Source organism: Arctopsyche grandis, chromosome 10, assembly GCF_051622035.1.
Source record: "Arctopsyche grandis isolate Sample6627 chromosome 10, ASM5162203v2, whole genome shotgun sequence".
In the NCBI taxonomy this organism is placed as follows: domain Eukaryota; kingdom Metazoa; phylum Arthropoda; class Insecta; order Trichoptera; family Hydropsychidae; genus Arctopsyche; species Arctopsyche grandis.
The window spans coordinates 11,665,998-11,890,182 of NC_135364.1; the positions used below are offsets into that span (position 1 = coordinate 11,665,998).

The 224,185-nt window shown below is 33.8% G+C and overlaps 6 protein-coding genes, 1 non-coding gene and 2 pseudogenes across 9 annotated transcripts; 6 read left to right on the forward strand and 3 right to left on the reverse strand.

Moving 5' to 3' along the window:
- Nucleotides 1-16,262: 16,262 nt before the first annotated feature.
- Nucleotides 16,263-75,846, forward strand: Obsc (Obscurin). Its single transcript, XM_077439878.1, has 46 exons — nucleotides 16,263-20,993; nucleotides 21,374-21,489; nucleotides 28,669-28,833; nucleotides 33,948-34,085; nucleotides 37,831-38,001; nucleotides 38,074-38,239; nucleotides 54,352-54,444; nucleotides 57,771-58,073; nucleotides 58,168-58,324; nucleotides 58,399-59,472; nucleotides 59,831-60,082; nucleotides 60,413-60,661; nucleotides 60,740-60,881; nucleotides 60,959-61,140; nucleotides 61,215-61,466; nucleotides 61,546-61,723; nucleotides 61,802-62,326; nucleotides 62,402-62,686; nucleotides 62,756-62,931; nucleotides 63,026-63,313; nucleotides 66,416-66,697; nucleotides 66,835-67,068; nucleotides 67,159-67,348; nucleotides 67,429-67,607; nucleotides 67,676-67,902; nucleotides 67,975-68,150; nucleotides 68,228-68,403; nucleotides 68,486-68,611; nucleotides 68,687-68,966; nucleotides 69,037-69,215; nucleotides 69,311-69,507; nucleotides 69,584-69,742; nucleotides 69,813-70,057; nucleotides 70,146-70,263; nucleotides 70,355-70,538; nucleotides 70,624-70,808; nucleotides 70,879-71,375; nucleotides 71,452-71,689; nucleotides 71,771-72,053; nucleotides 72,129-72,427; nucleotides 72,508-72,983; nucleotides 73,060-73,260; nucleotides 73,344-73,482; nucleotides 73,559-74,984; nucleotides 75,067-75,398; nucleotides 75,550-75,846. Exons 1-46 carry the CDS (start codon nucleotides 16,398-16,400, stop codon nucleotides 75,688-75,690), a joined length of 16,677 nt encoding a protein of 5,558 aa, XP_077296004.1. The 5' UTR covers nucleotides 16,263-16,397; the 3' UTR covers nucleotides 75,691-75,846.
- LOC143918154 (NEDD8-conjugating enzyme UBE2F-like) lies at nucleotides 75,816-77,403 on the reverse strand. The gene is made up of 3 exons (XM_077439879.1): nucleotides 77,026-77,403; nucleotides 76,380-76,541; nucleotides 75,816-76,285 (listed from the first exon to the last, which is right to left on the reverse strand). The coding sequence occupies exons 1-3, from the start codon at nucleotides 77,296-77,298 to the stop codon at nucleotides 76,160-76,162; spliced, it is 561 nt and encodes a 186-aa protein (XP_077296005.1). The 5' UTR covers nucleotides 77,299-77,403; the 3' UTR covers nucleotides 75,816-76,159.
- Nucleotides 77,404-79,432: 2,029 nt separating this feature from the next.
- LOC143918125 (vacuolar protein-sorting-associated protein 25-like) lies at nucleotides 79,433-82,362 on the forward strand. Of its 3 annotated transcripts, XM_077439840.1 has the most exons (3): nucleotides 79,439-79,543; nucleotides 81,347-81,711; nucleotides 82,063-82,362. In XM_077439840.1, the coding sequence occupies exons 1-3, from the start codon at nucleotides 79,494-79,496 to the stop codon at nucleotides 82,173-82,175; spliced, it is 528 nt and encodes a 175-aa protein (XP_077295966.1). In that variant the 5' UTR covers nucleotides 79,439-79,493; the 3' UTR covers nucleotides 82,176-82,362. The 3 variants fall into 3 exon arrangements, with proteins under 3 accessions (XP_077295965.1, XP_077295964.1, XP_077295966.1); XM_077439839.1 differs by lacking the exons at nucleotides 81,347-81,711; nucleotides 82,063-82,362 and adding an exon at nucleotides 79,838-81,228 and having other exon boundaries at nucleotides 79,433-79,749; XM_077439838.1 differs by lacking the exons at nucleotides 81,347-81,711; nucleotides 82,063-82,362 and adding an exon at nucleotides 79,838-81,228 and having other exon boundaries at nucleotides 79,433-79,543.
- Nucleotides 82,228-127,478, reverse strand: Oatp26F (Organic anion transporting polypeptide 26F). The gene is made up of 12 exons (XM_077439837.1): nucleotides 127,221-127,478; nucleotides 122,825-123,093; nucleotides 118,740-118,935; nucleotides 110,639-110,946; nucleotides 109,540-109,723; nucleotides 98,486-98,588; nucleotides 87,278-87,399; nucleotides 84,291-84,539; nucleotides 83,996-84,206; nucleotides 83,500-83,919; nucleotides 83,250-83,432; nucleotides 82,228-83,176 (listed from the first exon to the last, which is right to left on the reverse strand). The coding sequence occupies exons 2-12, from the start codon at nucleotides 123,068-123,070 to the stop codon at nucleotides 82,975-82,977; spliced, it is 2,424 nt and encodes an 807-aa protein (XP_077295963.1). The 5' UTR covers nucleotides 123,071-123,093; nucleotides 127,221-127,478; the 3' UTR covers nucleotides 82,228-82,974.
- A 2,066-nt stretch (nucleotides 127,479-129,544) lies between these two features.
- On the reverse strand, nucleotides 129,545-132,591 carry LOC143918215 (uncharacterized). The gene is made up of 9 exons (XM_077439983.1): nucleotides 132,431-132,591; nucleotides 132,137-132,346; nucleotides 131,934-132,056; nucleotides 131,674-131,858; nucleotides 131,470-131,602; nucleotides 131,230-131,389; nucleotides 131,018-131,155; nucleotides 130,123-130,215; nucleotides 129,545-129,745 (listed from the first exon to the last, which is right to left on the reverse strand). Exons 1-9 carry the CDS (start codon nucleotides 132,541-132,543, stop codon nucleotides 129,641-129,643), a joined length of 1,260 nt encoding a protein of 419 aa, XP_077296109.1. The 5' UTR covers nucleotides 132,544-132,591; the 3' UTR covers nucleotides 129,545-129,640.
- Nucleotides 132,592-132,991: 400 nt separating this feature from the next.
- Nucleotides 132,992-133,063, forward strand: TRNAP-UGG (transfer RNA proline (anticodon UGG)). Its single transcript has one exon. It is a non-coding gene; the product is annotated as a tRNA-Pro (tRNA).
- Nucleotides 133,064-137,088: 4,025 nt separating this feature from the next.
- LOC143917691 (U5 small nuclear ribonucleoprotein 40 kDa protein pseudogene) lies at nucleotides 137,089-137,433 on the forward strand (annotated as a pseudogene).
- Nucleotides 137,434-137,502: 69 nt separating this feature from the next.
- On the forward strand, nucleotides 137,503-138,159 carry LOC143917692 (U5 small nuclear ribonucleoprotein 40 kDa protein pseudogene; annotated as a pseudogene).
- A 367-nt stretch (nucleotides 138,160-138,526) lies between these two features.
- Oatp30B (Organic anion transporting polypeptide 30B) lies at nucleotides 138,527-211,740 on the forward strand. The gene is made up of 17 exons (XM_077439401.1): nucleotides 138,527-138,761; nucleotides 163,512-163,560; nucleotides 181,682-181,877; nucleotides 189,792-189,947; nucleotides 192,209-192,326; nucleotides 195,575-195,791; nucleotides 198,879-199,096; nucleotides 200,757-200,898; nucleotides 208,128-208,235; nucleotides 208,316-208,552; nucleotides 208,625-208,789; nucleotides 208,866-209,064; nucleotides 209,135-209,310; nucleotides 209,379-209,631; nucleotides 209,741-209,929; nucleotides 210,006-210,157; nucleotides 210,273-211,740. The coding sequence occupies exons 3-17, from the start codon at nucleotides 181,813-181,815 to the stop codon at nucleotides 211,091-211,093; spliced, it is 3,216 nt and encodes a 1,071-aa protein (XP_077295527.1). The 5' UTR covers nucleotides 138,527-138,761; nucleotides 163,512-163,560; nucleotides 181,682-181,812; the 3' UTR covers nucleotides 211,094-211,740.
- The last annotated feature ends 12,445 nt before the right edge of the window (nucleotides 211,741-224,185 follow it).

Below are 224,185 nucleotides of genomic sequence, written 5' to 3' on the forward strand. Positions count from 1 at the left end.
GTGCAATATTACGCAGCGAATAAAAAACTTGTTTATTTCACCATCGAGTATTTTTACAACATACATATGTAGTGCAAAAATAATTTGCTTGGATGCAAATAAAACAGTGATTTACTCTATTCATGAATTGAATGGCATATTATTACACTAGACACATGTCGTAACATTCAAACAGTTTTCATATATGTAAATAAAATGTATAAAATATTACATATCCTTCACATAGTGTATGTATTCGAATTCATGTAATAACATTTTACAGTAGTTCGTCATATCTAATTTTGAATAACAAACGAAATAGCTGAAACACCACAAAGTACGATCCATCAAGTTATGCATCATACCACAACTATTTACGTATTTGTAATATAATCCACTGGAAGATATTATCGAGATGAGTAATATTACATTAAAATAAAAGTTTAGTATGTCATAAAGTTTTAGTTCATTTTTCAGGTCAAAATACTAATTTTTTATATGATTATAGTATAATACTTGCGGTTCTTGCTTAACAGTAAAGAAATTTTCACGGAAAACATCAGTTTTTCCAATTCTTATTCTATGTTTATTGCGGAAAATCCAAATATTCGCATGAGAATTTTTCGATTGTTTTGAACCAGTTGAGTTTATTTTACTTCGAATGCATTGTTCACAGATTCGTCTGTCTGTTATACATACATATGTGATGTGTTGATATTCTCTGTTTACTTTCAATATCCGGTTCAAAATCAAGTCGAATGCCGGAATGTTTGAAATCTTTCAGTGTAACTAATAGAGACAAACACGAATGTCACATGCAAAACGTCAAACAAATCCGACAAAGCTGATCTGACTTGCGATTTATTTTAATCTTTCTGTGCGTGCAGATGCTTAAAACGATGCGATTATTTTTATTTCACATACCGACTTTAATTTCTTTCACATTCCTTTTAACATGACATTTGAATCTTTCATAAAAATATATTTGACACGTCATTATAAATATTTATGCACAATTAACGAATTGTAAATTGAATAGTTGAATACATGTGCATATATATATGTACATGTGATGAGCTGATTAGGTTCTTGAGATTCAACACGAGACTATTTGAATGAGATGAATTTTTGGAATTTTTATTGTTTTTTTCTTTCTTTTGTTTTGTAAAACTAGTGTGACATTTTGGGGCAACCTGTCGGGTCACACTGGTCATTTTATTGTTATTATTATTATAAATAATAAATTAAATAAAATAAATATAATATAATATACCTACATACATATATGTACATACATAATATGTTGTTTTCACAAAAAAAATGTAAAAATTTAAATTTATTTTGCTTATGTGCTTCACACCATATAGTTAGTTCAATAATTGAAAAAAAATCTAATTATTGTTTGAAATTTATATCTACATATTTATATTATAAAACAAATTTGAAATTTATTCTTGCAGAATATCTTAAAGGAATTGCTATTAATCGCATTGTTTAAATAGATATTTAAATTGATTGTTTTTATAGATACTTACATTGATAAATTACAGACAAAAATTTGACCAACGATTTTTTTTCAATGCAGAGTGTTTATAAACATTTTGAAACATGTAAAATTGATATTCAAACTTTAAGTTACTTCAGCAGACGTAAATTATGTATTTGTATGTGTATGTGTAGACGTACTACTTTAATGAATGTTCTTTCAAATACAAAGCTTTTATAATATATGTATATGTACATATGTTAAATTAGGATGCAAGGGATTCTCAATGTTGTGCGCAGATTAGATCAAATGGAGTTTATTATGCGTCTTTACATCAGGCCTGCCAAAGGGCAAGTACCTTATGCATAGTTAAATAGTTTAAGAAATATATGAAAAAACCTACTTTTTCAAATTTTTTGTCGAGATAAATCTGTTTGTTAATGGAGCAGGACATTTCTTAAAATTAAGTTCCCTTGATACGACAAAAGTTTTCACTAGGTCCATCGATGGAAATGCGAAAGTCTCGTTTTTCGTTCTGGCCTTGGCCTATATATACAGTATACATATGTATGTACATACATATATCGATAATGTGGTTCGGATCATAATTTCCTAGATTAACGTGAGCCTTCTTTAACCAGATTCTGATAACTTATTTCACAGCTATGAAATGAATACCTGAACTATTACTTTTGGTTGAAATCACTGATTTTCTTTTATACGTCCTATTTTCTTTTATACGCCTAATCCAGGATCTCTATTGTTCACCCATGAATTCACTTAGTGGATACTCTCTCTCTCATGTTCCCTCGTTACAATATCAACGCACTTACGAAGAACAAAAATCAATGCTTCCTAAAACGATAGAAGTTTTGTAGAAGAAAACACTTGAAGTCGATATATGTACATATGATACATATAATATATATGTAAATACGTACTGTTTTGTACCTCGCTTATCAATGTAGTCGACTAGCCAGTAGGGATAAGACACACCATTGATTTGTGGCACACCTAATTTAATAAGTAGCACTATTGATTTGTGGCACACCTAATTTAATAAGTAACACCATTGATTTATAGCACACCTTAAACAATGACTAACCAAAATTGTACGACACGTGTCTTCAACACTTCATTGTTTTAAAGAAGAGTATATAAACTCATTACTGTTAGAATTTAAGTTAGTCATCACCATCAAGACTCCGAGAGTAGCAGTCAACACATCAGCAGCAGAACAAAGTTAAATAGCAGAACAAAGTTAAATAGTGAGCAAAATTAAAGTGAAACAGTTCCTTAATTAAATCTGTCGTTTTTTGAATATATCTACCAATGAGATAAATGTAAGATAGTCTTGGTTAGTCAACCAAGTAGTTAAAAAAAATGGAAAATTATTTAATCTAACATTGAAACGTGACAGTACATACAATACATATATGAGCCGTTATATTTGAAAGTGGCGGAAGTCCATTTTTCAGTTCCAAAAACACTACTTCTGTTTGACTTAATTCACAAATTATAATCATTTGTTTTATCCGATATGTACAGAATCTCGGAAACGCAGAATAAACGTGTTACAGGCCACCACTATTTTTAAATATTGTGAAGTGGAAATCATTATATGTAATGTTTTGCGAGATATTTCTCGTAATAAAGAAAAGCGAACTTACGCCACTTTCAACTATAACGGCTCATATTCAAAATGACTGTCAAGTTATCTATATATATAAAAATCAATGTTTGTCTGTCTGTCTGTCTCCAATAGGCTCCTAAACCAAAGAACCGATTACGATTTGTTGTATGCATGTCCGGAAAGATTACTGTGAAAAAAAAGGGAAAAAACCTCTTAACAATAATATTCGTAATTACGATTTTATCGACGCGAAAGTATGAAGCGCCAGTGTGTAGTGTTTGTAAATGTTTACGTTGGTAACCAACTTGCGCGCACGCATTGCCAACGTACAAATACATTACGTACCACACATACCAACCTGACATTACGTACCACTCATAAAAATCCTACATATCTATATAAATCAACGTTTGTCTGTCTGCCACGTATGCGTTCCTATACTTTACTATAATTTGATTTGATTATTAAGAGGGCTGTACACCCGAAACCTTAATTTTTTTGCCATTCCTTTCTTCGATGTATATATTGAGTGAATGCGACAGTATATATCAATATATATATTGAGTGAATGCCTCAGTTTCGCTTCGACCAGATAATACGTATTTTAAATTGAAAAAAAACCGAGGTTTCGTATTCTTCTATTTTCTCCTCCAAAACTGGACCAATTTTTAAAAAAGTTTCATCATCGGTATGAGAAAGATATTTTCTGTGCAACTATGCGCGTATTTTTTTTAAAATCGATCGTTAATTAAGCACGCTGGACTCTTTTCGTGGGTGTAAAAAAGAGGCGATTTTATAGATGTTTTTGCGGCTCCTAGCTCCTATAAAAAATAACTAATCAAAAAAAATAAAACGATAGATGCATCCCAATGGTGGATATTCATAGCGTATTAAAAAATAATTTCTCTAGTGCCATAATTGAGGAAGGGAGAAGTGTAATACATTTGTATGGACAAGGCGCTGGTGTAGAGCCCTCTTAAGTATTAATTTGAAACTGAAACATTCACTTATCGAAACGCATCGAGAAACGGAAACGGGAACGGGAATTTCTTGCGTTATTGTACAATGGAACGTTCATGATTTATTGTATGCATGTCCGGGAAGCTCACTGTGAAAAAAATCGGCCAAAAACAAGAAAGGAAACGGGAAAAACGGGAATGAGTGGCATTGCAACGCAATAATTTCAAATGTTTTTAAGGTAAAATAAACAAATAAGTGAATAATTTCAAATGTGTTCGCTGCCTGCGTTTTTCCGACAAATGGGAACGGGAACGGGAACGGGAATTGCATGCGTTATTGTGACATTGCAACGCATGCCGGGTTCAGCTAGTGTATACTATAATACATACAGACGACCTTACCGAAACTTTCCACCGACATGATATAAAACTGTCCAGACCGAGTCCAGGGTCGACTTCTCGGTCTCGCAGCTTGGTGAATGGACGTCAAATATAAACAGTGTTCGGACGGGAGCATTTGGGCGGGTTATATGGTGTCGATATAGCCACGTTAACCCTATAATCGCGGCTCACGACTAGCATCTCTCTGACACAGTTACATACGCGAGAGGAGATCTCGCAGTCGCGTGAGTCGCGATCCGATTGGCCTTGCGAGCTTTATTAAAAGCTCGGCCGCGGGTCACTACGAGTTTCCCGCAACTGAGCTTTTTCGCTCACGAGACGCTCGCGTAATAGCTCGTGTTTATTGTTTTGCGGTCTAAACGTGTGTTGTGTTGTTTCTAGTGACACTTCGTCAGTTTCGGTGTAAAAAAAAGCCACAGTGTCTCTGAAATGTGAGTCCGTTCAAGGAAGTCGTTTGGTAACAGTGTTTTTTTATTCATATATGTATACTAGTTTAAATTGTATAATATAGTTCTTTGTGTGAAAATATCACGTGTTTTTCATTTTTGGTTTTGTTTTACTGTTTGGAGTCGCTCGTAATACGTTGTCGAATTAAGCTCGTACTATGTAAATGTCCAAAAATAAATAATGTATTAATATGTTTCGACGTAACTCTAATTAGAGCACTTTTATTTATAGCGTCATCATAGCTTGATAGAAAAGTGAGGGTGACGAAATTTTGCTGGAATTTGGTTTTAATTGAAAGCCTTGGATTTAATTGGGTCGTTGATGTTTGATTAGCACGGATGCGTGAAGAGATCTACATGAAATGGGACATATTTGTATTTTTTACACTATTTAATGTATTCGATTACGTTGTTAATTCAGAATATCGCTTCTCAGATTAGGGATGGATTTCAATTAGATCGTATCTGGAACTGCTCCACTTTAGGATTGGAAAATTTTAATAAATTTTCTTGCAATTCAAAAATTCAAAATAGCTATTATGGCATTTATTGTTTTTATATGCATTATATTATAAAATATTGACATTTTTAGAGCCTAGTTAATGTCGAAGTGGAGACTTCAAAGTGTTCTGATTTATGGTGGATCTTTCTATTCGTTTTAATTGACAAGGGATTTTAAAAAAGTGGTTTGGATTATTTTCGTATTAAATTCTACATACATTTTTATTTACTTTTGAGCTGCGCAGGCTATAAAATAATCCAGAATATCAATTATTTTATACACTATTATAAAAATTGTGACTTTCTTCAAGGTAATGTTAAATTTTCAAATAAATATTAAATATTCTACACATTGAAACAGTTTTATCAATTATATGCAGTGGTGTCACCCTAATGGTTTCCATGGGTTTCCGGAAACCCGTTGTTAAAAATCAAAAGTTTCCGGAAACCCGTTATTTAATCTAAAAATTCATATAATTCTTGTCAAAAATAATACAAATCTTGAAAATTTAATGAACTCTCATGTAATAGTGCCTTGGACGGAAAAAACTGTATATACACACATAAATATTTTCAAAATAATTTTATTGAAAAAAAAAATTGGAAACCCGTTGTTCCAAAATTGGGGTGATAACACTGATTATATGTACATATGTACCAGTGGCGTGCAGTGGAAATCTCCCTGTTTTGGTCGCACAGCCTTTTTTAAATGTGTGCGAGCAGGATATAAGGGGACTAGGTGACGTCATACTGAGTCCCCTTGTATTCTCCTTATATTTGGTATACTATCACAGGCTACTTCGACCCTATGTAGAATACAAAAATTTACTTTTGTTTTTCAACATTAACCCGCCCAAGTAACGCTGCGTAGTTCGGCTAGATGTAAACATTTTCTTTTCTATATCAGTACAATGAGTTTTATTATTTTTTTTATGTACACGTGTTTATGAGAATATAAAATATATACATATGTATAAAAGTAGTATTCAAAAACTTCGAATCTGTTATTGGCAGAAGAATTTGTCTTTCTAAATGTCAAAAAGTAGGGGTACGTAGGAACAAACCTGTCTAAAATATGTATGTAGAAAATGGGAAAAACTTGCGTCTTATTGAGGAAACGTCAAATAAAAAAAAATCATCGATTTTAAACAATCTTCAGTTCCTTCTACCAATTTATTTATTTTGACAAAAATTGAGAAATAATGAATTTTTTCATACACTTATTTTAGAATAGTTTCGATTTTTTTACTACTTTAAAAAAATCAATAATTATAATACTTTATATTCACAATGCAGTTTAATTAGGGTTGGTTATGTTTAGTTTTTACTGATTGCGATAATTCAAAATCACTGTTTTACAAAAAACTCCGATACCAAGCGCTCCACGCTTACAATATGGCGGAAGCGGTTTTTTTTTCAGAAAATTGTCACTTTTTCATGTTTCCATCATTTCTTTCTTTCGGTATATACCTTTAATTTGAATTAAATAATGTCGCAAAATTTACCAAATTCTCATATTTAGACCAAAGATATTATGCTTTTCGTCAATTGGACAATTTTCGCCATGAAAATCGAAGAATATTTCGGCATTTTGTGTTCTAATTATATATATATATATATATATATATATATATATATATATATATATATATATATATATATATATATCCGAGGAAGCTCTCGACGTCTTTTATTTTCAAATAATGAAGGGGTAAACGAAAAAAACATTTAAAAACAAAAGACATTTTTTTTTCATGTAAACCTCATTTTAAAGTTTTCAATCAATTTTTCATTAAGAGGTACTTGAATATGCGTTTTATATATTATAGCTAGATTTTACAGTGTAAATATTTCAGTAATATAAAATCATACGTCATATCAGACGTCCATCATATAATAGCTATGTACGTAGATACTATTTATTACACTAAAAGCGTTTGTTTATGCTAAATTCGCTATGAATGAACGCGATGCGAACATTTACGAGGTATCAGATGGTGGGCAGTTGGTGACGTAGGCCTTCGAAATTTCCACCGGATATTGCAAACGGAAATCGATGTAAAAAATGGCAATATTCTAAATTCGCACCACCACCATAGCACGGGCGTTGGCCTCTGTCCAAATAGCGCACTTTTTCATCGCCATCCATACCGATATTATTGCAATTTGTGTCCGAATCAATTGAACGCACCGTGGGACGATGATCGGGTAGTTGGTTACGTACGAGTGGGTCACTATCGACACTATTAGCGAATTTAAATATCACGGATTTGAACCTGTGCCATATCGTTTTGTATCTACAATAGCGCCACAAATTCTTAAACGCTATTATTTACTTACGCTTTAATTCATTTTAGTTGTCACTATCGATTCCAATTAAAAACGCACGATGATTCCTTCCCGTTTCCGTTTTATGTGATTGTATTGTTTTTTTTTTTTAATGTATATACGTATGTATATTTTAAAATTGTTAACTTTCACATTTACATGCTGATATGTACAAAGATTGGTATGGTTTTCAAATTGTAATTTGAGGAAAAAATTTACAACACTTTTACAGAAGATGTCTTGACCAGCACACATCACACCAAAAAGTCACTCATCAAATAATCTGGACAACAAAACCACACAATGTCATTCTGTAACACATTCGAACAAACATGTCTAGAAACAGGTTGGTTGAATAAATAAGGATTTGGCTTAAAATTATTGTTTAAATGTTGTAATAATATATACATTAAATTACAACGTTTTACGTGTATTGATGTTGAAATAAATTTTATGCTTTGGTATTTTTTAGTCAGAATTTTTTTGCCTTTGATGTATTTTAGATGATTTTTTGTATTGTTTGTAAGGAACAATCAATGTCAGCTTAAAGCTTGATACATTTTAGACAAATATTGAACATTTTTCTATGACAAAAAATGTCATCAACACAATAAAATCATCACAACAAGTTTTGATACTCATAATAATTGATGTTCTTATGAGTATCAAAAGTATTTAACAAACACATGATAATTAAAAAAATTATGGTGATTCTTTATTATATAATAACCTTATATATATGTATATATAATAAAGATAATTGTCATTTTTGTGAAGTTCATTTTAATAATGCTTTTTTAATAAATTTAATTTATTTTTACTGCGTGTCATTTGCTTAACGACACATACATATGAATATGTTTCACTTCATTGACAAATAATAAAAAAAGTATTTTGCATGACTATTTAATTACATTGTCACTTAATTCAAGATTTATATAATACACTAATTTACTGTTGCAAATGTTATGTAATACACTAATGTAATGTTGCAAATGAAAATTATTAATTTTGTTATTTAAAAATTTACAGCTTTTGGGGAGGAATTGAGTCGCGTGGTGGTGGCAAGGCTCCTAAAAGACCGAGGAGAACACCTCACCCCGTGGAACTTGACAACAAAAATGGAGGTAAAGTATAAATAAGAAAATATATCATTGCATTAATTTAAATGTTTGTTAATAGTAAAAAAATCTATGAGGAAATTGTACTAAATTTAGTACAACTCTTATTTAGGTCGAATTTCCGGTTATAAATAGTGCGAAAGACGAACAAATTTTTGACAGATGTCTTATGGTTACAGGTGCATATGCATGTTAAAGAATTTTCAGATTAAAGTGTATAAATACGGCGATCAAGTGGATCAAGGTTTTCTAGCCTTCTTGAATATTTATAAAATTATATTTACATATATTCTTGAATTAATTAAATTGCATTCAAAAATAATATTATTTAAATATTATATCAATTAAATAAAGCTTCTGTAAAATTTCAATATGAATTCAATTTCCACACTGATAATTTTCACAAATTTTCTTTATAATAGTATTTATTGTCGCCAATAGATGGCAGTAGTGTAATTTTATATTTCAATATGAAATCATTTTTGGGAGGAAAATTAAATTATATAAAAACATTATTAGACAAATTAATAATTATTATTAATTTTTTGTTAGGGCAATTGACAATTGAGTGTAAATAAAATGTATGTCAATAGAACGGAATAGTTGAAAGGAATTGGGCTGATCACCGATCAATGACATGACGAATGCATTGCAATGCAACTATTTGGCTCTTCAGACTTCCTCTTAAGTCGCATGGTTCTTGATTAAATTATAATGTAAATACTCATATTAATTACAAACCTCTAAATGATGTGGCGTACTTATGTATATAAAACAATATAATAATATACAAAGAAATTATTTTTAAATCTATTACCACATACTGTAATTCTGTAAAAATATTCTATAAAATTAAATAGTGTAGTAAAAATATATTAACTTTACGGAAAATACAATTTTTATTTCATAAAGTTATTATTTTGATTTTTTTATTGAATAAATGAAAGTGAAACATCCCGTTTGACCGACCATACCAATAAATGGGTCTACGTGACGAGCCGGAATGTTAAATTACCGAAAACGCAAATATCGGAAGGCAAAGATCGAAAATCGAAAGATCTTAAGTCGAAAGATAAAAAAAGGGTGCATGGTAAACGGTACATACTCACTTAATTTGCGCAAGCAGGATACAACAGGAACAAGAGGAACAGGCTTTTCCTCCCATATTAATGTGCGCGCGCAGAATACGGGAGGAAAAGCCCGTTCCTCTTGTATCCTGCTTGCGCAAATTAAGTGAGTATGTACGTGAGTATGTACCGTTTACCATGCACCCTTTTTTTTATCTTTCGACTTAAGATCTTTCGATTTTCGATCTTTGCCTTCCGATATTTGTGTTTTCGGTAATTTAACATTCCGGCTCGTCACGGAGACCGCAATAAATATATAGCTGCATTTTAGCGGATTTTTTCAGACGTTCACCAAATATTTTCATGACTTCAAGTCTCACGAATAACAATGTTGTTTTGATATAAACACACTTTCGTTTAGCGAATAAATACGCTTTCAGCCACTGAAAATTTTCAAAATAAATAAAAATACACATTCTTTGCCATGAATTAGTACCGTTTAAATCATTTTATTTTTGACTTCTGTTTTGGTATGAAAAAACACTGAATCTCTCTTCTTCTAAAACACAATCTTTGTAGAATGAAACATAGTAGACATTGGCATTCACCAGTCGGATGCGTGGGCGAAGAGTTTTTTTTTAAACAGAAAGCTTTCGAAATTACAATAGAGGTGTTGTCAGCGACAGTGCGTAACATTACAAAACAATTCAAAATTATACGGGACTCGTGGGTAGTAATTCTATAAATAGGATACACATTTATTTTCTTGGTTTTCTGTATCCAGACACTTTTCTGCGGTATTTCATAAACATGCTCCTGCTACATATATTCTCTTCAGGGACTGTGTTCTGAAGTCCAGCGATTCTTTTTCCGTTCTGCCTAAATATATACTGCATAAGTAATGAATGGTGATATACTGTCACATGTGCGAATTCGAATCATTAGTCGAAATATATTTTGGCTCAGAGTGACTCTTCTTTTATGAAAAATTTTCCCCCATGGCTGAAACTGCTTTACGTCTCCGGGTAGCATCGACCTCAAACGTATCGGGTTTTTCACAAAATCCACTAATATTTTCCTCAAAACAAATAAAGAGACTTAAAGTTACATAAATCATTTTAAAAATTTTATATGTTATCTCAATTGAGCATTCTATTCAAATCAAAAAGTCTAAAATCTTCGTTTTTTTTTTGTACGTAGTCTATTTTTTACTTAAAACTCATAACTAGAATAGTATTTTTAGCACAGTATTTTTTGTTTTTTTGTAAAAGTGTTTATTTAAGGTGTATACGCATTTGAATTCACGCGACTGTCCTTGGTGTATTTTCCGTCTTACTGAAATATGTTTTTGAGAAAATGGGGTAATTTTTTCAATTGTATCCTCTTTTAATACGTCGAAAGTCTCATCAAGTGAAATTTATAGCATTTCATCGAGTATTTGACCTTTAGACGAAGACACACGCTTTTATCATGCTCTCAACTCGGTTGGCTAGAAGCGTTGGACTAAATGGCGTTCCACAATTCAATAGCTTTGGCTGCTTTCCACAACGATCGGTACTTTACACTGTATAGTGTCTACAGTCTAGATTGATTTCCTAGACAAAAAGATTTTGTCAGCCTGTCTGCGTTGCCCGAATTCGACGGCTATGCAATTTTGATCTACGATGATATGAAACGACGCCAACTATTATCATATATTATCGAATGAACTTACATTAATTTTCAACGCGATTGGTATATTATAAATAGTAAACAGACTGAGTCACCGACAAAATACGAATATAGATAACGTCCAATTTATTCGCGGAGAATGTCCAACGTGTGCATCTAATTGTGTCAAATCAATAAATAACTTTTCGCGAGTATTCGTAGTACACCTACGGACTTATTATTATTAGGAGTATACACGAGGTCGATCGTGATCGACCGGTAAAATGGACAAAATAAATAAGTGAGTGGTACCAAATTTGCACAAGTAGCTCTTTATGATCCTGCAAATAGTTGTTGTGCTAGCACGGAAGTAAAGAACCCAACAAAATGTAGTAAAACCTGGTTAAATTGAACCTTAATAAATCGAAATTTCGTTATATTCTGTAATTATATATTTTATTTTCATTATTGATCAATGATGTCTTCTATGGCAAAAGAATATCCCCACAATTATTAAAAGAAAAAAAATCACGAAAAAACTGTGCTGTGACTTTGTATGCAATGTAATACTTTATTTCGAATTAGCGAGGTATTCATTTAAATGACTCAATGTAATAATGTTCGTTTGTTTATTTCCTTAAAAATAAAGAAATGTTAATTCTTTTGTTTCACTATACGTTGATAGATATCATATCACTGAGAAACAAAAAATCACGTTTTTTTACTTACCTTTAATCTTTAAGATTTGCTAGATAATTAATTATACGCATTTTAATGAAATAAATCAAAATCTATAGAAAAAATATCTGATTATTGGTTTCAATACTTTCTTTTAGCACAGAAATACTAGATTTTGAATTACAATTAAAACGGCAAAAGCCAAAAATCTCTAAAAATCGCCATTTTTTTAAAATGCTCATATCCCTTAAACTAAAGAAAGTCAATAATAATCTTATTCGAATTAAGTGGGTCAAACGTAGTAAAGACTGATAAGTTTCCGCTTCGGTAGCTTTTATTTGTTGCTCAGTGTAATTAGAATTATCAAGTGGGCTATCGTGATTTTCAAATTCATATGAAAATATAAGTAACCTTTTACAAAAATAAGAAGTAATGTAGAAAGAAAACTGTAAAAACAATTCAGCATAAGAAACTTCTTGCATAAAGTGAAAGTAAATTTGAAGATATAGATAGAAATAGTCTGAGATTTACATGTACTTATTTACATGTATGTATGTATGAATGTAGATGTAAAAACGATATTTTATTTAGTTTATGACTGGTGAATTATTGAGTGTATATTATAGTAATCTAATATATTGTTAAATTGGTGGTTGATTTTACGATGAAATGCGAAAGTTTTATGGTACATTAATGGCGCTCATTAAACGAGTGCTAATTTTAGTTTGATATTCAAATCGTAACAATAGTGTTTGTTTACAAGAATGATGGCTCTTTATGGTCCAATTATACATACCTCACGACTGATTCATTCGGATTGAAAAAGAACGTTCAATAAATCGCGTCGGTGTGTCTCCGGGTGTCGATATAAATATTGTCCGGTCGAAATATAAATTTGAACGTGTCGCTATTGAACTTGGACAAATGTCACTATATCGGTCCGGCAGCAGAAGTTTTCCCGTTGAGGTTAATGTCGAGAAGCGGAGAGACAAATATCATCGTGCTAAATTTAGGGATGCTTCCGATGACTGCTTTTCTCACCTTGCGGCGTCATCGTGTAAATTAACGTCAATCCTTCTCAAATAAATTACTTTTACAATTGAAAAATCACTTTTTCGTACGAAATTGAAAATAGATTAGGGGCGCCGAATGAAAATAACGATCTTCTGGTCAGTCAACTTGTTTCAACGTTCTCGGAATGCTGCTTTTTATTTTGAAGTTTTAGTTTGTTTTTGCTTTTATTTTAAGTCCTATACTTCTCTGGCGCTTACACTAGTAGGTACGTAGCCAAAATAAATGATAAATTCGAAATGCTTATTCATTATTGTATTTTGTGTCACAATGAAGTTTTACGTCCGTGTTACGCCTACGGGAATCGTTGCATATTATTAGTCACCGGAGCCTGAGGGGGCCGTGTATTGTTCAAAGGTTGTAAATGCATTGTTAAAGGTTTGCCGAACAATGGATAGCACTGTGACTATCCTATCTCTACATATTATGTTTGCTTTGATTGAATATTACTGCCGCATATGTACACACTAGCAAGCGTATTATAATACATTTTTAAACATTAAATAATTAATTATTATGATATGAAAAAGAAAACTAACATATCTTAATGTGATTCAATTGATAGAATTTAATTTCAAAAAATGTAATATTGTTTTTAAATCTTTTTACTTCTGTTAAATCTCATTCCTATTTGTTATATTACATATGTATATGTATGAATATATGTAGTTTACTGCACATATTTATAGAATTGGTAGAAAATAATTAATTTGATTAAAAAAATTTAAATTTTAAATACAAAAATGTCATAAATTGTGTAATTTATTTTCGGTACTACCGGTTGTACAAAATGGATTTCAATTTTATGTCAGTTGAACTGTTTTGAATTTAAAAGAAAACGTTATATCAGCTAGTTTGTATGGATTAGTCGAAGAAAGATTTAACAATCATTTTTGACTTCCTATTCAAAACAACCACTAAGTGTATCGTAAATTTAAAATCAATATACATACATATTTATACTTGAGATTATTTACGAATTCAAATATATTGATATATAACCAGCAGCGTGGCTCGGTCGTTAAGCTTCTGCTTAACACTGAGAGGCGCCGAGTTCGATCCCTTGAGTTGACCTCGATTGAAAAGAATTTTTCTGAGTATATCTGTAATGCTGCTGGTCAGACCAGGATTTGTGACTCCTGGTTGATCGTTTCCTATCAGAGTTTGCCAATTTTCTCTGATTTCATTGTTGAAACGATTCCCGATTAAAAATTGGCTAAAAATCCTTCCTACCCACTATGTCACCACTATTTGAGTATGATTAATGTAAATATTACAATAAAAATGTATGTAAAAATTCATAGATGTCTCGTTAATTGAGAGTTTAAGTCAGTGTCTCGTAATTTAGCAACTTATATAATAAAAAATGCTGTATTGTTTGTAATTTGGCCAGGAAGGCGCATTGGGGTTTACCTGTAATGCCTTCCTGGTATGAAATAAATTAAAAAAAAAAAATAAAATAAAAAAAATAAAAATAAAAATAACTGACCGTTAATAATGAGACTTCTCGCCGCCGTCTTCCGATTTTTTCGGAAACTTTTTTTTTTACATGAAAAATATTTGAATACATAGATAAAACATTAAAAGCTAAATCCATCCCTTCCACAAAAAAATTCTTCAAAGCAAAAAGCGTGAAAAACTTATTTACTTTTTTTTGACACTCTTTGATCGCGATTTGCGAGGTGTAGAAAAACTCAACACATTTGGAATTAAGAAATTAGTTAATTACAAATTAAATAAAGTAATTCATAATTTTTTTATTTAATTTGATACAGATTAATTTTTTTATATAAATTAACTAACTTTATATTAATAATTATTGATTAAAGAAAGATAATTAATTTAAATTTTATTGATAATTAATAAAATTTTATTGCTTAAATAGATCGATACCAGTAGATACCGGTACTACTATTATTTAATACAACTATTTTTTAATTACCTATTATACATTTATACTAAATGGCAATAAAATTTTTCGAACAACATATAATTTATTGTTTTGTTGATAAAAGAAAGCTAAAATGTTTTCAATTTAAATTAATAAAATTAATCAATTTTAATTTAAAAAAGAGTAACTAGATACATACAAATGTATGTATGTATGGCTTAAAAAAGCATTGCTCCAAATATTTAAATAACGGTTTCAATAAACATTTCAAAAAGTAAAGTCATCACAAAATTTAAAGATTTAATTAATATGGTGAATAAAAACATTTGCATGAAATCTGTCAGTGACAGTGTCCGCGATATAAAGCCACGGTACTACCGGTAGCAATAAAAATTGTCGGTAGTATCGGTAGTGACAAATTTCAGTATTTTTGGAATCGCTACAGTGCATATGTACGTACATACATACATACATACATGTACATTTTTTTAACATTTGCCCGTACAAATGGACTTTCCAATTTTTGACAATGAAAATTTTATACACGGAAATCTTATGTTTTTTTTTTATATTTGAATGTATTCATTATTCATTACACATTATTATCAACGTATGTAGTTTTTTTATATCATAAAATACATTTATTATGTGTTCTATTCAAAATTCAAAACTATGCTCTCAATCATACGCGCACTTAAATTTCATAGTCCTCCCATAAACTTCACCAGTATATGATATATTTAAGACAAATTTAGATATATCTATCGGTTGAAGTTAGACATATTGCCCTATAAATTGTACAATATTAACTCATATCGAATATAAGGTACATATGTATGTACATATGCATATGGACTTCCTCTTGAGCAGTATCGACTGCTGCCATCGCTGTGTGGCAGCAGAGCTAGTGAATGAAATCTGTTGTCAGCTGAGATAGTATAATATACATATATACTAAATATATAATATATACACTTACAATACGGCGTAAGTGACGCAGGTGTGGTGGAGGAGACGCTTTTGAGCCGGACGCTGTGACGCCCTTACCAGTGTGCAGTCGGACGCCGAACCGTGAACACGGTATCGCGATATCAACATGCGTCCGTTCTATCAACATCAAAACATCATCAGTGATAATTCATACTATACTAAATAGATCGTTGTACATCAGTTCCAAATTGCGCCATGTCTTACTGTCGGATTACGGGATGCAGCCGCGGCTTGCCCAAGCCTAATTATTTTCCGCTGCTGCCTCCGATCTCACCTGGAGACGCCAGACGTTTCTGTCGCATCACTGGAAAATCTTATGGCCTACCTTCTCATCATTATATACCTGTTTTGTTATCGGCCAGTTCGGCCCATAAAGCCAAGTGTAAAATAACTTATATTTCTGGTGAACTCGGACCTCACCATTTCGCACCCGAAATTAACTACGGCAATAGGAAGCACATTTTAATTCCAGATTATAGATACATTTTCCCCGTACTGGATGGTTCTAATGAAGCTCAAAAGTCGTTAATCACACTCATTAATGGAAAGAATATAGGCGATGAAAGGAAGTTTGTTTATACGGTGCAGGAGAAGAAGTACAATCTCGTCTTTCCTGCTGGGTTGGAAGCTGCGGTTCGCGACGGTGATGTGCGCGATGTCATGCTCGCTAAGGATTCCGACACTATTCTCTTTAAAATGAAGCAGGGGAAGAATGTTTCGATGGATTTTATAGATTTTGAAAACGGTTGTGATTTGTACGAAGGTGAAGGACCGAACGAGCACGCGCTACGAGAGATCGAAAGTGAGGAGACTGCGAAGAAAAAGCGCAAACGGAAGCAGGCTAGCTTAGCCAGCAAAACTAAAATCTTCGAAGAAAAAGATAAATTGGCTGAAATTCAAGAACAAAAAGAGGAGAAGTTAAAAGAAGAGAGATTGGCCAAGAAAGTCAAACTCGAGCCGAAAGTTGAGCTTCAGCAAGAAAAAGTTGAAGTCAATAATAATGTCATAGAGGAGAAACACGTGCGTGCAAAATCGAGCATCATTTTAACCAGCGGTGATTGGAGGGATTTGATGCAGCCCTTGATAGAATGTTGGGATTGGGATACTTTCGAAAGGGAAGCTGCGGCTGCTATGGGAATTCCTCGTATTACGACTCTTCCTCAACCGATCAGAGCTGTACCTGTGCAAATATCTGCCCAATTGCAAAATGTATCTTCGGAAATATTGGAAATTACGACCGGATTTGAAAATGTTCCCTGCATTGAACCATTCTCACCTGTTACTGAAACGCCTGACAGTGAATTGTTGTCGTTCATCAAAAATATTTCAGTTGAAAAGTTGGAAACTACAGCAGATGTTAAAGAAAGGTTATTGAATATTGAAACTGAATTCAATTGTCAATTGCCGAAATTGGAGGATATTCCTAAAATGGTACAAAATATTGGAAAAGGAAAACAGGCTACTATTAATAAAGTTACCGGTTTGACGTTGAACATCGATGCAGCTCAGAAGTTCATTCCGGGTCAAATTATAGAAACGCCAATAGGAGAGAAATTCGTTCCTGGACAAACTGCGTCAACTCCTGCTGGACCTGTATTTATTCCTGGATTTACCGTATTTACACCGGACGGTCCGGCTTTGGTTCCAGGACACACCTTCATGGATGTAAAAACAAACGAGCCAATTTTTGTCGCCGGTCAGACTGTCCAAACTGCTGAAGGGGAACAATTTGTTCATGGACAAACAATTCGTTTGGAAGACGGTACTTTGAAATTTGTGGAAGGACAAACGATTCAATCTTCGGATGGACCTAAATTCGTACCCGGAAAAGTGTCTCAAGACGAAGCCAATAAAAAAATGTTCGTTCCCGGTCAAACTGTGGTGACAAATAACGGTCCTCAATTTATTCCCGGACAAACTATGAAGCACGAAAACGGTGACATGTTTGTCCCAGGTCAAAACGTTTGCTTGAATTCGGAATGGCAGTTCGTTCCGGGACAGACTATAGTGTGCTTTGATGGTGCGAAATTCATACCCGGAACTACGTTGAATACAAGTCAAGGTCCCAAGTTTGTAGCTGGGCAGACTATACTATCCAAAGATGGTAATCCAATTTTCGTACCTGGAGTGTCTGTAGAAAATAAGGGAAATTTGAGTTTCATGCCTGGTACTACTGTAGAAACAGTCGATGGGCCCAAATTTATTCAAGGACAAATTGTAAAAACTCCAGATGGTGATAAATTCATTCCCGGAAAGACCATAATAGGACCAAATGGTGAAATCGAATTCGCAATTGCACGATCGGTGAAAGATATAGCTGTTATGGAACCCACACCAACTGGCTTAGCTATAGACAATTTCACAATGGGAGTTATTGGTGATTCCGTTTGTGTATTTGGTCATATGGTTCAAACGGAAAAAGGTATTGAATTTTATCCTGGAAATTTGTGTCCAATTGTCGATGGTAAAACGGTATCGGGACGACTCATTAAAGGAGAAACGGACGGATCTAAATTTGTCCCTGGAATGATGATCGACGGCGGTTTTGTACCCGGTCAAGTTGTGTTCACCGAAGATGGTGAAAAGTTCGTTCCAGGACAGGTTATAGAAACTTTAGACGGACCAAAATTTGTTCCCGGCCAAGTTGTGGATACTAAGACAGGTCCGAAATTCGTACCTGGGCAGACAATCGAGACTGAGGAAGGACCTAGATTCGTTCCGGGACAGATAGTTGAAACCAAAGCCGGTCCTACTTTCATACCTGGTCAGGTAATATCGACTGCTGAAGAAGGATCCCGTTTTGTTCCTGGTCAAGTCGTCGATACGGATGATGGACCTCGTTTTGTTCCGGGACGAGTTATAGAAACGAGTGACCGAGGTGTTACGTTCGTTCCGGGGCAAATAGTCCAAACTGAAGAAGGTCCCAAATTCGTGGCTCCCGATTTAGTTGAAGGCGACGAAGGACTTGAATTTTCTGTGCAAAGTTTTGTCGTTACACCGGAAGAACTTAAGTTACTTAAAGTTCAAAGTGATAGTACTTCTACTAGAGGCGAATTAAGCATCGATTCGAATATGTTGCGACAGTTATCTGAAGCTGGAATGTCAGTAGGAAGACAAGTGCCTGCCGATGTGCCAGCTGTTGATATTGTTTTAGAACATACGGCAAACTCTAAAATACTGAAGTCGTTCATATCTGATTATGGATTCAAAGATGAAGTAACCAATCAGCTGATGACTGTTATAACATCCATCGTCGAAATGAGTACTAGCATGAACAAAAGAGAAGTTGCAGAAAACAGTAAAACAACGACAAAATTGAGAAAATCTTCGCTTGAAATCAAGAAAAATAACAGGAATAATAAAAAGGGGCAAAAGAAGTTGGATTCAATAAACGAAGGAACGCACGATCACCAAAATAACAACGAAAATGTTAAAAATGCCATAGCTGCAGCTGTGCTGGCTGCCATGGTTATAGCAGAGCAGTTTGAACAAGACGATAATAATAACAAAAAGGGAAAATATAGAAGTGTTCTAAATTCAATCAATTCCGTACTGGGTAAATCTTTGAATGAAAGTTTCATATCCTCGATGTATGAAATACTGCAAACTGAAGAAGAAAAGGAGCTTTTGTGTGAACAAATCATAAAGCACTCGTCTCAAAATAAAGTGGAAATATTGAAACTAGCTATCAACAACACATCATCAAATGGAACTATGAACGATGAAGTCGTCGTCGATAAGTTGAGCTCGGTGTTGAGAGACGAAAAGAGCTGTTTGGGTCCAGCGTTTAAGAACATTTCCAAAGCTAATTCGGATTTGTTGAAGCACGTGTTACAGAACATATCGGAGAGCGCATCTTCATTAGCTACTGAACAACAAGCGACTGAAACTCTACAAAAAGCCATAGTGACAGCAGTACGACAGACCAGTGATATAAAGCTAGATAAATTACTGTCAAGCGGAAGCAACGATGAAATAAGAGAACTGCTTATACAATCAGTAGGCCTGGCTAGAACTTTAGGAATGCACGAAGTTGCTTCTAGTCTCCTATGTTTAGTATCAGATCCACAAAGTTTGCGAAGGATGTCTGGTGATCAAACCACAATGGATGTATTGAGAAGATTGACAATCATTAGAGAACTAGCTGATAGAACACCGAATTTAAGTTCAGCTTTACATAAGTTAGAAGCCGATCCTGAATTAGCAAGAACTGATCCGAAATTGAGAGAACTCATACGAGAAAGTGCAGCTTTGATGATCGTACCTGAAGAACCACCTCTGCTAACTTCTGCCGATGTTCCTACGAACTTGTTGAATACAGAGAATAGTTTAGCAATAGAGGACTTTTTGCTGCAGAGAAAGAAACATCCTGGAACTGTTTTGATCATGAAGAAAGGACTGCAAGCTGTCATTCCCAGGGAATCAAGTAGAGCAGTGCTTACTGGACAAGTTTCGTATACGCTTTTAGACGAAACCGGTATTAGACACTTCGAGCCTTTGCACGTGTTTTCAGCACTTCGTCTCAATCAACCGACTGCTCACCGATTTTCAATGTATTGCTGTCAAGTTGCTAAAGCAGACGAAGTGGAAACCCATTCGTTTTCCGATTGCAGCACAGTTAGCGATGATATAAAGATGACGCGATTGGGTGGTTGGGTTAAAAGCCAAAACGAATTGATCATGAATAGACGAAATTCAGAACCGATTTACGAGAACGATCTGGAGCACACGCCGAGCTTTGTCAAGATGGGATCGCTATGTAGGAACGAAAGTAGCGAAATAGTCGGAAAGGTATAGCTAATTAATCAAGTTTTCGTTAAAAACATAACATTACTTTTAAAAAGATACTCTTGTATAAATATGAGGATTATTTTTGATATTGGCGATTGTGTATTTTAGCCCTGCCAAACGCAAAACAATCAGTCACTCGCTGTGGTAAACCTCGAGAGATTGTGTCTTTTTTTTTCTCTTGACTTTTTTGCAAGACGATCCTCGAATATGTGTATGCATTAATCACTAGTTGACTGTAAAAAAGTGAATAATAAAAATTGTAATGATCTTGTAATATTCTTCTATTTAGCAAGATTTATGCAGCTCATATATTACGCAAAATACTGTTATTCTATGTTATCTGTAATGTGTTGTAAATGTAAATTTATTTGTTGATTTAGGTGGATGACGTCGTGGTGGCAAATTGTGACTACACGGCCGTTGGGGATGATGAAGTGTCACTACGTAAGGGTGACATTGTAGAAGTATTGGAAACGACAACACAATCTTCTACGAAGTGAGTAAATTTCATGATTTCCATTTAAATATATTTTGTAAATGTAATACATAGGAGTATACTACACTCGTACATATGTATGTATGTACATATCATATGCAATACATATTGAGCATTTTTCTTTGAACAAAAATAAATATATGTGTTTAGAATACTAAAAAACAAATTTTATTTCGTGTAACTTGTATTATATTTTCAGTAGGTTTATCGTTTTCCACTGTATACACATAGTTTATTTATAAGATTATTTTTATTGTAAAATTTTGGATAGAAGTTCATGTGGTGCCAATTTTTTTGAAGAATTTCTCAATTCCTTTGCGTCTCAATGGAATTTTTACTGGGACAAAAATGTCAAACTTAAGCTTGAAATGACGAGACGAGATAGGTGTGTGTAGACGTAGCTATATTTTATTGTGGAATTATAAGGATAATAAAACATTTTTTACTAACATAAAATCATAAGCTATTCACTATCAACTGTTGGATGAAAACGTATCAAATATTCATCCGTTTCTGCATTAGTTATTCATTATTTTCCATGAATTATCTACCCATATGAATTTTATTTTATGGGAACCAATCACACATGCATGTTGATCTCGTCCCATACCACTAGCTATTACATCTTGGGCACGTTTCCATTGTCGATTTTATCATCCATCTTTCAACTTGCGATGCTTGTCTCCGTTTAGTTAATATAACCTAATATTCACACGTTTAACTTTCAAGTTTCCTCATAATGACTTGAAAAAACAGCTGGAAAAAAAATACGAAATAGTTAATTACACGCAAGTCAGTGTTTTGAATTGGTTTCATCGCGCTGTTTTTATCGCTTCCGTTTTTTTCTATTTTCTATTTTGTTTTTAAATGAAGTGCAACTTTTTTTAATTGAATAATGCCAGAAACACAGTGAGTTGAATTGAGTGAATGGAAAAGGGATGGAAAAAAATTCAAACAACTTAAATTATCGCGATGTGTGGTCCAAAAAACATTAAAAGGATACAGGAGATTGGTTTTGTAAAAAATGATCAAAAACGGGAAGAATTAGGAAGAAAACACTGTGTCAAGATCTCGTTTTAATTACCATGTCTTCAAAGATTCCAAAAATAGACCTTCCGAGCTAGCTGGAGAAATATAAAATTTTCTTTTTGAATCGTAAGAAAACTTCCCTTGAAATACTGATTTGCGTAAAATGGACAATTTCGTATTTTTTTTAAATACTAAGCAATCAAAGAAAAAAAAATGGGGTTAAACAATAAAGGAATTCTTAGTGAGACGTGATGCGGGTAGTGGCTGTTTCAAATAATCGAGTATTTCTGGTCAAAACCATTTTTTACAAGTGGCCTAATACATTTGTCCACAATTGTATACGAAGCAACGAAATATTAGATTAAAAACTAAAATATCAGTATCATTCGAAAAGAAATTTGCACCAAACCATTATTGATTTTATTTATTTTAACTCGTATCAAATCACATTCATAATTTGCTCTAACTCAATAACATTATCAACTTTGAATCAATAACCTCTGAACTAAGACGTTTTCGATCGTATGTATGTATGTATGCTGGACTACAATCATCCATCAAACTACATATGTATGAATATATTCTAGAATCTTTGTGTATTACTTTGTTATATTCTAAACCTTCTAGAACATATTCTTCGTTAACTTTCAACTCAACTGCATATATCAACATTCATAATTTCAACCTTTTGTTTCAACCTTCTACAATGTCCTTTAATAGTCACACTCTCAATGAAAGAATTTGACTTTCCATTTGTTTCGTTACTCTGCGTAAACGAGTACGTCTAATTATATATATAGGGATTGGACAGACATTTTGTTTTATTGTATACGACAGGGGTCGTTTCTCTCGGTGTCAGGCGTTGAGCCGGAAGACGATGGTTGATTTTCGCCGCAATTACCGACATGGCAATAATGTCGGGCCCACGCTTTACCGAAGACAAGAACTCTGGCCACGGAAATAGCCAGCAGCACTTCGGATTCACGGCATGTGGCTATTTAGAGATCGCGGGTGAGAACATGACGCGACGTCTTGCCGATCGCTTCCTAGTCCAGCCAGAGGAATCCCGACGCAGACAGCTCTGGGACAAGCTTGATTTAGAGATTCTAGAACGTCAACCTTTGACGAATAGAGACTTTGCCAATCGCAACTATTTGGCCATACGGAAATGTGACAATAGTGGCCGCATTCCTTGCGAAAATAAGTCAGCACACTTTTTATGAGTGAGCGCATTTTAAGTTGGTGGTAGTGTGATAGTCGCTGGGATGTTGCAGCAGGTTCTAATGAAATTAAAGTTTGCGTCGGATCATTTTAAATAGCTGGTGGTTTTAATTTGTTGTTTTGTTATATACTTGAAATGATGTAAACTTTGGTTTTTTTAATATGATGCAATAGCATCGGAAGTATTTTTGAGAAATTTTGGCATTCTAAGAAAAGCTGGTAAAGTTTACAAATGTGTGTGTGTGGTTGTAATTGTTTACTGATTTTACATAAAACAGATGGGAAAATATTTTTATTTACGGATTCATGATTTTTTCAATTACACTCTTAATTTGGTGAGATCAAATCAAATCAGATTGTTGGGTTATTAATAATAGAATTTTACAAATAATCATCAATTTTAGATTATGTCCCAATAAACTATGTCTGTATTTATTTGGTCAGGAAACTTCATTTGATTGGGTCAGTAAATAGATTATTTGTAAGTTAAATAATAATTCACTGATGGCTTGACTATGTTCTGTTTGTCAAAAAATACTTAAAATAATAAGCGGTTTAATGACTGTTTATTTTTATCAACCTTATAAAGTACTCATTTAGTTTTCGTAATTATCATTAAGTTTTCGTAAAAGTTACTCACCATTACAAAAAATTGACTATTTATTTAAGAATATTTGAGAAAGGCGGACAAGCCTATGGATCTAAAGGGTTTGATTTTTTTTTTGCTTTTTAAATGATTTTTATTTTTACTAAATTATGTTCACAATACATCTTATATCTATTTTAATAGCTAATGATCTACTGATCATTTTCTATTTTACAATTTTATTAGTAATCATAGTATTATATTATTCTAATGTTAATTTGTACAGAATAATAGGAAAAAGAGCTCAAAAACCTATTTACAATTCTTATAAATGCTCATAATACATCTAATATATAATATTAATTAAAGACTCTCTAAAGTCGATGACCTAAAGCAGATTATGTTTAGGTAATCTGTGTTTATACCTGAAGGGTATAGACATTTTGTTGTAATCACCGAGACTCTTCACAAGTGTGTTAGTATGGTTATTAGTAGAGGTAGGATAGTCACAGTGCTATCCATTATTCCATTGTTGTAAATCCTTTGTAAAAAAGGTTCGGCAAACCTTTAACAATGCATTTACAACCTTTGAACAATACGCGGCACCTTCTGGGTCCGGTGACTAGTTATTAGTGATTCTGTCATAGAATCTACTGGTTAGTTTGTTAGTAATGTCTATAACAAACGGAATATTATAAATGGCATGCAGTTTTTTCAAGTTAGTATATATGGGTGTATTATAAATTATTTTTAGGGATTTATTTTGTATTACTTGGAGCTTGGAAAGGTTAGTATTCGAGGCGTTATTCTATAAAGGTGAAGCATAGGTTAATAATGGTAATATGAGCGCGCGATATAATTTTATTTTATTTTGAGTTGATAAAGAACTATGACGATTAAATATTGGATATATTGAGGATATACCCCGCATCGCCTTGCATTTCGCTCCCTCAATGTGAGGTGCCGATCTCATTCTTTTATCGAACGTTACTCCTAAATATTTTAATACTGACTGACTAGAGGGTTTAATAATCATATAGTAAGTACAGAAATTCAAATATTAAATAAGATAATGAAAAAAAAATGAAAACCAACAAAGAAAAGCGTAAAGAAATATTATTCACTCAAAATAAACGAAATTAAAACAAACAAGGGAAAATGCAAAACATAAACTTAACTTTAAAAAAAGGAAGAACTACAAAAACCCCATTTATTTTAAGTAAATCAAGTTTATTTTTAAAGAGGTTTAATTTACTAGACGTTACTAATTCATTGGATAAGCTATTCCAAACATTAACCACTGTTTTCAAAATTGATCATTTGATTTGTTAATCCGTTCAAAATGTGTGTTTTTTTTACCTAATGTGATAAATGATTAACATATACGATGGTTGTCTATTGTTTAAGAGATTTTTAATCAGATAAAGCAATAAAACATAATTGTAAAGAAGATAGACAAAACAGAGTTTTTGATAATAGAACACTGATAGTATTAGGAAAACGGTATTTGTTGCATTCCAAAGAAATGTTACTTATGTATGTATGTACATATGATTGTATGCAGGGCTTCCAAGCCGGTTTAAACCGAAACCGAAAAGCCGGCTTTTTGACCATTTATCAAAAAACCGAAAACCGCCTTTTTGGCTTGATCAACCGACTTTTTGAGGTTTTCTTTAATTAATGTTTTTTTCCTCAAAATTAACAATTATGAATTTCAAATTGTGTATAAACCCTCTTAGGTAATAGGCGTATATTTCTTTGGACAAAAAAAGGTACATACTTTCTTTCTTGAGCGGTTTCTTTGAGATTTAGTAATAGACGAAGACCAATAAAATATTATTGAAAGTATGTAGTTTCAATGACCTACCGAACTTCAGGTATAAAAAAAACGTTATTATCGCAAATCCTTGTACATACTTGTCAACAACAAAACAGTAGTCGTAAACTCAAATGATTTATGGCAAAATGCATAGGAATTTCCGAAATATAATTGATTTTTCTTCGAAGGAATTGGAAGGCCACATACCTACTTTTATTACGGTTTGTTTTTGGATTTTTAAGCTAAAACAGATGCGTAAAAACAGCTTCGAAAAGTCTTTATCCTTGATATCTCTTTATCTACATATATCTTTGAATCTCGGCAGTTCTTAATATTTATTCACTATTCCACAATTATAGTTTTTTTGCGAGGTTACACATTATTTTTTTAATAGTATATTCTTGATAGTAGCTTATTTAAATCATTTAATTATTTGTGCGTATTTAGGATCTGCCATTTTACGGCTGTGATATATTATACAAATTGTATTTATTGTAATATTTGTAATAATAATATAAAATAATGATCTTATGAAAGTTCATAATGTTTATAACCCAATTTAATTAAAAAAAACTAGTTTTTTGCATAATATAATATATATTTACATTTTTTTTTTCGATATAAAAATTTTAAACTTTAAATAAATCTTAATTTTCTAAAACCGGCCAACCGGCTTTTTATTTGTAAAAAAAACGAAAACCGGCTTTTTATTTCGGGAGGTTTTTTGGAACCCCTAGATTGTATGTGTATGTAGAGGTTGTGATCGAGAAATCTTGTCTCGAGATTTCTCGAGAATTCTCGAGAAATTTTGATTCTCGTTTCTCGAGAATATTTTATTGTAAAATTTCGAAATTCTCATTTCTCGAGAATATTTTATTATGAAAATTCGAGATTCTCGTATCTCGAGAAATTGTTTATTAGAATCTCGAAAATATCGAGAATATTCTTAATTTATCACTACATGTTTTTGTTCAATAAACTGACTGATTTGGGTACTTGTTAACTCGTAAATAATTTTGTGAAGTATTGTAATATGTATAGATGATCAGTATTTTTATTATTTGTCCGGTAAGTTATTATTCGGTCATCATATAAGTACATATACACATGTTACAACGAAATCACACCATTTTTAAGTTACATATACATATGTATGTGCATGTAGGTACTAGTCACTAGTGCGAAAGTATTCGGTTATGATATCACTAAAACGCTAGTGAAAATATATTTTCACTGACAATATGACCCCACTTAACACACATAAAACAAAGATTTTTGATTTATTATTTATAGTCAGTATTTTAATATGCATAGATTGTCAGTATTTTTATTATTTATCCGGTCACAATAACACGGGCAAAGCCGGGTAGTAACACTGGGAATTTTATAAAATTATTTTTTACATATTTTTATTTTTACTATTTTAAATTACTTTTGTATATTTTTATTTTCTTTTCATGCCTTCTTTTAAAATCTTTTTTTTATATAATTTTACTTTTTTTTCTATTCAATGTTCTATTGTATCTCTCTATATCTTTCTTTCGTCATGTCTTTAATAAAGTTGTAAACCCCTGATATAATATACATATGTAGTGTTTGTGTCCTTTTGATTTTTGTATGTTGTCAAAAAAATCAATTCACTATATTAAAAAAAAAATTATACTTTCTCGAGAATTCTCGAGAATCTCGAGAAACAAAAAAAGAAAATCTCGAATTCTCGAGATTCAAATATTTCGAGAAAATAAGATTCTCAAATCTCGAGATTCAAATATTCCGAGAAAAGGAGATTCTCGAATCTTGAGAATCAAAAAAAGTCGAGAAATCACAACCTCTATGTGTATGGACATATGTAGGTTAGAAAATTGGCTTTCATAATCAAATCCTTTGAATTTGAAATTTTGAAAATTTGAAAACTATTACATTATACGAGTTGGTTTCGGCATAAACCATTTCAAAATTGAAATATTTATTTTTTTTAAAGTAATTTTCTTTAATTTATTGTAAGCGTTGCAATTTACCGTTTGAATAAGCAATCGCGTGAAAGTGAGATAAGTAACGTACCACCTGTGCTTCTATTTATTGTAAATATATGAATGTATACTTTCACGGTTCATGATTAATATTTCAGAATCCATTTATAGATATTATCTACGTAAAATTTCAAAATACACCCCGACAATTTACATTATTGAATATTTCAATCCAGACGCATCATGTGCACCGAGATAATTTTGAATACATTTTGAGATCGCAAGCTTTGTATTGTTCCATTGGTGCATTTATGATGTTGCTGGGATTTTATTGGTGTTCGCGTTAACGGTTTGATTTTAACGTCAGTGTTTATTGTTTGAAATTGGCACACGATCGTCAACATAGACAGTCTAGTCACAATTCGAATTGGCATTTGAATAATTGACTATTGTATGTAATGAAGTTACCTAAAATCGCACTGTATGTTTCCTTACCATTTTCCATGAGAGTTTCCCACCCACTAGTCTCATTGCATGTGATTGTTTTTCCACAGACGTCCTCGGCTCGATCCAGAATTGGAACTCGGAGACACAACAACCCCACTTTTGGACACGTCAGCTGCTAAACACAAATTGGCAATAAGACCAAAGAGAACCCATAGTGATCCAAGACAAAAAACATCCATCACCGTAGTACCAAAAACTGAAAAACCAGATCGGTAAGATCCCGCATCAAACCACCCACTGTACTAATTACAGAAAAATCTACATTAATTATTATTTTAAGTATAATATATGTATGTTTATGTTACACTATTCATCATACTTTCCCCTCTTTCGTTTCTTCCGATGTTTATTTACGATGGTTATACCCATTGACTGAGTGGTCTGTGTGTATGTATAATATGTACTCAAAAATAGATTTTTATAGATACGCATCGCTAGCCGTTTTGAAATATTATATGTATAGATATAAGGGTACCTCTGAAACTAAGCATGGCGAATATTTATGAAACATCTGCTGGATGCGTTCAGGTCGTGAACTCGAAGTGAAATAGAACCGGGTCAACTGGAGAATTTCTGCTTCCGCGGATGAAACGACTTTACATACGTCTGCGTTGCAACATCAAAGTTGCATCGTGGAATTTTTGTAATGGCTTTTCTTAACTGGCAATGTCCGGAAGCGTTTTTACAGCAAATCTTTATACGTTCGAATTCCTCTGTGAAGTCTTGACATTTTGTTTATACAGACTATTATTTTTTTACTGTGCTATCTTCTAATATATAATTTCGAAAGAGACTTCATATGTATGTAAGTTTTGGTTCGTAGAATCCGTGACGTTAAAGAAAAATCAAATTTTCTATGTATGACGACGATATCGATATCGATTTCGATTCCGTTTTCGATTCGATTCCATTTTTGATTCAGTTTTCTATTCCTTTTCCAGTTCCGGATGCCGATTCCTGTTTCAATTCCGATTCCTGTTTCCCTTTTCAGTACCGGATCCGGATTTCTTTTTCAGTTCTGGTTCCGGATTCCCGTTTCAGTTTCGATTCCGGATTCCTCTTCCAGTCCCGGTTCCGGATTCCTTTTTCATTTCCAATTCCGATTATTTCAATTTCGATTCCTGGTTCTAATTTCAGTTCCGATTCCATCCGTTTCTGAATGGCTGACGTTAAACATTATTTTTTTCGATTCAAATAAATTTAATAAAAAAACAAATTAATGTTTACTACTAGATAAGCCATGTTTGGCGGTTTATATTACATATACCGAGCGAAGCCGGGTAAAACCACTAGTTTCTTAATAAACTAAAGGTATATATATATATATACATAATTTAAAAAATGCAGATTTTGAAGCTTCGTTCATTTGTTTTCATATTTAAAAACGACATAGCGATATATGTAACACGTTTGACAGATATTTTATGAGTATTCGTGAAAAACTCATCGTATTTTTTTAGTGGGTTATTTTTAGACAAGGGCTTTTTTATCTGATGCAAGGATATTTAAGACTTTGTAGCCTCTACATTATAGAGGAAGATTCTAGATTACGAATTCAAATATATTGTTGCGTATGGGTGAGTTCAGGATCCAAATGAAAGGCCAAAGTCGCTTTACAGCATTTATTCAACGATCCGAGAGGTCCGCACGGATCCCCTGCTAACTCCAGAATAGTCTGATCTACTGTGTGTACCTCCTAATAAAGGACAAGTTGCACACCACAGCTTCCCCGATCCATTTATATATCTATTGTCTAGAAACGTAAACGTCTACTGTGGTGAGTCTATTGTTCTATGACAAGTCCAGCGTATCCTTTGTTCGGGCACTTACCAAGTCCCGTTAGCCTAATCCATTGTTTTCACTTACGTCACTTTATTTGTCACTAACGAATGCACTTAGACAGTGGATACTCTCACTCATGTTCCCACGTTACATTATCAATGAGTAAAATTTTCATTTTAATTCTAAAAAGTCATAATATCTTTAAATATAATATATAGGTAGATAAAATAATACTTTGGGTGCTATTATCATCATATGTATGTATGTATAATAATACATTATGTGTGTATGGGGGATTAGTGGTTGAAGGACTCTCAAATTATAATCCGTTCTAAGCCAGAAAAAGCTTTTGATTTTATTTGCTGAAATTTCAACGAGCGATAGTACATAAATCAATACAGAATGATCTTACGTCCATAAAATACATATGTATATCCAACATAGACGTATTTGATTATTTACTATACACTTGGTTTCATATAACTGTTACGTCAAACAATCATGACGTGCTGAAAATATTTAAATTATATCACTTTCAGGAAATGCCATTTTAAAATTAAAAAACTGAGATTTTCCTGTTCTTAAAAATATATCGCAGGTTATTTTCCACGATTCTCGGAATCCTATTCCCGTGTTGTAAAAGTTACGTCCGAAAAAAATTGACTTCTAATTATTGCAATTTTGCGAACGTTTAAATTAATTCACAAATTCGTATACTATTCATCATCGTTCCTAGTGTTTGTTTTGTGCTCATTTTAATTACTTTGACATATGTTTATTTTTTTTGTTTTTCATTTTAAAAAATACATCTTTACGAGTACTTGGCAAGGTTGTTGAAATGCGAGATGAGTGATAGCTCTGCCAAATTGTCCTTGTACTTTGAGATAAAAATGTACTGCGATTCATAGAAGAACTTTTGGACAAGCTTCTTCCATTGCGAAAATGAACTAAGTCTTATTTTTTTAGCTGTCACATACGTATGTATATATTTCACAGGTGGTTTATATGCATATAAATGCATGAGATTATAATGACTTCACCTGTCACTGTATTATTGCAATGTGCAAGCAAAATGACTGATGGGTTCCTCCAGTTAACAAGTTTCCTGACCACTGCCAAATTAAATTTCTCTCTTTATTTTAAAAGGGTTTTTGTTTTCCGTGAATTTCCACACACTAATCACTCGTTTTCTGTGTATATTTACTGTACATGTGGGAATCAACGGGATTTAAAACTACTAAATGGATTCACTCGTCTGGCAACGTGCACTTGGCTGTTTACTCAGTGGAAAATAAAATGCTCTCGAAAGTATTCGCAACAAATTAGTATGTTGAAATTTGTCAAATTATGTACTTTTAAAAAAGTGGGAATTCCCGGCATTTTAAATGTTAATTGTGGGTCAAATTATAATAAAACCTGTTGTACAAATTGAATTTTAAACTTAAATAATAATAAAACGGCTTTCATCGTTTCATACACTGATTATAATTGAGAAAATTAAAATATTTGATACATTTTAACATAACTTGCACATTTTTGATATAAAAAAATATTTTTCAAAGCTTTTAAAGATATGCGTATTAAAAATTGATGAATTGATTACCATTTTATTTTATTTAATTAGGTTAATTAATTTTAATAACGATCCTAGGTTTCAAAAGGGTTTTTGCCTCATTTTAATCGACGCTTATATAGAATTGCTTATATAGTAAGGAATTTCTTTGGCATGTATTATTTTATACCTACTCCACCTTGTCTCGTAACAGAAACTTTTATTGAGAGATATATTCGGTGGGCGCCATAAATATTAATTCGTGTCAGCAATAAATAAAGGCGAGTGTCTGAAGCATTTTTTCGTAAGATTTGCACCAAATTCCTATTTGTTATAAATGTTGAGAGTGATTCACTTAGCATCGGAACAGCGTTCGGCAAACATCCAAATAATTGACGAACCTCTTTGAAGTGGCATCCTGTTCGCTACACCTGATTTACCTTGTCATATCAAATTGGCAGTCGGCGTGTTACTTGCAAATTTCACAAGTGTAACGCGAAACCGAACGGCTCAAGGGCGACGACTGTGAAAAGTTCGATCGGTTTCGTCCTAGTGGAAAAATCATCGGCTACGCGTGACCGAAACTCGAATTCCAAGACACAGGTTGATGCTTCAATGAATTCCGATGTTCTAAATTTGGGTTGGAAAAATGCATCGATGCTTACCAGATGCAGAGCCGCAGCAGTCCGTGAACTTGGCTCTACACGATCACAATGGATTATCGTTGAAAATGATATACGCACGTGTTGTGTATTTGTATGTCATGATGATAGTTTTCGTCAAAAGTAGTTTTCAAAATTTATGTATCGTTTTGTTGCGGAGGAGTAGACATACGGTCGTTGTCTGTTCTATGTTGATTTTACCCGATTAAATTAGATGTACACGTGTTTTCTTTTATTTTTCAGAAAAAAAAATGATTATCATCAAAGGAATTAGTTTTATATGTAAATTTGGTTCAAATTAAAGGTGAAAGGTAAAATAATTACATCAGAATATATAATCTGGGTGTAAATTTCTTCGATCAAAATTGATCATATCGCGTCATATTATCTTACTAATTTCTATCCTCATTTCCGAAACTAATTGAAATTTTTGGATCACTCATTATGATACAACATGAAAAATGAAAGTAAAAACCTATCGCTATGATTTGAAGTAGTTATAAAAGTAAACTCTATTATTCTCTCACTCGATCTTATCAACATATTGTATCATAATCTGTTTTATGTCAATATAACGAACAAAAAACAAAGTTTTTTAATACATATTTTGTCGATTTAAAAATTGATTCCCACAGTAATCCTTTTTATACAAAGAAATAATAAATGTCAAGATTAAAGTGTCAACGCGTATAGAGAAGCTTCCAAAAATAATAAAACAAGATTTTCATGTGTTAATACCACGTTGCTTTCTGTTGTTATAAATATAGATAGGTATTTATATTTATATATGTATAATATATAGTAGTTCTTATTTGACTCTTGGACTTGACTTATTGGACCAAAATGCTGAAATTTATTGTACCGAAAATTAAAATTAAATGGTTACTTATGGTCTAAAAATGGTTACTTACAAGTTCTCAAGTAATTATTTCTAGTAACTGTAAAGATAATTAGTTACAGTACGATTTTATGACCCTTAAACAATTTCAAAGCATTCTCGCAATGCCAATCTAAAATCTCCGAAAAGGATAATAAATCATGAGCGTGCGTTGACGTTTTTCACTTATGCTGAAATATGTCGTATCGTTTGTCTTGGTATTATGTACTCGGATTGCAGTTATACGATGTTGAATATATTGGAGTGATGCCATATCTCGAATTTTATTATTCCGAAGCTACATATGTTGAGTAATCAAACGCGCCAGGAATTTCTGGTTACGTGTATGCAGGAATCCCTCGCTTTCGCTTGTTTTCACTCTATGAAATCCAAACGAAAGCTACCTTGAATATACATACATACATAAATGATATCATTTTTTTGACGTTTCAGATTGTTGGTGAGAGTGATAGATGATGACGGTGAAACTCGACAAGGATTAGTACCGACGGTCGTGCTCAGAACGAAAGATGAAGAGGAACGATTACGAAAAGCTGGAGGACCAGCGGCTGATGCAGCCTTCAGAAGGCAGTAAGTCGAATTGATAAATATTATAGAACATTACATTTAGATGTATAATAAGTCCTAGTGTGGGATTTCTTTAAAGTTGCCATTTTAAAATTAGCATAGTTAAGTATGCTTTAAGTTTATTTATTCATACAATTTTAGCTAGTTATGTAATTTTAATACATACTTCTATTTTAATTTAATACATAATTATGTTGCTATACATTTATAATGTATATTAATTAGTAAAGTTGCTGCTTTAGGAAGATTTACTTATTTTATCATTGTTACCTTTGTCTCATATATTTGCTATATGAACATTGTTGGAATTTTCGATAGTTTCTTTTATTCTGATAATTTATTAAAATTTCATAAATTTTTCGTAAAACTTTGACTTGGCCAATCTATGTACACCGAGGAACAACAAAAAATTCGGATGTGACCAACCCAAAACAAAATTCGAACCGTACAGACACATTCACACATACCGGCAGCATTATGAAATAATAACAGCTATGACAGCATTTTCGATTCAAATTGAGCGTCAATGTATGGAAACTTGCACAAGAAAAAAGTTCCACTTCCGGTTCTCGGAATTTGTTCAAATTTTTTTTATTACTTAAAATCACTATAGTATTATATGTGCACATTAAATATCAAGAAAATAAAAACAATTTAAAAGGTCAAAATATAATAATGAAATATTGTTTTAAAAAAATATATACTACTTCCGGTTTACGAATTCTGACCAAAACCTTATCAGCTCTAAGTTTGTACATAAACAATACAAATATTAATTTTCAGCTTGATACATTCAGGGGTGTGGACAGAATAGTGGTCACAACATTTTTAACCTTTCTAAGAGGAAAATATGCCACTTCCGGTTTATTAAATTTAGTGATATTTTTTATTTTCATCACATTGATACAATAATTATTCTTAAATTTTTTGGTGAAGAGTACATATGTATGTTAAAGAGGTCAAAAAAAATAGTGGAAGAAAAATTGAACAAGAGTAAACTGCTACTTCCGGTTAACAGATGCTTACTAAATTTAATACATAGCTTGGTATTAAGCTTAAACTTGTAGATATGAAATTTCAGTTCAATAAAATAAAAAGTTTCTGAGAAAAACATAAAAAAACCTTGTAAAACCTTGTAAACCGAGTAAAAGTACTACTTTCGGTTCAGGTAAAAATATTTTTAAAATATAATTTATAAATTCTATTACATTTATAAAAATTTCAGTCCGATTCAGTTAGTGGTTTGGGTGATAATTGAATTTAAAAACTTAAAAAAAGAGGATACCTACATATAAGGGGAGGTACCATTTACTACGAACATAGTTAAAGTAAAAAGTACAAATACCAGAGCGAAGACTAATCAATCTTTGTTAAGTTTTAATATGAATTTGAATTCGAATATGACAATGATTTTTGTTGGTTTGCTTAATTTTTATAAGGTTTATTAGATATTATATACTTACATATGTATGTGAAGAGCAATTAAAAAAATTCGTAATTTTTACATTTTTTTTGCTTTTTCTGTCTATTACTCAAAACCTAGTTTTGCTATGCTGAAAGTGAGTATTGAAATCAATAGTTAGATTTTTTTTCTATTGATTGTGATTTTTTATTGTTTTAAAATACTTACAAAGAATTTTTCAAACGACATATCTTTAATATCTACCCTCAAGAATAGCTTCGTTATTCGTCAAAATGTATCATATTCGTGTTTACTTTTACTGATATATCAAACAACGTTTATATTTACATACATGTATGTATTTAGGTAGAAAAAAATGGAAAACACTAGAAAATACATGTGACAATACTTTTAACAATTTGTCAAGATATATTGTATGATTGTGGATATTTTGAAGATATGTTATGTGGTTATCTAAATAACCACATTTAGATTAAAATCAATTTCTGTATTTTGAAAATTAATATCAATCTAATATTTGTTCATTTGTTGGCTCAGTATGTAGCTTGTAGAGTGAAGATGTTATATTCGTATGACTTTTTCATCCCAAATAACCTCCTCTTTCATCTCTTATAATACATGCATCATAAATAATGCTGTACAAACAGTGTTTTGTACGGACTGATTTCCATCCTTACAAAACACCGATGAAATACAAATTTCAATCTTGCACAAATTTCAAATTTTCCGCGAACACCGCTATATATTTTCTTCAGCGTTGCCCTGAACGACCCATTTATTATTTTGCTGGCTAATAAAAATCATTACAAGTCACCTGTTACGCTGTCGCAGTTAATTCCGCGGCGCATTTTATTTCGTTGCATTCGTGCCACACACAACGAGAAACAAAATGGGAAATCTTAAGCAATGTCCCAAAAAGCGGGTTGCCAAGTTTCGTATTTTTCGAAAATGGCACCAATCTCGCGAAAAGATCTCGTCTCGTGTTCCCCGTATTCTACAGCTGCGACTGTCTCGACTGGAGATTGTGAATTTAATGATGAGTTCGAAATAAAATAAAATAAGATGAAAATGAGTGGAATAGATTGGGTGTCATCGTTCTCTCTTAGCGTCGGTATATAAATTTTCCACGGTGAACGTTAGGGCCAGTTCTCACTTCGAAGTTAACTCATCTGGCTCATGTTCGAAATGGGCCAAGATCAAAGATAGAAATGCAACAAAAAAAACAACAAACATTTAAAGGTCGTCCTGTGTCGCGTTGATTGATTTAGTTTTTTTGTTGGCGTTGGAAACGCCTCATCAACTAAAGATTTTATGCACAGAAAACACATTTTGTTTCCATAGACTAAATTTATATTCAAAATTATGAATAAAGAAACAATATTTTTGTTTTAAACAGTTTAAAAATATTATTTGGCGACGCATTTATTCGGCTCAGTTTGTTGTTGACAAAGAAATAATTGGAATTTGGAATTTTCATAAATAAAACATTTAATCAATGTACACATTTATTGTATTTAGGCAGTGTCATTGAATATGAAAATCTATCAATAAAAATCACCATGTTTATGTATTTGTATGTATGTTCTTGGTCATATGATTATTCACACCATTCTATAGTGATAAAAATTAAAGTATGTTGTCATTATTTGTTTGGTTATTATTATTATTTTCAACATGAAAAATTATTACAATTCCAATTTAAAAAATATATTAAAATACGTAGTGGGATCAAAGAACACACAGCAAGTATTTTTATATACGAATGTACATACATGTGTATTATGTGCCGTTTAAAATGTTCAGATTGTAGAAATAGGAGAATATAAAATAAATATTTTTAATTTATAAACTGTATTAAATATTTTAGATCAAATTTACAAATTTCTTATGATCCAAAAGTAGTCACGTGGTATCCATAAAATTTATAATATTTTATAATTATTATATAATATTTTATATTTATATTAGATAACATTTAGTGAACTTCCATATAAATTATGTTTATAATACATATGAACAAATATGAGAAACCCTCATTTTTTAGATATAATAATTCTTAAAAGATTTACAAAAATTTATACTATTACAATTTTTACCATACGTGTGGTATTATATTCGGCAATAAGAGTGCTTCATTCTCACATAAAGTTCTACGAGAATGAAGCACTCGTATAAGCACTCATATAAACGCTCGTATATAACTCAGCCTCGTTCAAGACAAATTATGTGACATTTTAATCCTAATTGTTGCTCATAAAATTTAGTTATAACCATTTTGCTTATTTATGAAGATAATATAACATTACATGTTTTGTTTGATTTAAGAGCTGTGGTGCGTGAGTTGGTGGAGACTGAAGAGGAGTTTGGAAGGGACTTGCAACAGGTCGTAGAGAGGTATATGAAACCCGTCGATAAACCCACCACGCCAAAAGCCGTCAGCGACAATAAAGATTTGGTTTTCAACAACTTCAAACAGATTGCTGATTTTCACAATACGTATGTTCTATTGTAGTCTTGGCCTGTTTTATTTATAGACCGTTCTAATGTTTAAATCGTCGTTTGTTTCAGTGTCCTCATTGAGGGTGTGAAGTACTATGCGAACGAACCGAGAATGTTGGGAAAAACATTTCTACGAATGGAACGCGAATTTGATAAGCATGTTGCCTATTGCAGAGATGAACCTTCTTCTCAGATTTTCCTGAGTGATAATCGACAGGCTAGGGAGTTTTTCGAGGTAATTATGTATACTATTTTACACACTATATAGGTATTAACTCTAGTTTCAACTATTATATGTATATATTATTGTTATGTTTATATGCACATTATCTACTATGGCCAAAAAATATAATGATACATATGTATGTATGTATGTGCGAACACTACGAGAATAAGATATGTGATGAAAGTTAAATATTCAATGAAGATTAGCTTTCCAAAGTTTTAAATGGTTTGTGTCTAAGATAAATCATTTATAGAAATTTTAATTTATTTCATAGATGTCGCTTTACAGAATTTTCCCTCTATACATATCTATGGAAGTGTGAATTTTCCGATAGCTTATAATAATTTATATATACATATGTAGTGTGATGTAGCTTTTATTATCATATAATAAATTGACAACGAAATGGTTTTATTGAATGAAAATGAATATCGATATTTAGTTACTAGTAAAACAAAAATATATGTAATATTTCAATTATGTGATTAAAAAAATATTCAAGTCAGTTTAAAATATCGTGCAATTCATTTCGTTCCAATTCAGTAATCGAATAGTAATTACAATGTAAAATTTTATATACATACATATGTATTATACATAATCAATTATTTTTTAAGAAACATTTTTGAATAATTTATTTTGTATTAGAACCGTAAAGTTTGGCTTTTTTATATGTACATATTATGTTTTATTATTTATATACATCATTTGTGCCATGACAGGAATTACACTAAGGCGATACATATGGTTAGATTATTTTTGTTTATAAGTAAAAACAATTTTTCAAACATAACAGTACATAGAATACAAAAAAGATATCCATGGATAATGAACAATATTTTTGATACACAGCGAATACTTTATATTGGTAGTATATTTTCATAAGATTCAACCAATTCCAGATGCTAATAACTCGAATTTTCGAGTAATTGAAGGGGAAGATACCGATTTATAGGATCCGTCACAATAGTTAAGATAGAAAAATTGGAAAATCCTAACGGGAGACTTTCGTTTTATGTTTTAATCACCACGAGATCGCCAACAGCGTGTTTGGCAGGGACTTGAACCCACGACCTCTCAACTGCTCTACCAGTGCACTATGCTGTGGCTATACGATATACATGATTTAGTTTTGTTGATGTAATAAAAATTCAACTAAGATGTAATACACATTCAATGCTTTGAATTAATATGGAAGCGTTTCCAAAAGGTCGGGAAATTGAATCTATTCGAATGCACGCGTACCGTCACAAAGGAATACGTCGATTTTCCAAGAATTTCCCGACTGAACTTCACGATCGGTTTAGCGTGACCGTTGTTTTGTTTCGATCAATGAATCGAGCATAGCAGGCATTTCTCTGCGGTTCTATTTGAGGAGATCCTCTTCTTATGTCGTCGTCCTCTTTGTCTTTTTTTGTCGCTTTTTGACTCGTTTCCACGGGACGATTGAGTCACGGGCGAATGTTAACGCTCACGTGCCCTCAAAATAACACGCAAACGTCACTGGAAAACCACCCGTGTGTTACGAATTGCGTGTGTCCATCGTTAAACGAAGACAATCAATCTTCATTTCGGGAAATATTCGCATTATTTCGATGGAAATGTAAGTAATGCCTTTACGAAGTGAAACATTTTGCACGTGAGACGAGTAATTAAGTCTTCAGTTCGAAATATGATTGGTGCAATTCTCTGGGAGGCAATTTGTTAAGGGCAATTAAAATAGCTGAGCAGGCTTGTGCTAACACTGCCAGACAGCTAGCTTAATTTTAATAAAAACGGAACGTTTAATCGCTGTATCTAAATTTACTACTGTTTCTTCAGTTAAATCACTTCGTATCGTTTATATATAGTATATAATACTATTTCCCAATATATAATAACGATTTGTGAATTATTTTAATATAATACAATCTTCTTTCCAATAACAAGAAAAACTTTCATGCTATTATTTTTACTTTATCTATGTACTTAGTAACAATAGATGAAGTTTTGTGATCATGCGAAAATTCGAACTCGAGATTTTGACGATTTTTTCCACACCCTTGAACGTACCGAGCTGAAAATTTGTATTTGTATTTTTTATGTACTAACTTAGAGTTGATAAGGTTTTAGTCAGAATTCGTAAACCGGAAGTAGTATTTTTTTTTTAAACAATATTCAATTATTTTATTTTGTTCTTTTAAATTATTTTGATTATCTTGAAATTTAATTTGTATAATACTTATAGTGATTATAAGTAATAAAAAAAATTTGACAACCGGAAGTAGAACTTTTGCCTTATGTTAGTTTCCCTACATTTGCGCTCAATTTGTATCGAAAATGCTATCATAGCCGATATGTGTGAACATGTATGTATGTTTAATTATCAAATTTTGTTTTGTAACCTTCTTATATTCCTCAAATACATATACCAAGTTGTGGGTTGGTCGCATCCAATTTTTACTTTATCTATGTACGTAGAACAATAGATGAAGTTTTTTTTTGTATGTTAATTTATAAAAAAATATATTAACCATGATGCAATTACGGGTTTTGCCCAAAGCGACACCTGTGGTTAAATTTGTGCATATGTACTTTATATAAATTTAAAGCATTATTATTATAAATTTGAAATTATATTCAAATAATGATGACAACTGAGAATAGGTTGTCAATTTATTTGGAACCGTTTCAACAATGAAATCAGATAAATTGACAAACTCTGATGCGAAACGATTGACCTGGAGACACATACATACATACATATATCCAAGGATCGATAGCAATGCAGGGTCAGGGATTGAACCCTCTATTAATAGTATAATACGCTTACCTTACGAGCTATGTTGCTGGTTTCTCTTATTACCGGAAATTGTACAGGAAATTGTTGGATTTTGCAAATAACGTATATATATTATAACATGTTTGTTTAATCGTCATTAGGGTCACTTTATTCGTCGTAAAGAAAGTTGTGAATTTTTTTCGTTGAGTGTTTGAATGTTTTTGAATTTTTGTTATATCATCTTCCCATTTATTAATGCTATAATATATATAAATAAACATATGGGTGTTGTTCTATTTATACAATACATTGTATGTATATCTGAGATGATCATCATCGATATATTTTCGATATCTCTTTATCGATGCCGGCCTACCACTATCTCAGCTGGGCTAGCCGTGTCCACTGGGCACTGGTCCAAATTTACTGAAATAGTTGGGGCATTTTTAGAACTTCATTGCGAATATTATGACGGCGCTCTTCCCCATCTAATACTATCTGACTACGAATGCCTGCCGGACAGACGCCACTTTCTTTTACCATTGTTCGATAATTTGAATATATTATATAATTTCATATAATATCCTCCCTCTTCAGTGTCTCATAAATTCGTCACATACATATATATTAAAATAAAATATGCTTACCTACATTGTATGTGGAATGTGTTTATCGTAAATTCATCGTACATAAAATTTTTCGATTATACCAGTTTGTCCATAGATGACGCTGTTGTGTTGTATCTATGTATATATGGTACAAAAGTTTGGCCATAGGTGTCACATTGGGGCAACCTGTCATGGCACATGGTAAAACTTATTGTATAATAAATAAGTAATATAAACAATACTTATTATTCGATACTCAAGTACATTTGGAAAATCACAGTTTCACATTAATAGACTTTTCACACAAATGATCAACATTTTCTAAATCAAATATTAATTTGTTATTCTAAATTGTCTATCTTCGTAAAATTATTTTTAAATAAATTTCAGTGTACCTATACATATGTAGTTATGATGATATAATTCGTATGTCTCAATAAAAATATTAAGCAATTAACTTAGCTTAATGTCATTGATAGTGTTGCGTAGGGTGGGTTAAGGATAAAAAAAAGAAAGGCCAAAGTTGCTTCACAGCATAAGTTCAACGATTCAGGAGGTCCACACGTAATCACTGCTCGCTCCAGAATAATCTGATCTACCGAGTGTACGTCCTTATAAAAGGAAAGTTGCACAGCATAGCTTCCCCGATCCATTAATGTAATGTGATAGTCTACCCTGGTGAGTCGCACGCACTCGCCCGCGTTTATAAGAACTCCAGCGTATTCTTTATTTGGGCACTTACTGAGTCCCGTTAGCCTAATCCGGGGGTCTCTATTGTTCGCCTACGAATGCACTTAGATAGTTGATTCTCTATCTCTCATGTTCCCACGTTACAATAGTATTCTAATATTAGTCTAAATTAAAACAAAAATATTTATACCGTATAATTTCACTTGTAGGTGATGTTTTTTTACTTTGAATTAGAATTCATTGTATTTAAAGGTTTCTAGATGCGTCTTGGGTGATCTTAATAGTGACGTTTGATCTGAATTACATATGTACATGTATCACGTGTTTCATTCATTATATTGGGAAAGCAGCTGCTTTCCAGATTCAATTAATTATACATATGTAGGTATATATAGCATAGTGAAGATCTTTCATGTTATAATCGTCGTTCATAATTTTCCAGTATTAGAAACGACCTTATTAACTGGGTCATGGTTTTCATTCGATTCGATATTTGTTGGCAAAAATTTTGTTTCGAGTCCTTTAATGAATTCGGAATATGATACGTAGGTATTGCAAAATTTTACGATATTCACATTGAAAACGCTATACAAATGTACAAATCATATGAATAAAATTCATTTTGCGGAATATTTTTGATTCATTTCTAAATACATTTATTTATTTTAAACATACAACATACATATGTATATATGTGTACATATGTATAATCGAAGCCACTGTAATGCGATCTCAGTGTGAATGAACTATGCCAAAATGTACAGTATGCTCACTAATCGCTTTTAAACTGTGCCAAATTAAATGCATGGTCATGAACATTCGGAATTTCGTTTGTCAAAACCTTATGAAAAATTAAACGTATTAGTAATGAAAATTCTTCATAGAAAAACAAGCGTTTTTATTTTATTGGTGGCGCTAATCATAAAATTTTTCTAGCGTGACGTGCCAAGCTTGTTGTTGTTGCGTAAGGCTGGCTGCTTTCATTTATATCTCACAAGATGCAAAACAATTTTCTTGATGTAAAAAAAAAATAGAAAGAGCAGTCATTCTTTGATGTAATTCTTTGAGTATTTATTGTACGGCGCGTGCGTATGAAATTATTTTCGTTCAGTTGGCATATGTACACATACCCGGTGCATTTGTGACTTGATCGTGTTTGGCACATGTCCTATTATAAATCTAAGCGCGTGTATCTATATCATTATCTGGTAAACATGTTTAATGTTGTTATCGGTGAAAGTTTCCGAACTTAAAATTTTTTTAAAAAGCTTTTTTCACTTCAAAATAACGTTTTAGAATCTTTTTAATGCGACGAAACGTCAAGTCGAGTAGCTTCGTCCAAAATTTGCGTTATTTTCGATATGTTCTGGATATTTAATGTGTCAATTAAGTGGATTCGTAAATAGACGAGAAGGTCAATCGTATATCATAATATTATATGCCTAATTTAACATCTGAAATTGCTGATTTAAAATTAGTTCTTACCTTATGTAATATCTGTAATGTAATATTAGCGTATGTGTATATATGTATGTATATATATTCTCTTGACTTACTTAACTAGCACTGCATCTTTTCGAGGTGTATCTTTTTTCTGCAATGTTATATCTTTAAAACATACATTGGTCGTCTATTACTAGTTTTCAACATCTTGTTTTGTGGCATTTCAAGTGATGTATACATACATATATTCATATTAAAAAGGAAAATTAATATCAGTAGGTAGTAATATTAATATTTTTTAATTTTTTATTGAACTTTCTCAACTAGATATGTATTTATTCCAGTCCAATTTTTCACTTCATACAGTTTCGAACGAACGTACTAGTTTGTTCATCCAGGAACTATACATAGGTTTTAGTTTAAGTGCTAAAAGTTTAAAGCTGTCTTCAAATAGTCTCCGTAGGTGTCGAATGAAACTTTTAGCTGTCAAAATTTTGGATTTGTAAGAGCACCTATTATTTAAAATGGGAAATTTTGTGGAAACCGCATTATGAAACCGAAACGCTACTATAATTCCTGTTTTCGCTAATTTTTAAAATATTGCAACCAATGTTGAACATACATATGTACATAGAGAATGGGATAAACGATTGAGCATACCTGCCTAATAGTTTGTGTACGAGTAATTTGTCAAATAGTTATTTTATGTTAACTGGCCAGATTGGTTTGCGTATGAATGAACTAGTATGTTCATGAACGAACGAAATATATTTACCGATATGTATATACACATGGACTGTAACATATGTATATATGTATACTAATAAATTTTGATAGAAAATTTCGTATTTAAATTTTATTAGCTGCAGAAATATTCGAAATCTTTAGAAATATTTTTTAAATCAATGCATATATAATTTTTATTATGAGAGAGATAGTATCCAAGTGCATTCGTGGGTGAACAATGGAGAACCCGGATTAGGCTAACGGGACTCAGTAAGTGCTCTAGCAAAGATACGCTGGAGTTCTCACAGAACAATAGACTCACCGCGGTAGACCTTTAGACAATACATAAATAAACTGATCGGGGAATCTATGGTGAGCAACTTGTACTATAACAACGGTAGATCAGATTATTCTGGAGTGAGCGGTGGTTACGTGTGGACCTCCCGAATCGTTGAATAAATGCTGCGAAGCGAATTTAGCCTTGGATTTTGATTTTGATTTTGGATCATGAACGCACCTCTATGCAACAGTATTTACAAAAAATTTACCATTTTAGAAAGTCTATAGAACCTTTGCAACAAGTAAGTCAGATGAAATCAACAAATTATTCAAGCATCCAAAGCATCGCAAAGCAAGGCAACTGTATTGCTGAAATAGAATACAATTTCTCCTCGACTAAAATTGTAATTTTTCATTACTAATTAAATTTTAAACAAGTTGTCATAGCGTTAATTTATCCAAATTACTGTCATCTTTCATACGCAACGGTTACCTCAACTAGCGTAAAGTGACCGTGAAAGTTTAGTGGGTCGACGCAACGAAGCTTGTGGAAGCTCGAAGATGTCCGGTGTTAATCACGAATGTCAATCGTGGAGGATGTGGTGTTGAACGCATTCCGCATCGGTCTAAATATAATACGCATTTATATATGTGAACGTGTATGTCGGACAGATATGTTGAAACTTTGAAAGCTCGCGCCGAACGAATTAAACTTGGAGCTTTTCACGAAAAGTTGTGGGCAGCATCTTCCCACGGCCGCCAACTCGTTCCGAGATGCTATCGGCTACAGGAATATATTGCCATCGCCATTAAACCGCCGAAATAAACACTGGTCTAACGACTGGTGGCTGACAAAATAATTTCGGGGCTAAACGCCCGATCAAGTCGTCAAATTATCAAGTGGAAAACGGACAAAACGGTTTGGGAGTGGATCTTTTTGTATGTACATAGTTTGGGTCTATTTCTGCTTCGGGTTGGCTAGGTTGTGTTGTTCAAGTTCACGTGTCGTGTGGATTCCATTTTGAAAAAGCATCAAATAAAAGGTTAGACAAATAAACTAGTGGATAGTGTCTGTTAAAACAAACAGATTTATACAATGCGTGTGAAAGAAAAACATGGATAGAAATAACTGAAAGAAAATGCACACACAGAGACTGGCCAAATGAACGTGAAGAAATCGCTATTTTCATAACAATCTATAAATTTAAATGAACGTCTTCGAAGATTCGTCTTTTATTTTTTTGTCAATTTCGTTTAAAACGTTTAATGTCGGCTGACTTTTCAATGTTGAGATTCGGAATCATTTTCAATGCAGTTTCAACAAAAATTTATTTCTGTATTGAAAAAATAATTTATTTTTGAACGCAAGCGTGTAAAATATTATTTACAGTTCGCAGTTGAAGTGATTCATCACACAAGCATAAATTTTTTAGCACCTTTTCAAATAAACATGAGAGATTTTCATCTCTCCTTACTCGTGTGGTAAGCTCGATTAAAAATACTATAACAGATCTTTAATAATTCTAAATCACTCGTTGGGTGTTATTTCGGTACATTTAACTCGAGCTTTTTGCTTTATAGTTTTTTTTTTTTTTGTATTGACGATTCGTATTACATTTCATATATGTATTTATTTTGTGATTCAAATGTTTGATATTTATTACACATAGTAAATTTATGATTTCCGTCGATGAACGAACGCCAGTATTAATATAATACAAAATCATTACAAATTAATTATTTTATAGTATAAATAAACAATACTTACAATACGTATTATTGGTTTATTGTCGATTCAACATCCAAAACATTTAATCAAATCTTAACTCGTCTAATCTAAAATGAGGTCAAAATAAATATTTAAAAAATAGAAATTGGTCAATAAAAAATATATAAATGTACAAATTCACTAAACTCATTTAAATGTTTTAAAATATGTACCTCCAGTATTTGCTATTTTTCTAGACATGTATAATGAAGGGTCTGATTGAATATGTTTACCTTTTTGTTGGCTTGCTTAGCGTCGACTTCATATACATATGTATGTATGTACCTATAATATGGTTTGAAAGGTATTGAAAGACGCAAAAAATCCATTTAAAAATTACGAAAAATATATTAAAAAAGCCAATTTAAAATTTATAAAATGCTATCAATGCAGTGATCAACAATTCCATCAGTAGATAATTGCATTTTATTTTTATTTCCTATTTCATTCTTCTCTCAGATTGGTTCGCAATCGTTCAATATTCCATTTAAATTTTTTATGATCATGCTAAAATTCAAGATTTTGTCTTATTTGAACTCGGAATCGATCACTGATCAACTTTTCATATTTTATTTTACGCCTTGCGTTTTTTTATATATTCATTATACATATAAACTCCTTTCTCGTTCTAATTCCTAAACTCCATCTTATTGGTTGCTTCAGGAACTATTATGTTATTAGCTGTGTGTTTTATTTATTTATAAAAATAATAACTAAATTGCTCAACGTGATATAGCCGATGGACTCAATTTTATATTTTCCCAAGATGCCGTCATCGGGTTGTCCCTGAGCGAAATTTATAGTATTAAAATCGTACATATATAAATTTATATCTTATAAATTTTGATATCATATTCAAATAGTGGTGACATAGTGGGTTGGATTGTTTTTGCCAATTTGATGACGAGCTGTTTCAACAATGAAATCGGATACATTGGGAAACTCTGATAGGAAAAGATGGACTTCACAAATATTTAGAAGTCACAAATATCCAAGTCTGACCAGCAGACCCAGATAATACTCGGAATAAATTATTTTCAATCTAAGCTAACCCACGGAATCGAACCCGGCAAACTCCCGGTGGTTAGCATTAAAGCAACCACCAAGCTATACTGCCGGCTAAACTTTGTCAAAAACTTCTTCTTTTCAAATACCATTGACGATCAAAGTTAGAGTATCATGAAATAGTATTCCTTTGGTGGCTTTAAATTTATAACTATAGATATTCACAGGGAACAAACAAACGATAAACTTTATATATGTAGATTGGATATTTGTTTATTTCATTTTTACCATAGTGCAGGGCCGTTCGGTAGATTTTCTCAGTATGATTGCAAGTCTTCGAAATGCTGCCCCCCAAAATGTTTCTTTGAAACCTTCGATTGTATTGTAAAAGAAACTGCACAAAATGTACGATTAATATTTTTATTTTAAAAATACAAACTACTTAAAAGCAATGATATCAACTATGACCATCAACTACAACAATCTACTACAGTTTTACCCTTCTAACTTTAACTTTAGCAAATTCGTTAATCAGGGGTGTGTAGTTTGTTTGGCCTATTGAACATCTTAGTTAATCTTTTTAACAATTTTTTTTTCTCCACTAGTTACAGGCACAGTTTTTTTTCTCCACTATTGACTGGTACAATAATTTTCTAGCGTATTGTCATCTATGTACAGGCGGACCTCAACTTTCGCACATTCGACTTTCGCACAATTCGCTATTTCGCACATTTTTGAAAAATCGTTTTTTTTTGGTGATAATGCAAAAATTTTTGTTTGCGTGCAATTGTTTCCCTCTCCTCCATTCCCTGTTGCACTATGAAATGCGTATGAACGAGCCCGTACTGTGAAAAGTGTTACATCCTGTACGGCATAATGATGGATGAAATGGAGAAATCTTTGTCTTATTGCATAAGTGACCAAAATCAAAAAACATCCCTCTGAGTACTTCAATAATTCAAGCTAGAGCTCTTAGTTTGCATAAGGATTGGAAGGCTAGACTAAAAGAAGATTCTAACACGGTGTTTCATGCAAGTCACGGCTGGTTTTCAATTTTTAAAACAAGATTTTCTTTACACAATATTAAATTCACTGGAGAATCAGCTGATGCGGATGAAGATGCTGCAAAAGACTTTATTTCCTCATTGTCCAAAATTATTGAAGATGGTGAATATTCCTCTAGTCAAATATTCAATGTAGATGAGACTGATTTATTTTGGAAGAAGATGCCTAATCGTACATTCTTATCAAAGGAAGAATCAGTTGCCCCTGGTCATAAACCTTCTAAAAACCGATTGCTTCTTGGTGGAAATTTAGCTGGTGATTTAAAATTGATTCCAATGTTAATTTATCAAGCAGAAAATCCTAGAGCATTGAAAGGGAAAGATAAAAATTGCTTCCAGTCATTTGGAAATCAAATAAAAAAGCCTGGGTTACTGCTTTAATATTTAAAGATTGGTTCACTTCACATTTCGTACCAGCAGTAAAGCAATATTGTGAAGTTAATAATTTACCATTTAAAATATTATTAATCTTAGATAATGCTACAGGACTCTCATACAACCCATGGACCAAACAGTGATAGCTACGTTTAAACGATATTATATGAGGTCGATAATGAATCAGGCCATCAAGACAACTGACATGGAAGGTGGGCCCACATTAAAAGATTTCTGGAGGAATTATAACATATGGAACGCAACAAACAATATTGGAGACGCGTGGGCTGAAATAAAAGAGTCAACAATGAAAGGTTCATGGAGAAAACTATGCCCACAAATGATGGGTGATATAAATTTTGATGAAACTCCAGAAACTATCACACTTGAAATAGTTCACTTAATGAACGAACTTAGCCTAGATGTTAACATTGAAGATATTAATGAGATGATTGAATCTCATTCTGAACCCATGACCAATGAATTTCTAATGGACCGACAAGAGAACGAGAATGATATACATATTGAAAGTGAGGAAGAAGAACCAGAAGAAATCATTAATACCTTAACTATAAAAAATATGAACGAAGCTTTTACGCATCTCGAAAAGTTTTTGAACATTATGGAAGACTGTGATCCCAATGGAGAACGAATATCTCAAGAACGTAGGGCTATTCATAAGAGTACTGTCTGTTACAGAACACTCTATGAAGAAAAAAAATTTGTCATATTCAACTAACTCTTGACAAGTTCATTACGAGATTATAATTTGCCGTGCCTGAATGCGATATTTTCCCACCTAAGTGAGTGTAGATTATCGGATGTTATTTTAACATATGTATCTGGCAGCCTGCGCTCACCATTATTCTCTTAATTTGAATGTGATGTATGTGTGGAATCTTAATCTACTCTCTTCCATTTGGGCCTCGCTGTGATTTTTTTTTTACTATTTTTCTTTTGCAGAATGTAAAACTAAGAATAGGATTTGAGTATTTTATTTACGTGTTATTTTTCTTTTGTTTTTATTTTTTATTTTATCGTGTTTTTCTGCTTTTGCTTTTTTGCTTTTTATTTTGTGTATTTACTTTACTTTTTAATGTATATAAATAATTTTTATTTAATACATACATTTTTTGCTTTTTTTTTACATCCCTCTACTTTCGAACATTTAACTTTCGCACACATTTTCAGGAACCAATTATGTGCGAAAGTTGAGGTCCGCCTGTATATCTTTGGGTTTTAAAATATCAAATAAAATTCTGATACGGATTTCCAGAAGCGTTGAATTGTTCATTCAGAGAATATAATTAAAAAATATTATTTTATATCTATTCTCATCTGTTGAGGTTTCATCGACAGCTTCTTCATAGTCGAACTGTATTTTGATTTCGTTGCTTATGCCGCCCTCCTCAAGGTGCCGCCTGATACGGCTGCATCACTGTATCATAGCACGGCACAGCCCTGCCATAGTTTTCCCCAAAACGAAACTTATGTGAAGCCAATTTGTGAGGAATCGTTTCAATAATTAATTCAGAAAACTGATTGATACAAAAACTGATGGATACAAAGTAATTAAATCAGAACTCTGATTGAAAAAAGTTGACTTGGAGAAACAAATATCAACATCTGACCAACAGCAGCATAGAAATACTCATACAAGGATTCTTTTCAATCAAGGTCTAAACAAGGCTCAAACCTGAGACCTCTCAGTCGTTAGTCGCTAGTAGTCAGTAACTAGTCAATGAGTTGAACAGCTGGCTTTATATTATAGTTCGTAGAAACTAGCAGTTTCATAATCGCCGATGAGTTGTTTGCATTAACACCTCTTCATTTATGAATGAATACGCGGAGACCAGTTCGCCTGGAACGTTTTCTTTTCAGTTTGGAATTCCTCCAAATCCAAACTTCTGCGTAGTGCTTGTCCCTGCAGTTTCTCACGCGGGCGGACATCTGACAATCTCACGGGACACACCTATGCAGTCTTCCAATCAGTGAAGTAATTGTCAGGTGAGGTATTGTCGAGCTTCAGCGGGGGTTTTAGGTTTAGACCCCCGCAGCGGGCTAGCTAATCTTAGCCAGTAGCCAGTGGCCAGTAGCGTGCAGGCAGCGCCCGAGCACCCACCGCAATCACATCGCGCCAACAAAACAACTCCCACCCACCCACCACCCCCTACAGGTACCTGACAACCCCAAGGGAGGGACTCGTGTCCTCCTCGAAGGTACACACCCTCGGAAATAGAAGCGCAGGTCGGGTTTTTCGGGCGTCTCCTACCCCCTCCCCGGCTTCCGAACTTGCTCCTCCTCCTCCTCCTCCACCCCAAACCAGCACCAACAACCGAACGGAATACGTAAAAATAACCGCGGTATCATCCCGAAATATGTGTAAGCGACGGCAGCCGTGACATAATGACCAAGTTTATTTTCCCCGATGGTAATACTATACGGTCGTCGGCTGGTCATGGTGTACGGTACGTAAGCAATCGTACCTGTCGTGTAACGAGACGCGTCGGTGTGTAGTGCTATGCTAAATCTCTGAAAGGATTTGCAGAGAGAACTTTTTTCGGAAAAAGTGTCGTAAAAGTTAGTGTAGTGTGTGTGAGTTTCGTTCTCCAGAAGTGGACATGGCCCAATGGATTAATTGAAAAAATTCCGCTCATCCATTCCCCTTCTCCTTTTATATACGAAATTGATTTAAGCACGGTCTAGTCTGAATTATTTAAAAATATATTTTTTTTTTACATTTTCTAGTAAGGATAACAAAAGTTTATCAATCCTTTCAGTCCCAGCACACTTTAAAATGTGCTGGGTTTTTATGTATGGGACCTTTTATACGGTAAACGGGTTACATCCCAAATGTGAATCGCTACCAGAATAACCGCCGCTACAAAAATCCCGTGAAAAAAGCATTTGCTGAGCAATGTTTGGGCAGTTTTCTGTCCGGCAATATTCCTGTGCGACGAATTTTCGTGCGACAGGAGATCCGTGCGAGCGATTTTCATAGCGGCGATTCTCATTTGGGATGTAATCACTGAACCCTTTTATACACCCTATTCAGTTGGTATTGCCAGTGTTGCCATGTGGAGTATTCGGTTTTTCCTGTGCGATATTCATGAACAACCGTCTCGTTCTCCGACGAAAGGGTCTTTTAGACTGTATTCGTTGGGGGGGTGGTGGTCTCATGTTGAGGGCTTTAAGAGTCAAATTCCTTGACCTTTAAAGCGGGCTTACAATGTGGAGTACAAAAATTCAGTTATATGTACATATGTTTACGATGTCGAGCGCACATGTATTTTCTTTCTATGGGAAAAAGTCAAGTCTGGAAGGATTAAAGGATAGAGAGCAAAAGGATGCCTGCGAACTACGGATATATTGGATATATGGAATACGCATGTGTTCTTTTAAGCCATTTTAAAGGTCAATGAATTAAAACCCTCAACATGAAGCCACCATCCCACCTTGTATTCTGAAAAACTTTTCAGTCGTAGAACAAGACTTTCATCCAGAATCAGGTCGAACGCGCACCGCCGCTTTACTTTTTATTATTGATTGATCAAGTTTGCTGGGTTAAAATATTGTAATTTGAACTAATTATAGTGAATTCCAGCTAAGTGATGTATCGCAATAGTTGATAGAAAAATTTTGTGGAATGTTTGCTTTCTTTTGGCTAGAATGATTCAGAAACCCATGGAAACCATTAGGGTGACACCACTGGTTATATGTAGACTGTAAGAAGTATTTTCATATAACTCATTATGAGGAAAATCCCACGTTTTCTACAAAAGCATCGCGTCGACTAAGCGAGCGCTGACTCGAAAATTTCGAGGTCGAATTTTTGTAGGATTACAAGATTCTTATGATTGGCATAATTTTTTGAGTTTATCTCAAAAGGTTTCGTAGAGAACAGGCGTGGCGCGTGCATAGCGACTGAGGTACTGCAGTATCATCGAAAAGTTTTCCCCGAGCCGTCACTGTAGGAACTTATATAAGTACATACCTACGTACATATATGAGGTGGCATGTTTATTTTTCTTTGGAGTATCAACTATATTAAGTTACTCTATAGATTTTGAAAATAATATATTGTCAATTTACATAACGATTCCAAAACTTTTTACCATATTTATCTAAAATGTATAGATCAATCTTTACAAATAGAAATTGATTTAAAATATTTCATTCATAAATGTGAAATCCTCTTAATGTAATTTACTTCAAAGTAATTTTTACAATCCAATCTGCATATTTATTATATGAGCCGTTATATCTGAAAGTGGCGGAATCCAATTTTCAGTTCCGAAAACACTATTACTGTTTGACTTATTTCACAAATTGTTATGAATTTTAATTGGATATGTCCAGAATCTTGGAAAAGCAGAATAAACGTATTACAGGCCACCAGTATTTTTAAATATAGTTAAACGCAAAACATTGTATTTAATTTTTTGTGAAATATTATATTTCGCAAAATGAAGAAAAGTGGACTTATGCCACTTTCAAATATAACGGCTCATATTTACATATGTAGATCAATAGATAAATAGTTACTTCATAATCAGATGATGTAATAATTATGTACCTAGTATTACATACATAGATCACAGGCTCCCAGTGATCTATGTAATGCTAGTTCACAGGCTCCCAGTGATCTATGTAACCCCAAAACATCTGAAAAACACATTTTTAATGTATAAAAAAAATATTATAGTATTTAAACACTTCAGCATAGATTAACAGTGAAAAGTATATTATAGTCAATAATTTTATTTTATCTACATATGTACGTAGTAACAATAAATGAAGTTTTGTGATCACGCGAAAATTCGAATTATAGGTTCGAATTTCATATCGAACTGAAACTTAGTATCGGTTACTGAAATGCTTATTTTTAAACGTTAATTGTACCTCCCCTTATAGGTGTCCTCTTTTTTTAAGTTTTTGAATTCAATTATCTCCCAAACCACTCAACCTTATCAGATTGAAATTTTTTGACATGCAATAAAAATTATATTTTTTGAATATTTTTACCTGAACCGGAAGTAACACTTTTACTCTAGAGAATCGAGGTTTTTTTAATGTTTTTCTTAGAAACCTTTTGGTTTATTAAACTGAAATTTCATATCTAGTTTAGTTGGTGACCCCACCAAAAATCCTTCGCAACCCCATTTGGGGTCGTGACCCATAGGTTTGGAGCCCATGTATTAGATACAGTATGAGTATTTAAAGAAAATTTATGCCATAAAATTTTCATTACACATTTGTACATATATTTTATTACATAGTACTATTTAAAGTATTATTTCACACAAATATGATATGTGTTAATTATGTCAACTTAAAAAATATCAATATGTTTTTAAAACCTTAATTTTTTTTTAATTAATTAGTGAAAATTATTTTCCTAGGAAATATCTTTACAACTTGGGGACGATAAAACAATCTCTGAGCACTTGAAACTCCCTATTCAGCGCATCAACGACTATCAGCTTCTGTTAAAGGTAATACGTATATCTTTATTTGTTTTTTTATTTATTTTTTAATGTAGTATGTAACTAGAAAAAGCCTTCAAACTAATTATTTATATATATATTATATGTATTTTATGCAAACCTTTGATGCCCGTGGAGTAAACATTCATCAATGTCTCGGTGCGTAAATAGATTTTAGCTAATATATTTTATTATTTACGACAAGGACACTCCTATGAATCTTCTTTATATTTAACGGTTGTGAAAAAGTGTACGTTTTGACATTCATTAATACCGACAGAACGAAGAGGAAATGCGTCAAGTGAAATGTGTTTGTCACTGGAAATGTAAACACATTATGTAAACTTCATAATATTATATTCCATTATTTAATAATAACAATAAACATTGAATTAGAGTAGCATATTTTTATGATACACGTGTCAGATATACATATGTAGTTTGGCTATTTTTATATCGCTAAATATTTCCACATGTAAATAAAATGGGGGGTATAATTAGAAAATTCTTGAAATTTTTGTCGAAGAAATGCCAAAAACCTTACACTCTGCAATGCTAGACGTTTTGGCAAGCTTGATACCAAGTCCATTGATAGTCTGTCGCCACGAATTACACGTTCTTCAGAAAATCTTCACTCGAAAACAAGCGCCGCTAGTAAACAAGATACGACTTTTGCAATATAAAATATTATCGAATTTGAAAATATTTGGCATCGTATATAATATCTGAATTCCAAATTTCATTTTTTTACACATTTCTGTGCGCGATATTTATTTACATGCAAAGTATGCTTTTTGCATTTTTTGTTTTCACTTTTTTTTATCATATTATGCGATCATTTTTGCACAATGCACTAACTAAGAATATATACTTTCTACAATATTTTTTTTTATTTTTGTTTAAAAGATCAATCTTTGTGTTTAAGTCAGTTTAAAATGACGTGATCTTCCGCAATACGTTCTCGGCCTAAAAAACGTGTATTTTTAATGTGAAGTCATTTTATTTTTAATTTTGATTTAATATTGATCCAACAATTGAATTCAGAACAACTCTGACATTGATCGAAAAGGAAGGAAGTACTACGGTGTCATTTTATTCGAAACGCGAAAATCAACACGTCCGCAACAAAATGGTTTTATTTATATCTGCTCCCGATGCTGTGCTATTTTTCAATCAGTGACTCGCCAGCACTTCGCAACCGTCTATAATTTCTATTAAAATGCAATAAAAACGTATCGTTAATTTGTCATTTTGCAACGGATATGACTTGAAATTGCGATTTTCGCGTAAACTTCTAGGCCGAAATCTATTTCCGAGTGAAACTCTCGATGATATAACCAACTGTTTGTTGGCCGGATGCCTCGATAAATATTATTTTATGCGAAATTATTGTTTGGTTCTCGGTTAGGGCTATCATAGCCTCCGTTGCTAAATTAACCACGTTGTAAATGAATCGTGATAGATTTATACACATTTTCAATGTAAAACACTCTTACAAGCATTCGGACGACTCTTATTTATTATAAAATAATTGTTATATTGCTGAATTGTTATATATCTTATATGCTGAAGTTTGTTTATGCCAAAAAAAATCTTAATAGTATCTTTTTTGAAAACCCTGAGCAGACACTTTCGATCTTTTGGCTCACAGTCTCGAATACCACCGAAACAAAAAGTGATATACGTTGCATACTAACAGCCAACATCTACACAATGTATAAAAAATAGAAAAAAAAAACAGTTTCAATGCTTATGCATGCATAGATATATATATATATATATATATATATATATATATATATATATATATATATATATATATATATATATATGTATGTATAGGTACATAGTTGCAATACATCTTCAACTGGTTTGTGATTACGCATAATAGATGAGGCTCATTCTTGAGCTTTCGTCGTTTATTTCTGTATCGTTTTGTAAACATAAATGACAACAATGAATGACTTCAGTGTGCATCGGTCGAGAATAGATGGAAATATCTGGAACGGGGATATAGCAAAATGGGAATTTGCGTAATTCCCGCCCGCATCATACGCGTTGCCGGTAAATATAAAACTCGTTTATTTCTAGAGCTGGCAATCGTCAAAGTCGGTATTTTTGAACTCGACAACAACGAAAAATAAGAGCAATTTTCTTCTCTTGAACAATTTTTAACTGTCCCAGTGAGCTTCAAAAAACAAGTATGCTATCGTCAATGTCACCCGGTCACCCATTCGCGATGAAATCACTCTAACACACATTTCAATGATGCAATGTTTACGAGCGAGTGCAATTTTCGCGAGGAACGCGCCAATAATTTTTTTCAACTACATGTCATTTAAAAGATTAAAAATTGAAGAAGAAAAATGTTTTGTCCTTAAAATAAGCAAAACTTAGTCGTTCAAAAATTAGTCGTTCGTTAAACTGTGTCGTTCTTATAAAAATCGCCAATTTTCCATGTGAAAATTTCGTTGAGCTCCGTTTTAGTTACATAATTGTGAAAATAGTTAGCATTAAATTTCTTAACCAAGCAAGTACTATCAAATAAATGACTAAGAAAATTGTACAATAATTCAATAGTGACAATAAAGTCGCCATCTCACACTAAACCCTTTGAGTGCTGACGTCTTTTCTGTTGAAAGCCCGACACGCTGAAAATTTCGCCAACATTTCCAACTAGATTTATTTATAAATCCAATAGAAATCATGTATAAAAATCCAAACAAACCCTAGATAAATACCGTTGAGGATTTCTAGTTTTGTAAAGGTGTGTTTAGACTCTCTAATATATCTTTCAACAATATAAAATAAACAAAAGAAGTCTATTAATGAATGTATTTTCCCAAAACTAGTTCCACCTTCTTCATTATCGTTATAATATTAAATGCTAACAATCTAAATGCCAAGCAGTTAGGGATTTCCATCGAGACATTCTGCTATGGTTATAAATTCAAAAATTCCGGTGTAAACCAGTCTTTATAAACATTGACAAGGATTACACGACCTATGTTCAATGCATTTTTTTTCAATGCTACCTGGAAAGGCTTAGGGGTAGTATTCTTGTTTATTTTTTTATATACTCAAAAAATAACGCCCATTGGTGTATTACAACTGTCGGCAAAACGCCGATTGGCGTTGGTCAGCATTCAAAGGGTTAACTAAAAAAGAAACCAAATTTTAAGTAATCAAAAACTAAAAATGTGATTAAAAAAAAGTATGTTCGCATGAATTTTTAAATACAGCCTTCGTCAAAAGCTATGTATTTGCTTTATTTTAGGTAAAAATGTACACATAGAATATACATATTTAATATCCAATGCGCTTATTTACATCAGGAGCTGGTAAAGTATTCGACACGACTCGGCGAGGACTGTACTGATCTCCAGAAGGCTCTTGAGCTTATGCTAGGTGTGCCCCACAGGGCAACAGATAATAAATTTACGTCTAGCATCGAAGGATATCACGGAAATATCTTCAAGCTCGGACGTCTCCTCACCCACGACTGGTTCACGGTCACCGATTGCGAGGGTCACGCCAAAGAGCGATATCTATTCCTCTTCAAGGCGCGCATCCTCATCTGCAAAGTACGACGAATATCAGACGACCGATCGGTGTTCATACTCAAGGACATTGTTAAGGTGCTTTTGATTTGTGCGTGTTCATAATTGACATCAGACCCGTGTAATTATTACCTATGTTTACTAAAAATCGATATTCGATCGCTTTTGACAGTTACCAGAAGTCGAAGTGAAAAATCACATCGCAGATCTATTCAAATTTGAACTGCACAGTGCGAGCGGTTCGCCGTATCCTTTAACTTTAACTGCTCACAAGGAATTGGTTAAGCCGGCTTGGTTGAAAGAAATACGGCAGTATTCTAGCGACGTTGGTATGTTTCAATCCACAAGCCACATTTGTACTAATGATTCTCTGTTTTTATTTATTTATATTGTTTTTCTGCAGTTGCCCTTGCAGAACACGCTGCAGACGATCTCCGAGTCGATCATCAAGCGTCGTTTCCACAGGCCAAATCGCCAGAGCCATCCAAAGAATCGGAAGATTCTAAGCAACAGGCAAGTGTTGTTTCTGAAGCACAAAAAGTACAGCAACAATCCATCAAGACTACAGAGTCTACTGTTCAAGCGGCTTCAAATACAGAAGTCGTTAAAAAGTCAACAGAGGTTGGAATTTCATCGACTTCTTCGAATGTTGTTGAAAAATCTGTAGAAAGTCAAGTGTCACAGTCTCAAAAGACAGTTTCTGAATCTACCGTTTCGAGCTACCAAACAGTTTCGGAAGAATCAAAATCTTCAACATTTACACAGGCAATATCAGAATCAAAAAGCGTATCTGCAAATAAGGAAGAAAAATCAAATCAAGTCAAACAAGGACAAGAAGTCAAATCTATCGAAACATCTACCGAAAAAGAGTCGATTTCTAAATCGAAAGAAGCTACTGCTACTACAGTTGCTGAAGCTACAAAACCGACTTCAACAGTAACAGAACAAGAAAAGTCTAAAGGTATTGTAGATACAAAGTCCATAGCAGTTGAAGTGTCTTCATCGGTATCTCAACAATCTACAGTAGCTACAGTTGTACAAACTACTGCAGCAGCAGCCGTCAGTGAGTCGGAAGTGTCGCGTTTATCAACTGTTTCTTCGGAAGTTACTCAAACTGTGAAAGCGAATGAAATTACTTCAGAATTGAAACAAGAAGAACAAGCGAAATCAGAAGAAAAAGTTGTTGCAGCATCACAAGAAAAGGTTGTTGCAAAATCAGAAGAAAAGGTTGTTGCAGCATCAGAGGAAAAGATTGTTGCAGCATCAGAAGAAAAGGTTGTCGCGAAATCAGAAGAAAAGATTGTTGGAGCATCAGAGGAAAAGGTTGTTGCAGCATCAGAAGAAAAGGTTGGTGCAGCATCAGAAGAAAAGGTTGTCGCGAAATCATCTGATCAAACTGGAGTAACTGCTGCATCAGAAGTTACAAATCAAGAAGCCAACATGTCTCGAAAATATTCTAGCACTCAGATAGTAGAAGGTAACATAATTCACCAACAATGAAATATTACATATATAAAAACTCTTAAATTAAATTGTAGAGATGCATCCATAACTTTAGTTGAATTAATTGCATTGCAATGTTTTATTTTTACAAAACCAAAACTTGAACTTTCTATGTAGTCAGTACCAATGTTTCGTCGTAAACTATATTTGTCTAATCATATTGTAGTACTTTTGGTCAAAATTCTAATATTATTATACAATAGATACAACTATGTATAACCATTACACACATGCATTTTCATTAGTATCGCGCTGATAATACAATACATATTTATGCAATTAATATCATCTGTAAACTTGTTTGGTGTATAATCTTTCCTAATTCACAATAGAGTTTTCGTCGAAGAAGAGCAGCCGATTGTCTTCAAGTACAGCGATCGAATCTTCTTCGCTTGGAACTAGCATTAGTTCTCAAGTGTCTGGCTCCGTGTTGTCCTCTAGTATGACTCACGAAGAGTCCAACATTAACGGAGTGTCAACTTCTTCCACCAAATTAGAAAGCAATAAAGCACGAGTAGCACTAACGTCTGGTGAAGGAGGAAAACCTGTATTCATAAAAGCCCTCGAAGGATGTAGCGTGGAACGTAAGTAGCTAGATGTCGGTGTGTGCTTAACAATTTCATATTAGAAATACTAGAGTAGAATTATAATATGGATGTTGTTCAGAATACAAAAATATAACAAATTATTGTCATTTAGAATAAGTCCAGTAGTTTTGCATTAGTTGTTAAAAATGAGTAGTTGCTAATTTTTGTATAAACAAAATTAATAATGGTTAAAAATTAAATATGAATTATTAAAAACTTGACATGACAAGTTTTGAATTCAAATTATTTATTGATTTGAATTTTTCATAAAAAAATTACACATCAAAAACCTAGAAATAAATTAATATGTAACTGTAAACTTTTCAGCCGGAGATAAGGCAGTATTTCTATGCTCTCTTCAATCTTCACGTGAGACCAAAGTTACATGGCTAAAAGACAATAAGCCTTTAGAAGACAAATTGGCAGATAGAGTTGTTATCACTGATAATAAAAACCAAGGAGATTTTAAGCTTGAACTGTTACATTGTCACGAATCTGACACCGGAGTGTACACGGCAAGAGCTGAAAATCCCAAAGGAAACGCTCATTGTACTGCTCAGTTGATTGTTCAAGAACGTATGTGTTTTTCATATGCATATGTATATTATAATAATTTTTAAATTTGTAAAAATACGATGTAAAATTAAATTTCAGTGTCTACCGAGGAACGTAAAGAGCGTGCTGCCAAAAATGGGGCTTACTTCTTGGTGAGGTTGAAAGATACCGAACTCTTGGAAAACACTTATTTGAGATTCATGATCAAAGTAACGGGTGATCCTAATCCCAAAGTTACTTTGTAAGTAATTTACATTTTGAAGTAAACATAAAATGAAAAAAATCTTAACTCCCATTTATTTACACCGAATGTTACAGTTACAAAGAGGGCAAGTTGATAAAAGAAGACGATCGTATACAAATTGTACGCGATCATGCAGAAAGTGGTTTCTATGAACTCGTATTTACGAATGTTGAACCTTGTGATGCTGGAAAGTACTCTTGTAATGCGTCCAACATTTATGGAGATGAAACGTGTGAAGCTAATGTTTCCGTTACAAGTATAAATACTTCCCAATTACTTTAAAATGTAATATGGAATATTATGTTATTGATTAAAAAATAATAATTACAGATGATAAAAATATATTTGCTGACTTGGAAAATGGAGAACTACTACCAGCTGGAGAAAAACCAACATTCAGCTGGCGCCGTGACGGACAAACGTTCGATCCTGAAGAACGTTTTAAAGTATTATTGGGTGACGATGAAGATTCTCTTGCCCTCGTGTTTCAACACGTTAGACCCGAAGATGCCGGTTTATATACGTGCGTTGCTCAAACAAGTACTGGAAATATTTCATGCTCTGCTGAGCTGACTGTACAAGGTATACATATGTACTTGTAATATAAAATTTAATAAAAATGTAATTAAATCATGTATTTAATATATCATATACATTACAGGTGCCGTGAACCAACTAATGAGAGAACCTGAAAAACCATCGCTTGTAATTGAAAATCGTGAAGCTTTAGCTACGGCTGGAAGCTCAGCTATGCTTGAGCTTGTTTGCAAAGGTTTTCCTCAACCGGAGATTATATGGAAGAAAGATGGAAAGGCAATTGAAATTGGTACTAAATTTAAGTATGTTGTATTTGAATTAAATAATAATAAAATATAATGTTGTCGTTGTTCTTCTTTTATAAAACGATCTATTTTTAGGATTTTATATGAAGATGCTGAAAACATAGCGCTTGTGATTAAAAATGTGACTCCATCTGATGCTGGAATTTATACCGTATATGCTAAAAACGAATTAGGGGAGGATCATGCTGAAATGCATCTGATTGTTAAGTGTCCACCCAGGTTTAAAACAAAGGTAGAGAATCAAACATGCATTGTAGAAAAATCTCATACAATGAAAATCGAAATCGAAGGAGCTCCTGTTCCTAAATTGACGTTCATGAAGGAAGGAGTGGAATTGAAAGAAACAGAAAACATCAAAATAACAAGAATAAGCGACGAATTGTACGAGATTACCTTCAAGAGTGCGAAAATCACAGATTCTGGATCGTACTCGGTAGTAGCAAAGAACGAGTTTTCTCAGTGTTCAGATGTTTGGCAGCTGTTTGTAGCACAGCCACCAAAGCTAACTCAAATGTTAGGTGGTATGCAAGAGTGTGGTGAAGGTGATAATGTTGCTTTCCAAATCAAACTGGAGGGTGATCCAAAACCAACAGTCAAATGGTATTAAAACATATTAAATAATAAAAAAATTCAAATACCAATATGATATTTGTACTAAATTACTTTTTTTCTCAGGTTTAAAGATGGCAAAGAAATCATTCCCGATGGTAAGAATATCAAGATTTCATACAATGGCGATATTGCCATGTTGCAAATAATGGGAGCCAATAGAAATGATTCCGCTGATTATAGTTGTGAGATTACAAATGATTTTGGAAAGATTACCGACAATGCAAGGCTCAATGTAAAATGTGCTCCACTCTTTACAAAGAAATTAATCGATAAAAAAGCGAATGAAGGAGATTTTAACATCGAATTTGACATTACTGTTGAATGTTATCCAAGGGCTTCAGTGAGATGGTATGGAAAATAAATATTTTCAATTTTAACGTTAAATATAGACTACTTATGGAATTCAATAAATCTTAGGTATGCTGGTGATGTTGAAATAACTGAAAAGCGATCTGAATTTACTAGAATTCAAGAAGGTGATAGTTATAAGTTGACAATAAAGGAAGTTACAACTGAGCTCTCTGGAAAGTATACTTGCAAAGCTACCAATGAGGTTGGTTGTGAAGAAACCATATCAACATTCACAGTCTACAGTAAATCGATTATAATTACTTTACTATATATACTATACTTTTATATATATAAACTAAATTGATAAAGTATATTAATAACTTTAATTTTAAACAGGCAAACCAAAGATAACCAAGAAGCTTTTGGATATGACTGTTGATGAAGGATCCACCTTGAAATTGGAAGTGGAGATTCAAGCTTGCCCGGATCCCACTATAAAGTGGTACAAAAACGGACAAGACATCACAACTGATGCTCGCATCAAGATAGAACGTGATTCCCATAGGCTCGAAAACTATAGTTTAACTTTGAACTTAGTGAAAGAAGCTGACGGTGGCGAGTATGAGATCAAAGCCACTAATGAGATGGGTTCGGTTTCATGTATCAGCAGAGTTATTATTCACAGTAAGTTAAAAAAACAGTTACAACTTTTTGCACACACGGTTACGTTCATTGAACGACCTCACATCAATATTTATAAAATTCGATTTCATCTTCTAAGTAGATTAACTTTGTATGTACTATTAATTAACAATTAAAAGCTGTGAAATCGATGGATATAAATTTTGGTGTGTAAACTACAAACAATAATTAAAATCTTTAAATAAAAATATAAATAAGAATAAAACACATTTATGTACATATATATAATATTTTAAACAATTTTCTATTTAAATAATTTTTTGGAATTGTTTAAATCTAAATATCTTGATATGAGAATTTAAATATTTTTTATTTGCAATTTTATTAACATTTATTAGCATCTGTAAATATGTAAGTTAAATTTTGTTATTATTTTTGAAAGAAAATAATATTTAGGTAAGGTAATTAGTTAGATAGTTCCAGTAACATAATCACAACTATTTGAATTTGAAGGCACTGTCTTAAAATTTCTAGACTCTAGACAAGCTTTATATGTGGAGCAAGTAAGTATAAATTAGTGAATGGATTGAAAGAACATGGTTTTTTTAAGTGTGTGTCGTCCTAAACAAATCACATGAGAGTGATTTAAATTATTTGCATTTAATAATGTTAGTGCTCTTAGTTACTAGTACTACTTTTTATAGTACTATTGAATTTTTTTTATTGAAAAAAATAATTTAAAACATTGCATTTTCCATCAAGCTCTTTTTGCAACGCCAAATTGTGATGTCTTTGCCTCTTTATCTTTTAAAATTTCCTTCTTGCTCGATTGAACTAATGGATTTTGATTTTTTATGCACTGCAAACATTTTCTTTAATTATTAAGTCAAATTGAAATCAATTCATCAATGATAACTATCCTCATTCAGCACAAGAAATCGCCAGCAAATTAGAAAAGGCTGATGCAGAAATCGAATCCGTAGAAGACGAATCTCTATTTAAAAAGGTTACAATAGATGATACCGATACTCCAACTGCCATCAAAGCAAAAAAATCCATCACCGCAATAGAAAAAGAAGAGGGCTCGATCGAAAAATCGGAAGAAATTCAATTCATCCTAGAAGAAGAAGACACATCGAATAAACAGTGCGGTAAAAAATCTGTTGCTGGAATGGAGTTCATTGAAGAAAAATCAGTTCAACAGGGCGAAGGTATCAACAATAGCAAGATTAAGCAAGTAGACGTTGCGTCTGAGAAAAATATGGCCGATATTGAAGGTATAATTGTCATGTTAAAATTTATGATAGAAACCTGATATTTAAATTACATCACCAATCAAATATTTTCAATCATACTTTTGCATGCACTTTCATTTAAAACGAGTATATAATTGGTACTATAATTTAATTTAAAAATTATTTGGATATTTATAACATGGTGTCAGGCATTCGTTTACACCAAAAAATAGTTTGGTTAGTTTGAGAAATGTTATTTAGGCCTATGCACAGTCGAAACTGTAACAACTTTCAAACGTGGAGATGGAGAATCAATTATTATGTCAGTGGTTACCAGTAAACGTACACATGAGTCTATAATATCAGGTCAGTATTTTTATTATAGTTTAAATGTGCTCTTAATACAATAATATTATTAGCTTGTACCTGTATCAAATTAAATTCGTAGTTAACAAAGTCACTTTATTATTCTACCACTATAAGAATAGTATTGATCTAAAGAGTTGTATTATCAAATAGATAACATGTTAAACTTTTATAGTATTTGTAGTCATAGTAATTACCACAGTTGATGTAACTACATATAATATTACTTGTGTGAAATATGTAAAATTTTGTCATGGACATAATGATCTTGTTTCAACTAACTAATTCCTAATATTAGGTCCAGAGGAGACGCACATTTTACATAAAATGTCAGCCTCCGCGATTTACGAAGATGTGGAGATTGAAGGAAAATCTAGAAAGATAATTATTCCCAAACGACCACACAAAACTTCATTGGAAGTGGAAGAAATTGGAAGTCACCGATTCCCACACGACGCTGCACTTTATCTGAGTGACGTACTTCGATTGGGTAACCACGGGAAAATAGAAGAGCCTGAAGACTCTGACGTAGAATCGATATATAAAGAAAGCAAAAAAACCAACTTACAAAATCGAGGAATATCAATTGTGTCGCTCTCAGAGGATGAAAGCACAATTGTCAGCGGAAACTTATCGCGCGACATGTCGTTGAATGATTTCAAGTGTTTTGATTCTGATGATATTAAATTTTCTTCTAAAAGAAATTACTCACGCCAGGCATCATATCAAGAAGACCAATTTTCGACGAAAGGAAATGTGGAAGAAAATAAAATGTCTGAAAAAAGAAACAAAGTGTCGGATGCTTCATATTTCAACAACAAATATGAAAACAGTATATTTGCGAATAGCATAGATCGCCTTCGAGTGAGAGATTTCGATTCGTATAAAACACCGAAAACGAACGATATAACTGATAAGTATTTTGGTAATAAGTGCCAAAAATCGACATTTGATATTCTAAAGAAGAATAATAGTAATGTCAGCGCTAGTAAAAAAGTCTCACAGCTTGATGAGGATCCTTCCATGGAAGACTTGCTTAAAAGAATAAAAGTTCAGAGAGCTGCTTTAGGTGATATTCTTAAAAAAGAAGGTGAAAGATCCAATCAAGGTAAATTAAAAAAAAATCTCTAACATACTAATACATAATATGGAATGTATGCAACATTAGCTAACTTTAAATGTATTCAAAATATTTTTTATAATGAAATTAATTATTTTCAATATAAAAATTTAAACGTAAATGTATTGTTATTTGTTGAAAACCATCAAGGTGAAAATTTATATCACACGATGCAATAATAAATTTTTAAAATACATATAACTGTAGAAATAACTTTCAATTGAATGCAGATAACAATATATTTATTGAAAATATATATTTCTGGATTTAAAATGCATGACTGTTTTTTTTTATGTTTGTAAAAGAAAGTCGAAATGCTGTCCACGTAGCGGTCAATCATTGATTGGTAAGATAATTTAACTCTTCACTCCGTGACCCTTGCTAAGCATATCTTTTTGAAATGAGTTGGAATTTGATTCTTAGCTATACCGGAAATAACTGGCGCCCAAATGTCTGATGGAAGCGTTTATGAATCCCTTCCACTACAATACAAGGTGTTTGCGAGAGGCTTGCCGAGGCCCATCGCGCAATGGACGCTGAACGGGGAACCCATCAAAGCGAGCCAGAGGGTTCAAATAACGGAAGATGACGATTGTTACAAACTTCACATCCTGGATACTGTAATGGTAGACGCTGGACATTACCAGTGTGAAATTAGCAACAAGCTTGGAACGTTTGCTCGCAAAGCAACATTGTCTGTTATATGTGAGCTAGCATTATTTTTATCTGTTATATACGTATTGAATGTCGTACGCTATATGTGATATTATCTGTTATATTTTGATAATTATAAAATTGTTATATTGAATATATAATGGATAATGTAATTTTTTTTATTACAGCTGTTAATGAATTCCGCAAGCCAATATTCACCAAAGGTTTAGAAACGCAAAAGGTTCCTCAAAAGAGCCCTGTTACAATGACAGCTGTTTGCACAGCCGATCCAGTGCCAGAAGTATGCTGGTATCAGAATGGAAAGGAGATATTTGGTGATCCAGGAGTAAAGACGTCGTCCGATTCCAAAGAAATCAATGACAATTTGAAAGAATGCACTTTCACTTTACATATGCCAAGTGGTATGTAATGATAATTTTATGGCATCCATTTAAGTGTTTAATATATACCTACATATATATATTTAAATTTTATTTATAATCAATATTTAGGTCGTCATGTTGATACTGGTGAATACACCATCAAAGCCAAAAACAAATTTGGTACCGGAGACAGCAGTGCCAGACTTGACATTATTCTTAGACCAGAAATTGAAGGATTTAAAGATATTACAGTTGTGCCATACGAAAAAGCCGAATTCATTACAGTTATACATGCCAATCCTATTGCTGAAATCACATGGTAGGCTTTTAATACATAACGCATTGATTTTTTTTTTAAATAATACATAGATAATACATATATTTGCTATCCATATATAGGAGCAAAGATGGAATGGTGATTAAACCAAACGAAGAAATCAAAATTGTGGAAGATCCCACTAAAGAAGAACATCGCTTGGTGTTCAGTACAGTTAAAATGGAAGATTTCGGAGCATATACCTTGATGGCGAAAAATAGCGAAGGAACTACCACTCAACTAGCTAACTTGAATATGATGAGTAAGTATTATTTCTTACCCATGAGTCTATAAATATAGAGTCAACGCTTAAAATTTATATAATTGTAGGTGAGAAACCTTCTTTCTCGAAAAAATTGTCTGATCAAACCATACGAGACTACGATGATGTATCATTGAAAGTTCGTAGTGACGGCACACCAAAACCATCACTCAAATGGTACAAAGATGGTAAAGAGATAACTGAAAATGAAAGGATCAAAATAACTACTACCACTGAAGGACAAATTGATTCTGAACTTATTATTACTCACTTTGGTGTCTCTGATGCTGGAAAGGTAAAATTCTTAATAACTTAGGTATGTCGAGTTTAACTTAAAATCTTTCTAATCACAGGATAATTGTTTTAGTATTCTTCAAGAGCCGCTAATGCAGTAGGTGATATTGAATCAGAAGCTCAATTGAAAATGGCGCAGATACCTCCAGGATTTTTACAAAAGTTAGACCGAGCTGCCGATGTAGATGAAGGAGAGCCATTGGAATTGAAAGCAAAACTGGATGGCAGTCCCATTCCTACAGTCAAATGGTATATTTTTAACTAAAAGTAATTCAATCCGCTGTCAAAAAATATGATTGCAGTAAAATTAACGACAACACTTGTAGGTTCAAAAATGGAGAGGAATTGAAACCTGATGATAGAATTCAACTAATAGCTTTGCCTGATGGTACTGTGAAGTTACTCATCAAAGAAACTCTGCCATCTGATTGCGGTGCCTATAAATTAGTTGCTACAAATCCAAATGGACAGACAGCAGCCCTTTGTGCCGTAGCTATAAATCGTAAGTTACTATCCAGATTATTATTAAATTTCTACATTGTGTCTATGTATATATATATAAATTAAATTTTTTATACTTTTAGCAACACCACGTCAGCCGACTTTCGTCAAGGAACTTCAACCATGCAAAGCAATGGCTGGAGAACAATTAAAACTTGAAGCTCAAATTATGGCTTTCCCAGCTCCTGAAATTAAATGGTTCAAAGATGGTAAATATTTGCGTCATATTGTATTTAAAATGTAAAATATATATTATAAAACACTATTATTTTTAAATTTTAAAGGGCTACCAATTAGAGCATCGCAAGCAGTCAACTTTATCAATCAACCTGGTGGAATTATTGGTCTTATAATAGAAAACGCTGCACCTGAAGACGCTGGCAAATATTCAGTTATTGTATCAAATAAATTGGGAGAAGCTACTGGAAGCACAGATGCCGAGGTTCAAGAAAAAGAAAAGAAACCTTCATTCTTTGGTGAAATGCAGCCTGTGAGGGTTGTTGAAGGATTCCCCGCCAAACTCGAAATCAAATGCCTTGGAAATCCCAAACCTGTTATTAAATGGTAGCTTTCTTTTTGGTTTTTTTTTTTTTGTTTCAATTTAAGTATTACATATTATATTTATTTTTATAAGGACACATAACGGAAAGGAAATTGTACCTGATGGTAAACATGTCAAAGTATCTACATTACCCGATGGAACTTGTTGTTTGATTATCGACAAAGCAAAACCAGAAGATGCTGGTGAATATGAAGTTCATGCGACTAATAGCATGGGATCAACTTCTTGTGAAGGAGTTTTAGACGTAGCTGGTAGGAATTTTTCTTGTACATATGTATATGTGCTGCATTAATGAGTTGTATTAATAATCAGGTATAATAATTTTATAAAATATTGAAATATGTAGGACGTGGAGATGACTCGATTCCTCAAGAACGACCACAATTTTTACATGGATTGAGGGATACGACGACGGAAGAAGGCAGCCCCTTGTATATGAGCGCACCGTTTGTTGGAAATCCTATACCCGATGTCACATGGACTAAGGATAATTCACCAGTTGAACCTTCTGAGCGTGTTATGATTACTTGCGATGGTAGAAAGGTATGAGTAGAAGAACATTATTACGTTGGTGTTAATATTTTTATGAATTGAATTCAGTATTTTTTTTTTTTAATAGGTCGGACTTGAAATAAAACCGGCAACATTGGCTGATGCTGGTGTATATTCTTGCAAGCTAGTCAACCCTCTTGGAGAAGATAGTAGTTCTGGTACAGCAAATGTTCGAAAAGTTTTCCAACCACCCAAATTCACTCAGAAGTTTTCAGATTTGCAACAGGTAAATTAGATAAATTTCTGAATAAAAAAGGCATTAAAACAAACTAATACTAAATTTATAATGTTTTCAGTTGCCAACTTACGATGCCAAGTTTCCTGCTCGTATATTGGGCGTACCGAAGCCTGACGTTACATGGTATTTTAACGATAAACCAGTTCGAGAAACTGATAAGTATCACATCAAAAGGGATAGCGATGCTTGTTGCCTTTATATAAAAGATTGTACAGCTGCAGATTCTGGTCAAATAAGATGTGTTGCAAAAAATAAGGAAGGCGAGGCCTCAATTGAAGCTTCCTTGGAAGTTGTCGAGAAGATGTAATTTTACTTATAATAGTGTTTTTTTTATTTTATTTTTGTATGTATTCGAAAAATATCTTAAATCAAATAATTTATTTAATTTTAGTGAGAAAAAACAACGAATGGAAGCACCATCGTTTATGAAAAAAATTGGCGATACCGAAATTTACAAGGGAATGACAGGAAAATTCACTGCCTGCGCAACTGGATATCCAGATCCTGATGTAATAATATTTTTTTAATTAAACATACATCGCAATTGAATTAAATATTTTAAATAACATGCACCAATCACTTTTTTAAATATTATTTTAGGTGGAATGGTTCAGGAATGGCGATAAACTCTTCCAAACTGATCGCATCAAAATAGATCGTGAAGGAACAGGATTGTTAAGACTTTCTATTCTCGGTGTAGATATAGGTGATGTTGGAAAATATTCATGCAGGATTTTTAATCCTTATGGTGAAGATATTTGTGAAGCTGAACTCAGATACGATTGTGAGTAGAATATTATATAATATTTAAGTTCTAAATATTATTGTATACATATTATAATTAAATTGTGTTTTTACCTTCACTTTAGCTCTAGAGCCACGTACAAAGCGTCCTTTGGGAGATCAGTATAGTGAATTCGATAAATTGAAACGTGACGGTGTGCCAACTGCTCTCGCTGATAAACCAATTATATCTAGAATGACTGATCGTCACCTTACCCTTTCTTGGAAACCTTCTATTCCATATGGACCTAGGACACCAGTAACATATCAGGTAAATTACAACATATAATATTCCTTACTATATAATTGAACATCATTTTCAATTTGATTTTTCTTTTTAGGTTGAAATGTGCGAGCAACCTAACGGAAGTTGGTTTACTGCCCGTACTGGGGTACGTTCTTGCGTTTGCGATATCCGTAATCTGGAACCTCACAGGGATTACAAATTCCGTATCCGTGTAGAGAACAAGTACGGTATTAGCGACCCGTCGCCGTATGCAATTACATACAGGGAAAGATTGGAACCAGATCCTCCCAAGTTTGTGCCATATTTGGAACCGAGCATTGATTTCCGACCACACACTTCTCCATACTTTCCCAAAGACTTTGATATTGAGCGCCCGTCTCTCGATGGATATGCTCAGGCACCAACTTTCTTGAGACAAGAACACGACGCTCAATATGGTGTTAAGAACCACAATAGCAACCTGTTTTGGTATGTTTATGGATATCCTAAGCCAAAAATGACTTATTACTTCAACGATGAGTTGATACAATCTGGTGGAAGATACGATTGGAGTTATACCAGAAACGGACAAGCTACTCTATTTATCAACAAGTGAGTTTGACATAATAATTATTGAGTTTGTTCCTATGTTATAATAATTCTTAATAATTTCATTTTAAATTTATAGAATGCTTGAGAGAGATGTTGGAATATATGAAGCCGTAGCTACAAACGAACACGGAGAAGCTCGACAGAGAGTTCGTCTTGAAATTGCTGAATATCCTGTATTCATTCAGCGACCTGAAGAAACAGTTGTGATGTTACACAAATATGGTAGAATTGAAGCGAGGGTTATTGGAGTTCCATACCCGGAACTCAAATGGTACAAAGATTGGCAACCACTGACAACTACCAGCAGATTGAAGGTGCATAATAAATACAAAACACATTACTATGTATGAAAATTTTAAAATAATAAACTTTAACAATTTGATGGATATTCTCAGATACAATACATCGAACCTGATAGGTCGATACTTACAATCAGTGATGCTATTATGAAAGATGAAGGATTGTACTCTTTGACTGCCAGTAACGTCGCCGGATCTGTTAGTTCTTCAGCTATGATCCACATTACAGAAAATGAACAAGAGTATTACCAAAGATCATACATTAGATCGCCAACAATCAAGGCCAAAACTAAGCTTTTTGATGATTTGTATGACATTGGTGATGAATTGGGCAGGGGAACGCAAGGTGTAACATATCATGCAGTCGAAAGGCTTACGGGTATGTAACAATCGATTGATACAAATTAAATGACGATTTTTTTCAGTTTTATTATACATTGTTATTTTTTGATAGGTCGTAACTATGCTGCAAAGATAATGCACGGAAAGGGTGAATTGAGAACGTTCATGATAAATGAAATGGAAATGATGAACTGGCTCAATCACAGGAAAATTATAAGATTGCACGATGCTTATGAAACTAAAAAATCTGTAACTCTGGTCACTGAATTGGCTGCGGGAGGAGAACTTGTGAAAGATAACCTTTTGAGACAGCACTACTACACAGAAAGTGAAATTGCTATTTACATCAGACAAGTCCTGTGGGGATTGGAGCATATGCACGATATGAACATTGGTCATATGGGATTGACGGTATTAATATTAATAATAAAATATAATTTAGCTTTGTATTCTAAGTATGAAATTTATATAAATGATAAAATACATTCCAGATTGGAGATCTTCTCATATCATATCCTGGTGGAGATGATTTGAAGATTTGTGATTTCGGCTTGGCAAGACGAATTCAATATGGCAGATTGGCTAATCTGGAGTATGGTATGCCTGAGTTTGTTTCACCTGAAATTGCTAATGGTGATGGTGTCGGTCTTGGAGCTGATATGTGGAGTATTGGTATTATAACATACATTCTTTTGAGTGGACGTTCACCATTCAGAGGAATAAACGACAGGGAAACTCTTACAAACATCAAAGACGGCAAATGGGAATTCCAAGATTTCGATAGCTGGAGTAACATCAGTGCTGAAGGAAAAGATTTCATCTCCAAACTATTGGTTTATCGATCCGACGGTCGAATGGATGTTAAAGCAGCGTTGAAACATCCTTGGTTGAATTATGCTAATAAAATGTCACCAGACGCATATCAAATAAGCTCTGATAAACTGAAAAACTACTATTCGCTGTACAGGTATGAATATGTTATAATATAGTATGCTTTGATACAACAACTAAGTGCAAATTAAAACGTTTGTTTTTTCCTGCAGAGACTGGATGAGTAACGCATCTTGCAGAAATTGGTACAGACGTCGACCATTGAGTGGAGCATTTGAGCATCCATCGAAAATGGTATATCCTCCAGGTTTCTGCTACACTCCAGAAGATACACCACCTCCTCGCACATCAGAACCACCACCAACAAGAGAAAATTACGATTATGAGATTGGTGTCATAAAATCAGAAAGCCAGTAAGCACCGATTATAAAAATTACATAGATTTTTTACTTTCGTCAAATTTACCTATACTTTATTTTTAATAATTTATTTGCAGTTATCAAAATGGACCTGATACTTATCTCTTGCAATTGAGAGATGTCGATTTCCCCGTTCGCCTGCGTGAATACATGAAAGTTGCACATATTCGCAACCCAGGCTATAGCTTATCTGTTTCAGATACATTTGATTGGAGGGTAAATATAGTAACCTAATTTTATATATTGATTGAAGTAATGATGGATCTTTAATAACAATTTTAAATTATTTCAGAATCCTATAATTCATGAACGTCGTCGCTTCACCGATGTAATGGATGAAGAAATTGACGATGAAAGGAAAGATCGTATCAATAAGTACGGTACAGTTGATACAACTGCACTCAGACGACTTCGTCACGAATTAGGAACCAGGCTTGATAGTTACGTGGAAGCCGAAGCAATCATCGAATCAAAGAAAGATGGTCAAATTCCATTCTTTAGAGAAAAGCCCCAACTTTGTCCGATTGTAGATGAACGCCCTGCAGAGCTCGTTTGTTACGCCGTCGGAGATCCGAAACCGATTATACAATGGTTTAAAAACGACATGGTAATAGCCGAAGGAAATAGAGTGAAGGTAGTCGAAGACAGTGACGGTCGTTCTATCCTTAAGCTGACCCCAGCACTTCATCACGATATTGGAATATACAAGGTCGTTGCCCGAAACAAGGTCGGTCAAACTGTTGCTAGAACTAGAGTAGTGCTAGCAGCGGTTCCAGATTCACCAGATAGTCCAGTTGCAACTGATGCTTCTGACACAGAAATCCTTCTACGGTGGAAGCAACCTAAAGATGATGGTAACTCTGGCGTTTTGTGCTACAACCTTCAATACAAAGAAGCTGATAGCATTGACTGGATAGATGTAGCAAGCAATATAGACCACGAATTCTTTGTAGTAGGAAATCTGCGACCACGTGTCAGTTACCAATTCAGGCTTGCGGCGAGAAATAAAATCGGGTGGAGTGAAAAGGGCATACCCACAAAACTTGTTAAAACAAAGGAGGAAGGTTCTCCTAAAATTGAAGTCACCAGAGCCATGAGGCATTTGCAGCAAATGACTGAATCTGGAGAGGAAATTATTATGGAAGAATTCAAACCTAAGCTCGACTATTCAAATGAAGAAAACCCACTGGAATGGAATACAGAATCAGATCTCACTAGTAAATATAGTTTTATTTCCGAGCTATCCAGGGGAAAGTTTTCGGTTGTCGTAAAAGGAATCGAAAAGTCAAGTGACGCAGTGATTGTAGCAAAACTATTGGAATATCGTCCTGAAACTGAAACTAAAGTTTTACGAGAATTTGAATGCTTACGACGTTTAAGACACGAACGAATTAGTAGTTTGTTGGTCGCCTATAAGGCTTCCAACACGTCGGTCGCTGTGTTCGTCATGGAAAAACTTCAAGGAGCCGATGTCCTAACGTATCTATCTAGCAGACACGAATACACGGAACAAATGGTTTCTACAGTTATATCTCAAGTACTCGATGCCTTACAATACCTACACTGGAGGGGATATTGCCATTTAGATCTACAACCTGATAATATTGTCATGTCCTCAGTGAGAACCATTCAAGTTAAATTAGTAGACTTTGGTTCTGCTCATAAAGTCAGTAAATTAGGTACCACTGTTCCGAAAATTGGTGAATTAGATTACATGGGTATGTCAAATCAATTCTCGTCACAGAGCTACCCTATGAGTTCGAATATATGAATGAAAATAATTATTCTCTTTGATTACAGCTCCAGAAGTGGTAAACGATGAACCAGCATATCCACAAACGGATATATGGTCGGTAGGAGTACTTACATACATCCTCCTATCTGGAGTGTCACCATTCCGAGGTATAGACGAAGCTGATACTAAAATGAACATCAGTTTCGTGAGGTATCGTTTTGAACACCTTTATAAAGAGTTAAGTCAGGAGGCCACGCGGTTCCTTATGTTGTTATTCAAAAGAACACCACCGAAAAGACCTTTACCAGAAGAATGTCACGATCATAGATGGTTGATGGCAAGTGAATTTATGATCAAAAAGAGGGAGAGAGCAGTGTTCCTAGGCAACAGACTAAAGGTTGCAGTGTGAAATACGCTTTTTTTTAACTCTGTTTTTAAAATAACATTTAAAACTAACATCTAACAATTATACATATAATAGAATATAATGACGTCTCAATAACCTGTCGCGATTTGAATTTTTTTTTAATGTGTTGTATGATTTTTAGGAATTTTCTGAAGAATATCACAGTAAAAAGTCACAAGAAGCATCAAAATCAGATTCATTGCCAGGAGCTATTGGAGAAATTGCACCCAGAATGCTTACAAGATCAAATAGTATACAAGAAGAATTGATAACAACATTTTAAATGGCAATGACAATTAACAGCCACATAAAAACACTGCACATATTATACAAATTTATCGTATATATAATATATGTAAATGTATGTATGTATCAATACGCTGTAAAATAATTCATACTTTCATTCTGAGGCATCTTTTTATATAATCTATACTTTAAAACAATATTTATACTATATTTATATTCATTTTCATTGAATCGACGATCATTACACTCAATATTTCCATTTATTTGATATTTTTCTTTTCAAGAGAGAGTGATTAATTTAAATGTAATTTAATAATTAAGAATAAATAATTTAACAGTTTATTCGTTATTTATTTACACTTTAATATACAGAAAACATGCATTGAAAGACGAAAACATTAAATTAAATAATTAATCGTTAAAAAATAAATATCAAAAAATACAAAAATATTTGTTTTTTCATTAGCTATATTCGAATATAAACTAAATTTGATCGCGTCGTGATATTAATTTTTTGGAGTTCTTGCGTAGGCATTTATAAATTTTTTCACCATAATTTGGAAGGCCTGTTTATCTTTTTGATATAATTCAGCAGCTTCAATATTTAAAGGATCGTCAAAATTTAATAAATCCTGCAAAATAGACGACAAAAAGTAATTTTAGATTAAAGAGGACCCAAAAAATAATTACAAATATAACATTTTACACTATGTAAAGATGACTTACAGTAAATAAAGAATTCAGACCCCAAACAACGTCCTTGAGCCTTCTGGTAGGTGCCCAGCCTAATTCATCAATTGAATTTTGTCTTAAAAGTGATAAGCAAATATCACCCTCTTCGTTAATATTGGGGTGCCATATTTTAGTAAGGCATTTTACTTTAGGAGGCTGAAATCAAAAATTAAAAAAATAATAATATCTTCCAATGTGGTACTAATATGCAAAGAAATATCAAAATATGTAGACTGTTTTTCTCTAAAATGAATTTCTTATGCAAAATAACAACAAAAAAAATGAAAATCCATTTAAAAACATTTCACAACTGCCTGCATTTATTAGTCTACCTTCCAAAACTCAATATGTAAAAAATTACTGTAAAAAAAGACTAACAATATTTCAACCTTCAATCAAGCCTTCAGATTATTAAGTACAGTTTAGAACACAATCAAATATTTATATTCTACATACAAAGCAGTAAAAAACCAATAAAAGCATGTTTTGCACAAGTTATTGTTACAATTAAAAAAAAAAAATTTGAGACTCAACAAAAGTAAGACTAAATTTAGACTCTCAGTCATGTTATTTTTGAAGATGGAAAACGCTGGAAGAGCGAATATGAGGGGGAGAAAATGACGCATGTGCATATACTCACGGCCATATTATATTCCTCGGTAACGTTGACGCTAAAGCGGAAGACTCCACCCTGCCAATGTCCTTCATCTGGACTGACCGTCACTAGGAAATGGCTGAGGGTGTCGTGATCGGGCCAATGAGCGCGGCAGGTCGAGGGCAAAGCTCCAGATACTTCCTGCACTTCCAAGGGAAGCAATTTGTCGCGAACGGAAGCGCGACCTCCCCCTCCCCCACTTCCGGCTCCACTGCCCCCTGAAGCGACGCCACGCGGCTTGCGCGACAGCGTTATCATTATCTCACCGATAGTCTGACACTGACACTGACACAACGAAAATTGACAATTGACTATTGTCGCCGCCCACTGCTGCCAATACACCGGTTCTGTTAGAACGGCTTCATGTCTGATCAACATAACCACAAAATAGACATAAATGAATACATAAAAAATAAACGTAAAGTAAGATTGACAAATAATCTACTACATATAAAACAAAATGGACCCTAATAATATAATGGGCCCTATCGAAATTGTAAAAATAAATCATAACTATTAAGCTATTTCTTAGATAAATAAATTGTTAAAAATATATTTTAAATCGATAGTTTTCTAACTATTGATAGATAGAATAGCTAATTCGTTAGACAATCACTAGCCAACGGAAAAATAGTCGTGACGTTACCCCTATTTTTAAGGTTCGGTGATTACTAGTCAAATGTGAACCGGTCACAAGACAACCGATCGCTCTAGATCGGTCACACGTGATCACCCGTCACACTAAAACTGGTCACACCCTAAAATTGGTCCCGAGAAAACTGGTCACACCCTAAAATCGGTCAATCAGTTTTCTCGTAACCAGTTTTAGTGTGACGGGTGATCACGTGTGACCGATCTAGTGCGACCGGTTGTCCAGTGACTGGTTTACATATGACTAGTAGTCCGTTTACCGTTTTTAATTTCAATGGAATTTTTTGGGCAAATTAGGACTTGCTTTATTTAAATTTCCTTTTTAGCAACATTTTACAAACATTGTTACTGTCTTTTTGATTTAAAATATCGATAGAATTGTAGGGATATAGCACGACTTGTACCATACAAAACTTGGTCGATAATATCACCTATTTCGCTCATCGAAATTAATCTGTACAAATGACATCATCGCGTCCTGTTCTCGTACACGAATGTCAGCCGTGGCCGAAATACTTCGTCCAGCTTACCCATAAATTCAATTCGACTCGCTCCAGATACGCAATCACGAGTACACGGGAAATCTCAAGGAACTACGCATCAAACATAGAACACAAAGGAAGAACTCGACCCCGTTGAAATCTTCTAGAACGTGATCTCACCAGCCTAGCTACACGTTGCTCAAGCAACACCTTTATAAACCAGCGCATCGTCCCCAGATGCCAGTGAGCTTCAGGAACTCGACCTGGCTCGTTCCAGCGAATCCCCTACCTACTTCGCTGTACATACAAATACACCTGTATTAATCGAGTAATAAAGATCCTCTTCAAAATACAACTGAATTTCCATAGGCCGGGAAACGGTCCAAACCTTTAACCGCCCTATAGAATTAATATAATGATCGTATAATACTCTACCCAAAGAAGTATGGAACGCTGTATGCTCGACATAACGAGGAGAGATAAAAAAATGGTTGATGATAGATGTGTGAGAAGTATAATGAGGGTAGTGGATTAGTGGGGAGAATGGATGAAAGGTGGAAAATGAAAATAGCCGAGAGAATGTAAAAGAGTGAAAGGAAGGCCGCAAGGAAGATGGATGGACGAAAGTAGAAAAATGTGTGGGATGAGATGATTGAGACTTGTGTAAATCAGAGACGAATAGATGGTCTTAATCAAGCAGCAAATGATGATTGGCGGTAAATAATGATGGTGATGATAATATTCTATGGGGGATGAACGAATGAGACGACTGGCATGTTGAATGCACGTGTTTTATTTATGACAGCCGAAGGCAGAGTGAGTAGCGGCTCTCCGAACCCAGCCGAGTTGGTCCCCACTCGCAGGAAGGCAACCAAACTCGACCATGTCGTATAAGCGAGCCGCCACAATTCTAATAATTTGATCATATTGCAATCAAATAAACTGAAACTAGTGAATAAAACGATTTACCTAACCTTTTGATTACCCTTGTATAAAATAAAAAAAATGGATAGCTTCTATTATTATATGGTCAACGACTGCTGTTTCCCCCGCCTAAAATATATAGCACTTTTGAACGAGAGCCAGATAAAAATGTTTCACTAAGAGGACCAAGTCATTTAGAAATTTAGCTACTTACTGAAGTTGCCAATTTATATTTTGTGTGAACAGATAGAAAACGCCTGTGGACCATATCCAGGCCTAAAGGCCGTAGTTTAGTTACTCATGATTTATAGAAATATGCTTGTAAATTATTTGCTGTTGGCAAGTGTGTTTGAGGACTTGCGGACAGTTGTGCATATCTACTGTCAAACTGTCACCATGACCGCTGTGGAGTGGCCTTGGCAATACAATTTTCCACCATTTTTTACGTACGAAATGACTTATAATTTTCACCATGCCATTAATTTTGATTTGTAATGACAATGTCACTTAAATTATTTATTTTATTATATTTTGTGTCATTGCACAAAATAAGCCCGAAGTTTACACAGTGTCCCAGAATGACGTCAGTCAACTCGTATTTCTCGACAAATAGTGTTTGGCGAATTTTGGGATTCCGTGTTTAGCATATTATGTATATTATACTCCATTTTAATTTGCTGTATTGTATTGCATTAATACATTCATATCTGAAATGCACATTGAAGTTTATGTTGTTTTAGATGACCTCATAGAAAATGAGTTCTTGTAAAGGTGATACGAATCCGAAGGGTCTTTCGCTTGATAATAAAACGATACAATACATCGGCGAAGGCAACTGTAATATCGTTGTATCTATTCAAGACAGTGGATTAATTTTAAGATTACGAAAAGTTAACAATAATATCGATGTTGATATGGAATATAGTTTGTCGTTCAACGAGCTCGACACTTTATTATTTGAATTGGAATTTCATAATAAAGTTATGAAACTGCTTATTGGGAATCGTTTTGTGCATCCGACTAACCTTGTCGCTCTCGATAGCATTGAAATTTCTAATTTGATCAATAAAATAAATCACAAAAGACCCGTTTCACGGCAGCACAAAACATTAAATTGTAAATATGGTTTACTCTCTGTCGATTTTACATCACCACATGTCATCAATGTTGTAAATTATCCGACTTTGTGTGTTGAAATCAAATGTAAGCAAGGCTGGAAACCATATTCTTTAAAAAAATACAGGAAATGCTTTTTTTGTATGAATCAATATTTGAAATTAAAAAATAATTCAATTAATAAGATAAGTGGATATTGTCCACTTGATTTATTTTCTGGAAATCCATACCGTATGTATAATGCTTTAATGGAATTGATTGAAAATCAACAAAATAATTTTAATTTATCTGTATCGGCAGAAAAATTATTCAATGAGAATGTTAGCATTTCTAAAGCAATAGGGAATTACTTCAAATTGTGCCATATTGATGTAGTTGATCCAATTAACATCTTATTGAAAATTATAATTAGTTCTCTTCTATGGAACGAAAATCATGAGTCTGATGACACGTTATATGCTGTTAACAATGAAAATAATGCAGATACACTGAAATTTTGTGATGATTCTCCTCATATTTTGCCTTCGGGGTGTGTTCTTGATGCCATTCTTCAAATGCAGCTGTTAGAAAAAGGCAACAATTTAGAAGAAATAGAATTCTTTTCCGATTATGAATATGCTAGAGATTTAATAGATTTATTTGAGTTCCCTACAAATCTACCGGATTGCTTTGCAAAACTCAACTCACTGCAAAAATATATGTTAGCTTGTGTTGCCAAAGATTGTTCAATTATGATATCAATCAAACCTCTCAATGATATGTCATTGGAATTGTTAAATAATGAAATTATTGTTAGAGAAAATAATTGTAACTTTGTGATAAAAATTGGAGTTATCGATATTGATCCTAAGCCCACTAGTAAAATAAACCAACACATAAAAAGAAACAAAGATGTATTAGAAAATTATTTAAAAGTTTTAATAAACGATAATATCTATATATGAGCTATGTGTGTTCACATATATTTTATATATGTTATTAAGCAATAATTTTAATAAATATATATTTCACGTTGAAAATTTGTATTATTTTAGCACCTGTGAATGCGTATTCATATATAGTCTGTGTACCCAATTGTAATTCGGAACTGATGAAGATCGTTTTTATCAATTTTCATTTTTCGTTTATTCCAGATTGCAACCGAATGCCGAAACCCGGTCCAAACAATTATTAGCATGGAAAAGTCTTATTCTCGACTATTTCAAGTCTACCAAACAAACAGTATTAGATATAAACGAAGCACAGCGAAGTCCATTATTCTCAAACACATCCATCAATAGGAAACTACCGCTAGATGCGATTTTGTTCGTTTTGGAAGAAATGGCGAAAACGGGAAACGCTTCACCCATTGATAAAACAAAAACTAAATGGGAAATTTACTGGCACTCCTTAAGTGAATGGGGTAATATGATTTATAATTGGGCCAGCGATAATGGAATGAATAATACTGTGTGTACGCTGTTTGAAATTGTCGAAGGCGATAATACTACGGATCAAGGTAAACTGCAATACAATATTAAATAATTTTATTTCTTATTTTTTCATTGAGCAATACAAAATTATTACAATTATTTCTAAAACTGTACATGAACGCTTACGTAGGCTACGTAATGCTTAATATTTTATCCTAGTTTACAAACGATCAAGATTATATACTTTTTTATATGATAATTATAACACATTCACTGTATAAAACACCATTTGTTACGAAATTACAATTATGATACCGAATTGATTTAAATTTCTATTGAATCGTTATGATTCGTTAAATTGAGAATCAGTTTATATATTATAATAAGTTAAGTATTTGTAAATTAATAATAATTTTCTTTATTTCAAATTATTTCAGAATTTCATGGATTGGATATGAATGTGCTTATCAAATCGCTCAAAGCTTTAGAAATTAATAAAAAATGTGAGCTCATAGAATTTGATGACAATCAAGGTGTGAAATTCTTTTAATGCTGTGCTTTTTTAAATCTTCTTAAATGTAATATAAATATACATAATATAAACACATTTTATTTAAGCTAAATCTCTCATATTTTTTATATGTACAAACACATATCCTTAAAGTAGTAATTAAAATAATTGACAATTACATCTTGAATCCTATTTTAACTTTAATACATAAATTACATTTGCAACCAATTTTATCAAATTTAATTTTAGGCAAAAGTCTTTCATCTTAAATATTATATATAGTCATTAAAATAAACATTTATGTATATATATATACATATGTATGTACGCGAGTACAATTCATTAAAATTCTATCGATTGTGATTGAAACCGATACAACAATCGGAAGATTAACTATTCTTAATTATGGAATGTATATGAATAAATATAGATTATTATTAAATCATTTTCATAATGTTTTTATATGAAAATCAGTCGATTTGGGACATTGACAAAATTTTAAATACAGTTCAGATTCGTTTAATATTTAGAGATTATTGTGTGGTATTAATAACAAAAAAAAATATTTTGTAATAATTACCATACTGCCATTACTAATATGGAAATTAAGCACATCTGTGATTACTTAGATCAAATTTAATTAAAAATATGTGCAATATTCCAAAATGATTCAATTTGCGCTTGAATTTGAATAATGTCCGAATTCAAATTTTAAACAATACACGATTTATTTATTAATTAAGAGATGCCAAATCAATAAATTTATTATTTTACAATTCATACTTTGAAAACCCTCGATATTTCACAGTCAACGTAACAATGTCCGATGTCTTTCACACTAAAATCGTTCATTGATGATTTCATTATTGGAATTTCCGTTAGTGTGCACATAGTTATTTTGCTTTAAATCGGTTTGCACCAGATTCACCGATGGCACTGATATCATCTTCGTGTGCTGCGGTGCCTTGTAAAACCACCAAGCGGAAAAGAAAAATAGCAACGAGCACGCTTTAGCAACAAGCGCCAATGCCACCATATACCTGAAATAAATTAAATATAATTAAAATCATTTTAAAAAAATGAAATTAAATGAATATTGAATTTGAAACTAGCCTGCTCATATTTAAATTATTATAAACTAAACAGTTTCCTTTGCCGTCACACGAGTTTTGCCAAAGAATGCACGACTTGTCGATCAGTATTCCGAATATCATCGGCGCTGGAATTGTGCCCAACAGTCTCACTTTAATCCATTGGATTCCTAGTGCAAATGATCTTTGATCATCTCTCACACATCTAGAACATACAATACTATTAATTTAAGAAACAAACTAATAACTATGAGGGATATTGTTACACCCACCGCAGAGTTGCCGACAAAGCTGGCATTGTTGCCAAAAATGTGAACAACATCGTAACGAACGCCAGCACGATAAAAAGCCATAGGTACTGACAATCAGATTTGCAAAGAGTATTGATCGCTTCGTATTCCACAATTTTACTTTCAGTTTTTATCGCATTGACTTTATTTAGAAGTTCGTCCCTCTTGTTCATAGTTGCATTTTGAGTTTTTAGATACGATGCAGATCCGTAATTCAACATGTTTGGCTTGATGCACGTGCACTGACTGTACAGTTTCGAATCTTGGGTGCTCGTTTCGTGGACACAACCTGCATAACATGGTGAATAGTACATTACACCGTCGATTCCACATACCGGATCATAAAGCTCCCTAGAGCAAGAGCATCCTTGATTGCATGCAGAATCTAAACTGATCGCCTTCCTGAATCATAAATCAAACAAAATTTTAGAATGTTTCGTTTTATATGTCTTACTTTATTCAAATTATTAATTCTCACTCGGCATAAGATGTGTTGTATCCGTAAGGTTGTGTTAGTCCGGCGAATGTTAAATTCGGACAAGACAAAAAGAAGCTGCTAGAAAAGATCAACGAGACGACTGTGACCCAAATGCATAACTTTATTATACCGGCACATTGCAACTTCAATTTTTTGACTAGATAACCTCCCAGGAAAGTTCCACCTCCACCGGCCGGTACTGTAATTAGACCTAAGAAAAACAAGAGCAAAATTAATTTAATAATAATTTAATACAAAAGTATTTCAAACATTACTTTATTAAAAAAAATAGTACCCATTAACATAGCGGCCCATGAAGGTGTAACGCTAAATTGATTTTCAATCAATTTTGGCAAAAACGCAGCAAAACCAGAGAGGAGAAGACCTTCGGACGCCCCACCAAGATTTAAAAAGAAAAATGTTGGATTTTTCATCAAAGCTCCAAATGCATGAGGCAGCTCTCGAATTTTTGTAAAAGCTTCAGTACGACTAGAATCTCCATCATAAGCTTCAGATACCTTTTCTTTTTGAAGTTCTGCAGCACCTGTGATTGAAAGTTATACTCGGCATTATTTCTGTTTCAATTTAACGAATCATTTTTAAGTAAAAAGTATTTATCAAGTGAGTCAATTAGATCTTCAGATCATTTGGTAAGTGTGATTGTATCGGTGACAAAGAAGAATAGCATTTTTGAAGGGCCAAACTTACATATATACATACATACCTATGTATAATACTTATAATAGTTAGCTACTACAAATCTTTTTGAAAACCACTCTATCTAAAGAAAGAAAGAAATTGGATTAGAACAGATCCAACTCACACGAGTAATATATACAATATTTTTTTTCATTTTTACATAGATATATAGCAGGAAGGCCTAACAGGTAAACCCCAATGTACCTTCCTAGACAATTAATTACAAACATAGCAGCATTTTTATTAAATAAACGCTGTATTTCAAGAAGCTGCGGAACACGAAATTAACAATTCATTATGTAATTAATTCATAGACACACATATGGATTTAGACTTGTACATAATTTTTTACATATTGTACATAAATCAAATTCACATATTTGTTACATAGTGGCTAGGATGGTTTTTACCAATTTGATGGAGGAACCGTTTCAACAATGAAATCAAATAAATTGGCAAACTCTGATAGGAAACGATCGACTTTGATTCACAAATATCCAAGTCTGACCAGCCGCATTAAAGATCAGTACGGGATCGAACCCGGTAACCTCTTAGTGCTAAACATAAACGCAACCACCGATCCATATTGCTGGCTAATATGTAGTACATAATATGTGGGTCTACCTCACGGGCCCGAATGTGAAACGCCCGAAAACGCAAATATCGGAAGGCAAATGTTCCTGTTGTATCCTGCTCGCACAAATTAAGTGAGAATGTACCGTTTACCATGCACCCTTTTTTTTGATATTTCGAATTAAGATTTTTCGATCTTTGCCTTCCGATATTTGCGTTTTAGGGCGTTTCACATTCGGGCCCGTGACGGAGACCGATAATATGTATATACAAAACTTTTTGCATAAAACAAAGAGTGTTTATGTGTGTGTAATACAATTTATGTGTGTGTAATTCATTTCTGGTTTAATATTCAAATAAATTTAATTAAAAAAAACATCATCATCATCATCATTTACAGCCATTCGCCATCCACTGCTGGATGAAGGCCTCTCCAACACGCTTCCACTCGTCTCTGTTTTGCGCAACACTCATCCATCTCATTCCGCACATTTTTCTAATTTCGTTCACCCATCTTCCTTGCGGTCTTCCTTTTACTCTTTTGCCTTCTCTCGGGTACCATTCAAGCACTTCTTTTGTCCACCTTTCGTCCATCCTCCTAACTACGTGACCCGCCCATTGCCATTTCAATCTCTTCACTCTATCCACTATGTCCACTACCCTTGTCATGCTTCTCACCCACGTGTTCCGCTTTCTGTCTTTCCTCGTTATGCCAAGCATACAGCGTTCCATACTTCTTTGAGTGCATTGGATTTTATTTAGCATCTTGGCGTTCAGTGTCCAGGTTTCACATCCATACGTCATCACTGGCAAAACGCATTGATCAAAGATCCTTTTCTTCAGGCAGAGTGGCATTTTTGATTTAAAAACAGCATTCATCCGTCCAAATGCACTCCATCCTAATTTCATATTCTTTATCTCTTCATCTTTACTACCAGATATGTCAATTATTTGACCTAGATATAAATAATTATTTACTACTTCTACTGGTTTATCATCTAAGGGGATGCCATCAGGCATGCAATAACTATTGAACATTAGTTTAGTCTTATCTACTTTAATTTTTAATCCTACTTTTCTACTTTCCCTGTCCAGCTGTCTTAGTCTGATAAGTAGGTCAGCTGAATCACGAGCTACTAAAACTATATCGTCTGCGAACCGAAGGTGACTCAAGAAGTGACCATTGATGCTTACTCCGGCTGTATCCCAATCCAAGTTCCTGAAAACTCCCTCAAGCGCCGCATTGAATAACTTGGGCGAGATTGTATCTCCTTGTCTTACTCCTTTTCCTATGCTAAATCTATCTGTACCTGAAAAAATTTTAACCGAAGCTGTGGCATTATATATTGCAGCTAACAGTCCCACATAGTGTTCCGGCACTTCCTGTGTTTGTAGAGCGTTAAGTACTGCATTATGACTAACTGTATCGAAGGCTTTCTCATAATCGACGAAACCTAGGCACAATGGCCGTTGATATTCGTTGGCGCGCTCGATTAGTTCGCCAACTACTTGGAGGTGGTCCATTGTGCTGAAATTTGCCCTAAACCCTGCCTGCTCTATAGGTTGGTTCTCGTCGAGGATATTCTTCAGCCTTTCTGTAATAACCTTCGTGAAGAGCTTGTAGATCGCTGAAAGTAAACTGATGGGTCGGTAGTTCTTGATATCGCTTTTGTCGCCTTTTTTGTGTATTAAAATGATAGTTGCGTTATTCCATCCTTCTGGTATAGCTTGGTTCTGGATGCATTTGCTGAAAAGCCTAGCTAAGATATTAATTAGGGGGGGGGCCGCCACATTATGAACGTTTATTATGAGATTAGCCATGTTTAAGCAGTTTATATTACAAATATGGAGCGAAGCTTGAAGGGGCTGAAATATGAATATTAATATATGTATGTACATAAACAAAGTATACCCAACTCAGGAAGTAGCTACCCACAAGTTACCACGAAAGTTATAGAGCTTCTATCGTATTAGTTATAGTTGAATACTGATTATAATAATCTACATTACCTGGCAATGAAGACGGAAAAGCCATTAGAGGAATAGCAACAGTGAAGCACAGCAATGCCGACAGTAGAAATCCGATCCACCAAGCTCCGATCCAGCCGTTGCTGATGGGTGTGAGGCCGAGGCTGAAAACGACGACAACATAAGATAGGCATCAAATATGACACTTGCGAAAAAATCATGGCAGTTGTATCTATGAACATCTAAAAGTGCAAGTCATGTGAGTGATTATCGATAGCGACCCTACAGAGTGAGCGCACCAACCTCCGGATTCTGCGTGCTCGGATGATGCCGTTGTTACCGCGACGTGCTTAAATTCATAATGACAGGCTATTTATCATGATTAAATATCCCCGTCAACGTGCTTCGCCCACCCCTTCTCCGTGCCGAGCATAAAGAAATTGAATTTAAACTCACTTCGCCATAAATTTCGCGAGTTTTCGCCGGCCGACATCTTTTAATTACGCGGAAAAACTGCGGTGGGGATTTCCGAGACGCGCCTCTACGACTAAAGTTTCCCCCCGAAACTTGTATATTTTACGAAACAAATTAAAGCTTTCCACAAAAATGTATCTCGGTTAAGCGGAGAAGTGTTACCTACGTGGGTACTTGCGCTATAACCAGAGGCAAAGTTCGGCACGTGGTTTAATTAAGGTCCACGTAGCAAGTACCCGAGGACTTGCGCGGATTACGGCAATCCATCATCTCGGCGACCTTTGTGTAGCCCTTGATAGGGGCGACAACGATCACATCCCACATACTCATTATAAGAATACGTCAATGACACCGAAATTTATTCGGAGGGTATGATTTATGGGTGCGCCCCATCCCTTTTTTGCATACGCGTTACTTTTGCAGAAAGTTTAATTATCCCATACGTGTTCTGGCGAATTTGTATCAAGTCACGTGTGTCATATCACTTTCACAAATTGTTATTAGGTTTTTGAGCTCTTTTCCCTATTATGCTGTACATTAACATTAGAATAATATAATACTATGATGAGTAACAAAATTAAATTAAATTAAAATTGTAAAATAAAAAATGATCAGTATATCAGTAGCTATTAAAATAGATATAAGATGTATTGTGGAGATAATTTAGTAATAATAAAAAGCATTTAAAAATCAAAAATATCACTTTCAGATTCGTGATTTTTTTTCATTCATGAAATAAGTTTTCTCATTTAAGGTGCTAAGATTCGGGGCCAATACGACTTTAAGAGGGCTGTACACCCGAAACCTTGATTTTGTTGCCGTTCCTTTCTTCGATATATATATTGAGTGAATGTATATATTGGGTGAATGCGACAATATATATCAATATATATATTGAGTGAATGTGACAGTTTCGCTTCTACCAGATAATACGTATTTTAAATCGTCAAAATCGAGGTTTCGTATTCTCCTATTTTCTCCTCCAAAACTGGACCAATTTTTAAAAAAATTTCATCATCGGTATGAGAAAAATATTTTCTGTGCAACTATGTGCGTATTTTTTTAAAAATCGACCGTTAAATAAGCAAGTTGGACTCTTTTCGTGGGTGTAAAAAAGAGGCGATTTTATAGGTGTTTGGCGGCTCCTAGCTCCTATAAAAAATAACTAATCAAAAAAATAAAACGATAGATGCATCCCAATGGTGGATATCCATAGCATATTAAAAAATAATTTCTCTAGTGCCATAATTGAGGAAGGGAGAAGTGTAATACGTTTGTATGGACAAGGCGCTGGTGTCCAGCCCTCTTAATGGCTAGCAATGAGGATGAAATGGCGGAACTACTTCATAGACTAGAAATAGAGACTAAACGCCTGGGTCTAGAGATAAACAAAAATAAAACAAAATTCCTTTTCGATACAAAGATTCGAGTCTCATAAAGTCCAATACTTTAAAAGACTATGACGAATTCAACGATTTTATCTACCTAGGTGCCTTGATCTCAATAGAAGGATGATGCAAATCGGAAATCCACAGAAAAATAGGAATGACGAAAATAGCGATGATCAGTCCGACAAATATATGGAAAAACCACTATATAATGAGAAAAAGAAAATTCGTCTGGTGATCCCCATTGCATTGTATGGAGTCGAGATAGAATGGTTAAAAAGACAGAAAGCGCCATGTCAGATGCCTTGTAAATGTGGTATTGAAGGCGGATGCAAAGCATTCAATGGACCGCAAGACGCACGAACGTCTCCATCCTCGAAGGGTTGGCAGTTTCAGAGAGATTCTCCACAACATCTAGAAAAAGGATTCTTTTCTACTTTGGCCGTATTGTCAGGAATAATGTGGAGAGTCTCGAAAATCCGATAGTTACCGGAAAACTAAAGGAAATTCGTGCAAGAGGATGATCTCCCATAGGATGGTCAGACCAAATTAAAGAACTGACAGGATCGTCTCTAAATGCGCCTTTCAACTTGGCACAGAACCGAGGGGAGTGGGGTGTATCATCCACCGGGTTCCAGATGATATCAATGACCACGACGCTCAGCATTATGCAAATGAGGAAGAAGAAGAACATACCCACAAGGATGAAACATACATTTGTAAGTAATCTACATACATACACAGTATATCATGTTTATGGGAAATGATTTTAATGACAAAGTGCTTAAAAATAAATCATTAATCTGTGTGTATGATGGCTTCAAGATAGCCAGGTTTAGTTATAGTGGAATATTCGAGAATGTGACATTCTTCATATTCTTCTTTCTCGTTTTGCTCAATGCTGAGCGTCGTGGGCATTTTTTGTCATCTGGGATCGGGTGGATGATTTAAATGCAATGACGATCCCGTCAGTTCATTAATTTGGCCTGACCATCTTCTGGGAGACCGTCCTCTCCAGCTTCTCGAGACTCCACATTCTTATATAGAAAAAAATATATAGAAAAAATGGGAAAGAGTCCTTTTTTTACATATTATAACGAGTCTCGCTTAAACTGCCAGCTCTTTGAGGATGGAGACCCTCGTACGTCTTGAGGTCCATGGAAAACGCAACATTCACCACCAACACCACATTTCAAAGAAATATAATATATGCCTTTCTCTCTTACGGTATGCATAATAATAAATTCAGTTAAAAATAATACTAATTTGTCACAAATGTGTACATTATCATCAATTTAAAATATAAGTTTCCAGCAATATTTATATTTGGACCTCGGCAGGCATATTGAAAATATTTGATAGGTACGGGTAAACTTTGATTTCTTTAAAAAAAAACACAACACACTACAAATAGTTCGCATATGTATATATGTATATGTGTTAGTACAGATAAAACCAATTGACAGACCACTTCTAATTTTTATATATTTATAATTATATTTTATTTAAAATATAAAATTTCATCCAAAAAAGACGCGTCAGAAGACAAATATAGAATCTGTATCAGCTATTTGTGATATTCGTACGTCGTATTTCGCTCCGAATATAAAAGTTCGTACGATATATACGTAATTGATTACCTGATTGTTGATTGATGGCTACACAAGAAACGTTTTTGTCTATTAAGGCTCACCTAGTACCTATGTACACACATACATATACATAAGGCGGGTGTGTCAACAAAATCAGCAAACAAAGGAGGATGGTTTCGGGGTAGATACCACTTTATCGACTTCCTGTGGACACACTCTCAAATCCCGCCGGCAATATTAAACAACTTGATGTCAATATTTAAAGCGAACTTATTAAATTTTTTATGTCCAAAGTTGTCCTCGCTTCTCTCCTCGTTAGAAAAGAGAGAAACGCCAGTTTTCTACAAAGAATTTCTTCATCACGTTATCTGATACGGAAACCAATGTCAATACAAAGTATTGCCAATTCCGAACGACAATACACTTGTGACTGGAAATATCATTCAATTTATTTCAGTCGATGGAATATTAAAAAGATTTTCAAAGTTGCGTGTACATCCGATATGCAACTGGCAGGTTTCATTTACATTTTCTTCAAATATGGGATTCACCGTTATCGATCACTGTCAAACAAGGATAAAATATCACCGAAAACACTCCAGGGGGTGAGTTTTGGGATTGTGTACCATATATATGGACTAGGGGTACTGCGTTTTTTTCGCTTTTTCACGTACCACGTACCGCTCAATGTGTTTTCGCCCTTAGAGATATGAGTATATGTACATACATACATACATACATATGTAAGTTTATAATTAGACAATTATGTGTTTTGCGCTCTCTAACTAGTAAATATTGAAATCAATGCAAAATACATATTTATAATCATCAAAATCAGCTGAAAGTAAAAAAAATATTTTTTTACTTGATTTTTTTTTGCCTCAATCAGGTAAAAGGTAGGCAAACAAACAAGCAGGCATTCTTATGTGTAGATTTGAAGCTGTTCATTTTATCTCACACACATTCACATACTTACTGTAACACAATAAGACGCAGTGGGGTTAAACGTATTGTTCAAACAAATCGAGGGGATGTATATTATCAGATTCGGTCGAGTTGCGAACGGCTCGACATTAGCCGAAGTATTATTGCGATCGGAGCTACTCTGGAAGATGAATGTTTGGTGAAGTACACACCAGAAGGCTAGAAGTTAATATATTGCAGTTTGCTTTCGATAAAATGAAATGAGAGCCGAGATTGGATTGCGTGCACATCTCCCTCCTCTCCGATATCAAACGCGAAAGGGAGAATATCTCGTCCTTTGTGTGCGCGACGAAAACATTCGAACTGCACTCCGCACAATCTCGGAAAAATCGAACCGTTTCATAATAAGCCTTTTCCGTCCTCCCCCTATCTTTTGATACAGGAAAATTGAACGTCACATCTTACGTATCCCGAGTCGCAGATTAATCGACGTTGTGGTATAATTTGCGTTCGCATTTTACTGTATGCAATTATTGAGTTTGTGGGTAATTTGTATATGAAAATCCTGAGTGCACATTAGTTCAATTAAGACCTATCAAAAATTTATTTCTATTTATATTGAATTGTTGGTACTACATTTTGTATGCATACATATGTAAATAGATTATCTTAATGACTCTGAAAAAACAATGTTGATGGCGATTGGAATCTATATGTATATATATATATATAAATGAATGTCTGTGTGTGTCTCGAATAGGCTCCTAAACCACTGAGCTGATTACGATGGAACTTTCAGGATTTGTTGTATGCATGTCCGGGACGATTACTGTGAAAAAAAACGGGGAAAAACGCGAATGGGTGTCATTTCAACGCAATAATTTCAAATGTGTTTTTCCTGCGTTTCTCCTATGTTTTTCCTGTGACAAATGGGAACGGGAACGAGAACGGGAAAGGGAGCGGGAACGGGAACGGGAATTGCATGCGTTATTGTGGTATTGCAACGCATGCCGCTTTCAGCTAGTATTATATAAATGCTTTTAAAAAGCATTCAAATAATTTAAATTTTTTCCAATTGTCTCCAACTCTTTTTTTTAAATACAGTAATATTATTACTAACACTTGCTGCACTGTGATGGATAGCAAGTGACCCGGATTTATATTTTATTTTATTTCTCCAAATATACTGAATGAAGGGCTTCATATTTTATGTATTTCTCACCAAAACCTCTATGATTCGAATTATGTCATTACGCTATCCGCTTTGGAATGACGGTTCTGCTTCAGCGCTATTTTTTTTTATTACTTGCACTTATTTTATATTATTCGACGTCAAATAAAATAATTAATACAATAATTAACTGCCCAGATTTTGCATTATTTTAACTTAAAACTCACATTTTTAACTGAAGGCTTGGCGTCCAGCACAGTGGTTAACGCATTTTCAGCACAGTAAGACAAGCATTAATCAACACTTTTATTCTTAAAATGAAAATATTTTAGTAAAACAATAAATAGTCTGTATTTAAATGGTCAGTTTTTCATCAATAAATGAAATAAGTTGTCAGTAATAAATCAAAATGGTCAGTTAGTATTATAAACGGTCTGTATCAATTGGTCAGTATGTTTGTAGTCGGTTGGAAAATTAAATGGTCTGTTAATAAATTAATCAGTAATTCAAAAGACGGACACCCACATGAACAGCGCGATGTTGTGTCTTTAAGATAACCAGAAAACATGAAAACAAAAATCAAATAACTACGATTTGATTGAATTAAATATTATTTGAAAAGGGCTTCAAGCTAAAAAAATAAGATACAAATATCTAATTATTTGACAGTATTAAAAACAACATACAAGGAAATACCAAAATTAGTCTTGGTCACGTAAAGCAGTTTTGTTTGGACCATATAGAGATACTAGAATCAGAGAATTCGGCACATTTGGTGTCTTACAAGGTAAAATATTGTTTTCTACTGACCGTTTAATTTATTTTACTGACCACTTTTGTGAATATGTACTAACTTATGTACATACTAATCATTTTTTTATTTAGTTACAGGCCGTTATTTTGTTAAAATTTGTTGCCATAGCAAACCTTGTAATTTTTTTTAATGAGATACCACGTATCAATAATAATAAATGAACTAGGGAATTTATTAAAAATAATATAATAATTTAATGTGTATTTTTCCAGGACTAAATAATTAAGTAGGTTATTCGTCTAAGAAATGAAGTTAGTATAGGACTCTACTCTATACAGTATACATATGTATGTATCAAATAATTCGATAAATTTAAAAATATCCAAATAACTACATAAAAAATATTACTTTGTAATAAATTAGTTGACATGATGCTACTTTGCAAATTTTTTTCCTACTTAATTATAATATGTAAAAGCTATAAGGAATATATTTATGATACATAAGTTTACATCCCTGAGAGTGTAGGAATATGAGACCGCTGTTGAATTCATTTCTGGAAAAAGCACGTAACTAATAATATCTGGGGGGTGAGTATCGCGGCGTGCAAAAATTGATGGTTTCTCGCGTGAAATAGCTGCGAGACGTGACCATGGATATTTGCCCGGAAAATTGTGGGTTCGATTGTAAATTTCGCACTTTCCGCAAACACCAATTGAAAGTCTTATCATTGAACGCGGCGTACGTACGAAGTTTATGTGGCATGAATTTTCTTCGTGCACAAAAACTACATACATACGTATGTATGTATTTCTGCCAGCGCGCATTGTACGGACTATATGTACAATATTGTGACAGCCCAGAAAATGCGTGTAATGGAGGAATAAAATACGATCTGGTCAGCAAAAGCTAATTACACCTAAAGGCAATACTCTTAATTAATATTTCAAACAGATAGGGACAAATGCGATTCGCTTAATTCTCTTTTGTGAAATTCTATTGCGTTAGTTCTTCTTGAGCATCTTTGAAAATTTGGAAAAATCTAGTGATCAAAATTGCCTATACATGTAAACATTTTTCGGCAAACAAATCTTTCACAGGATATTTGGCTACGATATTTGCCGTACTTTCAAAACCCTCAACTTAATATTTGTTCGAAAAAAAATGTATTCAAACAAACTTTAATGAAATTTTGAGTCCTTAAAAGACAACGAATATACATAACTAAAACCACTCATACGATTTTATTATGTTATGACATTATATGTTATCAATGAAATAGATAATCTCTGAGAAACTGCCAAAAAATAATCCTATGATATGTAGAATCGTCACTCTGACGATTTAAGGTCCGTTTATATTATACATCACTGCACGTCAACAGCTCGGAACAACACTGCACGAAAAAGACTACTTCAATTCATACGATACAACATCGCCCGTTTTCGACACATTCATACTTGTTTTGGGCACGAGCAAGACAAAATCGGCTTACATATACATACAATAGAGAGCGTGACGATACGGTTTAGTATTGCTTGCGTCAATATTCACAATATGACGTTACCGAAAATTTTCATATGCACATGGCAACACTTTCGTTAGTACGGGTGCACTCGCCACTATGACGTTACGTCATGCGTGAATATTTCCATAATGGCAAAAGGAAACCGGTTCAGCTTGATACGCTTCGGTGACATGTATTACTGTATAGTATGAATATAGGTATTGTGTTGGTTACTACTGTTACGGATACGTCTTTTACATGTTACTGAACATATGAATGTGCCAATATAGAATGTACTAAGGAATATTTTTCGTATTGCTGTTTACTTGTCGACTTGAACTGTACTAGTATAAACGAACCTTAAATAGGAGATGGAGAAATGGCGTAAAACTCTTATGAGATTTCAAAGCTGTTACAAAAGAAATATTCTTACATACATACATACATGCCCGCCTTCAGCCTCGAAAAATAATCATTAGAAAATTATATTTTTATAAAAACATCATAACCTTCAGTGACTTGCAGTCCACCTTGTATGAAAATATAAAATGTCTTCTGAATCGAATAAGCGGGATTAATTAAAGCTTTCATATTTCTACGTTTATCCGTCCACCCCTGCAAACACCCCTCATCATCCAATCACCTGCAATAGAAGACCCGTCCGAATTCCTTTTCTACGGTTCGTTCGTTTTATTTTTACATAGCAATACCGGTAGGTACGTACGTATAGCGACCATGAGTTTTAATTAACTCTCATCCCTTCGGTAACGAAAAAATATATTAACGAAGTACACTGTAGTCGTGGAAACGTTTCCAGTCGAATGGAGACAATCTATGTACATATAAACCACCCCTTCTACTACCTGCTTCTGTGAGAGCGATGCCCTTTAAATTTTATTTTATTTCACATTTATTTATTATAGACGTAATTAATCACTCGCATTTAATCACAAATATGATTGTTTCGTACGTAATTAAACTCAAGATATTCTTATTTCTATATTGTCTACTTGAATCGTGTTTATTTAGAGCACAATGTAATCGTGTGGCCTGATGTATGTACATACATAAACTCAAACAAAGATAAGACAATACAGAATTCCAAAATATTGCACTCCGTTCTTATGAAACTGGAATAAAATTTTAAATCCTTTTACATAATGGCGCTTTAGGAATTCCTGTTATGCCACAATGGTCTGTTTAGAATAAAATAAATAAATAATCGAGAGATAATTTAAATTCGATAGCAATACATCATCCGTTGAATAAAACATCGTTGAAAACAACAACAACGAGTTTTCATCATTTTTAACTGCCGTCGAATGAAAACGTCAACAAAATTGGATTCCTCGGAAGAAAAACAAACTTATCGTTCGAAAAGGAAATTTTCCAAATCAGAGAGCATTCAGTCTGTCGTTAAGAAGGGACACTTTCGGAATATGCAGACCGACATGACAACGTGTATATATGTATATATCTATATACGTACATACATACATATATACCGGAACAAATAGGGGATGTCAATCTGATCATATTTCTTCGAAGTGAACGTGTAACTTTCATAATAAAATTCTTATTAGATGGGGTCCTCAGAGAGTCAGTAGAATACATTTATATATAATATACTCGTATATGAGATGTAATTTAATCTTATATTCGTCCGAAAATAAAGTCCGTATTTGGCAACATCGTAATATATCATGGTATATGACGTCAAATTAACGTTGAATTTGAAATAAATTCAACAACAATACATATAGTATTAATGCTGAAAATAGTCGTCCCCTATCTTCATACTTTTTTAATGTTTTTATATTTTTAACTTTGCATTAATTACTCACGAACATAAATTTTATTTATCTTTTACATTGAATATATTAAAGAACTTCTTTGCATTTATTTATTACCATGGTGTAATGACGGGATTGCCACCAAGTCGACACCTTTAGTCAACTTTGTACATACATATGTATGTACTATATATGTATGTAGATATATAAATTTATAATATTATTATAAATTTGAAATTAAATTCAAATAATGGTGACAAATGAAGGTAGGTGGGCAATTTGGTAGGAACCGTTTCAACAACGAAAACAGACAAGTTTGCAAACTTTTGGAAAAATTGAGGAAAAGATTTAATTTGAGTCACATACATATATACAAGGCCTGCCCAGCAACACCGGATCAGGGATTGAATCCATGAACCTTCAGTGGTTCGCATCATATGTACGCTAACCACAGATATTTTGATAGTTAAATTTGAAAAAAACATTTTTTTAACCATTTAATTAATAAGGTAAAAAATTATACTATGAAAATCTTCATGGGGTAAAAACGTGTCTAATACGATATTTTTTCACCATCGTAATGGCGGATGACACTTCCACTTATATTTATGACCAAAATGAGCAAAACAGCAAAGTATGAAAACGATCGGATAATAGCCAAAAATTTTCCTTAATAGTGATCGTAAGTGAAAGTAATAAGAGGTTAGTAAAAATGAGAATCAAGTTCTTAGGATACTATCTAATTATTCGATATAAATAAATATTTCAAATATGACTGTTTCATTTGGTTTCATCGGTTGGAAATTGCATTCGAATGTAAAGAATTGTGAAGAACTTTCGTGAAAAGTTAAATGACGATATTCCCTACTTTGAATATGATATGAAACTTCCTTTTTCATCGTATAACTAAAAAAAGCTTTGGAATCTGTGGAATGTTTGTATATACAATGTTTGTATATGGCTCATAGTGATATGAAGTTTGACCAATCTTGTTATAAAACATCTTTTGTAACATATGTATGTATATTGTCATAATATTAATATATAATATACATAATACATAGGCGTGAATGGGAAATATGTATAAATATACATATGTATATCCCAGGTATGTCTGCGAGGCGACTGACCTTTTTTCGACATATTGAATGAAAATATTAGTGAAGCAGGACTGAGAGGACAATGTATGTATATGTATTCTAGGGTCCTCCTGAAGGGATTTAACATCCAGAGTGTTGATTAGCAGCACAAATGCCACGACACGAACGTCCCTTTATCTGGCGGGTGCAGTGGCGTGGGACACGAAACGGCTGCTCTTCAACAACACAAACCCTTGTCCTACCTCGCCAGCCTTATCCCAACTATAATAGCCACACCACGGGAAATTTGGGCTTCAACCTAAGACTCTCAAATATATTATATCCGACTCCACAGTTCGTTCGAATCGTTGCATATTCAACAGTCGCAGAATTTGAATATCACTCGCGATCGACGACTATAACAATTTGTACTGCTATGCGATAAAAATATATCGTGTGAATAATGTGGAATAGTATTACAGTTGAATATCAATATGTAGCATGCGTATCAAATTGAACGAAATTTAATTTGATGAAAAAAAGTAGTTCAATGTTAAGTAGTACTCACTCATTTGGATTAACGAAAAGAAAGTCAGCATAGATCTGTAAAAATTGACCACCGACGATGTATCCAACTGCTGGTCCGATGACGGACATCGTATAAAAGATTCCTGTAAAAAAATTAAAGCAAAATAATTAGGGGTTGCATTTATATAAAATAAATTGATTTTATTAAAAACTTAAATTAGAAGTTCAACTTCAACTACATCTAATCTTTTTAACTGATTAAATACCACCATGCATAAAGAAAAAGATCTTCGATCAATTTTTTTTGTCAGTGATAATAACAGATGGATGCGAAACTTGGGCATTGAACACCGGAATGCTGCATAAAGTCCAATGCACCTAAAGTAGTATGGAACGCCATATATTCGGCATAACGAGAAGAGATAGAAAATGGAATACGTAGATGAAAAGTATGAAAAGGGTAGTTGATATAGTGGAGAGAGTGAAGAGATTGAAAGGCGGCTCACGTAGCTAGAAAAATGAACAGAAGAAGTACTCGAATTTTACCCGAGAGAACGTAAAGGTACAGACACACAGAGTTGTACCCAGCACGTGTTTTTTTAGATAGTTTTACACACGCAAAAAAGGCGCTAGCACGCCTAATCTACATATGTATACCATCGCGATCCTTGGCAAAACTCACCCTCTGGAGTATTTTCGGTGATATTTTATCCTTGTATTGACATTGTCGATCAATACCTCTTTAATTCACTTGAACAAAGTTAACATAGTGTACTACAATCAAAAACATTGTATGTACATATATAAAAAAGCCAGGTAAAATAAAAACACAATAAAAGAGGGGTGGGCTTCATGGAGCACGGCTACACTTTTAATCCCGGAATTATGATGCGATGCGCGCGCGAACTTGAACTGTGCATTTTGTCGAGGCATCACATAGCACACATATGTACTCGTACCGGTATGTTCGTTAAGGTCGACCCATTCGCTGGGAGAAAAAAATTGTGTTGAACATAAAAAAAGAGGTCCTAAGCCTTCTCAGCGATGAATGGTCACGGAACATTGGCGCGCCATTGAAGCTGTGGCCCCGCAGAGGGCCGGAGCCCCATTCAAGCGCCCACTTAGACATTCCGGCTCACAATACCCTCACTGCTGAAACCGCTGGAGAGGCCTCTCACATGCCTCGCCTCCTCTGTACCACACGTGTGTGCCCTTCCAGCCGACATTATATCATAAAAACCGATCTGAGGCACTTTTCCCACGACAAAGAATCGACGATTCATCTTTTGAAGAATCAATTTCGAGACTTTGTGATTGATGTATCGATTTACTGCTATACAGTCTGAACCTAAGTGTTTTATTTATAGTTTTGGACCTTTGTGGCATTACAGGAAGAACCCATTGCGCCACAATGGCCTACATAAGAAAACAAGAGAGAAAAAAACATACATAGAAATAAAAGGCAAATGCAGAAAAATACGATAAAAAAAAACAAAAGAAAAATAGTACATAAAAATGTACATAAGGAAAATAATTAGGATGTGATCAACCCATGACTTTATCTATGTATTTGAGGAATATAAGAAGGTAACAAAACAAAAATCGATAATTAAACATACATACACATTCACACGTACGGGTTATGAGAGCATTTCCTATTCAAATTGAGACAAAACGTCTACTTCTGGTTTGCGGATTTTGACCAAAACCTTATCAGTCTAAGTTAGTACATAAAAAATACCGGTTTCCGTGACGAGCCGGAATGTGAAATTACCGAAAACGCAAATATCGGAAGGCAAAGATCGAAAATCGAAAGATCTTAAGTCTAAAGATAAAAAAAGGGTGCATGGTAAACGGTACATACTCACTTAATTTGCGCGAGCAGGATACAACAGGAACAAGAGGAACAGGCTTTTCCTCCCTTATTAATGTGCGCGCGCAGAATACGGGAGGAAAAGCCTGTTCCTCTTGTTCCTGTTGTTCCTGTTGTATCTTATGAGACCGGTATTATACATATGTAAATTTTCAGCTTGACGCGTTCAGTGGTATGGAAAGAATCATGGTCACAAAATTTATGACTTTTCTAAGAGGAAAAAATCCCACTTTTCTAAGAAGAAAAATTGAACAAGAGTAAACTGCCACTTTCGGTTGACGGATGCTTACCAAATTTTATACATAACTTACTCCATTAAGCTTAAAGTTATAGATATAAAATTTTAATTCAAAAAACCGAAAGGTTTCTGAGAAAAACATAAAAAACCTATATTCTCTAGAGTAACAGTATTATCGGGTATAGGTAAAAATATTAATTATATCAAAAAATATTAAGGTATAAAATTTATAATTTCTATTACATGTAAAAAAAGTCTAATTGGTTTAGCGGTTTGAGAGATAATTGGATTCAAAAACTTAAAAAAAGAGAACAACTACATATAAGAAGAGGTAAAAATTCCGGCCAACTTAAAAATTTCATAAAAATTTACGTCGTATCGATAAGAATTTCAGTTCGATAGGACTAACGGTGTTCAAAAAATCTCCAAAATACACAGCCACACACACATTTTTTCGAGATCATAAAAAAAACACGATCAGTGATCCGATTCTGAGTTCAAATCAGTCAAAATCTCGAGTTCAAATTTTCGCATGATCACAAAACTTCATATATTGTTACTACGTACATATGTACATACATAGATAAAGTAAAATATAACACAAAAAAATTTAATTGGTTTGTGTCTGCTCATATTTAAAAAATTATTCAATGCAAAAGCCTGCATACAAAATAAATAAATTTAAATTTTCCACCACAAATATCATAAATTTATTTATAAATATTGTGTTATAAAATAGTAAGTAGCTATAATATATTATAGCTACTTACTATTTTATAGCACCCAATAAGTCAGAAGAAAAAAACATGGGCAAATATTCAATAGCGACATAAATGTATCTACCGGAACACACTATCTTTGCCAAAAGGAGACATACATATTCGTGTGTTCGTATATTATCCGGAAATTAAAACGAGGGTGAAAAATTAAGCTATTGTTTCGCCACCCTCGTGCCGTGTCGGTATGGCGGTTAATTCACCATGGATAATAAATGTGCTCACTAGATGAGACCATCCGTCTGGGTGACACCATCCAAATGAGTTCATCTGTTCCGACTGCCCCAATAAACTAGACGAGCTTCCGTAGGTTACCAAACTCGCACATTTTCCACTTTTCGAATGCATCTCGTGGAAAATGCGAGAGGATGCCATAGTTTTTTCCAACCGGATGATGTCTGGAGCGAAGCTGGATGGGAGAAAACACCATCCACTCCAAATAGCATATACATATGTATACGTATATTATATATGCACTCAAGTCGGGCTTTCTTGTGACTCACGCGAGCAAACACGGCACGCATAATATGAAGAGACCCTGGCAAATGGCTAAACAAACAGAGATCCATCCCACTTCAAAAGAGATCGGGTGGAAACGACACGCGCTCTCTTCAAACAAGCTGGATCGTCTTTGTGGAGTATCGAGTTCGAATGCGAAAATGTTTTTGCCGCTTCGAAAGTGATGCTGAAAAATATTTTGTATGTAATGCATGAGAAGACGTATGTGCACTTGCTGCGACCGCGATTAACCCCGTAGGTATCAGTCAACAAACAACGGGCGCACGTGCAACGGGGTGTAATCAACCCGGAAAGCTTTTAGCATCGCACGAGTTTTGCACATGGCGAGCGGGTGGGTGGGTGGGTGGATAGTAGGGAGACAGGTGATCCACGGAACCATCGAGAGCTTTGGAAGATGACACACTGTCCGTTAACACCATCCGAATGCATAAATATGTATATAAAAGTATATACATACATATAAATATATATATATATATATATATATATATATATATATATATATATATATATATATATATATATGAGTTCGGTCTTTCGTGTCATGCGGGGAAGACGTGCTTCTGCGTTCTTCCCGCTATTACTCGCTTAAACCCGGCTATTGCACGAAATTTAATCTAAAAACTTAACCATCTAATCACTTATTTTACTAATTGCATCCTAGTATAATTTAAGTGTAAAAATAAACAGCAAATCGGTCGTAAAAAGCGGTTTTATATCAGTTATTTCGAAAAATTTTGTGCTAATTTTTGTGTCAAATCTGAGCAAAAGAATATACGAACGAGATACATCTCCTTACCTGAATACAAAAAAAGGGTCCTTCAGTCGGTCCCACAGAAGCAATAAATCTTCCACATAATTGCTTCCAGCCAAAAATCTTTAACGAACTTTACTTAATAGAATAATAGCAAACAGAAACGGTGTTTCCCAACTGTCTATCAGTTCTTTTTCATATTTAAATTATATTAAAGTAATTCGTGTAATTTTATATTCTTTACTAAAGTTATTATTAAAATATTAAATTGCAAACCGCACTCACATATATAAATCCGTTGTCTCCAAAGAGGCGTCTCACGATAAAGATCTATAAAAAAGTAGTATAACAATTGCTAATCTATTATTATCATAACTAACTACTTTCACTTACAAAGTAACCCTGTTAAATGGCATGTAATAACTCATAAGTGATCCAAGTGATACCTAGGATGACTATCTGTCAAAGCTGACCACAGAGAAGAGTCTATGGCGGTAAGAACTCACTCCTTGAATGGAAATCTCTCTCAAGTACCGCCTTTTTCTCAACACATCTTGGATAAATGCGAGAAAAATAATATCCAAACCTCCAACAAGGTAAGAGTGACGATGGATGATAGCTTAGCTAATAGAAACCTGTATTTAGCCACGTACAATGTAAGAACGTTATCGAGTGAAGGAAGTGTGCTTGCATTAGAGAATGAATTAGAAAATATCAAATGGGATATAGTAGGACTTAGTGAAGTAAGACGAAAACAGCAAAACCAAATAATCCTAAAAAGTGGTAACTGTCTCTACTGGAGAGGGCTACCAAATGGTAGAATAGGAGGAGTAGGGTTTCTTATCAATAAGAGAATAGAAAGAAATATTATAGAAATAAGCGACATATCGGAACGTATATGCTATATAGTATTAAGAATCTCGAGCAGGTACACTTGTCAAATCTTCCAAGTGTACGCCCCCACATCTAGCCACCCAGACGAGGAAATAGAAGACTTCTACGAAAAAATACAGGACGCATACGATAATAGCCGTCACCACTTTAAAATAATCATGGGCGACTTTAACGCAAAAATAGGACAAAAGGCAAATACAGAAAGAGCAGTAGGCAATTTTGGTACCGGCCAAAGAAACGACAGAGGCGATCGCCTCATAGAATTCGCAGAACACAACAGGCTCTTTATCACTAATTCATTTTTCAGGAAAAACACCAACAATAAGTGGACTTGGGAGAGTCCTAAAGGAGACAGAAACGAGATCGATTTCATCCTAACAAATGCCCTGCACTCCGTTAAAGACGTTAGTGTTTTAAGTAAAGTAGATATAGGTAGCGATCACAGATTAGTCCGTGCCAAGATGGCCATTAATATAAATTGCGAACGTAGGAAATTAATAAAAGGATGCAGTAACTCTCCAGATTTCGCTCAACTAAGGTCTAGGAAAAAGGAATTCGAACTCGAACTTGGAAATCGATACGGGAAATTAAACCCAGAAGCAGACATCGAGGAATTGAACACTGTAATTAGTTCGGTTCTAACCTCAACAGGTAAGAAATTAGGTGGATTCAGGAAACAGATTAAATTAAGCAAAATTTCAGCGGAAACAAAAAACCTAATTAAGCATAAAAGGAATTTAGATAGGGATAATAATAAGCAAGAATACAATCTAGTAAATAAGGAAATTAAAAAGAGAATAGTCAGGGATGTCAGGGATTTTAACAGCAAGCTAATAGAAAATACCATTAAGAATAACCGTAGCCTGAAAAAGTGCAAACAGGATCTTTTCTTAGGCAAAAACCAAATGATCGCAATCAGATCAGAGAGCGGAGTAATAATTAGGAATAGAGAAGAAATCATAGACAGAGTTTACACGTTCTATGCAAAACTATACGAGAACGACAACGGCCAATTCCCCGCTCTGGAATCGACACACGGCCAAAGGGTTCCTGCAGTATTGCCTAGCGAAGTAGAGGCCGCGCTAAAAACTGCAAAGAACGGTAAAACCCCAGGGGAAGATAATATTCCCATTGACTTACTAAAATGTGGCGGCCCCCCCCTAATTAATATCTTAGCTAGGCTTTTCAGCAAATGCATCCAGAACCAAGCTATACCAGAAGGATGGAATAACGCAACTATCATTTTAATACACAAAAAAGGCGACAAAAGCGATATCAAGAACTACCGACCCATTAGTCTACTTTCAGCGGTCTACAAGCTCTTCACGAAGGTTATTACAGAAAGGCTGAAAAATATCCTCGACGAGAACCAACCTATAGAGCAGGCAGGGTTTAGGGCAAATTTCAGCACAATGGACCACCTCCAAGTAGTTGGCGAACTAATCGAGCGCGCCAACGAATATCAACGGCCATTGTGCCTAGGTTTCGTCGATTATGAGAAAGCCTTCGATACAGTTAGTCATAATGCAGTACTTAACGCTCTAAAAACACAGGGAGTGCCGGAACCCTATGTGGGACTGTTAGCTGCAATATATAAGAATGCCACAGCTTCGGTTAAAATTTTTTCAGGTACAGATAGATTTAGCATAGGAAAAGGAGTAAGACAAGGAGATACAATCTCGCCCAAGTTATTCAATGCGGTGCTTGAGGGAGTTTTCAGGAAATTGGATTGGGATACAGCCGGAGTAAGCATCAATGGTCGCTTTTTGAGTCACCTTCGGTTCGCAGACGATATAGTTTTAGTAGCTCGTGATTCAGCTGACCTACTTATCAGACTAACACAGCTGGACAGGGAAAGTAGAAAAGTAGGATTAAAAATTAACGTAGATAAGACTAAACTAATGTTCAATAGTTATTGCATGCCTGATAGCATCCCCTTAGATGATAAACCAGTAGAAGTAGTAAATAATTATTTATATTTAGGTCAAATAATTGACATGTCTGGTAGTAAAAATGAAGAGATAAAGAGACGTATGAAATTAGGGTGGAGTGCATTTGGACGGATGAATGCTGTTTTTAAATCAAAAATGCCACTCTGCCTGAAGAAAAGGATCTTTGATCAATGCGTTTTGCCAGTGATGACGTATGGATGTGAAACTTGGACACTGAACGCCAAGATGCAAAATAAAATCCAATGCACTCAAAGAAGTATGGAACGCTGTATGCTTGGCATAACGAGGAAAGACAGGAAGCGGAACACGTGGGTGAGAAATATGACAAGGGTAGTGGACATAGTGGATAGAGTGAAGAGATTGAAATGGCAATGGGCGGGTCACGTAGCTAGGAGGATGGACGAAAGGTGGACAAAAGAAGTGCTTGAATGGTACCCGAGAGAAGGCAAAAGAGTAAAAGGAAGACCGCAAGGAAGATGGGTGAACGAAATTAGGAAAATGTGCGGAATGAGATGGATGAGTGTTGCGCAAAACAGAGACGAGTGGAAGCGTGTTGGAGAGGCCTTCATCCAGCAGTGGATGGCGAATGGCTGTAAATGATGATGATGATGATATATATATATATATATATATATATATATATATATATATATATATATATATATATATATATATATATATATATATATATATATATATATACATATGTGGAATTATATATTATACTACATATATAGAAGTATACATCCTCAATGAAAAACTGCAGTGTTTTTTTGTTCTTTAAAAAAAATTAAATTTTACTATGATCCCATTGCTGAGCGACACATATGGGTTAAAGGGTCTACATGACGAGCCAGAATGTTAAATTACAGAAAACACAAATATCGGAAGGCGAAGATCGAAAATCGAAAGATCTTAAGTCGAAAGATCAAAAAAAAGGGTTCATGGTAAACGGTACATAGCTTTAATTTGCGCGAGCAGGATACAAGAGGAACAGGCTTTTCCTCCCATATTCTGCGCGCGCACATTAATACGGGAGGAAAAGCCTGTTCGTCTTGTTCCTGTTGTATCCTGCTCGCGCAAATTAAGTGAGTATGTACCGTTTACCATGCATCCTTTTTTTTGATCTTTCGACTTAAGATCTTTCGATTTTCGATCTTTGGCTTCCGATATTTGTGTTTTCTGTAATTTAACATTCTGGCTCGTCACGGAGACCGGGTATTAAACTTATCTATGTATATATCTATATATGTACATATGTACATATGTATGTACATATATAAAAATGAATGCTGTGTGTCTCGAATAGGCTCCTAAACCACTGAACTAATTATGATGGAACTTTCAGGATTTGTTATATGCATGTCCGGGAAGATAACTGTGTAAAAAAATCGCCCAAAAACGGGAACGGAAAAGGGAAATATGGGAATGAGTCTCATTCCAACGCTTTTCTGAGTCTCATTCCAATAATTTCAAATGTTTTGACGTCGCGACCAACGTGTTCGCTGCCTGCGTTTTACCGACAAATGGGAACTGGGAACGGGAACGAGAATGGGAACGGGAACGGGAATTGCATGCGTTATTGTGGCATTGCAACGCATGTAGGGTTTAGCTAGTACATATATAAATTTAAAGATTATAAATTTGAAATTATATTCAAATAGTGGTGACAGAAAGAAGGTAGGATGGTTTTGCGAATTTGATAAGGAACCGTTTCAACAATGAAATACGATAAACTGGCAAGCTTTGATAGGAAACAATGCACTTGGAGTCAAAAAGATCCAGCAGCACTGCAGAAATACTGTGAATATTTTTATTCAATCAAGGTCATTTCAGGGCTTGAACCCGAGAGCCTCGTGGTGTTTAGCATTAACGCAGCCACCAAACTGTATTGCTGGCTTTTAGAGTGATTTTTGAGTGAATTGCTGACTTTTACAGTTGAAGAAAAATACAAAATATACATACAAGATGAAATGCATTTTTAACTTATATGACAATTAAAATATAGAAGGTCTGAAATTTCAAGGCTGAGGAATTTTCCATTAGTGAATGGAAAAGAAAATCCTGGCGAAACTTGAATCCTATTGATATTCTAGAAGCGATATTCTTCTGAAGAAGATGGGTGGAAGTGTTTTGACTTAATCAGAAGTGACAATTACACATAGAAACTTATGTTAATATAATATTTCAGTCTTTGTAAGGAAACGAACTTCAACGTTTAACTGTGCATACATACATATGTACATACAATGTGCTATTTATAATGTGTTTCTGAAGTTCCTCAATTTAAACTTATAACATCTTACAAGCCTGTTAAAACATTTCAGGTAGCTGAAATTGCGAAATATTTGTATTCAGAAATTAATAAAGTAAAAATATACATTTTCACGCAATAAAAGGAAGCGCAATACGTCATCCCTAATGCTAAAAAATTGTCTCATTAATTACGTACTTAAATTAAGTTGGGGACATATCGCATTCGTCACCGGCTAGGAGAGAGCTAAATGTATAAATTTCAACGTAACCCTAAAAATGTTCCAGTAATGCCATCATCATATTTCCTTCTCAGGACGAAATTGAATGTGGGGGCACCTTAATAAATTCGATCAAAGAAAGCGTCACAAACGGCAAAAAATATATATGTATATATTTATATACCCAGCACGATGAAGACGGTGCAATGAACACGCGTTTACGAGATTTAATTATAATGCTTCAGATGAAAAGTCATTGTTAACTCGTAGAGGCGTAGAACTAACGGAGCAGTTTCAAAACGAGGGAAGTTATGAAAGCGGCAAGCTTAAAAGCCTCAGTCGTCGGAGGCGGAGGTGCCCTAAAAGCCTCTGAATGCACCCTCCGGGAAGTCTCCAGCAAAGAGGTATTCCAACGAAATACTCCGAATTCCTACCCTTATTGTTGGGGGAGAGCATGCGCGAGAAAATCGCGCTGTAATGTCACAGGAAAGGTCATGTGCTATCCTCGGATGTAGCATTTTAATTTTGCTATACGAACAATACAATTCAGACAATGCTATGTTGTTGGATATACGGTGATGATATGATTTAGAATTAATTAATTAATTCAGTACTACTGCTATTAGAGAATAGAAAATATTCCATTTTCAATTTTGCACAGAGAGTTCAATAGATAAGTTTCAATTTTTGGAAGAGAGGGGGGGGGGAGAACAAAAATCCATTTCAAACTCATTAAAATGATGATATATGTACGTGGAAAATTTCAAGATTTTCATGTAATTTAAAAAATAACCGGAAATGCAAACACTGCCCGTCAAACAAGGCAGCTTATCATCATCGAAATAATAATATATTATTTAATATACTAAAAAGCAATTTTCAAGTAAAAGTCTTACTAACTAAGTTAATAGCCAGCAGTATAGGTCGGTAGTTGCGTTAATTCTAACCACCGAGAGGTGCCCGAGTTCGAGCCCTGGGTTGACCTCGATTTAAAAGAATTGATTTGAAATATTTCCGCAGTGCTGCTGGTCAGACGTGTATATTTGTGACTCCAAGTCGATCGTTTATGCAATTTATTTATTATTTCATTGTTAACTGTTCCTCACCAAATTGTCACCACTATTTGAATATCATTTCAAATGTATACTCTATAAAAATGTACAAATTTAATACCATAGGTGTCACTTTTGGGCCACCTGTAATGGCACCAAATAATAAAATTCGCTTTCCGCTAGAGTTCTCAAAACTGACAGTGTGAGACCGTGGGACTGCATATCTGGTACGTGACTATAACAATAAGTAAACAAACGCGTCGAGGAAGATGCAGTGAGCGACCTGCCCTTTATAATCAGATACTTAGACCATATGACGGCATTCTGGACGGAGCACTGGTTGTGCGTGGATCTCCTTAATAACCCAATAAACGCTGTGAAGCGACTTTGGCCTTTTATTTGGATCCTCCACCCACCCTTACGCAACACTATTTATGATTTTTAAAGGATTTTGAAGAATATAAAAATAATAAACTCGCGAATAATCATTTGAAATTATATGCATTTTAAAAATAAAAATTAGTATACGTATGTACATATTTACATGGAAAAGAACACTCACCGATATATACGGAGGACATCTTTTTAGAGACGTTCTCATCTATGTACGTTACTCCAAGGGTGAAGAGTGGCGATGCTCCAGCACCGTGAAGAAGCTGAGCTCCTAAAAATACCATCAAAACAGCTCCAGAGTTGCCGCTCAATATTCCGTGCTCAGGTGTTGTTGATTCCATATTACATTTGGACTGTAAAGCGATATGAAAGCTTAACATTTTTATAGTTTCAAGTAACTCATCAATTATGTAGAACCTCAAACATTATTTTAGCCTTTAATTAATAAAGCAGATACGGTTGTCATCGATCCGAGAAATGTATTACAAAAAATATGTGCATGCATAAAGGCAAATACGCAGTTATAAGTTATAATATCATAGTTTTTTGCAGTTTTAATATTTAAATAAATTAAATTTTGATTTGTTTTTATTCGATTCATATGTAATCAATTAACATTTTTTTTATATTTTTCAGTTTATGTATGTCTAATATCTAATGAAAATTAATATTTTTCGCTGCGTATACGGAGAAGATGTAACATATCAATCATCCCTTCAACAAAACGTGGAGATAATACGTCATTTCAATCTCAACGCCGATGATTGATTGATGATCGTAAGAAAAATAAATAGCAACAAGATTCATTTCCAGGCAAAGCACGCTCATTCACGTCAAACACGAGCGTGTTGCAAATCATAATCAAGATCAATCAGAACGAATCGTGTCACGTTTTACCATTGCATTCGAATTCACAATATAAATTACAGAGGACATTACGTATTTATGAGAATTTCACGCAAAATTTGTCGCAAATTGGTCACCGTACTAGTCTTTTGTCAGAATTTCATTTAAATTTAAATGGGAAATCCTCGCCAAAGCCCTAGTGCAATTAATCATTCAGCAGCGTTGAAATTGCCGATCTGGCGATTGTTTTAAAGAAGCAATTTGCGAGAGAGTCGAGTCGGTTGCTGCATAAAATATGCAAGCAATTCTCACTTTATACCAAAAGGAAACTTTTGAATGGCATCTGACAAACTTGGGTTTTAAAATCGAAGATTCTGAAATATATATACATATATAGATATATAAAATATCTTTATAATCACCGTTTGGTCTGTTAGATTGGTGAGTCTGCGACAGTTGTTGTTGTGATCTCCGGGGGCGTCGTAGCCCGTAGCTGCAAAATGCGGCAAGGCGAATAAAAGTGAACCAAGTCCCATTAAAGCTGCGCCCCATCCGATCCATCTGGGCTTAGATGCTCCTCTTCGTCCTCCGAGATAAGTCACAGGGGTCAAACAAATGAAAGATGCCAAATCATATCCTCCGGCTACCAATCCAGTCTGCGACGATCTCAATCCGAATCTTCTTTCGATCGTTGTGATTACTACGTTGACGAATCCGTTGACGACCATCCCTTAAAAAATAAATTGAATCAATCACCAAAATGTATATAATAATGCCACTTTTGAAATTGAATCTGGCGATAAATTTAGAAGCCGTGTGATTCATTTCAAAAATCATATTAAATATACACGAGAACAGATTCCGCAGCGGGAAACCGCTATAAATCAAACCTGATTTCACATTCATGAGAGTTTCCGTAATACGGCAACCCTCCGAGAGATTTCAACAATCCACTCCACGTGCGGGTTTAAATGTCGAGGAAATCGTTAAAAATTATATGCGGTATTTAAAAAGTTATTTCGAAATGTTTTTAAATGGAATGTCAAGATTTGAAAGGTCATCAGTGTTACTGGAGCAAAAGATCAAAAAAAAAAGTTGGGAACAGGGATTAAGTTCAAAACCACTCTTAAAACGTCAATCAAAGAACTGATAAGCATCTTTCGGTTACTGCACGGCAAAATCTACCAAGCTGAAATCCTGCTGAAGTGCATTATATACATAGGTATAATACTTAAACTGTATGAGTTATACACATCCTGTCTATTTAATTTCTTGTTCTCAAAGTTATTTGTATTCTTTATACTTTCATATGTACCTACATATGTAAGTATGTATATATGTATGTACCTAGTTCAAATTATATAAATCTTTTTTACTTTGCTTTAAAGACATCTATGTATGTAAATATAAACAATAAGTATTGAAGACTATTTAGTGAATTCATCCTGCTTAACCCCATTTTTTTACGTTCTTAATACATTATAATTTATTAACAAAATAGCATTCAAATATTTCAGATATAAAGTTATGCATACAGTTTCATATTGTATTATTTGATGGCAAAACAATTTTAATTATCATACAAAAATGGCTTCGATCGATATTTGTTATATAAACTGCTTAAACATGGCTAACATATGTAATAATAAACATTAATTTGTTTATTTTTATTCAATCTATTTCAATCGAATTTATTTGAATATTAAACGTCAGCCAATCAGAAACAAATTACACACACACAACGAACGGTCTTTGTTTTATACATGTTACAGTTGAAGTGTATCTTCCAGTTGGAATATATAATATTTTGCCTGGTTGGAATATATTCCATCTAACCTAGTGCCAACTACCGTTATAGTTGAAGTGTATTTTCAGTTATTATATATTTTGACTAGTTGGAATACATATATTCCGTCTAACTCACGTAAATTCATTCATATGGCGCATTATATGTATTTCAACTGATCAAAATTTGTTACAACTGAAAATACAGTTCAACTTTAAATTGGTACCAGATTACATGGAGAGGTTAGGTTTTCGTAAAAACGTCACTATACCAGTAAATTGATTTGGAAAGTCACATTTTTGTTTCGAGCACATTTTGTTTCGTACTCATTATCTTTACTCGAAATACTTAGGAAATATTAACGGATAATTGAATTCTAAATCATTCATAAAAACATCAAAGCTGTCAAAACTCAACTGTTATATTACAACTGGCGCACATTGTTGAAAGTGCATTTGCGCTTGTAGAGATATAATTTACTAGTTGAATTGTATTCGAATATAATTGATCTAAAACGCCAGTTGGAATATATTATAACTGATACACTTCGACTGTAACATATACATATATAAGATATACTGTGGAGCGTAACTAAAATGCAACATTCAATATCAAAATGATAAATCATGTTATAATCAAAATTAATTAATAATATATAATAGGTCGGCTATCAATATTTCTAATAGATTAATAAAATTGATGATAAAACAGCATTCTACAATTTATGTGCATTAAAATATGTTGATATCCATCACAAAGCACTTGACATTGATGTTGAACATAAAAAACTACCATGTAAGAGTGCAAAGGATAGTTTTTTTTTACCTGTATTCAACAAACATTTTTTTGTATTTCATAATATCCATTGAAGCGGAGAATAAAGTAATAAAAAAAAAAACAGTATAAAATATTCATCTTAGTTTACTAGATACTCTACACATACTCAACCTATAGTGTAGGATTTGAAGTTTTCATACAAAGCCACGTTAACGCAAAAAAAAGGAACATTCAATCGAACTTTAAACATAATAAAAACATGGGGTTGCGGCAGGTTGATTTCATATTGAAATACACCTTTCACGGTATACCAGGAAACCCGTATAATATACGAGAAAGAACATGTATCGTGAATATATTTAGAAGCCTTGCATTGCTCCCCCAAGGTTTAATATGAAATCTCATAGCAACAGTTGCCAACAGATGGCGGCGGGGGTGGATGTTGATACTCGTTGGGAAATCATACAAAACACCTGGGAAAATACGTGATTTAGGGCAGTGTTCCTCAAATATGAGAGTAACCCCCTGCGCGCAATATATTCGGTTATTTAGGGATATATCCCCGAAACAGCGTGGGCGAAAAATATATTACCCAACGTGAACGGGAAAATGCTACATAACTTTCAACCCACCGATTAAACCCTTTCACGCTTTGTGGAATAATAAGTAAAGGGGAGGAGCGATTATGGATTATTGAAAATTTATTATATGTATAAAAGACAAATGTTGTGGTGCATCCTTGTGGAAAACGGGAAAATCGTGTTAACACTTATGTATGCATCTACTCGTAATTCGGTTGCAAAGTTTTCGTGCACCGGCAGTTGGGCGCAAGGGTTAAATTCAATTTGTAACCGTTTGGCGCGCTTGCCACCATCTGCAATTGTACGATATTTAATTCAAACGGTAAATAATGCAATAGCAGCGTGTGCCCTTTGTTTATTTGTTAAAATTAATAATCCTAAAGATACACAAGTGTTGGCCGTGCACTACGAGAACGAACCAAGTACATATGTATGTACATACGTACACTTAATTGTAGTACAGACGAATATATTAGCCACAGCAGTGAAAAAGCTCGCAAGAAGAAGATATATCATATATATTTTTTAATATTTATTAATTTAAAGTTTTAAATAAATATTAAAAAGTTTTAAATTGTAGCATTACAGGAATTCCTAATGCGCCACAATGGTCAAAAATATAACAGAAAAGAAAAGAAACAAAAAAATAACTAAAGAAATTAGACATAACAAAAACAAAACATATATGTATATACACAAACAACTAATAATAATAATTACAAATTATAAAAAACAACAAAGAAGGAAGCAATTTTGCGTCGCATCGCCACGTTCTGTAATGTATGTATGTATATGTAAGCCGATTTTCCCTTGCAAAGTTTAAATGTGCCGAAAACGAGCGGTGCTGTATAGTATGAATAGTAATCTATTCCGTGCAGTTGACGTGCAATACTGGTAATATAAACGGACCTTTAATGCTTTCGGTTGTGTATACACTCTAAATTCCCGTAAAATAAATTGAATATGTAATTATGAATGTTGGTATATACATATTTATATGTACATATGTATATAGGTAGTGGAAGTGTTTAAAATGCAACCAAAATTTAATCTAAACAAAGTAGACGTTGTGTGAGTATTAGATTACTGTACCTACATAAAGTAATCGTAGTGATATAAAGTAATCTAATTTGAATGTAAATATCAATTTAATATACTCATATAAAACGGCTTTTATTTGGAAAAGCAATATGTGAATGTTTGGTTTTAGAGAACAAAATCGTTAAAAAAGAAAAAAAATTCGGGTGTGACCAACCCATGACTTTATCTATGCATTTGAGGAATATGAGAAGGTTACAAAACAAAATTCGATATTGAACCGCACAGACAGATTATGAAATACTAATAACTATGACAGCATTTTCGATACAAATTGAGCGCAAATGTATGGAAACTTGCACAAGACAAAAGTTCTACTTCCGGTTGTCAGATTTTGTTCAAATTTTTTTTTATTACTTAAAATCACTATCAGTATTATACTCATTAAATATCAAGAAAATGAAAATAATTTAAAAGGTCAAAATAAAATAATGAAATATTGTTTAAAAAAAAATACTACTTCAGGTTTACGAATTCTGACCAAAACCTTATCAGCTCTAAGTTAGTACATAAAGAATACAAATATAAATTTTCAGCTTGATACGTTCCGGGGTGTAGACAGAGTAGTGGGCACAACATTTTTGACCTTTCTAAGAGAATTAAAGTAAGTACCTAACGCTTATTTTTATGTTTACATGCCTAATATGTAATGTAATGTACGGCACAAAATATCTAGTGTAAAGATTCTGTATCTTTGTAAAATCAACTATGAAAAATTAAAAATTGTCGAAAACCGTTCCGCGTTCGAATTAAATCATCAACAAAGCACACATAACGAAAGCGTTAAACCGTTTCAAATCTGACTTGTTAATTTCCTGCATAATTTTAACGCAATCAGTCTCTTAGGCTCTGTATCTCACCGTATCCTCCTTTGGCTAATCCAATTTTCCATCTGAAGTGTCGTTAATTACACGAAGGTATGTATGTAGGTACGTTTGCCGTTCAGATGAGGTGGTAGAAATGGTGGGGGGAAGAGGGGGTTAGTTCCGGTGGTAAATGGCCGAGGTGTGCGAGCTCTCGTGATTTAGAAAGGGGACGTGAAAGCCCGTTCGCTTAATTATATTTTCACCTGTTTTCCACGCTGACGGCTTTTAAACCGAAATAGACCGGTCAATTCACTCTAGGTACTACCGTTCTTTTATACGGTTCAACAAAATACATATATGTACATACATATCTAGTGCTGCACCAAAGTATACCAAAACCAAAAGACCCGAAGGCCGAAAGTACATACAAAGGCGCCCCCATTCTAATGAATGACGCCCCCATTCTAATGAATGGGGGCGTCAAGTGAAATATTCAAACGTTTTAAAATCCTGGATAACACATCATTTCATTTAATATGGTTTTAGAAAAACACGCGATACCTATTTGTTAATAAGAACGGCGCATTTAGAATTGTATATTGTGCATATGCCAGTGGTTCATAACTAAAGAGCGGATCAACTTTGCGCAGTTCATTGTTCATCGTTCGCCGTGCTTTGTTCATTTTTATGATGAACCTTTTTTTATGCTCTCTAGCTTTATAGTTTGCCCTGTTTCCTGGAAAATAGACCCAAAACGCCCTGTTTCCTGGAAAAAGAACGCTTCCGTTCCTACCTCTATTTATACCTAGACATTGGATAGTGATCAGAGCAATTGCTTTCGAGGCTTTATGGCTATTATTAATTTTGTAGAAAAACTTTTTTATTGCTCTATTGCAGGCCTGGGCAAACTTTTCGAATGAATGACCGCATTAGGAATTAAAAATGAACGTCGGGCCGCAAGTAAAATACTATTTATAGATATTCATTATTTACTGTCATGAGAAAGAATTTCAGCATAAAAAATAAGTGATCCTCTAATAACCAACAATGTGGCACGCCACACAAAAATTTGAATCGGGCAGTTTGCCCTGGCCTGCTCTATTGCATTTAACACTGTTGGAACGTGTATTGTTACGTGCCATCGCCCTAATGACCATCTGATGTGTATTCATAACTAAGCTCATTCAACAATCGGAATTGAGATCTAAAGCAGTGTTTCCCAACCTTTTTATGCCACGCCCCACTCAATGCTTCAAAAATTTACTTGCCCCAATCATAATTATACAGCTCATCTAATTTTAAAAATAAATGAAGGCCACAAGCCATTAATAGAGCCTCACTGACTGTTATAGCTATCTTATCAATTATATTACTGACAATATTGCTCAGTTGCATTTATTTGACATCTTTGTCATCAACATATATCTGTCCATTGCCCCCCCCCCCCCCCAACATTCAAATTGCCTCCTGCTGAAACGTGCGCCACACGTTGGGAAACACTGATCTAAAGCAGTAGTTTGAATGTGCGACCACCGGCATCAACTGACTAATGATAAGACTTAGGCGTTGGTTTGGTACTTTTTAAATAACAATAGACCGCTCCATTAATGTACAAAGCAATAGAGGAAAAAAGCATGGTTGACAATAGTAAACTTTGGACAATGCTTTTCGCATTGTCCAAAGCATTTTTGGTATATGACAAATATTTTTAAAATATTTCGATGTTGGAAAGGATGAATTTATTGAAAAGTTTCTGTGTTTTTCTATTTCAATAAAGGACCATCCGAATGCAATTAATATTTATAGTGCTATTAAGATGAATTCCCTAAGATGGATTTCCTAGATAAAATTACAAACACAATTTCTAAATTAAAATTAAAACTGAAAATAATAGGGACTTCAATCTTCAAATCTTGAACTCGATAAAAGTTTTGAGGAATTTAATATTTTTGAAACTGTTTATTTTGTAACTTCCCCTCTTTAGATGATGACAAATGAAAAATTCATGTAAGATAACTATAATTTTCATTATTCAATTTAACTCACTGGACCAAAGTTAAATATGCGTTATTGGAAAATCAGTGGACCAGTGCTTGGACCACTTTAACAATAGAACCGTTGAAAATTTTTGATTGAAGTTATACATGAATCAAGCCAATTCAAAAAATCAGCAGAAATTTCTTTATTCAAACTTGTCGCACTGTGTGAATAAAATCCAATTATGCCATTACGAAATAAAAAAATTGATCAATATGAACAGAAATAACAATTGCGAGAGAAAAGGGGAATTCAGTATGCGCCACTCAACGGTCAGTGTAAGAATGATATCCGCCTTGCACTTATTGTATATTATTGGATGTTTAATACGTTTAATGATTTTTTTAGGTAATTATAATAAATAACCTCGTAGGATATCACATTATTTTAACTTAAAACACATATTTATAACTGGATGCTTGGAGTCCAGCACAGTGGCTAGCTGATTTTTTGAGGGATTAGGGTGAGGCGATATAGGGATTAAGGATAAGCCAATTTTTCCTATTACGGTATATTATAAAAAAACATTAAGTTGCACTTCATAAAAAATAAATATCAAATCCAGCTGACAGTTGTAAACTTAGAAGCAGCAATGCAGCTTGCATCGGAAGAAAGGTTTCCTAGCACGTTTTTCATTAATACTGAATTTTATCCATTTTTTATTTTGGTAAATAAAATTAAGCTTCGATTTTTTTGATTACAACAAAAGGTAAACTTGGGAAGCCCACCAAACATTTCCATAGGACCACCGATGTCAATTATTCGGCCACGGTAAAATTTCACGTGAGAACCACTGATCTAGAGTATGCCTTTTTCCAAAGTACTATTTAAATAAAGCAAGGAAAGTGTTGCTAAAATGTTTAAAATATATTAAAGTACAGGAAAAGATCGGTTCCAATATACATGTTTTCTTTATTCAGTGGCACGCTTGCCATCTAAGCAATTTTAAAAGGTATATGCGTACATAGATACATACATACAATGTGTGAGCAGGTATAGCCATCTATTAAAAATTTCTAAATCGCACTACTTTAAATCTTAATTCTCATTTTAAACAAAATTTTTCATTTAATGCATTTATTCATTCCACTTAATTCGTTTTGAAACATTTCAAACAAAGAACAATATAATTGACGAATGTTATGTATACTTTGTACATATATTTACTTAAATAAAAAGTAAAAAAATAATCATAATTATAATGGTGTAAATGTTTATAGCTTTATTAAGAAATAATTCTATTAAGAAGATTATTTATACAGTAAATGTTAGTGAGGTATTCCCACTAAACTTGATAAAATTTAGGCAAACATGAACAAAAAATTGCTTCGCCGGAAAAGCTCATACCCGCTTACAAACATATACCAAAATTTGTTTGTTCCAAATAATAAAATGTAGATTTGAATGGCAAAAAAAAAACAAAAAAAAGTAAATATACCTTGCAGTGCTCCAGTCCAGCAGAGCCAGAAGAGGGCCCATTTCGCAGTCCTGAATCTTTGCAGCCACCGAGGACGAAACATCAAAATTCCACATCGTCCTGACTCCTCACTGATACTTCCATCCTTGATCATTCCATTGCCTCCTATTTCGTCCCTCGGTGCTTCATCTGGAGTCTCGCCTAGGGGACTTCCCGCCTGCAACGGAACGAAACTCTGGGTGGACATTTTTTATATGAAACTCCACTCTCAAATCGAACACAATCAACAATGAATATGTTTTTTGTCGTTGATTGAATAAAAAAATGTTGACTTCCCCTCTATATATGAATGATTTAAACAGTGCGTATGTGCGTGTAATCGTTCGATACAAAACATTGAATGAGGTAGTCCCCCTAGTAACCTATAACGAAATATCTTCAAACGAACTTTCAAAAATAGATTTACTACATTCTTTATGGAGATTTTGTCAATGTGTTTTTCAAGCTTTTGTTAGCCATTTAAGTAATGTCTCTAATTTACTCCGTCGATTGCTTTATAAAAGAGCACTTCGTCACTTTCTTTTATAATGTAATCAACGACATAATTGACAATCACTGTTACGTTACGAGAGAAGAGCGGAACAAGATAATATAAAACCACTTTAAGGTCATGTCACTTTTCTAGTTTTTAAATTGTAATTTACGTTTATATGATATTCACTTTAATATACTACGCGTCCTTTTTATCTTGAGAATTTTAGGACTCGAGATTGTTTAACTTCCCACGGTGCACATTTTTCACGTAAAACATTCATTATTATAAAAAAAGTTATACATACAAATAAGAAATATTTTGTTTAAATTTAAACACAATTTGATTTAATATTAAAATTTTAGCTAATTTTTGTATTAGCCTATTGATTAAAAATTATTTTAATGAACACGATGAACACACTGAGTTTGTATTGTAAAATTTCATACGACTGTTATTTTGGATATTATTTTTATAAAAATGAAAAGGACTTTTCCTAAAGTTTATCGCGGGAAAATTTCGAGAAGACGAAGGATATCCAAGAGGACATCCCGCCTCCGGGAAGGGCAACGTGTAACTGGAGTTTGGAGTAAAGGAACACGCCGCATATAACCCCCGATATCTCTCGAAGTTCTTATATCTACATATATACATATGTATGAATATACCTACACACATTTTGAAAAATGAAACTGGCTGCACTTTAAACAAACAATTTTAAAGAATAAATAAAAAAAAATGTAAACAGAAGCGTCCAGCTTTGCTTTTTTGTTTGTTATACGTTTTTATATTTACATACCTTTTAATAACAAAAGTTTCTTCAAAGGATTCTTACTAATTTACATTTTATTCCGCACGATTTTCATAATAAACTTTTTTACTTAGAAATAAACTTTTGATAGGAAACCTCGAATCAATTTTGAAGTTGAAGTTTGTTTTAATCAAATGGCTTCGAAGAATCAAGTTTATAATTGAATATTCAATTCAGAAAATTCAAAAAAATATATTAATTTCTGCCATAATGATGTGAATCATTTTGAAAGCATCATCATTAAGAACGAAATTGACCCGAGTTCTTATCGTTGCTGTGATTTAATCAACATGTCACACATGATTATCTCCCAAAACTTTGACCTAGACGCAGTGGCGTAGCTACCTCATAGTAAAGGCATTCAAAGCATGAGATCCCAACTTGACAGGTGGTCAAAATTTATATATATACATATGTATATACATTAGTACTCAATATAATATAACACTGTCGAAAATATCGAAGCAACTATTTGTGCTTAAATCATTGCAGACCATAAAAGCCATTTGGGTTCAAGTAGGATAATTAATACGTAGCGCCATATTAAGAAAAAACTTAATTGGAAAATTTTTCAAATATATCCATAAGACTAATCCCAAAATTTTGGAAAGCTTAAATCGAGAAAAATGAACTTTTAAAATCAGTGAGCTAAGTAAAATTTATTTTTTTGTTGAGTTATTATACTGTAATGTAAATATGTATCAAGAAATAATTTGATTTATTTTATCTCATATTTTTAAAAATTAGATTGAGATAGATACACATAAGTGAGTGAGGAAAAATTTTGCATTAGGGCCCAAAATTTCTAGCTACACCACTTCCTAGACGTCAAACTACATATATCCAAATTGAAATGTATTAAAATTAGATAATGGAGATTTTAAATCGTGAGTCCCGCGATGGTCATCACCAAGATGATAATTGGATGACGTACGACCACCAGTCACACTTCGGAGCGTGCTCGTTCATCCTCAAGAACGAGATTAAATTGGTTGAATACCCACGCGTGTTGGCCGTCATAAAGGAAACAGTACGAGCACCGATCGGAAGTAAACAAATGAACCCGAAAATTGATCAACTGGTGGGGTGTGGGGCCTGCGGAAGCTGTGCAAGTATGCAACTCCATTCAAAAGGGCAAACCCTTCAGACCAGATCATTGTTCGGCGCACTGAAAGAAGTTGCCACTGTGCAAATTGTCAACCACTGTGACGAACGTTTTCTTCCTTTTTCTTTTCGATGTATATAAAATAAATCCATGGATTTATCCAATACGAAAAAAATATCATTACATTAATACTAGTGTCTGAAATATTAAACTTTTTATATATGATTTTTATGGATGTAAATTTTCAATATTTAATTGATTAAAAAATGAAAGATTAAAATCTCATTTACTTAATGAATTTTAAGATAAGTGGGAAATTAAATTTAATCCTAATATGTATATGCGAATTTTAAAACCCACCATCTTATTGGAACCAAATCATTTTAAAATTTCATGATTCTCATTCAGAAAGTAAAAAGATTATGCTTAGAAAAATGATAGATAGTATAAAAACATTCTAAAGTTTGTGTGACTAATATTAAAGCGAAATTGAAGTGCAATCTAGGGATTGCAATACCGGTATACCGATTTTTCGTTATATCGACAAAATGTCGCTATCGGTAAATACCAGTAAATTTTAAAATTTGAATCGGAAACTATTTATTCACGAATTGAGAACATATAGAGGGATATAATTGCATAATTTTACATAAAAAATCGATGCAAATGGCGTGTTGTGGATTAAATTGTCTGGAATTTGTTTACCTTCAGTATAAAATAGGTTTATTTCAAATTGATAAATTCACTGGCAACACAGACCAAACAAATCGTAATAAATGTGATCAGACGGTTGTTTCAATTAGTATGATTGAAACTTTCGAATGTTCCAAACTTTAAATAATCTACGCACGCTGTGTATAATGCTGAGTTGTTCCGTGATTTATTCGGAGCCAGCTCGTCGACGGAACAACAATAAAATACCTCGCTGCTTCTTTCACTCCGATCTCAGAAACCCATCTTCACATCTAAGCTACTATACTATCTGTAAAAGAGATGTAAAAATATGGGAGACATTTTCAAATAAAATTAATCCTCCAAAACTATAAAATGTTCGAGTGCCTCAAGTGGTAAGATCTATTTTATGTGTAATCTATAATATTTTGATAGATTTATATGTATGTGAGCACGCTACCTAGCTATAAATAAGCATACATACATACATATATAAACATACCTATACATTTTCCTTCGTGTGATGTTTATATACTATTGCAGACAATACATCACTGAAAATAACTTTGGATAATCCTGGCATATGGTTAAACCGCTCTCCGCACGGTTAATAATAATCACATATTGTCCATAGAAAATTTACGAGGGGGATGAAATGGTGTAAGGTTGAAATAGTCGCATAAAAGAGACGGTTCGGTTCTGGCAAATAATGAGAAGTGAATCTCTCGAAACCCCCTCGGTCATTTAATATTAGGGGTCGCGGTTCGATTAAATTTATGACGGTAGACACGACGCGACACTCTTTTATAATATTGAATTAATACTCGTCATCATAAATCATCAACGCTCCTTACACCGAACATAATTTATTTTTAGCGAGTTAATTTGAAATTTTCCTGAGAGGGATGGTGTCCGAATTGCGATGGCGATTGTAATTAAAACGCACCCGTGAGATTTATGTATAGCGCGAATTCCTCGGTACATACCGCAAGATGGATGGCCACGAAATTGCTGTCATCATCAGCGGCCACGGTACCATTATCGTCCGACTTCTTGGCATTCTCTGGGCTGTTTGGCATTCCTTGCGAACCGAAGTGTTCCTCGGAACGGACGTTATCGTTAATCCGGGGTCCCGGTTCCGAGGGGTCGGCCACAAATGCCTGGTTGACGTATCCATCTTGAGGGAAGGGACTGCTCCTCAACTCGACGTTGCTGTCAGAATCCACTGTCATCTCAAACACCCTTTTTTCCACATCTGAAATAAGAAAAAAATGCATTTGCATATAATAAATATTACATAAGAAGCGGACAGGGTTGGTGGAGAGCCGAACGTGAGCCTTCGTTAAATCATTTAAATTTCTAATTCTGATTCGTCACATATGCCATATGGATGTCACTTTTAACTGTAGTCTATTTTTTATTTAATTTATGTGAAAAATCCGATTAAGTATTTTATTTTTTATATTCGAATATTGTACATAAATATTTCTTACATATTTTTTCAATTACAATTAATGTCTACAGATTATGATGGATACTTTTTTATATAATTATTTTTATATCTCGTAAATTCGAGTTTATAACATCTTGAATTTTTTTGGTATTATAAAATGCTAAGTATTTCTTGAAATATTATTATTATCAAATTTGTCCACAGATATCATCATACAAACATCATAGAAAAACATTATTGTTTATCTATGTTTGTAATTGGAAGTGCATCAGGGTTTACCTATAAGGCCTTCCTGATATATTTCATTATATTTGTAAGTGGCGGAAGGCCAATTTTCAGTTCCAAAAACACTATTTCTGTTTGTCTTAATTCACAAATTTCTATCACTTATTTTAATTCGATATGTCCAGAGTCTTGAAAAATCAGAATACACGTATTACAGGCCACCAGTATTTTTAAATATTATTAAACGAAAAACATATTGTTTTGCAAAATATTTCTCGAAATGAAGAAAAGTGAAAAGAAAATATATACATACATATGTACATATATAAAAAATATCACAATATGTCACAAATTCTTGCGTGCGATTTAATATTCAATATGTAAAATACGCAAAAAAAATAATACCGTATAAAAAACCATATGATGATCCAAAATAAAGAAACAATCACATTCTGAATGAACAAATATGATAATTCAAAATGATAAAAAAAATATATTTCGCTTTTTAAATGAGCCAGGTGCCTTATTGGAGATATTTAAGTGCTTTAAAAACATTACAACCACCTGACTATAAATTTTCATACACATTTGAACTAGGGAAGCACCCAGGGTTTTATCTTGGGGGAAGAAGCTTTCATCTTATTAAACCCATAGTATGATATATTTTACTCGGAGTTTATGCAGGCAATCAATTTATTTATTCGCCATAAATATAAATTTAATTATAATAAACATACATTACGAGCAATACAATTAGATTCATATATTTTCAGCACAATTTTGAGTTTCATCACAAAATTGTATCAAAAATTATATAAACCGTACCAAATATACATATTTCATACACTAAATTTCAATATCTTGTATTTATATTTGTGGGTCTATGTATATTACAATACAAATTTAAGTCAAATCCTTTTCTTGTATTGAATATCTAAACATATTAAGGCTCTACAGTTTCTAAATATTGAAGAGAATTTATCACAAATACCGTCAAAGGGGAGAGCAAAACCTTTCACAGGATACTTCCGGAAAGGAAAATGCATTTTCCATATTGTAGATACTGTGCCACGCTAAGTATGTAGTATCCCACCGATTTACATTTTATTAAACGTTTCACTGATACGCGTCTTCTTCCACCGTACACACATGTAGTCAGTATCGGAAAAACTTTTCCAATATAGAAGAACACGGGTGACAAGGGTTATATGTAAATTTTCGACGAAGCAAAATATGTACGTGTACAAGGGACTGAAAAAGGGGTGTTCCTGTGCGTACTTATAAACCCAATTTATTATATAATCGACTGTTTCCCATGTTTTTATTAACTTTCAAGCTTTTGGTGCTGCCGCTGACAGAGAGTGAAATCAAAAGCCTGCATTGGACAGGAAAATAACATTTTCTTTTATACTTAATAAAAAATTCGCAGTGGGGAACCGAACCATATTCGGAATACGAAAACAGTATTCGTATACGGTACGAGTACAGCTATTTAAAATTTAAATTGAAATAAGCTATTTAAAATTTACTGACAAATTTTCAATGAAGACTTTTACACATACGATCAATTATAGAAATTACTTCTGAATCTAATTTTTCAAATTGTGAACGGTTTATATGAGACTATTCAACGTAAAAAACTTCCTATTTAAAAAAAATCAATAGCATTGAATAATATCTGCTATTCACTACAATGACATCACTCATATAAAATGCAATAAAGCCACCTAATCCTTGATCGAACATCCATGATAAATATATGTCTGCAGAATAAATTTGATTAAAAATATGTGCAGTTTGAATTCATACGGTATACGATATACATCTATGTACCTTCATCAAAAAAATATATTTCTTTTATGTAAAATTTATATTGAAAGTTGCACTGTCGCCTACTACACCACGCGGCCTTTCCATTTGGGACACATAATTTTACTTTATTTTGATATACCTAATACGGTTATTTGCGGATGAAGTGGCGGAAAAGCTGGGATGAGGTATCGAGGGGGTGGTAGAGGGTGGTCGGTGAGGAGCTGTTATGATTTATTCGTGTCCAGGGAGAAGACTGCAATTGTAGGGTTCGGTGTTGGGGTGATTTTGGCTCACACTTGAGCATTAAACTTGCAGATTTCCCCGTGGGTAACATTCACATAATAATATTATGTATTAGCCGGGAAATTTTCAGTACGTATTGATTTTCAAAATAATTTGTGAAAAAATATATAATGCATATGTATCATAAGTCAAATTTTTGTAACTTGTCCATAACACAACAGGTATTCTAAATTTCCATACGTACTAGTGTTTGACAAATCACTCGTCATATAAAAGGCTTATTTATATACCTATATGTATATACTTCCGATAAAAAAAACTCGATTTTTTTATAAATATAAACAAGTGTTCTTGATTTTGCAACGCTTCAATTGCATCACTGCACTATTGCACTGATTTGCAAACACGATCAATCAGGTTTTCCTAGACACATTTTCCTCGAATAATTTTTACAATACCTACACGTTTTAAATACTTTTTATCCCCGTTGAGTAAAATTAAATTATTTGTACACTACAATTAACATACTACATACGTCAATGAATTACAAAATGACAACAATTTACATGAATCATACAAGATTTTTCAATGAATGAAGAATAAAATAATCACAAATAAATATTATATTATTAATATCCTGTTGATTCATGCTTCGATTTAAAAATAACTGTTTTATGACAACTACAATAATTTACGGTGATTAAATATTCATCATTATAAGTACATATGTACACTAGATTTAAATAATGATAAATACAATACGTCATTAAATTTATGACCGGAATACATTGACATGACTTACATACTTGTACTAGCCCAATTAATAGTATAAAAATTAAGTTTAAACTTTGTACAAAAGTCAGTGGCGTAGCTACCGCGCCCGCAGACCCCGCAATGTGGGGGGGCGCCGAGACTTGGGGGGCGCCACAAAGCTGCGCGCCTTTTTCACAGATTTTTTAATTTGTTCTGTAATTTCTTTGTAATATATTTTTTTAAAACCTCTCTTATTTTTTAATCTATTTGCATCTCGTTTTATTGTATTTACTTAATGTCAAAATATAATAATGTGCATACATTATTATATTTATAATTCATCCGCATTGTGTGTAATATTTGTTTATTTGTTTAATACACAAGTATACCACAGTTTCTTCACAGGTCACTCCAATATGACACTGTGGCCAGAAAATGTAATTGATCTATGCCAATAGGGCTGGAAGACTACCTCTTTTTCCATCTTTTGAACGTCAGTGCCATTTTTCAACCTATTTGCTGATAATTCTCTCAAAATTAACAGGTGGGAATTTTTTAAGAAAGATTCACCATCAGTTATTTTATCTTTAAACAGATTGTGCACTGCTTGTCGATCGTCCAGATAAGACTATTAATGCACTTCGATATATACATAGGTATACATATACATAAAAAAGGTATGAATTATTAATTTTGAAAGTTATTTTGCTGTAAGGAAATAATATGAATATATAGGGGGGGGGGGTGCCTTAAAATATTTTGCGGGGAATTCACGCTACGCCACTGACAAAAGTGCACTGTTCACATTGTGAACATTCAACTGACGCATCATACAACAACATATACAGGTGTATGAGTAACCCAGCATATACATAGGTACATGTATATATATATACCTGCTAATAACTCCGCTGCGTCACTCGATCTTGAATTGGGTTCAGGTAGGTTGCGGATGAGCTGCTCTACAAAACTTATATTCACACCATTTCACAAGAAGACACAACACTCGCGCTTGGTTCCAATCATGCTACAAGCATCCGAGATGCTTTTGCTGTTGAAATTGGTGTTGAAACAGCAACCAAACCAGCGAACGGTGTGGTAGAAGTGTGCCGGCGACCGTTTGACCGCATCAACTGTTACGTACTGAGTAGTAGAAAGTGTTGAACGTGAAGCAAGGCGACCCAGAGAACCTCGTGCTGCGTGTCGGTTTCATGGTTAAGGTTGATGGCACGTGTTTTGATTTTGGACCAAGTGCCAAAATGCATTCTGTGACTCAGGTGTGTGCAGGTGTGTCGTGCAAACTGTACTCCCATGCATTATCGGTGCGGCAACTAGACCTTTCACAGGTGTGTGCGAAGTACATAAACATAAGATGTCGATATTGCCTAGTCCTCATTGACAACGTTGCTTATTCAGTGACTGAAATCATAATGAATTTCATTGACAATAAGTAGTACATTCTAAATTAAGCTGATGTTTACATAACTATTGAACCACCATCAGAATTTATAAGCCCCAAATCTAAATGAAGGAATTCTGCTTTGGCCTAGATCAAATGCTCGGACTGTTTAGGGTTATTCGTAAGATAAGGATGAATCTTTTTAAATGTATAAATAATCACCGGAAACAGCAAATGAGCTCCTCTCCCTCTTTTAGTAATAAAAATCCAGTTGATTCTATCCATCTGTAGAAAAGATAGTACATACATACATATGTATGTAATGACAACAATATACCAAAACTCGTCTTATTTATTTTATTTAAGTTTAAGTTCGGACCATTGTGGTATTACAGGAATCCCTAATGCGCTACAATGGTCGAAAAAATAAATATATACATACATACATATGTATATACCTATACATGGACAAAAAAATACATTCATACGTAATCATAAAAAATAGCATTATAATAATAGCAGATAAAGTAAAAATATCAAATAATAAAATACAAAGTAGGGAATGTCTTGCACCTATAGCCAGCACCAATATATAAGAACCAGTCGCAAATACTTCTGCGAGGCCCAAATGGAAGAGAAAAGATTCCACTCACATTCAATTGTGAAAATAATGATGAGCGCAGGCTACCAGACAAATAAGTTTAAATAATCTCCGATAACCTACGTTCACTGAGGTAGAAAATATCACATTAAGGCAACGATATACATATGTACTTGTCTTGTACTACTACATACATATTTTATGACATAATGCTACATCCATATTAAACTAAAATATACAGTGACACTACATACGATATGTAAAGCGATACATATGTATGTAGTAGACAAGGCAGAATTGTTTTATGTGATTTCTCCTTTAAACATAATTAAATTACTTGAATGTCCTGTATAAACTTTGGATGTATTAAAATATTCTGAAAGTAATGAAATAAATAAAATAAAAATTTCAACATAAAAATGAATCGAGTATGTGAGTCAATAACCAGAATTTCGTATAATCCGAATGGGAGACTCTTTGTATCGCAAATTCACAACTTTTAAAACATTTTCGAAATAAAATTTCCGAAGTATGAAAATGTTTATATCGTATCTTTATCGACTTATATCCGCAAAACTATCCAAAATTGCTAAATCAACTTTTTTGTACGGCAGAAGAAATATTGCTTCGTCTGTGTTACCAAAATCGAATACGCAGCCCCCCTCGTTACCATTAGTAAATATTATCTATTACTTAATGAAATAAGGGATTAGAAAAAAAACTACTTTCACACTTGGTCCCCAGTATTTGAGGCCATTGAATTTCACCCCCAATTTAATATCCCCCTTCGATATACCTACGTACAATAAAAAAACCAGTATTGTATGCTGTAACCATTTAAAATGCACAATGAATTTTTATATTGAAGAAATAAAAAACAAACAATTTTTATATGGATATATTTATAATATGGATTTTCCAATGATGCTCCGGAATAAATAATACAATACGCTCAGATTCTCCGTGAATTTTCAAGAATTTTCGACAAACCGTGCGTTGAAACCACTTTTCCTTTGAATCTGACTTTCAAATTAAACCACCCCATCCCGTGTTCAGTTCAAAATAGTTTGCGGATAAAGACCGTTCCGTATTTCACTGTATTTCAATACGAACTAAACGAATACATATCTCAATGGAATATAATGATTTCTCAAAAAAAAATTGATTGCTTAGAAATTGGATATTTTTTGGAAATTTTGTTAGAGGTTAAACAATTATGTACGTACAAATAAAATTTATATATTCAAATTTTAATAACATAACAACTTGGTATAAAGATATATTATAATACATAGCTACTTTAAAAACCAATCGTATCATCTCCACACGCGGCATGTGTTATCTGTCGATGCTGTAATCACAGTGTCTCCATGATAGTTAAAGGCACATGAAAATACTTCCCCTCTATGGCCTGACAGAACCTTTAAATAATTATAAATTTTAAAATCATTAAAAATTGTCTAAGTCGCTAGCATAAAACAAAAACGTATTCAATTATAATTTTGGAACGACTGAATACGAGTATTTTTTTTTTGTATTAACCTTCTTTATACAAAAACGTAAAACAAATCTATGTAGAAATAATGACAATATAATTGTATGACATTTACGTCATCATTTCCGTTCATACACAACAATAGAACATGCAAGAGAATAAGCATTGCATGCAGAAGGATGTTTGATAACCCAAGTAAAAATATCAAAATTTTGCATTCGAAATGCAATTTCCCTTTTTGAATAATAATGCTGTAATTATGATAATATTATATGTAGAATAAATTAAGTGAGGAATAAAGACCTGAGTGCAGGTTCCATTGTGAGAATTCCAAAGGCGAGCTGTTAAATCAGCGGAAGCAGTCAACAATAAAGTACCCCCAGGACTAAAAGAAACCTAAAAATGTTGTATTAAAACAATTTAATAATAGTGTTAAAAATTTTTCATTGCTGAATATTCAAAGGCAGATAGCGAAATCTATTGATAATTTTAAAATTTATATTCACTAACTATTATAAAATAATTAGTATAATATCTAAAATAGAAGAATAAGTGAAAAATAACGATTAAAATCATATAAAATTTAAAATAATCCATATTAAATTTTAATTTTTTTATATTTTTGAGCTAAAAATTTTTTAACAAAATCAACAGATGGATATTTTATTCATCCCATTTTATGTATTCTATATTAAGTAGAATTATGTATAATTAGCAGGGACCCGAACCGTTATTTTTTTCGTTCCGGTTTTGGCTCCAGTTCCTTAAAAAAATAAATATCGGTTCAGTTCTGGTTTTCGGTTTTAGATTTTCTGTTCTCTTGTATTTAAATATTAAATATACACCCACACCGTCTATACCTCTCTTTATACGGCTTAACGCTATAACTTATTGTGATTAACATATTAACATATTTTAATATACATTCCTGTATGTTTGACCATTAATTCTATCATTCCCAAAGTATATATATTAATTTTACCAAACTGCAAAAAAAAATCGGTTCGATTTCGGTTTTCGTTCCAGCAAAAATAACGGTTATTGCGGTTTTCGGTTCGAGTCCCTGATATAATTAGACAATAAAATGACCAAAATACCTACATATATATATTTTATCAAATGTCCTTAAGATTTTTTCTTTAAATAATATATTGTTAATTACCCATTTTTTGAGTTAGTTAATATTGAATGAACTCACTTTTGAAATTTCATCTTTGTGTCCTATCATTACCGCTAATTCTCTAAAATCAGTACATGCATCATAAATTCTTGCCGAACAATCTGCTGACACTGAAGCCAAACGTCTTCCACACCAGTCAAATGCCACATCCAAAACCTGTGCAAATGCAGTTATAAATAAGTAAAATCAAATGTAAATATTTATTAAAAGTGAAAACTTGATCTACTAACTTCATCAGTATGATTATGAATGTTTGTTAAGCTTATTTGTTTTCTTACATCCCAAATCCGTACACTTTTATCAAGGGAACTACTTCCTATTAAACGGCAATCCCAATTGAAAACACAGTTTGATATTTCTGCATCGTGACCTTTTAAAACTCCAGCTCTTCTAGAAAAAGATTACTCACAAACATTCTTAATCAAAAATTTTCATATGTTTGTATGTATGTACATTGAAGTAGTAATTACTCTTTAGCTCTAATATCCCATATTGATATAGTCCCATCAAAAGATCCCGTGATAATTTGTTGACCAGTACATCTATTAAAATTCAATGCAATAATTTCGCCAGAATGCCCCAGTAATGTCGATACCTCTTGACCTCAAAAGTTACCATTAATTTTTAAAATGTAACCAAAATACATTTAGTACATTATAATAAAACAAGCATACCGGTAGATCCATGAAAAACTCTCGCCGTATGATCCATAGATGCAGTTGCAACCAAATCATTTGTTGGTGAAAAACTTGCAGATACAACTTCCGCCTGATGTCCCCATAATGTCGAAAGACATTCTCCGGTAACTGTATCCCAAATCTTCGCCGTTTTATCAAAAGATCCAGTAACGATTCTGTCACTTTTACGAATATTCTTTTACAAACGGAATCAATATTTTATAGTTTAATATTTTAAAATTTAAAATAATATTTACCACAGTGGAAAATTATATGAAACAGAGTATACAACATTTTTATGACCCAGTAAAGATTTCTCTTCTTTTCCAGTTTCAACATTCCAAATTTTACACGTTCGATCATAACTAGCAGTTAGGCACCTAAATATTTTATACATGAGATTTTCTACATAGTATACAATAAATTAAAAAATTTTGCTCATCACATGCTTAAATTTTACTTTTTTCCTTCTTTGTTGAATGCAACATTAGTTATAGGTAAAAGATGACTTTGCAGTGTTTTGTAAATGTAAAAATGTCTTCCAACTGTTATCTCGGCTTCCAATTTCTTTTTCAGTTTGTTTATACAAAGATTTAGTTGATCAATTACATTTTCTGTAATCAATTGTTCAGTTTGCGCTATACTCTTCACAATTGACTGCACATCAGATCTAAAATATGAAATATTTGATTAGTTACATAAAAATCACAAAACAATATGCGAATTGCATCCATTGTGAATATCATTTACATACTTAGCAGTAAAGTCCAACAAATCTATCGTTTTAAATTTTATAATTCCGGATTGCAAATACTCCAACAATATTCCTGGAGGATGATATCGAAGATGGAATTTACAAAGCTTCATATCGTAAAAGTCAGATGAGTTAATCTAATTTGCACTGGTTACTAAGGTAAATAAATATCAAGCTTGTTTCATAACGTTTCTAAAATGTTGTCATTACAAAAAAATAATCTATATAGAAAAAAAGTTATCTTTTCAATGTATGTATAATATAAGTAGTGATGTGAATGTGAATATATAGAAGGAAAGTAATGAATGCACTTAGAGAATATTTAAGAACTTCTTTTAGTAATCAAAAAACAACTTTAGATCATTACACAGCAGCTAAGAGCACACTATAATATTTTTAGAAATTTTTTGAATCCCTTTAAAATTTTGTTGAAGTATGTGTATAATTTAATAAGGTAAATATGCTACAAATTTAATTGATAATTTGAATAAACTTGATTCAAATATTTAATAATGGAAACAATAAGTAATATACAGTATTAAAAAGTAAAGACGTCAGAGTGGCCTCTTGGTCTAGGGGTATGATTCCTGCTTTGGGTGCAGGAGGTCCCGGGTTCAAATCCCGGAGGGGCCCTATTTTTGTTTTTATTTTATTTCTTATTTATCTTTATAAAACTACCAATATGAATAGCAACAAATAACTGAAATCAACTAGTTAAAAGTAACGAACTAAGCTTTAGCATTGCCGCAATATTTACAGCTGTTGCTATGCGGAAGAGTGATCGACCCAAAAACACCATTTCGTACGCATTCTTATGTAAATATATCTATTTATTTTATACATCTTTCATCAGAATTCATTAAAACGCATATACTATTTGTATTTTAATTATAATAATCATGTAGGCTCAATCACAAAAAATATATAGTAAATATAAACGGGTAATTAATCACGATATAAACATCGACAGTGACATCTTTTGAAAATATTTTAAAGCACATTACTTTAAAAAAGTTCCAGTACCTTTTTTAACAAAAACGCAATGAGTATTATAATAATAAAACAATTAATTAAATAAAAAACAACGAACAATCAGTGAATAGTGGATAAACATAAATAATGATCCATGGTCAAAGATAGCCTCCGACTACCAAAGACCCGTCTATACATCAACATAAAATAAAAACACTTCTGAATATTGTCTATCAACTGACAGACGATTTTATTTAATTTAATTTCTTCATTTGTTTTTGTTGTAATTTCTTCAACACCACAATATTGGACAGTTCGTGGTTCGAGTTCGCGTTTACGTCTTATTAGAAATGAAATAATAAGAGGTAGCAGCAATAATCAAGTTCCATAATAAGCTCGGGTGAGTGATTTTATCACTTTTATTTATTACGCTGAGTATAGACGCCATTTTGCAGATCAACGGAGTAACATAAATTATTGACTTGATCCAATTGATGCAATGTTCAATCTAGTTTCTGCACTGTGGTCAGAAAACTTTGACTAAAAAACATTCGGGAGTTTACCAAAACAGTCCTCTGAAAATGTACTGTCGAGGAAGTACTCTACCGGCATTGTTCTTTCTCTTTGTAAACAAACTTTCATCGAATGATCCATATCTTCTGTTGTTTGACAAGATTTAACTCATGTAGTTATTCAAGTCGACGGTTATGTTCTTGGTTATGCCTAATTCTTCTTTGTACGTCATCACGTTGATCAAAGTCAATTCTTTGACCCAACAATCAGGGCCGGCCTTTTTAGATGCGAAAAAAATTTGTGACAAAAAAAATTGAATTACATACTTGTAGAGTGGAAAAGGTTAAGACATAGGAGTCAAAATTAATACGATATATTTAATGTTTGCGGATATATCTGGTACCTGAAATGTTTCATAAGCATAACATTCATTCATTGCAATACGCATTTACTTATCACTAAAGCCCGGACCCAGAGGGTGCCGCGTATTGTTCAAATGTTGTAAATGCATTGTTAAAGGTTCGCCGAACGTTTTTATTTTGGACTCTAGCTTTGTAAATAAAGCTAAACCGCCCCGATTCCTGGAAAAAGCACGGAGTCTATCCGCAGTCTACTTATCACCATTCTTTAAAATTTCAATTTTGCGAAAAAAAAAATTTTTTTTCGGGTGTTGACTTTCTTTCAACAAGATGTTCACTACAATTAAAACTTCATTTCATGTCAAATGAATAATAAAATGCTATTTTATCATTATCTGGAGGCGTTTTTTTAAAAAGCACGAGGCCATAAATCTTTTTTCTTATATAGTTACATTTTTGATTGTGGGGGCGAAAAGAATAAAATAACAGTATAAACAGTATTGCTATAAACATACTGTTTAATATGACGGGCGGGAAGGAAGTAAAGTAGTAGTCACCAACATAGTCGAATCGGTCCCATTTCATAGATACATGGTGTGGTAAGTCAGAGTGCCACCCCCTCAACTCGTCATATCTGTACAAAGGAAAAATCATCTTCAGTGGCATATATGAGACTCTTGCCTTGGATAGCCTGAAACATGGCTGCTACTTCCATAATGGTTCTTGATCTAACCTGGAGTTCATAATGAAAACGATCAATGCATCCAAACATCGCCGGATCGCCCTCTTGTTTTCTTCTTGTATTCTCTCTATTACGATTTCATGATTATTTGATTTTAAAAGCGTCTGTTCAATTGCATGCTCCACTAGAGGTGATTGCGCTTCTCTAGTTATCTTCTAGCTTCTAGTAATGATAAGTATGGCACCGCTAGCCACCCTTGAGTTGGAATGTCTTTTTATTTGTTGTTTTTTTGGATTGTGTTGAAGACATGTATCTCTACGAAATTTCCAGAAGACAAATTGTTTCGGCTGCGCATAAATTAATTTAAAATTTGCAATATTATATAGTTATACATATTTTTCATTTGATGTCACCCCCTGGATGCTATCAAATACACCATATTTGAAGAAATGTAGCAGAAACTTGTCGAAATAAGATCGTACGAATTAATAATGACACGAAGCACCGTGCCCTACGATAATACCGTGCGGTACGAATCAGTTCTTACTTTTAGGGCGAAAACACTCTGAGTGGTATGGGACGTCACGTCCCTGGCTAGTAAATAGTGGATGTTCCATGACCGTAAACAGTGGGTGTTCCCCAAGCTGAATTCAAATGTAGTTGCACGTGCAGAATGCATATATTTGTGAGATTTATTTATTTTACATAGATATATGTATACCAGGAAGGCCTGACAGGTAGACCCCAATGTGCCGTCCTAGACAATTAATAACAAACATTGCAGCATTTTTATTACACAAATCACTACTTTTCAAGAGGCTGAAGAACACGAAATTAACAATGAATTAATTAATTCAATACCTGATTAACAATCTATGGATTTGGACTTGTACGTGCATTTTTAGATATTGTACATAAATCAAATTCAGATATTTGTGAAATAGCGGCTAGGATGATTTTTGTCAATTTGTTGGAACCGTTTCAATGAAAATCGGATGAATTGGTAAACTCTGATAAGAAATGATTGACTTGGAGTCACATATATCCAAGTCTGACCAGCTGTATTAAATATTAGCACGGGATCGGACCCGGGACCTCTCGGTGCTAAACATAAACGCAACCACCGAGCCATACTGCTGGAGATCACCGTTTTCGAGCAAGGATAAAATATAACTTAAATCGTTCCAAGGGGTGATTTTTAAAACTGTACCATTTATATGGGCTAGGGGTGCTTCTTTTTTTCGAATATTTAAAAGTATCTAAAAAAAAAAACACGTACCACTTGGTGTGTTTTTACCCTTAGATATGCCATGCCAACTTAAAACCATGTAATAATTAGACTGCGGATAGAGACCGTGCTTTTTCCAGGAATCGGGGCGGTTTGGATCTATTTACAAAGCCTGAGTACAGTTGAACAATAAACAACAATTGACAACAATTGAACAATAAACAGCGCGCTGTGGGTCCGGCCACTAGCTAATAATTAGTGAGCGGACCCAAATCGCGCCGTTCATTATTCAATTGTTCTCCTTGCTTTGTTAAAGGTTCGCCAAACCTTTTTTTTGCATTCTAGCTTTGTAAATAGAGCCAAACCACCCCGATTCCTGGAAAAAGCACGCTCCCTATCCTACCCCTAGTAATAATTAAGGATAAGCGCTCGTGATCTATTTCCCAAAAAAGAGGGGTTGCCTATTGTTAATTTCTATTGTCCTACAAAACTAGAAAAGATTTGTGGGTCTCGGGGGAACAGGGTAGTTCCTCCCCCACGAGTTAGGGCCGAATGGTCGAATGACAGCTCCACTGCCGTAACCATGGCGACCGGTGTTGCCACCCTCTTCTATGGGGTCGCCACATCACTCCCTCCCCAGCGACATTGCGTAGCCGTCGCGACAACTACGGGATGTAGCTGTCCAGATGGGCTGGCCACCGGACTCTCCTGCCAGTCCGTGTGGTTGCTTGTCGGCCAGTTTCTTGCTGTGGTTCTGCATTTTCTTGGGGGGCTCTCTCTGCTCTCTCTGGGGGCTCTCCGCTGCTTTCCATGTATGCCGGCTTTATGCGGTCTACCGATACGGTGACATTGGAATCCTTAATTCTCAGTGTGAAGAACTTCGGTCCCCTCTTCAACACCCTGTATGGACCATCGTATGGAGGCTGTTACTGGTGAGTGTGAAAATGTCAGTGTAATGACTGGGCATACAGGAGCGATTATGGAATTACACTTTTCTCGTGACGGTTCAAATATATTTACGTGCTCAACTGATATGACACTTGCACTGTGGGATGTTCCAACTAGCCAAAGGATAAAAAAACTCAGAGGTCATTCAGCATATGTTAATTCAATCCACGGAAATAGACGTGGTCCACAAATGCTCGTATCTGGTTCTGATGATTCTACTGTTAAAATCTGGGACACACGCAAAAGAAATGTAGTGTCAACAATGAACAGCAACTACCAAGTTACTGCAGTTACTTGGTAGTTGCTGTTCATTGTTGACACTACATTTCTTTTGCGTGTGCCCACAAATTAAACATTAAATATTTTTAAAATGCCTGCGATTGATAAGCGACGTGCTGACGAAATGGCGGTGGTGGCCGCCAAAAGGTCTCGCACTGATATTGTCGGTGTTAGCAGTCGAGAAAAAGCTGTTGTTACCACGACGATACCCAGAACGTCTTCACTCTTTTCTCCTATTATGTTGCTAGAAGGTCATCAGGGAGAAGTGTTTTCCACTGAATTTCATCCCGATGGGCAATATTTAGCTTCTTCTGGATTCGACAGACAAATTTTTATGTGGGCTGTTACTGGTGAGTGTGAAAATGTCAGTGTAATGACTGGGCATACAGGAGCGATTATGGAATTACACTTTTCTCGTGACGGTTCAAATATATTTACGTGCTCAACTGATATGACACTTGCACTGTGGGATGTTCCAACTAGCCAAAGGATAAAAAAACTCAGAGGTCATTCAGCATATGTTAATTCAATCCACGGAAATAGACGTGGTCCACAAATGCTCGTATCTGGTTCTGATGATTCTACTGTTAAAATCTGGGACACACGCAAAAGAAATGTAGTGTCAACAATGAACAGCAACTACCAAGTTACTGCAGTTACTTTCAATGATACATCTGAACAAGTAATCACGTCGGGGTCACCACTGTGGGTCTCGGGGGAACAGGGTAGTTCCTCCCCCACGAGTTAGGGCCGAATGGTCGAATGACAGCTCCACTGCCGTAACCATGGCGACCGGTGTTGCCACCCTCTTCTATGGGGTCGCCACAGATTGATAATAGAAATTGACAATAAGGGGGCAACTCCTCTTTCCGGGGAAATAGAACCCGACAACCTATCCTTAGTAATAATAGAGAACGCTTAGCCATATTCGAGTCTTCAAAAAGAATAATAACACCCCCTACATCCAACCATAAACCACGACCACAGCGATAGCCGAGCCTCTAAATATTTAAACGAAATGAATGACAAGATGCGTTTAAAACCAGGTTGGCAACACTGCGTTGCGCTGTGTAGCTTTGCGAGCGCGGCTGACAGTACAACAGCTGGCACTCGGACAGTCGACGCCAGGCAACGCGACGGGAGGGTCACGCGCGCTCTCCACTCGACTGTAAATATCAGTGTTTATTTATCTAATGACAAAACAGTGAATGCGAGATCGTCTGTTACGAGCACCCCCGTCACCACAGCCCCGAGAGCCTCCGCCCCCGTTCGAACAAGGGCGAGTCGGCGCCCCGCACCCCCGCACCTCCGCACCCTCGTCGCCGCAGCTCCCCCGCACACACAAAGAAGGTATAAAACGGAATATTGCACCATATAGATACGTTGACCCTTACAGCATCCCATATCGATTTGTTTACCTTTTTAATACACGTACAATTGTACAATTACAATGCAATTCAACACCCGACACACGTCTCGTGGGCTCACGATGCAGCATCAGCCGTGGACCAATTTCCCAATTTACCTTTGTCCACTCGTGTATGCATGTATGGTACCTTAGGTACATAATATACGCGGATGGGAAAAAGGGCATGTCTGTGTCTAAATGTGTGGCAACTTTGTTAAATTCTGGTGCATGGGTCGTTGACCCCTCTCTACGTCAAAAAACAGTGCATCGGCTCCCGTTTGTGCCATTTATCTATTACAATTTACACAACCTGATTTATTTCTGTGTCATAATTTATTGCCGGATTCGTTGTCGCGATCGAACAATGTGTCATTATCATTTGTGTGCGGAACAAACAAATGTTTACGTGTGCTTTTATTCAATAGAGCGGAGATGCCCCATGTTTTGGATTTTGTAGGATTGTATGTGTGTGTTGTTAAAGGCGGTATTGTTTGATGATGAATCTCGATTTGCATTTAAATTCTTGATAAAGTTAAAAAAATTATTCAATATTTAATTCGAGGACGTACATTTTAATGCTTGAATCACGATCTATTATTTAGTGGACGTTTTTGTTTTTCGTTATGTCTACGTTTATTTTTATTATACATACATATGCACCTTCTTGAATCTTCTTTAAGGTAATGGGAAACCAATGAATTGTATTTTTTATAACCAATCTCTTCAAAAATGAAAATTACTGGAATTTATTGTTGCTGAAGGTAATGATTATTGGAATTCGAAATGATTGTTAGTTTATTTTTATTTTTTGGCGAGGTTAGAAGTAACTTTAAATCGTACATATAATAAATGAATACTATCAGTGTCAATTTATTTGCAATTTTTTATCATTTTAGATGTACGGTTGATTTTCCAGTTTACCGGTAAAATTATACCGGTTACTGTACAATCTAATATATTATTTCGAAAGAGACTTCGTAAGTATTGTTGGTTGGGAATCGAAAACAAGTCAGTTTCTATGACAATTCGATTGGTTGAATATAATTTTTTTTTCGATCCAAATAAATTTAATAAAAATACAAATGAATATTTACTATTTAGATTCGCCATGTTTTAGCTGTTTATATTACAAATACTGAGCGAAGCCGGTTAAAACAACTAGTAAACTTTAAAAATAAATTGTTATGCTAGTAATATTTAACGTAGGTTTAGTATGTATTAAGTATTGCTCCTAGTAAGTAGGCTTCAAAATTCTAAAGCAAAATGTGTTTTTTAAATGAACAAAAATACACTAGACATTTTGTTTTTAAATTATAATATTTATTTATTACATTTAAAAATATATATGTACATATATTGTAAACGCCGCCATTTGCCGCCCCTCGTGATGTGCCGCCCTCGGGCAGAGCCTCGCTTTCTTGCTCCCACGCGACTTTGGTATTTATTAAAAAGTAAAGAGTCAAACATGCCACCTTAAAATGAAGCCTATCAAAACATCCAATTCACGAGCTATGCAATCTCATGACTCAGCATTACCGAGATCTTATTCGTATCGGGATTTTTTTTAAATCAACCTAAAAAAAAACACTCAAATATTCTTTGAGTTATATACCCAGTATTAGATTTGTCGGGATGCTTGATTTGGGACAATTGTGCAAATTATACGTATGTGGGCTTCGTACGCTAAACCTGAACGTATTTATTCGATGGACGCATATGCGTAGGTTCTTCAGTCAGCCATTGGACACTTGATTTAGGATAATTGTGCAAATTGTACGAGGGTTTCAAACGGTTAGAAGGCCCCACTTTGAGAAGCGCTGGCTTAAATGTAATAATATCGCCATTGGATGGTGAGCGTCGGCCACCACGCTATCTTCCAAACCTGTTTCGTGTAAATTATGGTTTCTTCAATGTTCTCTTAAAACCTACTAAAGGATGCTGAACTCTTCTCGGCATATATCTGCTTTAATTTTTTTTTTATTTTGATAAGAATGTTACATCGGTGCTTACGGTGCAATTTCCAAATGTAATCATTGTAAATTCTGCACGCACATTTTTTCCCCCGTGTATATGATATTTCAATTTGAACTATCAAATAAAAAATGTGTAACAAATTTTATAATGTCAGATGTACATATGTATGGAGATAAATGTTTATAATTTCTTGACATTTCTTAAAATGCTGATAATTCTTTTTATACGTGGTAGATAAGGTTGTGTTTTATCTTACGTATACATATATTGAATGTACGTATAATGCACAGTTGGTTTTTTTGATTCTTTTGTGAAAAGTTCAACACATTTACTGATTTAGATTATTTATTATCATCCTCTACGTGTATATCTTAAGTTTTAATTGGAAATCATTTCAATGCTTTTTGAATGGATAGTTATATTAAACTATCTCAAAGCGGTACGGATGTGGGTTAGTTCCATTAGACAGCTGTGTATTATATGGTCATTGTGAATGTTCGTCGAATTAATTAATATTTTATTAGATCGAAGCACTCGGAAAGTCGGAACTATGATTCACTGTAAACTTTATGTGTGGAAATTCGCATGAAAATCAGTAATTGCTAGTATAGCGGGTGGCTGCCATGGAAACGGATTAGGGAAATACTTTCTATTTCGTGTCAAATTGTCGATTATGTAAGTTTCGCGATTCGTTCGCTTCTTTCAGCCGGAACACACACACACCCGTTTTTTTTTTTCACTTTTTAGAAGACAATGTGTACAGAACAGTTTAGAGGAGCGATTAAATTTTTTACCGATGCTGTGAAATTTGATTGATCTGAAATACAAATGAGAATTCTATGCACGGAGGTAACAATAGGTGTATGAAAAAAATGGCTATCGAATATTATGCGTTCCCATACATATATAGAGTGGTGAATTTCGAGCGAAGATACCTATATATGTATGTATATATATATATATATATATATATAGTGGCAATTTAAAATCAATCTTGATTTCTGGATCGTCTTTCTGACGAAGTTAACAAATTCCTAGTTTGATCGTGTGTCTGATTTTCCACACAAATGACATTTATGGACCGGTTTTATACCTCACTCACTGTTGTGGTACATTTTTTTATTTCATTTATGCCATTTCGTATGTAACTATATGTATATGGTTTGAATATTTATTCAATGTTGCTTTAGGTGCTTGTACATTTGAATATAATAATTTATTTGATTACCCCTCTGCGAGGCGAATCTTTCGCATTTTTCATAATTTCCAATTTCCCCTTTTACGGTCGCAAACGTTGTACTGGGAAAATTGACGTTTTCCGCGTCGATTCTAACCTTTTTTTGCGGTTGCAAGTATCCGTAGTTCCTCCGTATCAGATCCGACCCTGAAACTGGCTTTTTTTTAATAAATTAAATTTATTCTTTTCCGTTTTCGCTCGCTTTCCGCATTACTGCAATTGAAAAATGTAATTCAATATTTTCATGTCTGAAGCTCTTCAGCAACAATTAATGAAAATTATTTTTTGAATGACGAAGATTTTTTGTAAATTTGATTTTCAGCGAGTGGGCAATGAATTGTACATCAGTGGTTGCCACGCGGTCTTTTTTCGGGCGTAGTTCATTTTTCCCGTATTCTCGTATTGGCCTATTTTTACTAACCTCTTCATATTTATCTATATATGCAGTGAACAGGGTTTTCAATACAAAATATAATATTTATTTTAATGAAATAATTCACAATAAAATAAATAAACAAGTACTATGTATTTTAATAAAATAAATCGATAACAATGTTTTGACAAGTTTAACAAGTTTTGTGTTAAATATTGTAGATAAAATCTGTCGTTTCCTTTCTCTCTTTGTCGGGGAGGCTTATACCTACTGTTGTATTTAATTTTGCACTTACATATACATACATATGTATTAAACTACATCGGACCGCCCGTCTGTATTAAACAGTATTTCCTGTTTTTAACTATTTGTCTCCTTTGAGAGTATTATTTTGAAATAAAATGAACATCCTTGCCGGCAGCTAAATAATGTCTTGCTTAGAGAAAAAAGCATTTAGTTAACAGTAATTTCATACAAAAATAGTATCAATGAACGGGAATAGCAGGTGGCATAAATATTAATTTCAGTTATTTATTTTTAAAATATGCGAGAACACTATCAATTTCTTGACTGGTATTTGCCCTTTATTCGAAAAAAGGTTCACGTCCAAAATATAAACTATGCCCGAAAAAAGCCCGCGTGTCAACCACTGATGTACATGTATAAAAAAAAAATAGAAAATCTTATGCCACTATAGTTGCATATATGTATGTGCACTGAAAGTTTACAGTAGCGTCATACTCGTAGTACGTTGAGAAATAATGCTTCGTACCATTTGTTCAATTTCATTGATTACACATAAATGTAAATTGTTTGAAATATTGGCCTGCCGCAAGCCTCAAATGTCTCGTGTGACTTATTTAGTAAGTTGTATTTTACCCTGACCTTCCCTTGTACTGTTAGAGTCCGTCATGAAAGTGTCGGCGTATATTGTTTAGATATTAGCCTTGAAAATTACATACATAGATCAGTTCTGACCAAAAAAATACGCTGTTAACGCAAATGTTGAAACCTACATTTGAATACTAGTATGACACCAGTGAAATGTCGATTCGGTGTATCCGTTTGAATAAATTTCTAGTTCAAAATGTGTGCTGTGTATTATTATATTATATAACGTGTAATGTTATGTGGGATTTGAGCGCACAGTTTCCAACATTTGCAGTGTGTACGTATAAATTTCTAAAATTTGTGCAATTCGGGCGTGCACGTATGTATGTACGAATCGGTGGATTTCATTCGATATGTATTGCAATTGAATAACGCCGCTTGTGGAGTTCAATAAGTAAAAATGTGGGCTCCAATCCAATCATCCAATGTTGCAATTTCACCTCTATTTTGGATTAACCTTCGCGAAAAAAATAACCATCTAAAAATTTACCTTCGATTCGTTTCGACTCAGTTGCTAGTCGATGTAATTCTGTATGGAGCTGAGTTTCTCAAACATTTTCTTGAAAAGCTCGTATTATATGTACGTATGTATTTAAATTACAAGCCGAATCCTTCAGTTCAAATTCTGATTTTATTATAATGGACTTGAATGTATATAAAAATGTAGAAAAATAGGAAGATTTATTAAAATGCGATGGATGCTCAATTTTTTCCTTGCGAGCATTTTGATTTTTGAAAGTCTATTCATCTTGGATCTATGCACAGATCGGCAATACGAAAAGTATTATTTAGTACATTATATATGGACGCATTAGTATATTCCATTTATAAGACCTTAAAACCTAAGGAAAATTCCGTGTCACCGATGAAGAGATGTTCTTGAAAGTGAAAAAATATGTTTTATATTTTTTCATTTCCTAAATATATCACAAAAAATTGGCTGTATTTTTTTTAGCATTGTATGGTGGATTCCAAAATAATCACATTTTTTCTGTATTTTCTCATTTACTATTGTAGCGTGGACGTGTAGAGGGGTTTCCGAGATCGGAGTGAAAAACGCGGCAGTAGTGGTAGAGGTAATTTGCTATTCTTGATCCGTCGGCCTGCCAACTCCGAATGAATACGGAATACACGGACTAATAACGCCTAAAATTTATACCCAGAGGCGACTCTCAACACGACTCTATATAGGTCGATGGGTCGCGAAACCTTATTGGCCGTTGTATACAGCTTGTTCATACGTCGAGGCATTTTTGTCGCGAACGCGAGATCAGGTGATCAGCGATAGTGGTCGATGAGCTTCAAATCACCTAATCTCTACGTTAAACTATTTTCTATCATTTTACTTTATTTTTAATTTATTATATTAACTTTATTGTGTCAAAGTATTGAAACGATCGTTATTTTGAAAATTATGTAAAATATGAAAATGTCAAAAAAAAAAAATAGATGCTCTCATAATCATTTAAATTATTCTACATCTTCGCTAAATATTTTTTTTCATATGAAGTACTTATTTCTTAACAAGTCGAGGATGGAACGCGAAGAGGCCTTCATCGAGCAGTGGCTGTAAATTACGATGGTGAAAGATACAATTTCAAGCAGTATGATATTTTTTACCGATAAAATACACCTCAATGATTTATTTTTGTTCAGTTTTCATTCTAATGAAAGATGCATATAAATATTTACTGTAAAATGCTAAACTCGGATATCGTTGCGGAACTTTGCGCAGCACTGGCATAGAGAATGTGTTGCCAAAATCACCTCCATTCATCATTACGCAGCTCGTTTTCGTATTTATTTTATTTTCCGTAGACCGCTTTTACTTTAGGCGAATGTTATTATTATTATGCTTTAGTCCTGTTTCGCCGTGCTTAATTGTCCTTGCGTTATTAAAAAGTTTGTAAATAAACCGTGGACGATGTTTTGCGTATTGCGGCGCGTCCTTGGCGTAATACAATATGTACGTCCTCCGCATTATTACCGCACTGGAAGGTAATTAATTTTCTGTCAGTTAAGCGACCTGTCCAATCGGCTCCAATTATTAATTTGAAAGGTACATATTATGCATGAGCGTTGTTTTAATCGTCTCTCGGCGTTTGTTCTGCGAGCGGTGGCCTTGTGTGATCGTTTTACCCGTGAGCGCTAATATTGCATTCATGTTCATGTGTTGTCGCCGACCGTAGTTTGGTTTATAGAGCGAAGAAAAAAATTCATTTCGAAACCTGCACTGCTTGCTTTCGTTTTCATTTTTTCTTGCATATTTTAACACAAACATTGCGGAGAAACAATATTATCCGCGTCACGGTATCTGCATGGAGCGGCCGTCATTTGAATACCTGTGTCGCGTTGCTAAATTTGGCTCTCTTCAATTACAGAAGAGCGATCGAAACTTTGGAAATATGTACTGTGCGATTTGCATCTTTCGTAAATTTATGTCACAAATCTACCGTGATGAATCATCGCGTGTTTATCATTGATAACATTACGTCTAGGATGTAATGCAAGAAGCGTGGAATTCCGTTCGGCGTCTTATGAAGAGGTTATTAGCCTACTTATGTACATATATTCATGAATATATTGCAGATAGTTTGTAAAATTTGGATAAAGAAAAAGATATAGATACATTTATATTTTTCGAACGGAAAGATTATCAGATGAACCGATATTGGACATATGTTTGTGTGTAAGTGGAAATTTGAAATAAAATATATTATTTAAATATTTAATGAAAACCGTTAACTTGTCTTATTTTTTTCTGCCTGTACCACATTTTCCTTTCTTTTATATATGTACATACAGGGCCGATGAGAGGGGGGGGGGGAGCCGGAGTAAAGTTTCAGGCACCAGACTACTCGAGGGGCTCCGTATCGGAAATCATACCTGTTATATCATACTTTCTTATTCAATTACATATTTGCATAAAAAATGGCAACCAACATATACATACGAGTATGTAGGTATTTTTCTAATAGTTTTTTTAATATATCTAAAAGATTTTTTTTAGTTTGTCATAGGGCCTGGAATTATTTTTCCCAGGGCCCGACATTCTTCTCGGCGTTTCTGTAGATGAATACATATATGTATATGTGTCTGTAAGGAATACTTTTGGTTGGGGGAGGGAGGCTTCTTAACTTTTTAGTACTCGTAAAAAAGGATTAAGAGCACTTCAAGATATCATTGATATAATGTAAAAAATTCTGTTAATATTATATGTACGGGTCTACCTCACGGGCCCGAATGTGAAACGCCCGAAAACGCAAATATCGGAAGGCAAAGATCGAAAATCGAAAGATCTTAAGTCGAAAGATAAAAAAGGGTGCATGGTAAGCGGTACATACTCACGTACACACTCACTTAATTTGCGCGAGCAGGGTACAACAGGAACAAGAGTAACAGGCTTTTCCTCCCGTATTCTGCGCGCGCACATTAATACGGGAGGAAAAGCCTGTTCCTCTTGTTCCTGTTGTATCCTGCTCGCGCAAATTAAGTGAGTATGTACCGTTTACCATGCACCCTTTTTTTTTGATCTTTCGACTTAAGATCTTTCGATTTTCGATCTTTGCCTTCCGATATTTGCGTTTTCGGGCGTTTCAAATTCGGGCCCGTCCCGGAGACCGTATATGTACATACGTTCGTTTGAAGTTTTGTAACTTTTGCCATTAATTGGGAAAATTTTTTAGTAGGCTATGTCTACATACGTACAAACGCGGGTTATTCTTTTTCATACAAATAATATCAATGTACTTTTATTGCGTAAGAATCTAGAGATTGTTTTATACGTAACCATCAGTTAAAATTTCTAGTAGGTAGTTGTGGGTATCAAAGATCTTCTAAAGTAATAGCTTACCTATGCGCAAAATATCACGGAAAGTGGGCTTATACCCGTTAGATTCTAGCGTATGTATGTCTCGTGATAATACATCTGCACAATCGGCACATTCAATCTAATGGTTCGTAAGCACTTAAATGGTTCGACGCCCTCCACACTGCCAAATTTAGTTCTATTCTATCTACTGTAAGTTTTTCAAAGGAAACTCGCCTGAATTGTTTGTAAACCCATTATTGGTAGTGTCATCGAGAATACCACTTGCGGAGAACCGTTCCAACGGTCGGCGAACTCCTCAATTTTGTAAATGTTTGTTCAGCTCTTGAACTTTGTGATAAAATGTGTGGATTTTGAGGACAACGAACGCTACACATCTACGATCGTCAATCGACGCAGTGAGGCGTCCGTCCTTCAGGTGCTTCTGTCACCGTTGGACGTGCTAGGAGGGTGGAAGGAGGGGTAGCTTTTCTTTCAGAGGTCGTTGGTACGTCGAACCCGCGTGTTTGTAAAGAGGCTAAATTGCTTCTTCGATCCCTGCAACCACTCTCGTGACTGTGTTTCGCTTCTGTGAAAAAAATACCCCACTTGTAACGGGGAGAAAGGGTTGGATATTGGTTGCAACTACTTACGTGCCTCACCTGTTCATTTTCCATTTTTTTCTGACTGACGTTGTATATTTTGTGTAGAATCGGCGATGATGAATTATTTATTACAAAACTGAGATGATTCGACCGTAACTTTGAAATTGAGCAATGCGGTAGTCCACCAATGAAATTCTGTAACTTCTAATCATGATTGTTTCTGTTGTTATTACGTTGATTCAGTCGTTTATATATATATACATATATATATATATATATATTTGTTCAATATTGACACATAAACACACATTCAATAGACAACGTTCATGATTCACAATGATAGGTTTGTAATTGTCATATAATTATATGAACAATAGTGGATTTCAATTTCTGTTATTAGAGAATTATTCATCTATATAGAGATGTTTAGTATGGTTATTGTTCCTTGTCATATTAGCCGTATGTCGTATTGAAAATCGATTTTTTGTTGGGTCTCCCGTTTTTTTCTCGACTTAATCAGGTGTGCTGGGGATCGTGCCCGAGTGTGCATTTTCTCCACGAATACATCCAGACTCCCTTAACGGCACATGCGTGGTTAGAAGGGCGGATTTCCGTTCATCCTATATTTTATTACCGAGATTCCGTCGGAAATAACCAACCCCTCTGTCGTCGTCCGAGCTAAATTCCATATGTGTAAATCGCAGAGTTTATTTGATTATCATAAAAGTCGACACAAATATCCATTGTGCGATGCTGAGATGTCCCATCGATGTCTAACTAGTTTGTATGCACTGTGTCTAACGAACCGGCTGATAAATATCGTGGGAAATCTATGTCATCTGTCACTTGGGATTCGATTTTATATACATTTCATTGCAAGAATACCTTAGTAGTCGACTGAATGTTGACTATCTATATATATTAGTATGTATACACATAAGTACATATGTATTTCTAATACTTGTGGTCATTAGTAAAAAATAACCAAAACTGTATTTGAATTGCATTTATAAAGGCTCAACCCCCCCCCCACTAAACTGAAAGATGCGCACGAAATGATCACATAATAACGGTTTCTTTTGCGCACTTTTTCTGTGTAGGGGGGGGGGGGGGTAGGCCTTTATAAATGGAACGAATTCTACATATGCTAAACCTCAACGATCGATATATTTTTTAAAAAAGTGGTGTTACGTTTCAAAAGAGGTGGCGAGATTCCATTCGGTCTCACTTCGATTATTATTTATTACATATTTGAATATTTGATTTTTAAATGCTTTTTATTATTACGAAATTATGTTCACAATACATCTTATATCTATTTTAATAGCTACTGATCTACTGATCATTTTCTATTTTACAATTTTAATTTAATTTGGTTAGTAATTACAGTATTATATTATTCTAATGTTAATCTAAAGCATAATAGGAAAAAGAGCTCAAAAACCTATTTACAATCCTAATATTTGAATATGATTAGCTCGTAAATGTACATAAAAAGGATAATGTACCACTATTTTTGTCAGTGAATGGAGTTGTCTTTAAGGATGAGCTTACAAAAAAAAATGAGCCCAAAAGTTCCTATAGTGAGTTATTTACTTATTTATGACCATCACAAATGGACGTACACACTGTTCAATCGGGTCCTCTAATTTCCTGTCATGGGACTGTACATACAAAGTTTCTTTCGAAATTATGTACTAGATACAGCACCACGTTCAAATATTGTTCGGTTGGTTCGTTCTTTTTCACGACTAAGATAATGATTACTTTACCTGTGTACATATTTCGTTTCCGGTAGCGAGTTTTCGCCAATTATTTAATTTGAAGATGCTGCTAGATTACTAAAAGGCTCTTTCTGACAACCATAGAGATACACAGGGCCGCGCCTACCGTATGTACAAATGTGTGCAACGCACACAGGCAGCCAAAGTACATTTAAAGGCGGCTGAAAGAAATGAGAATCGAAAAAATTATATTACTTAAAAAAATGCGAAACAAGACATCGTATTTTTGAAAATGAATTTTGGTTATTTTGTTGTATACTTGTGAATTATTACTATGGCAAGTTACAGCTAGTAACACACCCGAACTATAATTCGGGGAAATAACGGGATAACAGGTCGCATAGAGCTAGGTCTTTTATGTTCTATTATCTTTGTGACTGTCGGATTATTTCTTCGAGGATGTCGAGTATTGGTTGATCATTGAAAGTCCTAGATGTGGGATTTGATGTAAAACACTGTATTCATGATTGAATTTAATAACTTTTCTTGACGTCTGGTCCTGTTCATATATTAACCTTTTTTTTTTTGTCTGTTTTTCTGACTAATTTTTATTGCGATTAAAATTTTCAACACTATATTTCCCACATAAGATTTATCACAAGGTAATATTTATCATTTCATTTTTTTATGTATTTTATTAATATGATTTATACAAATACAGATAAAATTAAAGAGCGGCCGATTTAAGTTTGCATACAGGCGGCTGAACTCTTAGGCGCAGCCCTGGACATACAGCTCAAGAAATCAAATATTTATTGACAACGTAAAGTCTCACCTTGTAAGCAATTGCTATTGTGTGTGTTCGACGCTCGAATTCCACTGACGCCTCCTGTAGAGAAAACTGTATATTTAGTCTCAAGAATTGTTTTCTCTTATATGTACATACATATGCATGCTTACAGTTTTCATTGATTTGCACAAAGTTAATTCTGCTTTCTGAATATGTATGGATAGGTACTGCTCACTGTTTTTAGCTTATGTTGACTAGCTATTTATATGTGCAGGGTTTTCGTGAACCAGTTTCAATATAGACGCGATGGTATGGGATTATGTTGCACCGACCTATTAAAGAGTCAGTTCCCTTAATTTCATTTGCTGATTTTCGCGTGCGTGGCAGATATATATGTATATTTCTACAATGGCAGACGTGTTTTAACACTTGCACTTCCCGTTTCGGTTGATTTCTCAGCTTCCTTCGCACGCAACGTGCTAACGCTCGCATCTGCTCTTTGTCTCTCTTAACTGTGTGTCACGCGTGCAAACTTCCTGTTATTTTGTAATAATACGTGTGTGCTTACGCTATTCTCTTTTATTTTAACCGCTACCATTTGTGTGTGTCAGTGTGTTTTGCCATGCGACTAAAAATTGCTCAATTGTCCGAGCAATTTGAAAAATTAGATTACGATCGAGGCTAATGAGGTGTAGTCTGCGTGTTTTTTTTTGTCTAACGTACATAGACTTGAATAAAAAATGTGCTGAATGTCATCTCGGAAGATTTAAGAATCTCTCTCCCCCGTAATGTGTCTGTCTGCAGTGCTTTTTGTCTCTACTGTTGTACGCGTCGCAATGTGCAACAAAACGGAATCGCTCAGACTTACAGGAGACAACGACCTGCTGATGTATACTAGTTCTTTGTCTTTATATTTTCTATTCCTTTTTCCGTGTCCTTTCAATTGTCATCGTTTCCTTCAACGACACGTAAAATGCCTGCTATCATTTTGCATACGCGCCTGGATCATTTTGCCGCTCGATATTCTATGAAAGTACATACCCTCGTATTAATTATTTATATTAAGATACATAAAATAAATGTGTTGACGTATTCCACAAACTATAATGCATCTCAATAGCAAAATGTCTCAATTTGTATTATGCATTTTAGTATTAAATTGTGGCACTGCGTAATACCATTTCTACCCTTTCTTTTAATTTTGTCAGTCTAGGCTTATTTCCAGCTCAATTGTTTTCTTTGTTGGTCGATAATTCGCTTGGGTCTTATTTGATTTGTTCGTTGACGTGTATCTGTTCACTTCGTAAGCCCCAATTTAAGTGATGTAAAGGTCTTTTGTGAGAATTTGCGTTTGCTTTTTCTCGGGTACCTACATATAAAATAAAAAAATATGTATACGCTTTGTGTGCGTACATATATGTATGTATTAAAAATAGAAACATGCAGTCTTTCAATATTTTTTCAAAACATTGACACCAAAAAAGTTTCTTATATTTATTTATTTATCCATTATATATTAACTCCGACTCTAAGTGCTACTACAGATTGCCCAAGGTGACAAAAATGATCAAATACCATCGTAACACAAATGATAATACATAAAACATCAATTGAAAACACTGTGCGACAGCCCCTGCCGCTCAACTCTTCCACTGCCGAAGAAGTTATAGCAGCTCCGTCATATGTAGATGTTCCTCTTCCCAAATCATCCAGCAGAACGAAAGAGTGCACGAAAATAAAGTGGACCTCATATTATCAATCAGGACATACACAAATTAAACAACCATATTTATCGTCAGAATTGTTCCATCAGAATCTATGTACGTATGTATGTAGTATGTGTATGAATGACTATTACACATTCCTACTTATAGGGGTTAAAACCGTTCTGCATTAAGTGCGGATACGATATATGTACACATTGCATAAAAGGTTAACGGCGACAAATTTTATGCATACTCCAGTTTTCGAAAACAAAGACTGATATTGTTTGTTGTCGTTTGAGGTCGGCATAGTTTATCACCTGCTCTTGAATATCATCCGCCAATAATTTCAGATAATAATTCTATCGGTATAATACGTAACTATGTATATGTATTAAATGGTGTATTTATACATTACATATTAAATACGTGCGGTTCACTGGAGACATCGTGTGTTATCATAACTGGGCGCGTTCACGCAGATCAGTGAGTGTGCTCCAATGAAATTATTTAAATTTGCCTCGCCATCTGGAAAAAGTCTCAAAATGTATTCGTCGAGCCTAATAATTGCCCCGGCAACGAATGTAAAGAGTAGTGATGTGTCCAGGGCTGTGTAATCGGAGTCGCAGACGTGGAGTCGTGGCTTTTTGGCCGGAGTTGGAGTCGTTCACCATCGAAGTAGTCTGATTTATATGTACCTTTACCTGAAGAAAATGATCTTCGATCAATGTCTTTTTATAAGCCTCTTCTATCTTTCACTTCGCAAAAAAATGATCAAAAATTCCTGCAGTCTTCAAATCGTTTTTTCAATGATGTATGGATGTGAAACTTGGATATCGACTGCCAAGTTGCTATACAAAGTCCAATACACTCAAAGAATGATGGAACGTTGTATGCTTGGCATAACGAGGAAAAACAGGAAATGGAATACGCGGGTGAGAAGTATGGCAATGGTTGTGGATATTGGAGAGATTGAAATGGCAATGGGCAGGCCACGTGACTAGAAGAATGGAGGAAAGGTGGACATAAGAAATCCTACAATGGTACTCGAGCATTTCTAGAAATGGAATAAGGTGAAAAGGAGACCGCAGGGTAGGTGAGTTGCGCAAAACAGAAACGAGTGGAAGCGTGTTGGAGAGGCCTTCATCCAGCAGTAGTTGGAAAATGGCTGTAGATGATGATGATGTAGATATGTACATATATGCGCCATATTGTTTTGGTACTCCAGAGATATTCAAAATTAGCCCAACAGGAAAATTTAATTAAACATTTTCAAATCTTATTGTTGGAATCGGAGTCGTGCTTTTTTAACGACTCCCGCAGCCCTGGTTGTGCGTAAATAAAGGTCCTGAAAAATATAAAGGCTTTATGACGCGTTTCACTTCAAAGGAAATTTTCCGAAAAAAAATTGCGCAATTTTACGTGTTGGCCGCTCGTTCGTGCGCTGAATAATTATGTCAGCACACACATTATCATATGGATGTGACTTTTTTGCTATATGCACCTACCTCAAAAAACACTGTCGTAATATGTTTACATGTCGACCGCCCCCGGCACTGACCTCACATTTTGTAATTTTCATGCGGTGGCAACTCCTCAAAATCAATAAGTTCGTTCTTCGTCGATCGCATTATACACGCTACGGTGAATTTATTAATCCCGTGCCCGCACCTGTCCATCATTCGGTCTTCGGTGTAACTCAGGTGTGAGATTTCGAGTTCCGAAATCCGGATTATACATAAAAGCAATATACGTACATACATATGTAGGTATAAGTATTTTTGGGTGATATTTGTATTTTTATATTCGATGGAAATTTTTAGGAGTTTCCCCGACGTCTTTTCGGTGGCCTATCTCTTCGGTTGATCCCGAAGTAATTTGTATTTCGCGTCAATGCTACTTTTCAGCGTTCTTTTCAGGCGACGTGTAATAAGTGTTCGCTTACGCTAGTGGGTATATTTCGTGTTTTTTTTAGGCACAGTTTGCCCCCAGACAATGTTATTTTATACATATTGTGATTTTAAAGCATCTGAAGATGTTTCGTAGCCAAAACACACTGTAATACGATTTTTATATACATGTATAAATAAATTAGTTTGCAAGGGATGAAATCGTATATTTATGTAAATTGAACCAATATACTCCGACCGTAAACAATATGTTACGTTTCACTTGAGAAACGATTCTTTTTGCTACGTTCAATTATTGGTCAATTTTTTTACGACTAAGCTTAAAAATTTCTGTTCGAATCTTATGAGAAATTCATTAAACTGATTTTTCGCCCGTACGTACATAAAAAGATGCAAATAAATACATATTTAACTGTAAATTTTTCAAAAAATGATAAAAATATTGACTCTTATTCAAAAAAATCTTTTTGATATAAATTTCTGTTCCGTCTAGTTTTTGAAGGACGCATTTTTATTTTCATGATTTACAAATTTTTGAGGAAATTAAACTTTTTGTAAAACTAGTATCGTGGTTTAATTTATAAAGCAAATTTAAATTGGGCAGATTTTATTGGTGTTTTGATAGTATAGTATTGTCTTGATTCAAGTGAACGTACGTATATTATAATGTTACAATAGAACCATTTTTTTTGCGGAAAATGTTCAATTATGGATCGATTTGATCGCTTGTAATTTTTAACGTTCAAATACTTTTTTTTTAACTGAACGCTTTTCATCGCTTTAAATTCAATTAGTTGGACCAAATCATGTCAGATTGAAGACTTTTCGGCCATGGACAATGGCCGTCCGTAATACCATTTCTTATTATTACTCAACAAATTGTAATTTATTGCTCTTTCGGGTGAATTTAATTTTTCTCATCGATCTAATCTTTTTACACGACGAAAGAGATTTTGTTTTGTTACCCCCTCTGAGTCATATTGATCGACTTTTCCCTCGGTAGAAAGAACAAAGCACGTTTCATATGTTTTAACTTTAAAATAGGTATCGGTTTTTGTGTTACTAAAAAAAAAAAGAAAATAAAGTGCATTCCGTTAGTAACAAACAACTCGCATGGACGAAATGTACGACGGGTTCCGGTTCAAAACAGAGTGCTTGAACATTTTCATTATTCATCGGAGGTAATTTCGTGTTGCATTTCCGCAGTAAATTGAAAGGGTGTTCAATGCAGTTAATGGTTGTTGTATGGAAATATTTTTTTTTATTTTCATTTGTTTTGTTGGATTACATTGTTAATTAACGTGTGACAACTAAAAACATTTTCGTTTTATTTAAAAAAAAAGTTTTATACAGTCAGCAATGCACATTTATCATTGAAAATCGTTAGTTTTCCGTGTTTTAAGGTCACTTTGAAAATTAACTGTCAATGGTTTGTAAAGTGTGAATAAGTATACAAACGATTTATTTCACAATTTATTTTGTAACGCATGATTGTATCGAAAATTCTACTAACAACCCGCGTCCAGGGCTTTCTTTTAAATTTAAAGACAAATGAAATAAAAAAGTTACAGAATGAATCATGAACTATGTATGTATGTACATACATACATATATTGATCGTCCTCATTCGTTTAAAATTTTTGTCATAGTCCTCTCCGTTATAATGGACAGCTATATTGTGTGAGAGGGGACATCTTTTGTAGTTGGATATGTTTTTCTTTCGCATAGGTTTAGTAGCTTTAAATAGTAGTGTATATTCTCCAAACTAGCGTATGTAATTAATTTACAATCCATGATAATAGCATTACGTGCGTTTTTATTTGTTTTATTTAAATACATTTCTCAGTTTCTCAATTATATGTATGTATGTATGTACATATATGTATATGTAGAAACGAAATTAATTAATGTAGTATTTTGTGCATACAAATATGTACATATATTAAGTATATTAAATACACCCATACCATTCTGAAATTTACTCCGTACAGAATTCGTATAAAATTTTCATCCCAATTCGAATAAAATTTAGAAGCAGCCGTTAAGGTAATATGTATGTACATACATATGTATATGAGTGTCACCTATGCTCGCAGGTGAGTCAACTTCTTATCCCGAGGTGTACGTCACGCGAATAATATTCACGAACGTGCATGTCATTTCATGCACACCCATAGATCAATTTTCGAAAGCGATCGTTGAACTGCTTTTACCACGGCACGACAATTTTTACTAAAATTAAATTCATTATTGTATGGAAAACGGAAAATCGATCGGAAAAGTGAGTCACCTCTGACAATATTCCAACCTTTCAGGAGAGGAAACTGGACGCTCTCCAATTTCTCTCCGTCCTTGTTTACCATGATATATTGTAATAGTATCATTGATTCTTCCGGCTCGCTTACGAATGCGTTGCATAACGTAGTATAATATCTACTGGAAAAAAACTTTTCAATAAACGGAAACAGGTGCGTTTTCATACATTATTCACGTGGACCATTATACAGACATGGGCTATATACTACCGCCGAGCTTAAATCCCATCATAAATCCATTATCGAAAAGCGGTTATTGTGTTACCGGCTTCTATCGATTGTTGTGCTGCCCTCCCAAAGCTCTGAAACACTCGGTCCGTTAACCTTGACAGCCTCGTTTCAGGATTCACCTAACGATTATTAACGCCTCGCAGACCACTTTCTCGCCCTTCGTGTTCTTTATTATGTCACGAACTCCAAAATTCCCTTTAAAATTTAATTCTATCGGATCCCTCGTCGGCCTTAATTTAATTTTGTATACTGCATTCTAATCAGTTTTACTACTAAAAGTTCGTAATGAACGGGCGGAATCCTTTAGTAAGGAGGGCTTGTTTGTTTTTCGGGTCCCAGGTAGCAGCACGTTAAATCTTGCGTGGAACAACTCGTACTGATACTGCTGCTTAGTCTAGCTATACACCATTAATAAATGGAGTTGTATTTGAGAAGTGCATCACATTTGTATGTACTAATGTCGATGCATTGAATCTAATGCGGCTCGTAGACGATGCGATTGTCGTTGGTCGTCTGGATTGTCCGTCGTAGAGATATTTGTATCCTAGCTACCGATTAAACGTATATTTTATTTTATTACATACATACTACATCATACATACATATGTGCCATGACAGAAATTAGCTCAAGGCGACATCTTTAGGCTAAATTATTTTTGCACATAAGTACTAACAATTCTTAAGAATAACAGGATATGGAATACAATAGAGACATCTATGGACGATCAATAATTTGATACACAGCAATTTTGCGAGAAATGCCTATACTGTTAAAGCATAGGTAACATTTTATAAGGTATAGGTAGCATTTTATAAGATTCAACAAATTTGAAATTTTAATTCGAATTTGCCAGAAACTGAGGAGAAGGGTACCGATTTATTTGATTTGTCATAACAAATTAAGTTAGAAAAATCAGAAAATTCTAATAGGAGACGGTCGATCTGTGTTTTAATAACCACAAGATCTCGCCAGCAGCGTATTTGGCCAGGACTTGAACTCATGACCTCTCTACTGGTAAACAATAGTTCTTCCAGTGAGCTAAGCTGTAGCCTATATATGTATGTATGTACATATATGTGGCCTATATACATATATTTACGTGTTATAAATCATCGCCAAAATATTTGCCACAGCGAGCATGCATAAAAAACTAACCTGACTACTTAGTCAAGACATTATATACATGGAATTTGATCAATTCAGTTATTAGTAGTAAATTAAAGCAAGTTATGCTTCATATGTACACATACATATATGTATGTGCGAGCAAGATGTATGATGCAAGCTATACCTACGTTAGCGGCCACGAAAGTTGGCCATAGGACTTTGGGCCAAATATTATGCTGCAATTAAATCACCTTTTTCAGTCTTATCCATCTGTCGATATTATTTAATGTCTGCATAGATATCCGTATTGTTTCTTCGTTGTTCTAGATGCTTCGAATAGATTATCTGCTTGAGTGTCTATTCTAAGACTCTCTTCAGTTCCAATTGCTATGTATGTACATATGTATACATATCTCTAATAGTCCGTATTTTCACCTTTGTATACAACGAATCAATCAATTCGTAATGAAATGCGTATCCCGGTGAATATTACACGTGGGTAGGCAAGTTCGATTAATCATACTTTGAAGCCTGCGCCAAGCGAGTTTAGGTCTAATCAGAAATTACTATGTAAATTGGCTTATCCACAGGTGAATTCGCTAATTTCCCGTCGGCTTCCTTCGTTTGCCGATTTAATTTGTCAGCCCTGCTTCTTCTCGTCTTGTATATTAAATTAAAATTAAACAGTCTTCATTTCGCAAGCCTAAATATTGCGAGTTAGAGCTAAACGTTGAGTAAATTTTCATGTTTTATAACATTGTTATGTATTGTGATTGCGTCGCGTCCGCAGAGGTGTTTTGCAAAAATATTTTTGGCAAAAATAAAAAGTGGGTTATAAAAATAACTAATTCCCCAGTGCTTTTATTATATTATAATAGACGAAGATGATTCGTAGTATTTTTCACGGTTGATTTCAATATTATACTTTATTATGCATACGTATTTAGGTGTGCTGGGTGATTTAGTGCTTCTCTCCACTCTCTGGGGGATCGGTGCATTTGCGACCTGGATACATCCATTCGAATAAATGTTTACTCAACAGTTCACTTGGTTACATTTTATATTTAGAACTTTATATGTATATGTATATACCACACGTGTGTGAGAAGTGAATGCAAGTTTGCCGAAAATATTCATATTCATATTATAGTTTTCCATCAGAATTTTCACCCACACTTTTTGAACTTCTAACGAATACAAATTTAGCGTGACCTTCTGTGAGGTGAACATATCTCCCACTACGATTTATTATATATGACATCCACTACATAGTGGATCTCGTATATAATATTTTTATAGTTTTCGCATAGCGTATTATTTTTACTCTAATGCGCAATTTTATTTTATATTTTTCGTACATAATTGTAAAATACCTACTTGATTTGAGCGTTTTCTTGAGAGGGGATTGCTAATTCTGTAAGATGTGATTCTGTAAGATCGGGATTGTGATTCTGGGATTGTGATTCTGTAAGATTGCTGAGTACACTGCAAAATAAATTTTTCATGTAATACTTTTTATTGGACGACGTGGTTGCACATTCTACACTAAAGTTTGCAACTACTCGACTAGACGTCTGTCTGGCTGTGTAAAACCAAGCTTTATATGCAGTTGATTATGTATTTTAGCGTAGAACTGCATATAGCGTTTGGATTTTGTCTTGTAGGCGTTGGAAACCGAAAAGGGATTTTAGGATGGTTTGTTGACCTTTGTACGACAGTGATAGTTGTAGTGCTCAGATCAATCTGAAAGGGCTCATTGTCTGATGTGTTACGTTTTTCAAACAAACAAAATGTTGACTTAAAAATATCTATTCTCAGTGGAAACGAGAGGAACTTGTGCGTAAAATAGCCAAATAAATAAGGTTTGAGGTCGTTCATTTATAAAGACATTCCACAGAAAAGACACACGCACTCCAGGGTCGCGTATATGGATTTCAATACCGGTACTATCGAAACCGTTCTTTTTTTTGACAAATTTTGGATTTCAGTACTACCGGTAGTACAAAAAAAAACCGCCGGCATTACCGAATAATTCCAATTTTATGTTAGTAGAATTAATTTGTATGAAGAAAACGTATTTGTATTTGAAGAAAACGTTTTATTGGATTAGTCGAAAAATTCAACATCATTTTTGACCTCCTATTCAAAGGAGCCGCTAAGGGTATCACAAATTTAAAATCAAAAACAAAGTATGCTGAAAATACCGTAATTATGCCTGAGACTATTTTCTAATTAACATATTGATTTATAACTGACTGTTAGTCTCGATGCCTTCCGATTTGCAAACCTATTATTTTCACTTGAAAATTATTTGAATAAATATATAAATATTTAAAAGCTAAAACCATTCCTTACACACGAAAATTCTTCAAAGAAAAGCGTATGCAAAAAATTAATTCCTTTTTTTACATTCGCTGGTTTAGGACTCGACACATTATTTCAGTCCACAGGATCGAACCCGGCAACCTCTTGATGGTTGTCATTATCGCAACCACCAAGCTATGCTGCTGGCTTTATAATATAAAATTGGCAATTTCAATTTGTAATGAAAGTCTTAGAATTTCTCAACCTTAGGATTTGAGTTGGCTTAGTACGACGATGCTAGAGTTCGTCGTGTCTTTTTATAGAAATAATCGTCTAATATTTTGTCGCGTGTTTGTTTAAATTATACATTTGTGAGAAACATACTTATTATGTATTTTAAAATTGTAATTACAGCGGTCTTTCGATAGAATGCATTTTAATGATGCACTTTCCATATCCACACAAACACATACGATCGAAATTTTTCCATTTTGCATACGTATTTCGCACTTGAGCGTTACGCACGAATGCGTTTCGACACACTCGATTATTCGCAATCCGCTACTTCGCACACCTTCGATTTTTTTTTTCGCGTCTACGTTATTCAAATTTCGATTCTGTACTGTCTCTATATCTATTTTCTGATATTTTGTGTCGAAATGACCTTTTTATTTGGTCATGCTTTACAGTTCCAAACGCACAGCGCAACTGGTCGAGCTCCTTTTGAAATTAACCACACTTTCCTTTTCCCGCTTCGCATTGCGATTTTTTTCCGCCCAGTTGACGAATTAATAAAACGAAGAAAAAATACGCTGAGAAAAGTAACAGATGACCTGTCACAAGATCACTTTACGGTGAAATTTTTGTACGCTGCTAATTGTTATATAGACGAGTCATTAAGAACAATTAAAAGTCGCTGCTCATAAATATAATATAATAATATTTTTAAAGGTATATATGGACTTTGTGCGTACATACATACGTATATATATATATATATTTATGAAATATTCAGGACTGCGGCAAAATCAGTTGCCGCATAAAATGGTTTTTGTGCGTGATATAAATTTCAAAATAAGAAAACCTATCGAATTCTAAGTAACTACGATTTATCGAGTCAGCAAATTCAACATTTCTCAAATACGAAAAAAGTTTATTTAAAAAATTTTTTTTGCACCAATTTGTATGGAAATATTACATTTACGAATAATTATATTTTACAATCTCTAATAAATATGTAATTGGAGCGTGCTTATTCATTACGTACCTATTTTTGTACATATGTACATATTGATTTGTTAATAAGGCTACTGGCCACCGGCAGAGCTGAGCTATCACCGTCTCCAAAATTTGCGTATTCTTAAACGTGTTTATTACGATTATTTTTCACAATCAAATTAATGGAAGCAATTTAAATTTCTATCGGTGAAACGGCAAAGTTTCAAACCGATCGGAAGAATGTAGGAATATTGCCTGACCGATTAGCGAAGTAAAACTAATAATAGCCTTGTAAAAATATCTATTACTTGGTGTTTTATACGAAAATTGATATTATTGTCTCTATTGTGCCAAAAATATATAATACATATATAATATTTTTGTGAGACAATTCTTAGTGTAGTGTTCTTGTGGGGGAGGGAAATATGTTTTCTGTATTGAATGATTTGTAGGGAAACTTTTCCGTGTGGAAAACTGTAAAAGCATTGCTAAACTGTCGAAAAGAAATTAATTAAAACGAAGTTTTCCACTTTGAAATGATCAAGTGGGTCGCAATTTCAAAATAATTCAATAATTATCAAAATTATCCTACACTTTCTTCATCGTTTAATTTGTCCAATTGCTTAACGGTTGCTATTAATGAATATTTCAACTAAAACTGACTAAAACATTTTTGTAGCTTTATTCAAATTCAATCTAGTACTAATTGCAAACAAAATTGTTAATTACATTTTCTATATAGCCATATTCGTACGTTGATTTCCAAACGATTTTATGTACGCACGCTGAAACTTTATATTTGTGACGTCACCTTGAAAGCCTTTATATTCGCTCATCGTTACGCAACTTTGCGAAATCGAACCCTTTCTGCTCGGCTTTAATTGAGATTTAATATGACGGCGTTCAATTTCGTTTATTGTTCTATATTTGGCATCGGTTCAGAAAGTTTTGCATCCAATATTACATTATGTATGTAAATATACATACATATATGTATATTAGACTCGTACATATTTGGCTGTTCTTCATATTCATATCTTAGAAATGTTACTTCCAATTACACATACGATATTATTATTTTTGCCCGTTTGAACGCTTTTGCTCTCTTTTCCCATTTTACCTTGGCATTCTTCGACGAAAAAATATTTCTGGCCAAAGTATGCAATTTGCATGTTTCTCTTATTCCAAACGAAAACACTGCATACAGTGCCAACAAAGTTTATTAAACTTTGTTGGTTTCTTTATAGACATAAAATTTAGTTACGACTTTCAAAAAATGGACTCAATTTAATTTGTCTGTTTTTGATATTACATACATCGTTAAATGCAAATGTACATACATATATACATATGTAATATGTAAGTAGTACATACGCACATTTATACTTTGACTAGCCATTCTTTCTCTTTCATAGATAAGATGTTATCCAGATATTTCTTATTTATCTATTTTGATTCAGATATTTCTTACGCTTCTTATCTGTCATGTTTTCTTTTTATTAAATATATGCATAAGCGCCGTGAAAAAAATAATTAAAAATAATAGTTGTGCGTTTATTAATAAATAAATATACATGAGTACTTCATTGTTTATGGTGAATTTTATTGACGAATTTGTCACCGCTGGGCAGACAGGAATTTGCAGGCTTCGCTTACACAACTTACTTTTTCGAAATGGGTTCTTAAAAGTAGCCGGGCTCTGGGATTTTTTTGCCGTCTCTCCCCCCCCCCCTCCCCTCTCCTTTGCCCTGTACTTACTATATGTTACTTTTGATAAAAATTAATAATTTTAATTACAATATAAACCCTATTTTTTATTTTATATTGAAAATTTTCAGCCATGGCGCAATTTTAGTTTACTTTAATTTTATAATGAACTAAATTGTCTTTAAGGAAGTACTTAAATTTAGTTTTAAAAATAAAAAGGATTGATAGATAAAGTGGGTGGGAATTTACATTAATAAACTTTTTTTTTATTGTCCATTATGGTCAATATTTAAAGTTTAACGGTATTCACTCGTGTTTCATTGATGCTTTGTACATTTTTCGGAACAATTTACAGGATGTACTCGCGAATTTAGGTTACGTCCACTGACGAGAATATAATCATCGCAATGTGTTAACAAAAAATGGCTTAGGAAAAAATCGCCATCTTACAAAAACGCATGACACAGTTATTAAATTTAGATATAGAACCTTTCAAAGTCGCTGACGCAATTTAGACTGTTAGTCATAGGTCATTTATCTGTTAGCGTTCGATAAAATACACCTGGTATTTATTGAACACTAAACAATGATGATGACGATATTTTCGTAAGCTGCGTGGTGTCCGGCTTTTTTTAAATACAGTAGATAATAATTTATCGACTTTTCGTTCAGACTGTATAAGAGATCATCAGTTGAAAACTCGTTTGTGACTCCTGTCAATATTTGCAAGTAAAATAATGATCCATATTAATTACATACACTTGAATTGATTTATTTTGTTGTTTTTTTTTCAGATTTTTCTAAACCGGATCACCATTCGACATTGGGCATGTGCTATTGAATGTAAGTACATATGTACATACAAACATCATCATATTTATTAATAGAATCATCCAATTCCTTAGGATTTGCTTATAATATTTTACACCTGTTATCAGTCGATTGATGAATAGTTATTACTCCCTATCTTATCGTGTGCGTTATTCGATAGACAGAAATTTGATTAATATGCACTTCCATTTTATAATAAGCACACATAATTAAAATCAGTCTCCCGTTGCTTTTGTGCATACAAAGTGTAACACTTTTTATTGGTTGCAATACTGTCTAACGCGTGCTTTACTCATTGCTTAACTCGTCAGCCCTTTTTATCTACATACATAGTTCGGCCAGGAAATTAACCTTCGTCGTTTGACCTGCACCTTAATTGCATGTAAATGCAGTGTTTAAACAGTATTTAACCTTTCAATTTTTTTAAATACTGACCTAATTTTATATGTAAGTGTTTAAAGTGATTTACTATGTACATATTGATTTTTAATTGGGATAATAATTACAATTGCAAATATTGCATATGGATTATTTTGTCATTTTAATTGTTATCGCTAAATGGTAATTTTTAAGTATTTTGTTTATTTTCCTGCGCTCAGTATTTAGGCCGTATGCTAAATGTTAAATCTTCATTATATACATACATACATATGCATGCATGTACAAATATAAATATTAGTTTCATTTTAAATAAAAACAATTTTACCGTTATGCTCATATTAAGTGGGATATTATACATATTAAGAGGTTATAATATTTATTTTCCTGTTTATATTATGTACATACATATGTATGTATGTACATATATGAGAATTTCCTAGTGTCCTGGATATGAAATATTGATTTTTTTTCGTTTTAAACTACGTATACTATGATACATACAAAAGACGTGGTCAACCAACCATAAAGATTTAGAACTTTTCAGAGTTCACAATCAATTACATACATACATACATACATAAGTCTTGCTCTTCTAATTGCTCTTGTATTGCAGTTTCAGCAACACAATGGCCAGTTTTTTATGGTTTTTTAAAATCTCGACCTTTTTTAGTCTTAGATTTTATATAGGTACATACATATATATGTATAAATATACATACATACATATATACATAGGCACCTATTCGGGAAAATTTTATTTAGTGATAATAAAAAAAAGTAAATAAAAATAATAAAAAAACAATAGAGCGTTTATATAGCCTATACATATGCGTCGAGAGTAGTAAACAATTAGTATATGCATAGACGTCGAGAAAAAATTCGGTTTCAGGGGGGGATTTAATTAAGTGACAAAAATAGTAACTAAAAATAATAATAAAAATTTGTGCGTTTAAATAAGTGCATATGCATAAGTATGTGTTTGACGGTTTATGGTAAATTTTGTCGATGAATTCGTCACCGCTAGGCAAACGGGAATTTGCAGGCTTCGCTTACATAACTTACTTTTTCGAACATTTTTGTCCTTAAAAGTAGCCTGGCCCCGGGAATTTCTGCCGTCTCCCCCGCCCCTGTATCGTCGGTCCTGCATATGTACATGCATATGTATATTAATTGACTTCATAAGTAAGATAATCATACAATGTTACCTTTATTAAGACGTGTTTAACACATCATAAACCAATTCCATCCTGCTCGTGGACCGTGTGATTAGTTGGACTCATTTAAGTGTATGATTATCAATCAATGGTGAATTGAGTCGATTCCAGACCTCTTTGTGAGCGTTAGATTAACATTTGGTAACAATCCGACAAGTTGTAAAACGATGTTTCGTTTTAAAAAAATGATGATGTAACTGTCAATATTTTAGGGACGAATCATTTTAGATTTCCAATTCTTATTTTAATTTTCTTTTCTACATTTATACGTTGTTTCTGATATTATGCGTACGTATGTATGTATAGACATATGTGAACTTTAATTGTCTTCCGAGACACAAACGCGTTTGCTATCAATTAATGACTGTTATTTCCTTTAAAGTGTGTGTGAACTACCTTGAGAACTTCTACAATCTTTATTTTCCATAAAGGTCAACTCATATATGGAAACTGTATCGCCATGCCATAGGACATGTTGTTTTCTCACAATTTATACTTACATATATGTATGTATGTACATATGTATGTATATTATATATTTCTCAGAGACTGCAAGTACACCATCGTTATATTTTAAAACAATCGCTAATATATCGCAATTTCATTTTCAAATGTATGCATACGTGATTAGCCACACAAACGTGCTGACCTCTAACCTAAATACGCGCATCGTTCGCGTATTACATTCCGTTATGGCTACTTTAATGATTTCGGACAGTGATTGTTCAATCACAATAATTTAATCTTCTTCGAAATACGCCGTTCTACATGGAAAATACGCCGCTCCTTTAAAGCACACACTAGTTTGTGAAGAATATACAAGGATTTTAAATATGTAAATATTTAAAATCAAATAAAAGTAAATAAGAGTAAATAAATATGTAAATAGTTAAATCTACATGTTTGGGGCAAGACCTGTATATATGTACACCGTTTTCCGAAGCGTAATAAATCATTCGTTTCGTCTGTGAATCATCATTTATTTTCTTCGGGGTGTGCATTTTCCACCAGTCGAATTTGCACTCGTGAGATTAGCCCGGCTAGCTCGCAGTTTCGCAAAACAGGATTTTCATCGATATTTTTTTGTGCCTTGTGTTCATAAAATTTCGATGTTTGATGTGGGAAATTCTATTGATGTGTGAAAATTTGAAAATGTAATACTTTTTCATATCATAGGAATATGTTATATGTATTTCAGAACGATTCATATCGACGCGTCTCATAGAAAAGTCTTTGTTGTTCACTTTCTTTGGTTATCGGTATCAAAAGTGAAATCAATTGTCTCTGTAAATATTTATCGCGCTCTATTGCGTTTGTCAAATGAACGATTTCTATTCAGATATTATACTGTATAATAAATACGGTTTTTTAAATGAAAATTCAAAAGAAAAAGATTAATAGTTATATGAATATTCTAATGGATAAAGCTGTCATGTCAGATGTCGTCTCTCACCATTTCAATTCCCAATTTAAACTCGTATACCTATACATATGTACACATATACATAAATATAAAATCCTTGTATTGTATACATTTTTTGTGCCTCAATTAATTCGAGAGAGAAAATGGTGAAATGAAAACATTGAAGGACATCTCCACAAAAGAATTCCGCGGAGAATTCAAGTCCCTGAAAATGTCCCAAATGAAATGATATTTCTTTTTTATCTCGACGGGGAAAATTCGCGATAATACAACATAAATGTTATCATATTATTTTGTAATAATAACGTAATGAGTCAACCGTTGAACAACGTTGGAAAACTTCAGATTTCACTTTTTATTTTGAAACGCATATGTAGTGCACGTGTCTTTGATGTGAATAAACAGTATGAGATCTGTAGATATACATATGTATAATAAGTTTAAATTTTATAAATGTTTTTAGTTTTGCTATATTATTTTAATTCGGAAAATATGTATTAGTACGATCAGAAATACATCAACATTAGGAGATAAGTTTGGAAATCGAATCTAGAATTGAACTCACATATAATTCAATGTAAGCTGTCATTTAGTAGGTACTATAAATTATACGTAGTGTACTTCAGTAGCGTGCCGTGACTTTTAAAACAAAATACTATGTATGGATAATAATATATGTATTTAAAAAAAAAGTATTTTTAATTTTTGAATTACAATAATACAATCTGTCTTGGAGTGAAGAGTACAATTTTTCATTTTTGTGCTAACTGAAATAGCCTAAATAGCTGAGGGAATCGTTTCGCGAGCCGAGTCCTTTTTCATATGTGTACTCAAACAGAATAAATAAATAACGTGTAAACATTATTACGATATTTGAACAAAAAAAATAGTTCGGAATGATGTTTGATATACATAAATCGAAATATTCTTAGTGAAAATCGCATACATGCTTGAAGAGAGGAGTAAATTAAAAAAATCTTTTGTATTTAACGGAACGCCTGTACATAGCATAACAATTAGCCAGTGCTGCGAAGGGACAGAATTGAGACTACCGCTACTTCATGTAAGGCCTATTCCGGTTTCTGATCTTCGCTAATCCGACTGAAAAATATCAATATGAACAACCATTTTAATTTATTTTAATTGAATTGTTGATATTATTAAATTTTAGGTAAAAGATTCTGGGGAACTAGCCTAGTCTCTTTAGTCCAATGACGATACGCCACTGATCTACGTGTAACTCAACTTCATCAAGGTTTTTTATAGGTTCGGTTATTATTCCGCAAAAAGCCATCTCGCGCACGTCACTAAAATCTGGAATACGGAACATCTGACATCCAAAAACTCCATCAATCCACGCGAAATTGTGTACTAACGAGAACTCGTGTGCCATATATTCCGTATTCGCGATTTTTGTGGCAACGATTGTCGTGCGCGCGATCGCAATTTGCGTAATAATCCGTTTACCAGGTTTATGACGTGGAGAAGATTTAATTGTGTTAATTTTATAAAATTGTTGATTTTATTGAGTGACTAACTTAGCCAACCATTCGCCATTAACTTTTAGTCAAATTGTACAAATCGGTTAATATGTCTTAGTCGTGCTTTTCTCTGCCATTGTTATTACATTTTATTCCTAAAATATATATAATGGCAGTAAGTGGGTTAAAAGACTTGACGATTAAACTTGAAGTCGAGTAGTTCTTATTAGATGAATATTGAACTAATTTTTCATATTATATGCTCAAAGAAGCTATTAGTTAAATGGATATACCGATGTTAAAACCACCAGCTCACATTCAAATATTCTTAGCTAAAGCAATTATAATATAATAGGACAGATAAATGTCAGTTCTTTTAGCATACAATTGTTTTTGATTTTGACTGCAATTTGCTGAATGGATTCGTTTACACATATGTATGTATGTAAACGAATCTTCGAGTCAATAGATTTGTGCTCATCTCTTATTCCCAGAACGCGTTAGTCACCAAAGAAGCACCACTTTTAGACGGCTTCTAGTTGCATTTTTAACATACTACATACGATTGAACGACTTAATGTTTTCGTTTTGTTTTCGTAAAATCGAGTGCTCTTCTGCGTGGGTTACTATTATACTCTTGCGCAAACACATTTGCTATGTTTGTTATGGCGCTTTGTATCCGTTGTACCTGTGTATACTCTGCCGAAACACCGTTATTCCATGAACTCATTCGCTTTTGTTGCTCGACAGTTAGTTACTCGCCACTTTGCCGAGAATTCGTTTGAAACCTATCTCGAGCAGATTAACGGAGATCGGCTCGCAATATTGTCCAGTATAAGCCGCAAACTAAACCACAAACTGGAGATTGAACTATCTAACAACAGATCGTCTATCTAACAACAGTACGATTAAAAAATTGCTGAATTTAAATATTCGCAATCTGCTCCTACGTGGAATCTGCCAAATTAGTGTAAGCTACATACATACATATATCTATCTCACTATTCAGGTAACGATCGTTGATTATTTAACCCGGCTGATCTATCCGACCACGTTTTTAATTATATCTTTCACCCTTGACCTACGTTAAAACTCGACTGTCGGTGTATAAATCTCATTATGAACGATCAATCTTCCATGCTGGGCGACATTCAGAATGACACGCAAAAAGTGTGCTTATGTTTTATAAATTACTATGGTGTGTGTATGTTTTTGATGGTGGTATTCATTTATCAATCAGACGTTGAATGCCTCAAATGTTGGTACTTTAGAATCGTCTGCATAATTCGCCATTATTGCAAGGTTTCGAACGAACGCGTCATGACTTTTTTTATATAATTTAGTGAAAGTGCGTTTATTCTTATCGCGAGCGAGCGTTGAAATTTGATTGCTGATTAAATATTAATATGTAAATTTTATTTTTGTTAATTACGTTGCGCGCTAGTTGTAATTGATTTTTAACACCCGCAATGTAAATATATTTGGTTGTTGAATTTTTTCGAACATTGCTGAAAATTGTCGGTTTTCCACTAATTACATACTTCGTCTTCTCATTTACATGTTCGAATGGTGGTTACCAACAATGTGTCTAAATCGTTCTTGGAACTATTGATAAATAAAATTTATGATAGCGTTATTTTGAAATAGTCACGACAAATTGTAAAACGACGTACACGCAATTGTGTATTAAGAATATGGTTGTTCGTGTAAAAAACAATATAGTTTATGTGTTTAAACAATTAACACATTCGCATTTGAATATTGACCTTGTATTAGCTAGAACTTTTTGAACTTGGCAGTGTAAAATTGGTATTTGTCATCGCTTGCACATTCCCAAAGCGTGTCATCGATTTATTTTCATAATAGTTTGGAATTAATTGAATATTTTCACGGTTTTATATCTATTTATGTATACATATATAATGTCTATGTACATAGTATTCTAGAATTTATGAATCTTTAGTACGTAGTATTCTAGAATTTTCTTCTATTATATGGAATCCTACCCATATAACTCATTCATTGAAGATTGAGAGAATCCAAAAACGGTTTCTCAGATATCTTTATTTGAAACAGTATGGTTATTATCCTTGGCTATATCCTAGTGCATTCCTATTAGGGGCGTTAGGTTTCAACTCATTGGAGTCTCGTCGGAATATGTTACTGGGAAGGCACTTTTTTAAGCTGTTGAATGGGATAATTCACAATCCTCAGGTTCTAAATGAATTTAGGTTTAATGCACCTAGCAAATTCAGGGACTTGAGATATCGTGATTTGTTTGTTCCTCCTGTGGCTCGCACAAACATGTTGACAACGGCTCCTATATCTAGGGCTATATATCTGCTCAACCGGATTTCTGGTGAAATTGACCTCTTCAATATAAAATATACTAATCTGGTTGAGTGGTTGTTGAGTAATGCCAGTGGTTGATTTTGCCTATTAAATATGAATGATTGTTATTACTTTATCTATGTTTTTTTTTTTTTATGATTTTATGATTTTAATGATGTTGTGTCAATATTGTTATTTTTATAAGTTATTATTACTGTTATGATGTTATTTTTACTGAATGACCGGCCACAGTGACGCGTTGGAGATCTCTGTAATGTCACTTTGGCTAATATGTTAAATAAATAAATAAGATGTAAATTTTTCTTAGAATTGTTATTATTTTATTATCTTTGTTGTGTAGATAAAATTGTGTGTTTAAGTATATAAAAAATGAAAACTTCCTATCGCTTTCACTGTTTATGTTTACCTTTTAATTTACGAACAAAATATTTTTACTTTCGTTTCATCGTTAGAGTTTTTAAACTTTTCGGGGTATTGTTATTATATTTACTTGCGTTTATACCTACAAACATAATTACTGTGTGTATGATTTTTTTCCCATGTAAAATTTCAGTACGCTTATTTTGAGCTACAAATTTAATTATAAAGTTTGATACGTATTCAATATTGTTCTCACGTATTTCGCTTTTTAAAACTTGCACAATTTTAACAAATTTCAACGGATAAACTTTTTCAGCGGATTTTTTATTTATTTATAACATGTTATAATATTCTCAATTTTATTGAAATACTTTGTTTTCTATCAAGGGTTTTTTAGTTATATTTTTTGGCTTTAATAATAATGTTTATTTTATTCTTCGTGTTGTTTTCCTTAACTCTGGGTATTTCGTTATTATAATGTTACATATTTTAAATCCTCAACTCCGAAATATAAAAACATTATATAAGAACTGATCTGTGATTCAAATATCGATTTTACATATGTATGTACTTCGTTGTTCAAATAATTTTATTAGTATCTCCTTTTTATTTGACTTCAGCTTGTTAGTTTGATTGACGTATACATATGTACTATTTTTAATACATATATGTATATTTATAAACTTATTATTTGATAGAATTTTTAACTAAATTTAATTCAGTTCAATTAAAATAATATGTGAAGCAATTCACTACTGTTGCCACAATACATATAGTGAAATAATTAATTATTTTTTGGTTCTTATTTCCCTGTAAAAATAGTGTCTACTTCTCTTTGAATCTTTCAATCGGCGTTGTCCGACAACAAACAAACAAGATAAATAGTGTTTGTTTTGTCGCTCAATTGTCCCGAGAGACATTCAATTGGATGTAATATGCTTTTTTGTTTATCCAAGCTGAGTAATGTGTTCGTAGATAAATTTTAAAACACGTTGAAATGTCAACCAAATGGACAAGAATGTGAATTTGGCATGAGAATGGCGTTTTTGGCGTTTGAGCTCGTCGTTAAATTTGACAGAGCCGCACGTTCGTCTGCGGCTCAGGCTCCTGGGGATGGGCGCCTGCATTGCGCCCCCTCAAACCACTTTTCACCACACGGGGACAACGACTTCGGATCGCCCGAAAATGCGCAGTGCCGCAAAAACTTTCGAGAATTTAAGATTTTGGAAGGGCACGACTCGAATGAATAAATTTCCATCGACGCGACCGTGACCCCCTCACGACCCTTGCGGGCTGCGGAAATTCCGCATCGGGGTCGTCTTCGTAAATTCGCAAATCTGCCCACGTGTCTCTAAAACCATATTTCCTCGGTCGGCTTTCTCCGTCTCATAGAAAGTTAGGCTCAACCCTCCCGTCTGATAAAATTTACACGACCGTTGGTTGCTCTAAGAATTAACCCCCGACTTCCGCGTCGGTTGAATAAACCATAGTTGTTTCCCGTATCCCAGAAATGCGGAAGTTCGCCTGTGTTTTATATACACGCAAAACAACCCTCAATAGAGAAATTAGCAGTAACGTCTTTTGGCGACTAATTAAAGTTTTCTAATTAATGTTAAGTCTTCTCAATATTGTAATTAATAATATTTTCGTTATATTTGACTGTCATTTAGTTAGCTATTTTTGTTTTATAATCAAATGGTTTATTATGTATTTTAATAAAGAACTATGTACTATATTCATATATTCGTGAGGCTACATATTAAGTGTAGCACGACACGAAAAAATTTCACCTTCAAAATCACTTTAATTCCGAAATTATCTATCGCATGGCAATAATTCTTATGTCGTTGAATAAAGCAAGGTAAAAATAATTAGTTGACCTAGTGACTTACAGTCACTCTGTAATGTTGCGTCAAAATTATCCAATAATGTTCACTAAGCAATGATTATAACGAAAAATTTACTGTATCTCAGTAAAACACCAACTGGGTATATAAATTCTAAGATAAGACGTATGTATATTCATATGTAGTTCTAAGTTTACATAAATACAGTGGACGATTTCACTACGGTCATGATATATGTACTTAAATTAAAACGAAGATGTAAATCGAAATCGCTGAAATTACACACACTGTGAAGAGCGTGTGCTTTCATAATAATCAAATAATCCTATCTCCATAGCTGTCATTGTCATCACAACGGCCTTGTAAAACTACAAACTTTTACCTCCATATTCGGTAATAGCAATAAATTAACTCATTAGTAGGAACATGGGATGGATACGTCATGAATTATTAAACACGTAAACGTTCACATACGTATATTAATGAAAACAAAAATACACTAGGATCTTATCTAAACGATTCTCACAACAAACAACACTATGTACTACGCATTTCGCAAATGACATATCCCAATAAAGGAGAAAGGTTTGCTCGCGTGTTTACAGCTCTAGTTTTGTGTGGTCATTTTATCCAACGTGGTTTCTTCCAGCGTAAACATAACAAACGCACCAGCTCGAAAAATTAATGTCCCACGTAAGACTGCTAGCATCGCTGAAGCCATCGCTTCTATTTAGTGTGCTAAGTTCGAATAGCATCTTCGTTTCTCTGATCTCGTGGGATTTGCATGTGCGCAATCGTCTTGATTGCTTTTCCAATATTGACTACCACTCTATTTCGACCTATTCGCAATCATTAGTTGATCTACTTTTGATACGTACGGTACGGTACGTCTTGCTCCACGAGTCGGATTCAGTTCGTGACGATCGTACGTACTCGTTGGTTTAGCTTACATAGCATTGACTCAATCGATTGCATCATTCGCTTACCACCGGCAGAACAAACGGTTTACTTTCATATTTCGCTGTAAGGTCTCTTGCTCTCGTTTTGGGATGAAATTAAAAGTTACCTCCTCTCCGAGCCCGGCCGGCTGCTTGTACGAGCAAAGCGACTTCGCATCACTTAGAACTACTTTACTATCGCTAATGAAAAAACTTTTACATTAGAACAGACGAGAAAGAAACCGTAAAAAGTTTTGACAACGACTTTAGAAGAACCACTAATGCAATTCTGTTAAACAATACGTTCTCAGTGGTGTTTGATTTGATTTTGTTCTAGCAGTTCTCAAAGTGCCCCGAGGCAATAGTTTTTAGCATTGTGTATAAAATATACTAGATATCAATACTTTCACTTTCTGCAGGAGACGGAAAGGAATGTGGGAACAAACAATGGTTACGATTAATGTTCGGTGGCACTTACTTTTGTATGGAACGATTCAAAGTGAGATAAAATCAGCTGATAGGAGCGATTAATTTGGATTTAATTATGTACATCCATAAGTAGTCTGCAGCTAGTCTTTGGCAAAATCATTGATTTGATATGATTTATCATTCCGCTTCTTCTATATTTTGAACTCGGATCTTTTCAGTCTTCATCTTTTTATATATGTAAATGCACCACTAATCAAACTATATAGAACTGTCTTATATTTTAAAATTAGATTCATATAAAATATAATTCACTTTGTAAAGTGATATCGATAAAAATATCGTATCCAACCAACAAAAGAATTTTTTTTTTTTTTTATGATTTATGAAAATATATGGATCTGATATTACCGAATAGAAGAATCTGAATACCATAAGGCATACATAAATAGGTAGTAATTTCCTTATCGATTAGCCAAATGGGGTGAAAATGTATTATGCAAGGAGCTGATAAAAACTATACTAACTCTAAATATACATACATAGGTATATTTAGATACATATGTAGGCGTATACATACGTGTATGTACAATTCATTAAAAACTATATATTACGCTATAATATATTACGAGTAACAGTTGATCTAATCAGAAATAAAAATGACGTTCCAAGCTCATCCTATCCATTCTCATTTTTATCTTTCCATCTCGCCTCTAATGGTACATTGTGTTCCATATTATGCCTATTGTATATTTTCTTGTGCGAATTGAAGCGTACTTATTAGATACGCCTCCGTACGAATACAAGACATTTTAACCATAGATCCAGAACATAACTGTACGTTTTGTATCCGAAGAAAGTCTATCCACTATAAATACAATACATACATACGTGATGTTAATTGCAAGTCGATCCTTTCCCTTATTGGAAATCTAAGCTTCGCAATTTCGCCCATATGTGTATAGTATAGTATTTCGACATAGTGAAAACTATTCGCAATTTTCTTTATACTTCCTCCGATGGGTTGTTTTTTTTTATTTTTTATTAATGATATATTTATTTCATTGGGTTTGGACGGTTTGAAATGCCTTTTTATTTGTACACTTCATTGCTTGGACATGACAACTTTCAAATATCGACCCACGTCAACTCTAAATGCTTCCTTGATTTCATTCGTTATTGTGACAATTTATGTGTCTAAGATTATAAGGTATTACAGTAGTAGTTGTGTAATTATTAATATTAACAATAGCAAATCAAAACGTTAACGTTCAACATAAACCAAAAAGGTTTATAATCGACCGGGTCAAATGTCTATAGGAATTTTCGTGATTAATGTTGTTTCGAGCGCTTCGGAAACATCAATGAAATTTTGTTGGAATTTTCATTATCAATTTTATTATTTATATAATCAAAATTCATTGTCGTTTCGATGTTGGAGGCTATCATTTTATTACACCATTAATTAAAGTTCAATTTACTGGTTAAATTATTTTCAATTTAATAATTTTGCAAAATATATATGTATACAAAGTTGACTTGAGGCTATGAGACGATAAAGTAATCCGCTTTGACAACACCGACGCTTAAGGTGTTATTGAACGCATAAATCACGAATAAACTGACACTTTTCAGGTTTCCTTCGTTTATTTTTTGGTTTGAAAATATTTTAATTGCCTTTTCAAATACGATGCTACTCGTCAAATTCGCATCGTAACTTGCGTGATGAATTTGTTTATTAAGGTAAAATTGTAAAACATCGCATGGTAGCACACTAAATTAACTAAATGGCACACACACACACACACACGTTTGCGTGAAACCTTTCCCCAGAAAGCCAAGATTATTTCTGTATATTTGAAAGAGCAGAGACCGTCCTTCACTCGGCGTAACTTACGATCCAAATGTCCGTCTTCCGCTTGCTTGGCGATAAAACGACTCGAAATCCTATCGCTTTTCGCGATCTTCCACTGAAACTTTACTGGTGAAATTATAAAACATTAGTAGACATTACGTACAGACTCTGTAAATATGCTAATGTTGAATCAGTGGTACAATAACGACGTCACACCAGACGATTAACCGACCCGCCTTTGTCTTGTATCGAATAATCTAATATGTAATACTATGAAGACTCTCGAGTGGTTTTATACTAACTAGATTATAATTAGGTTTTTTTATGTAATCGAAATTATCTTATATACATACATATGTACACTCTGCTCTCTTATGCGAATATTTTTATGCTGTTTTAAAGTTATTTGGTTAAAATTTAAAGCAAATTTTCAAAAAAAAAATCGGATGTGACCATCCCACGACTGTATGTATTTGAGGAATATAAAGGTTAATAAACAAAATTAGATAATCAAACATACATACACGTTCACACTTACCGGCTATGAGAGCATTTTCTTTCATTTATTATTTTTTTTTTAAACTATGTATTTATTTTGTTAAAACATTGTTTTATTTTGACCTTTTAAATTATTTTATTTAATATGTATAATATTTATAGTGATTTTGAGTAATAATTTTTTTTTAACAAAATCTGACAGCCGGAAGTAGAACTTTTGTCTTATGTAAGTTTCCGTACATTTAATGCACTCAATTTGTATCGAAAACGCCGGTATATGTGAACGTGTATGTATGTTTAACTATCGAATTTTGTTTTTTATCCTTCTTATATTTCTCAAATACATACATAGATGAAGTCGTGGGTTGGTCACATCCGAATTTTTTGTACTAATATTGATGTTGCTAATGTTACCATACCATACATAGCATTAATCGAATTACTTCCAACATTTTATGTTTTTCCACTCCATATACATATGTTCATAGATGTCACATAAATATATCGAAATTTTCTGACATTGTCTCAATGATATACATACATATGAAAGTATTATATAATGTGTTGGTTAAATCTTAGTAATCGCATTTCTAGATATAGTAGTAGGCAAATCTGTTGGACTTATTGCAATAGTCTCATTCCTTTTCTTTTAGTGGGAACATTCCCATAGAAATTCAAAAGCATATGATCAATGTTACAATATTTTCTTTAATTAGCACTACTGAAGTGTATAAATCAATCAACGAAGACAGCCATATTTGATATGCTCTATTTATGTAGTTTAATTTCAATATAAATATGCATAACCATCGCACATATAATTTACTAGAGTGGCATTATCCAATTTCGTGAAGTTTTATATCGAATGGAATAATTTTTGTACATAATTCGTACATTGAACCCAGTTTAAATCGTTTCACATTTTTGTATAAGTAGCTTGTGATACATGCAAGGTCACATACAGTTAGTCCACTAAGGTTTTATGTAACTATTCAAAGGTATGATTTTGATTTACGTATCAAAAATGCAGACATTTAAATAGATTCGATGAGGGGGGCCCACCACTGGTTTCCAGTGACGGCTCGTGCGACACATGTGATTTGTGTGCAGCGTTTAAACCATCTTCAACACATGCTGCATCTTTCTTATTATTCTAAATTTACCAATGTCGCATTTGGTATGTAATCGGTGAGATATTGCGAAGGACACTGATATCGGCCGACAAGGTTATTTAACGGTTCGTCGCGTGGGTGTTATCGGATCTGAACCCGCGCCTAGTTTGACGCGAAACGGGTCGATTGCGGTTCTTAAACCGAGCCATGTTAGCCCTATTTTAAGTTCAGAGACAGACTTTCCGTTTATTAAAAAAAAAAACCGCAGTGCACGTTATATTATATGTATGTAGTTATCTCGACGGAGCAAAATTCGACGCGGAGGAAACGTCTCGTCTTTGCCAGAACGACGTTTAACGGACGGGTCATTTCTTCACTTGGCCAGCCAACAAAGAGAGTGACATGAGTGATGACCAATTTTCGAGTCTATTGACGGACGACGGTTCAGCTGCGACGAAAAGAGACCATGTCAAAAGTCATGCTTCGAGTGCTCACTTTTCGAAATTTTGAAATGTTTTCATTTTATATGATCGGTTTTGGTGGCCGCATTCGTACGCTTTTGTTGCGAAGAATATCTGGCGTTGCAAAATTTTAAAAAATATTGCTTTTTGTTGAAAGTGAGGACTAATGCAATGCCTACGGTCGTTTACTTGTCGAATGGCGTTTTTGTTATTTTTAAATTTCGCACTAATACATACATATATACATTATGTAGGTAATATAACGGTAGCGCAAACTCGCCATTATTTTGTCCTCGCAGTACGATCGATTGTATTCATTAGTTTTTTAAACGCATTGCCTTGCTTTGTCTATTTTTTTTAAATCGATCTTAATTAAGTTTTAAAGCACAATAAGACACAGCTGATGGCCAAATGATATTTTTATTTTCAACGTTTTCCCATTGAACACTGAAACCAGGGCTGTGGAGTCGGATTAAAATTTACCGACTTTTTGTTATGGTTCGATTCCGACTCGAATTTGAATGATTTTAGTAAGATCTACTTTTCTTGATTAGTTATGAATATAATAGCGATATTTATAATACAAAAAATCAATAAAAATTGACATGTACCTAACCCAATTTATTGAATTTTGGGTAGTAAAATTGGTATAAATAAAACAGTAAGTACATTCGTAGTGTATGTATGTATATGTAAATCAATTCAATATAAAAAATGAGAGTAAAATTGAAAATAAAAAAATAGTATATCAACACTAAAAAATAAACACTTCAAATTACGTTGCAATTCAACAATTTTATTTATATAATGTAATTTAAATTCATGATTTTTATAGTTAAATTATTAAATTTCAATTTATTATTGGATTTACTTCAATATAAGGAGACTCTAGTTGAAAGATGCTTTAATAAAGAAAATAGTAAAAGGAATCGGAGTCAGTTGATTTTTTTAATACTTCGACTCCGCTTGAAATGCTCCGACTCCACGACTCCACAGTCCACATTTTTGTATTTCTAATGAATTTTTAATGCATTGCAATTTGTTTCCGAAATTATATACATATGTATGTACTAATAAAATGTTATTATACTTTTTTTATTGTTATCACAATGTAATGTATATGATTTTTTTTGCAATTAAAGCAAGTCATTGTACATATGTATGTATGTACATATGTATATGTATTATACATAGAACACGCTCGTATAATTCCGCAACGTCTGCGCTATCGAACTTGATAAAAGCTTTAGATTCGTATTATTTTCTTGTATGAAAATTCTTGAAATTCTTATAAAACATTTTTCCATATATTACCTGAATTAAATTCGTTTTTCTCTGAGGTCGTTTCGTAATGGCCATAATTTTAGAGAACGTCTAATTGCGATTTTGCGTGTTAAGTCTCACGTTTCTATAATAAATTATATTTGTAAAATAACATGAAAATGTATCAATAAGAAATGTAATTATTCCCATTTATTTTTTATTTTTAGTGTAGTAGCTTTTTGCTCGCCATTAATGAATGTCAACCTTTTTAAATACCGAAATTGAAAATTGTTTGTTTTCTGACACTTCAATCATTATCATCGTTCGATATCAATTCGATATATGTATTATATCATACATTTAATTAAAATATCTTTTCTATACGGATTCGGTCCCTCGTATTCAGAAAAATATTCGCACGGCGAGATAGCAAATTTTCTTTATTCATTTTTTCTACCTCCCTCGCCGAAACGAATGCTCTGCAACCCTTACATTTTCTATCCGCTCGAACCTTAAATTGACATTTTTATTATGAGATCAAATGGTAAAATATTGCGCGCATCGTGTTGAATAACTTATAATTGGAGATTTACACTCTAAAAATTCTCCGCATCTCGACACGTTACTCACAGTCAACGTTTGAATTAGCTTTTTTTGCGTTAAATTGGCGAATCAAACTTTCCTCATTTTTCTCCTTTTCTTTATGCAAATTGCACTGTGGTGAAATTGGATTCGTCTGCGTGAGGAAGATATATCATTTTCCTTTCAATCGAAAGTTTCAAACAAAAGGTTTTATATATGTACAACATGACATATTGTTACTTGCGCGAATCAAAATATTTTCATATGATTATAATACGCCAAACACTAATTGTTTTATGATTTGATTAAGCATAATATACGCAATAGACGCATTACATATATTAATAAAACATACTTCCTTTCAATAAATGTTATTAATTCGGATGGAACTGACAGACTAAATAGCATACCAACATCATGCTGAATAGTATCTTATATTTCCGCGTCTTGTCTTAACACTTTCCTGGTATAAATAGATACATGACCCTGATCTAGCAATTTCTTATTACTTTTGGCGAGGGCATGTTCAAATGTTAATTTATATGTACATACATACATATGTACTAGTTGGGGAAAGCTAGGGGGTTTTCCGAAATCTTGATGGAGGTCCCGGTTGAAACATTGGCAATGACATTATTGGTTGTGATAAGTCTGGAACCGGTCAAAACGCACTTTTATCGTCTTGGCCGGTTCTGGAATTGTATCATGGCCAATAATGTCACTGTCAATGTCTCAGCTTGAGTCCGGGACGAGCCACTTTCACTTGTATGCATAAACGGGTCTCAATTGATAATAATTTCCATGCCTATGTACCTTGATATGAAATCATTTATGCATAAAAATGTTTTATTAGCTTTAATCAAATGGTGTGAAAATGTATTCCTATTTCACTAACCATTTAGAATCATTTGATTTAAAAAAATATTTTCTTCAATTAAGCTTACGTGTATGTACATATATCAGGGCTGTGGAATCGGAGTCGGAGTCGTAAAGAATCAACCGAATCCGGCTCATTATTAGTATTACGTTGTTTGACCTAGAAGTCTCCAATTTTATTGAAGTAAATTCACTAATAAATTGAAATTTAATCATTTGTTTATAAAAATTATGACTTTAAAATACATACAGGCAATTCAACGATTTTATTTATTGTGTTTTGGCCAACAACGATTGTCTCTTACTTTTTTATTCTCATTTTTTATTAAATTGATTCATTTATGAATGAAATTCATACACATATTACATATACATATATCAATGTATTTGCTTTTCATTTATAACTATTTCATTACCGATAATTCAGTGAATTGGGTTACATGTAAAATTTTAGTAATTTTTTTTAATTCCTTCAATTATTTATATTTCAAAAATCTGTATTATTTTTAGTACTAAAAATTTTATACCTCGGCAAGAAAAGTCGATCTTACTAAAATCGTTTATGTTGGAGTCGGAGTCGAATCATAAGATATTATCGGAATCGGTAAATTTTGAAGCGACTCCACAGTTCTGGTATATATAATATTATATGTACTTATGTATATGGACTTTTATGGGTACTTAAGACGTCAATAGACGCAGAATTATATCGGGCAATCAATCGGGCAATTTATGGCATCGATAGTTGTGACGATTTATCGGCTGACACACTATTATAATAGGTAGTTATTAAATTTATTAAAAATGGTCAAATGTTTAGATCAACAAGTAAATCTTTTGTTAATTTGCCGACTTTTATTTTGTCCAATAAAAAATTCTCCAAATCATATCACTCAACCAAGTTGATAATAATATCTACATAGTTGCAATAAAAAAATCATAGGTGATGAACTCTACGACAGACAAGTCACTTCGTCTGTGTCTCCTATTACCTTTACATTTTATTGCTAAATTTATTCATAGACTTTATATCTCAATTTAAATATATTTTATTCTTGTTACAGATTCGATTTCAACTTAGAGGTGCAAGTGGAAGTGTGGTTTTTTGGTTGTGATGAGGTGGTGATCTTCAAGTTTCGCGCTGGAGCGCGTAAGGCGTGCTAGTGAGGGGGGCTGCGGGCGCTCCGCCCTCGGCATGGCGTCCGAGGGGCACGAGAGGGGCGCCTCAGCCGCCGCCCCCCAACACAGAAAAGGCCACAGGTACAGTAGAGCAACCAATTATTATTATTTCAACTATTCATTCGAAATATACCGCATTGGTATGATTATTATCGAGAAAAAGCGCCAGAGTTATCCGCCCACGATACACGCCCCCTAGTAACGACCCTGCCTGCCCGTACCGTTTTTAACGATTTTCGTTATTATTACGGCAAAATTGTATATTTAGGTATCTGGTATTTTTTGCGCGCTTTCATTTTTCGCCGTCTATTACGAGGGAATAATCGTTATGATAACGAGAAGCCGTACGATTTAACTATTACAATACAAAATAAAATATATGCCTTCTACTCGTGAAATAAGAACCAATTAGTGTACATTGTATGGGAACAATGGAATGGAAATTTTTATAAATTCGGAATTCTGAAAATCTTCCAATGAAGTCTTAATCCATTTGACTTTCGTCTTTTTGGCTTCTTTCGACAGCTTTTTAATTAAATTTACGAAAACTTTTTAGGGATATATGTACACATATTATATTAAAACGTTTTCAAGTATCTGACTTCGGACATTGTTTATGATGTAAATCTCGCTAAATTAGTGTCAAACTTTTGATTTTTACAATATTGGAGAAATCTGTAGTTGATATTGTTAATAATAATTCCTTTCTGTTTGTTTTTACTTTCCTTTATTTGATAGTGCGGAAGAGGGACTGCCGGCTGGTGTATGGTGATTGGCACATCACCAATTAATGTTAGATTGACACTATGCTATTAGATATCAGTACACTCCCGGTAGGCCTCTATTTATACATATATATACTATGTATCTGGTGGGGAGCGACCATAACAGTATGAAGATTGTCCAAATATTATAATACTACTATTGTGCCCGTTGATTTCAATGGTTGGCTTCTGAAAGGAATTTATACACGAATTTTAATAGATTTATATAATATATATCTAATATATAATTTCGAAAGAGACTTTGTATGTAAGGTTTGTTGAAAACATCGAAAACAAATCAAAGTTTCTATGACGACGATATCGACATCGTTGAATATTACTTTCTTTTCAATTCACCCCCTGGAGTGTTTTCGGTGAGCTTTTATCCTTGTATTGACATACATAGTTTTGACAGCGATCGTTATTTTGAAGAAATGTAGGAGAAACTTTTCGAAATAATAATATCGTACGAATTAACATTGATCTGAAGGAACGCCCTTCCCAGCTGGAAACCACGAGCACATTTACAACATTCATACGTACTTGCATTGGCACCTTAACACTCAGAAGCATTATTCTATGGTATATATGTACTACCTATAATTTCTTAATTTCAAAAAATTATTTCAACGTTACATAATAAAGAAATTCATCTGTACGTGTACAGTATGTAATCCATTTCGGATTCTTTTATAAACGAACTTCAAAGAAATGAATCCCTCTAGTGAAATGGAGAAGAAAGCGCAAAATTTTCTTGTTGTGTTGCAATATCAAAGCCGCGTTTTTTCGTTACAATTTTCACATTGCATTATTAATGTGGCTCATTCGCCTTTAGGCTTTGTCTCTGTGATAAATTAAAGCAACGAACCTTTGTCACTTTCGCAGAATGTACGGCTTTGCTTCTTTTTTTGTACCTACTACTACGTTTCACTTCCCTTTTGTGCAAAACGGCATATGTATGTACATATAATCTGTCCATTTTAATCGGTGTGTGGTCTATGTTTTCCCTTTGATACACGTATACATTAGTACATATACATTTCATCGTAAATTGGGCCATGCTTGTTGAGAATTTAGATAACATTTATTATAGATAGGTAATTAAATACGCGTTGAGCTGTGTTACAATGCGATTATTCTTCAACGTCTTGAGCGTAATAGCATGATCGTCTAGGAACATATTGAATCAACAGTATTGAATGCGAGAGAGTGATCCATCACATTGCTCCACTCCTGTCTCCCGGTCCCAAGGGCAATAAATTCAACTAAAATGGAATAAAGTGGTGATTCTGTATCGCGTCCTAGTGCTTTATGTACCCAAACTTTGACAAATAATGTATCAATTCCATTCGATTCTCCATTATTGTAAGTTTCCTTCAATAATATATTACATATTTGAAAGTATAATATGGACGTTCTGCAAATAGAGTCCAGCCCACGCGTTTAATATTACATTTACTATAATCCCAACGGATAGATGTTTTATTATTGTAAATAAACGTCAAAGTTGTTGTAGACAATGCTGTCACTCAATTTCTATAACAATTGCATTACATTTTGCCACTAAATTAAAATATCCTTGACTATCTGATTTTTTCACACACGATACTCGATGAATTTCTCATTGCTCGATTTCGTCATAATCTATGGCTGTAACACAAGTTTTGTGCAAGTGGACATGCAATATCTACATATATTCCTCAATATCAATAATTCGTGATACAATAATTGGCAATTGAAACATTTAACAACAGTTTGTGAAAATTTGAAATATTGAACAAAGGGTTTCCGGAAACCTTTTGGAACCCACCTGATAATAATGTAGCGTAGACGTGTAGATGAGTTTTTGATTTCCGAGTAGTGGTAGAGGTAGTTTATTGTTCTTGGTTCGTCGCCCTGCCAGCTCCGAATCAAACACAAACCAAAACCGCTGTTTATTTATATCCATCGGATACTCTCAACACAGAAAGGTCATTGGTCGATGGATTGCGAGATCATATTGGCTGTTGTATACAGCTTGTTCATATCTTGAGGCCTTTTTGGTGCAAACGCGCGATCAGCGCTAGTAAACCAGCTAATCTCTAGCACACTTGATTGTATATTGCAATTTAATTCGATGAAATATATTTATTAGGTTTTTTTTAGTCAATTACTTTTTGACTGGAAAATACACATTTGATTATTTAATAAAAATTTCTACAAATTAATTTAATTAGTTTAGTTCATCATCGACGACTCAATCAGTCAATATGTCGACCAATATTTACATACATCGAAGAATTTGGAAAATATTCAAGAAAAACAACGATCTTAAATGCTCATTCAGGCGACGTGTTGCGAAGTTTTTATTCTGACGTACTGAGTGAGGCAACGAATGCGATGCGACGCGACATGAACAGGAAGCGAGTTATTATCTTTCGAGATTGATAATTCAATAACAGTTTCGCGCTTCATTGTACATAATTGGTATTAAAACGCTGTGACAGTTCAAATTTTGAGGCTTTATTTAGACTGGATTAATTTTATAAATACTATATTAGGAAATTCTCACAAATTTTGATCCATTTGCAAGTTATCACATATTGACACACTGGTGACGACATATGATATGTAAATATTTGATAAAGATCGCGAACGTTATCGACGGGGAGCGCGTATCGCAAATCCTACTTTTATCGATATATAATATAATGGTTAAACCGACAAGAGTTCAGTATCATCTGGACGAGTGTCATAAGTGTTCGAGTTCGACCAAGACCCGCAATTTAAACAGGAAAAATCAATTCGAAGAAACTTTTGTCGCTTGCTTGTCGCAATGTCAAGTTTACAAATCGCCGATTTTCTGAGATTCGGTGCGCCAACTTTGATTTATTACCAAAGCATACAGTTTCATTGAAACAATACTAAACGAGACATTGTGCTCTGGCGATATTTCTGTGCTATTGCAAATTGAATTTTCACCGTCGCTATCGTGATTTTCATCGCCAGGTGAAAAAGCTGTTTAGAATATCGACGCCAGAGTTTCCCATTGTTTTCCTTCTCGGTTCGCACACGCAAAGCGGTTCCATATTTTAGGCGTACATGTAATGGGGTTTTTTCTCGTTTTCGCACAAGTGTGTTTGTTTTGAATAGAATTTCTCTTCTTTCGGTCGTGGGACTGTTTTCCCGTCTTTGTTTTGACAAATACTAAAGAAAACTGAACGTTTTGGCAGTGTAACTGTGTCATTATAACGACCGCTAGGGGCTACGTGGTGTTTGTAAGGCAAACCTTCGCCAGGTCTTAATTTTATTCAACATTTTGACTACGGGAAAACGTGGGCGGCATCTTTTGAGAAGATTTTTCCAAGCCTCCTCCGTTTCCAGCGACCTGAATATATACGCCTACCCTTAAACTTTACATGAAAGGGGAAAAAAGTGCCAAACGACTCTGTAATATATGTATACATATCAGCATATGTAATTTGCATAGAATTTAACATCAGCATGAAACCTCTCAACATGGATCTTGCTTTCCAAGCTCATAATATCCAGTGAAGAAAGATTTGATTTAAAACTAAAAATCCGCTCAATGAATTTCTGACAAAATTTTACTATACCTTGGATTGCTTTATTTATTTATATAATTTTAATTATTTAGCTCATTTAATACAATTTCTATTTTTACTCAAATACATTCTTAATTACTTTACTCTAAAATTTTATATATACTAAATTTATATGCACTCTCTCAGTTCTCTCACAGAGGTGTATCCTTGCACTTCACAAGAATGCAACCACTGCCAGAAGACCAGACACATTCAGGGAAGGCATTGTACATGACCACACCTCTGTGAAAGACACCTCCAGCTGTCTTATTTTTCCTTACTCTACCTACAGCTAAATTGTTCTTATTTTTAGTATAATAACTAAATAACTATGGATATCACTATTTCTTATTGTATGTATAATCCTTAAAAAACTTATGATCTAACTTAAACAGAAGACAATGTACTAAGATTTAAACTATTTCTAATACTCATCCATCCCAATTCATCCAACATACTTATAATACTTTTTAATCTACCAACATTCAAAATGCCTCTCATAGCTTTATTTTGTAATTTTTGTATTTTTCCTAAATCTTGGCCATTAAACATGTTAAGCACAGTGGCGCAATAAACCACGTGTGGCAAGACAATACTTACCTTATAAATTTGTATAATTCTTCTTCAGTTAGGTTCAAATCGATGATTTACTTTTTTTTCGAATTCCTAACGCCAATACACACAATTGTCAGCACTTTTGCCAGCAGCATAGCTTGGTGGTTGAGCTAATGCTAACCACTAAGAGATTGTCGGGTTTGATCCCGTGGGTTGACCTCGATTGAAAATATAATTTATTCGTTTATGTATATGTATTAGTATTATCTGTAGTGTTGCTGGTCAGACTTGGATTTTTGTGACTCTAAATCGATCGTTTCCTATCAGAGTTTGCCAATTTATCTGTTTTCATTGTTGAAACGGTTCCTCATCAATTTGGCTAAAACCATCTTATCCACTATATCGCCACTATTTGAAAATTAATTAAAAATATATAAAATCTATCAATTTATATATGTACAAGTTTAATACCATAGATTTCGCTCAGGGGCAACCCGAAAAATAAAACCACTCATGCCGCCTTTCCCAAATATAATATATAAATAAATAAAAACGTTTACAGTCGAAAATTTACGATAAATTCAGATTTAGATGATATTTACAGTTGTTTAATATATTGGTTTATTTGATTAAAGATGCCTCAAATCCACAGCAATATAATTATGTATAATCGAATGGTAGATAGCAATTTTAAATCGGTAATATTATACATGACCGTCGGTAATACTTTTAACCTTTGCGAATTTTAACAATAGGTACATACATATGTATGTATGTCCCAATTGAATAGTCATCTCAGCCTTGATAATGATTAATGTATGTATATGCGAAAGAAGAACGAGGAGATGTATGAACATAGCGTGACCGGTTACGCAGAAGTGATCAATATTCGGAAAACTGCCATAGTGTTCTTATCACGAAATGGATATTGTCTGATAATTTCGCATGATCCTGTGTTTCATAAATTAGCCTACCAACGGTTTCGACCGAAATATAATACTAAGAATAATTTTTCATTGTTATGAAATATTCAGTGTCGATGATTTTTGTCAGTTTCGCAATCCCCGTTCGAAAATTTGTTCCCAAATTAGATATTCTCGCGTCTCCCATGTCGTTACCAGCAACCTCTCCCGTTACCATTAATCATTCCAAATTGTACCCGTAATACTATTTGTAAAGGATCCGTTTTCGTTATATTTCAATTCGAAATTGTTCTATAACGTTATTTTTAACGTTAACTAATATTTTTCGCCATAATTTTTCACGCATCAATCACTAGGAAAAATAAACGACCGAAAATTTGTGACAGTTTTTCGCGAAAATTTTCAACGACTGAAATTGCACACATACTTACTTACTTATCATCATATAAATAATATCGCTATTCTGTCTGTCTGTCTGAGATAACCAGTGGTGTTACCCCAATTTTGAAACAACGGGTTTCCAATTTTTTTTCAATAAAATTATTGTAAAAGTGTATATATGTACATATATACACTTTTTTTCGTCCAAGTTACATGAGAGTTCATTAAATTTTCAAGATTTGTATAATTTTTGACAAGAATTATATGAATTTTTAGATTACATAACGGGTTTCCGGAAATATATATAATATATATATATATATATATATATATATATATATATATATATATATATATATATATATATATATATATATAATGTCTGTGTGTAAGTGTGTGTGTGTGTGTCTCGAATAGGCTGCTAAACCACTGAACCGATTACGATGAAACTTTCAGGATTTGTTGTGTGCATGTCCGGGAAGAAAAAACGGGAACGGAAACGGGAAAAACGGGAATGAGTGTCATTGCAACGCAATAATTTCAAATGTGTTCGCTACCTGCGTTTTACCGACAAATGGGAACAGGAACGAGAACGGGAACGGGAATTGCATGCGTTATTATGGCATTGCAACGCATGCCAGGGTTCAGCTAGTAATATATATAATATCGCTATTCTGTGTGTCTGTCTGAGATAACGCTCGCCGTACTATAATAGTCGTTTCGATTCGACATACATATGTCACAGCTAAACCACTGTCAAAACGTATACGAATATAATAACAAAAGAAAAAAAATTCTATATACATACATAGACAGCAGCGTGGCTCGGTCGTTAAGCTTCTGCTTAACACTGAGAGGCCCCGAGTTCGATCCCTTGAGCTGACCTCGATTGAAAAGAATTTTTCTGAGTATATCTGTAATGCTGCTGGTCAGACCAGGATTTGTGACTCCTGGTTGATCGTTTCCTATCAGAGTTTGCCAATTTTCTCTGATTTCATTGTTGAAACGATTCCCGATTAAAAATTGGCTAAAAATCCTTCCTACCCACTATGTCACCACTATTTGAGTATGATTAATGTAAATATTACAATAAAAATGTATGTACAATTCATAGATGTCTCGTTAATTGTCGAGTTTAAGTCAGTGTCTCGTAATTTAGCGACTTATATAATAAAAAATGCTGTATTGTTTGTAATTTGGCCAGGAAGGCGCATTGGGGTTTACCTGTAATGCCTTCCTGGTATAAAATTAAAAAAAAATATGTATGTATACATATACTGTTTTCTACCAATGTTTTTCTGGTAGAAAAAAAAATGGTAGAAAAGCGCTAGTCTATTTTCTTCTAGGAAAATAGACTAACACAAAGTCTCTGAGCTTAATTTTTCTATTGTTGTTTTATATTGTTTATATATATAAAGGTAGGTAGGTAGTTTTTACCATTTTTTTCATATTAAACAATTAAATATAAATATTAAATTAAATATATTTAAAAGGCATTTGAAAAAAATTAGACCGCGAGCGGATCGAACACAGGACCGACACATTACTTTTATCTTTTTTATTTAATTACTTAATATACCAACACTCATGCGATAATACATACATATGTACATAATCTTATGTAATATAAAACGATAATATATTTTTATGGTGAAAACTTTATTGTGTGGCACACTATCGCCGCAAGGTTACTCGTCACGTCTAGGTAATCGATAGAATAAATACGAGTTTATTTGACTTTGACTTACTGCTAGATAAGAGTCTATTGTATTATTGTCTGGTTTACAGGAGGCAAGAGTCCATGTACGCCATGACGGGCCTGTACTCTGAAACGGCGGGGGATGATTCTGGAGGAAGTGGGGACCAACCGGTGCCTCCGCCCCCACCGCCTCCGCCCCATGTCAAGTGTCACAGCAGGAATCCTTCATCCGGATTGGTCGACAGGTGAGTCTTTCATATTTTAATCTTAAGTACCCATATACGAGGTGTGATAAAAAAATACGGAGATTTTTTTTAATTTACGCATAATGCAAATTTAATTTGAGACATCGTTAAGAGATCTGTCGGCAGACAAGTCTCTATTTACAGACTTTTCGTAGCGAGAAATGCTACATATGATACATCTTTCGATCTCCTTTTCGACGATTTTTTGTTAGACAAATATATACTTTTATCAAATGCAGTTTGACAATCACATTGATAAAATAATTCATCTGAGTGGTGATGATTTGTCAGTATTTCTAAGCATTGTCTCTCTAATTTATATTTACCATGTGAAGTATAATACCATTGTGAAGTATAATAATATAGAAGTATAAATGAAAAAAGTTTGTTCTCAAATTTAAATTACTGATTAATTATTATCGGCGTTTGTTTATTCACCGTATTTTTTTAGCCACACCTGGTATTTATAGGATTATTGTGTGGGTGCGTTATATTTCGGTTTGTTTATTTTTGTCGCGTTGAAATTAAATTATAGCATTATACATACATATTATTCTTACCTGTTTGCTATTTTTTTTTCAATTCAAACGCTGTTTTTCCGTAAATGTAAACTCGGTCCCGTGTAAAAATAAATCTAAAATTATATTACATTGCATCACGCCGGTTATTCGGCCACGGGCTTACAACATTTGTCTGTGTCAAGGTGGTTCTTTTTTGTGTGTTTATATACATACATATGTACATATGTATATATGTATACATATATATTTTTATTTGCGCCTTTAAAAGTGAGCCGTATTTTTAAAACGCGGTTTTATCCGCACAGTTTAATTTATTTTTTTTCCATGTAATGATTCACGCGGTCGCTATCTACATACATACTTACGACCTATGTTCTTATTGTAAAAAAGTGATAGTAAAAATATTAAATTTTGGAGGAGTGATTATATTATATTTTAACAACTTCCCATTGACAAATAGAAACATTTCAGAAATTTCAGCGCATTTTAAAATATATGTACATACATATATTTTTACATCTAATATATAATTTCGAAAGAGACTTTGTATGCATGTAAAGATAGGGTAGTAGAATCCGTGACATTGAATTTAATAAAAAAACAAATGAATATTCAAATAAATTTAAATAAAATAAAACTATTCAAATTAATTTAATAAAATGTTTACTATTAGATTAGCCATTTTTAAGTGGTTTATATTACAAACACCGAGCGAAGCCTAGTAAAACCATTAGTATTATATAAATATGAAGTACGATGTTTTTTGGAAGAAATATCTTGTCATATTCCATTGATACATCTAATGTGACATTAAATACAAAATTCTTTAAATATTTTTTTATGCAAATCTATAATTTTCAATTTGGAACCACCAAACTTGATGGTACTCTCATGGTTCCCTATCTTAGACGGGTTTTGGAAGAGTTCAAATCTCTTTTAAGGTTTTTTTTTTCAACTTTCACTAACTAGGCTTTTGTGACTAGCGCAACGCCAGGCATTGTTAGTATACTACCAGTGGCTAACCGTGACTTTTAAAACAAAGGACTAGGAATGGACAAACATATTTTAAAATTTTTTAATTATAATCATCTGTCTTGAAGTAATGAATATAATTTTTCATTTTTGTGCTAACAGAAATGTCCCCAAGTAGCGTACCTTTCTTAATAAAATGTTGTTTGTCTCCAAAATTTAATCTTCTGAATGCAAAATTCTAAGGCCTCATTATTTGTTTCTGCGCTGTTCGCACTGATTTATTCTAAGGGAATCGTTTCGAGAGTATATACCGTTTACCATGCACCCTTTTTTATCTTTCGATTTAAGATCTATCGATTTTCGATCTTTGCCTTCCGATGTTTGCGTTTTCGGGCGTTTCACTTTCGGGCCCGTGAGGTAGATCCCTCAAAAATACATGGTTAACAAGTCTACTGAAATACGATATATTCAGGTTGTCTTGAGGTCCTTTTTCTGCGTAATTACTGTTTATAATAAATCCTCTCGTCACTGTCTTGTCTAGATGATTGCGCAATAAAATATGCAATACCACGTATGTTGCGGGAGCTTTGAGTGTCTAGTTGAAGGTGCTCAGACGCTCTTATAGTACATACATATGTATATACAACTAGAGCATGAGCCCCTGGGCTTAGGTATGTACGTCAAGAAAATTCTGCGTCGAGGCGAAATTATGCTAAAATGGCGCAATTTATAATATTCTATTGTGGATACATGTCTGTTTTGAACTAGGGAGAAGGAGAAACCTCACGCAGCGTTCGCCCCCGCTTTGGAAGTGAACAGTGACTCTCGAGACTGCGGCATCCTGGCATGCAGACCCGGTTTCTTGCAAAGATTTGCCAGTATAAAGGTACGTATTGTAATTACATTCCTAAACACAATGCTTCCGTCTCCTCCTCCTCCCTTAAATATCCTATATACCCAGAACAGGGGTTTGTAAACTACGGCTAGAGAACCACGTTAAGTATTATCTTAAATACTCCGAATATGCTACTTTTATTGTCTTTATGAGTCTTTCGCCTATTTTCCGGTATGTATGTATAATTTAATTATTTTTGCCATTTGCGCCATTTATTTATCTAAATTTGAAATGGCTCTTTTGCATTGGCATTAAATGGACAGCAACATATGTATGTACATAGCTTAGTGGTTAGCGTATAATATTAACAAGTAACAACTGAAGGCTACGGGTTCCACCCTAATCCGGTGCTGCTGGCCAGAACTTGGATATATGTGACTCTAAGTCGATCATTTCCTATCAGAGTTTGAAAATTTATCTGATTTCATTGTTGAAACGGTTCCTGCCAAATTGGCCACCCATACTCTCTTTTATTATTTGATTTTAATTTCAAATTTATAACAATATTATAAATCTATATATAAATATTACATACATATTAAAAATAGGTGTTGCCATGGGGGAAATCCCGTAATGACACCATGGTAAAAATAAATAAATTTTAAATAATATAAATAATTACCTTAGTTAAATTTCTAATGCACATGTTCTGCTTTTGATTTCTTCTCATTATTCCAAGCGAGTTTTCATGCGTGTTACTAAGTTTATGATGATTTATAATGATTTTCCATTGGTAAATACATACATAGATATGTATGTAGAATACATATGTACATTTTTATAGAAATGGAGATTGAAACTAAAAATTTAATCCTAACATTTCATTCTACATACATATAAAAAGTGAAGAAAACCTTTATTTTGCCTAAAATGTATGCATGCAATTAATATATTATAGTTATGTATAATAAATTATTATTGAGTCATAAATAATATGAATCGCCAATGATTTTGAATGCCAATTATCAAAAATGTCAATTCGACGGATCCTCGACGACGACAGCAGATTGATATATAATACCTAACTTTATTCAATGTTTGAAATCGTAGCCGAATATATTCCCATATATTGTTCACATTTCCATACATGTATTATATGTATGTGATGTTCTTGATAGTAATATGAAGTTAACTTTAAATGATAGGCACCCCTTCATATTATTCTATTAAATCAAAGTTTCGCTATAGGTAGGCCATCTTATCTATGACCAACAGTACTCCAAAGTTGAATTTCAGTCCGAGCACTACAAAAGTTTGCCCGCCCCTGACCTAGAGCTTTCAACCCTTTCGCTATTTGCTCCTCGGACCTTCCGCAATTCTACATACATATACAATTTAAATTTACAAGGTGACCCCGCCTAGCGAGACGCGCATACCCCTTTGATATGTAAATTAAATCTCGGCTTCGCATTCTATTTTATCTGTATTATAAATCTTCCCAAGTGAGATCGAACATTTTAGCGCCTCTTTTATTTTATCGGCGAACGTTCATTTCGTAATATACCAGATTCGTTCGGGGCACCGGATGTGTCCTTAGCCGCGTTTCGATACAGATTAGATAGTGTCGAGCAACAACCGGAAGAATAGCCATTTCACGTCACAATTTTCTTATTCGCTGAACGCGATGCTCTGAGGCTTAATGACTCGTGCGTGTCTCGCAATTTGCCAATTTTATTCACAACGATGTGTCTTAAAATACACAATGCTCTGAATTATGTGGCGAAGTTTACCTTCAATGGAATACCTGTCGTGTGCTCTTTATATCAATTTCAAATTATTCAAATGTGTACAGTGTCGTTAGTTTTGCTTATCTTATTAAGCATACGTTTCTTAGAATTACTTAATGTTGAAATTTTTAACAGTCGAATTATTTTCTATATTGCTTTGTTACTATCGTGCTTTTTTTCTATTCATTTTGATTTCGCATTGAATGAATGTTATGGTCTAATAATAGCACTGATCCTGTTCTGTTCCTATAATTTCAATATTTCATTCTGACATACTGAGATGTTTCTCAGTGCTCTGCACTCTTGTGCAGTAGGTATATGCATATTGAATGCGTAAGAGGAGAACTATTTGTACCAAAATGTATTTGAATCGAAATGACGCACACTGCACTCTTTCTTATTACGAAAATAGACTTCTTCTCAATCCAAGCCGACTATCCTTTGCATACGATATCACTGATTTCCATCATATTGGTAAAACGTACTACTCGGAATGAAAATTATAGAATTTTCAGGTGGATTATCATTGGAGACACGAAAATTTAATATATTGATTCATCTGGAAATCCGTCTTCTTGACTTCTAGGCCTGCCCATATTTTATATTGTTGCTACATATAGCTATATATGTACATATGTAAATGTAATAATGCCGTTTAGTATCGCAATTAGATATGATATTCGACTTGACTAAACGCGCCGTTAGTTGTTTAGTCGAGTAGCGTAGAATTTGTCGCACACAGATACTATGTAGCTTTAACGACTACTCAAATAATGGACTACTTGTCTTTACTAGTAGGATATTTGCACTTACTTTATTTTTATTGTATTTTATTACATACATTTCTTTCATAGATGCCATGACAGGAATTACCCCAAGGCGAAACATACGGTTAGATTTTTTTGTAAATAAGTATGTACTAACAATTTCAAACATTACTGTACAATATACATATAATAGTGACATCTATGTACAAACTTTGAAATACTGCAAATTTGCGAGAAATACATTTTTACAGAGCGTGTAGGTAGCATATTTATAAGAATCAACAAATTTGATATGCTAGAACCTCGAATTTGCGAGAAACCGAGGGGTAGGATATTAATTTACTGGATCCGTCACTACAATTAAGTAAAATAAATCGGAAAATTGTAGCAGGAGACGGTCGATCTGTGGTTTTATAACCACCAAGATCTCACCAGCAGCGTATTTGGCCGCGACTTTAAATCCACAAACTCTCTAATGGTAAATAATAACTCTAATAAGTCAGTTACGCACATAAGCAGTTTGATATAAAGGATCCGAACCGTACGATAAATTCAGAACTCTATTAATTTACCCCTTCAAGAATGATCGTTATTGGAACACTCCCTTCCTGTAGTGTTTCAACTACTGACAGTATTATCCTACCTCAACCCGAACCCATCCCCACCAACCTCCCTCCTTTGAATTTATTTTTCCCACATTCTAAAAATTACCTCTGACTTATACATACGCTTTACTTTTTTGCAGATGTTCGTGCTGTTGCTGTCCTTTTTGGTGACACTGCAGCAAGCACTCAGCTCCGGCTACATCAACTCTGTGATAACAACCATCGAGAAGAGGTTTGAAATCCCATCCAGCCTGTCGGGTCTGATAGCCAGCAGCTACGAGATCGGCAACGTCATTACAGTCATCTTCGTGTCGTACCTTGGCAGTCGGAGACACATACCGGTCTGGATTGCAGTCGGTGAGACATCTTGTATATTCACAACCAGAAATGCACACCACACACACCCACTTTGTTAGACGATAGTTCTTCAGGTGAAGGTGAAACGTCTTGTGGCCCATTGATACAATCGATAGCTGTGGTGCCGCATTGCCACCCCAGCTCCCTCTCGTTGCGACGCGCACGAAACCCTTGATTTATAAGGAGTTTGACCTATTCCTAAAAACAGAGCTTCGTGTGGTTAATGTGGGTTAGGTTTGGGTTAAGAACGACAATGCGCGAAGATATTTGTTCGAAAATACTAGTTACGTCCAATTTATGTACACGGTAATCCATAACATGTACTCGATTCCTATGGGTGTCTGTATTCAAGTGTATAATTTAATATGATTGCGTGTGTGTAGATCGAGCCTTGCATCGTTGATCTTCTTCTGTGTTGGTCGTTTTCTTTATATAATAATTGTGTTGTGTGACCCTTCTGGAATGCGCTTTCATAAGTGGTTCAAAACTTGTCATGACTTTTCGCGGTATTGGAAATAGTTGCATATCCAAAAGATGTTTTGCATTTTGATATCTATATGGTGTCATCCTGTCATTGTCGTCAACCAAGTGTCAAGATAACTATCTGATTAGTTTATGGTATTTATCGTAACATCACTTTTTGTATGCAGTTTTTTTCATCTAGGCCTGTATGAATTGATTTCATCGATTATTATTTGTTGAATCGGTTCAATTTGTTCCATTTACAACGACAGTATACTGTACACCAGTGGTCGCCACGTGGGCTCTTTTCAGGCGTAGTTTATATTTTGGGCGTCAACCCCTTTTTCGACTAATAAGGTACGACTACCAGTTGATGGAAGAAATTGATATTGTTCTCACATATTTTGAAAATAAATAGCTGAAATTAATACTTTTGTAATATTAGTACCTTCTATGCCCGTTCATCGAGACTATTTTATATGAAATTACTGTTTACTAAATCCTCTTTTCTCTGAGCAAGACATTATTGAGCTGCCAGAAGGGACGTTCATTTTATTTAAAAATAATACTCTCAGCCGAATAGCTTTAAACAGGAAATAATGTTTATTATAGATCGACGGACTGATTTTAAATGTAAGTGCAAGCCTAAATATAAAATTCGGTATAAACCTCCCCGACAAAGAGAAGGGGGAAACGACGGATTTTATCTATGTATGTACAATATTTAACACGAAAATATTCACATTATACTTTTTTATTTATTTTATTTAATGAAACCCCCCTGTCAACTGCATCAATAGAAAAAAATGAACTACGCCCCAAAAGAGCCCGCTTGGCGACCACTGCAGTACACAGTGAGTACGCGATCCTAGAGTTCTTTTCCGTGTAGTGAGAATGGGCCTTCATAAATAGACAGACTTCTAACTTCTTTCACTCGATCGATCCAATTATGTAGTAGTAGAAATTCTATCTTGAGCTTAAGATTTTTTCCTAATTAGTGGCGGTATACTCAAGTGTCTTACGGCTTATGCTGCCTACAATATTCACCAAAGTAAAACGCTCAAACTTTAGAAACGAGGTATGCGTGAAATTGAATGCAGTTTGATGAAGTGCACAGTCTCGTTATAATTCGCTCATCGGTGTGTGCATCCGAGTGCAGCTCGACTTGCACTCGCGGCGTATGAGAATTGCACTCGAGCCAGAGATGAAAGGGCGGGTTAATTAGAATGCAGCTTGCACTTCACCGCTGCATCTGCAATGGTGCTGATTCTCGATGTGCCCAGAACAATACGTGCCCTTATCGCTATCCCTCTTGTTGAAATCGAAGGTCGACAGGTTGACGTCGTATTTATTTATAATACCTGAACTAATACCCTGGATTTACGTATCGAGTAGGCTCGATGCTGACCTTCGCCTGGACAATTTGTTTTCGTTGAAAGAAATTAAACACGCTGACTTTCATCGTCCTTCACTTGTCAGGTCACCTGCTTGTTTAGAGGTGGTAGCCTACTTTCTCCGTTGACGGAATTTAGACTTGGTTGATAACGTTGCGAAACTGTTGATAAGTATTATTTTTTTTCATTTGGATTCTAATTTAATGAATTAATTATTTATTTGATATCGTAATTGGGACGCTTATGTTAGTAATAAAAAAATTAAACAACTTTCGTTCGTATGTTCCAACATTTGATGTGGTATACAGAACTTTACTCCAGACTGGAAATATTTCGTGCAAAATATGAGCCTTTTAAACTTTTACACTTTTGAACGTTTATCATTTTTTGGTACTTGATCTTACTTCAAATTGCCCAATCCTTAGGTAACTCACACACTACATGGCGTGTTTCACAAATCATTCGCTTTTTTTGTGTAGCCGATTTGGCTTCTGAAAAGCTTATATATTACATAATCCTACGCTAATCCTGTTTGCGGCTTATTCATGAGATTTATTAGTAGTATCGAAAAATATATTACACAAGACTGTTTCACAATGTATTTGAGGCAAAACTTTAGACTTTACTGCCGTTTTAAATTACTCAGTATGCATTCGAGCGAAAGAACAAGAAGTAATTGGGGGAGTTGGGCGTTAGAAGTTTTAGCACTCTGTTCCTTCATGCAAAAACGTAATGCTTCACATATCTGCACTTCAGCTAGAAGATTTATTCTACATACATAATACCCTGTTGATAATTATTATACAACACGATTTCAGTTTAAAACGTGCCTTATCGTTGTCACGAAATTTCCACCGCGTTAAATTGACAGTTTTTACTTAATTTATTTTTTAACCTTGACAGTGACAGTGGATTGTACATTATTACGTTTTAATAATTTTTCCGAAACCGATTAGTCGGGCAATTCCGCATCGCGCGAATTGATTTTTCTACCAAATTGGTCTATAAGTATACGTTTTTTTAAGCGTACCTACTTTCGAAACTTTACCGCGTTGCGTCATTTCATTCCGTGTTGCTGAAATGATGAAAAAACTTTTTTCGATATGGACAACTTTTTCGCATTAGAATTCATTTTAAATCTCTCAAAGACTGACACCTCAAGGTACGGATCGCGATTCAAACTACTGAACTTTTCGCGATGATGAATTACGTTTCTGTGTATTTTTCGCAGGTGCCGTGATTATGGGTATCGGATCTCTCGTCTTCATGGTTCCTCATTTCATTGCCGAGCCTAATTCTGGAATATCTTCGTCGAACTCTTCCCAGGACAACATATGCCGTGGAGTGTCGGTGCGCGAGCAGGACATGGGGTTGGGTCGATTGAGTTCCGGTCTTAGTTCGCCACCCCTGGCGCCACACAACAACCTTCGTGGAGATAATTGCATACAAGTGAGTAACAGTAGTCACTTATTTTACATATTATACTATTGAGTTGTATATTAAGTACCCATTTGTCGAGCATTCTTTCCCTATTTACGGAAGGTATTGGAGATAAGATAATGTCATTTCATATATAGGGATGTTAATGAGTCATGGTAAGAAGTAACTCATCAAAGTAAGACAATAATAAAATCAGCATCGATATTCATTACCATGAACAGACTGGTGTACTAGAGAATTTTTTCTGGACTAAAATGTATACATATGCAGTACGGCATTCTTATGATTAGTCACCGGACCCAGAAGGTGCCGCGTATTGTTCAAAGGTTGTAAATGCATTGTTAAAGGTTTGCCGAACCTTTTTTACAAAGGATTTACAACAATGGAACAATGGATAGCACTGTGACTATCCTACCTCTACTTATGATCTAAAAATTGAAAACAAAATAAATGCGTCATCATTGAATCATGGACAAAAAACATGAACCTACTTTTCTGACTTACATACATAGGCTAAAATGCAGAAAATATGGGTGTCACGACGGAACGTCTACGGACAACATTTCTAACGACACAACATCCACGACATATTGTCTACGGAAAAAATGACTACGTGATATATGTAATGCTCACGGACAAACGTAGGTTGAACTTACTCTTATATTATGTAATTCTGTTGGTTATGAAAAGCATTTACAATTGATAAATTGATAAAAATAATTATAACGACTAACACTTTAAATTTAGTGTACTCAAAAGAAAAAAGTTCTCTCCCACTAAAGGCTCACAATAAAGAAAGTGAAAAAAATCATTGTTTTCTTATTAGTTAGAATATTCTTATGATAGAGTTTATTTATGATTAAATTTCCTTATCTGATATCTAATATATCATTTCGAAAGAGACTTTGTAACTATGTATGTAAGGTTTATTGGGAACATCGAAAACAAACCAAAGTTTCTATGACGACGATATCGATATCGTTGAATATTATTTTTTTTCGATTCAAATAAATTTAATAAAAAAACAAATAATTGTTTAAAACCACTAGCTTATTTATAAATATGTCAAAGAACGTGTATATGTAGATCTTCGTCACCATACGTTTTATTAAATACTTGTGCGTTTTTTTAGTTCAAAAATTTCGTTTTTGAACTTTTGTTTGTGTACATTATGTCGCCTAATTAATTTGCCCGTGATTTTGCACGTGTTTGCGTGAAAATTTCGTCCGTAGTCATTTAGTCCGGTAATCATTTGGCGTGGACGTTGTGTCGTTAAACATTTTTTCCGTAGACTATGCGTCGTAAAATCAAAAATATGATTGCGTCCAAGAACACATCATTGGAAAAAAATCGATTTCCCAATAGTTAGGTTTACTCCTTGTATGATAGTGATATTCATGTTTATAACAATGTAATCAAAAAATTGTGGACGTTTGAAATAAAAACTTTATGGAAATGTTATCTTACTTTAAATCAAGAAAGCATTTCCCGCATAATGACTAAGCGCGTTCTCTAAATAGTCGAAATTATTCAATTATCGTTTTACCTTTCCCACTTTCTTTCCATAGAGGACTTCTCTGAGCAACCCCAGCAATCAATCACTTGAACTTTTACCTCGCCTTTTTTATTTCCTAACAAAATTGATTTTTTGTTTTTTTTTGTTTTACAGAGTTCCCCGAGCACATTCGGTCCAGTACTCGTCTTCGTAGTGGCTCAGGTGCTACTCGGATGCGGAGGCAGTCCTCTTTTCACTTTGGGAACCACTTACATTGACGACCACGTCAAACCAGAAAGTGCCAGCATGTATATTGGTAATAGAAATTGACATTTGTAGATATTTCCCCCAAACCAAGACTCACTGATTGCGATCGTTGACGTTTGTCTCCCGATATTGGGGTTTGTTGTGTTTTTAAATGCGAGCATTTGCACGGCCGAGGCCACCACCACCTCGCACCGTATCGGTAATGTCATCATAGTCATTACCGTTTTATGAAAATGGCATCATAAAAGCCACCCCGCTTAAGTTCGCAGTCGGAGCTTTTGATTTCGTTCGCATTTGCATCAAACGACCGCCTCCTTCTACCCAGACCTCATCAAATCTGCATTTACTGTATGTACTTACTTGTCTAGTACCCGACCGGAGCTAACCTTCGCATTTTACAACAGCCGCATTTAACGAATCGTTTCACTCGTCTAATAATGCTAATATCGCTCGTCACACACAAAACTTTCTGCGCACGTGACATAAAACTACCTTGAAGTGCCCGGATCCGCTCTGGTAACGGTTTTTAGAATCAGATTACTCACAATTTCAACAATGCCATTGTTGCGTCTAATGTGAGAGTTACTCGATTTGAACTGTTTTAACATTATAATTAAAATATATTAATCCTATGCTCACGTTTATATTATATTTAAAAAAATCGAAAAAATCGAATGGAACTTACTCAAAATTTTCGACGAAATGTTAATGTCTCGTAGGTAAAATACCTATGTATGTACATTCATGTTTGTATTAAAATTGCGGAAGAAAAAGATTACCTCGATCTGTGAAAGGTGAACACAAAGTAGGTTAAGGGCAAAAACACACTGAGTAGTACGTGGTACGTGTTTTTTTTTTTAGATACCTTTTAACATGCGAAAAAACGCAACACCCAAAAATCACCCCCTGCAGTGTTTTCTCTTACATTTTATCCTTGCTTGATAGTGATCGATAACCAGGGGCGTCATTTTGGGGGGGCTGGGGTGGGCAGCCCCCCCCCTCCTAAATTTGAACAGGACTATCCACGTTGTTTAATGTATTATTATGAATTTGAATTAAAATACTAAACCAACAAAAATAGAATATTTAAATTCTTTAGAACACTGCCAGGTATAAACACGTCGATTTTTCCCAGAAAAAAAAATGTTAACTCCCAAATATATTTTTTTTTGTTGTATGTCTTGCTTTGAAAGATATTTGTTAAAGTCTTTTATCCTTTAAAATTATTTTAATATTAATTTTATTGATAAAAATATATAAATAAAAAAATGATTAAAAGAAATAGTTAAAATTCATATACACTCATTGTTTATAATACCCCCCCCCCCCTCATAGAAAGTCATTTCTTACTGGTCAAAAATTTTTCCCCCTCCTGGGAAAAGTTGAAAAGCCGATATCGATAACGGTGAATCTCATATTTGAAGAAATGTAGGAGAAACAATGCACTCTGCACGTGCAACTACACCCGAATTAGGTTTGGAAAACACCCACTGTCACAGCGGGGAGCCAAGGATGTGACTTTCCGTATTATTCAGTGTGTTTTCGCCCTAACTTGAAGGACCCAATTCATTCGACTGGACCCAACTTAATTTTGGATCAATGAACAGAAGATATTTCTCCCATCATTCTATCTACATATACTCAAAACTATGTATGATATAAACTTCAAATTTCAGACGTCTCTTTCATATGACCTTGGGTATGTGACTTCAGGTCGATCGTTTCTTATCAGAGTTTGTCAATTTATCTGATGTTGACGTCATACCCAGTCCCCCTTTATCCTGCTCGCGCACACATGAGTCTGTGCGATAATAGCAGGGAAATTTCCACGGCACACCACTGATATTTTTATTTCAATCAATCTATTGCAGCTATTGTATACGTGGAAAGTCAATTCTAACTAACAGGTCGTTATTTGAGATGTCGCCTTCAGGAACCCATCGATTAGACAAACTATCAAGTGGTGAATTTAGAAAATTAGCTTGTTCGAAACTCAAACGGATCACTTGAGAACAGTTAGTCGATACAGAACTTCGGAATTCGCACCCGGCAACAACTCCTTACTTTGTGCTAATGTGCTAATGACAATCAAACGGCGATATAACCAGCATAGTTTGCACCAATGAAAATTATTGAAAGAAAATTCAACAGTTTAAAATATTCAAAGATACGGTCTGGATGAATCTGGACACTCAAAGATCTGGCACACCACATTTTGTTACGGGTCTTTTTTCATCACGCCTCGCGTTGCATCATTAGGTAGCCCAGGTCGATATAATATGCAGGTGGTAGTTTTCCAACCCATTTCTGCCGGCGAGTACGTCTCTACTTGCTGCATTGGAGTAAACTTTGCCCTACTTTCAGTCACGATTTCATTTTTATTTCGTTTACATTCTGTGTATAAATTTCACCCCACCATTCATGCATACATATTTGGAGCAAATGTTCTCCATAATAAGCTAACATACCTAACGGTATACGTACATACATAAATATATAAATTTTTTTCTAAAATGTAACTTATACGATGTTTTTCTATTATTATTATTATAATTTATATGAGGTGATATAATAATTCAACGTCTTTGAAAATAGACTGTTATTATGCTATGTGAACCTGTCGTTGTGGGAAACCGTTACAGTTGAAATTAACCGCTACATACGACTCTAGAGACTTATCAGTTGGCTTCAATATAATGTCTCGCTTAGTAATTTCACTTAGTTATTATAATTGTGCTGTTGCGATAGCTCAATGATGGTTTAAATTGACTTATGTTTAGTCCAAGTGGATCTTTATTGCCGAGAATGACGCCCAAGGGCAATGTTCACATTTTATGAAATCGATTCGTCTCCCTTTGATTTTGCATTTTGCTCCCAGTTAAATATTAATAATAATATGCAGAACTCTCCGTCAGTCTTTTACCACTATCTCTTTGATAAACGCTTATCATTTGACTTATGTACGTACATATAGTAAGTATATGTATGTATCCTTACTAACCCACTATTCGTGGGTTTCCTCTGCCACACTTTTTCTACTTCTTATCATACATAATATACATATTCGAGTCTCGCAAAATTTAAAATATAAACAGTGTGCTTAATTTGCGATAAAAATCGGACATGTTCAATTGTGATATGTCAAAAAAATTGTATCTGAAAATTCACTAGGAAAAACGATTAAGAATTGTCATTTGTTTTTTCGTATAAAATTAATTTGAAAGATTTTCATATTTAAATAATTTAATAGTATCTTATTCAAAATAAGTGATAGTGAAAGGTTTATTCAACAGATTGAATAAAATCTTTAGTATTTCGCAATTGTTAATTCGCATCAACATTTTGCAAGAAGGGTTGCAGAGTGCAGTTTGACTGCCATCGATGGAATATTTGGAGATGATATATTACATGATGACGATGATGATGTAATTTTGAGGCGCACTGCAATCAGGTATTTAGTTTTGCTCGATAAATTCAGAAGAGGAACATCAACATATGACGGAACTGCTACATACATACATACATATAGCTGATTGTCAATGACTTTTGAATTCTCTTCAATTTTACTTTTTTCAGCAGAATCATATACATTTGTATTATTTTCTTTTATTAAAATTTCGGTCTTTTGATTATTCTTTATCGTTGGTTTCCGCATAAATTAATACTAAACCTACTTTAATATTTATAGAATCAATTCAAATATTTATCTTTGATTTTATCCGTTTCGTACTTTGTCCAATGTTTGCAGAATTAATATTCCTCGAAGGTATTGCGAATGATTTCCACTAATTGATTCCCGTTTTGATCGCCCAATCGTCGTTAAAATTCGTTTTCGCTAAAACCAAACGGCATAAATTAATTTGACAGAGCCTTCCCAAGGGGCCGTCTCGGAAATACCTTAATAAGCTTCGAGAACAACTAATTTGTTTTCGTGCGCGAACCGTAATGGATTTTCATCCGAATTCAATTACACATTGTGCAAAACTGTTCAACCCTATACATTGTTGAACCCTCTCCACGTCTATTGAAAATCTCATACTACTTGTAGTATGCCTCTAGTGTGGAAAAAAGCATCGACTTCCTTGACGTTGGCATGTTTGCGACAGCAGGAAGCTGTTTTTGTCAAGATGAAAGCAACTTTGTCGATAGCTTTGTGTGTGTATATGCGAACACCTATTATGATACCGTTTTGCATTGAAGAGAGCTTTCAGCTTTAATACCTGGGCTTTCATTATAATGCCAAACCGCTTAGCTTTCAGCGTTCGGTCAAGCAACAACCGCACTATCAACCAAAGCTGCGTGTTATATTACTCTCCCACCAATAATGTTCATGAATTTAAGGACATATTTATGATTTATTCTATGTAATTATAAAATAAAAATATTTTTCATCGATATTTTCCTAATACGAACTTACTTATGTACTATATCGTATTGATTTTTTTCTTTGGTTATGTACGTAGTAACAATAGATAAAGTTTTGTGATTATGCGAAAATTCGAACTCGAGATTTCGACTGATTCGAACTCAAAATCGATCACTGATCACGTTTTCATGATCTAGAAAAAAATGTGTGTGTGTATGTGTCTGTGAATTTTGGGGATTTTTTGAACACCGTTAGTCCTACCGAACTGAAACTTAGTATCGGTTACTGAAATTCTTATCGATACGATGTAATTTTTTTTCAAATTTTTAAGTTGACCGGAAATAGTACCTCTCCTTATATGTATAATCTTTTTTTTAAATTTTTGAATTCAATTATCTCCCAAACCGCTAACCGAATCATACTGATTTTATTTACATGTAATAGAAATTATAAATTTTATATTTTTACCTCAACCGGAAGTAGTACTTTTACTCTAAAGGATCCTTTTTTCTCTAAAAAACCTTTCGGCGCATTGAACTGAGATTTCATATCTAGAAATTTAAGCTTAATACCATGTTATATGTAGAGGTAGGATAGTCACAGTGCTATCCATTGTTCAGCAAACCTTTAACAATGCATTTACAACCTTTGAACAATACACGGCCCCCTCAGGCTCCGGTGACTAGTTATATGTATATAAAATTTGGTGAGCATCCGTCAACCGGAAGTGTCAGTGTACATACTCTTGTTTTTTATTATTGTACATACTGTTTATCTTACGTATGTATTAAGATCTGTTCATACCTATCCAGCACGAACCAGCAGCAGCAGGTATCCTCCAAGTACGGACAGTATTATTTGGTACATTATTTAATATATTGATGTGTATGAATGTGTGAATGGAGTATGAATGGGTTCATATATAATTTACCAAAGAATACTGTCCGTACTTGCAAGATACCTGCTACTGCCGGTTCGTGCTAACAGGTATGAACAGACCTTAATCGTTAAAAGCTAACAAATCTTTCTACATATATTCATTGGTATAATTTATCTTCCAGCACATATAAATATGTTCTTTACTTTTTATTTTATTCAAGTTCAATATCAAATTCGGTTGGCAAATTTATTTTCTTTCTTAAACTTTGTTCAACATTTTATGAGATCGAAGTATTTCAAAAATAAAAAAATTGTAGTTCATATTTTTTTCATAAACGTTTTAGTTTGCACCTTTATATTATACGTAGTTTGAGATATTTTGTACCGTTTAACCTTTGAACTATTGATTTTCAAGTACCCATGTATGTAATGTACATCACATTTCTCGACACATCGATTATCTTCGCGTCACAAATTGCAAACATCCTTCAAAAGCGAACTATGTATACAAAAATATCACAATACGAAGGCGACAGTCGATAAAGATGCGAATTGATGTTGCATGATCCCTTTGAAAATATTGTATGAAAGTAAAATATTCTCACCGTTTTTCATTCGCCTTTTTTTATCCCACTCTCACTCTCACTACTGCTAGCGAAATTGAATTTATTTGTACGGCGTATTTCCATTTTCGCACTAGACCCTGGCAAAAGTCCAGGACAGACCGTCGTCATCGATATCCATCATTTTTCATCAGTGCCAAGAAAACGCAACTCATAGGTCGATACCCCTTTTTCAACCATATTTCATCAAAACTCGCACACACGTTCGCACGTGCTTTGTTACGTCAATGGATTTTTTTTACCGTTATCCATTCACTAATATTATTATTATATATAAAATGTAATAATGAGTATAATTTGCACACGAACGCTTGCTTGGCTTTGAAATATGTAATCAATAACCGTGCACGCAATTTACTTAAGAATTAAAAAAGCGAATTTTTCGTTTTATTTTTACCCCCAGTCGTAATCGATTTTTCGTGTTGAAACAGAGTGGGAAAAAAAATCACAACAAACTCAGTGCTGTGATAAATTGATAACGCTTCCATATGGAATGGAAAAATCAATAACTCTTGACCCAATTTTCAATAACTAGTACTATATTTCTATGAATTTTTTCTCTCACTGTTATATTAACCTTATTTTTAATTCAATTCTAGTATTTTCATGTTACTATTATATATACATATGTATGTATATAAATAAAAATATAGTTAGAGGATCATAAAACTGAATTGTAAACATTTACGATTTCAAATCTTTTCACATGCAATATAAAATAACAATATATACGTATAACAAATATTGGGTCAAACATATGAAATCTCATCCCTTTTAGCCCTGGCCTTGTGACCTATTTTCCCAGTTTATCCTGCCTTTCTCCATATTCTGGTGGTCCATTCAATTGTCGTTTGCTATTATTACGCTTACATTCACTTTTATTCTATTTTTACGCTCATTGTATTATCGGCTACATAATGGTGATACAAATTTGATGGAATATATGTATAATATATACATACCATGAGCGGCACAAAAACCTACGCACTTGAAAATTTTCGAATAATCTCATTTCGTTTCGATTTGCAGCAGTATTTTTGAAATAAAAAGGTGTAAAATTATAACTAGGATCGTTAAGATAATAAAATAAGACAAATTGTGAATTATATCAATGTATTAATTTAAAAAAATATATCGAAGGTGTGAACAAACCGCGCAAAATGGCAAAGTTTCAAAATGATCGGAAGACTAAGAGTTTTTAGCTGAATCGTTTGCGAAGTCAAACATGTATTTTTTCTTAAAAATGTATTTTTGGAACTTTTTAGCGTTTTTATTTAATTTAACGTAATTTTAACTGCATAAATTTGCTATATATGTATACTCTAAATAATGAATTAAAATTTTATGTGTGTAATTAAATTCGCAAAGTCAATGTATAAATATTTATTTACATTTGTATATTTATTTCAGGTTTCATGTACAGCATGGCAGCTTTTGGTCCTGTTCTCGGATTTCTTTTAGGAGCTTATTTATTATCATTTCACATGGATTCATTTTCCAGCACAGTTATTGAAATAGGTATGAATATTTTAACAATTTTTATTTATATACATTTTTTTTTATTGTTTGATTTACTGTTTATATTTTAATTATTATAGATACTGAAGACCATCGGTGGGTCGGCATGTGGTGGGGAGGATTTCTCCTCTGTGGTCTTTTGCTTATATTAGTAGCTATTCCATTCTTCTCTTTTCCCAAAGTTTTGACTGTAGAGAGGGAAAAGATTAGATTAGGTGAAAAAGCAGCTGCAGCTACATGCGGTTCGTCTGCACCGAAACCCTCTACCAATTCTAATAAGTCTGGTGGTGATACTGGATATGGGAAGGACATAAAAGGTATGCATGTAACAAATATGCTTAGTTCTAAATGATATTTAGTTTATTACAATTGAATTTATATTTTTACAGATATTCCGGTGTCAATGTGGCGATTAGTGTGCAATCCAGTTTATGTTGTTACTTGCCTCGGTGCTTGCATGGAACTCGTAATTGTGTCTGGCTTTGTTGTCTTTCTGCCTAAATATTTGGAGACACAATTCAGCTTAGGCAAAAGTCAAGCTAGTGTCTTCACAGGTTTGTTTAATATATATTGCACAATCTTTGAACCTTCCTTTTTAACAATTTGTTACAGAAAAACTGTTTATTTTAGGTTCAATCGCTATACCCGGTGCTTGTATAGGTATTTTTATGGGTGGATGTCTTCTTAAAAGACTCGAGCTTCGCCCCAAAGGTGCCGTTCAATTTGTGCTCGTCTCCAATACAATATGTCTCGCTTGCTATGCACTGCTTTTCTTCTTGGGATGTGATAATGTCAAGATGGCTGGTACTACAATACCATACTATAATAGGTATTTATATTAGTATAGTTATAAAAACAATCTGACGAATATTATTCACTCATTAGTATTATTGTTTTAGTACATCTCGCTCTGAGCCATTCCAAGTTAATTTAACAGCGGCCTGTAATTTCGGATGTTCCTGTCGCACCAACGACGTAGAACCTGTTTGTGGAAACAATGGACTAACTTACTTTTCACCATGTCATGCCGGATGTACCGCTTTTTCATCTCGTTCAAATTATACGAATTGTGCATGTATGTATAGGATAATTTCTATAACTTACGAAATTGTTTGCAATATTAAAAAAAAAACTGTTTTTCAGGCGTACATGGTAATCTTTCAATGCTTGGTGGTGTACCTGGTGGTGGATTGATGCATACTGCTGGAGACGGATCCTCAGCTGCAGCTTCTGTAGCCGTGAGAGAAGATTTTGCTGAAGTTACGGTTGTTCCGGTTGCAACGGCTGGTCCTTGTAACCCGCCATGTACTACTATATATCCGTTTCTCATATTACTTTTCTTTATGACATTTATTGTGGCCGTCACCCAAATGCCACTGTTAATGATTGTCCTAAGGTAATTTCATATTTATTTGTAATAAAAAGTCTGCATATGATATTGTATAACTTACTATGTATATATAAATTTCTTGCTTGTATTTAATCTCCTGAATAAAATTTTACAGATCTGTAAGTGAAGAAGAGCGTTCGTTTGCTCTTGGAATGCAATTTGTAATATTCAGACTATTCGGTTATATTCCGGCACCTATTCTGTTTGGGAATTTAATTGATTCTACGTGTATTCTATGGAAAAGCACTTGCGGAAAGAAAGGAGGACGTTGTTTACTGTATGATATAGAGCAATTTAGATACAGGTAAATATTTTTCTTTTATTATCACATTTTAAATCAGTCAAAATTATTTTATAAAATACGCTTTTTAATTTTGCAGATACGTTGGATTGTGTGGTGGAATAAAGATAATCGCTCTTGGAATATTTTTGATTGATTGGTGGCTAGTCAGAAGACGCAAATCTTTGGAGGACTGCCCTCCTTTGGATCCACATAAGGACATTACAGGATCCATAATTAGTTTAGATAAACGTAATATTCAGATTTTTATATGAAATATTTATACGTATTTAAAATACGTACATATATTCAGTTTATTCTATATCAAAATTTTGATAAAATGATAACTTTAATTTTGTATTTTTAGTTTTTGAGGAAAAACCCTGTGTTGAAAATATGAGCGGATTGGCGTCAGGCTTAACATCGGGAGGTAGTTCTAATATAGGAACTCCAATGGATTTTCCAGGTACTATATCGCAATCGGATTCATTCAGGGATCAAACTTTGAAATCGCAACCTAGACTTCAAAGGAACGATTCTCAATATTCTCAAGACTCTCAGCACTCAAGAGCTGGAGCTGGTAAAAATTCTCGTGTGCTCGTAGCCTCAAAGCATCTTCGTAATGATTCGAAAACCATTCAACTCGAAGCAAGGCATCAAATGTCGCTCGACGAGCAAGACAAACCTGAAATGCGTCATAGCCGAACAAGTTCCAGAGATTTGAAACACTCTCGGTCTAATTCCAAAGATTTTGCAATATTCCCCAGATCGGCTTCGAAAGATTTCAATGCTCACTCACGATCTGGATCTAAAGATTTTAAAATTCATTCTAGATCCAATTCAAGAGATATCAGCTTAGATCAAATAAAACATCTCGCTCTTAAGAGTGTTGAAAATTTGGATCTTGCATCTGTTGTCCATTCAAAATGTTTCGATGAAGAAGCAAAGAAACTTCTCGACAATACGAATATGGTTCTAAGGCATAGAAGAACCAATTCAAAAGATCTAAAACCCATCGAAGGTGGAAAACATAAGAGAAATACTTCTCAACATATATTGGTTGATGGTTCTGAGCTAGAAGATAATGAGCTTCTAAATACAATTGTCACCAACCAAAAATTTCCCATTCCCAATGTAGTATATAAAGATAAGACTCTATCTCCTTCATCTAGTGAAGAAGCAGCTTAATTTATCTTAATGCTGAATAGTGAATTTATTATATATAGAATTGTACTTAGACTTAAGTGCACCTCATCTTAAGTAGGAAGCATTTTGCATTTATTACTTTTGAGTCATGTGTGCTATACAATAAATTTAATACTATCAACCTTTTCACTGTTATGAATTTTAAATTCATCTAAACAGATTAATTTTATTGCGTTTGATACATATGTATTATAATTATCACCATTCAAATTTTAAATTATAAAATTGTTATTTTTGTATTTACCGACCATTTTTAATGATATTATATTGAAGTTAATGTGTACAATGTTTTTAATTTTATATGAATAATAATGACTACAACTAAATTTGTATTTTACAATAAGTTTCTTTTAACGAAACAAACATCTTATGTGGTGGCAGAAACGCACGCCATTGTCCATAATGTCATACTTTAATAAAAATATAATACATTAAAGACATTGATGTAAAGTAAGTTTATAAATATTGTATGATGAGCTTATTGTATTTACTAATACACATTTTAATCAGTTTTTATTAAGTTTGATGGTCTTATTAATTAATATATGTATGATATTTAGATGTTTAACCATTTTAATGCGTGTTTATATATAGGCATTGATTGCAGTGAAAAGGTTATAATTCTTAGAAAGGCACATGAATTGTATCAAAAGAAATTAATTCTATAAGGCATCGCTTCCAAGAGACGGTTGATGTTTTTATCTCTTAGATTTCAATTATTTTAAAAAACTGGTAAATAATTAATATCTGTCAATTGAAACATTATGTGCTGTGACATGTGTGAATAATCTCCTGTATATTATTAACTAATAATTATTGTAAATATTATATTATTATTATTATTTTTGTATTTTAAATCATATTTAAATACTGAGAGATTATAATACTCTTCAATTATAAATATATTTATTTTTAACAAAGTATTTTGAGAATAGTATAGTATGTTAATAGTGATGCAACATTCCTAGATTTTTTGAAAAATATAATTTTACATGTGTAGTACTTAAATATGTGGTAATTAATTCCCAAATGATCTTTTATAATATTGTTTATCCATAATTAGTTATCTTAAACATGAACTTGTTGCATTATTCATATATTAGATCATTTTGGTAGATAGAGTTTAATTTCTCCTAATATTTCATTACGATTAACACTTATTAAAATAATACAAATTGATGAATTGCTGTGGTAATTTTGTACGATTAATATAGCAATTAAATATTCGTATTTTTAACCAGTGTTTGATATGTTTCAAATAGAAGACGTTATTTATTTGATTTCTGTAATGATCTCTAAATTTTCATTAATAATAATGTATTTTTAACGAAAATGAAAAAAAAATGTAGCCGAAGATGAATTTGAGAATATTGAGTTCAATGATAGTAAGTAGGTGGGACCATATCACGTTGAATTGTTCTATATTGGTTGTTAATAGTTACAGAATGTGTTAATTTCACATTTAAAGGTTTTTGAAAAAAATTTACTGAAGCAATATTTCATTCAATTATTATATTGTGATCATATTATATTTGTATGTAAGCAGAGATTGAGAAATAATTGCTTATAGTTACAAAAGAAGTAGTCTATGCTAACTTTATATATTTAAATATCAAATTGCCTTACGTTAGATTATTGTAATATTAAAAGTAGTATATTTTAAAATATGCATTCGAAACAGAATAACTGGCTATTTTGTTCAAAGCAAAATCATTTGCCAGATGCATTTGTATCAACACGAAATAATTATTTTCTTAAAGTAGATCTACATAATAGATAGTCAAATGAATAAAATATAAGTATCGTATATGTATGTTCTAGTTTATATTTCCAACTAAAGTTGTGGTTCTTCGATGCTTTGTGAATGTTGAATCAAATGTATTCATTTCAGATTGCTTTCATTCAAAATATTTTGTATGATATTAACGTAGTTTGCAATTTCTTCATTTCAATCAAACTTCCTTACTTGCACGTAGCGTTGTAACAAACTGAGATTAGACTCCTATAACATGTAGTATTACTTTTTAATATGGTTTTATTTGTATTTTTCTTTTTGTGAATAAATTCAAAAGAAAATGTTCAAATTCAATTAATTATTTAGGGTACTTACTTACATGTAAACAATTTCCATTCAATTTAAGCTGGTAGAGGACAAAATATGTATTTGTATTTTGCAATTTATACGCCACTTATTATATATAAGTTATTCAGCGATACTGAAGACTAATGTCAATTTGTGTTTCCTCTAAAAACATATTTGAAACTCACTGCCTGAAACTTTTAAGATCTGTTTAAAAACTGCTTTTGGGTAATATAAAATTTTGCGACTATACAATCACATTTTCGTATTGCACTTTTTTTATACCCATTCTATTGTTCTTTATCCATGCCTTTTTTATGGAAATATTCTAGAGAAAAGTGTGCAATTAAAATATAATTTTATAATGATAGGCTCATACAAATAAAAAAAAGCCTCCAAAAATGTATCAAGCTTTTTTATTATACAAAATACCTTATTTCCTCATTTTCATTTTCCTGTAATTTGAGACAAAATAAATTAATAACGTGGGTAGGTACATACATACATACATACATACATTGACACAAACGTAATGTCAGCACGATAATTTAAATTTTTAGTATTGTTGTGTAGGGGTGAGTTCAGGATGCGAATGAGAGGCCAAAGTCGCTTCGCAGTATTTATTCAGCGATTCAGGAGGTCCACACGGAACCACCGCTCACTCCAGAAAATCTGATTATCGTGTGTACCTCCTTATAAAGGGCAAGTTGCACAGCATAGCCTCACCGATTGTTGGCGAGTTTTGTTGCTGGAAAATCTGTGGGTGCGGTCTTCCTTTCAACTCGGGGACGGCCTGAGACGGCCGCACATGCTACTACTTTTTTCACTATAGAGACTATAATACAATACAGACGTACAATACCGTAATACGTACAATACGCATTTAACGCATCTATTGTAATTTATTAGGATTTTCAACATCTCTATTATTTCAATTGTTAATTTTACACGACACAGCCACACACCCTGTCCATTTAAAATAATATACATACTCATGCTTTATTGTCGTCGTAAGCAAGTCGAAAAAGTCTTACTTACCGTTCAGTATTATCTATTGTAATTTATTAGGGTGTTTAACATCTCTATTATTTCAAATATTAATTTTACAAGACACAGGCACATCCTGTTCATTTAAAATAATATATATTAGAGATTTCAATATGATACAATGTGTAAAGACGATACAGTACAGGACCCGTTAAGAAATCATTGTTCAGAAGATTTATTACAGCAGCTCTATGCAAGTGTTGCACATGTCGAAAGAAACCGCTGTCTATTGTTAAATACACAATGACACTGTTATTTACATTATCCACATATAATAATTTGTAGACCACATTTTTTTTTAATTTTCTCTAACTAATTGTATTTCGTCTCTTCTTCCTCGATCTCCGGCAAATTCCATTATTATGTTGTTGTTATTTCAAATTAATGTTTATTGTACTCGATAGATTTAACAAACTTATTACGTGCAATAAATGATATCTGAATCAAATTTTAGTTCAATTACCTTATATTGAGCAATTCATTGAGAAATTATCTCATAGATTGATCATTCATACAATAGAGGCATGTCGTAGATTGCTCGTGCGGTTGTTGGTGTTTTTTTTGTATGGAGTTTTTTTGATGGGTCCGGCATGTCGATCGTTGGTGTTTTTTTGTATGGAGTTTTTTTAATGGGTCCGGCATGTCGATCGTTCAGGTCATTAAATCCATGCGACCAGACAGGTTGGCGTCAACTGACATCAACCGTCATCGGGCTTTATTAGGGCCGGGCCGCACCGTGCGACTAGCGAGCGACTTGGTTGAGGGCGACCAGACCAATGCATGCAGGTAGATGGGACATGCCACACCCGACAACTTGTTTGTCGCACACATTTCCATACATTTTTTTTCATTTTTTACCCTGGCACATCTACATATTGTGTACGCACGAACTCGCCCAGGTATGTGAGAACTCCAGCGTATCCTTTGTTCAAGCACTTACTGAGTCCCGTTATCCTAATCCTGGGTCTCTATTGTTCACCCACGAATCATATTAGTAAAGAGCGGACCCAGAGCGCGCCGTTCATTGTTCACATGTTGTAAATGCATTGTTAAAGGTTTGCCGAACCTTTTTTACAAAGGTTTTACAACAATGAGCGGCACCTTGGCTATCCTACCTCTACATATTAGACTCTCTCATGTTCCCTTATCGTTAAGCCAAGCATCGATAACAATGAACAAAATATTTATAGCATACATAAGAACTAAGATCAACAGGACCATAAAATTGATTTTATTAAAAGTGGTTGAATTATCTTCATCAGTTTATTTCTATTGTACATGCATCAAGTCAGCAACATGGCTCGGGGGTTGGGCTTTTGTCTGGCACCGAGAGGCGCCGGGTTCAATCCCGTGATTGACCTTGAATAAAAATAATTTATTCCGAGTATATCTGTAATGCTGCTGGTCAGACTTGGATATTTGTGACTCCAGGTCGATCTTTTCCTATCAGAGTTTGCCAATTTTACTGATTTCATTGTTGAAACGGTTCCTGCATTAAATTGGCTAAAAAGCATCCTACCTACTATGTCACCACTATTTGAGTATGATTAATGTACAATAAAATTTATGTATAGGTTTAAAATTCATAGATGTCTCGTTAATTTCGAGCTTTTCAGTGTCTCGTAATTCAGCGACTTGTGTAATAAAAATGCTGCATTGTTTTTAATTAGCCAGGGAGGCACATTGGGGTTTACCTGTTAGGCCTTCCTGGTATATATGTACATATGTATGTACATATATAATAAAAATCAAAATGTAGGTAGCTATAATTGTAAAACAAGTCCCAAAATAATTAACGTCTCAATAAAATATATGTACATATGTAATACAATATGATTAATACATTCGAATTTTTATTCTTTGAAAGTTTGTGTTTTCAGGTTAAGTTACAATGAAATTAATACGAGTCAAAGTTCAGTGAAATATAATACTCGTATTTACGCCAAATGCTGAAATGCTATTTCGAGTTTTTTCTTCGGCTAGAACAATCGTCAAACAAAATATTTGCTCATAATCCTGAAAATCAATAAATAAATAATACTTATACAATAAAGTCCGGCAGTTAATTAAAGGACATGTAAGATGATGAAAGGAATTTAAAAAATTGGAATCAGCGAATTAAATGTGATTTTAAGTAAAATATGCCGTAATGTATGAAAAAGAAAATATTCGATCAATATTTTCCAGTAAATGACTCACGGATTGCTGTAATGTAAATTTACCAGAATTTCGAAATTTCCTCTGAATAATATCTACTTTATTTCCTGCCTTTTACTGCAAATATTTCGGCCAATTGGGTTTTTAACCACACGTATGTATTAAGGTCTGTTCATACCTATCCAGCACAACCCGTATCCTGCAGTTGTCATGCAAGTGCGGATAGTATTCTTTGGTACATTCTATATGGACGCGCATGAATGCGTAAATGCGCATGCGCGAATGGAGTATTTTGGTTTTGTTGTTTGTCAATTAGTAGGTACACCACATATTTCCGTTAAAAACTTCAATATCTTTTAAGATCACTTCACAAAGATTTCTTCTCCACGCAAATTCTGCTAAATACATAAGACAATTCGTCCCTATCCTTTATTTATTCCATTCTACGTACATATTATACTTGTTCGTTATTTCCGAGAGCTCAAACAGATAACTAACGATTGAGTATCGTTTTCCAATCTATTACCTCGCAAACCACGCATATACATATATGTACAATATTCACATGTACATATATATGCAGAGAGATGTAATAAGAATAGAGGGGCCCTTACGAATAAATAATTGTTGTCAATTTTACGCGGTACGTCTCTATAAATACGCTACATCGCACGGAATACAATCGGATCAGTTTACTTAAAAATGTATTCCATGTTGTTTATTGTGTTTTTTAATGTATTGTGCAATTTTTACCGATGCTTGCCCATCTTGCGAGTAATATAAACAAACAGAGAAGTTTTTATCGGACATACTTCGAGTACCAAGCGTCAGATACGACTGATGCTAAAATTATTTAGGTTTGTCTATGGACTAACTGTCACTTGACAACAATATAACACCTAAAGCCACTTCTATTAATATTACATTTCTCTGTATGTATGTACACGTGACAGCAGTGGCGGATCAAGTAAATGGGGGCCCCAGGCGCATTTGAATTTTGAGGACTCCACTTCAGTAAAAAAAAATTGCTTTCATCGTTTTTTACCATGTTTTTCAGTATATGGTTTTTCATTAGGATTTTACAAAACCATATTTTTTTATTAATTCACTATACACCCAGCGCAAAGCGAAGCATATCAGTCACAAATTTGACCGAAATGGCCCATTTTTCGCCCTATCGGGTCTCACTTTCTGGCAATTTTGTTTTTATACTTTTACAGTTGTTTTCAGCATACCTCAACGTATTCTTGCCAAAAAGTTTTAAAGTCAGTTTCCCCCAGACTTTCAAGTAGTGCGTGTCTTTTTTAGTGTTGTAAGCGTTGAGCGTAAAATATGAATTTTTGTCGATCGCCGAGAAATCAAAAATTGTCACTTTATGGGAGGAAAATTATTCTTTTGTGGAAATTTATCGACGAACGGGGACACATTCTACCTACAATTACTATATTTTTTAAGAAGTATAAATAAACAATGGACATAACGATAACACCTGTCAAAAGAGGAAAAATGGCAAAAAAACTGACTTCTCGAGACGAACGGATTTTAAAGAGAATTTTACTTCAAAACAGTTTCAAAACTACGTCAGAAATTAGGTCTGAGTTCTTTGAAGTTGGAAAAAACAGTAAGCTTTAGAACAGTTCAATATAAACTAAATGAACTTGGTCTATTTTAACGGCGCCGTGCAAAAAAAACCCTCCTCACGAAGAAATGAAGGATTCTCGTCTTTGGTGGGCCAAAGAGAAGAAAAATTGGACAGTTCAAGATTGGGAGACAATTACTTTTTCAGATGAATCCAAATTCAACCTGATTGGGTCAGATGGGATGGCGCTAGTACGACGAAAATCAGGCGAACGCTATAAAGAATCGTGCTAAGCGCTGACTGTTTAACATTCGCCATGGTATGGTATTGGGGGTCATCACACGGTATGGTGTTGGGTCAATCATTAAACAAGATGGGATAGTCAACTCACAGGAGTATAAACAAATCATCGACAAAAGCGTTATTCCTACATTAGAAGGCTTACCGGAAATGGTTAAGGATCTTGTCTTTCACGATGATTCAGCACCGGCGCATCGTTCAAAATTTGAGAGTATTCAAGTTGTTTTCACAATTAATTTTAATTATTTTTAATGCATTGGTATATCACCATTTGGTTTTTTTTATAAATATCGATCAAGATAAAGATAGTTTAGGTATAAACTCCATTGAATGGCCAGGAAACAGCTCGGATCTAAATATAATCGAAAATATGTGAAGCAAAATAGGCAAAAAAATTAGAGATAAGAAACCAAAAACCATAAAATAATTAAAATACATTATTTATGATGTATGCTACAATGAAATTAGTGATGAATTATTAAAAAAATAATATGAATCACTACTTAAACGAATAAAACTATTTATTAAAAACAAAGGGGGTCCCTTTAAATATTAAAATAAAAAAACATTTTTATTTGTATTCCCTACTATTATTTGAAGTCCCCTTGATATGTTGAAAAGCTTGAAGAAGAAAAAAAAACCGTTTTTATCGATTTTTTGATTTATGAAATCTACTCCAGGTATAAAAAAAATGTTCATTTTTACTCCAAATTTACAATGATTCCCCTCATAATGTTATCTATTGACGAAATCGCTTTTTTTTGCTGCATATTGATGAAGAGGAGTTGTAGAAAGTAATACGAAAACTGTTATTTTAAATTCCTTTCCTAGTCTTTTAAAATATATCGTTATTTGCATGTGATGCAACTGATAAGCTTCGCTTTGCGCTGGGTGTATGTATGTATGTACATTCTTAAAACACTAGCAGTTTTTGAAATAAATATGTACTATTTTAAAATGCTATGTAAAATAGGCTTGACTTACGAACGTATTGTGGACAATGATAATAATTTGTAAGTTGTAAATTTTGGTAGCAAAGGCCCATTTCGGGGGCCCCAAATTTCGGGGGGCCCCAACGCGTGCTTATTTTCAATGCATAATAAACTGGCACTGCGTGCAAGTGAGACTAAAAATCTTCTGTTTTCATACGAACATACTTTACGTTTATATCTAGTAGACAAGATTTGAATCGGATTTCTTTTATTGTACAATTTTTGTAATACGCTAGGCTCATTTTTTGTAATTTTGAATCTGTACAATTATGCACATATGTATAATATATCGCATTTACATATATTACTGCAACTAAGAATGTATTTGATTAATAACGTATATTGATGACCAAAATGAGGAATATGGCAAAGTATGAAAACGATCGGATAAGAGATAAGAGATATAAAAAATTACCACTTACACAAAAACCATGTGAACTGTATAAGAGGTATGTAAAAATAGAAAGTTGTATAAAATTAGCTAAATAGCTAAAATTATTTAAATAAATAACTACCTACATACATGCCTAATGCTGTCGTCCTGCGGGTTTCTAGAAGTTGGCGAAAACCAATTCACAGTTTAAAATTTTCGTAAAACTATCCATAAATGCATATATGCATATATGTATGTATGTATTCACATATATATATATATATATATATATATATATATATATATATATATATATATATATATATATATATATGGAGTTCGGTCTTTCGTGTCATGCGGGGAAGACGTGCTTCCGCGTTCTCCCCGCTATTACTCGCTGAAACCCGGCTATTGCACGAAATTTAATCTAAAAACTTAACCATTTACTCACTTATTTTACTAATTGCATCCTAGTATAATTTAAGTGTAAAAATAAACAGCAAATCGGTCGTAAAAAGCGGTTTTATATTAGTTATTTCGAAAAATTTTGTGCTAATTTTTGTGTCGAATTTGAGCAAAAGCATATACGAACGAGATACATCTCCTTACCTGAATACAAAAAAAAGGGTCCTTCGTCAGGCAAGGTTCGGTCCCACAGAAGCAATAAATCTTCCACATAATTGCTTCCAGCCAAAAAATCTTTAACGAACTTTACTTAATAGAATAATAGCAAACAGAAACGGTGTTTCCCAACTGTCTATCAGTTCTTTTCATATTTAAATTATATTAAAGTAATTCGTGTAATTTTATATTCTTTACTAAAGTTATTATTAAAATATTAAATTGCAAACCGCATTCACATATATAAATCCGTTGTCTCCAAAGAGGCGTCTCACGATAAAGATCTGTAAAAAAGTAGTATAACAATTGCTAATCTATTATTATCATAACTAACTACTTTTACTTACAAAGTAACCCTGTTAAATGGCATGTAATACCTCGTAAGTGATCCAAGTGATACCTAGGATGACTATCTGTCAAAGCTGACCACAGAGAAGAGTCTATGGCGGTAAGAACTCACTCCTTGAATGGAAATCTCTCTCAAGTACCGCCTTTTTCTCAACACATCTTGGATAAATGCGAGAAAAATAATATCCAAACCTCCAACAAGGTAAGTGTGACGATGGATGATAGCTTAGCTAATAGAAACCTGTATTTAGCCACGTACAATGTAAGAACGTTATCGAGTGAAGGAAGTGTGCTTGCATTAGAGAATGAATTAGAAAATATCAAATGGGATATAGTAGGACTTAGTGAAGTAAGACGAAAACAGCAAAACCAAATAATCCTAAAAAGTGGTAACTGTCTCTACTGGAGAGGGCTACCAAATGGTAGAATAGGAGGAGTAGGGTTTCTTATCAATAAGAGAATAGAAAGAAATATTATAGAAATAAGCGACATATCGGAACGTATATGCTATATAGTATTAAGAATCTCGAGCAGGTACACTTGTCAAATCTTCCAAGTGTACGCCCCCACATCTAGCCACCCAGACGAGGAAATAGAAGACTTCTACGAAAAAATACAGGGCGCATACGATAATAGCCGTCACCACTTTAAAATAATCATGGGAGACTTTAACGCAAAAATAGGACAAAAGGCAAATACAGAAAGAGCAGTAGGCAATTTTGGTACCGGCCAAAGAAACGACAGAGGCGATCGCCTCATAGAATTCGCAGAACACAACAGGCTCTTTATCACTAATTCATTTTTCAGGAAAAACACCAACAATAAGTGGACTTGGGAAAGTCCTAAAGGAGACAGAAACGAGATCGATTTCATCCTAACAAATGCCCTGCACTCCGTTAAAGACGTTAGTGTTTTAAGTAAAGTAGATATAGGTAGCGATCACAGATTAGTCCGTGCCAAGATGGCCATTAATATAAATTGCGAACGTAGGAAATTAATAAAAGGATGCAGTAGCTCTTCAGATTTCGCTCAACTAAGGTCTAGGAAAAAGGAATTCGAACTCGAACTTGGAAATCGATACGGGAAATTAAACCCAGAAGCAGACATCGAGGAATTGAACACTGTAATTAGTTCGGTTCTAACCTCAACAGGTAAGAAATTAGGTGGATCCAGGAAACAGATTAAATTAAGCAAAATTTCAGCGGAAACAAAAAACCTAATTAAGCATAAAAGGAATTTAGATAGGGATAATAATAAGCAAGAATACAATCTAGTAAATAAGGAAATTAAAAAGAGAATAGTCAGGGATGTCAGGGATTTTAACAGCAAGCTAATAGAAAATACCATTAAGAATAACCGTAGCCTGAAAAAGTGCAAACAGGATCTTTTCTTAGGCAAAAACCAAATGATCGCAATCAGATCAGAGAGCGGAGTAATAATTAGGAATAGAGAAGAAATCATAGACAGAGTTTACACGTTCTATGCAAAACTATACGAGAACGACAACGGCCAATTCCCCGCTCTGGAATCGACACACGGCCAAAGGGTTCCTGCAGTATTGCCTAGCGAAGTAGAGGCCGCGCTAAAAACTGCAAAGAACGGTAAAACCCCAGGGGAAGATAATATTCCCATTGACTTACTAAAATGTGGCGGCCCCCCCCTAATTAATATCTTAGCTAGGCTTTTCAGCAAATGCATCCAGAACCAAGCTATACCAGAAGGATGGAATAACGCAACTATCATTTTAATACACAAAAAAGGCGACAAAAGCGATATCAAGAACTACCGACCCATTAGTCTACTTTCAGCGGTCTACAAGCTCTTCACGAAGGTTATTACAGAAAGGCTGAAGAATATCCTCGACGAGAACCAACCTATAGAGCAGGCAGGGTTTAGGGCAAATTTCAGCACAATGGACCACCTCCAAGTAGTTGGCGAACTAATCGAGCGCGCCAACGAATATCAACGGCCATTGTGCCTAGGTTTCGTCGATTATGAGAAAGCCTTCGATACAGTTAGTCATAATGCAGTACTTAACGCTCTAAAAACACAGGGAGTGCCGGAACCCTATGTGGGACTGTTAGCTGCAATATATAAGAATGCCACAGCTTCGGTTAAAATTTTTTCAGGTACAGATAGATTTAGCATAGGAAAAGGAGTAAGACAAGGAGATACAATCTCGCCCAAGTTATTCAATGCGGTGCTTGAGGGAGTTTTCAGGAAATTGGATTGGGATACAGCCGGAGTAAGCATCAATGGTCGCTTTTTGAGTCACCTTCGGTTCGCAGACGATATAGTTCTAGTTGCTCGTGATTCAGCTGACCTACTCATCAGACTAACACAGCTGGACAGGGAAAGTAGAAAAGTAGGATTAAAAATTAACGTAGATAAGACTAAACTAATGTTCAATAGTTATTGCATGCCTGATAGCATCCCCTTAGATGATAAACCAGTAGAAGTAGTAAATAATTATTTATATTTAGGTCAAATAATTGACATGTCTGGTAGTAAAAATGAAGAGATAAAGAGACGTATGAAATTAGGGTGGAGTGCATTTGGACGGATGAATGCTGTTTTTAAATCAAAAATGCCACTCTGCCTGAAGAAAAGGATCTTTGATCAATGCGTTTTGCCAGTGATGACGTATGGATGTGAAACTTGGACACTGAACGCCAAGATGCAAAATAAAATCCAATGCACTCAAAGAAGTATGGAACGCTGTATGCTTGGCATAACGAGGAAAGACAGGAAGCGGAACACGTGGGTGAGAAATATGACAAGGGTAGTGGACATAGTGGATAGAGTGAAGAGATTGAAATGGCAATGGGCGGGTCACGTAGCTAGGAGGATGGACGAAAGGTGGACAAAAGAAGTGCTTGAATGGTACCCGAGAGAAGGCAAAAGAGTAAAAGGAAGACCGCAAGGAAGATGGGTGAACGAAATTAGGAAAATGTGCGGAATGAGATGGATGAGTGTTGCGCAAAACAGAGACGAGTGGAAGCGTGTTGGAGAGGCCTTCATCCAGCAGTGGATGGCGAATGGCTGTAAATGATGATGATGATGATGTTTTTTTTAATTAAATTTATTTGAATATTAAACCAGAAATGAATTACACACACATAAATTGTATTACACACACATAAACACTCTTTGTTTTATGCAAAAAGTTTTGTATATACATATTATCGGTCTCCGTCACGGGCCCGAATGTGAAACGCCCTAAAACGCAAATATCGGAAGGCAAAGATCGAAAAATCTTAATTCGAAATATCAAAAAAAAGGGTGCATGGTAAACGGTACATTCTCACTTAATTTGTGCGAGCAGGATACAACAGGAACATTTGCCTTCCGATATTTGCGTTTTCGGGCGTTTCACATTCGGGCCCGTGAGGTAGACCCACATATTATGTACTACATATTAGCCAGCAATATGGATCGGTGGTTGCGTTTATGTTTAGCACTAAGAGGTTACCGGGTTCGATCCCGTACTGATCTTTAATGCGGCTGGTCAGACTTGGATATTTGTGAATCAAAGTCGATCGTTTCCTATCAGAGTTTGCCAATTTATTTGATTTCA

What these genes read in the sequence shown, in the direction of transcription:
- LOC143918125 (XM_077439839.1), top strand. Translation starts at nt 79,853, where the DNA reads ATGAGTTCTTGTAAAGGTGATACGAATCCGAAGGGTCTTTCGCTTGAT.
- Obsc (XM_077439878.1), top strand. Translation starts at nt 16,398, where the DNA reads ATGTCTTACTGTCGGATTACGGGATGCAGCCGCGGCTTGCCCAAGCCT. An exon ending in CCAAAACCAACAGTCAAATG is followed by an intron (nt 62,327 to 62,401) that starts GTATTAAAACAT and finishes TTTTTTTCTCAG; the next exon opens with GTTTAAAGATGGCAAAGAAA. An exon ending in AGGAGTTTTAGACGTAGCTG is followed by an intron (nt 69,216 to 69,310) that starts GTAGGAATTTTT and finishes TGAAATATGTAG; the next exon opens with GACGTGGAGATGACTCGATT.
- LOC143918215 (XM_077439983.1), bottom strand. Translation starts at nt 132,543, where the DNA reads ATGAAGCTTTGTAAATTCCATCTTCGATATCATCCTCCAGGAATATTG. An exon ending in TTGTTGGACTTTACTGCTAA is followed by an intron (nt 132,347 to 132,430) that starts GTATGTAAATGA and finishes TTCATATTTTAG; the next exon opens with ATCTGATGTGCAGTCAATTG. An exon ending in ACAATGGAACCTGCACTCAG is followed by an intron (nt 129,746 to 130,122) that starts GTCTTTATTCCT and finishes AATTATTTAAAG; the next exon opens with GTTCTGTCAGGCCATAGAGG.
- Oatp30B (XM_077439401.1), top strand. Translation starts at nt 181,813, where the DNA reads ATGGCGTCCGAGGGGCACGAGAGGGGCGCCTCAGCCGCCGCCCCCCAA. An exon ending in TCATCCGGATTGGTCGACAG is followed by an intron (nt 189,948 to 192,208) that starts GTGAGTCTTTCA and finishes GTTTTGAACTAG; the next exon opens with GGAGAAGGAGAAACCTCACG. An exon ending in AAAGATTTGCCAGTATAAAG is followed by an intron (nt 192,327 to 195,574) that starts GTACGTATTGTA and finishes ACTTTTTTGCAG; the next exon opens with ATGTTCGTGCTGTTGCTGTC.
- Oatp26F (XM_077439837.1), bottom strand. Translation starts at nt 123,070, where the DNA reads ATGACAGTGGATTCTGACAGCAACGTCGAGTTGAGGAGCAGTCCCTTC. An exon ending in CCAATCTAACAGACCAAACG is followed by an intron (nt 109,724 to 110,638) that starts GTGATTATAAAG and finishes ATCGCTTTACAG; the next exon opens with TCCAAATGTAATATGGAATC. An exon ending in GATGTCCTCCGTATATATCG is followed by an intron (nt 98,589 to 109,539) that starts GTGAGTGTTCTT and finishes ATTTTTTTACAG; the next exon opens with GAATCTTTTATACGATGTCC.
- LOC143918154 (XM_077439879.1), bottom strand. Translation starts at nt 77,298, where the DNA reads ATGATAACGCTGTCGCGCAAGCCGCGTGGCGTCGCTTCAGGGGGCAGT. An exon ending in CCGAGGAATATAATATGGCC is followed by an intron (nt 76,542 to 77,025) that starts GTGAGTATATGC and finishes TTTTGATTTCAG; the next exon opens with CCTCCTAAAGTAAAATGCCT. An exon ending in GTCTGAATTCTTTATTTACT is followed by an intron (nt 76,286 to 76,379) that starts GTAAGTCATCTT and finishes TCTATTTTGCAG; the next exon opens with GATTTATTAAATTTTGACGA.